Here is a 211,213-nt window from a genome sequence, read left to right as displayed (position 1 = left end):
CGTTCTAGTTGTCACGCTAAGGAGCTACTCGTCCACGTTTCAGCTCGTGTTACCGCTGTACCGACATATCGTCACTGAGGCTCAATTATTCATGAAATTGTACAAAACTTTATAACATTAATAAAATACTTTTCTCATCAATTACGTAACGCTATATTAAAAAGCACGTGTAAAATAATTTTACTTACATAGGTCAATGCAGCTTTTACAAAGATTCTAAAGTATGGGTACAGGGCTAAATAAAGGATTATCAAGTTCCTGTACCAAGGCTGTAATCCATTCGGTACTGCTTTTGAGTTGCGGAATCACATTTGGATGTTCTGATACGACTGCATAGTTGGTGAACTTTCTCACATTAACAAACGCATAAAAGATTCCCTTAGATAGAGCAGAAAGAAGGTTTATCCTTCATATTTGCCAACGTACGCTGTAAAGATTCTCTTTCAAAGAGATAATTTCCTCTTGCGACTAATTCGATAGGAGAATTCTTTGATTTGAAGAGAATTGCTTTTCATCGTGCGTTCAAATGAAACCCCCTTTCTGTATGCAAATTGGAAATGGCCGAGATTGAGAAATCGCACGTTGTCGATAAGATAATGACCGCGGATGACAGTTCATCTATGGAATCAGCGATTAAATAAAACGCCCCAGGAATATTTGAAAACAAACTCACCTGAGAGCGAAGAGTAAATTGATCGGGAACCTTATAGCAACGTTCCACAATCGTCGATCATTGTCAATGAAAATTATTTTATTAATAACTTTTTTTAAATCGTACCAGCTACGAGCCCAGCACATTTTCAAAGTTTTAAGCAATTATTGCCGAACGTTCCGGCAGCGATATTTTTGCTACTTTAGTGGACGTTATCGCCCATGCCGATAAGTACTCAGAATGATTCGTGCCCGTACCCCCTTTAGTATCAAATTTCCAGAAAATAAGTTGCTGATACTTAAGCTACGGTTGATGTTGTATTAACTGGGAAATGATGACTGTGCATTCTTCTAACACGTATAGTATACAGTCACATTGAAAGTCTAAGAGTAAAGTACTTCTCAGGCTGTCTACATGGTTCTGTGTCGCCTGCTGAGAGCGTATAGCATTACCCCTTTCCGGGGGTGTACGGAAAAAAGTGTGCGCAACACGAGAGTACGAGATAGGCATATACGCATTGTATGAAATAGCAACATCATACGGTCCGTACTTTACCTACTGCATACTGGTAAGAATGCACGCGCTTTAGATTTATGTATGCAGAAATGGACATAGTATTGGAAATGTTATTATAGCTTAAAAAAGAAATATATGATGTCGATTTACAAATCAAACTGAATGCTGGTCTGATATATATCTGTTTTTCAACCATGAAACTCTTACTTGTCAGAACAATTGAGTTACCTTTGACAATCGGAACGGGAGTGTGCATTGAAATAAAGCTCTGGTTACAGCCAACTAAACTATAGGACAGCTAAAAATCTTCTCTAAGACATCTCGATCTCAGCAGTCTACAGTGTCTTCGCATGTAGTCCTTCAGATCTCGACGAAAGTCGATGGAGATTTTCAAGCTTGCGAACTTGCGAGCTACGACCTATGGGTCGGCGCACATCTGCAGCACATCTCCGGCTGAAAAATGAGTCGAGCGGCAGCGCAAGTGACGCTCCAAATGAAAAATGCCGCGAGAACGAAGGTCAGCTGCACGAGTCAATTAGTCACGCAGCTGGATTCGTAGATGCATGGAAGGTATAGTCAGGATAACCGGCACGTACCGGCCGCATCTGAGCACCAGCAACTGTATCAGCGCGCTCGTCAGCGGGGACTTCATGCAGACGTCAGCGCGTACGCCAAATTGGCGAAAGCTTCGTATAGCGCTACAGCTCTAACGTCAGGTAAGTCGTTAATCAAGTCGCTCTCGCAATGAGCCGACAGATCGGCGTTCAACTTCGCCAGGTCGTCGCGTGGACAGCGAAAATAAGTAGATCTTCAAGGTACGTTAAATGTTCTCAACGTGGCGAGTTCTGTAAACGAGCTCACGTATATATCTCACCTTCATTAGCGTGACGTTTATCGGTGGTATGTACGCTCATAGTCTGAAAGCGATTAATAATCGCTTCATGTTTTTCAAATAGAAATTATATCTCATTTTAGTATAGTAGTCGGCACACAACGTTCATGTCTCAGCTCGTGTCGTTCGGTAATTACAAATCATTTTACCTCTCTCTCTCTCTCTCTCTCCCTCTCTCTCTCTCTCTCTCTTTATCTCTCTCTCTATCTATCTCTTTGCTTCTAGTTTCCGAGAATCTGGCTATGCTGCTCACATCTGTTCGATGTGAACGGCTCATGGAAACGCCTGCAGGCATCAGAGTAGACTCATTTTTGCGCTTATTTGTGTGTATCAAAAACCGCGTGTAAAAGTCAGGGCTCGCACCAGACTGGAAACTTTGCGTTGCTTCAGCGATGATAACCGTTTAATCGACGCATTGCACTATTAAAAGGCACAAACATTGTCTCCTATGTATGGTTTCTTGGAGAGTTGTAAAATAATAACTCGCCCCAACGATTAAAATCATATACTCTCGTAAAGGTTTGGCGGCCGTTTCAAATTCATGGACAATTTCGCTCAGCTCTCGAATGTTTATCGAGCCTATGTATCCATTCAATGCCAACTATAAATAGTTTAACGCTCTTACGAAAGAGTTATCGTGTTTTGAGACAATGTTAGGCACAGACATCCTTACTTTTGCAAACTCAACGAGCAAACTCTTTTTGGACTTTGCAGACGTAATAGTTTCAGCAAATAAATCACGCCGAGATATTCTCATCTTCCAAAAGATATGTATCATCTCTAGGGACATGAATCAGTCATTTTTTTTTTTTAAATTTCGAGTTAATAATAATTTTGAGTGTGTTTTCACAGACAGACAGTCCCATAAAATTTAATTGTTGAAATTCTTCTAATTGTAAACTATAGTAGTCTGCATAATGTGTGATTATCGTCAAGTCTGATAATCCAGTGCATCTCGACATTTCAAGTGCCAGTACTAACTTTTCTGATAAAATAAGAAAATGAGACTTTCAGAAAAATATATGTAATTGTTGCTGTTGGACGATTATGCGGGTAAAAGTTTGATCATTTATAACTTTTGTGAACGCATTCAAATGGTTTCGTTTTTCTAAGTAGTTTTTGATCAATTTTCGTAGCTCCACTTCAAATACATTGAAATAAGCTACACAAACCGGTTGCAAGCTCCAGAACTTTAAAATAAAGTCAGATAAAAGCATACAAAATTACTCGTCACGATTCCAGATCAACGAAGCATGTTGGAGCATTATATAAATCGATGAAGAAACTAGAAGAAAAACTAATGAACCGAGAGCGCTGATTAAATGGCCTGCTACGGGTGATTTTGTAAAGCTGTCACCAACAAATTTTCTAATAGATTTATCACCGCATTACAACTCGATCATAAGGCTTAATGAGTTTTCAATTTTGCTACCCAACACGTGGAATTGACAAACAAGAACTACAAAACAAAGAGCCGTCGATTCACTTTCAAGCACAATTCAAATCCAGCGCGCAAACGCAAAGCTCGTTCCATTGACCGACCCAAGGCAAATCGAACGAAAAAAACTTCATTCGAACAGTCGTCCGCAAGCTGGCGCTATAGTACGACTCACAATGCCCGAATTGCGCGCGCTCGGCCGCGATGTACTCGTTGTCCTCGTCTATCGTTCGATACTCGTAGTAGCTGTCTCTGTCGAGGAGAGAGAGAGAGAGAGAGCGAATACTGGCTGGCGGCAGTTTGGGTCTCTTTCAGTCTCGCTCCGTCCGCCGACTTGCCGTGTGCGCCCCTTCTCTAAGTGTATTGGGAAAAAAAGCAGGCCAGGTGCATCAGATACTCACACGGCACAATAGAGAAAAGAGCCAAAGTTTTTGTCAGTGTTCGCAAAGTTGTTCCTCGCTAATTCAAGGATGGCACTATTCCGTGTAAGCAGCCGCCGCTGTCTCGATCTCCAGGTACGTTCACGCCACCCTCGATCGCGTCCTCGTTTCGTCGCGTGTTGCGAGGCACCCTCTCCGCGCCCCCGATTGCCGTCGTCACTGCTTTTTTCGCTTTGTCCCCCTATCTCTTCGCGCGCTCGAAGCACGTTGTCGCGAAGTATATATAGAGAACGTTGCCTTATCTCGTCTGTTCCCTTTCTCGGCGAAAGTGCCAGACGCCACAGTAACCTGCTGCGTGGAAGGTCACACATGCCATTTCTGTATGCTACACGCCTCCAATTGCTTCCCTTTCGAATCCCTTTCTCTCTCTCGCTATCTCTCTCTCTCTTTCTCTCTCTCACTCTCTCTCTCTCTCTCTCTCTGTCCTTCGCTCTAACGTTTTTGCTTTTGCGTTTGGCGAACCATTGGAGAGGTCTTGCGGAAGAAGGTCGACCTCGTTAGAAAAAAGTGCTCTCTGGTATTAAGTACAGGGTCACTTATCGTTCTGCAGCCCCAAATCTGTACTCGCGTCTGTCAAGTAGCAGCCGTTATGTAACCATCGTTGGCGACTGGTGAGCCAAGCATTTTTTTCTCCTGCCTTGCACACCTGGGCACAGCCAAGGCGGTATCTTGTAGCTCAGGGTGGACGATCCATACGCTTCGAAGCTGCTGGCACATGGGAAGCGAGAGAGTATGGGGGAAACTCGCGTCGAATACCTACCTTGCCGACGAGACTTTGGAGCAGAGTGTCATAGGCGGAGGGGTGGCGACTATGCACACGGAGCCGAAAGCCGAAGGGATCGCGGTCAGGGAAAACGGAAAGATAGGGCGCTCGATATCAACCGTGGTTGCGTAATCGTGCACCCACCTCTTTTTTTTTCTCTCTCTTCTCGCTTTCTCTCTCTCTTTCGCTGTGCTTTTTTCGCGCGACTGTTTTTCCCTTCGAGGAGTATCGTTGTCCCACTTCGCGTCGCGGCCGAAGCATTTTGTTATAAACATCGAGAAGATAGCAAAACGTCGTGACACAGATTTCGCGCGGACGACGGTTCTGCGCGCGCGTGGAGGGATGTTGAGCGTGCCATTGAACCAGCTTCTTACTCCCGAGTGCTAAAGCCGCGCTCTCTTTTCGCAACTTGCCAATTATAGCGCCACCTCGAGGTCGGGTTCTCCTTTGCCGTGCTCCCATTTCCCCTCCCCCGCCCTGCCATCCTCGCTCCACTGCCGAAGTGTCACCTGTGCTACGCGGAATCGTCATCGACGATCGGCTGCTTCGTCTCCTCGGCGAGCGAGCGTTACGTAAAGATCGTCCCTTCGCGCACGCGAATTTAGACGCGAAACTTGCGATTACATAAAGCGCGCATCGTCGCGCGTGCTTTCCTTCGCAGACGAGTTGGATTTGGTAAAACTCGCTCGTCACGCTATGGAGGAGTTATTTTGGCGAGTCGACCAGCGCTCGCGCACTTGACCTTGCGCCTCTTTTTCTAACCACATGGTTGCATACTATAAAAGTGGACCGAGAGAGAGAGGGATTCACTCGACAGGCTATCCCTGATAACGAAAATAGCGACGGAACTTCGGAACAGCTGACTCCTCGTCTGAAACGCGAGGCTCCGTATTTTCGGCTGTAGCTGCAGTCGCGGCAATGACGCTGCAACCGAGGCTGCCTCATAGCAGTAATGCACAACGATAGCTAGCCGACGGCGCTCGAAGGTCGAGTTCATTCGGTGACACCTGCGTTTCCGCGCGATTATCTGCTTCCTTTTCGAAAACTCGCATAACGTCGGCGCCCGTCGCGTGCGAGTGAAACCGTCACCGGGCTTATATATAACGTGTTTACCTTTTGCATACCAACCGGGGAGTGTCGGATTTAACAATCGTCCGTAAACTCGAGACCGCGGCCAGGCGAGGAGCGTGCGAGCGAGCGAGCGGTCGGCACGCGCGCGACGCGCCGCGATTCTCCACCCGAGATTGGCCGAGGGAGAGAGAGAGAGAGAGAGAGAGAGAGCGAGAGCGCAAGATCAATGTCGATCGTAAGCGCTGGCACGAATTTACGCGGTCGCGATAAAAGACTCGCTCGTCCGCGCCGCTGCGCTCTTGCCGCGCGTACGTGTGTCCGCTCGGCGGCGCGCTCGACTTGCCTTTCGCCACCTTCTTGTCGCTCGTCGGAAAGAACGGAATCGCGCGGAGCATTACGTGTGTACGTGTCGTGTCTCGTTAATTAATACGCTTGCCGCACGAGAGGGAGACGCGTCGATGCGTGACGCGAGATTACCGTCAACGCTCCTGCGATACGGATCGTGTAGCCTTTTTTTCCTTGTCTTTCTGATTATCGCAATTTGACCGATAATTGATCTGCGAAGAGGCTTCTTTCAATCGAACGTTTCGTACCTATTTTTAAGATAATCACGCCTCCTTGTTACGCGATTCCCGATTTCCGATAAACGCACGTTCGTAATTCCTCCGACCACAAAAAAAAAAAACGAAGCATACAGCTTTCGTAGCGGAAGAGATAAAAAGTCCACGCATGAATGAACAGATCGTGAATTAGGTTTTCGTGCCTCTAACGGTAAATTCCATCGCGCGATCAGTTTCCGTGTAAAGGCCGCGCCGCGCTATGCCGACTTTTACAGCCTCGGCGCTGCCGCCCCGTGCGCCGCTAATCGTTCGCGCAATTTATTAATTTGTTTGCGCTCACGGAGCCGGATTTCGTAATTGAATCGCGATCTATCGGATCGCCCGATACGAATTAGCGCTGGTTCGCTGCCAAGACTCGTGCCACCCGATCGGTACCGGCAGGTCATTTCCCACGGCTGCTGCCACGGCGGCCCGTCGAGCCGTCCGAGCGCAGAGAGGGAGAGCAATGATATCTTTCCTGCGCTCGTAAATCTCGACGGATAGCAGGCCCTTCGCGGCGTGTTCCGGCCAGTCGTAGGCGGCCGCGTCGTCGCGCCTGACGTCATAGGAAAAAACGCGCTCGTGGCGGCGTGGCTCGTTATCTCGCGGCCCGTAATTTCACTGCTGTCTTCGGCATCCGAGGCGCGACGGTTCAATTGCCGTGGAAATTTCTGGAACCACGCGCACCCGAAGCGACAGAGCGCGCTCTTTGAAGCTGAAAATGTCACGATCGCCGATGCCACGCGGGAGCGAGAAGCGGGCACCGAGCGATCTTTCGAGACTCCGAGGAGCTTCGCCGTGTCCGAACGCGAGACGTTGCAACTCGGCCGAGGCGCGCGAAGATACAAGTTCGGCAGGTTCACAACCTTGAGGCTACCGCCGCGAATTTCCGCAAATCGTTGCCGCGGCGGTGCTCGTCTGCCGCTCGCGCGACGTAATTGAGCCTCGTGCCTCTCTATCTCCCTCGCCATTGACTTCGAAGCTCGCGCGCTGGTTCTTCTTTTTTTGTCCGTCGAGCTTATACCCAATAGGGACTCGTTGGCCGCCAACGCACCTTTTCGATTTCCCATGTCCATTCTTTTTTTTCTTTCTTTCTATTTTACGGCGATTGAATCTTCGATCGGGGAACGGCCGAAAGCTCGATTTTGTTGTCTCGCCGAGGCGCGCTGAAACTCTCGAAAATCCGTTTTCGCGCAAGCACGACGCCGCTCGATCGGTCCCGTTAATTATTCAGAGGTCTAGCCGTCTGCGATCAACGAGTGGGGAGTAATCGAGCCGTGGATCGATAAGTCAAATCTTGGCGATGTCGCGCGCACAGCCACGCGAGCTGTGCCGCCAGGCGATGCAGCTGCGAGCAGAGCGCATGAAAACAAGCTCACGTAACCGCGCGTTTCTTTGGTAAAGCCAAAGTCCCACGAGAGACGATAGCCCGCCGCCGTCGTCGTCATCGTCGTCGTCGTCGTCGTCGTCGCCGCCGCCGCCGCCGCCAACGATAAGGCAATTAACCTTCGGACTCGCTCCGGCCGCGATGCGCTTTGCATTGTTCGCGCGCGAGAACGAGAGAAAGACGCAAACTGCTTCGTTTTTTCTCTCCCCCTCGGCGCTCCGAAGGCGCGCGCGCGCTGTCGGGTATCGCGTTAGACGACTTTGCGCCGCGATAGCTCTTCTAATCGTCGAGTTGCTCGATTAATTTTTAGCGCGCTAATAGCGAACGACCGCTGATCGCGCCGCGTATCGCGAGCAGCCGTTCCGTTCGTTATCGCGATTGTTGAATTTTTATTGCTAAATATCTTGAAAGCGACCGATCAAATGTGATGAGGCATTATGGTTATCTGCTAGGATTGATTGTTCTGTAAACGAAAACGTTAATGAAGTGAAATGCCGCCGAACGAATTTTCGTGCGGCAAGAGTTCCGACGCGGCTCCCAGCTTCTGCCGAAATGCTTCCGTCGTGCCGTTCGGCATCGGCACTCGAAAGTCCGATGGAGCTTTCGCGATTCTAAATGTTTAATTGCCGCTTTCGAAACCGTCGCCGAACACGGAGCACCCGAAACGTCCCAGCAGCATCGCTTGTCGCTCGCTCGGCGCACAAGCCAAAAAGCCAGCGAGACACGCGTCCCGGAAAAGCGCATTACATAAAACGCTTTCCTGGCGCTCACGTCGATTTTCACCGCGCGGCGTCAGCTGATTTTTTGTTTACGTAACGCACGTCGTTGATTCAAGGTCTAGCGTGCGGCACGAAGCGGGAGTCGCTTTTTCCTCGCTCTCTCTCGCTCTCTCTCCCTCTCTCTCTCCCTCTCTCTCTCTCTCCTTCTCTCTGTCTTTCCATGTCGCGTGCACAGCCAATTATTACAATACCCGCCTCAGCGCGGGGAAGCTGCTAAATTTTTTCCTCGGTAAGATAGAGACAGATTCGCACGCGGATGAAACTCGATCCGCCATCGGATTCGCAAATGCGATTGTGCAAATTTACAAGTTGTCGACTCGTGAATCGCTCGCCGTGAAGCGATAAAAATACAACTCTATTCGCAGGATGATAAGTGCTGGCTGCCTGTCGTCACTGGAAGCGAGCAATTTTCCAAAAGCTTCTCGGCACGCTCCGATACTTTGCCGCGTTATTGAACGAGAGTGAAACTGCGCGTGCGCGCGTATCGCCCGGCGAAAGAGCGCGAGGCCGGAAAAAACCAGTCTCACGAAGTTTTCACTTTGCATTCCCCGAAGACCCGCACGATGAAACGAAAAAAAAAATGCACGAATCTTCTCTTTCGCGAATCCATGACGACGCGATTTTATAATTACATCGACGATCCATTTGAATAACAAAAAGCACTGACGTTGCGCTTACAATTACAGAAGCTGAGCAATGGCGTGGGAATTCGGGCTTTGTCCGATAGCTCGACTGACCTCAAGAAAGTGCTCTCCGAGAAGATTCCCAAGGAGCAGGAACGCATCAAGAACTTCCGCAAGCAGTACGGCGCCACCAAGGTCGGCGAGGTCACCGTTGACATGGTGAGTCTCGCGCATTTCCTCTCCTCGGCCGTGCACGCATTTACGATCTCCGTTCAACAATGCGCGCGGCCTTCCCGCGCAGAGGTTACAGCTAGAAAAAAAGAAGACAGCTATGCGAACGGTCGTTCGAACGCGAATGTTTTCACAGGACCTTATAGCGCTCGGAATAGAGTCCAGCGGTCGAGGGCAGCAAAGCCTGCTTGATGTACGGCAAAGGAGCCCGAAATCAATGATTATCGCGGGGAAAGAAGAAAAATCGATGACGAGTGCACGGAAAGACGAAATTTCTCCAACGTATGCCGATAAGATTCTAACATTCATTATTCACGCGGCTTTTCTTCTAATTGCACGTTTTTTTCGGGCGCGCGTCACTGTCACCATGCGTGTCGCGATATATGTGAATGCCCCCTCTCCGTCGACTTTATCGCTCGCGCGACTCACGATCAGCAGATACTTTCCCGCATACTCGTGGCGCTTTTTCGACGCTTTTCTCGACATCCGCCCGAGCTGAAATAATAATCAATGAAAGGCGCATTATTGTAGGCGAATATCGGATGAAAAGGGATTTTTTTTGCCTCTGATGATAGTATGCGTGTACGTGTCTGTGTTCGCGTGATCTTTGCGGAATAGGTCGGCAGCGTGCATTTTCCGCGTATATTCAATCGAATCGGTTACTCGCCACTTTATAATGCAAACGCCAGCCGTTATCTTATCGGAGCTTTTGCTATTCACTCCGCACAAACTGCAAATCGTTGTCACACAAAGTTTGATGTTTAGCATTTTTTTCGGGATGAAATGATTTGATGAGAAAGATCAAACGCGAAAAATTCCATGATTACCGACACGGTTATTTATTAAAATTCTGCTTGATCTAAATGAAAAAATAAATTATTACGTAATAATTTTCAGATGTACGGTGGCATGCGAGGCATCAAAGGTTTGGTATGGGAGCCCTCAGTACTCGACCCCGAGGAAGGCATCCGTTTCCGTGGCAAATCCATTCCCGAGTGCCAGAAACTGTTACCTAAAGCTCCGGGCGGTGCCGAACCCTTGCCCGAGGGCTTATTCTGGCTGTTGATCACCGGTGACGTACCGACCGATGCCCAAGTCAAAGCCATCTCGCAAGAATGGGCAGCACGCAGTTCCTTACCCTCCCACGTGACCAAAGCACTCAACGACTTTCCCAAGAGCTTGCATCCAATGACCCAATTCTCCGCCGCAATTACACTTCTCAACAGCGAGTCCGAATTCGTTAAAGCTTACACCAACGGCGTTCACAAGAGCAAGTTCTGGGAGACCGTCTACGAGGACTCCATGAATCTCATTGCCAAGCTGCCTGTTGTTGCCGCTACCATCTACAGGTAAATTTTCTTCGCCTCTCGCAAAAAAAAATATTCCAAGACCGTTTAAGTATCTAAAAATTATTTAAAATCGTTTGCAGAAATATCTACAAGAACGGCAAGGGAATCGGCTCGGTGGACGCTGGTAAAGATTGGTCGTTCAACTTCGCCACGATGCTGGGCTACGATAATCCCGAATTCATCGAGTTGATGCGCCTTTACCTGACGATCCATTCGGATCACGAGGGTGGCAATGTATCAGCTCACACGACGCACTTGGTCGGTTCGGCACTATCCGATCCTTATCTATCCTTCGCTGCTGGTATGAATGGCCTGGCTGGTCCACTTCATGGTTTGGCCAACCAGGAGGTACTCGTTTGGCTGCAGAAACTTAGACAACAAGTCGGCGATAACCCGAGTGACGAGAAACTCAAGGAATTCATCTGGAATACCTTGAAGAGTGGACAAGTCGTACCTGGCTATGGTCATGCTGTGCTTAGGAAGACCGATCCGAGGTATTCCTGCCAGAGGGAGTTTGCACTTAAACATCTGCCTAACGACAGTTTGTTCAAGGTAAGTTTTAATATTCTGTAGGAGATTTGAATTTTCATTTTGTGAAGCTAATTGTAAAAAAAATTATCCAATGTAGTTGGTGTCGCAAGTCTACAAAATTGTACCACCAGTACTCCTGGAGACCGGCAAGGTAAAGAACCCATGGCCAAACGTAGACGCTCACTCCGGTGTTTTGCTTCAATACTATGATATGAAGGAGATGAACTACTACACCGTGTTGTTCGGTGTATCTCGTGCCCTTGGTGTATTGGCCGACTTAGTCTGGTCACGAGCTCTTGGTCTGCCGATTGAAAGGCCCAAATCCCTCAGCACCGACCTCCTTATGAAAGCTGTGAAAGCCGCTTAAATTTGCTTCTCATCACTAAGAGCAAAAACACAAAAATAAAGAGGTCCGACGAACTGCCACTATATACGATATCACCTCACGATGGCTTTAAAACAAACAAGAATCATCGCGTGGTTACGAAAAGAAAAAAATCGAGTATTCGTACGAGTTGTGCATGCGAGAGAGAATGTGAGCGAGTGAAAGAATCCTATGAAAGATAAAAAAGAACCTAGACAATATTATTGTGTGACTAGTATTAGTCGGCAACAAAATATGCCCCTCGTGTCACACATATTTAGAAGTAGTACGAAACGAAATATGTGTCGGTGCTACTCCGTTTTAGCAATACTCCCCTCTCCCCTTACACCGAGTTATATTCAGCTCTGTTGCTGGTCAATCGAATCATTGTGTCGTCATGTTTTTTTTCTCTTGTCTTTTAGAGTTGTCGTTCGGAAAAAGGAAATTTGATTTTATTTTTCCTTATTATCTTTAATCATTGTTTCTCTTTTTTGTAAATTACTTTGATTTTCGGATGGTTGATCCATCGATGATGATAATGATGAGTACGAGCTGACTTGTGAGCACACGCTTAGGCTTTATTTATTCAATAAAATCGCGTTAAAGTCGTTGCGATCGGGACACTCTACTCGCTTTTTATCGTGAAAAAAGGGAAAGTTGGAGAGTCAATCAATCAAATCAATAATATGTATAAATAAAAATAACAGATGTAAAATTGTAATGTTCATTTTGCCTTTTATTACTTTTTTCATTTTCTTCTTTTTTCACTCATGAATTAAATTGTCATCAATTAAAATTATTGTTTCGCATCGCGCATTATATATGTACATATATATGCGCGTGCGCGCACACATACACATACAATTTGTTAAAAATTAGCAGAATACAAAAACTAAAACAACAAGTAGTCGTTCATATTTATTAGAACAATTGTAATTCATCGATTACCATTGGATACAAGAAACGAACGAACTGGACGCATATAATGAGAAATAAAATTAGCAAAAAGACAAAAAAATCTGGTCTACAACTTCATTTTTTCCCTTAATCTTGTTTTTCTCAATATGAGAAAATAATTATTTATTTTCCACTCTTTACACCTATTTTCCCTATCCACTTTGTTAGTTGCGCGATTAAAACACGTACCTTTTTCTTTAAATCATTTGAGTATTTTTTCTACACCGACAAACAAGAAACCTAGCTGATTACAACTATATGTTAAACAGATGTGAGATAAGACAGCTGTCTTTTTCGAGCTTCAATACTGCATGAAATGTTAATCTAATCTTTTGTACAGAGAGAGTCACATACACCTGATTAAATTGCACACCGTCATTATAAAAAACAATCGAACGACGTAAGTTATTTTACTTTCAGTGATGCTAAAGAAAGAAAGAAATGTAATACTGCTTTGGAAAAAGAATGAATAAAAAGGAGAAAAAAAAAATATATATATATAGCTCGGTTCCTGACAGCTGCCTAATCGTCGAAATCGTTTGCGTATCACAGAGATGGCCTGTTTTTCGCTTGTGAATTACTACTTTTGAGTTTTCTTGGGATTCAACCCTTACTGCAAGAGTAAGGGAGAGTCTTATATCAAGGATCAATGCTATCTAAATTGGTTTTTTTTCGCGCTCGCGCGACAAGTGCAGGTATACATATCAAAACTATTTACATGAACGTGCTACCGTTTCTGTCTTTGTTTGCAATCAGCGCTTTTGAAAAAATGCATACAGAAACTTTTTTTGAACCAACAACAAACATGCAACGGTTAATTCGTCTCTGTGCCAAAGTCACACTCCAAATCGAACTGCTTGAAGATAGTTGCCTTTAATTTGTATTCTTTTGGTTGTTGCTGCCAAGTATGATTCGGTGTGAGCACAGCTCAAATGTGTATTTATTTATTAAATTGTACGTCATGTCTTTTTTAGCCGACCAACAATCCATTCTAATCCTTGGTACAATCTACAAATAAAGGTACACAATTGTATGATTCACTAATCCACAACATAACCATAACAGTAAAAGTAAACAAAGAGAAAAATTGAAACCCTCACCCTTCTCCTGTCAAAGCACAACAACTCTGTATATGCCAAGGATGTTTCTTGATGGAAGTGAGATCTAGTTGCCTAGATATCTCAGTTGCAGTCATACTCCCTTTCAAATCTTGTTTGTTGGCATAGATGAGAACAGCTGCTTTGCTAAGTTCGTCCCTTTCAAGCATAGTGTACAATTCTTCTCTAATCACACCTAATCTTTCCCTATCCATACTGTCAATTACAACAATAATGAACTCAGTGTTTGTGTAATAAGTTGACCAAGCAGCCCTGAGACTCTGTTGTCCACCAAGATCCCACATAATGAAATGTATATTCTTCCATACGACTTCTTCAACATTGGAACCAATGGTTGGCGAAGTATGTACTACTTCATTCATAAGAAACTGATAAAGAATAGTAGTTTTGCCAGCATTGTCCAGACCAACCATTACGATCTTGTGCTCTGTGGGACATCGATATATTTCACAACCTTCGATAGTCAAGGAAATTTAAGATATACACACACGCGCACACATACTTACCTTCATTGCCAAAGAGGCTCCATAACTTGGAAAATAATAAACCCATGATGTACTAAGGACTAAAAGTAGACAAAGAGAGGTGAAAATAAAGAGACGCTCTGCTACGAGAAGGTCGAGGTCTCGTTCGAACTGGGGCGTTCGCTCATTCCAACGGTGTCACTTTCCTTCCGCGCCCAAACGTAAGAAACTTTCTCTCCGCGCGCGCAAGACACCACTACAGTACCGTGTAGTGCTCGACAAACACTAATTTGATCAGACGGATCTGCGCACAAATGGCATGTTGCTCAAGCGAATACACACGTACAAGCAGTTTCCTATTTTTTTAGCTCTCTCTTTACGTACTCCCCCCACCTTTTCGGAGTGCAAGCTGCGCAAGTGCACATCACGTCATGTGATGCGATACGTCATCATGGCGCAAAAATTTGATTGTGCACTTTGGCAATCTAAAAATCTAGATTTTATTAACACGCTTTTCTCCTTTGTTTTAAATGAATAGCAATATTTATTGTACTTGTTTTTAAATTGGAGCAATTGAAATTACGCTTTTACCAAAAATAATTGTTAATCGCTACTATCATGGAGAAAAGTTTAAATGAGCCTAAAAATATTTGTAACGAAGCGAAAATTATCAAACAATGACGTGACAAAGTACACCTAAAAACCAATCAATCACACATAAACTCGTTGCATTCTCACAAACACCTAATCACACAAAACCCTTCGTGTACAATTGTCGATTCCCCGTAACCAAGGCGACCTAGCGACTCTAAACACAATAGAATACATGCTAGTAATCGACGTGACACTGCAGGCTTCGAAATGCCGCTTCTCGAAACAGACTACTGCGTTGAGCAAATAAACGTACCGCCGAAGTTGCCAATGATCCTCAAACAATTCTGCAAATCCGCGATTCGCACTCAACCCTACGACTTGCTCAAATGGTCGACCGCATACTTTCGCGCGTTAGCTGAAGGTGAAGAACCACCGACGAAGCTTCGCCTGGAATTTCCGCCGGCTTGCAGTCCTTTCGGCTTGACGATTGGATATTTAAAAGTGTTGCTCAGACAGCTTGGCGGTGAGTTTTCTATATGAAGGTTATAGGCTCAATCAATAAAAGCTATTCAGGCAAGCTTGATTAAACACTTTGACAGTTGCGGCGATGTAGTTCCCAACGTGGAATTCGACGATGGCTTCTTTTGATTTTCAAAGCCGATTATACGTGGTTTTAATTTTCAGTTATTCTTTTTTTCAAAACTGTACTAAAAGTTAACAATTCAATTGTTTATCACGATGTATTTTAAATTTTGAGTATATGGAGTTCTAGAAATCCGAAATTGCAAGTTCAATTTTACAAATCGCCTTTCACCGTCACCTTTTATCAACTCGAAACGTATAATTTTACAAATCCACAGGGGACTGCAACAAAGTACTGCCATTAGAAAAAATTCTCGAGCGATGGGACCAATTATGCCTCGATCGTCGCGATTCAGATCTGATAATTTTGATCGGAGGTTTTCGCAATAAATGTCAAGTGAAAAAATTCCTCTCAATTGCCGTTGGGCTGCTTACTCGCAATTTAACCGAGACCATGAGTCTCGTTTGCGATCTGTTCACTTATCACCCGGACGGTTGTTCGGCGATGATACCACTTGGATTATTCATGGAAATTTATGGTTATTTGGCGAGTCTCAAGTGCGACGGTAGCATGAAAGCATCATGCCTGTGTTCGGAATCGGAAAGAGACAGTGAGAAGGAGGTCGTGTCTGTTGCGAGTCAAGACACAGAGGTGGATATCGATTTGGATTTGGAATCGCTCACTAAAGATGACGTGCAATCCGTTATGAGTGAGTCTACAATGTTTCGTTATTTCGTTTCAAAATATTATGCTTCAATTTTTTTTATAACGTGAATAAATTTCAAAGTAAATTATTAACGCGCTCGTGATCACGTCAAAATTCTATCTATAAAGTCATTGAAACGTTGACTGCTTGTACATAATTACCACCTAACGCTTTTAAGTTATCGCATAGAATTGAAATTGCAGCACTGCAAAGTTTCGGCGAAGAAACCGAAGAAAGTTTCCGACACGAAGGGGAGGCAAGCTATCGTTCTTTCGACGGCACAGTATCATCTAGAAGCAGTAAAAGTATAGAAAAAGTCGAAATAAAAAAGGAGAGCGAGACGATGAAGGAGGTACAGCAAGTCGAGTCCGATGTCTCGAAAAAATATGTTTCGCGACGGTCAAGTACGGAAAGCGAGTCGATACAGTATTATCCCAATGTACCAGGTTTTTCTCTTCGCTTTTCATTTGAAAACTCTGTAAGCATGCTTGTTGCAAGTTTAAGTTAAAGTTGATCTTTTTTATTGTTTTTTTAAGGCATAGGGTGTCGTCTCTCAGCGAAAGAAGTAGCGGCAGTAGCAATCTGGATGAGTGAGTGTGCTCGACGACAAGATGGTATGGTTGGTGCACGTAACATCCGTCACATCAACTGTCCACCCCTCGAAGGTTGGGAAGCTCGCACACGTACACAAAAGGGTTTACTGAAAGATTTCTAATCAAAACATTGTACACATTGGAAACAAATGAACTTTAATGAATCTCACATGTAAGACACACGAATAAATAGAAAAGAACTATGTACACGGTATATACAATAAAAGAAAGAAAATCACGTTGACTAGATTAGACGAGCAGTGCGGGCATCGTGCGAATTGGACAAATCCTGCGTATTTTATGTTTGAACGCGTGGTAAAGTGTAACTGCCAGTAGAAGTAGAATAAGTCCAATCATGATGTTCGTAGCTCTGGCACGATTAGCACGCCACTTGATTAAATCGTGACGATGCATGAAACGATTGCGATACTGTGATGGTAGCTCGAAACTACTGCGTATAGGATACAGCGAACGATAGAAGTCACTGAGTAAAGCACGAACTACTTCGTTCTCCGAGCGACGTGATGGATTCATGTCGTCGTTCAGACAGATAAACTTTCTATAATGAGAATTATTAAGATGTTAGTTTTATTGTTGAAAGCTTGGGATGGCGAATAATATTGTAAATCTTTTTAGTATGTAATTGTAGTAGATCACATGTACAGTATATGCAATTTTCCAATGTTATGTTTTGTCGTGTATTCTACAATTGACGAGGTTGCAAAATAAAATAGCTATATATTTAGTCAACATTATGGTACTTTAAAAATTAAATAGCCTTCACTTTACTTTAAATTGAATATGGGGTTTGTCAAAATAATTGTAATCTATCAATAATCAGTTACATTTGAAAAAAACAGCCTTGCGAGAAACCATTAGTGAGTAAAATAAACTACCAAACAACTTACTTTGGATCGCTTCGTATTTCATCAAGAATTCTAACAGTAGTAGAAACGTTGCTTGTCAACATTTCAAATGTTTCATCTTTACCAGCATCTAAAACTCTATGTGAATACTGGGCAACTTTACCGAATTTTGCGCGTATCCTATTTACTATTGGACTGCATTTTAGAATTAATTCTCTACTGACGACTGGCTGCAAATTAATTAATTAAATAAAATTAATTAACATAACAAAGCTTTGAATTACAAAATATTGTAAGGCAATAGCAACTCACCAATTTCGAATCTAAATACCTCTCTCCAGGAGGAGGTAAAGGCGTTGATATGTCTTGATAATCAATGTATCGAGAGCAATTAGATATAGCATTTTCAAAGTCAACAACAATACCGTAATCTAGTGGCAATGGATACATCCTTGACAAAAGTGTTCTAATTTCACGATCAGACCAAGTCCTGTAATGAAAATTATAAATTCCAATATTTTCAAACAAATACAAATATAGAAAGTATTAATACTCACCGTGATTTATCGGTATCAAAAGTATCAAAGATATCTTTAGGAGAAACATCACGGCGCTCACTCAGCAGAAAGTAAAAATATGAAAAGGCGAACTGCATATCCTCAGAATCTCTCACTCGATGACTAGACGTCTTATCAAACTCTTCAGCAAATTTCTCTTGCATCTTTGATATGACAAAACGATTTAACAAATGTGGCATATGTGCGGGTACCTTTCGTCTTTCTAAACCATACGCTTTGTTATAGATTCTATTAACGTAGAGTAGAGATTCTGCATAAGTGTCAAGTGTGCGAACTTTCTTTTTTTGACGCCCAGCGTATTCTAATTTACTATTCTTTGCTGTTTCATTCACATGCACCAAATTAATAATGTCGTCATTAACAAAGAGTCTCGGTCGTGATCGTTTATCCATATTACCAGAAATATTTGTTTGTTTAACTGATACAAATTTTTTTATTACATTATTGAACGCACTATTCGCTTTTTCAAAATTTCTGTCAAATTTTGACAAGTCATTTGTGTTGTTCCTGCCATTCGTCTGTTTCATACTATCTACATTGAGATTTTTGAGACTCTCATTCCACAAGTTATTTTGGAATAGTAAATTACGAATAGGTATTATATTGGAATCATTAAACGCATTGATTTGAGTATCTAAATTTTCTTTGAGTTTCAAAGCCTCCAACAATCTCTGAGCTTGATCTATTTCAGGATGAGATTCTTGTAAAAAACTGTAAGGATAGTCATTTTCATTGTCATTTATTTCTCTCTCTCTCATATCCATTGATGTAGCATCACAGTCACCTCCTATAAATTAAAATTAAAATGTTATTGATAAATTTGATCGATATGTAGATTCATAGTAGTTTTTTTACCATCAAATTCACACATAGTATTATTACAAGTAGGATCGCAAGCTCCATCTTGCACCCAAGCCCATGGACATACATCAGAGCAGTCAGGAACCCACCAAGCTAAATACACTTTTTGTCCACTAGCCCATGTTATAAAATCTTCAGGCCAAATAGGAGCTCCCAACATCACATCATCATTAAAATAAAGAAATTTTTCAGAAAGCCCAGGTATTCTTACAAGAAATCAAGATTGTAATTACTATAATAAAAATTCAAAATGAATAATTATACAATTAATAAATCTACCTGTGAATATGACTTTCAATTGCAGGACTAGAAAAAGTTGGTAAATGACTTAAATTAGTAAAAATGTCTTCATGGGTTACTAGAGAGACTCTTGGATTATCCATGTCCAGCCAACTGGGTATTTGTCCATTGGTAACTATATACACTTTTCTGATCCATGGGGCATACATCTCGAGAGATCTAAGCGAATACTTCAATTCATCTTTATCACTAAACCTAGATGCAGCACTATTGGTGCTGGTCACTGGGATGTATTTGTTCAAATTTTCAACAAACAGGGGATCTGATCCATTGACCCATGTATATACTACATCTATAGGTACATGCTGACATAATTCTTTTTGAAATGATATACCTAGGATATTGTCGTTAAACGAATAAAATACTGCTTTGTATTTTTCTTTGCTCCATGCTATCCAAACCTGCAAACACATTTTTTTCTATGTAATTGTTAAAAAGTAATGTGCAACAGATATATTTTTAATGTAATTCATTTGAAATAATATATCAATTCAACATATAAAACAAGAAATGCCTTGTCTCGGAATAAAAAAAAAATTAAAAAGCAATTTCCTAAATAGCTCTATGAAGTTTTATCAAACACAGAACAACCTAACCTGATCACAGAGTTCACACAAACAATGTAAACAAAAAATGTTATCGTAACACATGAATAACTTGTAAAGTAGAGAAACAAGACGCAGACGTACTTCACCAAAATGAACAATACCCACGAAAACGCAGGTGAGGGCAACAAGTATAACAAGCAGAGAGTAACGATGGGACAAAAGGTCGTAGCATCTCCTCTGCACTAACTTCCAAGCACCGCTCATCTCTCCGGCGATCACCTTGTCACCATTCTCACAGCGTTGCATTCACTTCTCCATATTCTTATTATATCAAGAGGGCAACGAATATCCTCCTTCGGAGTTGTACCGGTACATTTTTGCTGCTGTGTTGTTTCTTCGCGCGCGCGATGACAACGGTGACGATATCATGTGTGTATATATATATATGTATATATATATATGTATATATATTTGAAGGCCGGCAGGTCAGGATTGTTCCTTTATCGTCTAATGTAATTCATGATTATCGATTGGATTAAAAATAATTAATTAAGAGATTGGAATCAAGAATATTCCCTCTCTTTGTGTATTCAATTTCAACATTCACCTGAAATTGAAAATAATATTTATTGCACTAACGTTCTTACCAAATATGTAAATAAATCCAATTTTGAGAATTTACCCAATTAAGGTTAAAAAACTAATTCAAAACATTATTATTTCTTGATCACGTTTTTTTAACGTTGGGTTGGCTCCCAAAATTGGATTTATTTACTTACTTATTTATTTACTACAATAGATATCAAGCAATATGATCGTCAAATAATGAAGAGTGACGTGCAAAATAAATTTTTGTTTCGAATGTAAACATTTATTTATAAGTGTTATTTATAAATAAATGTTTATATTCGAATGATTAGGATTTTTCGATAATAAACGTGCAACTTATATAAAATTACAAATAAAATACCCGCACTATATCAAACTCAATAATATAATAAAACAACTATATTAGGGTGCCAAGCGTTCAGCGTTCTAATTAGTTTATACGTAAAAATATACAGAAATTAGCCTAACATTATTTGTTATATCAAACTGATACACATTACTTTTACGATTATTTATGTCCAAGCAGAATTCAATTTTGCGTAAAAATCTCTTTTATACAAAGTATAATGATTCCATCACCATAATTTCTTGAACGTATGATTGTGAAAAACATATCTGAATATGTAAATAAATATGTATATATTATTTTTACCTGTAAAAGTTGAATCATCGAATTGGATTACAAGCTAATGATTAATAAAAATACGTATTTATTTTTTTGCGACAGCCTTCATCCATTGTAGGATTAGGCAGTGCAGATGTACAAAACTATAGTAATGATAGGAGTGGGGATCCTCCGAATCTGTAACAACGAGTCTCAGGCCCATGGAGACTGTATACAGTCTCCATGCTCAGGCCCTTCCTTGAGCGGTTCAGTGGTCTGAGGGGAGACGCAACTGAGAGATGGCTCAGTCAAGTCCTTATATTTGCATCTGCCTGTGCCTGTTAATAGTTCAGCTCAGGCCTATATCAAGTTGTAGGAATAATAAAATAATAATTTATACTTTGATTTGTCAACTTCACTCAAGTTTATTATAATTGTACCCTGATTACATAGTTAGTAAAAATTTCGACCGAGGTCACTAAAGAAACTATAGACGATAAAATCGTAGGACATAATATATCTTCCACCTGTGGCAACAATTAGTTGATTAACATTTGGCACTTCAGTTATTACGTACAAGTTGAACAACTGTGAATACTTGAGATGCAAACAGTCGAAAACTGCATATTTGCTATTATTATTAATAAGGAAAGTATAATATGCTTTGGTTTCTAAATTGCATAAGGAATCTTTGTTCTTAAAAGCACGCAAGAAGCTGTAGCCATTCTGTCCAATCCTCGATTTACGCATAATTACGTATAGTTTCGTCCAAACATTCAAATAGTAAGACTCCCTTGTAATGTAAATGTAGTTTTTATTGTTATACGAATTTTGAACTTATTTTAAATGAAAAATATGATAATTTTGACAGTAACCAGTAATATATAAAATACACTTATTTCAAATTCTTAAACTTACAACTATATGGTATGATTTGACGTACAGCTTTAAATTAAAGCAAACGACTCATGAACGAAAAAAATTTGAATTTGAAATAACGCGCGAGTGTCGCCATCTGGGAGCTTCAGTCTAAATTTGATAAGAAGTGCGCGCAACGGTCGCGATATTCGCAATATTGCAGAACCAGAACTGCAAAGCCGTGGACGTTCTCACATCTTTTCATCGCGCCCATAGCTGACGGAAAGACTGGCTAGCGAACGAGCGCCAGGGCCTATACTGTCTCGGGGCAATTGGCGAGACTCATCCCGCAAGGTGCGAGAGAAGTGTCGTCCGTAACGTGCGTTGTCGTCAGTTATTTGATTTTATACGAGAATAACTGCGGATTAACAGAGTGAAGGAAAGCACGGACGAAGCGACAATTAGCGAGTTTTCCGTCGTGCGTGCGTGCGACACTCGAGTGTGTGCGGAAGCAAAGAAACCAAGGAGAAAAAAAAAATAAAACGAAGTTAAGTGCGAGTAGGCTGGTTGGTTTGCGCGTGTGCGTACCTGTATGTGTGTGTGATAACTGCGTTATCGTAAGCGCGCCTAAGTGAAGTGGGGGCTAGGGCGCGAAGTGGTGCTTGTGCGAGAGAAGGAAACCGAGTGCAGGTGGGTTGCTGCTCGGTGGGCTCTTTAATGGATCCGAAGATCGGCTGGTATCAACCGGAGCAGCTCGGCCCGGCCAAAGATCTTTGGCTACATATCTGGGAAACCGGCAAAGATCTTGACAATCTCAGCCTCCGACAACAGACACCTCAGGAGAACAACGCCATTTCGGTCAGTTATCTTACAGAAATCGTGTCTTTGCGTATAAGCTTGGCTCATCAGCAGCTCATACCACCCTACTATATTCCTCAAGGAAGCGCGCGCTGACGAAATATCTTTCTCACTATCTTACTATCTTTCCTCCTACCTGTCTGTCTCTTTCGCTCTCTCTCATTCTCTCTTTCTCTCTCTTTCTCTCTCTCTCTCTCTCTCTCTCTCTCTCTCTCTCTCTCTCTCTCTCTCTTCTCTTTCTCTTTCTCTCTCTCTCTCTCTCTTTCTCTCTCTCTCTTTCTCTCTCTTTCTCTCTCTTTCTCTCTCTCTCTCTCTCTCTCTCTCTCATTTGATCTCTTTTTTTTATGTTTGTCTTTCTGCCTCACATGTAGTTCGTTGAAATTTCTTTGGCAGGCTACAACCATAAACACAACCAACACAAGCACGACGATGAACAACGTAAAGAACAGCAACAGCGGCTCTCAAGACTTTCTGCCGCTCGATTCGCGAGGACAAGGCAACAACATTTATTACAATCCGTCCAGGAGGAAAAACGAGAACCGCGCCAGTACCTACGGCATGAATTACAATTACGAGGCTCTCGTTGGTAATTTTGGCGGTTGTCCTTGGCGCGAGGCAAGGCTACAGTATTCCAAGGGCGTTGTTGGGTGAGTGGGCTTTGTCGACAGAATTTTCGAGACACGCGCGACAATTGAAAGTTAGGTTAGGAATGTCGTCACATGGGTACCCAGATTACAGATGTGTCTCTTTTTCACAGATTGCACGAGGAAATCGAGGACTTTTTTAGGTATATGTGTCCTACTCCTGAAGAGCACACACTCAGAGAGAGGGTAATCAAAAGAATAGAGAATGTCATATACGAGCTTTGGCCGGATTCGAAGGTCGAGATATTTGGCAGTTTTCGTACTGGATTGTATCTACCTACAAGGTATTTGCATGCGCTCTGTACAGCAAGTGTATGTGTCTGTATAACATATTTTTGTAATGTCATGGTTGATGTTTTTCTGCTTGCAGTGATATTGATCTAGTTGTGATAGGCATGTGGACAAATCTTCCACTACACACTCTAGAGCAGGCACTGATAGATCACAACATTGTTGAGCCATCCTCAGTCAAAGTATTGGACAGAGCTTCTGTACCAATTGTCAAACTTACTGACAAAGAGACTGAAATTAAAGTTGACATTAGTTTCAACATGAATAATGGTGTCAAATCCGCTGAATTAATCAAAACTTTCAAGGCACAGTATCCAGCTCTTGAAAAGTTGGTCATGGTGCTCAAGCAGTTCCTTTTACAAAGGGACCTGAATGAAGTGTTCACTGGCGGCATTTCTTCTTATAGTTTGATTCTCATGACTATTAGCTTTTTACAGGTATATTGTTTTTAATAATCTCTTGACAAACCTCAAAATAATCAAGAATACCCTAAATTATAATTACTTATGTTGCTATAGTTGCATCCAAGGGCCAACATCAACAGTCCAGATGTCAATTTAGGAGTATTATTAATAGAGTTTCTAGAATTATATGGTAGAAAGTTTAATTATGTAAAGACTGGCATTCGGGTCAAGGGTGGTGGTACTTACATATCAAAAGAAGAGGTAAATCCATCAAATACAAATATTTTATAGAAATTTTCTGTTTAATAAATCTTACTTTTAATTTTATTCCATAGGTTCAGAAAGATATGATTGATGGACACAGACCATCTCTGCTCTGTATAGAAGATCCTCTGACACCTGGTAATGATATTGGTCGTAGCAGTTATGGTGCCCTGTATGTCAAAGATGCTTTTGACTGGGCCTATTTTGTACTTTCACAAGCTGTCAATCCTCTCAATATTCTAGTCAATGATACAAACAAATTCAGGTAGGTTTTATTTGTCTTCGTGTTTGTAAACAAAGGCTCATATCGGTTTAAGTTCTTACACTACTACATTGAACTTTCAGTATATTGGGAAGAATAATCAGAGTAACAGACGAAGTAATAAAGTACCGTAAGTGGATTAAAGAGACATTCCCCCTTTTAGAAATTGACTCGTATTCCAGTTCAACCGGCTCCGAGGCGTCAACGCTATCAGCTCCAGCTAGCGAATCGGTAATTTTTTATTTTTCTCTAGACGGTGTTACGAGTTCGATGACGTCACATTGACTTACGTCGCATACTTGCTTATAGGAATCTGAGTGCAGTAGAGGAAACTCACCAAACACAGGAGAAAATATTGAAGATAGAAACAGGGATAGGCATTTATATAACAATCAACAAACTCAAGGCCACCATACATATAGGAAAACGTACAAGCCCACTTCACATAGTAAGTTTCGTAAATGTTATATCGTAGCAATTGTATTTTTTTTTCATTATTCATTTCATTCAAAGATGCCCATATCATTAAAAAAATCAATTTTTAGTAAAATTATTATTTGTTTACAGTAAGCCACCACAATATGCGAGGTGATTATCAACGCGGCATTGCAAACCACACAGGTGGTTACAGGATAAGAACAAGCAATCATCTGAATAATAATAACAACAACAACAATAATAATATTAGTACGAGCAATCAAAGTGCAAATACACGGTCACTTTTGAAGCGCAAGAAGCACATGATCAGCATTCGTGGTCCGCCTGGTGATTGTGTGCGGTGATGAAGTGCCGTCATCCTTCCTTTTTATTAAGCAATATGAAATTTTTTCTACAAAGCATTTTTTCCTTCCTCTCTTCTCTGTTGTTAGCGCGATCGTGCTTGAATGTTGTTGTTGAATATTTCTCTTTTTTTGATCATTGTAGACGAATTGACGACGCGTAGCATACAAAGTAATGAGGGAGAGAAAAATAAGATGTGTCGCGCGTGCGTTTTTAAAACTGGATACACTAGCGAATTGTGTTCAATCGACGTAATTCGTCTTTTTCGTGGAGCCTTTATGTGTTAAGGTCCACGAAGGGATATATCGATAGTTAACGATGAAGACTTAGTTTTCTATATGAAACTATATTCTTATAAAAATACGAAGATAACAAAAAAAACAAAACAAAACAAAAAAAACAAAAAAGCATGAAAAAACGTACGTTTGAGCGATAAGGTATGGTGATAAAACAGAATGCTTGCCTAATTGTAAATAATGTATTATAATACTTTACCAAGATATCAAGCATTGAGAGTCTTACACAGTTACCCTAGTGAAGAGTTTTTATTTGAGTGTAATTAAATCAATGATGAAAAAATATTATAAAAAAATAAGGAGGAAGAACATAAGTCTTAAGAGTATACGCGAGCGTTTCGTTATGGACAGCCGTAATCCATAAGATTTGATTTGTCGCCAAATACTTTTGATTTCTTATTTTCTCCCTATGATAACGAATCCAATGCTTTCCTCCTGGGTGTACAGAAATACTTTGTACAAAAGATAATGTTGATGAATTTGTTCTTTCTTTTCTAGAACATTATTACCGATTTGAGAAGAAAAAAATCTCGTTTATATGTGAATGTCAGTTTGAAGACTGCAAACTTGCATGAACAAGCCTAACAAAAAAACTACACGTCAACTCCGCTACGTATGTAACTTGATATACATTGTACAAAGTTACGGAAGACTGTAATGCATAAAGTATAAGCGGTCTTTGTAAGATATCGACTTTATTTATATACAATAACTGTATCATAATCTCAAGTACAAACATATAGTTCATTACGTTTCATAAAAAATAAAATGACAAAAAAAAATTATTACAGCTCGCAAAAAAAGAAAATACCAAAAAAATTAATATGAAAAACGAATGTCTCATTCTATTCGATAAAGTAAAAGCTTCCCGCAGTATTGGTAACAAATAATATATATTTCACATTCTTTTCTTCCTTTCTAGTTTCAAATTCTAAAACTTTTCAACGATCGCTGGAATACTCGACTATTGCTACTTTTTATAGAATTAATTACTTTTTTCTAAAAAAACCATCACGACTTAGCAATAACAATTAATCGTGTTTATAGCTTTTTTAATATTTATGATTTTTTCCGACTACAGTTATTTATTGAAAAAAATATTGTACTATAGATATGTATAAAACGCAGAAATAAAATTGTTTTAATTTTACGTACAAAAATTTAGTACCTTTCGATTATTTCACTTTTCGTCAACATGACAGTAAGCAACAGTAAAGAAAACACATATTATTTAAAAAAAATCATTTAATGTACATTATTTATTTTTTTCCAGCAAGCTCAAATTATACGCAGTTGACGTTATTTTGGCATGTAATAGACAGTGTTAGTAAAACATTAGTTAAAATTCTGATTTGTCAAACAATAACGATTTTTTCACTACATTCGAGTGGGTCTTTCTAGGTACACCCACCGGCAATGAAATCTGTACGAATATTCTAAATATAACAATTGAAGCCAATGGTGAAATTTAAAACATTCGGACAGATTTTAATACCAGTGGGTGTACGTATCATTAGTTTAATGTATAAGATGTAATATTACGTATTTGAAATAAAAAAATTTTGAAAAAAGGAGAGAAGATATAGAAAGAAAATGCAAACGGACACTCGTCAGACGGGACAATGAGGCAAATAAATTCGACATCTTTCGGTTCGGCAGAGACAAGGAGTTTCGCTGTTTTGAACGGATGTTGAATCATCTCCAGCATAGTCAAAAGTCATCTCTTCGCCTTCTTTGATATCTCTCTTGGCAAACAAACACATCCTCGGCACAGTAATGTCAACTCTCACTGGCACAATGATAGCATTCGGTTGGCAACTGTGATTAGCGTATCTACCAATGTTACCGAACACTGCTGGATCGACGCACGTGGTGATCTTTTTGTCGCCAAGATGTTCAGTCACCACCAGAACGTAATTCATCAGTTGACGATTGCGATTGGATTCAAAACGTTGACGTGCCTCGTCAAGACTAATCACTTCACCTGCGTACTCGCAAACAAATTGACCTTTGTTTATCGATCGTTCGGTGAACAATCCAAGTCCTTTACTGGTCTGTCGTATCGCCAAACACCCAATTGGACCGCACTGCACCACTCGATTTCCACAATTTACCGTACATTTGCAATTGGAATTGCATTCGACGATGGATTTGTTAGTAGCGATCAATTTACCGTCGAGATAATTTGCCGTACCTCTTGTGCATTCGCAATCTTCGAGACAACTATCGTCTCCAACACACGAGCAACCAACGGCAAACTCTTCCTGAAAATCATCCTCTCGGCAACCTGGTCCTGGTATATTCGTCTGCACGTAAACCAAGTTTGACGACGACATTGGATGATGTTCGTAGTCATCCATGGTTCTTTTGGTTTCGTTCCTTACTTTCTTAAAGTTCTTAGTTCGGGCCAAGAGGACAGTCGATTAATCTTCGGACCGACTAACTACTTGCGGATACTGACCTCGATCAGTCCCTCCACCGAGGACTTTAATGTTGCTAGAAGATTCGTTGACATCGGTATAAAGCGATAACCTATGTAGATTACCGCACCAATCAGAGTTGCTTTACCCGTGAATTTTAATACTTTGCTTGAAAGCGAAGGTGGTGGTATGCTGAAATTGGACAATTACATTGTAAGAGTTTTAAGGTAATGGTTTAGATATGATCACATTACAAAAATGAATTCATCGACGCGAATAATTCGATCTAATAAGGATCTCACACCAGAATCCAAAAAATTATTTACACCTGTGAAATCCTACATGAGATCCTATATAGGACAAAAAATATTTATTTAGTATTCAATACTATAGTCATGTTTCGAAACCTTTCTGGTTAACTTCTTAAATAAAAAATGCTTTCACCGTACCAAATCTAAGACAAAGCCTATAATTTACATTGATATCCCAAATCTAACTTTTTTCACGTTAGCCGGGATTATTTTCCAAAGTCTCGGTCAATAACCTGAACGATTTTCTCTTTTGTGACAAATCTAAGATCTATTTCCAACCCCAGTGAAAATCAACACAAATCATATAAAATAGTAATTCGCGTACTGTGATATTATTATAGAATAATGAATTTATACGAATAACTATATATTTCCATACTCTACATTTAGTCCGAATAAAACTCCAATTCTTTTAACATCTTAAAAACATCTGCAAACAATTTTGTATTATTTTGTATTGTCATAGAAAGGTTGATAAAACTAATTACATTATCAAATACTACAAAAAATATTTTTCTTTTGCAATTCCACATAGGATTTAATGTGGGATATATGACGGAATTTTGCGACCGGGAAATTAGGACCTTCTAAATATAGTTATGGTTTATAAAAAATTAGTATACTCAAATGAAAGGTGTGCTTCCATCTTAAACAAATGACAAAAAATCTTTATTTATTATTTCACACGGCAGAATAAAAAATCATTGTGAAGTACTAAACGTGATTTTATTCAAATTTATTTTACTTGCGATTTTGATTAGATATGACTGCTATAACTATTTTATCTACAATTCTACGAGCATCAAATGAAATTACCTCATGATCGGAACGATTTGTTTTCGCTCAACTTTCCCCCAATTTTCTATAATGCCAAAGGTATGTCCAATCCCAACAACGCCAACAGCTCTGGTTGGAATAGCTTCACCATTAGGTCCGATTCTTGTTCTGCAAACCTGCTGAAGCGAGTGGGTTAAGAATAGGTCACGTTCCTTGACGAACACCTCTTTCAGAGCAGGGTACTCTCCAGCAAGTTCTGCCATCATACCCTCGATCGTATCACGTGATTTATACTTTTCGACGTCTTTCAGCGTAATTGTATCTTTTTCTCTCAAGAGATTCCATGTGAGCTTGATCGATTGCCACCATGTTAGGGAACGAAGAGCACGAGCTATTGTTATCTGGATTGGACGGTCACCCAAATGTACTATACAGTTTGGGATCTTTTTTGCCTGAAAATATAAACAAAATTACATTATTTTATAGCGGAAAATTACACTTGTTGAAAGTAATTGTTACCTCTTTGAAGGCAGTTCTAAATTCACCTCCTGGTGCTAATCCTAGTACTTTTGTTAAATGAGCTGACATACTCAGAAACAATACAAAGAACATACCCTTGTAGATTCCATTTGTCTTTATTACATCCATCATCTTACCTAAAAATATCAGGTATGATTTTTAAAAATTAATTGCTATAATTGAAATTGTAAGATCTGAAATTGCATACTTAGAGTTAGATTTTTAGCTTCTTGCAAAATAGTTTCTTCATCTAATTGAAGAACATGGATTCTACTTAGACATAGCTCTACCAAAACTGTATGGGGTTGTACAGCCTGAATTATCTGTAAGATTGAATAATAGTGATTAACAACTTTATTGAGGTTATTTGTCTTGATGAGGATGACTCACTTTTGCTACATCATTTTGACTTTCAACACTAAAGTGTGCAGTGCCCACTAGATAACATTTACCACCATCTGGAGTTCTTAACAATGTAACAGTTTCTGGCAGATTATTATCTATGTTTGAATCAGGTTCTTTTATTATTGACATATCACTCGATGGATGAGTATTACTATTGTTCTCTTTGATATCATAATGTTCTCTTGAGTTTATATTCTCTAAAACATTAAATAAACCAGACATTCAGTACATGCAAAATAAATTATATTAGATTCTTATCACAATTGTGCCTTTAGAATTTGAAATTTAATTTTATACAATACCATGAAGTTTCTGAAACTTTTTTTTCTGCTTAAATAAGGCAGGCATTTTCACGTTACTGAATTTCTTAGATGTAAGATACACCATTTCACCTTTATTAAATTAGACCAAGTTCTAGCTACTTTGTCTAAGAAGCCTTATATTACAGTTTATCTTAGTGCTTCTTTCAACTACAGTTGTTGAACGCTAAGTAAATAATTTCAATTAATACTTACTGGAATTATCTATATTATCAACAATTACAGCTGTACTATCGGAAGTTTTATGATTCTTTTGTTCATGGTGTTCACTTTTACGTGTAGATCCATAGTTTTCTGTAGAGGGTCCTAATTTCACAGGTTCAGGTATAGGAATGTCAATAGTGACGCTATTTATACCAGTCTCATTATTTATAAAATCTGTTGTGGCGATTTTTAACTCTTTTTTGGGAGCTTCATAAAAAAAATTCTTGTCTTCCATTTTTATCTGTTTAAAATTAAACATCGTATCAGTATTTACACATTCATATTTACCAATTATATCTAATTTAAAACTAATGAAATTTCATTGAATTCAATATAAGTTTAGTGAAAAACTATGGATTGATCCATGATTGACCTACTAAAATACTACAAGTTTCCATATTGTCAAAATTACATAACCTTAAAAATCAAGTTTCAAAAGAACTCAAACTGTTCTATTTCGAATCTTAATTTGTAAATTATTCTAAATAATATTTACACTGGACGTACATATTTACATACGTACCTAAATAAGAACAGGACCAATAAGTTAAATAAATACTTTATGTTTTTTAATTTTAATACATCACAATTAAAATTAAAAAAATAAGGAAAATAAAAAAAAAAGGTGGACAAAGATCATTCAAATGAACTTCATTTTGTATGATTTTCACGTCCAAAGGGAGCTTTTGAAAAGAGAATGAAAATATAATATATAGGACAGGTTAGATGTAGGGAACTGCAGACTGCGTGGAATGAAAAGAAGATGCCACGACTATTTTTCCTTCAGGTGCATCATGAAGTTAGCTTCTCTTAAAATATTTATTACATACATTTTTGAATCTGTTATTATAACCAAGTTTGTTAATAGTAGTATTTGAATAAATAATTTTAATAACAAGATTACTTTTTGTTTTGATCTATGATCTTTTCTACTTTACCAAAAGCGAGAAGAGCTTCAAATTTCCGACGTTAAAATGTACTTAATTTATCCGTATTTTTTGATTATCAGCCATAATATTTTTTTAAATTAAAGTTCATTTCATTATTCACCTCAATAACTCTATTCCTACAATCAAACAATGTTCAACAATCTGCTCAACATCCATCATTTGAAATTCGCGGCAGCAATACTTTTCAAAAAAGCAACGTCGTTCCATTTCTCTCACATTCACACATGCTATTCAATACTCACACATACATATCCGCATATTATCTTATTCTTTGATTATTTATGTGACCTTCGTTCGTTGAGAATTACATTGGGAGTCGTCACACTTTTCCAGCGGTCACCGGCAAGGAGAGTTATTGCTGTGCATTTTATATCGTCATTGTGGGGATTATCGACATTATAAACGTGAAAAATGGTGAGTTGATATGTATTGGCATCTACTCTACCAAAATAAATGTCTTTTTACTTCTTTTGCGCACACGTGTTTACTTTATTAATAGAACCTCCAATCATTTAATCATAATCAACCTTTGCTTCATTTCGCTCATCGCTTGTTCTACAATTTAACTCTCTTCGCCGGGTCTTTCGTATATCTACATACCGCGTGAATATTATTAATTTTAATGTAAAGTCTTGCGTAACGACGGCAAAAACTCACGTGTTTAATTAATATGTAAGAATTCCCGTATATATGCAAGGGTTTCGTAATCCAGCAAAGTAGCATTGAGATTTTTTGTTTGTCCCTTATCGCAGCTTTTGATGTTCAAATACTGATTAAGCTTATGCATAGAGCAAAATTATGAATGGAATTCTCTCGAGGCACTTGTTGATTCAGAGTCGTATAAAATATTATATCAATCAAGCGGATAGCGTCAATGAATTTAGAATAATCGATTTATGCATTTTTTCAGGCTGAACCTATAAATGTTGTTGTGACCGGAGCAGCTGGTCAAATTGCCTACTCATTACTGTACCAGTTAGCTGCTGGTACAGTCTTTGGCCCAGAGCAGCCCATCAACCTTAGGTTGCTTGATATTCCACCAATGATGGGTGTTTTGAAAGGAGTTGTTATGGAGCTTGAAGATCTTGCTCTTTCTCTTCTCAAGAGTAAAGCTTTGATTATTCATACGCTGATATAATTTATAAACACAATTTTCTGACTCTTTGACTGTTTAGATATTTTACCTACGGATGATCCAGAGGTAGCTTTCAAGGATGCTGCATCAGTGTTCTTGGTCGGAGCAATGCCTCGTAAACAAGGAATGGAGAGGAAAGATCTATTGGCAGCTAATGTTAAGATTTTCAAAGTTCAAGGAGAGGCATTGGATAAATTTGCACGCAAGGATGTTAAAGTTTTGGTTGTTGGTAACCCAGCCAACACTAATGCCCTTATTTGTTCTCACTATGCTCCGTCCATTCCAAAGAAAAACTTCACAGCAATGACTAGGCTGGACCAGAACAGAGCTCAAGCAGCTTTGGCTTCTCGTTTGGGAGTTGGTGTAAGTAAAGTAGACACTTTAAAGAACAATATTTTCAAATAATTGGGTTGTTTACACAAAGTTTTTGCTTTATGTTTCCAGGTTGAAAAAGTGGAAAATGTGACTATTTGGGGTAACCACAGTTCAACACAGTTTCCAGATGCTACTCATGCTACAGTGAAACTTAATGGCTCAACAAAATCTGTTCCCGAGGCTTTGAATGATGATGATTGGTTGAATAATGAATTTGTAGAAACTATTCAGAAGCGTGGAGCAGCCGTTATTGCAGCGAGAACCATGTCATCTGCTATGTCTGCTGCTAAAGCAGCAGGAGACCACATGCGTGATTGGTGGTTGGGTACTAAGCCTGGTTCATGGGTTAGTATGGGAATTGTGTCTGATGGTAGCTATAACATTCCTAAGGACATATGTTTTTCGTTCCCTGTTACAATTCAGAACAAGGAATACAAAATTGTTCAGGTAATTTTTTTATTTTAATTACCCTGACTACAATTGAGACTAGTTCATTAATGTTTATTTTCTTTTATAGGGTTTGAAAATCAGTGAGTTTGCTCTATCTAAGATTCAAATAACCACGAAAGAATTGGAGGAAGAACGAGCTGAAGCCAATACCGTTCTTCAGCAGTGACTACATGGGAGAGAGAATGATAATTCTGGGCAAGAGACAATATCTAAATTATAATTAATCATTGTAGCTTATTGTTACTACTGTGATTGAATTATTAATTATTAATTTAAATGATGTTGTTTGAATACTGTGTTGTGGGTAGGACACATGCAAATTATTTTCGATTTTAACCAACCAAAGTTGATGTTAGACATTTTCTTTAGTGAAAACACATCGATTTGGAAATTGGGAATATTTAAGAAATACAAATAAAAGAAGCATTGCTCTCAAATTATTTTTTTGTTTTCCCTCCTATAACTTGTTAAAGTAATATATCAAGTAGTATATAATTAAATATTATGAATATGTAAGTAGTGTAAGATAATTATGTAATAATTTTCATTTTTATTACTTAATCATTATTTTATTAGTAAACAAAAATATAAAGCTTATATTTGACGTTTCATTTGTGTATATTCGCAACAATTAGCTAAGTTTTTTCATTTCTCAAATTTACATTAATGCACACAGCTAAAAACTTTTGAAAAAAATTAATGACTAAAAAAATGCAACAAGACCTTTGAATTAAGTACTCTCATTAAAGATATTGAACTTGAAAATATATATGTATGTTTTATTGGAATTGCTTGGATTTCCTTGTATTGGTAATTCTATTTTATTTTTTTAATTCATTTCATTTTGAATGAGATTTTTTTTAAATCACTGTAGTTGGTTGTTGGTATTTCGTTGACATCGACTCGTTGCAGTTCTTATATATAACTTAGTTTTTAGTTATATAAATAATTTTTAAATTTTTATATGCAATGTAGCGCATGTGATACGAAAGCATTAAATATATAGGTACACAGTGTTACATCCGAGATTGTCAGTGTCGATTAATGAACATAGAATTTCAAAATTACATTTAAACCGTTGATTCGATAATCGATGACGAATTCGAGAAATGAAAACTCAGGAGCTATGCTGGAAATCAGCTTCATTTTCATAGCTTTCATTTCATTGCAACTTTTTTCAAAGTATAATTAAATCCGTTAAACAAGCATTTTGTAGAGAATAGTAACGGAGTCACAACTGACAAAAAGTATTCAAAAACAGATCGAATAAAGTAGTATAAAGTACGTTGTGTCAGCCAAAGCTTTACTTACCGGAACGAATGATCGCCGAGTTTTTCAACTTACTTATCGTAAGAATACGACATTGTTATGCGAAATGAACTCGCTTGAATAATTCATTCAAACAAGTGCAGCTTCAGGACAAATAATTGCTGTTCGTGCTATCAATTTCGAAAAATGCTTTCATGCTGTTTATATCTTTTTGACATTTTCGTATAAGTCTTTGCCAATTCATCTGCAACAAACGAAGAAAATAATTGTAACGATGATCAAAATCACTTTGTCAGCGGGGTAATTATACATTTCCGCATATATCAGTTTTCAGTGTATGTACATGTATTATAAGCAATACTACCGCTTACACAATGAATTCAACTACAACTAAGTTAAATAACTATTAAATAATGGTTTACATTCCGTACCAATGACAAGTACTTAAAATATTAGTGTGAATATATTGCATAATAATTCACGTGTATAATTAAAATAAAGCCGCATCATGCATAATTTGAAGCTTAATAACCAAAGAGCAACAATAATAGGATAGCTGGTCAATTCGTTGAAACAAATATGCATAACGGAAAACATATGGACGTCAATGGCTATATATAAGATCCTGTCAAAGTCACATGGACATATTTTTATCAGTTCGTCCTTTGTTATATTTCATTGTTAGCAAATATTATTTATCCTCGATTTTCATTTCCCCCAAGCCTACATTTATCATCCAATTCGTGATAATTTCCAAATGTAACATTTGCGAAATTGCGAAAAACATTTTTTCGATAAGCTTTCGTGTTAGGTATCATAAACTTGTGATGAAAATTAATAGATATACCAAACACACGACTCTATTTTGACAATCACGTTTCAAAGTATGGATGAAAACTGTCCCAGTAAAAGTACGTAATTATGCAATCTTTGAAGTGCATTGGAGAGCTCCAGGATATTATCGACTCACCTGTTTGATGCTCGACTGGAATAAAATTGATTTTAACATGCACGTACTCTTCGATGATGAAATTTATCGAATGCTCGTTGAACTTTTATATCGTAACAATACTGGTATCCGCAATTGCGAATAAAGTAAATCGTTGAGTGGTCTGCGTTGATTTATCCACTCTATACACTGTAATTTCGATATTTCGAGCTTGGGTGCATGGTGATTCCATTTTATCTTATGTTTCCGATTGGTAGACGTATTTGAAAGCGAGAGATCCGCTACGTGATCTGTAAAACTTATCGGATCTGCATTACATGTCCTTTAGACTGGACCTAGAGGTACGATCATATGTACCGATCCGTCTCCACAGACGTATGAAGCGTGGTCAATTACGATTTGTACATATTTTCTTCCTTTGTTATTTTTACAATCTTCGTCGGATTGTTTATCGTTGCATAGGGCTTCAACTGCAACATCCAATTGTCAAGGCTTATCGTAGTAATTCGATAGTTAGCTGTAATGAAAAGCTTTGATTCAATATATATGTAAATAGTGTGTTAGGTTTGCATTACTGACATTGCATGGTCGCCAGTGCAACAAAAGTAGAAGCACGAAGCAAAGCCTGTAAATCGTGTTTAATTGCTCCCTGACCTTATCAAAAGTGGATGCAAAACCAAGTTTGTCGTGCGTATAGTCTTATACTCAAAATGCAGCTCGCATGCATGGTTACAATGGGAACGGAATGACATTCGATCTGAGATTACTTGCTCGCAGTCATTTGCAGCGCGCAATGACATTTTAACCGTATCGGTGATTATTGCAATTTTTATTGGCGTGAATCCGACTGTTATGGTCGTCACAGAAACAATTCTGCAAACGAATCTTAAGTAACAAGAGTCATTTGAGTTCAAAGTCAAAATGTAAACGAATAAATGTCATTTTTTCCTCCAACGAATGTTTCGTATTCTCATGAGAAGTGATATGAAATTTGTTTCATCGTAAAATATCAATTAAAAGCTGAGATGCATTGGAAAATCCATTTCTGGGGGTGAAATTTGAGGACGGTTTTCTCCCGCTCAAAATGTTTTTCCGCCGATAAAAAAAACACGTATGTCTTATTTTTACATGAACTATAACAACAAAAAATTATTAAAATCGGTGAGGTCGGGTTGGGGGTTCCTTGTTAGATCTGCAAGATATTCCATGATTCGTTATTCCAACGAAAAGTGTTCATACCTCGAAACTTCGGGAAGTTTCCATTTTATTTTAATTAGAGCGCATTCTTTTTCAATTATAAGGAAAAACTAAATTGCACGTTAAAGTTTACAAAATGTTATCTAATAATTATCCCTGCTGTTTACTAGTAGCGAATCGCAAGAATGAATTCGTTTCGCTTATTTTTTCCAATTTGAATGATAGAGCTCAAATTATAAATAATTTTTATTATCACAATTAAATTGTTAAGTTGAATTGTTCTTTACTTTTTGCGTATATAATAGTTGAACATCGCCCGGCTACCTTAATAATTTTACTTCATTCCGAAGATATAGTATTATTACAACAAGATGAGGTTCTACTTGGTGTTCTTACTTATAATTCTAATTGCCATCTTGGAATGTACGTATATTCGCATACATATTTGCTCTTGAGACAATATAATTATAGGGATTGCCATGGGAACATTTAAAGTTGAACTATTTTTCTATAATATGTATGTTACTGTTTTCGAGATAAATAGTAAACATTCGAAAATGTCCATATTGAAGTGTTAAATTACTTGATTTCATTAAGAAAATTTTTTTCATTTGAAAGCATCTTAAGTGAGTTCAAGTTTTATTTTTGTGAGTTTTGAAATCACAACTGTACTTATACAGACGCTGCCTACGATTTTCAATGACTACGTGAAAGAAAGAATTTGTTTCAGGATCCATTTGTTTTCTTGAGATCTACAATCAAATTTAAGTAGAGCGCTTTTCAATCAACTTCATTCTTTGGCTTTTTCTAAAAACATTTTTCAAGTAAAACAGCGTTCAACTTAAATTCGAGTAGAAGTCGCAAGGAATCGAACAAGCCCTGAACAACTTTTTATAGAAATTAGGTATTACACATAAGTAGCTGCGCTGTATAATTTATTGGTATTGAGATTGAAAGAATGAAAGTTAATGATCTTCTTAAGAATTATTACTTTAAGATAAAAACAAAATCTTCACGATGATATCAAAACGACTTTTTTTAGTTCTGCAATAAAAAAACATTGATATTTGCGCGTTTAATGTTTAACTGCGATATAAATTTAACAAATATTTAATGTTCCTTTTATGTTAATTCCTTTTTCTCATTTTATTTTTCAATTGAATTAATAAATCATAATTTATTGGACTCGACGCTTTAGTCGCGTCAGCTGATTGTGACAACAAGCGATGCCAACAACGATGCATGAGCGAAGAGCGTGGAAACGGCAAGTGTATGAAGCAACAGGAGAGCGACTTTTTCGCGCTTTGCAAGTGCGATAAGAAGAGAAAGAAAAGTGGATGAGCGAGGATCAGTCGTCAAGAAATCTGGATAAATTAAATAAATATTTGTAATTAAGTGCACTCTCGTATTTTGTTTGTCCTCTGTACCCGACGATTTAACTCCAACTCACACGACTGACAAATAACATTTCCGCACTGCATAAGCTTTCAAATGTAGAATATAATACATGAATCAATTTTAGGCGGGAGATGAAGACGAGGCGGTATTATTTTTCGAAAGTGCTGTCGTTAGGTGCAATAATTGTTTCATACTTGTTTTTTAAGGATGAAAAATTTTTACAGTGTGCAATACTGTAACATCAAACTGTAAACTTATATGTCTGAGCTTGTAGATGACTTTATCACTCATGGTATTAGCCGTTATGACTTTAAGCCGAGAAGACTGTGACGAACACAATTTTTTTATTCGAAACTGCCGAGTGTACTTTCTACAATAAAAAGCTCATCAGACGAAGCGCAGCAATGAAGTCGCTATAGAGATTCACTTTTTATCTGTAAAATCTTGCTACTATCGGATCGGTAAATCATCATGTTCAATTGATTTTTCAAATAAAGAGAGGTAAAAATGTTGCTGTGTATTATTTTCCTACATCGATCATCTTAACGTTGAATTTCATTGATCATAATGAAAACTCTGTGTATTGCATTCAATGCAAAATTATTCGCTATTATATGTAGCTTGTATACATACTCATAGACCGAACTGAAAAGGTCCAATTTTTAGACATTTATAGACCAACTCTTTTACTTTAGCTGCACGACTAATTGGTGATAGCGATAATACAAAAATTGTAATTTATGCTTACTAACTACATTTTTTAATGTACCCTACATGTAACAATAGAATAATTAAAAGTTGAGAAATATTTAAGAAGGAAAACAACAATATGTTGCCTCGACAATTTTGATTTCGAAATTGGCTGCGTTTAACATTTTTCATTAATTCAGTTATAAATATTGATATGAAATCCATTTTGTCTTCGTCAAACGATATTAATGTTACTAAAATATTCCCTTATTAAATGCCCTTGTTTTGAGCAACTACAGTACTGTTTAGTAGCGCAAGGGACACGTTTGCTTTAGCTAAGTTTTTATTTAACACTTCCATCATTGCACTCGTTGCCGCAAATAGTAAAAATAAAAAAAAATAAAAAAAAAACTAATAAAACAAATGAAATTTTATATGAGCAAAATTAGTGAATAAGTGTAAGATAATTAATACGAATAAACTTACATTATATCATGTCGAAGGCGAGGGTCAATAGTACTTTCGAGGAAAACTTCATATTTTATTGGTACTTCATGGGTAAATGGTTACAAGTAAATTTACCATTTTCGAGCTATGAAATTAATGTCAAGATATTGTCTGAAAAAATATAATAAAACTGCTATATATAAGACCTTGAAAGTTATTAAAAATTAAAATGTAATTAAGATAAATAATTACATTTAAACATTATACTAGTTTTCTGAGGGCGATATGCCCCTTGAAATCCTGGCCGTCTAAAGGTTAATTGTTTTCAAAGCTGCACAAAATGAAAGAAGTTATGAAATTAATTTCAGGCGGCACTTGACATCAAATCAATCTTGCATGTAGTGAAACTTTATGTTAGTTATCGTTTTAAATTATTGCGAACAATAACAAAAACATGATTACTTGTAATATATTTTGTTTTATTTTTTTCCCTAAAACTTGATACAGTAGAAACCAACCAGTATTTAAAATAGAATAATTTAATTTTACAAATAGTATCCTTTTAATCGAAATATATTAAATAAGAAACGCGGACGTTTTTATGTATATATGAATACGAACTAAGCTTAGCGCAGACAGTTCATAACTATTTTAAAAGATTATTTTTGCAGTATTGCTGGATTAGTATTGTGAAATCACGAGTTATTTAAGAAAAAAACAATATTTTTCTGTATCAAGCCCAGGAATTGTACTCAACTTTGTATATTTTTTGTTTTCGTTTAATTACGGGACAATGTAAACTCATGGTCCACACATAACTCGATAATATTTTTACGCTAACAAAAGTTAGTTTCTATATTTCTATTTCACTTTTTTTTCTTTGACTAAGGATGCATACTTACATGTAAACTACTTACAAAACTAACTTATCGTAACAATAAAAATAATAGTATTTTATCGATAACGTATATCCATTTACTCTTCACTTCTCTCCCCCCAAAAACTTGTTACAACAATATTAATAATGTAATAATAATTATATAATTATAATTTACACCATAGAAATAGCAACTATTTGTTATCGACGTTGTTAATATTCGCTCTATATCTCTCACACACTTTTTTAATAATTTGTTTTAAATCACACCGTATACAACACACCTTTTTAGAAGTGTTGATTATTTTTTTCTGCAAGTATATATACTTTTGTCTTTCCAATTTTATTTTTCAATTACATAATAATTCATCTACAAAGTTGAAAGAGTAGCAACTATTGATAACTACTCTTCAGTTTTCATTCATAAAGTTTCGCCGTTATATATTAATCAAAATTGTTTACCCCTCTGTACCTTCAATGAAAAATGTTGAGCCGCTCCAAAAAACTTGGTCTGGTAGTGCGTAAATTAAATCACAACTGACTTGCTGAATGTTCGAAAAATACGTAGCAAATTGTACGTAAAATCCTAATGTTAAAAGATAAGCCATAGTATTAGTTTCTTAGTGTTGAGAAGGATAGGGGAGTTGATGTCTTTTTTACTTTACAAAAATCGACTACAGTACGAGTCTTACAATCGCAAGCGTAGAAAAACCACCCGCAAAACTCGACGCACTCTATGTTCTTTCGTCCTCTCACTCATTCTTTCTCTCTATTTCTCATTCTCTCGCATTCTCTCTATCGCATTTAAAAACCTCGGCAATTGGCTACATCTATATTCTGATATACAAAAACAGGATGGCTTGTAAGGCCGTTCAATTAAGATGAAAACCTCGTTCTCGTGTTGCCGCGAGGAGTCGCTGTTTCAGGATCTCTTCAGTCGGATATTCAGGTAGTTTAAGATAATGTACGCAAGTGTTGACCGACGGATAGCCACCAGAACCAGCGTCTACCTTACGCACAACCGTGAGTCGTGGATGCAAGTTGCACAGACCACCTGGAGGTAGAGCCGAACAGCCTGTGGCGAATTGTAGGAAGGCTTTGCGCTCCGGTCCAGTGAGTGATAATAGGACATTGATGAATCGCTGAAAGCCAGGACTGAAAGAATTTTCGAATTATTATGTATTCAATTACGGTAAATTAAAAATTTTTTTCTACTATATCAGTTAAATTTCATATTAAGCAATGTACTGTAAAATTTACCTTTCACGAGTATATCCTAGTTTTGGTTCTGTATAATTGAGTAGATCCTCGCGGGTCCATTCGGGATTCTGCTCCCCACAAAGCATAGCCCTAATCTCCTCAGGACTGAAGGCATACAACTTTTCCATGGGGAAGACTTTTGAGAAACCAGATCTGAATGCCTCCATTTGTTTGGCGATACCCCGATCAAAACAATAGTTGAGCGTTAATTCAGTGTACTCCTTGGCATTGTCTATCGTCACAGGAATATCGACACCATTTTCTTTTAATTCAACATGCTCATAATGATAAACTTTTGAGCTTGGCGAGTAAGTCATGGACAACGCTAAATCTTCAATTGGCACCGAAGCTCCCGATGAATGCGAGATGTACAATGTTTCACCCATGAGACTATCTTCGGCGCATGAGGAATGACCTTCCGAGATAGCTCGTTCTCGTTTCGACACGAGACTCTGTATTTCTTTGAGGAACTCTCCACGTACTGGATCTACCAATACAAGATCATTAATATCCAAGATGCCATCGTACCAAGGTATAGGCTCCAAGTTCAATCCATCTCTGTTGTCATCGGTTTCTCCTTCTTCCGAGATGAAGCTGCTTGCCATACTAGACGACATACTTTCTTGTGTAGTTACGTTTGAGCTGGATAATCCAATCCTTTCGTTCACATTGTTAGTGATGTCACCACGGCACATGAGTTTTAAGAATGGCCTCGATAATGGCAGGTCAACCAGTCTATTGTCCTGCAGGACCTTGGCGAGGAACACGCCTAAGAACCAATAGTATCTGCACGATTTTTCACAGGCTTCTGAATTCTGAGGTAACGGTGCAGGAAATAATCCACTTGGCCGGGTCACATAGAAACCAGCTGAACGCATGCGCTCGTGGCTGACCACCTCAGATCGATTGTCACTTTCCAGATGAGGATCCTCGTCGTCACACAGCCATAAACCGAGATCCTTGCGCTGAAGCTCCGCTGCTACGAGAGCAAAGAACTCAAGGGTAGGACCTAATCCTGTACCCTCTTCACCGACGAATTCAACTTCTAAGATACTTTTGCGGTTTGCATGAATCTGAAAACAAGCAACGAAAGGTGATATTAAATACCATTTTGAATACTTTTATTATTTTTTGTTGTACTATTTACCTTCAAAACCTGTTCGGCCCAATCTAGAAGCTTGTCACCTCTTGGCACACTGACTCTTTCGTGCTTCAATCTTCCAACCCTGAACTCGTGTACGTCATCGCGTCTAGGACTCAATCCAGGTGCTCGCTGTCTCTCAAGAACAGCATCCCTTTGCGTTTGAAGCCAAACAATTGATCGCGAAGCTCCGAAAGCGGTGCAGCTGAAGTATAACCTGCGAGTTTCGAACGGCAAAAGGAAAGGACAGCTCCTTGCCAATTCTTCACACCAACTTGGTAGAGCTCCAGCTGCAAGTGCCAGAGGATCTTGAATTTGCTGAGAGATCTTGTTGGTGATTTTCTTGGAAGTGAAATCGTCCGGATGGACCCAACTGTGTTCTATCTCCTCGTCGTAACTTGTTTGCGATGTTCTACTATTGTTCAAACTATCTGTACCACCGGTCTTTGTACCCAATACATAGACATGACGAAGAAGCTGTAGTACATCTTCGACTGTACAGCCGTTTGAATTATGATTATTACAACGTGTCTGGAGATTAACAATCGGTGTTGCACGGCCTGATGATCCATCGTCTTTGGCTTCTTTGTAGATAATACTGTAACGTTAAATACGAAAAAAAGCTGTCATTCTTTTGTTACTGCTGCTGAAAACATTGTATAAAATTAAATCTTACGTGTAAATTGGTTCCCATATTCTTCTAAGTTTCTCCTGTTTGCTGCCCAACTCAGTCAGTTGCATTAGTTGTTGTACAGATTGGAAAATACTTGTATGAGCATCAGTTAAAGGAATCTCAACGTCGGGAACACCTGGTAGGCCTGGTCCTTTAAGAGAAAGTGAGAGTTTTGGCCCTGTACTAGCTGAAGTTGCAGCATTTGCAGGTAAACGAGGTTCATTGCCCGGTGGTGGAATTTCCAGATCTGTTGTCTGTTGATAAAAGAAATAAAGAGAAAAATATACATATTATTATTTATTCATAATAATTAACATACATTTTCTCAGAATATTTCGCTTACTTGATTGACATTTGTTCTACCAGGTCGTGGATCGAAAGCAGGAATCAAAGCAGAGAATTGGCGTTTCAGTACAAACTCATCATCCCAAGCTCGTTTCTTGGTGCTAGGAAGCGCTGCTTCTTCTTCCATAAATGCAGCGAGTAAGTTGCGACTAACCACCATGTCTTGATATTCACCTTCGTCTCCGCCTTCTTCTTCATTTTCTTCATCATCATCAACCTCCTTCAAAATTGAAACGAAAATTATCTAAAATTATTCATACTCGAAAATCAACGATCATTTTTAATTATTATTTAATTAACCTGCTCATCATTCTCATCGTTATCGTCTTCTTCCTCAGCTAAAACACCATCCTCATCATCTTCCAATTCGGTTAAAAGCGTCGGTCCACCACCACCTCGAACACCACCCACACCCGAAGCAGCAACTTCGCCGCAAGCTTCGAGAAATTCTTCCAAACTAACTAATTCGCTGTCACTACTTGTACTTGTTAGCGACATGGTGAGCGCTTGACCAAGACCACTGCTACCAGAGCAAGTGGTTGTACCAGGAATCTGACTGCTGCTGGTTAAACTAGGATAGGACTGCGCGGTACCAAGAAGGCCACCTGGGAAATTAGAACTCAGCGCAAGACGAACGAGGCTGGATACTGGATTCGAGCCTCGAGAATTCGAACCGGAGTTAGTGTTCGAAGAAATATGCTGACTTGTTCCTGGACCTACAATTTCGATGTAATAATTATTGTTATTATTACTGTCATCATATTATTTTAAAGAAACAGTAATTTATCCGTGGTTCAAATCCTATATCAATGATATGAAACCGACTCCAAAAAAAGTTAACTTACAAACTACCAAAAAACCATCGATTCTGAGAGTAACACTACAAGAACTAAAGAAGAAAAAAAGGAACTCCAAATTTTACGCACCAAGGTTCCTTCTGCGCGCCATAGCAGCGAAAGTTTCGAGTAGGCCAGATGCCGCAACAGGCTCAAGTGTGTTGTTAGAAGCATCACTACAAGCAAGATTTGGCACAGACACGGACATAGGATTGGTGGTGACAACAGTCGGGGCAGCTGAACTCGATGAACCAGAAGCATCCTTATCTCTTGGACAGCAATCTATTGAGCCTGGTGAATGTTATTATATGAGTGTGAGGCGTGCATTTTGATGCGATTTATTAAAGTGAATCACACGTGATCGATGGTGCAGAGTGTACATGTGCTTATATTTCAGTACATCCCCCAAAAAATGTTTTTTATTTTACAATTCCCCGCAACTACATAAGTAAAAATGATTTTTAAATTAATTTTCGTAATATACATTGTGATTCGCAAACAATACCTACACCCACCCGTAAAATATCACCTTTGTTAGCCTATGATTACCACTAAATAAAAAACTCACCATCAGCAGCACCAGCAGCTGCAGCAACGGTAGCAGCAGCAGCAGCAGCAGCAGCGTGACTTCGTGGCGCAGGTCTTATGCGCATTGAACCGTCGTCTGGTTCACCCGAAACATTAATACGTACGGGTACAAGACCAAGCAACTCGCTGCTTAGGAAACTGTTAGTGTTGTTGCGCAAACGATCAGCTCCTTCGCGCATACGATCGAGCACTTCGGCTTCGAGACTTAAGAAACCACTTGTAGGCTAAATTACAAGTAAAAATATAAATGTAACCAAACTGCATTAGTAAATATTGAAAATACTAATACATACCTTATTTCCGCGTAGAGATGACAGTAAAGGTTTTGAGCTGTTGGAAGTTCTGTTACTATTTCCATTAGTCGAAGCAGTAGTGGATGAACATTCGCTATTAAAAGCCAAACTTTCAACGATCGTAGCCAAATCGCTAGTAACAGCAGCAGTATCAGGTCTTGGATGAAGCACAACTGAGAGTTCGCCAGACGAGTTGACGCCGCTTTCACCGGTGACTGATACCACAGCTTCGGCACAGGTAACTGACAGGACACTTTCAGCTATCGACTCTGCTGCTTGCTACAAATTCAAGCATAATTTGTTAACCTTTAGCTCGTGTGTTATACTGGGCTTATTCAAAACTTACCTTTGCCGCGAGATTGTCAGCACTAGCCGCCTGATCAGACAATGCAACCGAACATCTAATACTAGGATCAGTGCAGTAATCTGGAAGACTCGGTGTGCTGTTAGATTTGCGACCGGTTAGCACGCCATTTCCATTCTTCGATTTAGAAGCATCGCTGGATTCAATGCTATTACTTCCACCGGTAGAGACCAATCTCAAGTCATACTTCCCTTCGGCACCCATGCGATATGAGTTTGAGCATCCATTGTCCCAAGTCACATCGATCCATCCATTATGCAACTCTCCGGTAACAGTACCCTCACCAGGCGGTATACCATCTTGATCTCTCCACTTCCAGTCCAAACCACGAGCAACTCTCGCTCCAGCGACTAAATGTCGCAATACTTGCGATCTAATCAATCGTCTCTGTCTTCTCACGCAAGCTTCAGCTTCTTTGGCAGCTCTACCGAGATCTTCACAAACTCCCATCACTTCGCCGTAAACTTCGAAACCCGAAACCGATAGGTAATGTGTTTGTCCTGATGCATTCTTTCCAGTCTGCTGTAATCTCAAATGCCTCCATCCTTGGGCATCTTCGCATGTTGTTGGTGGCTCGAATGTCCACGTAAAAGTACTTCCGGGTTCGTTTAGTGAACAATCGTCAACGTGGGTGTACAGAGTTGTCCAATTGGCACCGTCTCTTGATGCTTGAAGCATCCAATTTCTCAAGGCACTCTTGCCGTAACCGCGAGCGTGGCGGAGAGTGTAGGCCGTTGGTATAATCCACACACCAAGATCGACGGAAAACCACGCGCGTTTATCATCGTTCGTATGACAATTCATTGCCGATGCGTCGCGACTCAATATATCTTCCAGGTGACCATATGGCAAGTTACGGCCGTCACTTGATGTTACCACTACGAGACCGTATTGTGCAGGATTTACCCATTCTGGGCTAGTTCTAAAGAAAAGATAATTATATTAAGTTACTTCTTTAAAATCTTCAAGATGACTAATTATGGAAATAATTCATTACATACTTGGCATTCGTTCCTATCCAAAAGATCAAACCGTTCTCATCAAAATCGTGTTGATATTTGAAACTTATTTTGTTGCCATCTTTCAGTTTCTTCACGAAGCTAAAGGTTGTTCTATCATGATCGTGCCATTGCTTTGCAACCATCTTCAACAGATGGTTTTCTAGTTGCTGGACAGTGCTTAAAGGCTCCATTTTTAAATTTCTACCTGTTCGATCAATTAACGCACTCTCACCAGAAGCTTTTTCTAATCTAAACCTTAGTCGCCTTGTTAAGATCTATAAGAAAACATTTAAATTAATGATTATTTGTTACAATTTTATAATAAACTGACATCTAAAAATCTTTCTAACATTCACCTGCAATCCATATCCAGAACCAGGTGTATCGTAAAGATAAACCGGCAGTTTCTCAATGGACTCTAACACTGAGATAAGTTTTTGCACTAAAACTTTTGCAAAATTATCACCTTTGGCATTGTCTTTCGACTGAAAGCAACTCTTAAACACAGCAATTCTCTGCAACCTCAACTTGTTCATTCTGGGTGACAATTGTTGAGCACTAGTATGCGATGGTGCAGCCAATAACGCGAGTAATGCTTGTATCAATCCACTAGAGTGTAACTCGTATGCTGATACTTTTCCTTCTTCGTTTAACAACATTTTCAACTCGTCCAATGCATTCTGTAACATCGTACGCCATTCGCGACTACTTGGTTGTTGTTGTTGACGCATACAAGCTTTCTCGACTTGTGTAACTATTGCTGCAAGTTTAGCTACGACACCGCGTGGTTTAGCTTGAGCTGCCTTAAAGTACAATTCGTAGATCTCTTGCGCTTGACTACGAACTTTTTGCTTGATCGCCTCGATTTTTGAACGTAAACGCTTGCCGCGTTTACCTGCCCAGCCAGCTGCAAATTCGGGACCTAAAATAAAATAATAAAGTATTTTTTATTGCGTCATTTGCCGGAAGTAATGTATTTATAAGAAAGAAAACCACGAGCTCGCAAAAATAACTTACCTAAACTAGTCTCTGCGGTAAAAGAATGCTTAGTACCCCTGTTGGATTCAAAAATGAAACCAGGCAAATCTTCCCGAAGAATAGTCGCCTGTTGTTGTCCATCACTATTGTGAATAATCAATTCGCTTTCCTTTTTACTCGACAGCGCCCAATTACCAATAACCAGCCTCGTAGCTCCAGGTCTCGACAGAATCGGTTGGCTTTCCGAATTAGGCTTCACTTGACTTCTAGCACGCTGCAACTTCTCCAGAAACTCGCCACGATTTTCTGAAACATGAGAATCTAGGTTAAAACCCTCTCGTTCTTGAATCACCAAAATCTTTGGTACCCGTAATTTCTTCATTTTTGCTTGGCAATGATAATGATGATAGTGTTGATTAATTCGTGTATTACGTAACTGTGTGTTTTTTATAAGCGGCAATAGTATACCTACCTTCAGTAGTTAGAGACTCGGTGTTCCTCCCTCCCTTTCCTGCAGACAGTCGACAAAACACATACATGTTACTTTATTTTTTTTCTCCTCCTACGAGCTTCCATGTTTTTTAAAATTTAAATTTTTTAAACACATTCGACGACTTTGTCACCGACGTATAAGTGATCGGTTGAGAGAGGACAAGAGAGAGAGGATTTCTTTTTGTTTTATTTTAATTATGCAACTGAGATTTTTTTATGCACGAGCAAGACCAACTTTTTAATTTGATATCTTCAAAACTGATAAAAAAGATGCAGATTTGTGAAAACGCTGCATCTTTTTTTCATTGTTACGTATCTACTGCACAATTGCTTGAATGAAATCATGCTTGATTTAATTACGTATTTAAATCTATTCCAGCATTGAAGTGATATAATGAAATCGAAGCGGTAGGAATTTCTTTTTGTTCTAATGATTTCTCAATTCTATATACAATTACTAAAGCGCATGTTTTTAATATTTAATATGATAATTTCAAATGCAAATTGTTCGTTCGATCATAATGAACAATCAATAAACAACTTGGATTATTAATCTAATATTTTTTACTATGAAAATCATGAATACACTCAAATGTTGTAAAAACAAATATTTATCAAACTAAAATCCGCAGACCAATCAGACACCCATTTGACAAAATAAAAGACAATGAAATAAAGAAAATTTTGAAACGCCACTACTACCTGTAGTATCGGTGCCACCTTCGGGACTGCCGCTGGAGTACATAGTCGCAAGTTTGCCATCCAAGATAAATCGAAACCATCCGTTGCTTCCATTTGATAACTCCAATGCCGCGGCATCAGACCAGACATATAAGCAATCTCTACCACGACAAATACACCAATCTCTCCAGTGATAAGCTTTGCCGATGAGTAATTCCTTGGCATCTTCGAGTTTTTGCTCTTCATGTCCTGCGGCAACAGCTGCTGCAGCCGTTGGTTCAAGCTCCGGCTCTGGTGGCGTTTCTTGAGAGCCAGCCAACTGACCTACCTTTGAGAAAACTCCCAAACGTGCAAAATGTTCCAGGAATTCATCTTTGCCTTTGATCATCAAGTCTTGAATCATCTGTAGTACTACTAAGTGACCATCCTCGTCTTCCTATTTAATGGAAATTTAAAAAAGGTCAATTTCTTTTCTTTTTATAAGATGTTGTTGTTGGAATTAAAGGACGTGAAAAAAATATTGTATATGAGAGAGAGAGAGAGAGAGAGAGACAGAGAGACAGAGAGAGAGAGAGCGAGAGAGAGAGGGAGAGCGAGAGAGAGAGAGGGAGAGCGAGAGAGAGAGGGAGAGCGAGAGAGAGAGAGGGAGAGCGAGAGAGAGAGAGTGAGAGCGAGAGAGAGAGCGAGAGAGAGAGAGAGAGACTAGTAGATAAATGGCTTTTGGGAGTGCATGATCCAGTTTCACATTTCTCTATCGTTTTTCTTTCCGAGCTAGTGATGTCTATATAATGGAGTGACGTAATTTTAGGTTGATTTTCTTTTTGAGTTTCATGACCCAAAACTGACTTTTCTCCCCTCGAAAAAAGAAGAAAATAGTTACAAGTAGCTTTGCTCATTGAATATCAATTTGAAAAGCGAAGTATGAATAATTAACTATCTCTTTTTGTTATAAAATATATTTATAATTGTATAAAATACTCGATCAATAATATCGATAACAAAAAGAATTAAAAACCGAAAGGCCAATTTTTTATTTTCACTCGTTAGCTGATATATAAACAAGAAAATTACAAAGTTACAGAATTCAAAATATTAACAAATTCTGTAAAACTGGTTCAAGCATATCCATCATGTAAAATGTACAATGTAAGTAACACTTGATAAATCGTAATGTCGGCAGTCGACCCTTCAATCTATCAGTAGGTCAATGGGCATAAAAAATGGTAAATGGTTTATCGTTTTTATCGGCGATATCGTAACAAACAAATAAAAATTTGAAACACATGGAATCGCATGGAACAGTTCGTCAACAACTCAACAAATAAAACAAAATGCCAAACAAATACAAAACGTGTCTTTGGTTAGCTCAGAACAATTAAAAGTAAATAGAATTTCCAATGAGCTTTTTTATTACTCTCCTTAATGAATCGAAAAAGCATGACGAGGTCTGTTCGAGTTAGCTCGGTGTTAAGAGATAAATGTGAATATTAAACAAAGAGCCACAAAAAAAAATATATTAAACAAAAGATTGTAATTCGATTTTTTTCTGGGACGGACGTTACCGTCTTGACGAGAATGTAGAACTGGCTAAGCTTGCGCGGCATTTTCGGCCCGATTAATGTGTCGGGAAGTGGCGGCGCCGGTGGGCAACTCTTACTATAATCGAACTCGTCCTGCCGACAATTCATCTTCAATTCAACACTTTCCTCGTAATCTTAAGACAACTTTTAGAGAAACTCGGTCAGTGACTGCAGATTTTCGGCTTTGTTCTTTTCTAATTACTTTAATTGGGTCGGAATGATCATTTAAGAACTTGCACAAGATTTTAGAAAATATTAACATGCGAAATATTGCAATAATGTATATGAAATTTAAAATAACTTGTTTATGACTTTCAATAAAACTCTGCATTAAGATTCAATTAGAAGTTTATCGTCTTATACTTCTTGACAATTGTTTCAATCAATTTAGTTGTCATCTACATAGCATCAATTCTAATTATAAAAAGATTTAAACATCGTTTCATATAACATGGTAATAATTGGAAAATTTCTACCATAAAAATATTTTTCAAGATCATGAAAAAATCATTGTTCACAATTCTAACCTGCTTTTATAACCACTATTTATTTCTTTATAGAACAAAGCATAAAAATCAACAAATCCCCGAGAACCTCTGAACCACGGAAACAATCGATATACCACCTACCTCGTTGTCAAGCACATTGGCGATGACTTCAACGAGCATAGCTCCATATCCATTAGTTTTATCAGCTCCACAGGTTTCAACGAGAAGATCTGGCTGTATGTAATGAACCATCTTGCGAATAAGACTAAGACTTGCTTTTCTCACGCTAGGCAACATGGTTGACTGGAAAGTCTGACAGAACACCGGCAAAAGTCTTTTAAGATATACAGGTGCCATCTCCGGATCACCTTTGGGTTCGGTGAACTCTTTGATGTCATTCTCGAGTTTGCGGTCATCGTGTCCTGGTGGCGGTAGCATCCATTCTCCCGGAGATTGCAATATAGCTGCGACCTCGCGATGACCTTCGTCTACGCGTTCTCTGGCTTTGTCTAGTGGTGTTTTACCATCTTCGTCGCGCAGATCAGGATTAGCGCCATATCTTAATAGAACCTTGGCAATGGCCGGTCTGCCAAAACAAGCGGCATAATGAAGACTGGATGAGCGTTGACCTTTATTGACATCAGCTCCTTTTGCGCAGAGGTACTCAACCATCTCTTGGGTACCGAATGCCGAGGCCCAGTTAAGCAATGTCTGACCCACGTCATCCATGAAATTGACCTCAATGCCACCAGATTCGATGGCATCGATGAGTGCGTCCGTGTCCTTTGATCTTATGCAATCGATCAGCTGTCGGTGCGTTTTCTCTCCTGCACTGTCCAACCTTCTTAACCGCGGTAACAGAGGTCCGGAAGAGCAACTACTAGTGTTAGCACGACCCAAAGCTGAACGACCTTCAAATAGAAGAACTAACAATAGATCGACGAGACGCATCGAGTCAAGGGCACAACGTTCGTCGCCCTTCAACGCCTTCTCGATTGCATCCGGTAATTCAGAGCGTAGGAGGTCATGCGTGATCGAAGCGGAGCCTCGGCAAAGAGTTGACAAGAGACTAATGATAGTTGAAACAGAGGCACAAGATTTGGCTTCAGGTGCTGGAATATTCGTTGCTGTGACGCTTGGTGTCGATGGTGCTTTTGTGTTGCCTGGTGTTGTGCTTACTGACGAAGCTGGTCCGGCAGCATTGGATAGTCTGTAGAAAAATTAAAAATAAAACATTAATTTTTTCTAATAAAGTTGAACAATAATCTGTTTTATATGAAAATCTCTCTATATGTTTATTATTTAAGATAAAGTTATACAATACCTATACAGAAGCTCTGAAACCAAACCATTGCTCGCCAGAGGAGCAGGATCAGTACCTCTTCTTGAGAATCTATCAGCTAATGATGCAAAACACCTCAAAGCTCCATCGGCAACGTGAGCATCTTCATGACGTAGTAAAGTTGAAAGAGCTTCCACACAGTCAGGTAATGTTTTATCTTGAGGTTCGACTTTGCCACAAAGACGTGAAACTACAGCCATAGCCGAATGCAATGTATCACGGTGCACTTGTGCTCCATGTTCTCGGATGAAGGATAACGCACAGGACAATCCACCTGCTTCGAAAACTGCCCCGGCTTCTCGAGCGCAGACCAGTTCTAAAACCTGCAAAATAAAATTTAGCATTTACATGAGTTTGGATTTTTTTATTGATGGTTTTATCCTAAATAAAAAACTATTCAAAAAATAATTATATAATGTATCAATTTAATGTTTGTAATTCCTTGTTTTGTTAACGCAAATTCTAAAATCATACTTATTCAAAGTTATTATTCGTAAAATTACATTGGTAATAACAATTTTATTATTTAAACATAAATGTAGTACAAAGATAACTTTTTATCACAATGAAATATATGCTCTATTTTACATTAACATGCTGAATTTTAAATAAGCTTTAAATTGACTTCATATTGTGCAATAATAAAATTTGTTACGACAGGAACGAGAAAGGTACGGAAGCACTTAAGAATTGATAATAAGAAAATATATCAATTGCTTATCTAAATTCAGAACACAAATAATAATAAATTTATTTATTTTTAATTGCAAAAACTTAAGCAGAATACAAAAATAAGAAAAACTGTTAATACTTTATGATTAATTTCATAAATCATATCCCCACTCTTATCTTCAAAAATATGACAATACCACTCACTTAAATTAGTTGAAAGAGTTAAAACAAATGTCTAATCTCTATCAGATAACCTAATAACACACATATACCTTTATGCACTGTTCGGCTAGATCACGGCTTGCTCTTGACCCAAGTCCGGCACAGGAAAGACGACTGCAAATAGCCTTAATAGCACCTTCCATAGCTACCACACGTCTTGTACACTCAGCTGAGACATCCAAGTAGTAAGTGATAGCTCTAGCTGTAACTTCCAGTACACTATCAGGAGCCAACTCATCCAAGAATATACGACACAATGCTGGCAAGAATGTTCTTGGTGGACAGCTACAGGAATAGAACAAATATTTATTCAATTTCTGAAGTACAATAATAATGGTCTAACTTACCTTTCAAAACAACGATCAACATTATCAGACATGAGGAGCAGCATACAAAGCTGTTCCAAAGCGATGAGCTGCATGTCTCTTTCATCACCTTGACCCATGCTCAGCCATTCAAGCAGGGTCTCTGGATCAACTTCAGCCATCTTTACCAGTTAATCCGTTGATTACCATATACAGTTGAATAAACTCTTTCCTCTCTTCTAGTATTCCTTCCTCTTTCTCTTCCTGATAAAGTTTCACTTGGCAACTGGTAGATACATTGGTTTTTCAGGACAAAGCAGACTCAGCAACGCGACTTTGTAAAAGTACTATCTGTCGCAATGGCAAAAAAGCGATTAAACGCATTTGAATAACTTGTCCGTTAATCGATCTGTATCACGAGAGAGAAAGCGAAAAAGTTACGAATAACCTTTCGACTACGTTAACATACCCCATGTATCAGCTCTCCTTTGCAAGGGCCATCATCCTCCATGTATCTCCTTTGTTTCAGTCTTATGCGAGGTACTTTTCTCCCACCGTCAGAGCATTTCCATTTTTATTTTTGCGCTCTGCTGTGCCTCGGATTGTTGCTTGCTGGCACTCGTTCACACTCTATATCGTGTAACAAGTCTCACAATGGACGACTAACACGACGATGGTGGGGCACAAAGCGAGATTTTGTCTTTCTCGTATACGTTAAACTCCACAATGATAATGTTTAAACACGAGAGAATTTGTTATGACTATCCCACGAAGATATTGTTTTTATTATGATATAATGCGTGTCTTCGCTGGTGTGAGTGAAGAACACTGCGTGGGCGACGAGTAGAGATGCGACGAGTTGTAACTCGTCCGTCCTCTTGCGAGTCACGAAATCTCTGACTATACCTATCGCTGCTGTGCTTGCAATTAATCAGGGGAACGTCTATCACTATACATACTGTGCCACTATATAGACGTATAGACCAGTTAGTAGTCACCAGCGAACAGCAATGCATAGACGCTAGATAGAAATGAGTACAGGCAGATTGCTAAAGGTATAGTGTCTCGTAGCCAACTTTTGGGGTGCACCTAGCGGCCACGGCTTGAACCATGACTAGCTAAAAAGAAAGTGAGGGAAAGTAGATTCTTGTCTCGAATGGAATTATTACGAGCGAAGCGAGGGTTATTATACCTTTATTATAATACAATCTTAATCCTCAATAATTAAATGCTGTAAATCACTTCCAGTGAAGGTCACAAATTCTGATCGACTTATTTTTCTTCAAGTTGCTAACTACCCCATTAAATAAATTAAACCTCATCAAGTTTACATTTAAAAGAACCTTAATGACTATAGACTAGATTACTATATAGTTTTCGAGTTTCTATATAACTACCTATAATGTAAAGGTACCTAAATAACTGTAGACTAGATGATTATAGTTTTGACAGATTTTCAATGCATATTCATATGTTACTTAGAAGCAAATTCATCATTCGACTGAGTGTCTTCTTTCAGTTCACTTACATCTTGTATGTGCCATCGAGATATATAATATCAGTGAAAAATTCAAGTGCATTATATAATTAATATGGTTTTCCAATTGTACTGTAAAAATTTCTTTTAAAAACATAAAAAACGTTGTGGTAATTTTAAATATCCATCGAGCTATATGTGAAGCTTTTTTTGCTTTTATAAAAGAAAATGATTTTTTGTGTAAAACATGTAGATTGTTATGAAATAAAATCATTCATGAACGTAATGAATTGAAAAATGTGGGTAAATTTCCGATGTTAATTGATGATTATGTAGTTAAAATACGCTAAGAACAGGGCAATAAAAATTTTAACAAAGCTATTTATTCTCAATATAGTCAAGATAAACATGCTACGGAAGTTGATAATAGCTAGAACATCAATTAGAAAATTGTAAAATCGAAAATATTAAAAATGAGTTTAGTGATGACGAATTTTGTGATACTTCAAATGAAAAACAATAACATGCAAAAGCCGTTTATCGCGTAAAAATCTTCAGAAAGATGTCGAATTGCAATTAAATGAATGTGAACTAAAATAAGATGTCTTCGAATCCGTTAATTTTTGACTAAATAAACTACAGATAGGTACAATAAATTAATAATTACAGCGTAGTCGAGGATTCTTTGTTGCTATAGGCCCCGGGGGCCTATTCTGAAAAAAAATTTTAGCACGGGGCCTATTCTGAAAAAAAATTTTAGCACATGTCATAAGCATTTATCACATCTAAAGTGATTAATTCTGTGGTAAACTGAAGTGACAAACTGATTTACCACAAAATTTTTTTTCAGAATAGGCCCCCCGGTCCCATAGCTACGTATGAATGCGGACGGATACGGACGTGAATCGCAACTCTAGTATCATCACTAAAAATATCTAGTTCGATTATTTAGTACCAACACTACCGGTAGTGAGCAAAAGTAACTGTTGTTTAAAACTGTAGCGCCGAACATACCACATTTAATGTAACGCCTATTTAACCTTTACATTATTGCAGTCTATAAGATGGCAAATGATAGAGAATTGATAGACTTTCAACTACAATTAGTGGAATTAGGCCTTAATTTTATGGAAGTACTTAAATATATGAGAAGAAGAAGAAAATATATATAAATGATATGTATTAATCATCCCAAAAACTTTTTTTACATTAGCATACTCATCAATACGCAATATTCATGAAAATTTGAAAAGTAAATTGTAGACCTGACATTTGAACATTAAATGTGGTACGTTCGGCACTACAGTTTTAAACAACAATCACTTTTACTCACTACCGGTAGTGTTGGTACTAAATAATCGAACTAGATATTTTTAGTGATGTTACTACAGTTGCGATTCGCGTCCGTATCCGTCCGCATCCGTACGTTACCTATGGGACCGGGGTCTTAATACTCCTTGTGTTGCATCTAATGTTTGCTTGATTAATTTTAAAACGGATTCTTAAAGAAAAAATGTCAAGGAATTCAATAAAAAAAGAATTTTTGAAATAAAAATAACACTCTTTGAGATATGGCCAATTGTTTAAAAAAATGTTAATAACTTTTGGAAAAATTAATCTTAAAGTATTGTTCGCTTAATATCTTCAAAGTACACCCTTTTACGCGTAATTAAAAAAAAATTCGCTACAATAACCTAAATGGTTGTGAAGATATAAATTTTTGTAAATTTTTCGTTAAAAATTTTCAATTGTTTATAACTCTTGATATAATTATTATAATGATCTAATAATCCATACTGAATTAAACTACCATATAGGCAATATTTAGACTAAGTTTCAGAAAATCTGAAACCTACCCCTGGAAAGCTGATCGTCATAATCTGGAATGTGCCCCTTCCACCTTATCAACTTTTTCGACCCTCCGTGCGGAAAGCACATACTTTCCACATGTATGGCCAAAAACGTGCATTTTAAATTAGTACATTACGATATAAATGCGGGAATAGTACATTACGATACAAGTGCGAGAAAGTAGATTCTTGTCTCGTGTAGTATTATTACGCCTGAGCGAAGCGAGGGTGGACAGGCACACAAGATTTGTAGAGATTATGTCTAAATTTATTCTAGCCTTGTGTCAAACGTTCAAAGTTTTGTTCTAAATTATTAATCATAATATAGTTCATAGTAAACATGATTGCTGTTTTTGTTTAGCATGTAAAAATGGTAAGCATAATTGCTTTTTCACACTGGCATTGTTAGAAAGGTATTATCTATGTTAAAATAGTTTGAAAATGCTGAGATTATGTTATCTATTGATCTTTCGGGTGCATGTATCGTTGTAATGAGAAATAATATTTATTTCTATTGGAGTATGGGTTTTAAATAGGGTACACAAGTACAGGAAATAACCTATGATATTTTAATATATCTTCCGCTTTTATTAGCTCTCTTAGTGGATCAGTGATTTTTTTTATAACTGCGCGTCTGCGCAACGCTAATCTTTTATTTTACAAACAAATCATCAATTAACTTAATTTTAATTAAAGTTCTTTTCCAATAATTTCTTTAAAATAATTGGTTTATAATATTTTGATTGGATAGAAAAATTGCATGTGCTAACGATTCATCACATTCATTTCTATAAAAACCGAATGAAAACACTATACGCATGCAAATTTAATTTCTATTGATCTGGGAGTGTTCAACTTTTGGCATTTTTATTAACGAAATCTTAATTACGCAAAAGTACTAATGAGTTTTGCTATTCTTGTCAATCACGCGCAGTTTTTCTATAATTTTTCCACATCAATTTGCGTTGATTTTCCACTGTTCTTTCATACACCATAATGTAACATAATATATAGTTATGTTGTTATGTTTGAGTAATGTAAATAACGGGTAAAATACGTATAAAAGTAAAATAAATTGATACTTTCTCCAGACTATTACTTTCTATTTTTATCCTTTATCCTGTTGTAAAAAAATTTCTTTTTAAATGTAAATATTATTATTTATTATTTTATAAAAAAGTGATGAATGCCATGTTGAAGTGTTTTGTTTGTGATTTGATTGGTTGAGATATGGTCATGTAATATACTATAATGTGGCGGCAAATAAAAGTTGCTTATGATTTCGAGTTGAGAATTTAATAGTAAAAATTTAATTTATCATAATTGATACGGGTCATTTTGAAAATAACGAGAGCTAAAAAAATAGGTTGCAATGTCATTATTTTAATTAATACATTTTATGAAACTAATATTTGGTAAATTGTCTCATAAAAACGTGAGGTTATATGTTTTAAAATTGTTGTAATTATTTCTATTACTAATAAATATTCTGATATGTGAATATGTAAGATTAATTCAGTGTGAATGTTTAATAGTAATTTGATCTGTAGAATTGGAAAGAAATAAAAGATTATTTATAGTAGTTTTTAATATGACTAGATCATAAATTTGCAATACGCGGAACTGTTTCCATAATACACATTTTTCCGCTGTGTAATGTGTTATGTGAAAAAATTAAAAAATCCACTTTGCAAAAAGTAATTTATATTAAAAACGTTTATCAATATGACAAAAAATGAAAAAGAAGATAAAAGCGAGTGAAGTGCGTTTGACGTTGCTATAGTAATTTATAAATCTATAATAAATAAAGGAAAAATTTTCAATAATTAGTACTTCATCCGCGAATAAGATGAACTAAATAGGGTGAGTGTCCCTATTACCATTCACCACCCACTACCCGGTAGCTGTAATTTAATTTAATGAGTTTAGGCAATGTATAAGCAAAATAGTTCAGCATTAATATATGCAACTTATTTAATAGATTGCAACTTGTTTCATCACATAAAAATATCAAATATTTTTATTTGATAAAAGTATAAAAGTGACCGAATAGTGGTAGATTCCAATTTTTTTTAAGGCCAATTACTGGCCATAAAGCAAATGCGAATAAGGGACGTTTACTCTATTTCTTTCAGTTATGTAACCATTTTAACTTGTGATACAGTAAATATTGAACAATTTGATATTACATGTATGTCCTATTGTAACTTTATAAATTGAATACAGCTTAAAATGCCGGTAATTGGGACACTCACCTGATTCATCCTAAATATAAATTTCAAAACAGCTGATGGTTCGCGCCCTCGCCCCCTGGTGGGTTAAAACAGTATCATATAGTTACGTAAGTCACAAACAAATAATAGAAGTTACATGATTGGTTATCTATTTCTACCATCGACCAGTGAAAAACTTTCTGCAACGGAATGAAAAATGTACATCGTTTTAATGTCAATCGCTATAGTCAGTTTGTCGCGTAATAAAGGACGATATATTGCTCGTGTAACGTAATTACTAGCTATAGATGAATGAAACAGTTCCGAGGAGAAGCCGAACGTGTGAGTTTGCAGCCGCAAGATGAGCACATTTTGCATGACGTGGGTTTTTCCGCAGACCTGCCCCGTCAATTGAATTCTTTTAGTTCGGTCTAAACGTCTGATTATCTTTGACGTTCAGATATAGATTTTGCTGTACTGCGTTGACTGCTAGAAAGAATCGTCTGCTGCTGCTTTCTGGCTATTTACTGCATAAATTGTAAATAGAATATATTCGACATTCCACGCAATCTTATCGTTCCAAGACTTTTTACCAAGATTATTTTCTTGTTCTGCTGAAGATATAATTTAGCAACTGATTTATATTTATATAAACCGGAAAAAATGGCGACGGGTACCGATGTTTACGATGAACTTTATCTGTAAGTATTATTTATTGCAAAAAATATGAAGTTTTTCGTAATAGTTATCAAAATCGATTTTTCATTACAGCTATGCAACTCCAGATAAATTCTACATAGAACCAGTTAGAACAAATGTACTATTGATTATTGATAGATCATCCCATCAAATCCATATCCAAGGTAATGCATTCTTTTTAATTTTACAAAGAAAACTTAGTTGAGAGTAGTGTTTTCAACAATTTTTCACTATTTTTTAGTTGCTAACCCTAGTCAGATACCACAAACTGCAAGCCGTAGGAAAATATGGGGAATCGTAGGAATCATAAAATTACTTGCATGTCCTTACTTAATTGTCATAGATGATGCCCAAAAAGTTGGCACTATAGCTAATCAAGATATTTACAAAATTGTTTCCACCCATATTGTTCCATATACTAGATCAATGATTCACTTGGATGAAAAGCAGAAGCGTAATAATACAACTTACTTAGACATGGTCAAGGCTGTTCTAAGTACACCTCACTTCTATTTCAGTTATACTTATGATTTGAGTCATACTATGCAAAGACTTCACAACACTCCCCCAGATTTTTTGCAGGTAAAATTTTTCTCATTATTTTACTTCAAATATATACTTTACTTGGATAGCAATAATATGTCGAATGTTACAGTTACCACTCCATGAGAGAGCTGATTCAAGGTTTATTTGGAATTCATACTTACTGCAAGATTTTGCAGCACGACCTGAACATCACAAATTTTGTCTTCCAATTATTCATGGATGTATCCTTTTACTAAAAATTATGGGACATTATTTTTATATATATTTGTTTATTCTGGATAGCCATTGTTTTAGACAGATAAAATTAATGAAAAATATATTGTAAACCTTAACAATGATAAAATAGTTGTTTCACTCAACACAATTGTTGTAAATGGCACTCCATTTAACTGGGGCATAATATCCAGACGTTCAATTCACCGAGTAGGTACAAGACTATTCTGCCGAGGTGTAGATACCAATGGAAATGTTGCCAATTTTGTAGAAACAGAGCAGATTATTGAAGCTAATGGTAGTAAAAGTTCATTTGTGCAAACTCGTGGATCAATTCCATTGTTTTGGCAGCAAAATCCCAATTTAAAATACAAGCCCAAGCCACAGCTTATTCCAAATGAAAATCATTTGGTAGCTTGTGCTCGTCACTTTGATAGTCAAGTTTTCCACTATGGAAAACAAATATTAATTAATTTGGTAAAGTATAAGAAAATCTATATTAATAAGATATTAATTTTACAATAGTTCTATTATTCCTAATGTGATTAATTGATTCAATCAGATTGACCATAAGGGACCAGAAGCAGCATTGGAAAAAGCATATCGTACTACAGTTGCAGAATTAAAAAATCAGAACATTAAGTATGAAGCTTTTGATTTTCATCATGAATGTCGTAAAATGCAATGGTATAGACTGGAGATTCTCATGGCTCGCCTCACTAATGACTTGGAGCAGATGGGTTATTTCTTGTTAACAAGAGATGGAGTATTAGTTTCTGTTCAAGATGGAATTTTCAGAACAAATTGTATAGACTGTTTAGATAGGACAAATGTAGTACAAAGTATGCTAGCAAAAAGAGTTCTTTCTGATGCTCTATCTAAGTTAGAAATTCTTAGAAATGTAAATGAACATCCGTCATTAGAGTTCTTATTCAAACAGGTTAATTTATAATAAAATAAAATATTTCTTTTTATTGTTAAAAAATAATGCTTATTCGTATATATATTCATAGGTTTGGGCTGACAATGCTGATATTGTAAGCACTGAATATTCTGGGACAGCAGCATTGAAAACTGACTTTACAAGAACAGGTAAGAGAACCAAGATAGGAGCTATGAAAGATAGTATAAATTCTATGACCAGATACTATAAGAACAACTTTGCTGATGGCTTTAGACAGGTAAATAATAAATTTTTTTTCCTTAGTGTAAAACTAAAGTTTTTATGTTTTTTTGTGGATAATTGCAATACAATCTCCAGGATTCTCTGAATTTGTTTTTGGGGCGATATGTGGTACAAGATGGCGAGTGTTTGACTGTAACCTGTCCATTAGAATCTGAGAGAAACTGGCGTTACGCATCATTCCCATTGGTCCTTTTAGTGGCATCAGCAATGTTAATGGCACACATGATATTGCCTTCAAGATATACTACAGAAATTTTACTCTACATGTTATTTTGGGCAGCGATGGTGGCTGGTACTTTTACAACAATTATTCATCATGGCAAGCAGTATATTGACAAGCCCAAGCTATTGTAAAGCTAGAATTGATTCTTATTACTTCCGATTGCTGTTAAATATATATTTTATTCAATATCTTATGAAAATTGTATTCTTATTACTGTAAAAATGTGCAAGTCAATCTATATTAAAAGTATCTGAAAATTTTAACAATTCGTAGTCTTCACAAGTGTCATTGTTGAGAGAAAATAAAATTTAGAAGACTAAATCTGAGTTTACTAAAGCAAAAAAATTGTCTTTCACAAAAACATTTTTCGTTCATCACTGGCACAACTGAATCTTGCCAAGATTGAACTTTAACGCACTTGGGTAAACTTTTGCTCAGAATCATTGAGTAGTAGATGGAGATCCACCAGTATCATATTGATTTTTATTTCTCAATAGATAAGATGCCAAATAATTTATAGGATCTGGTGGCCTTTCCTTTGCTAAACTAGACAGTGCTGCTAAAAGAATTGGCACAACAGTTTGGTCTAGATATTGTCTTGCTGGCAGTGATTGAATTTCCACTCGAGTTTTCTTCGGTGGAGCACTGGTTATATCTGCTTCCTTTTCCATTATAATCGACTTCTGCAATTTTTTTACGAATAAATTAATAATAAATTAATTTTTAATAATAAATTCATTACTATCCAGAATATTTTCATTTTCGTGGTTTTATTATAAAGGTTAACTTACTTGTGTTGCGTCCGGTAACACGTTTGTGATCGTTTCAGTAGGAATCGCTTCACTTCTATCATCAGTTACAGTTTCTGCTGTAAATAGTATAATAATATACCATTAGCACTTTAAAAGTTAATAATAAAAATCATTGTATTTAAGACTCACCGCCAGTTGACGCCATTACGTAAACAAAAAAGCTTCAACAACAAGCGCCGAATTGTATTCGCTAAAAAATTAGACTAATCTTGCTTATATCATGTACAGTCTTTTCTCTTTCTTGTGCCTCACTGTATTCGCTGGGTTTCTGTAATAAAATCAAGTAGAAGGTAAATTCATTGATTAGTGTTTACAAACACCAATGAAGCCGTGTGAGTTAACACTTGACATTCGCGAATTATCGGAAAATGTGACAATCATACTATTGAAAAAACATTTTATTTCATTTCAATAGATACAAAATAACAAAATTCCATTGACTATCTAACTCTTTTCAATGTTTTATTCAACCTATACATAACTGTCGTATGAAAAAATAAATTCGAATGTAAACATATACCTCTTGCTTCCTCAAGGCCAGGCCTGCTCAAGGCAGTCGGCTAACTTCAAAACTCAGAGCGCCTGCGCGATTAGTGGCTGAACTATAATCTCACTGAATCCGCATGCGCACATGCGCTCACGTCATAAGTGTACGTGTGTGTTGACTTGGGTGAAAAAAAGAGGAGTATGCAAACGCGTGTGCTGTTTATCGAGTTAAGTTAACGTGTGCTGTTCTTGTGCGACGCCCCACGCATGTGACGTTTGATTTCCTCATCACACACGTAGCTCTCTCTTCATTGGTGTTGCTCCCGATCGTGCGCGCAGCACATAAACACGCCCACGAGTTATGGGATTTTGCTGCACCAGCAGCCGCTGTCCTAAGGGCATCCTTATAAGGGCCTTACCAATACGGAAGCTTGCGCCGCCGCTACGTGAGCTGCATGCTCATTAATACGAAAAAATTGGGAACAAGCTTCCTACTTTGTAAATAGGCTATTTTATTAGTGACGTATCAAGTGTGTGAGTAACTGTGCGCATATCATCACCGCGAGACCAGATTGATAATATAGCAGAAATTTTTGTTGGAGAAAGAGAGAAGATGTCATGGCCTCCTCTTCGGAGCCGAAGAATCCCGAGGAAGACGCTAATCAGGAGTCCGAATCCGAGGGCAGCAGTGTTTACCAATGCAGCTCCGTGATTTCTACTGTTCCTGACAGGCATGGCTTCTTGGGTGGTACACAGTACAGCCCTGAAAGGTATATATCTAATACATTAGCTTTTAATAATGGGTTTCCTGATTAGACAATTTCCCTCGATAAAATTAAGCTTTTCAAGGGCAATTTTCATTATAAACACCCGAGTAAATATTAAGCATTATATATAATGAGAGATAGTACATGAGTCATTTGTATAAATATTGAGAGCAATTTTGTGCTTGCAATTAAAAGTTGTAACTACATTAAAATTAACTGGCATGCATCAATTCTTATGCCTATAGGAAACAAGCAATACCACCAGAAGTAATACTTAGGAGAGAAAGGAAATGGATACGGATGTTGAGCAAATGGAGCACATTTATGAGCACAAATTACAGAAAAGTGAGAGAACGATGCAGGAAAAGTATTCCACCTTCTGTGCGACCTCGGGCATGGTTGAATTTATGCGGAGGTGCTCTTCTGCTGAAAGAAAATCCAAATCTGTATCAAGAGTTACTTCTACAGCCAGGTGATCCAAAGTACATTGAAGATATCAAGAAGGATCTTCATCGTCAATTTCCTCATCATGAGATGTTTGTTGAAAATGCTCCTGGCCAACAGGAGTTATTTCAAGTTCTCAAAGCCTATTCCATATTAAATAGCAAAGTAGGCTACTGTCAAGCCCAAGCACCTATTGCTGCCTTTCTCCTTATGCACATGCCAGCTGTTCAAGCTTTTTGGTGTCTTGTAGCTATTTGTGACAAATATTTGCTTGGATATTACAGTCAGGGTATGGAAACTTTACAGAGAGATGGAGATATTTTGTTTGCTTTACTCAAAAAAGTTTCTCCAGTTGCTTATAAACATTTGGTAAATTTTTACAATACACCTTTACTGATTGATGTTATTAAAAATCTGATGTGATATACTTTCTTTTACAGAAAAAGCAAAAAATGGAGCCTATTCTTTATATGACTGAATGGTTTTTGTGTGTTTACACTCGTACGCTTCCTTGGGAGAGTATTTTGCGTATTTGGGATATGTTTCTGTGTGAGGGAGTTAAAATTATTTTCAAAGTAGCCCTTGTGTTATTAAAAGGAAGTATAGGACGATCTTGGCAAATCAAGAAATGCCCCACGTTATATGAAACTTTACAAGTATTGAAAAATCCTCCTCAACAAGTTATGGAAGAAGAATATCTTGTTTATCATGTAAGTAATCGTTCCTACAACTTCATTAACAAAAACTATTTTAAAAAACAAAAAATGTCTTTAACAAATGCCAATTATTTGTTGTAGATCCTTAAATTAAATTTAAGTGAAGAAGATTTTGAATATGAGCATCAGAGGCAAACCATAAAGCGCAGAGCAAAGGACCAAGCTCAGCATCAATCTGGTAATAATTGGGCTAGTTTATAAAAAAAGTTGTTTGCTATTAATTTGCAACAAAGCGCATTAATCGGCGTGCCTTTCCTTCATTCATCATTGGAACGTCAGAAAGTATTAATTGAAGGTCGAAAAAAAAGAAATTCCAAAGTATGGGTCGTACAATTTCTCGCAATCATAATATAATACAACTCATTCGTCATAATCGAGAATTCCATATTTTTTACGAAGTATAAATAAAGCATTTTGTCTACATAATATATATAAAGGAAATCCTTTTATATGCGCACCTTGATCAAGGTGATTAAGTATAATATATAATAAAAAAGGAAAATTTTATTATTTATAATAATGGAATGTTGCCATTCTTCTGATAAATGGTGAGAGTGTGACTTACTAACTTAAACTTTTCAATTAAAAAAGTGAGTATTAGGTATAACTGTCGTATTTCTCGTTAATAATATTTATATATGTACAAATTAGCTCTTGTATGACGTATTTTTAAACGAATCTACGAATAATGCAATATATTGTTATCTACGAAAAAACAAACGTATTGTCAATAAATTGGTACCTTGCTTCGTATACAAAGAGAGAATTTTTCAATTTCAAATCCAAATCCGCGCCGACCGACGCGCTGCAACTCTTATTTGATTATTTTCAGATTAAGAGAATGCGTCTTTGTATATGTATGTACATACATAATGCAGGCAATTCAATACATAGAAACAGCTGATTTATTGCATCTCCGCAACTTGCGTTCGTCGCTACCAGATAGCGCTTCAAATCCCATTAGCTTACGAATATGGACGGTGTTGGGCGTGCAAAATGTGCATAGGTTATTTAGTTCATGTATAACTCGCATGCACATACATTTATATTCAAAAGCATATGTGTGTAAATGTGTGTGTATATATATATATTTGCAATATTTTATAACATACAAAGTGCTCGAATGAAAAATGTGATTCTATCGTGAGTTTTTGAGCGCCTTTTAAATCCCTGCTAGTTAATTTGGAGACAATAAGATCGCTCCGAAATAATTCAAAGTATTTGTTTACTTTGTGATTAAGAAAGAATACAACTCCGAATGGAGGGTAAATCGAAGATTATAACGATTTCTGTCTCTGAGGTCTTGTGATTAAAGGTTAAATTAGTTGTATACTTTTATGAAGTTTCGTCGAACTAAAAATAAACTTTAATTGCCAGAGTAACCTCAAATCAAACGAGATTCTTTACCTGGCTGATTCATACGTAATAATAGTGTCCTAATGTTTACCAAAGTTGAAATTGATGTGACGTGCGCGCGTTTTTATGATAGGGAGTATGACAATGAAGATGGCAAGCACTACGAACAATGAAAAATAAAATGCCACCGTTTCGCAGAAAAAAATCCACCAAGTCTTTTCCTGTTAAAGTTTGTACTTTGGATGCTGAGCTCGAATTTAACTTAGAGGTTAGCTCATTTTCAAAATTTTGACAATTCTCGTTAATTGGAAAATAGTGTATTGCATTCTTATTTTCAGTGGAGAGCAACAGGAAGAGACTTATTTGATTTAGTATGTCGCACAATAGGTCTTCGAGAAACATGGTACTTTGGTCTTCAGTACGAAGATTCAAAAGGTTTCATATCATGGCTCAAATTAGACAAAAAAGGTTAGTCATAGTATTTTTAAATAGGTTATTACTGTGGGGCTGTAAAATATTCAGTTGATAACGTTTGCTTGTAGTTCAAGACCAAGGTGTTCCACAACAGTCAACAACCACATTCATGTTCCTTGCCAAATTTTATCCAGAAGATGTTGCAGAAGAGCTTGTTCAAGAAGTTACCCAGCATCTTTTCTACCTCCAAGTTAAACAAGCTATATTATCAATGGATATTTATTGCCCACCAGAGGCTTCTGTTTTATTAGCGTCATATGCTGTTCAAGCAAAGGTATTTTGTTAATGTACAAAATGAATTTAAGAAATTAATGATTTGAACTAATAATGTATGTTTCTCTCAGTATGGGGATTATGATGAGGCATCTTATCAACCAGGAATGCTCGCCAGTGAAGATTTACTGCCACAACGAGTCATTGATCAGTATCAAATGACCCCAGAGATGTGGGAAGATAGAATAAAAATTTGGTATGCTGATCATAAAACAATGTCCAGGGATGAAGCTGAAATGGAGTATTTGAAAGTTGCTCAGGATTTAGACATGTATGGTGTTAATTACTTTCCTATTAGTGTGAGTACATAATTTTCAATTTTTCTTTCACACCAAATCGTAAATACTTGTGAACGTGATCGTTCTAATCGTAGAACAAAAAGGAGACAAACTTGTGGTTAGGAGTGACAGCCTTGGGACTGAACATCTATGAAAAGGAGAACAAGCTAACACCAAAGACAACATTTGCGTGGTCGGAGATACGTCACATAAGTTTTGATGACAAGAAATTCATCATCAAGCCAGTGGACAAGTCGTCGCCAAACTTCGTCTTCTTCTCGCAGAAAGTGCGAATGAACAAACTGGTAAAGAAAAAATCCGGTGTTGGGCGCTGGGTGAAGGGTGGCTTACAGGTAGCTTTAGGTATGGACGAGCAAATTAGTGAACGAGCGACTCGCGCCTTATTTGTTAAGATCTTGGATCTGTGCATCGGCAATCACGACCTGTTCATGAGGAGGCGCAAACCTGACTCTATGGAGGTGCAGCAGATGAAGGCGCAAGCTAAGGAGGAAAAATCTCGGTAAATGATCCCGGACTCATTATCAATTTCACGTACATATACGTCCTTGTGTACGATATGTAGCTTATTTGTTTACTGCATCTGCGTGAGTATCGAATAATTTCCTGATTTGGAGTTACTCTTTTTTTCTACACTCTTATCGTTTACGTTTGCTAACGGTTAGTTTCCTGGCTTCATGATTATTATAACGACTTTTCTCTTCTGTTAAAACGTCAACCACTTATTTAGGCATGAATTGAAGCATGGTACACACTCTACTTTTAAAATTTGATGAATGATTGAATTTTAAGTATCTTATTTTAATTTCGTTGTGTAAAAAAGTTTTCGTCAAAATTGAGTGTGAAAAAACATTTGGTATTTATTGCTTTTAACCAATAATAACATTATCTAAGCATTAGAGGTATTTTATTTAGGCGGCAAATTGAAAGAAACAAGCTGGCACGAGAGAAACAGCTGAGAGAAGCTGCGGAAAGAGAAAAAGCAGCTATGGAGCAGAGACTAATGCAGTATCAAGAAGAAATACGTCTTGCTAATGAAGCTCTCGTGAGTTTTTTTACCTACACCTCATCCTTTAAAGTAACAAACTTTTAAAAAATATTCTACTCATTTATTAAAACCAGAGACGTTCGGAAGAAACGGCAGATCTTTTAGCGGAGAAAAGTCGAGTCGCCGAGGAAGAAGCAATGCTGCTAAGTCAAAAGGCATCGGAAGCCGAGCAGGAAGTAACACGAATCAGATTGAACAACATGAAAACTGAAGAAGAAAAAGTACATTTGGAGCAGAAAACTAGAGATGCTATTCGCCTTACAGAAATGCTGGTTCAAGAGTCCGAAAAACGAGCTTTAGAAGAGAAAAGATTGAAAGACGAGCTTTTACGCGCTCGTATCGCTGAAAAGGAAGCGAAGGAAAAGCTGCTTGAGTTTTTGAATAGAAATACTTATACCTCGGCTATTCCGGTGAAATTTATATTTATTTTTTTCAAAATTATTATTTACAACTTTTTCATTGTAGTATTGATTAATTTGTCCATTTACAGCCTGCTTCAAACCTTTTTCCTTCTACGCAAGTCTTACCTTCAGAATTACAAGCCGACTTACAAACACTCCATCTCGAGTCTGAGCCACTGACGACGGAAGTACACTGCTACGACTTGATCGCGGACGGAGACGTAGATCAATTATCTTTAGAAATTGAAAAAGAACGAGTGGATTACTATGAGAAGAGTAAACATCTCCAAGAGCAGTTACGTGAACTTCGATCGCAAATCGAAGTACTCAAAGTCGGCGAAAAGCAGTGTGAATTGGACCAATTACACGAGGAACAAGTACGCCTTGGTGAAAACAAATATAGCACACTGAAGAAAGTCAAATCGGGCTCGACCAAAGCTCGAGTCGCTTTCTTCGAGGAGTTGTAGTCTTCATTTTTCCTTTTTTTCATTCGATGTATTGTATTTTTTTAAGTAACCCAAGTGCTATCTGCAGTAATTCGTGTATTATACCGATAAATATTGTAAGACGCAGGCTGTGTGCCGTTGAGACGCCAAACTGCAAGTTGCTGAATTTTTTTTCGGCATGCTGTTCTTTTGACCGTAGGTGTTTAAGCTTTTTTTATACTAACTGTACCGGCTTGTCTACTTTTCTAAAAAAAAAGAAAAAAACGTTTACGCAGAGTAAAATGTGTATTTATTAGTCACGAGAAAATTTAACGTGATTAGCTTTTTTTAGAGACCGTTCTATTTAGAACCAATAAGCTTATATTTTTTAAATGGATTGTTTGTGCCTTGAAATTGATCAAAATACGCATATAAATCGACATTTTATTAAACACAAACGAGATATTTAATGCTTGTCTTATATGTACATGATTTTATATTGACAATATATTTTGTTATACTTTTGAAGAAGACAACTAAGAATGTCACGTGGTAAATATATAAAAGATGAAGTGTCTATCTGCGTGATAGACAATAGCTTTATATAAATTTTAAGTGCCTTATATCATCTCGTATAATTATACAACAGTCAATTTTACTCAATAAAGCTTATAAATTATGTACAGTATATATATGTATATATATATACACATATATATGTATATTTTCTTCTAATTGTATTTACATGACACCAACTTCTAAACCTCTATAACGATCTCTACTCCTTTTCGACTTTAACAATCATTAGCAAACAGAAAAGTAGAAAAATACACAATACTAAAATTATACTAATTTATTATCTAATCCCTTTGAATAAAAAAATATTTTATCTCTTAAAGATGTATTACTAAAAAACTAAAATCTATTTGGCTATCTCGAGTCATTGTATATAAAGCCTTATAAGATTATCATCATTGACAGGGTAACCAGTAACTGGGCATTTTCCATTTCTTCTAACTTCTCCTAATATACACTGATAACAGTATACAAAGCCTGAAGTACTAACTGCTGTATGGATCCTAGGTGGTCTTTTACAAATTGGACATATACCTTTATACGGCTTTGCAAATTCTGGAATCTAAAATCATTCATCATTTTTGTGACTTAACAAGAGGCAAAAATCATTTTTTGCAAGTTTACCTGTGGAGGTGGTGGAATAGGTAGTGTTGTAAAATTAAAGTTATAGTTATGTTCTTGATTCCACCATTGGAGGAACTGGAGGAAGAAGGCACTGACTTCTATAGAGCGTACAACTGATAATCGTAGAACTTCTAATCCATCACTTGCATTGAAATTTCTTGATCCTAATTTTTTAAGCAGTTCTGTTAAGCCAATCTCCTCATCATTATTTGCATATGTCAATGAAATTGACAATAGCCAAAGTGATAGTGTTGGATATTTTGAACGATTAGAAAGATATAGTAGATACTGATAAAAAGTAAGTATTTCTTTTATAGCACGAATAATTTTGAATCCTTGAACTATGCAACATTTCCATTTACTTTGTTGTGGCTGAAATTAAAGTTGTCTATTAACATTGCAATAAGTATTTATTAAACCTATTTGCAAGAATAGATTCTTACTGCATTAGGATCATTAATTTGAGTATCTAGATTTTCAATTTTCCTTTGTAAGTAAGGAAAGGCTGTTAAAATCACCAATGAAAGATATCGTCTTCTATTATCCAGATTCAATTGCCTTTCAGAATTTCTCAAAACTATCCGTTTCAAACCATAAAAGGTTTCAGAGAATGAAGCAGCTACAAGAAAAAACTTAAATTATAATAGAATTGATAAAATCAATTGAATAAATAGTATAAGGTTCAAAATAAGTGATATTAATTACAATAGTTTTTAAGATAATAATTTTGAAGTATGGCAACGAGAATCAAGTAAATCTCGTCAGACCATTGATAAAGCCATGTGTACTTGTCAGGGTTCACAGATGCACAAAACTGTAAGAAACGTTAATATTAATGAGACATATCCTTATCTGTAAAACTAATTACAAATTTTTAGTTACCGTTATAATCTTTTTAATAGCTGGCTCAAGTGTTGCGGCAAGTGATTTGTGAGCGGCAATCTCAAAAATTGATGGTTTCGCAAAAACTGTACCAGTAAGATGTGCTCCTCTTTCTGCCATAATTCTTCTATATTATTACTAACTGTATTGTACCAAACTTAATTTTAAGATTTCATGAATTTTGAATCAGTCATCGTATGTTTTCATTTATAAAAATGAAAACACAATTTTTTTGTCACCGTAGACCAATATAACCATGGAGATCATATAGTCTTCATGCCTATTGGGATCCGAAAAGTTCGCATCAGCGCTTCTGTTGGTGGAATCTGTAAGCCGAGTTATTAAGCTGCCTGCAAAATCGTTGTGAAAGTCCATGTTTATTTATGTAAGTAGTATTTCCATCATTCTCATTACACAGTTAAATTATGGTAAATGTTCTCAACAACGTTTATTCTGATGTGTGTCGAAATAGATCCATTAAAAAATTTCTAATGCTAATGCAATAAAAATATGAAAAAATTGATAATTATTTACTGTGTACCGATTGCTAAACAGGTATATATTGAGAAGCATTATGTTACTCACTCGTGAAGAATGGTTACAATTTGGAGGCTGCATAAAGTCTTCAAGGAATTTCATAAAAGGCCAGGAGTTGTATATGATGCAAAGCAGTTGTATGCATGATGTTTACGAGATTTTTACAATCAATATTTTATCTATACCCGTAATAAAAAGATCATTAGGATTAAAATGTTTGGAGCATACTTTCCACGTATGTTTAATATCTCTTATTATCTTCAAAGCTTTTATCCATTGATATCTCAAATTTACGTATTCCACTTTCCCGAAATAATTCACCCGATCATTTTTAAACAACGCGTTTGTGAAATTCTACGCTGCTGTATTAGTTTCCTGTATTATTTGACTGGCTTTTATCATTCATATTCTCTTGAAGATTGGAACCAATAATTTTTTGCACCTACTATGGCGTAAATGAACTTTTCTACGAGACCTGCAATTTTATCAAAGTTAGAACCTAGACGTTAACGGTCATGTATAGACTATTCATTATTGCTATATCTTTCTACATCACCGATATCTGTCTTGGTCTATTCTTTTTATTAGTACGTATTCTCGTTTCTCTAAAATCACACCAGATTCGCATCAACTATTGATCGTATGAAATTGTCAAGCGAAATCTAAGATTCCATAAGAATTTTTTGTACAATTATTCCTATGAAAGCTGATACTATTGCAAAATACGTGACTTCGATTATTAATGGATTTTTATAAAACTCCTATATGGCAATTCGTCGTCAAATTGGAGAAAATTACAGGTTTTTGGCCTTTTCAGAATAGAACCATGAATGTTTACATCTGCTTATTATACGTCATAATCGTCCATTCTTTTACTGTACCATTAGTACGCGATCTACATTCATTTAAAAATAGTATAAAATCACTTCTCCAATTGTTTTAATAATTTATGTAAAGTTCGTTAGATTGTGCCACGAATGGAAGAAAAATATTTCAATTGTCGTTGAGAACCTTGTGTCCATCATGCTTATATTCGGTACTTCGATCAAAGTATTGACAGCTTGTTCGTTCCAGAGGAGAGTAAGTCGTACTATTTAATTTTATTTGCGATGATTGATACTACATTGTATTCTAGAGAAAACAAATCTATTCTAAAATTATAAGACATTTGAAAAATCTTAAAGGAGAAGAGTTGAAAATAATGACAGATTATATTGAATCCGGATTGAAATTTACTTTGTCGTATATGGGTAATGAATTTGTTAATAAGTTATTGTTCACAATTTGGTAGGCAAGTTCTTCAAAATTATATACGAGATATTAATGTTTCAGCTACCGGTGGTGTGGCTTTAGTAATATATGATGGGCCGCCATTGTATAAAATGATTTTCAATATGTTTTTTGCCAATTCGACTGATAAAACTCTTCCTTATTATCTCGAATATGGCATTGATCACAATAAATATCACAATTACATAATTGCCCATATCATGACAATTGAAGTAAGTAGTATGATCGTCATATTTGCATACGATTTGTCATTCGTGATGATAGTGCATCATAACTGCGCTTTGTTCAACATAGTTGCGTAAGTTTATTTATGACTTAGATTCCAAATGCATTTCCCTTCCAAATGTTTTAATATTTTTAACTGATCTCATTTGAACACACGTGATGGTACATTATTTTCGACCAGAAGGAAATTCACATTGTAAGTTTTATTCAAGTACGTATTTTGCGTTTGTTTTAAATGCTGAGCGTAGACGACGATTGAAAAAGGCATTTGAAATTGCTGCAAAATATAGAAATAATCATCAAGATGTTTACGTGCATGATGAGGATAAAGCTCATAGTCTCCTAATTGTGGTTATTGATACTCATAACGAAGCTCTAGAGTACGTCTTTAACAACAGACACTAATATATGGTGCTACCAAATGCATTGATATTACTTTTATTTCAGATTAATCGCTTTTATCGATAATGCATACAATCTTTCTTGGCTCTTGAAACTTATTGATATAGTTATAAGTACAGGAGCTTTACTTTCTGTAGTAAGTATTAATTAATGTATGCAAATCCATTCGGATGCTATAATTCGTTCTTTTTAGTTGATCACAATTACAAACGGCGCGTCGGATTTCATCAGATATTTGGCATATCTTACATTTATATTGGTCCAATTTAATGTTGCATTCAATCGAGGTCAAGAAATTATTGATCTATCATATGCTGTATTTCAAACTTGGTAAGGAATTTTGAAGCGAATTATAACCTTTTTATAAGTTATATAACCAAATATTTTTCAAATTTTAGCTACAACGGCGAATGGGAAAAGTTTTCAAAAGATTCTGTTTTTCTGCTGCATATGATTATGATACGAAGTTCAAAATGTAGCAACTTGACAGCCGGAAAGTTATTTACGCTGTCCAATGAAATATATGGAAATGTAGGTATTACAAATTAATTTATTAATGAAATTAAACAATATAAAAATATGTATTTATTTAAGATGTTGAAAACTGCTTTCTCTTACTGCACTATGTTCAATTCGTTTATGAAGCAAGATGATCATGAATCATGAACAGGAAATATAGTGGATCTCGTAGATATGAATGAAACGATAAACATGAATCTAGAAATTTCACAGCACTTTGCTTTTTCGTTTATAGAATATTAAGCATTAATATCACCATATATTTCTAATCTCATGTCAAATTAATTCATGTCGTTTATGTGCATTCATTGAAGTATGTCAAAATAAAAATTAATATCAAAGTATCAAACCTAAATTATATTTAATTGCATTTGTAGATAACAATTTCATCTTCAATAGGTAAAAATTAAAATAATCATCATTAAAAAAATTATTAAAGTTTTCTGTAACATTTATCTATTTTACATTCAATTTTTAATAGCAAATATGGTACATATAATCGACAAACTTTTTGTGTAAGATGTGTAATTTCGTCAACGTTTAAACTTAGACCGTCACAATCAAGAATGGACTTTATTATTATTTCTATACCTTTCTATTTCGCTGACGCATCACCTTAGCTTATACTTTTATAAAATCGAAAAGTTTCTGAGTTTCTTTGAAAGATTCAATTTTTTTCTGTGCAGGATAATACGAAGCTCAAAGACTAACCACTTGACAGACAGAAAAAATTGTGCACTATTTAATAAAATATATGAAAATACAGATATTACAGCCAAATCAATTTCAAGCAATTAGTAAATATAAATTGCAGCTTTCCATTAAAAATGTTGAAAACTGCTTTCTTTTACTGTGCCGTATGTAGTTCCTTTTTCAACAAAAGCGATCGAAGGACATTTTCTTTGCCCAAAAATGAAATGACTAAATATTTTCAAAATAGCTTGTACATTCTTCGTGCATCGTAGTTTATATTTATTAATTAAAGTATATTAAAATAAAAATTGATGTTTTACAAAACGACTTATTTGGTTTTTTTTGAATCGATAATTTCTGCTTTCATAAATTTTATTTACCTTACTCAATCGTAATTTTAATTTTTCATTAAAAAACAGTTTGAAAATATATCTAGAATTAAAAAATATCGTAGATGCATTTTGTCTTGAAAAAAAGATAAAAACAAATTTATTTTATTTAAAAACCCCGCGGAATACTAAATAATTTTGGCACTGACCCATTTTTAAAAATTCGAATAAACAATTTCTTTATATACTTCACAAACTTTTCCAGAATACGTGTAAAATATAATAGAAGCTTAGACTCGCTTAGATCTTTGTACCACATATACCTTTGTTCGTACTTTAGTTGCTTAACCTTGAAGATTCGATTAAACAATTGTTCATACACTATGCTACGTAATTTCACGAACTTTTAGAATAACTCGTGTAATTCATGAAAGTTCAATATTATAAAATATATACCGTACTTTATACCGTACTGACATCTGTAATACAGAAATTGCCTTACTTCAGCACTGCTTTTTGTTAGTACATGTTTATGTTTTCTCAAAATCACTTCGTTTGTGAGTTTTCACAGTATTATATAAAATATCTTAATTTTGTTCATTTTGCAAGGTCAGAATTCAAATATAAATCGACCGTTGCTCCAATAAAGATACAAATTACTCTGATGATAATTAATATTAAAGACGTAGTAGATGTGATCTACATTAAAAATGGATTTCTATGAGACTAGGACATGGCAAACCGTCATTAAACTTGAAAAAAATGTTGTTTTTTGGCCTTTTCAAACAAGACTAAAGAATGGTTTAATCTGTTCGTTACTATTTACAATTTTTCTTTCTGGTACAGCGCCATTGGTAATTTTACATTTTTGTTAAAAAGAGTTACCAAATTTATTGATAATGGTTCAAATTTTTAATTTGTTGAATAATTCATATATGTGAAGGCAATCAGGTTATTTCACGAATGGAGTGTTGACGTTTACATTGTCGTTGAAAACCTTGTTTGTGTCATGCTTCTATTTGGTACTTCTGTTAAACTATTGGCAACTTATTCTTTCCAGAGAAGAGTGAGTTGTACCATCATTGTTAATTTACATTGAAAAAAATGTTGATTTCTTGCTATATTTTAGAGAAGTATAGTCTATTCTCAAATAATAAAGCATCTAAAAAAACTGCACAAAGATGAGTTTAAATTAATGACAGATTATCTTGAATACGGATTCAAGTTCATCTTAGTGTACATGGGTAAGAGACTAAGCTTTAATCATTCCTTATTTGAAAATTCACGACTGATACAACACATCTACGATTATATATACAAAAAGGTTTTTATAGCTTTAGGTATTCTATCTGTGTCAACACTGAATGCTCCGTCCATATTCACAATGATTTCCAATTTATTTTTTGGAAGTACTATGACTGACAAGCAACTTCCTTACTATCTTGAATATGGCATTGATCACAATAAATACTACAATTATATAATTATTCATATCGTCATATGTGAGTTATGTAATGGCATCGTAATATTTGTACACGACTTATCATTTGTCATAGTAGTACAACACACTTGTGCCTTGCTTACCATTACCAAGTATGTTTACACATTTTGTAATAAAAAATGTTTCAGCTTTGTTCACGTTCGCTTATTTATAATACTAAATTTTAAACGTAGACGTCGTTTGACAAAAGCGTTGGATGTTGCTGTAAGATATAGGGATAGTCAAAGCACTTCTACATCAGACGAAGCCCGCCGTCTAATGATTGTGGTTATCGATATCCACGATGAAGCTCTTCAGTAAGAATTTGATAATCATGTAGTGATTAAATATCATACTGTTGTTTACATTACTATTGTTTTGTTGCAGATTGATTGATCGTATAGACGACGCTTATCATCTTTCCTGGTTTTTGAAACTTATTGAAACAGTCATTGGATCAGGAGGCTTACTTTCAATAGTAAGTATCGATGAGTGTGAGTCTGTCAAAATTGGTTCGACCCTATGCTTCATTTTTTAGGTGATTGCCAGATCAACAGATGCGTGGGATTTCATCAGATACGCGATATACCTTATATTCACATTAGTCCAGTTTAACGTTGCATTCAATCGAGGTCAAGCCGTCATTGATCTTTCATCCGCCGTATTTAAAGCTTGGTAAGTTATTTCAGGATAAAGTAGAAAACATTTTTTATGTGAATCTAACCGAATGTTCTAAAACTATAGTTGCGATTGTGAATGGGACAAGTTTTCGAAAGATTCCGTCTGTTGGCTGCGTATGATCATGACACGAAGTTCAAAAACTAGCTATCTGACAGGAGGGAAAGTTTTTATACTATCCAATGAAGTATATGGAAACGTGAGTATCATAATTTTATCTGTTTCTAAATACTGAAAATTTAAAAAAATCTATTTTGCTTTTAAGATGTTAAAAACTGCTTTCTCTTATGGTGCTGTTTTCAACTCTTTTGTGACAGACGATGATTAATTATGGTCAACACTTTTAGTAAACGAAATTCTTTATTTTCTTGATTAGAGTGAGTGAAACGATGCGTCTTCATAGTTCTTAAAAATACACTATAGTTATTAAAATAATCTATCATTCATCAGCATTTTTTTAAATATCAATACTTAATTTTTGAAGTTACAAGTTAAAACTGTTTTACAACTTTGGTTTTTGTAGATATACTAAATAAAAATCTTTATCCACTTAAGCTTGTACTAGCTTTTCTATCTAGATTACAAAATTGATTTTTATACATCAAGTAGTGAACATTATATTTGAGGGTAGGATAATTATATTTTAAATATATTTTGCAAAGTTATTTTTTACCTGTTATTTTTTATCTACTAGATTACATTTAATATGTAATGTATATATATATAGTCTTGTGATTTATTTATATACTCTGGCAAATAAATAAATAATTTAAATAAAAATACAGTCACAGTATCCTTTTTCGATGCATTGTCTTATTTAGCTTCTGTTACTCGTGAAAGATAAAATTTAGTTTATAATGTAAGAATACCGAAAAAAACAGTTCCTGTATTTTTTTCTAATATTCATAAGCATTTTTCGACAGTGTAAAAAATGAATTATAAGAAGAGAAAAAAAAACCAAAAGTCAAAATCATAGAATAAAAATTTTCAGTATTCTTCTAGAATCCAAAAAAATTCATTTTATTTTAAGGTTTACTCAAATACTACACTGACATGTAAAAATAGCAATATAAAAAGTAAAATAATAACAATAAAAATTTCTATCGATAAAAATAAATTCCGATAAAAATATTTCTACAATCAACATTGAATGGTTTGTACCTAGTTTTATTCTTAGCCCCGTCATCTCAATTTTGTCGAAACGATGCGAATACAGTTATATATGAAACTGCTGTTTTGACAATCTGCAAGCAACAATCAAGTTTTTCAAATGGATATTACAGGTACTAACAGCAGTATTAAAAAGAAATGTACCGTGAGATAATTTTCAAAGTTCAACAAAATCAATCCTCCAGCACTTAATAAAGATGGTTTCAGACATTTCAGCATGAAAAGTCCAAGTATTTTTTTCGTTTTTCCTTCAGTTTCATACCATTCATTGGTATATCTACAATATAATGACAACATTTATAACTTATATATTTAATATGAGTTTAAAAAATTATCATTTCGAAAGTTACGCATATTCCATGAGGATGACACTATGGTTGATGATTTTTTGACCCGGCCAGAATATCATGAATAGATGAACTAGTAAGCCAGAAAAGAAAAGAACAAATCTGAATGAGTTCATTGGATTCTCTTGAAAATATATAACCATCTGAAAAAATAATCTAAATGATTTTGTGAATCGATGTAATCTGCAATATTGAAGAATCTGTTGGAGCATACCAAAACGCAAAACAAAGGGAGAACTACGATATGCTCTAATGCCAAAACAAAGAAACAGGTAGAATAAGACCGTTCGATAGATTCCGTAAAACTGAAAAAAGAAAATTATATTAAATGTTCATAATAATAACTGATTCAACCAGGTACGTAAAATAATAAACCTTAGTGCTACTTGATGTAGTTTGATGGTGTTTACCAACCACTTGTAGGAATCATCTTGGCAATCGAAGGAATTTGTATGCACACTTTTTTTCAATTGTAACAGTCGATACCTATAAAAATGTATAATATTTTACAACTTTTATTATGTTTCAAACAATTTAAGAAGATCATCAATGGCCATACTTAACAATCGAATACAGAGCTAAGCAATGCTCGACAACGACAGTATACGTCGTATCACAGCCGATCGGAGCAATAATTATTGTAAACATACTTAAAACATCCCATATGTAAATTTCAACGTAATAATCATTTTTGTCGAAAATTAAAAATTCTGACTGAAATATATATTCGTACGGACGTGGCTCTGGGAGTGGATTTATTTTATTCAAAATTATAGGGATAACCGGCAAAGTTATGAAAACTAGGGTTGCAGATATTAAATACACTAGTATAAATAGTCGAATTAGGAAATTGTCGTATATTTAGAATTAGATATATTTGTGTCGAAACTGATTTACCTGTGTAAAGTATGGTGATCGTTCTACCTCTTTCAGAGTATTTTATAAGTATCTCTTTTTCTTCTTTACTTTCGATCATGATCCAATTGTCGGCAATACTACGATACACTGATTTCATCTTAAAAAAAATACACACTTAAAGAAATTTATTTGAAATTTGCTAAGCTAGCTTACTTCTTTGTCTGATATGCCGAGAGTAAATAGTTTCATAAAAGTTGCCATCATCACAAGAATAAAACTTAAGTGCTCCATCACCAGATCCCAATCGTCGATATGGATTGCCATCCCGATTATCTGTGTAATGTTGACGAAAAGTTGATTTAAAATAAGAATAATTAAAATAAATCTATAAAATTCGAAATAGTGTATACATACGTTTGGTATCATTAAAATGATAACTGAAACTAAAGCGAAAATTTTTAAAATTTTTGCTCGAGGATCGTAAGGCCAAAGACCAACACATCTCTGAAAGATTTTATTAATAAGAAAATAACGTCCATCGTAAATTTCCATAATCACTATCGGTTATTTGTTCAGTTTGTCACTGCAGTGTATACATGAAGTTGAAGACACAGGTCTTTGCAATAGCTATACTACAAAGTACTTGCAACGTACAATTGACTTTCTTTTTAAATACAGACAGATTTTTCAAGGGCAACCAACTACGATGATATTAAATTATTTGTTCACTAAATATATACGTGAAAGTAGTTTCAAACGTTTTTTAATATTCGTCATTCGTAGTTTTGAAATATTTGTCTTATGGATCTCCAATTTTTGGAATTTACAGATGATTGTTCAAACTTCATAGTACCAATTAATTATATTTATAAAGAACAAGTATTGTCGATGTTAGATTTGATATTCAACGAGAAAATAAAATAAATGAAGTGATGATAGATAAAATAAAAATAAAATAATATAAGAAATAAACAAAAAGTCTAGAAATTTGTAAAATCAATAAATGAAAAATTTAGGCATTGTAAATATATTAGTAACTGTAAAATATACATTTTTAGTTTGGAAGAATTTAGTATAATATACTTTGGCACCTTTTATTATAAAATAAGTCTTTTATTAATTGCGAAAGTGGTACATATATCTAGTACAAAAATCAATCAATCAGAATATAACAAACAAAATATAATTAAAGAAGTTCGCATCATATGTGTTATACATTGAACCTTCACGAACTTTTTTTGCTATAACTTACAATTTAGACAATATCACATACTCGAAACCTTGTTCTAGAACGTGACACGTCTACCGAGTAAAGTTAATTCATTATATACACGCATTATAACTTTGACAAGCAATTCTTTGTATGCTATTTTATAAGATTTATATTCCGCACAAATGAAAGAAGTCGGTCGTCAAAAAATTGTAGTAATGATTAAAATTTTTTTTGAAATTTCATAATAAATAAATTTTTCTTCAATAATCTCACAGATTTGCATGATTTTGTTGTTAACTGAAGGTCATTTCCAAAGTAATTTTTTGTGTAGAACTCGAATTCGGAGTGAGAATTTATCCATCATGTCAGGTTTTTTTAGATATCCTAACTTAAAGAGGCAAAAAAGCCGGGGTTTTGGTATATTTGAGGTCCCGTACATCGTGAAAAAAATTTTTTTTTCTGAAAATGGGAAGAATATATTTAAGATTTAAGATATTTTTTTTTCATTGAGATATCGTTGATTGAAATTAAGTATTTTAGCAGTTTCGAAACAGCTTCTTTCCCGAATACGCACATATTATTTCAATTAACGATATCTTGATAAAAAAAAGATATCTCAAATCTTAAAAATAAATTTTAAAGAGTAAGAGTAGACCTTTCATATGATTTTCCCCGTTTTCGTATTTTTTTTTATTTTATATTTTCGAGGACTCTTGTTCCAACATGAAATGTATGGATTCAGATCATTGATTATTTTTAGATCTATTGTCTATTTTTTGAACTCCTGGTAGCAGTTAATATTTAGGGTTAATATATATTAACTTATTAAGTAATTAATTTTTATACATATATTTTACTAAATATTAATATCTTTAGTAAAATATACTAAACAAATTATATTAAATATTTACATATATATTACGAAATATTTTACTTTTCGTGTAAACACTTTGTTTGAATTCAATTAATATTTTGAAAAGGCTACATCTAAAATACCACTCACACCATAATACTTGTCAACATAATATTTTATGTCGGTATAATACATTTTAAGAAAAAGGCAGTTCTTTCTACTGAGAGATTGAATAATTTTTTGCATATTTGTAAACTCAGCTGCGTATAAGTGTCAGTACCAATTTGTTTAGAAAATATTTTAAGGGATTCAAATTTTCATTCATATACTAGTATACATTAACTTGTGAAGTAACTATAAGAGCCAATGTGCAAAATCCATAAATGATTTATTAGTCATTGATATAATCAACAATACATATTTGGTACGTCTGCCTAAAGTAATTACTCTATAAAAGTATCTAAAAAAACTATGTAATTGTACAAAATATTCTTAAAAAATCATTGGATATAAATTATTGTACTTCCGAATCTAAACCCGATAAGAAAACGTAAAATTACTCATAAAACTTGTACAGTATTATCCGTTCTCAGTCATTTATCACGAAAAAATTCCTAAAAAACATATTCAAAACAAAGGACAGCGAGATTTTTAATAAATGGCGTTCGAAGCGTCACCAGATCATAAAAGAAGCCCTCTTGTTACTTCGAGCCAAAGGATTCAAGCAGAGATTCGACAACACTCTGATAGCCTCGTCGCCTTCGGCGTCCTTGGCGTAAAGAGTTTTCCGCTTGCTACGAGAACTGTGCAAATTAATCGTCGCCGAGGCAACTTTACTTCGATGCGAACGTCTCGACGTCGACTTGGTCTGAGTGCTCCTAGAGGTCGAGTACGTGTTCTTAGTGAGCTTGGTGGGATAGGTAACGGCGAAATCGTGCGATCGTCCGGAGTTCTGAACGCTTCGAGTCTCCTTCACCGACGGCACGGACGGAGCTCGTCTTTTCGTCGGCGTCTTCTCTCTCGGCTGTTCGGATTTCGTCCTGACTTGACTGGGAAACGTCGGTGGCGCTCCACTTTGCATCCCCACCAGCGGCACTCCGAGGACTATTTTCCTCTTGCCCTCGTCTTTCGCCGCGTTACCGATGAGGTTCTTCTCGTAGACGCTGATTTTCGTGTTGACCAGGCCGGATCTTTCGACGGCCTTCAATGTGTCACTCTTCCTCTCCTCGCTGGCAGGCTGAGCTCTTGTCACCGACGAGTTCTCGATGAAATGGTAGTTCCCCTCTAGACTGCAGTCCAGGTCGACGTTCACTTCCATATTTCTTCGCCGTCTCCGCCTCCTTCTCGCCTGATTCGACTTGATCGTCGCGATGCTCATGCTCTTTCGCGACTTGCTCGCCGAGAGCTTCGGTAACGGTTTGATCAGCATCGTGCGTTCGGGAGCCTTGGCAAAGTACCGCTCGAGGTCGTCGCTTGGAACGTCTATCGGGTTGCCCCAAAGCTTGTAGTCGACCGCTGCGGGCATCGCGCTCGCTTCTCTCTCGCTGTCCTCGAGCCACCTTCAAGACTTGCCGGCGAACGTGCTGTTTGTCATCGTCAGCCGGTTCTCCATGCTCTGCCGACTCAGCCCTGCCATTCGCGATCGTCCGTGTGTTACTTTTCAATGAAACAAGACCGTCCATAAGCGAGCCACACTTACCGTAATCGTGATCGTTCTCGTGAAATGGCCTGAGCGTCTGGGTGGAAGTAAACGTAGACGTTTGCGCTTGCTTGGGCTTGCGCTGGCGTTTCCTTAGCCTCGAGCAAGCGAGCAAAGTGCTCAGCAGAGCGAAAAGCTCGATTAATACCACGCTCAAGCCTATCGCTAGGAGAATCAAAGCTTGCTCCTGCATCCAATTCTCGATCATATCCAGGCAGCCCTGCAATAGAGAACGCCATTTTGGACTGCGTATAACTGAGCGCTGACACCTTATATGATTAGTCGTCGTTGTTTTCATTGGAAAACATAAAAGATAAATAATAGATAATAGTTAAAGCACAATCATTCGTCAACTCACAACGCTATGTCGCGCGAGTTGATGCTCAGCCGGATTGAGCGCCTGGCAGAGCGTCACGTTCCTCGGGTCGGGGTTCAGAAAGCCGTCCTGCTCGCGCGCATTGTTGAGGGCGCAGCAGCTCAGGGGCACGACGAGCTCGCGTCTGCCGAGCTCCTGAAGTCGCCACCACGAGGTCCCGTAATTGCTGCTCCCGTTAACGCCGCAACACGAGAACTGCGTATCGCATAATAGAAAAGTGCACTCGTGAGTTGCCTCTTCGCTTTATCTGCGACTGCATATCTTGCCGCGGCAACGCTCGCTTGGCTTTGTAGCTCAGTAGGGATCGCGACTTAACGCTTCGCATGTGCGTGCGTTCACGTTCGCACGATTCTATATCTTTCAGATATATAGCTCGAATGGAAGCTAGGAGATGTTGTTTTTTAATTGGCGCCGCGCAGAGGAGAAACACTTTCGTAAAAAGCCAATCGAGCGTCACGCTAATGGTACTGGGTCATCGATGCAATTACAGCAGTTTGCGCGAGATCGAGAGCTGCGGTGAACTGTTCGCGGCCCGGAAGGGCGTAGCTGCGTTGTAGGGCCCGCATCAGCCGTGGCGGCCGCACGTCGACCCCCAACAGGTGTGGCCAGAACACCACTACCAGGCACAAGGCGGATTTGCCGATCAGCAGTAGCACTATTATCGTTACGTACTGCAACACACAATTTAAAACATCACATTTGAGTCGAACACAATGTTTTGAGCGACGGTTCGTAGATTGGAAAAATACCTATAGATCTATGATCAGAAGGCTAATGAACTCCGCTATGATTTTAGTATTCGTTATAACTGTTTCTCTTGCAATACAGATGTAGAAAGCATCATTATGATTGTTTGTACTTTATCAATTATGGCTATTGGTCCCATTATCCGCTATGTATAGTAGTACAATATAAAAACCGTAATTATTCAAACGATTGAACTTATACGATACTATAACTTTCTTAGCCTTATGAATATTTTCAATAACTTCATAATTTTTTCTGAACTTTAATAATACTTTGGATAACGATTATACACAACTTTGAATCTTGAGAATTGTTAACATTTTACTGACGCAGTGCATCAAGTTAAATTGTACGCTTTTTATTCAATCGCAATGTGAGTAGTTTAAAAAATGTATAAATAATAAAAACTGGATTTTCAAAAACAGAAATTTTAAGCATTAATCAAATCTGTATATCTTTTGCAGGCATTGAGTTACGATATAGCGAATTACTGTTTTAATTTTTTTACTATTTATCATTGAATCCATAATGGCTTAACAATCACATGAAAATTGTAATAAGCATTCGAAGCTGAATTTTCAAAATAACTACATTTTTAAATATTTTTCCAATTTAAACTCCATTTGTCAATCAGACTTGATGGTTGAAAATCTGTATACTTTGAAAAGTATTAAAGGCCTTAAAGAATATGAAGTTCGTTCCGGAACTCTCAGACTCAAAGTTTGGCAAACTTGTAAAGTTTTTGACACATTTCATGACACGACATATCGACCAAGAAATTCACTCAGGTCAACGCTTCAAAAGAAGACTCAAGATAACGATCGGAGTGAAATCGCAATCTAATTTTCAATAAAAAAAGAAAACAATGAAAAAAAAAAGAAAGGAAGGAAGCGAGCGTGACAAATATACGCATATACGCATAGACAGCGGTTATGAAACCGATGCTTACATAGAGGCGACAGGTGGCAGTAGGCCGTTTCCGTCGCGTCGTCGTAGGAATGCTTTCCCCCCTCCATTATTTTGAAATTAAAGCGAGAGGGAGTATTTTCGTTCATTACATGCATCGCGTACGCGTGCGTATCCATGCACTTATAGCTTCGTACAGCTTTCTAAGGGGAATGCCGCGCACCTATGCATTGCGCTAGTTGTGCTCGATCGATTGCAGTGAATTTTCCTTGCGCGCCTTTTGTCCATGGAAATAGTGTCATGGGATGTATCATTCGCGTATAATTTATACCCACGAAGGATCGCATTGAGAGAACAAAATATTTGCGATTTCTTAGAACGACGACATCAACGAAAAGGCGAAATGATTTTGCTCTTTGCCCGACGAGAAATATATTCAAGTAAAAGCGATATACTTACAGAAGCTGTAATACAGCAATTGTAAAGACACGAAGCCCAGCATCCGAGGATGCCTGTGACCGAGATGAGAAAGCCAATCGCAACGACGACGAGGGCCACGTAATAGAACAACGGCTGCTCGGGATGGTTGTCACTCGAGCCCAATAATCGTGACAGGAGTACTCGATCGCTGTCTGCTAGGAGAAGTGCCCCTAATGACATCAGCACGAAACCCGACATCTGAAAGCGAGACGAAACACCTTTGTCACGCAAATCACTTGCCGTTGTCATTCTTTCGGCATTCGCAATTCCGTTGATTGCGAAAGTGGAACTTTTTATGAAAGAAATTCAAGGAAGCTCTGCACGAGTCATGTTTCCAGCTGTTTTAACAAAAGCGAACGAGAAGTATGCTCGGGCAATCGAAGAGATTCAATCAAAAGAATCGGATGAGCAATTTCTCGTCTCACGACCATCGGCGCGCCGACCGCCGCGTTCATCCGCAACAATCACGTTAAGAAAAAATAAAAGACTCACCAGAAACACAACATTAGAGCAGCACATAAAGGTCCTCGAAAGACCCAACCTCTTTTTCTCGCGCATCCTGCTCGACGTGCAAAAGCCAAAAGAAGAGTCTCACTCGCACTGGAAACTCTCATTCAGCCGGCGATACTTGATCGCGCTCATGCCCGCGCAGCCCGAACGCAAGACGAAAAGCTCCGCGAGGATATCGACGCAGAGGACACGCGTTAACGAGATCCACTGTGGGAATGCCGTATCGTAAAATTCGTAGAGTCGGTTTTTGAGTGGCGTTCCTCATGCGAGACGCGCGAGCACGCGGCAGGGGGGCAAAACAACAACGGAAGGAAGTGAGTATATACCGACTGTCTCTATCTCTCTCTTTCTCTCTTCCCCACCTGCGCGATTTCCTCGTCCGGAATCGCGGAAGAGAGCTTATGTCGCTCTTTTTTTAGGCTCTCCTGTTCTTTTCCCCCCTCTTTATTTTTCCCGAGCTAGTTGCATTCGCAGGCATCGCTTGCGCTTTGGGAAAAAAAATAATGCAGTTCAATGCGATGCTTTAGTTTCGTTCGGCAAAACGACTCTTCACGCTCTTTTGTTACGACTGGTATCCTTTTCACAAGAGGTTTGACTTTGGTAATAAATCACTGTCCTCATATTCACAGGAACACATTTTTCAGCGCAAGGTCAGTTAATGGCAGTAAGCTTACGCAGCTTCAAGCGTGCGATAAATCACAAAATTGCAGCTTAAGAAACATAAACAACAAGGCGGTCATTTGATACTCATCAGTTTATTCGCCATTACAAATCAACTTACAATACAATTCGTCGGGCACGTCTCAACAATTGACGGCTGCGCTCGTAACAAGCGGCGCTATCATAGAATACACAATAGCCTGTAACTGCGAATAATAACGCGTAAAAATCTAATCGATGCCTGTTAAGCCGCGTGCCCAGCCAGCTTATCTCCTCTCCCCTCGCATGCCCCGCGAGGATAATTAGGCCACGAGCGCGATGCCCGTGAGCCGTGATGCGCGCACATCGACTTAATTAGCGCGTAGCGCTTAAAAGTCTAATTTATGCTTGCTTGAACCGCTACTGCAGACGACTTGTTCGTCTTGCTCGCGCTGCGCGCTGTCGCCGAATTCTGGTGGCAAGTGAAGTACCTGTTGATGATAAATAATAATTAGTCAATTATGGCTTGGTGACGTTTGTTTTCTTTTTTTCTTTTGAGGGAGACATTTGTGACTTTTCGATTCTTGTAATTTTCAGTTTAACTGTCAAAACTGATTACGACAACTACTATTTATAGCAATTTAGGAAACTGTTACGAGGATAAACTACGGAAAAAATTGATGATTGAGATAAATAGCTCACTATTAATTAATGATGTGCGAAGTTGGAGATATGTAAAAAATTTTGATTCGATATCGGTTTTTAGTATTTATTACGGTAAAAAATGAGAAATGCTCGCTAATAGTTGTGCCAAAGAAAATTCTCAACGATCAGATTTCTTATTTCTAAAAAAATCATCTTAATTGTAAAAAATTGATATGAGTAAATTGATATACCAAATTTGTTTGCTGTTTCAAATTTTCCAATAAAAATCATGTAACACAAAGATTATTAGAGATAATTTATCACAGGCAATTATCGCATAAATGATAAAAGTTGATTATATACATGACAAAGCGATGACGGTCAACTATTAAAAAATGTTTTGTGAGATTATTATAATCGAAATAGACCAGTATATTTTTATGGCTTTTTTTACAATAATAGCAACTTTTTTTATTTAGTTAAGTTAGTTTCAGAAAATAAACTTAACGAGTTGTTTAGAAATACTCTTACTTATAATAATTTTAATAATCTTCAATATAATGACGTATTACAATAATGACAATAAAAGCATAGTTACACTAAAAATGACAAAAGTATTCTTATCAATATAACTTTTAGGTGATATGTTGTGACTGAAAAACCCTATCGGGAAATAAATATGTTTATTGTTTTAGATTTATCAAAAAAGTTCTATAACTGTAAATTCATCACAGGTGATTATTGCATAAGTTTAAAAAGTTAATAGCATAAGTGGCGGAACTGACGATTGGTTATTAAAAGATATTCATCAGCACAGTGGGATTGATGCGCGCGCGCGCGCGTAAGTCTGTTTCTCTTTTTTTTTTTGTTTAACACAGCGATTTTATCTCGTTTCTGATTGAGGAAAACTTTACGACTTATTCGTAGCCTATAAAAAGAATCACATTAAGAAAATATTAGTATACTGAACAAAACAGAACGATCAGCAACAAGGAAAATGTTTGCAAAGTATTTGTTCGCGTTCACACTGGTAATGCTATGTTTAGCATTGACTTTTGGAGAAGAAGGTATATTTCATAATTTTAGATGTTAAATTAAAATTAAAATTAATAGATCATTATTAATTTATTTTTAGTGTCGGTAAAATATCAAAAATGCATCGCTGACTGCGAACGTAAGTTATTTTATTTTTAAATTAAATATATTACTTTTACAATACTAAATGTATATATGATAACAGGTAAAAATGAAGAAATTGCAAAAAATATGAGGTATGTAAGTTTTTAAATGCCGAATATTTTTATTTACATCACATTATATTATAAAATTACTTTTGTTTTATAATATGCAATATATAATTTGAGATTCTTCATTATATTAAATTGAATTAATTATATATCTTGATAGTTCTTCGTTTGTAGAAAAATATTTAGATAAACTCTTATTAATTTTATAAAACATACAATGAAAATTGCAAAATCTTAAGATGCATCATTAGCTTATGAGACGCAATTGAAGGATAGTTAAACATTAAAAATCATTCTCTGAAATTTTTTAGCCAATCTTTCGCCCGAACTCGCCGCGCGATATGGTGTCATGGCGTTTGCAGCAAACAGGATTAATCAAGCTTCACGTTCTTAAAATTAAATATACATTTGACGATGCGGTATAAAAGAATTTACATTAATTAATAAAAGTATTTGATAAAACATTATGAATTATTTCAATAATATTTCCTTAAATTAACTATATTCTACAGTCATGCAATGTAACTAATTATTACTCAATCATTATTAAATTTATAAGTGGAGATATTCCATTTAAAAAAATTAACGTTCACTAAAAACTAGTGATAATTTTTAAACAGTAAAACTGGAAATGTCTAAGGTTATTCTGAAAAAGAAGGGTATTCTGGAGGAGGGTTTCATAAGTTTAAATCATCACTTACCTCTATCAAAAACTTTTTTCTTCGTAATTTGAAAGCTAAATCAGAATAAAGAACATCCTGGTGTATTAGAGTATTAAAAGCAGGCAGCTTTTTTACGTGCAGAAGACCATGATAGTCCTTGAAAATGGGATTAGCTTCTTTTGATGATCCAGCAAAAGACTCTAAACCAACAACTATATCAGACAAATGTTCTACTCTTTGTACTACATCACTCTGAAAACCATCATATATAAGTTTAGTTAAAAAATTAATTGTATAAACTATAACAAAGAGTGATATAATACTCACCATTTCATCAAAATTAAGTGTAGGTACTGTGATCATGGCAACTGTAAAAGATTCTCTCAATAAAGCTCTCAACATGTATAAAAATTTCAATAAGTCCTTTTGGGTTTGATCCTCTGAATCGCTCAGCCAGAGTCTAGATCCTAAAGACTGAATGGCTATCCTTAAAATATTTCTTTTCTCTGGAGTTTGTGAAACTAGAAATTGTCCACTTGTGATAGCTTTTTCTATGCTCAACAGTAGGTCCATATAACCAGTATTTTCAAAAATACTGTGTTGGCATTGAACATTCTCTCCATCCCACAATTCTACATTAGCTTTGTTTAAGGTATCTTCACTCATTCTCTTAGTTAGATCATAGTAATGACCAAAAACAGAACTATCTTTTGGACCAGAATCAAATATTTTCATATTCTGATAACGCCAAGCAATTTTCATCTCCTCGTCTTTAATTGAACTTTCTTTTAGTGTATGAGATTCTTCTTCGACTGCTGGCAATTCAGATACAATTTCAGATGGCAATGTTTCTTGAGTAGCAACAAAAACCAAATGATTATTTACAATTCCTTCGGCTATAAAATATTTATACATAACTTTGGAGTAAGTAGAGTAAGTATCTTCCTCTGAAAAATAAAAAAAATATATAATACTGACCTTAAACAGAATTTATGCACATTTTAATTACCTATTAAGAGAATTGATCCTATTGGTAGACCACCTCCTGTAATAAAAATAACATTAATTTACATGTGTATTAATCATAGATATAAAAATCTTTGTTTACATAAAATTGTAGGATATATACTCACCGATAAAATGATCAAGAGATGGAATACCTGAAGAAATCAGAAGTTGAGCATTTCTTGTTGTAGGTTTTGTTCCAGGAATGTTGGGCAATTGGGTTTTTGCAATAGTAATGTTAGAAGACATTTTTTTAAGGATTCTATGTAACTGTTAGCAATTATAAGTTATTTAATAACATTAATTAGTTAGCACTGTCGTCTGCACCATTCATTTTTTACAGTATTGTCTATCGCCAAATTTGAAATGATTTCATAGCAGTAATTAGATTTTTATAATAAATGGTAAGTTGATTGATCTATTTTTACAAAGCGCATGTTCAACAACACTTGTAACCTGTATTCACTGTTAATGTTTCCGTATTTTTGCCAGTAAATAATTATTGAACTCACGTAACTTGTTAATAGTGTACTACTAGTAACAATGCATCGCCAAAAGCAATTCAAATAAGTGCTAGTAAGAATTACCACTGTAAACTGAAAAAAAAGAAGCATAATAGCCAGGTGGCCGGTTAAGTGGAGAAAGAGTGGGGCTGGCAGAGTGGGAATAGGAGGAAACATATATTATATATAATACACATAACACACAAAGCAACCAAGGTGTCAGCTGGTCGTGATGTGTATACATTTTTCAAGCGGCTCATTCGACTGGAAACACGTGCGTTGGTTAACACTAAGCTCTTTGCTTGAATTTATTGAACAATCATTCATCGCACCATGGGCAACGTGTTAGCAACCAGATTCAATGCATAACAAACGGTAATACAACGACTTCTGTCATTATTTTTTTGTAGTAACGTAGTTTAGTAATTGAAAATGGCAAGTTCACGTTGCAATCTCGAGTGAAATTTATATACATAGCGATATAATAATGTTAAGTTTTTCAAAGTTTTATTTTGTTACAGCTATCAAGAAAGTCTTCAACCACTATCCTATCAAAAAAAAAATCTTTTGCCAAATTTGAGCTTACTGAAGAACAAAAAGCTGACATCAAAGAAGCATTTGATCTTTTTGACCCAGATGGTACTGGTAAAATTGCAACAAGAGAGTTGAAGGTAGCCATTCGAGCCCTTGGCTTTGAACCTTCAAGAGAAGAAATTAGAAAATTGATTGTAAGCGTTGATCCTGATGGTCTTGGAAAGATATCGTTTGAAGAATTTCTTGACCTCATGTCGACCAAAATGGCAGAAAAGGATTCTAAAGAGGAAGTGTTAAAAGCTTTCCGCTTGTTTGATGATGATGGAACTGGGAAAATTACCTTCAAAAAGTTAAAGCGTGTTGCTAAGGAGCTAGGAGAAAATTTGACTGATGAAGAGTTGCAGGAGATGATTGATGAAGCTGATCGAGATGGTGATGGGGAAATTTCACAAGAAGAGTTTCTCAGAATTATGAAGAAAACTTGTTTGTATTGAGGAATATTTATTTATTTATTAAATTGATATTTTTATTTATTCAAGTCGTATAGTTATAAAAGGTTATGTCATCAAAATTTCTCAATGAATACATATGATTTTTGTGAAGATGTAATATTAATTTATAATACAGATAATAATAATTTAAAATATATCTTTCTAAAAAAAATTTGTAATTACATAGTGAAATATTATTTTTACCAATATCCATATTTCTCCTTTATTATATATTTCTTGATTGTTATTTTCTAGATAATATTACATAAAACAATAGAAACTGTTTTGTTTAAGCAGTTAGATGTAATGATGTAATGATTTGTTTAATTATAAGCTTTTTATGAATATAAAAAATATTAAATCTTAATTACAGTCTAATACCTAAAAAATAATGGAATATTAGCTGGACTTGTTCTTTTTCATTGTTGTAACTGCTGCTGCTATTAACTTTCTCACTTGTTCTCCACGAGTTCTAGCTTTTGATATACATTTACACAATAAATTTTGAGATATTGGAACACCACCAGATTTATGTACAAAACATATTTGTTTTTCATTGAATGCTATGGTAATTGTGCTTAAACAAAGTCGTTCTTCATCTTCTGTAGGATCAGTAATAAGCAGTTGACTGTAAATAGAAAAAATTATGGTGCTGTTTAAATATATTAAAATAATATATATATATATATATATATATATATATATATATATATATATTCAGACAGATTAATAACTTACTGTTCAAAAATAGCAAATGTGGAGCTTACTGCTAATTGTCTTAATGGAACATTTATTCTCTGTTGTGGAATGACTTTTATAGCTCCAGTTTCAACAGTATATTCAACAGTTGGCAGTGTCACTAGAATAAATATTTATTCATCAAAACAATTCAGAAGTATTAAAACAAGTTCATTATTTTAAATCTCTCAATAAAAATTTTACAAATTTGTAGTGCTGCTATCAAAGATCCAACACATGCATCTATTACTGAACCATCATAATCTATGCAAATAAGATCACAGTACAAAACCCACACAAGTTTGTCTTTATGAATGCAAAGATCCTTCAAGTCTATAGCTTCAGAATTCACTAAGATTCTTTCCAAGAGTTTTGACAAACACTGAGCTTCTACACCAGGTGGTCCAGGACGAAATTTTGGAGATGACAATGGTGTCAGCTCAACATTTGGGACAATGTAACCATACTCAGGTATTTCAGCTTTTGGAGTCCCTAGTTCCTAATAGAAAAATTGTTTAATTTCAAATATCCAATAAAACCAATACTTATAATTATTACTATACAATAACAGAACTTACAGCTTTTATGCCACATACAACAGATGTATTACCGATTTTAAATACTGCTGAGCTATCTGCTTGTGTAATTGATCCAACATTAACACTTACTGGACGAAACGCAGTAAAGTCTCTGCCATCTGGTCTTACACTTGAAGCCTGTAAATAAATAAAAATTTTATTTATCACTATTAAATAAAACTCTTAAATAATACTTACAAAATGATCACGGAGATATTTTGCTGGGTGAATCGTTCTGCAAGAAATTAAATTTGTTAATGTTCTCTAAATACATAAATAATAAATAAAACATAGTTATTACTTGAACTGCGTCTCCATTGTTCAAATTAAAAAAATCCCAGTCACAATAAACTTTACTAAATACTCAAAAGCATGGTTTCGCTTATTGTTTACAAAAAATAAGGTTACAAAATAACATGCGCCCGCCGGCGAAACCACACCACGCGCGCTTTTGTCGATTCTCGTAGTAGCATGTATACGCTATGTGAATACAGACCAATCCAGAAAAATGGCAGCAGCGATGAGATTGCAGCGTGTAATTCGACTCGGGAAAACCTTTCTTTTCCCTCCAGTAACAAAAGTCAACAAATTGTACAGTCAACACTCATTAACTAGGTATAGGCAAAATGTATCAGGTATGTAAATATTGATTTATATCTTTTACTTTCGTTTGTAGTTGCATTTATGTTATGTTATAGGGTTATATGAATATTTGTGAGCCTATCGTTCTCTCTATAATATTCTAGAAATGTTCGGAATATAGTTAATTACAATGCAGTATTGACATTTTTTGATAGAATATTCTATTTTCAAAATTTTTCATTAATTTTCTTGATATTATTCATTATCATGAGTTACATTAAGAATATTAAGAATAAATATTTCATCATCTTTTATAAAAACCAGCATATAGTTGTACAATTTCAAAGCAATTGACATTTACTAATAATTTTTTACCTTCAGAAGCACTATTGAACAAGCAAGTGAGATTTATTTCTTCACAAGTAGAACCAAAAAATGAAACAGAGTCGGAAGATCATACTATTATTAAGGATACTGAGAAAGCTATAGGTAACTTATCTGTTTAGATAATCATTAATTTTTATAAATAAGTTATATAAAATGATTTATTTTTTCTTTCAGGTGAAACTTCTAAACATGAATTCCAGTCTGAAACACGCATGCTGTTAAATATTGTAGCAAAGTCTCTATACTCTGATAAAGAGGTAAGATTTTTACATATATAACTGCTATTTTTAATATTTTGATTGAGCATCAATTACTATTTATTTTATTATTTAGGTATTTATTCGAGAGCTTATTTCTAATTCAAGTGATGCCCTAGAAAAGTTAAGATATTTGAGAACAGCAGAGAACTTGTCTGTTGAAGAAGGTGGAGATAGAAGTTTAGAAATTCATATTGCCACAGATAAACAAAATCGCACAATTACTATTCAAGATACTGGCATTGGAATGAATCGAGAAGATTTGATTTCAAATTTGGGAACCATTGCTCGTTCTGGATCAAAAGTAAATATTTTGAAACTTTTAGATTTGTTAAATGTGATTGTGAGTTTATAAGTCATTAATTTTTCTTACAGGCCTTCTTAGAGCAGTTAAAAGATAAAAAAGGAGCAGATGAAGCATCTAATATTATTGGTCAATTTGGGGTAGGATTTTACAGTGCTTTCATGGTAGCTGACAAAGTTGAAGTCTTCACTAAGTCATACAAAAAAGATTCAGAAGGTCTCTACTGGGTTTCTGATGGGTAAGTTTTAATTAATTTTGACTATTTCAGGTCTCTTTTAGTAATGGGCATAAATAACATATTTATTAATAATAGATCTGGCTCATATGAAATTTCAAATGCTGAGGGCGTTCAGCCTGGTACCAAAATTGTGATTCATTTACGTTCTGACAGTCGCGAGTTCAGTGACGACGAAGTCATCAGTGGTAAATTTCGTGATAATTTCAATAATCAATATTTAATAGCTCAATTATCAAATATTAATTTTAATAATGTAATTTAATTGATTATGATTTAATTATGCGATTTAATGGGTTAAAAATTTCTTTAGAATTTATTTCTGATATTTTTACTTCCATAGACATTATTCAAAAGTATAGTAATTTTGTTGGAAGCCCCATTTTCGTCAATGGAAAGCGAGCGAACACTTTACAAGCGTTATGGATGATGGACACGAAAGATGTAACAATTGAACAGCACACACAGTTTTACCGTTTCATTGGCAACTGTCACGACGAACCAAGATTCACACTTCATTACTCAACCGACGTTCCTATAAGCATACGAGCGCTTTTATATTTTCCTGAAGCCAAACCGGGTCTTTTTGATTTAGCCAGAGATTCCACCATTGGAGTTTCACTTTACAGTCGTAAAGTGCTGATTCAAAATAAGGCTGAAGATATTTTACCGAAATTTCTTAGATTTGTTAAAGGAGTTGTTGACTCCGAAGATATTCCATTGAATCTTAGTAGAGAATTGCTGCAAAACAGCACTTTGATAGCGTAAGATTAGTTGATTAAATATCTATCTGAAAACTTTGACTGGTTATAAACGTTTAATGTATTCTTAGGAAATTGAGGAGTGTTTTAACGTCTCGTATTATAAGATTTTTGCAAGATCAGGCCAAGAAGAATCCAGAAGAGTATTTGAAATTCTATACAGATTATGGCACTTTTTTTAAAGAAGGAATTATTACAAGCACAGATGATACTGGAAAGGTACATAGAAATCTAAATGAATTTCTAAATAAATTAAAGAAAGTAATGTTTATTTTTTATGTATAAAAAAAATTTTAGTTTAGAACTAGTCACATAATGAGTTGACGTAAATTAAGTAATGAATTTAATATTTACAAACTGAAAGTTTTTATTTGTGATTATTAACCTACTTTAGTGGTTTTAATGCAAGATAACTTTTATTTACGCTAATTTTATTTTTATTTTACAGGAAGAAATTGCCAAACTTTTGAGATACGAAAGTTCCAACAAACATCCAGGTGATGTGCTTAGCCTTCCTGAATATTGCGAAAGACTTGCGAAGGAGCAAAAATATATTTACTATCTATCTGCTCCTAAGTATGTACTTTCTTTTTACTATTTTGCATGCAAACAATATTTGTTGCTTAACTTGTGTTTTTTTCTGATTATAGTCGAACTTTGGCTGAACAATCACCTTATTACGAATCATTTAAAAAACGTAACTTGGAAGTTTTGTTCTGTTATGAATCGTATGATGAGCTTGTTTTGATGCACCTACATCGATTCAAATCCTATGACATTATATCCGTTGAAAAAGACATGCACGAAGACGCAATGAAACAAGACAAAGAAAAGACAGGTAAAAAATTTTTAGTTATATTTTATTTGATTATTTATTTCTGCAATTTAATTTTTTTGTCTGTCTAGCTTTAATCAATGAAGATGAAATCAAAGATCTTACTAATTACATGAAAAGAATTTTGAAAAGTAAAGCTCACGACGTCAAAGTAACTGATCGCTTGGAATCTCATCCCTGTGTTGTTACCGTTCAAGATATGGCAGCAGCCCGGCACTTCATTCGTACGAAAAGCCATCAATTTGACGATCAAATGCGTTACAGTCTTCTGCAGCCTAGATTAGAAATCAATCCAAACCATCCGCTGATAAAAAAACTTCTAAAATTGAAAACTTCTGATGAAGAGATTGCTAAGCTGTTGACTGACCAGGTAGTTTTTTAAAATCCGTCGTCTAGTCACCATTATATTTTCGTCATACGATTTAATGAATTGAAAATTGTTTCAGCTCTTCACGGGAGCAATGATCAATGCTGGTTTGGTAGAGGATTCACGAGGTCTACTGTTATCAATGAATCAACTGTTGACTTTAATTTTCGAGAAACAAAAAGATTAAATTACTTAAATAGTTATATTTAAACAAGTAAGCTTAACATACGTTTCATTTGTAAATATTTTATCAAGAAGTATAAATATAATTTTTTACATGAAACTTGTATTATAATATATGAAAAATTTCATAATTGGACTAGTATGACCAAATAAAATCTTGTTCTGTCGTTTAAAAAGTCATCTTATTATTTTTACTTTGTGCACTAAAAAGTTTTTTTGACAAGGAAAAAATATTAAAAATTATTTGAAAACTCATTCTATAAGTGAAGTTGTACGCAATCCTGTACCTTCAAGGTTTTTGTAAGTAAGTGTGCTTTACTTTACTATCATTCAAAATTTAAATCAATTAAACTTCCTCATCTCTATATTTAGTTGGAGGTAAGCGGGTTTATAGAACACCCTTGTATCATATTAATTAAAAAATAAATTATTATAAAAATAAAGTGTTATTACAAAATCATCTTGTACAGAAGAAAATAAATGTATGATTAGCGGAGAAAAATAACGTATCTCTAGAAGAATAAACTATTGTGTTTGTACAATTCATGTATATATACATACACGCATACATGTATGTGTGTGCGTGAGTATGTGCGTGTGTATTAATCTTCGATTAAAGTGTCCAATGGTGTGACATTGCAAGTTTTTATCTAATCGTCCGTTGAACCTTCAATTAATAAAAAACATTAGACAAAAAGTCAGATATTTCGATGAGTACGGGTACATGTACAGTAGTTATTAAAGTGACGTGGTAAGCGAATTTCGAATTATTCAATTCTGCAGTTTGAATACTCACGACTTTATAGTCGTGCACGAAGCGCGACCGATATATCTAACGACGCAGTCAGTTTACTCTTATCTTGCACAAAGGGTCGTCTGGTTAAGTTAAGTAGAGATAAGTTAATGCTGTGACTGTTGCTGTGCAAGTGGTTACATTAAATTTTTATCTGTTTGCTTCTATCGTCATTGTAAAATAATAAAATCACTTGAGTTGCATTATGTACTATTCAATCAGGAATCTTTAAATTTATTAATGTCGGGATAGTAATGATAATCTATTATACACTTGCTATCTCTCAGAGACACATTAGTTAAAAATCTATCGAAATTTTTCGCATTTAATCTATCAATCAATTTCTAAAACGAAAGAACAAGCTTGATATAAATAGCATGATTTCTCTGGATCCGTTTCATTTATACTCATTGAAAATACACGTATTTTATATACAGATCTACTTTAAAACGCCGTTAAAGCATAATTGCGATGCTTGTTACGTGTTTGCGACGTGATGTAACATTTTGAATATCGGCTTATGAAATTAAATTTGTTTTTATAAAGTAAATACAATATTACGATCGCGATAATAATAAAATGAAAAGCGTAAAATAATTGCCTATATTATGATCAAATTTTTTCAATCGAAAACTATAGCAAGGAACCGCAGAAAGTAACAAAGTAAAATCCAAAACAAAATGCTGTTCGCAATACTATTGAGCGTCGTGGTCGTACTTTGCTCATTCCACTATTACATTCGGTATCGAAGGATTGGAAAATATGTTAGTAAATTACCTGGACCAAGAGCCTGGCCACTAATTGGCAATCTTTTAACGTTCCTAGTGCCGCAGGGTAAATGCTCTAATAAAAGCCACTTTTTTATGTAAAATATAAGCTTTGAAATTCCATTTCTTCAGATCAATTGTGGTACTTGGTAAGAAAAATGGGCGATAATTATTACCCGATTTATAAATTCTGGACACTTACGGAGGCTATCATAAACCTACGTCATCCAGATGATGTTGAGGTTTGTAATATTTTTATCGTAATTCTGTAATAATGTGAAAACAACGTAGTAATTATTTTTATTGATTTAATACAGGTATTGTTAACGAGTACGCAAAATATATCGAAGAGTCGTATTTATGAATTGCTTGAACCATGGTTCAGAACAGGATTGCTTACAAGTACAGGTGAAGTATTAATATTAGAATAAACTATTTTTATATTTTTCATGCTGTTTTCGTTCGTTTAAATGTAATTTTCAGGGGAAAAATGGCGCCGCAGGCGGAAAATTTTGACACCTGCTTTCCATTTCACTGTACTGCAACAATATTTGGAAATTATCAATGAAAATGATGAAAGAATCGTAAAACAACTGAGGGCAGAAGGAGAATCTGTTCAAAATATTTTACCGATCGTATCGAACTATACTTTAAACGTCATTTGTGGTAAGAAATTATGAAAATAGTATTTTGATTTCAAAATAGTATTTTGATTTAAAATACTTTAATCCACGATGTATTTCAATTTTTAACTTAGTTTACATTGTATATTGTTTGACGTGAGTTTAGAAATAAATCGTAGATAAATTGATTTTTTAAATTGACATATTTTTAAAAGGAAAAAGATTGGCTTACATATTTTTAAACGCACCTTTTGTAGAAACAGCAATGGGAACATCCCTAGAAGGGAAAAAAGAATTTCAAGTAAAATATAGAAATGCCGTTCGTCTCATGGGGGAAATACTGTTTCACAGGTAGTACAAAGATTCGAAAATTATATTTCTTTGTCGCTCACAATCACTGATCTACACGAGTTCTTTTTAAAGATTAACGAAGCCATGGCTTAAACCAGATCGATTATTCGCTTGGTTCGAGAAGAGTCGTCAGCAAAAGGAAGCATTGAAAATTTTACATGGATTCACTTCGCAGGTAGATGCAACTTTCCTTATTCGTTTACTTGTTATATCGGCCCCGTCAAAAACATTCGAGCGGCGTTCTTTTACGTATGGTAACCCATTTGTTCTGATTGCCAACTGCAGATTATAAACGAAAGAGAGGAATACCACAGGAAGACCGGAAATAAATTTTTAGAAAAAGTGAACGATTCCGCTACGGACGATGAGGGATCTTCAAGCGAAGAAGTTTTCGGAAGTGAGTAATGCAAACGTTGTCTACGCATTGATTTGAAAAAGAAATATGTATCAATGGTTCAATTTAATCCATCGTATAAAACGCAATTTCCATTCAACACTTTTTTAGTTAAAAAAAAGCGTTTGGCAATGTTGGATCTTTTGATAGCTGCCCATCACGACGGCCTAATCGATAAGCAAGGAATAAACGAGGAAGTGGATACTTTTATGTTTGAGGTGAGTGTCAATCTTACTCATTTTAGTTTTATATATTAACAACTTGGTGCAATTCGTGCGATGCTTCGAATTGAGGACGTTCTCTTGAAAGTTACTTTTCTTTAGATTCCCTTCAAACTTTTAAAAATGACTTCCTTTTTTTTGTTATTTATACAGCAGAAAAAATGAAGTTCATAGGTAATGTTCTTCAAAATCAATGCTGTTAACCGAATATTTTCGTGAAAGTAAACTTATGAACTTGACTGTTGTAAGAGAATGTCTTTAAATTACTATTGCAAATACAAGCAGTAACAATTTATTTTTAACGCTACAGTGGTATGACAAAATAAATTTCTTTAGGGGCATGACACTTCGGCAATGGGGATTTGCTTCGCTTTGTTGTTACTTGCGGAGCACAAGGATGTCCAGGTATATTTTAATGATACACTTGAACTTTGATGCCCTTTAAATATTCAAAGGCATTTGTCAAAGTCGTCTGCCACTGTGTGCAACGTAATTTTCACATTTACCATAATATTCAATAGGAACGTGCCCGAGCGGAAGTCAATCAAGTCCTTTCCGAATCAAGTGGCGCGATAAGTGTAACGACAATTCAACGTTTGAATTATCTTGACAGATGCGTAAAAGAATCTCTACGCCTTTACCCTAGTGTGCCGTTTATATCGCGAATTATTACTCACGACATGCAGCTTAGTAAGAAACAACTAACATTTGTCAAACAATTAACGAGTGCGATGACGACAACTATTAAAGTTTCATTTTTTCAGAGAATTATTTGATTCCGAAAGATACGATTGCACACTTGCATGTTTATGATACTCATCGAGATCCAAACTTTTGGCCGGAACCAAATAAGTTTGATCCTGACAGATTTTTACCTGAACGGATACAAAAGCGACATCCGTTCTCTTACATTCCATTCAGCGCTGGCCCACGTAACTGCATCGGTAAGTTTACTTTAAATATTTGTTTTTGTATAGCTAATGATTCGTCGTAAAATCTGATGAAGTACAATGTTAATTAGTAATCTATCAATAATTGCAACTTTTCCAGGTCAAAAATTTGCTATGATGGAGCTGAAAGCTGTGATTGCTCATTTACTTCACAATTTTTATTTAGAACCTGTTGATCTCGCACACGAAATACCCATCATTACCGATTTAGTCATTCGTCCATCTCGACCGATTTATATGAAGTTTGTGTCTATTCAGAAGGACGAATGACGAAGTAAAGGGTTGTATAAAATATGGATGGAAATGGATAGCACCCGTATAAGCAAAAATCTAAATTTTTATACTCTTTTTGTTATAATTATGAAATAAAATTATATCTTTTTTACACAATTTATATTCATCACAGGAATTAATTGCCAAGTCGTTCAAATTTATCATGTTTTAAAAATCAAATGTAGATAATATATCGTTTGTTGATTGTTGTAATTAATGAGTAATTGCAGTCACGAAAACTTTTTCCACCGATACAGCATCGAATTGACGGTACGCTGTTCTTTTGAAGAAATAACATTACATGTTCTTCATTTACGGCGAATGTATTTCATTCGGTCCTGTATTCTCAATAGTTAAGTAACAATAAGTATTGACAGTGTTAGAGAAATAAAATTAATACTCATTCCACTTGCTACGAAGCTCGTGTACTTCAACTTTTTCAATATTGTTTGCATCTCCAAGTTAACGGTGAAGCTCAATGAGTGTTGATGAATCTTTTGTTCGTAAATAGGTCTCGGATGAACTGTACAAAATCTAAATGTGCTGTGTATAATCAACTATTTGAGAAAACTTCTTGCAAAGAAGCCATAGGGATACTTCTGTACTACGGCAGTTGTCGCAGTCTTCTGATGAACTTTTAAAATGAGTTTAGATTCTATTGTGTGATTGTTGAACGCTGCCAAGAAAAAAAAACTATTGTTTAATTATATGATAAATTATAAAATATTGTTTCTTTTTTTTAACTTTCTTTACCATACCTGTAAAAAAGGCTCTTTGCGATTTCGTAGGTGACTTTAACTTTTATGGCAGGGATTGAGCATGTAAGGGATAGCGTTCTTGTCAACATTTGAAAAAATTATATCGTATGCAGCGTCCATATGTCTTTCATAGTGGGCCCTAACAGTAAATTTTCCGGCACAGAATTTACAGGTGAATACATTGTTTTCTTTCTTACTCAAATCCGGAATACGTCGGAAAGTCGGATATTGTCTAATTAGTCCATCTTCACTTGAGAAAAACGTATGAGTATCAATCTCTTCTAATGCTGAGCCCTTTAGCTTCGCCGTAAGAAGGCACCCTTGATTAATTAAGAAACTGATTGATTATTTTGATTTATGAAAAAATTGCTTAATTTTGCCGATCATATACGCATCATACATATATTGATAGGTAGCCTGTAATACAAGCTTAAAAAATACCACTCGTATATGCCAATGTGCACTAAACTTTTTGTAATACCTTCGTCATTCGATAACTTGCCAATCGGGCACTTTTCCTTTGGCAAGTCTTCTTTCGTCTGTGCTTTCTGCGCATCAATTATTCGCTTCTTCTGTTCCAGCATTTTTTTTAATCCAGTCAGAATGAAGTTCGCGGTAGAGTTCTCCAGATTGGCAGGATCGCAATCTGTCCATAAGAAAGGACAATAAAATTCGGTGTTAAAATATTCGATGGCATTTGCAAGCCAACAATTCAATGTAAAAATATTTCCGTTATCAATTTAGCTTTGTTTAATTATTCAAACTTTTCTGTGCCATTCAACATGCTTCAATGCAACTTATGGCATAAAAGAGTTAATTGATAGTCTCTTTGAACATCTCCTAGAGCTTTAACGTATGTAGACAACTAGACAATGCCAGGAACTGTCAATTCTCTCTCCGTATCTTACGGACTTCCACTATCAATGATCAATCGTATCGAGCAACTGTTTGAAAACAATGCCTATTAATTGAGTTTCACTGAAAAAAAATGCTCTGTCACAAAGTATTTGCTGATTTTGACAGAAAGTTGAATATTTGTCTGCGCTCTGAAATGAAATCAATTGGTTTTTAATTAGCGAAGAAAGAATAAGGAATACAATGCCAAAGATGCATTTTATATCTACGATAGGCTGATCAAATTGTTTCGCTCGGTTATATTGCCTCACACAATGTCACAATTTGAGCACTTATCAAAATGTAATCTCCGAATGTCTCGAATAATTACTCTACTCCGATTAGTTCTTTATCTCAATCGAGTTCGTTCACCTCAGTATGACTATTGTGGTTTGTTTCAAACAACTAGTTTGAACTTGGAGAATTATATAAGGTTTGTTCTTACTAATTTCTAGTGTTCGTAGTCGATATTTGAAAATATTTGGGGATTACTAAGATCATAATATTTAGATAAGTGTTCAAAATTAGGCATGGCGTAACGGAATAAGGTGAAGTAAACATATATTGGAGAAACAATCTTACATGTCAGTCATAAATATTCAAGGCGCTTTTGGCACTGAAGTCCTTTTCTCTTCACTAATTAAAAAGAAGAAACTTTTTTTCGAAAAATAGATATCTCCGCGATAGTTTTCCTTCTTCGGCGAGAAGCAGTTTGATAGCATTGCTATATAGAAACGTTGTCGACGCGATTGATCATTAGCGATGTTCTAAAGCATGCGGAAGCGATACGAATACCTTGATATGAATGGTCTCGGTAAAGGATCGTATCGAGGCATGCGAAGCACGAGTCACGCAAAAAATTATTAATAGACAAGGTTGATTTTAACAACGGAAATGAATGGTTTTGCATTAGCAATTTCTGCCGCGAAGGCCTCGTCGCTTCGCCCGAAGTGACGTTGCCTAGTGTGGCGGAGCCAATTTCTTTGAAAACAGGGCATTGTTCGTCGCGCTCGTTACCGGCAATATAGGGGAGCACCGCCTCCATGTCCTGTACCGAGATGGTCTTTCCCACATTGTAGCACGCCTCGGCTAACGCCTCTATTCTGTCTAGTTGTTTCTTGGACTCCGCTAGCTGTTCCACGACCTTCTTATTTTCTTCTGTATCTAGAGCGTTCAGTGGTATCGACCAATTGTCTGGATTTGACATTGCGGATGCTGCTCTCGGACGAACGATTGGGAGCTTGTGCGCTTTCCTGAAAAGTCGATACAGATACCGTCTCACTTTCGGACGAATTATGCGTGAGCGCTTCAACCGGTCGACCGCACGAATCGTCTCTGTGCGCGCCCCAAGTTGTCGGTCGACTGCGGGCCCGCACACGGTGTATCGTGTGAACGCACCAAAACTTTGGTAAGCTTAAGCCGACACGATTTTCCTCCCCTCTCCACGTCATACACACATCTGCTTCAGCCATCTTGCGTTACCGAAATTTATTTCATCTCACAAGCATATGCAGATCTAGCTAGGACAATTATAGATAATTAGATAAACAAAGACATAATCGTTGCAGAAATATAAGGGATACCCGACTGTTTGCCGACTGTCGCCTGCAAGAGACGTTTTTCTCCAATATGTTCCGTTCGAATTTACTGACAATATGCACGACTTGTACGATTGCTCTAACGAAAATGTTTCGACGAACAGATATTTACGTACCTCGCGTTAATCCGATAACGTTCGATGCTCGTTCAGTTAGATCCGGAAAACGACGGCACTAGGCGTTCTTCTGCATGTTACGGATGGTCAGATTGTACTGTGCTGCCTACTATACTTCAGAGGCTTTGGGTTTGGCCCTAGGAAATTTATGAATTTTAATGGGGGGGGGGGGCGTTGAAAGCTTCGGCCAATCAACGTGGACTGGAAAACAAAGAAACGCATGTTATTGTATAGAATTTAATATACATCTTTCAATACAGATACTCCAATATAAGAAAAATTAGTGCATGTCAAAATAGTCAATTAAGTCAAATCAATATTAACAGTGGTTTGAAACTCTCAATATAAAAAGTAAATGAACAGGGCGTCGAGTAAAAAAATAAGCTATTAGCTTTGTATTCAAATGTTAATTGGATTACAGCGTACCAATACGAGTACCAATAAATCTTGTAGAATCTACATGTTTGTTTAGTATGCCATTTTAACTTCGTGCAAACGGAGGATTTTAATCGCGTCATTCTGCACATAAAAAAAATCGCTAAAGAAGTTCGAATAGCTTATGAGTTTCCAAATAGTAACAAACGTAATCATTCAAATCAATAGTAGGGATTTCACGAGAAAAACCCGCGAGAGATGTGTAAATCGTGGAAATTGAATAGATGAGAATACATGTAAATTGAAGAGCATTCCTTTCTGAATTTGTGAATATGTTAGAAGGGAGTAGGTCTTTTAGGCGAGTGCCCAGGCGTCTGTTGAGCAACAGCGGAAGTAGAGATTAGAGACATCAGAAATAAATATTTCGTCTATCTTCGTTCGTAGAAGTTGGAAAGCAAACACATACGCCCTAGTATATATTAAGGTTGAAAACTCGTTGGCTACGTATGGAATGATTGTGAAATAAATACGTGAATACTTTCATAAATATGATTATAATTTTGTTTATAAATACATAATTATAATTTGTTATTGTAAATCAACTATTATTTTTTTATATTTACTTGGCACGATGTACATGTTATCTTTATAAACTTATATGCTTAACTATTGTCACTTGTAATTAACTACAAGTTGCTATGACAAGTGATTCAATGATTTCTCTAATAACTTTAGACTCATTCCTTATGTATAAAAGCTGCAGTCATTCGATTAAAATGCGCACAAGCAATTTTTGTTAAAATACATAGCACTTTATCTTAACAAGAATATCTTATTAATTGATCTATGGAGGTCGTTTACCATATTACTAAAAGAAAGCTGAAGTGAAATCCTTCAGATACAGAATAATCAATTTGTTTGAAAAAATTAAGCCGTTAAAATCTTATGCTATTCTAAAATTCATCAATGAAATGTCAAACACAATGCTTCTCTAAAAAAAGTACTATTATATTTTATAAGCTTCGGTACAGCTTAACTATACTAACGAGTAAACCTGTTATTGTTAACAAATTTTTTTCCTACTAAAAGGATTTGATTTCAACATTTAGTTGCTGATATTCTAAATATTTTAGTTTATTCTAGAGATTTTTCTAAAGTACAAATAGACATAACAAAACGAAATCAAAAATAAGAAATAGAAATAAGATAGAACTTAATTCTATAAACGAAAACAATTATGCACTGTTCATTCAATTGGTAAGTTTCGTCTCAAATAGAATGTATATATACGTTATGTTTTGACAAATTTTATAAAAATGAAAATATAAAATATTACATTTTTAATAACAAACCAAGAAAAAAACAATTCATTTGTTCTTTTCTTTATCTAGTAAAGTAAGAACTTATGCTAAAAGTTATTTTCATAATCATTTGTATACTATATCGAATATGATCTTACGCAAGAACTAGGTCAAAAGACGCACATATAGACTTACATAAGAACATACTAGATGTTTTCAGGAAGACAGTATATTTCTCTTTTCTTTCATCTATCTAAGATTTTATCTAAATTTTATGAGTAATTCGTTGCGTATAAAAAGAGTCGCCTTACAGGAATGTATCAGTACACTGTACGAGACAGAACGATCAGTGACAAGAAAAATGTTTGCAAAATATTTGTTCGTGTTCACGTTGGTGATGCTATGCTTAGCATTGACTTTTGGAGAAGAAGGTATATTTCATAATTTTAAATGTAAGAAAGTGAATTTCATGGGGATCATCATTGTTCTATTTTCAGTGTCGGCAGAATATCAGAAATGCATCGCTGATTGCCAACGTAAGTATTTTATTTTGATATTGAATACATTAATTTTATAAGACTAAATCTATATACAATATCATTTTTTGTGAAACAGGTAAAAACGAAGAAATAAAAAGAAATATGAGGTACGCAAGCTTTTAAATGGCGAATATTTTTATTCATATTAGTTTATAAAGTTCTTTTGTTTTGTAATACGTAGTTCATAATTTGAAATTCTTCAAAATATTAAATTGAATTCACTGTATATTTTCAATCACTTGATAATTGTTAACTTACAGACTAATAAACTCATTAATTTTATAAAGTTTACAATGGAAATTGCTAAATCTTGAGATACATCATTGGCACATAAGATGTGATTGAGAAATTAGAAAGCATTAAAGGACGGTTTTTTTAATTTTTCAGCCATGGACGAACTCACCGTGCAATATGGTGTCACGGCGTTTGTAGTAAAAAGAATTAATCAAGTTTTACGTTATCAAAATTGAGTATATATTGATCAAGAGATGTAAATGAATTTGCATTAATTAATAAAAGTATTTGATAATATTTTATGATACTGTATTTCAATATTTTCTTAAATTAACTGTATTCAACAGTCACGCAATGTAACTAATTATTACTCAATAAATATTAAATCTATAATTGGTGATGTTTTGACAGTTAACATTCACTAAAAATTAATGATAATTTTCAAATAAGAGTATTGCAATACAAGAGAGAAATAATTAAAAGTTCATTGGATATAAAAATTTTTTAAAATACAGTAAAAATAGCCACATTGTTGTTTTTCAGTTGCGAATTTAACGCAATTGTACTAGGTTAAATATTTATTTTAAGTTAATTACTTTGTCGCGTTCAAAATGATGTCGAATTATGATTACTGCATCGTCGTATCCTAAATCTAAATAAATCTTACTATTGTCGTTACCATCTGAGACTAATACATTTCGAAACTCTGCGTGCGGGGATTCGACTTGACACACGCTCGAGTAATCGAGCATACTTAATATCTCGTCCCACACACGTCGTATCGAAAGAGTACATTTCGATGCTAATGCGAGAAAGTATTTTTAGCCTCGCGTGGACGTGTGCGCCCGAGTTAAGCGAGGGTGAAAAAGTCACACGAGGCTAAAGACTTGATTTTTCGACACGCGAGACTTGAAGCACACTTGCTGTCGCAAGCGTGCGTAAAGTCGAGTCCTCGCGCGCGGAGTGTCGAAAAAATTGTTTCCGTGATTCTCAAAGCAGTTCGTAACGTTTGAACGACGTTCGTAAGCTCGACGACCTTAAGTCGCCGCGAGCAGCATTTCACCAGTGCGTTTCATCGAGCCGTGTCTATCCGGCGCGAATTGCGGGTACGTATGCTTCATCGAGCGATTCAGACGCGACTCAATGAGACGCACACGAGAAGCACCCCAGTGGGATGCCTCGTTCAGACACAACTAAGAGGCGCATTTCGCGTCAGCATAATTTTTATTTCTCGAAGTGAATTAGTCATGTTAAGAGGTTTATATTTTTATGAACAATTCTTTCAAACGTTCATATTTTTTTGATTGCTTAAAAACAGTTAACAAAAACTGTTCACTGAAGCAAAGTCGATATAGCGATAATTTAAAAAAGAACATAAACATCAAATTCTCTAAATTCAAAGAAACTCTCAGTACCTCAGCTGTTTTTTTATGTATTTATTTATTTTTTGTAACATAATATGATCACATACCAGCATTTGACAAATTCATAAAAAAAAAGCATTTAAAAACTTGAGTAACGATAATATTCATTGATGTTGGTACATTTTTCATGTTTATATGATGAGCGTTAATTTCATTCCTATATAATATGAATAAATTAATATCACAATGAAGAAAAAAGAAACATTTATTTCACAATAAATTATTTCGTTTTGTGCAACTTTTCTCGAATTTGTCTTCTCTTGAATATTGTATCTTCCAAAATTAAAATTGGCATTTCAAATAGAATACTAAAGAAGAAAGCAACTATAATCGCCAGCACCATATCACTGATGTAGGATTGAAGCTGAAAAATAAAATTTATTATAATTTTTAATATGGTTGCAACAATGAAAATCAGGTCGCACTTACAATAGAGTACTGATTAAAATATTTGGCCGTCCTCAAAGTTCCCACTTGTAAAGCTGGTAAAACTAGATGCACTAGGTAAATGCTGTATGATATTCTACTGATTGGCAGAAAAATTTTTGCCGACAAGAAATTTGCGATAGGTCCTGTGCGTATAAGTTTGATTATTGGAGTTGAAATTATCGTCAACTAGTGTAAGGATGCCTTGTGCTCAAAATTAATATTTTTTTTTATTTAAACTTCGAATCGCATGGGTACATTTGTACCCATACTTATTTTGTTTCATTTAAATTTTCAAATGGTTTTGATATTTAATATTTCAGGTATTCAACATATTAAGTTTTTCTGGTTCAAATAAGCGATTTCAATTTATGTGCATATCTCAATTATCTGGACAAACCAAAAAATTGTCAAAGTTGTTACTAATACAAACTGAAAAAGTGGCTTAATCAATTATCTCGATAGATAATATTTTATTTGTAAACTGTTGCAAAAATTGGTATTTTCATTCATATTCATGAGCACACAAATAAATTCTTGTCGAAATTCAACATAGCGGTCGAGTCATTCTATTCCGAAAGTGTTAGTTAAGCTATACTTCAAAACTTCAGTCAGATCCATTTAATACTAATGCACGTAGACTAATTTGAAGTTGAAAAAAATGAATAGCTGATGACGTACCTGCGTCATTATGAATGCTCGTATAAATAATCCAGCAAATACCATATGCCCATAACGGTCTCTGTAAGGCAGCGAAAGTCACTTCGCGCACTAAATTATACTCGTAATTTGCATGCGTGAAATATCTTGTACCCAGCATACAGAACAGGAAGGATGCAATTGCCAACAGCCATCCAATCGAGATGAGAGTCTACGGCAGAAAGAGCGTAATTGCTATATATTTTGTTAAGGTTAAATAAGTTTCGCGAAATCCTCTTGACCTTATTCGGCCGGACGCTCTTGTGCTGAGTTACTATGTAAGCAAACAGAATGCCAATAAGCCAGGGAGATGCACGGGTATACGTCATTTGATATACATTTTGAAAAGCCTCCATGGCACGTGTAACACTAAAAAGTATAATGAAATAAGTTACGAATGAACGAAATCGCACTTTGTATTTGCATAGTTAACTACTTGTAATCGTGAGAAAAATAAATCGATGAATATTTATTGGCACCGACAATCCACCCCGACAAAATCGCTGACGTCAAAATCAGAGTAAATAAGAGCGTCAAGCCCAGTCTCGGCCGTTTGTACAGCGGGTACAGAACGATAGGCGATAGCCAGTAGAGCTGCATGTCTACAGATAGTGACCATAGATGTAACAAGCACTAAAAAATACCAAAGTTTTAATGCGCGATAGTCGCGTCGTCAAGAAGACGTTGGAGTAAAATTCGTCCATCTTCAACCAAATACATTATAACGAAGTGACATTATGCAAATGTTCAATGTAAACTTATACGAATTTCCTCTTAAAAAGGTAGATGGAATCAACATAGAAACCAATTCAGGGCCATTTCCTCGGATTTGGAATTCACGCGTGTTAAATGTCGTACGGCGCTATGTTGTTCTTGAAATTTTTCTGAAATGGAAACTTCTGCGCGTCGTTCCAGTCGTCATCATTTACTCTTTCACAAGCTCTGATCAGAAATTTTTCAACGCGTCGATAATGTTGCCTTGATTATTTTTGTCATTGGAGTGTAGGCATTCCTACACTCTTCGCATCTTAAACAAGATTAACTGAAGAAAATAAGCCACCGTGAAAATTTTTGCAGTTACTTGCAAAGTTATGCTTCAATCGAGATCATCTCGGAAACGCGGTCCTTCAAGTGAGCCCGCCCTAGCTATGGAAATCGGTTGAACCGCTACAAGCACGTGCGCGGTTGTGCACTGCAGTTTGCGCACAGTAGCGCACCTACCTTAATTATAATTTGACAAAGTCCTTACGTAATTATCCGTTTCAAAAAAGTTTTGAAAGTACAGCAGAACGGACCACCACTTTGATCCGCATCCCGTGACAAAAATATTTTGCAACCACTCGTAACGAGCTCCCGAGGCGCCGAGACCAGGCAGCAATACGAATGTAGCTACGGTGAGCGTCACCACCGGAAACGTCAATCTGTAAAATTCGCCAAATGTGTGTCACTCCATCATATTATTCCGACGTCATTAGCCGACGAACCTAATGAAGCGATGCAAATAGTAGAGAGCAATGTTGAAGTTGCTCGTTTTATGCTTAAAAAAATTCCAAGCCATCAAAAAGCCACTGAGAGCAAGGAATGTGTCGACGGAAAATACACCGACGAGTGGATACATGGATCCCCAAGACGAAAACCACTACGATACGAAACAATCGATATAAATTTCGATTAATTGTCAGATTACAAATGCGTCGTGCGCGTTAAACCTTTGTGATGTAAACTGCATTGACGTTCACTCCTAAAAGTTGTACCAAATATTCGTGCACCAGTACTATCCAGCAGGTGCTGATGGCACGTAATCCATGAATAACCGGCAGATTGTTGTCGCGTGTATTTGTGCTGAGGATGGTTTCGGCGCTTTTCAACAGCGAAAGTCTCTCGAACAAACTGGCAGACGAACTCTGCCCGAGCTTTCTTCTCCTCAGCGCCAAGTCGTAGAGCGTGCAGAAGACCAGAAAAGTGATGTAGGCACCGGCAATTGTGCTTCAAAACATCATAGAATATTCTTTTCAACCAGCAGATCAACGACATCTCGCATACCGGCCACTTAATAACGCATGATTGCATCTAGCACTGTAATTTTTCGTTTCAAAATGTTTGCCAATTATTTTGCAGGCCTCGGTTAATCATTTCAAGGTTTCGCGTCAATTACAAGCTTGCTCAACTAAACACATCAGAGCTCGAAAAAAGTTATGTTAGAAATATTCGATGCTTGAAATGACGATAATAATGTACGGTCGTTGCGAAAGAATCCAATCAATTGATATCCAGCAACAATCGACAATTAAATACGAAAATAGATCACGCAAACAGATACTTACAAACTGATGACGAATGCTGGGCTCCTCGTCGCCAGGTCCGATGGCAAAGCGGTGCAGCTAGCAGAAACGACGCTTACGCCGAGAATTTGGAGCTTTTCGCTGGTACCGATGGCGTCACGCAAGAGGCCAGTGACATCCTCGGCGCCGCAACTCGCGGGCACGCATATCGACAGCGTTGGATCGAGGATGAAGCGCTCTTCCGGGCCCGACTTGATCGCGTACATGCAGTGCCTGCCGCGAATCTCAAAGCCGGCCCTCTGTCCGCGCGCCTCCGTGCACTCGTCGAACATTCCCATGTCGATTACGTGGCCCTGCAGCACGCCCACCGGCAGCTTCGACGACGCGTCCAGCACTGAAGCACAAATGCAATAGAAAAGGCGCGCAAATTCGTTCGCTCTTGCGTGGTGCGCGACCCTCCTCTCCGATGATAACGAAAACCAACCACGGCAATAATAATGAGCGCGATCATAATTGTAACCAGTCTCACTTTTTAAGGCCCAGGACTCTCTCTGGTCGATCGCGCGCTCGTAAATCGCCAAATCTCGAGCACAGCCTGTGTCGTTTCCCACGCGACCGCGACTGCTCTCCTCGCGGACAAGTCGGCGCCAATTTTCCAACAGACCCTCTGGCCCGAGCAGCCGCAACTGGTCATCGATCAGCTGGCTCTCCAAAACGTCGTCGTAGTTGGTCCGCGCTGCATCGCCTCGGCTGATCAGCATCAGTATCAGCGGTGAAAGCACGCCGATCCAACTCTTGCGGCGTACGTACATTGTCGCGTCGATAGCTGCGGATCTTAGACTGGCCAGCTCAATCTCAGCGTAAGGCGCGTACTGCAGCTCGCTATGATTTGCGAGACACACCGCCGTCGAGTTACGCGTACGCGGCGCGGACCACATTCTCCTGTGCATGGCGCGCGCCGCGAGAAAATCTATCTCGCGAGCGCGCGCGAGGGATATACCGTCAGCGTGCGTCGAGCATCGGAAGCAGGCTTCAATCGCGTCGATCTTGCGACGAGGTGCACGGCCAAGGATCGGCAAAGTCTCGTCGCGAGCTTCCAGCCTCCTGTTCGCGCGTGCATTCTCGCGTGGTGATCTGCCACGTGGACGGTGCGCCAAGTTCACGCTGGACAAAATGAAAAAAAGGATTCACATTTCGACGCTTGCGCAATATTTACGTAACGCGTGTTCACCGCGTTGCCTTTCCAATTCCGTATTCATGTAATCGGGCGTTTTTAAAAAGAATCCAATTCAGCGTGAGAGCCTTAAAGGGAACAGCATGAAATGGGGATTTCTTTTTTTACGCACTACGCTCGACTGATATCAATGCGACGTTATCTAAAAGTACGCTGTCATTCGATGACAACTAACTTGCACTGCTCGAAACGAGCTGATTGACGTTGTTTTGCGAAATTCAACCACATCGACATGTGCATCTCTTAATAATACGTTGAGCATAATCCTTTTGTTATTTCAACTCCTTGTTCGAGTGACCCGTTATCTTCAGAACGTCTAATAAGAATCCAGTAGACACAGAACTATCGACGATTCTTGTTAAATTCTCACCCTATCACGCAATCGACAGGTACCAATTATATACGGATGAAAACCTCTTCAGCTGTGAGTCCATAACTGACCCTTTTAACTGCAGTTCATTACGACTTACAAATGGAAACGAAAATGAACTTTAACTATATTGCGTATCTTTGCTGCACAACGATAAACATTGAATGTAACAATAGCGATGCGTAGACGAATTGCGAGAATACTAAAACAAATTCTTTTTGCTACATATAAAAAATATATATTGAAAAATAACAACATTAAGAAAAGATTATAGCAAGATAGGATCTCTGTTTCATGAACTTGTTATAAAAATATGTTGTAAAAAAAAATATTGCGTAAAGACTGTCTTACAAAATCACACACGCACACGCATGAACTAGAAATATTTAAAATTATAAAAAACTCTCTTGTAATGTAATACGTTTACTAGTCAATAATTTTTTAGAAATAATGCTTATCACCATTTAACTTTCCGAAAACTTGCCAAAAGTAATTTTAAAATAGTAAATTTGGATTTAAAATGTTTCTATCATAGTTTATAATAAAATTGATTCAAAGTTTAGACAGTCTGCAATTTACCCATCGCCGGAGACATGCACAGCACATGAGAAAAAGGCATATAACTGTATTATTGTTGACGACAAAACAACCTTTATAGAATTTTTTGAATCGCCGCAACTTGTTAATCATATAATATTGCGATTGTCATTACTAAAGACTAACTATAATAACTTCATTTGCACAAAAGCATTTTCAAATTATCACAAAAATATTTTTAACACTTTTATGGGGTCACTTGGTCTATTGAAAATTTTTAGAATTATTATAGCTAGCTTTCAAACAATAGCAGCGTTTTTACGATTGTGAACATCGATGATTATGTAAATTACTAATAGTCATTTTTAATTTAACCGATATTAAATGATTCTTCGTAATTATATTGTATGCAGTTTTGTTGAAAAAAATTTATAAATTCGTTCACAAATTGAATATAATGAAAAATTAAAATATAACAATACTTATGCTTATTTAATACGAATAATACTGTTTCTATAAATTTTATGTGTGTGTGCGCGCGCGTGCGTGTGTGTGTAAATTCAAAATTCTCTTTAAGAAAATTAATTGTAATGAAAAATAATATGAATATTTGTATGTATGAGTGAAATATCTATGCTTATAACTGTAAAATAAACATATAATTTAATAAAAAAAAAACAAGTAAAAAGAAATATAACTTTGTTATAAAGTAATAACTTTATTTATAACATAATTGATTTATCGATTAACACTGTACAGTAGCATACGCATTCATCTGTATGTTACGAAACTTCTTCTTGAATATAATAGCATTTTGAAATTCTGAGAAAAATCAAAACATTATATACAAGAATATATACATATATTGCAAAAAGGTATTTAAGCGTCTTGATTTTGATTTGCATTCGAGGACTGCGAAGATAGCCCCCGGGTTTTCATGAGAAATTGTTAGCCAAAAAAGGAAAACGGCATTAATTGCTCTAATTGTCCCTGATGTACTTGGTAATTTCCCATTTACGATTAATCAACGGGAAATATGGGAAAATCGCATTTTCCGTTTACCTACTCACTAACTGATTTCTCCAGAATTTGTTATTCGATTTTTACGGTTCGGATCTTACAATTAAGATTATAATTTCCCACGTCATCTCCCGTATTTACATTAATGCTAAATATTATTAATTTTAAATAAAAATTCATAATAACATTGATGCCCCGAGTGGCGGGAAAACTGTTTCATTCCGTATTTCTACGTTTCGTGGACCAAGAAGCAGAAAGTATTATATCAATGAGTTAGTTTTATACACGGCGTATAGACTTCAGTCGGTCTGAATCTTAGAGCTACATTTTTTATTATCTGCAGTTACGCATTCTGTTCCAGCAGTGACAAAAATATCTTTCAATAAATCTAGGAATTCTTGCAAACTTTCACACTGGCTTGGAAGGATTATTGCCTTTGCGTATAAATCTTAGTGATTATTTGTTTTAAAATAATTTCTTTCAATAAAGCAACATATAACAAAATTAGCATCAAATTTGATTGCAGTTTTTACTGTCTGTACTGAATCCATAGTTATATTTTGTAAGCACATATCGATGTACTCGTCACAATTTTTGTTGTATAAAGCTATACACTTAATACTTCCATTATTTCTTTTGAATCAGCGTATATAACATTTGGAAAATAAATTGTTTTCATATGTCGAAAAAGTTCTAATAAAAATAGCATACATCAAAATTATCTTCAGAACGATGATAAAATATTTGATTTGAAATAAATAAAAGTACCTAATACCTATACCCATCTCCCCGGCTACGCCATGTATAATACACTCTGCTTCTTGGTTCACGAAACGTAGAAATACGGAATGAAACAGTTTTCCCGCCACTCGGGGCATCAATGTTATTATGAATTTTTATTTAAAATTAATAATATTTAGCATTAATGTGAATACGGGGGATGGCATGGGAAATTATAATCTTAATTTTAAGACCTGAATCGTAAAAATCGAATAACAAATTCTGGAGAAATCAGCTAGTGAGTAGGTAAGCGGAAAATGCGATATTCCCATATTTCCCGTTGATTAATCGTAAATGGGAAATTTCCACGTACATCAGGGACAGTTAGAGCAATTAATGCCTTTTTCCCTTTTTGGCTAACAATTTCCCATCAAAACCCGGGGGCTATCTTCGCAGTCCTTTGCATTCGGCATATGTTGAAATTCAGGCTATTATCGCGATTTTCTTATCTGAAAGCAGTGATCAAGAATTAAATTGTAGATGATTATTACGGCAGGAATTAAATATGGTCCATTAAGGATTCTTAACATTTGGTGAAAGCATGCGAAATTCAACAGTATATCGTACACCGCGCTTAACCACGTCCGTCAACAGCACAAATCTAGTTGATGTATCACGTAAACATGATTATATAAAAACATCTGTTGTAAATACACAATAATATTTCCGAAACACACGACACTGTAAAAAAAGTACTGCGAATCCGTGTTTATTAGAATTCGAATTTCTCACTAATAATTCACCACAATTTTTTGCAGAATTGCAAATAGCTATATATAATAGACGATATATGTGTTCCACCCTGCACAAGACAACGAACATCGTCTGCTATTAAGATATATAGTAGTCGACAGTCGTCTGCTATGGCCGTACGCTGTATCACGGCACCGTAGCTCTCCTGTAAATAGTGTGTAAAATTATAATATTAAGACTGCGGGTAATACGCATACGCGCCTTTTGGGCGTCTCTGTCTGAAGGACAACTCGGAAAAAATCCATATAGCAAAGTCAACACGCATGCTCACGTGGTTAATTATACTGCACTTGTGATATCGCGCCTCGCGTGGACGTTCGTATTGTTTCTTGATACAACTTTTCATGGTCAATAATAATTTAGTCAAAATTATTGATAGGTAAGTAGCTTTATTTGTTATCATTGGTAATGCTACGCGTTTCCAATTCAAAATTTTTTACACAGACTGACTTATGATAAATTTCATCTGAATCTTCTTTCATTAATAGCTACTGATTTATCATTAGCAACATGTCAATGAAAGAAAAAATAGCAAAACTTCAACACCCAATTGTTATGGCCTTTGGCAATCCATTGCTCGATGTACTTATAATCAATGATGAAGATAATTTGTTAACAAAGTATAATTTGAAAATTGATGGACAAACTGAATTAGATCGGAAGAAAATAGATCAGCTGTTTAACGACTTACCTAATGAGTAAGTTGCATATGTCAATGAACTATCAACAAAAAAATGGTTTTGAAACATTTGCAGGTCAAAAAGAATAACAAGTGCTGGTGGCTGTGCTTTGAATACTGTAAGAATATTACAACATTTATGTGGTAGAAAAAATGGACCAAAAATGTGTATCTACTATGGAGGTCTAGGTAATTGCACTAGAGGAGAAACATTGAAAGAATTAGTAAAATTAGCAAATGTCGATGCAAGGTACAAACTATTAAACATTTATAAAATATCTTAATAACTTGGATAAAACTAAAATAAGAGTATATCCTTGCAGGTATGCTATTCATCCATCATTACCAACTGGAATATGTGTTTCTATTATCAAAGACACCTATCGAAGTTTAGCAGCTAATTTGGGGGCAGCTGGAATTTACACCCTTAACGATCTCAACAAAACAGATCTACCTCTTGATTGTGTTAGGATTATTTACATTGAAGGTTTTTTTATAACTCACAGTATGGATGTAGCCAAGGCAGTTGTAGAAAAAGCACAAGAAAAAGATATAATATTAGCATTTAATCTCAGTGGAACTTATGTTTTCGAGGTAAAGATTTATATATACATTTTATCACAGAATATAGATTATAAACCAAACATTTCTTTCAGGAACACTGCAATGAAATTTGTGAAATGGTTGGTTTAGCCAACATTATTTTTGGAAATGTAGAAGAAATGATAGCCTTAGCAGAATCATTAAATCTCCAATACAGTAATTCTGCTGACATTCCCTTTCTTTTGAATAATTTAAAAAGAGTAACAGTAAATGCATCAAATTCCTGTAGCAATAACTGGCTCATAAGTGATAGCATTGTTGTAATGACTCAAGGTGGGTCAGATCCTGCTATAGTAGTTTGGGGTCAAGGTAACCATGCAAGTTGTGATCCAATGAAACCCACCTCACCTATTGTGGATACAACTGGTGCAGGAGATTCTCTCGTAGCTGGGTTTTTGGCTGGATTAATCACTGATCAAGATCCAGAGACTTGTTTGAAATGGGGCTGTAAAGTGGCTGCAAAAGTAATAACCAATTTTGGTGCCACTATATCTGGAAATGATCTCCCAGATGATTTTTTGCAATAACATTCAATTCTGTTTTACATTTATCATAAATCAGAATAGATTGATCAGAAGGACAAGCTCAAGATTTCTAGGTAGTACAAAACAAGTGCTATGATAAAAAAGTATTAATATATTTTCATATTGATAATTTTGTTGCAACTTCAATTGACTCTTGCTGATTGTGATGGTCTAGATCTTATATCTGAAACAGTACAAATCAAAAAGCTGTTAAATTAAATGTATACCAATAAAACCATGGCTCTGTTATGGAATACAGAATGGAAAGCACACAAGTATTTTATTGGTATATGTGTGAAGGTCTCGTCATTATTTAAACGTTGGCTTTTTGAATAAGAGTTTTTGTTTTTGAAAGTTTACGAATCTAGTCTATGCATTGAATCTGTACTTGATTGCATATAGTTTGTTATAAGATTAATGTCATAAAAAAAATATATATATATACAAATATAAGAGTTGATATTTTACGTCATAAGTAAATAAATCAAAAGTCTGCCTTGAAAAATATATAATAATCGAAATACTATCTATGTAAATACACAGAATAGAGTAATATGTTATAAATTTTAAGAGCAAAACAATGATGTGAAAAAATGTGTTGTTTCAAATAAATAAAACTATTACAATTGTAATAAAAAATGTATTAATTTTAATAGCTTAATTTTAAATTGTTTCAATTAAAAACTGTCATATTTCGTTGAAAATGACCGTAACTGCGTACATGTTGCGGTCACGCCAAGCTTACGTCAGCAGACACGAGATGGCAGTACTCCTCAGTCGTCGGTAACACGACGGCGCAAGCAAACGCTCGTTCCTCGCAGCGAGTTCGCATAGCCGTAGTCAGTCTCTCACCGGCGCTCGAGATAATTGGTGATTCCTTTGCCAGCTCCTCGTGGCAACTACTTAGTTGCTCTAGCGCTAAGAGAATAACTCATTTCAGACAATATTTGAATTCCCACAGCTCTGGGAGAACAAACACAGTGTAAATAAAGATTACATATAGTCAACTGTAATCTAGTTAAATAAAGTTCAGTTAATCTTCATATTGTCTAATTCATTTCCCTAGCGTGCCAAGCAGCTTTCTACATACAACTATACTGCGCACCGTGCGTACAACTATACTGCGCAACGTACGCACTGCGCAGTAAACGCAATGCGCAGTAGCTAGTCACAACACAACAAAACCTCAAATATAATCTAGAAAGTTATTATTCACGTCAAAATAAATTTATCTATATTTATACAAATATTCACAGTTGTAACTGATTATCCATTTGTCAATTTAAAAAATGTGGTGAAGCTAACCAGGCGAAACTGATCAAGATTGAAATTATTTAAGTAACACAACGTATAACCATTAATAGAAAAGAATTTTCAGCATCATTAAATTGTTGAGAGCTATAAAACTTTGAAAATTTACTTCAAAATGTCTATGGTAAATCATTTCAATATCATTTATGGAATAACTATCAATTACTAAACATTTTTATAAACATTTTTGTTTGCATTTTCAACAGCGACCTGATGATCACAGAAGAAAATGGAATCGAGAGGAGTACGAAAGGCTTGCTCTGCAGAGGTTGCAGGAAGAAATTGCAGAAGAGGAATTAGGTATTCCAAAACAACCAGCTGTTAAAAGAGAACTTTTAAAACAAAGAGATTACAAAGTTGATTTAGAATCAAAACTTGGTAAAAGTGTGGTGATCAATAAAAATACACCTTCTTCTCAGAGTGGCGGGTATGGCTGTCAAATATCTGTAATATAAAAAATAAATTATTATTCCATTATTATTATTATATTATTCCATTTTTAGGTACTACTGCAATGTTTGTGACTGTGTAGTAAAAGATTCTATAAACTTCTTAGATCACATAAATGGGACCAAACGTTAGTAAATTTAATGGTTATTCCCACCAAAAACCTATTTTCTTATATATTATTTTTCATTACAAAAAATTATTTTCAGATCAACGAAATTTGGGTATGTCAATGAAAATTGAACGATCCACGCTTGAGCAAGTTAAAGCACGGTTTGCAGCTAATAAGAAAAAACTTGAAGAAAAAAAGAAAGATTATGACTTGGAGCAGCGAGTCAAAGAATTAAAAGAAGAAGTGAGTGCTTAACTTTTTATAAGTAAAAAATCAATGCAAATGTGATAATTTCTCTATTCTTTATTTAGGAAGAGAAAATGAAAGAATATCGAAGAGAAAAGAAAAAAGATAGAAAAAGAAAAATTGAGGAAACTAAAGATGATGATGACGATGAAGATGGTGGACCAGTAGATGAGATGGCTGCAATTATGGGATTTTCTGGTTTTGGATCATCAAAAAAAAAGTGAACTTGTAAATAAATTCATGAAAATCAAAAAAATGAAACAAATTGAGTTGACTATTACAATGCAAGTTCAATGATTATACTTGCATCCTTTGAGATATATTCAAATGTATCAAGACAATTGTTTTTTCGTTCTCATAGATATTCAGTTACATTTCTTTAGTTTTCTTTCAATTCACATTCTATTTGTTTCATTGGATATTTTTAGATTAAATTATCATGTTAGAATCTTTTTAATGTAATTTAATTACATACAATTAAGTTGCAAGTTTATTAATTTTAATTTCACTAGATCAAATTTTTGTAAAGTTTACAAAGAAACAATTATCGATTATTATCATGTGCAACTGTACTATAATAAATTACTTATTTCACATGATTAACATTATATTGATTTGTTAAGTGATTTTAGAATTACAAATAATGTAGGAAAAGTCTTTAATAAATGAACTTACCATTAAGTATTAAAAATAGTGAATAAAAGTGATCGCAATTTTCAAATTTGTTTTAGCTAATCTAATATACCAATAAAAGCTCCAAGAAAATAACGTCGACAAGATTTTCTGTTTACATTTGTTTAGCTATAAGTTGATATTTTCTTACGATGACTTTGAACGTAATTAATGTAATACATGTTTAAACCAGTGCTGGCTCTATCATTCTCTCGCCATCTTGCGAGCGAAGCCAAAATGATGCAGGTAAATAAAGTTATAGCATTTGAAATCTGAGGCGTAAATACACTACAATTTAATACAAGTTAAATAGGTGCTTGTAGCCGCCGTACTTACTGTATACGTGCAGTTATAATTCACTGTAAATTACAGTGTCATAATATTAATATATTAAAATATTTTTGCAATCTAAAAAAAAACTATATACATTTTGTAAAAGTAGAATTGTAAAGGTGCAGACTTATCTGCTATCAATTTCACTGAAGTAGACTTGCAGCAGCAGCACGTTCACTTGCGCTGAAACATTTCCATCTCAACTCGTTCCACTTTCTCTACCTTTGTTTCGTACGTTATATATGATACATTGCATTTAAATCTAAAAGTTAATCCTTGATATTTAGTCCTCTATTGATTAAGAATAATAATGATTACGTCATTTGAACAACTTTTGTTAAATTTACATATTGTTTTATGCTTGTGTTTCACTGTTCTCGCGCATTAATTGTTGGATGCACATTGTTGTTTTAGCGGAGAACGCGCTTGGAGTAGTCAAACAATCTGCTTCTCTTGAATTCAGTTTGTTTAAAATGTAGACACGCGAATAGCTTGCGAAATTGGCACGTTGGACCTGTCAGGGACAGAAAAGGGGTGTCGGCATCTGCGATCCGTCAACGCGCAGAGACGTTTCTCGAGCCGAATCCCTTTGCTTCCTGTGCGGTCGGCGCGACGAAGTCGCTCAAAGCCGCAAGCCTGCAGTTACTCTCGAGACACGCTCTCTTACCATCTCCATTCCAGGAGCTAGCTGTGTGCCCGCAACGTGCATCTTCTCTCTCTCTCTCTCTCTCTCTCTCTCTCTCTCCCTCTTTCCTCCTCCTCCGGCGTCCTTGCGGCGGCAACTGCGACTTCACGGCCGCGGGGCCCCTTTCCCCGGAGTCGAGCAAGCGCTTTCGCCCGCGTCACAGTCTCGATCCTCTGCGGCTGCCCGCCGCCGACGCTGACGCTGCAGAGCTCACGGCTCAGCTTGGAGTGCGGGCGCGCGCGCGCGCAACCCGCGGCACGGGCTCGAGAGTGCGAGTGCGCGAGGAGCAAGAGGCCAGCCGCCGCGGGATCGCGGACGCGAGGATGACGAGCAGGTAGCACGAGATTAATGGACCAGGATACCGCGGCAGCGCGCTGTCTGACCCGGGCGCCAAGCAAGTACGAGATTTACTCGAACAAGAGGCGCAAGGACAAGGCCGCCGCCCCGAGGATGCCCAGCAGGACGCTGCAGCCCATCGAGGAGCTCTCGAAGCCCGGTGAGTGCGACGAGCTTTCGCGCGCGAGCAGCGACGTCGACGTCGGCGACTTGCCGCGCGCAAAACGTTCGACGAGCGCGGCGAGCTCGCGGTCCGCCAATCGGCGCGCACGTGCACGACAGCCAGCCAGCCAGCCCGGTCGAGCTCGACCGTTGCTCCGGTAAGAGCCGCGCGCGAGCAGGGGGTAAAATGAGTCCGAAACTCCGGAGATATGGCCTGCCGAGCTGCTCCGAGGACATTGAAAGTTCACGGAAGTGAAAATGCCCGAGCCGTCGGGGCGTTCCGCGGCCAGAATCTTAGACGGACTCGGAGCTGCGGTCACTGCCATCGGCGACAAGTGACGGTCCGATGCGCGCGGCTCGTGAGACGTAGCCGCGCGACTGCTCGGACAACCCGCAGTAATATATCCAATAGGCAAAACTCGCAAGTGTCGACGCGGACTTTTGGAAGGTGAATCACGCACGTGCGCCGCAAAGCTGCTGTCTTTGAGAAAACGCGAGTTGTCGGCAATTCTGACTTGTACAGCAAAGTATACGTTCGAACAGCTACACGGCGCTTGTCGAGCAATCTCGAGTACCTCGGTGTATTGATAGTAGGTCATTGGGACAGCGGATCGCGGCGGTGAGAGCATCGAGTAATTAACCGCGAGGCGACAATATAACCGCAATAGGCCCTTGTTTTTCGTGGCTATCCTTTCACCGTCGTGTCGTTGTCGGCTTGTCGTATCGCGCCGCAGCTCTTGCCGCTCGACTCGCAACACTTTCTCCTGTTATCGAAAGCAGCTCGCGCCCTGATATCAATCAGCCTGGATAATTCCCGCGCGCGTGCCGCGTAACGCGCAAGTTGGGCTCTCCCTCGAGCCGCTTTTCTCGCGATCGCCAGTCCACACCTAGAAATGACCGATTTAGTGAGAATCGTCGCTCGAGGACCACGCGGAAATGTCGACTTGCGAGGTTTCCGTTCCTTTTCCGAAAGTGTAATATTTTTAACGAATCGACGCGCACAAGTAACATTCGTCAATAATCACGAATGTTATCAACTTGCACGATATAGTGTATAGGGGAATAATTACTTTTTTTACATTATTCGCTTATAACTAAGAAGTCTTAATTTTACAATTATAGTCGATTGTAAGAGAAATACTTTAGTTATTATCGTTCAAGTCTAATTATATTTTATTCGTTGTACAGCGGGCAAATAATTTTTTTTGAGCTTCACGTATAAAAATATGGCAGAGAAACGTACTGTTTCGTATACTTGAAGTACAGCTAACAGCGTAAACTTTTGCCATGCTTCCTTGTTTACACGGGCCGATGCGCTTCGATTACCATGCGATATTCCAATTTTACGATACAAATGGCTCCACTTGGACGAGGTAATAACTGAAACATTGACATAGACTTCCACCGTTTACATGGTTTACAATAAGCGACCAAAAAGTGTAGCACACTACTTAATAGCGATTTGATAAATGCTTTTCCTATAAAGCTACAAATCCACCGTAAACTACTAATAGTATTGCGCAGAGACTCGTACGGTCGATCGCTTGAAATATTTGATCGTTCGTGTGCAATGCTCACATTTGTACGGTGTGTTACTCATAAACATATGCAGTAAATAATAAGAGTGATAATAATTGATTAAGGAGTAAATAGTAAAACTCTAGATAAGTGATTAAACTGGCTGCTGGGGCTAGTCACTAAAAATCCGAAGAGCAGCCACCGGCGTTTGTCACTACGTTTTGGTCGTCTCGTCCTTGGCCTCCAGATTGTCGAACTTCCAATCCTTCATCTGGTCGTAAAGAATTGCGATTCTGGAGCTGCGAATGACGCTGTCCCGCATTTCCAGCAGCAGGCCCTTCTCCACGTGCGACTCGACCATGACGAACAAAAAATCGGGCCGGCCGTTGCGAGTTTTGTAGGCGAGGGTAACGTTCTCGGCGCCCACGCCACCCTCGACGACGCTCACGTCGCCGTGCATGTTCAGCGAGGCCGCGAGCACGCAGTTGATCGTGTGATCGGCCGGTGCGCTGAGCGTGAGAAGCAGCGACGTGGACACGCTCGTCGTCGAGTTGGTCGTCTCGAGGTGGAGGTTGCGCTCGAGGGTGTCTTGCTTGGAGATGAAGTCGCCCTCCATCAGCCACTGATCCCTGGCGAGCAGTTCGAATGAATGCGCAGACGGAACGTGAAGCGCTACCTATGTACTCTCGGTCGTGCACGCGTACTTACCCAGCGCAGAGCTGGCAGAGAGCGAGGACGCGCAGAAGCGCGGACAGTTTGGCGGCGGGCCCTCGCGGCATCGTCGTGGCTGCGTGCGTCATCTCGAGGCGACGAGCTCCGCTCGGCGCGCTGGGCCTAGTCGTCGGGCGGGTTCGCGACCCCGCGGCCTTGACCCCGTTCTCCTCGTCGCGCCTCGCGCGACTGCGATCGGCTTCGACGCTGCGCATGATCCGCGCGCTCGGCCACTTCCGCGACAGCTATCGGCGGACCCGCAAGCGCACGCACGCGCTCGAGACGCGCAATGGAGTATCGAGCGCCAGCCTTGGGGCATCGGTCAGTCGCGGCGCACCGCGTACATGCAGCGAGAATTCGGACGGACGCGGATGAGCGCGCGTGTTGAATTCCCGCACGTACCGAGGGCTTTGGCAATGGCCGAAGCCCGACTAACGAGGATGTCACGCGTACTCACGTATCGAGAGTGAACGAAGAAGAGAGAGAGAGAGAGAGAGAGAGAGATACAGTTAGCGCAGCGCACAGAATTGTGACGACATTAGTATGCGTGGCGACCGCGAGATCCATGCACGCGGCTCCGCTGCGCTGTGATGAGAGTGTATTTTCGTTAACCTCCTTAGGGAAGCGAATGGCTTGGACTATATTTGCACCGGACGCATCGCCGCTGCTTTGTCTTTTTTTCCCGTCTCATCGAATTGCCGTGGCAGCACGGGTTCTATTATTGCAGTCTACAGTTCACTGAAACCGAAAGTTAACTATAGCGCGACGTCTCATTGAACGCGCTGCACGCACTGGAGAGCGCCTCTGTCATTCTCGTTTTCCACTTTACTTATTTTGCCTGCACGAGCGATTATGCCGATTGCAGTGGTATGGCACGTCTCGAGTGCGAGCAGCGCGATGAGCTCTCGTCTGTCGGCGGTGAGATCTTTGTCTCGCTCGTAAATCGCGAGACCTCTCTCGGTCGATTTCGCGCGAGGCAATAAAAATAACGCGCCACAAATCCGTGTTGCCGCGCGCCGCTAATGAGGCACAGAGCTGCGGTCGAGTCCGCGTAATGTGCTCAGCGCGAAAATGCCGTTTGCGACCCGCGGCAAGCACGCGTTTTCCCTCGCGGCCGGTTCGCGGGATATACCGCGCCCGAGCCGCGCGGGACCGCGGGATCGATGGAAATCGCGTTCGGCCGGGGCGACGCGTTGCTCCGGATCGCTCTCGACGCCACGCTCATTGGCATTCGGACGAGTTCGCGTGCGTGACTTCCGTCGCGCCAGAAGCCGAGCGCACGGTGGGCGGCGGTACCGCGCGCCATTGCCGCGTCGACCGCCAGCCAGCCAGGACCCGCATAGCGTGGAGGATCGCGAGAAGGATCGCGAGACGAGGCGGACTCGCGCGCGCGCACCGAGTGCAAGGCTGCAGCGAGCTCGCGGAAGTGTCCCCGGCATGTGCGCGGCAGTGACCAAGGCCGTAATTGGCCTCGTCGGCCCCTACAGGTATGGTCGATCCTCGGGTTTGCGTCGATCGGCGCGGTGCGCCCCGTATCGTCTCGTTTCCGACCCTCGGGGTGTGTGCGCTGCAGAGTCGAGGACCCGCGCGACGAGCGGCCTCGATCGCGGGACCAGCAGTCCACCGAGAGGCCGGACGGCGCGCCAAGTGGCATCGAGGCGGCTGCCGACGAGCGCTCCAGCTGGATGGTGATGGGTGCCAACGGGTTCGACGACAGTCCGCCGGGCGGCGTGCGGCAGCTGGCGAACGGCGAGGAGGACGCGGCCTGGCAGTTTCGGAGCGGCGGCAAGCTGCTGGCGGTGCGCCTGGGTAGCGAGGAGAGAGCGGTCGACGTCGCGAATAATGCATCGAGCACCGTCGCCGACGGTAAGACGCACGCGTCGCCGGATGCTCGCGCTGGACAGCCGCTGAGACGGACTGGTCTCGCGGTTTTAACGACGGAACGCGAAACGACTTTGAGCCCGACTGGATTTCGTCCGCGGTGATATATATAGCGCGCCAAAGAAAAATATAAACGCTTCTGCCGCCAGCTGCGGATCCCGCGACGAGGCACATGTGTCGCTGCGCCGTACAGTTGCGTCGATTGGCCGTCGTAATTCTCGCGAATCATTAACGTAAATCAGGTGTGAAGCAGCCTCGCACGGACTTGATTCTCAGCGCATCCACTTGAAAGCCTGTGACGAGCGAGGATCTGTCTGATCACCGTGAGCCAGAGAGAGAGAGAGAGAGAGAGAGAGAGAGAGAAACGCGTATTGTCGAGTCTCGCATCGAAAAGCCAAGTAGGATAGGCGCATTAAGAGGAAAGCAGGCCTAACTGTACAGGCGGACGCGTGGCTCGCTCGCGCTGGCGGTGCAGCGCTTTTAACGACGAATCGCGCGACAGCAGGCCAGCAGGTGCCTAGTCAGCCCGCGATTCGCTAATGGTCGACGCTCGGCCGAAGGCTTATACCGCTGCTCCGCGAAATCTCCGCTTTGGGCGGCCTGCGCCGCGACACGAGAGTCCCTCCGCGCTGCATCGCGCTCCGCGCGCTATCAGGGTCAGCCGCGCGTATCCTCGCGAGTTACACGGCCGCCTCCATTATGATCGTCACGGTTAGAGAAACTCGGCGCGCCAGATGTGAGCTCGGGGCGCGCGGTGAAAATCGATTTAATATACGCCGCGGAGGACGGCAGGCTCGACGATCGATCGTCGCTCGTCTGGCGATCGCTTTCGAAAGTCGATCGTTCGCCGTGCGCACCCGAGCGCCTTCGTCGCCGCTGTCCGGGATGCACTCCTTCCTGGAGACGTCGCTCTTGCGGGGAAGTCGGGCCGGACCGACGCGCCAATGAGGAGAGAAAAAAGAAATAAACGAGCGAACAGAGGCTGCGAGGAAAAATCAACGGGAGCGTAACCCCGGTGAGCATCTGCCGCTGCGTGATAAGCCACAAAGATCGGCATTCCGTGCGCGTACACGCTCGCGAGCCTGCCTCTCCACACCGCGTCGCGGAAAGGAGGCTAAGCGAAAGAACCGGTATAAAACGACGATACTTCTCGACGCTCGCGCGCTCGCCGAAACAGAGAGAGAGAGAGAGAGAGAGAGAGAGAGAGAGAGAGAGAGAGAGAGAGAGAGAGAGAGAGAGAGAGAGAGAGAGAGAGAGAGAGAGAGAGAGAGAGAGAGAGAGAGAGAGAGAGAGAGAGAGAGAGAGAGAGAGAGAGAGAGAGAGAGCGAGAGAGTGGCAGAGGCTAGGTTTTCCCGAGCACTTGACATCGCACGTTCGAACGCGGCGCCTCGGCGGACGCGGCATCGCTCATTTCCTTGGTCCTCTTCTCTTCCGCTTAGTTCGATTCGCTCGAGTCCCGTTTCATCATGAAGTGCTATTCGTGCAAGAGTATCGTTTGGGGTCCCGCTGCCGCAGCGTCGCGCCAAGTAAGTTTCACGCCGTTCGCGCCGGGCTGCTTGACGCGAGTACGCGACGACCGATTTAGGAAAGCGAGCGCTTTCGGTCGACGTGACTTCTACGCGATCGCGACGAAATTTCAACTGTGAGAAGTGCGTCGATCGCTCGTCACGAGGCGAACTCCCGACTCGACCACATTAGCGAAACGTCACGGATGAATTCTCGCTCGTTGCATTGATAGTCGAAGTCGACTTGTCGAGATTATTTACCTTACTCTATGATTATCGCGCGACTGTTGCACCACACAGCACAACGAAATCGCTCATCAAATGCATCGTAATAATCACAGAACGCCTCATTATTTACAGGAAGCTTTTATCCTAGGTAAATATGCAACATCAATTTTATTTTGTTTTTTATTATTATTTTGATTTTCCTGACTAGATCGCTAAAATACCCGGTATACTCACTTTTTACATTAATTTACAATCGAAAGTTTGCTTGGCGTTGAAAGCATCGACTGCCAAAGCAATCAACATCGCGCTGACGCTTAGTAATCATCTCAATAAAGAAAACGTCGGCTATACTTACCGCCGAGTTTGGCGTTGCTCTTTCTCGCATCAAATCGTGCGCCATAATAGGCCGAGGAGTGAAAGCAGTTGCATGTACTGCGTAGGCCGCCAGAGTCATTTTTGTTGTTGTTATCTTTCCCAGTAACGACGAGACGGCGAACAATGAGCCGCTGGATCTCGTGCGATCGCGAGTCTTGCGTGAAAATTCACATCTGAAAGGAAACATCGGAATCGTTAATTTGGCCAAGCGATGCATTGTCGGTTACCGTGTACCGCTCTACGTAAATTGTGCGCACGTGGATTCGCTATTCTCATTTGCCCGATCGCGAGGTCGCCAAAGAAAGCGCAGCTTTCCCGTTTTCATCTCGCGCGACCAACAGAGATTCGACGTCATTTTGTAAGCTGCCAAGGAAAGTACGAAACGGGGGACACGCGTAAAGTCCGCAATTCATCGGATACGTATTCGCGCGCGCTCCGGTACACCTGTGCAACCTCACAGGCGATGCGCGCGCACACTGCAATCAGGCGGCGAATATAGTCGGGCGTTATGCACCTTACACGGTACGGCCGCATAAACACGCGTAAGGATGCGCCATAACGAGACGCGCAGCAGCCGCGATCGAGTTGACCGGAGCGATGCTCCTTCGAGATCGTTCGACGCTCGGACACCAAGCGCGTAGGCGCGTGGCCGCGTTCGCGCAGCGTTGCTTGCGATTTCATTGCAGGCGCGCCCCACGGATCCATAATTCATGAATCTCAATAGTGGCGAGAAGAAAGTGTGATTGTTACGGTTTGCGACCTCGGGAGATGGACGCGAAGGAGACGCGCGGCGAGAGCGCGATCGGTATCGAGTCGCGGGGCGGAAGCGGCGAGTCCTCGCGAGGGGCGGCGCGGCCCCCGCTGCGAGCCCGCTACGGCGACGCGCGCGGCGAAAGGCTGACATTTTGCGCCCGCTCGCGCGACTGCCGCGGAGCCCGACCGCGATCACAGTAATTTAACGCGTCCGTGGGTCTTTTGTGATCCATCTGCGCCAAACCACATCCACCTCGGCGGCCGCGCGTGCTGCACGCGCGAGCGGAGCCACACGGCAGAAAGGAAAACGCAGCCGCACGCGAGAAAGTGTTGCTGCTCGCTCTCTTGGCGCGCTCGCTGCCCGAAGAGACCGGCGCGAGCGAGCGAGCGAGCGATAACGATGCGGCGATCGGCTCTCGCTTTCCCGCGCGGTCCGCCGCCGGGACCGTCGAGGCGGCGCTCGCGGCCCGCCTGGCTGCGCCTCATTCGACGTGTGCGCGTTCCAGCTGGTAACGATCAGCAGCAGCAGCAGCAGCAGCACGACAAGGACAGCCTGAACGAGACCGGAAGCACGGCGGGTGGAACGGCGGACGCGGGCCCCGGCGGCGGCGAACTCGCCGGCAACGGCAACGCCGAGTCGCCGGGGCGCGACGCCAGCCCGCGTCGCTCGCACTCCCCGTCGCCCAAATCGCTCGTCTCCAGGATATTGGCGAGATCGAGGACGCCCGACGACCTGCTGGACCACTCGGAGCCATTGTGAGTTGACGCGGGCGACGAGTACAACAACCGCGTACACCTTGCACACTTCCCCAATCAACTCTGCTCGTCAGCTCTCAATTGTGGGTGGTCCTGTCCAACGTCTACGGCGAGCTGCTGATCGTGCTGACGATGGCGCTGTGCCTGGCAGAGGTCATGGACACTCCTGTGCCGCTGCTCAGTCTGCAGGTGAGAACGGGGGCGCGGACTTTCTCCCGCGCGCTCCGTCGGCTGGATCGCGCGACGTCAAGGTGTGCTTGCATCGGCAGGGCGTATTCCTGATCTACATGTACGTGGGCAGCATAGCCGTGATCATCGCCATCTACATCTGGGTGCTGATCGACAGCTGCGGCAGCATGCGCTCCGCGCCGACGGCCGGCTTCCACGACGCCGAGCTCGGCGGCGCCTCGCTCACGAGGTTCGGCTCCCTCAAACTCGCTCACATATCCCGATCGAGGACCACGCCGACGAGCTTCTACATCCGGATCGGCGCTCTGCGTGAGTTTCGCGCGGCAGCGGCGACGACGCGCGGGCAACGCGATCACGCCTGTTTTGACTCTCCGTTTGACGTCGTAGTGTTCGGCCTGGCGACGCTGGTGTTCAACGGCCTGGAGATGGCGATGCACTCGATGGCGCAGGCCGCCGAGTGCTTCGGCGACATCGTCTTCGTGCACCCGGCGCTGCACGGACTCTTCACCTTCCTGCAGATGCACTTCCTGTTCGTCAACTCGCAGGTGCTGGTGGAGAAGTTCGGGCCGGCGGCGAGGTTCGGCTTCACCCACCTGGCAGCGACCAACGTGGCGGTGTGGGCGCGCCTGGTGATCTGGGACTCGGCGCAGGAGTGGACCTACCACGTGCACGTGGCCCAGCGCGGCGCGCTGCGCCAGCAGTCGCCGCTCGAGCTGCGCCGCTTCCCGGACGCCTTCACCAAGCTGGGCCGTGCGCTGCCGGGCGACGAGGAGCGCGCCTACGAGCGGCAGCCCTCGGCCTACCACCGCTACGAGCCGATATCCCAGGAGCAGATCTCGCAGGTGGTCGCCCTGCAGGAGTGCCTCAACACCAACGCCCTGGGCCAGCTGTGGACCTCGAGCATGCCCTTCCTCTACCCCTTCATCGTGCAGTTCAGGTGCGGCCCTCGCGCCCCTCCCCCGTCCCCCGGCCGGTCGCCCGACTCTCACGCGCCACCTCCTCTCCGCAGCCTGATCGCGGCGGCGGTGGCCTTCGTGATGGGCCGCAACGTGGGCCGCTCGGGGCGACTGCTGCGCAAGAAGCTGCACGGCGCGCGCGACGCGCCCGGCGCCCGCCTCGGCTGCGACAGCTCGAGCAAGGGCCTGTTCCTCGGGATCCTGTGCATGGTCGCCGGCATCGTGGTCATCCTCATCTTCCTGGTGATACGCGAGGACGAGCACTTCACCCCGGCCACGCTGTCCTGGCTGACCTGCGGCAGCCTCGCGGGCATCCTCTCGCTGAGCAGCCTGGTGACCTGCAGCGGCCTGCTGCAGGTCCGGCGCATGTCCGTGGTGAGCGCGGCGCCCGCGCAGCTCGACTCGCTGCTGTCCAACGTGGCGCTGTTCGGCGTGCAGCTCTACTCCGTCTTCACGATCGTCGTGTGCGCCTGCTCGCTGCACAGCCTCGAGGTGCGTGTCGGGCCCGAGCCGCCGCGCCAGCGCGCACTGACCGCCGCCTACTTTGCGGGCCCGCAGGACGCCGACGGCCGCGCCGACGGCGGCGGCGAGAGCCTCGCCGACCTGCGGGCCAGGCACACGATGCTGCTGGCCGTCTCGGTGCTGCAGCTCTTCCAGTGCTTCGCCCAGAGCACCCTGATCGCCGAGGCCGCCAAGCGCTGCTGCATCACGCGCTCCCAGATGACGGCCAAGCCGGCGCGCCAGATCATCACGTATCTGCTGTTCAGCAACGGTAGGTATGCCCCGCCGCCGACCGCCGACCGCCGACGGCTCCTCACACGCGGGCGCGATCTGTTGCAGCCGTGCTCTGGGCCTTCGACACGGTCATCACGCAGACCTGGATATCGCAGGAGCTGCAGCTCAACTTCTTCGGCATACTCGCCTGGGGCGTCATCTCGAGGATCGGCCTGCCCCTGCTCATCTTCTACCGATTTCACAGCTGCGTCATGCTGCTCGAGGCCTGGAACAAGTGCTACAGGACGCTCAACGCCGAGCACCCGTTCAACTGACGATACACCGCGTGCGAGCGGCTCGTCTGCAAGTGCGTACTCGCGCGGCCGTCCCCCGCGGCTCTCGCGCCGCGTCTTCTCACCGCAACACGCCCGTTCGATGTCGCAGGCTCGAGCAGAGGGCCCGGAGCAACGAGGACGCGCCGAGGCAGCGCTACCGGTGCCACCAGCTGCGAGAGCTCGACGCGCACCGGCGCGCACGACGACCGTCGGCCTGCCCCGAAGGCCCGCGGCTGCGCGCCCGCGTTCGCAGCGCGAGTTGGTTCCGCTTGCCGCCGAGCTGCCCCCCGATGCTGACCCAGCTGTCCTCGGCGCCGCTCCACGCCCAGCCGGCTACGCGGCGCTCTCGCTACCAGCGCTTTCCTCGCGATCCTGCCGCCGCCGGCCGTGGTCCGAGGGGAGCCGCCAGCGAGCCCGCGACGTGGCAGCGCGCCGACGCGCCGACCGCCGGGGACGCTGACCTTCCGTGCGGCAGCCCGGTCGCGACCAACCCAACCTTTCGCAAAGTGCCATGGCACCCCAACCTGCACATGCTCAAGATCAGACGAGTCTGAACAGAATGTATTATCCGTTTAGTTTCCACGCTCCTCTACAGCCGACGCGCGATCGAGATAACCCTGGAAAATATGCCACCACTGTCATGCTGCGGTAGCAAAGCCGATGACAATTCGCGTTTTCTTTTCACGATATTTTAAACCAACTTTGCGTATTTCCCTTTAGCTCTGCACCACGTATATTAAAAATGTTGTAACACTCTTTTTCAATATCGACGTATTTGGCATCAGTGTGTCCAGTCGGTTAAGACGACAAATATTCAAATCAATTAACTCGTAGAGTCTGCACTACGTGACGTACGACACATACAATTTTTTGGAATCTCGCAAAACGAGGCACGATCATGCCTGCAAAATTGTCGGTTTTTCTGTCAGTCGATGCTGCTTGCTATGACTAAGGTGTAGTCGTTAACCATTATCAGGCAAAAAATGAAAACTCGTTGCGTATTGAATCGAATTTTAGACTTTCCATAGATGAATTTCCGATTTGGTAATGTTGATTCGTAATCCAATCGGAACAGTATTAACCAAGGTTGTACGAAGATTCATTTTGGTCCATTTTTAAAACACTTCAAAGCTACAGGCAAATTTGACGAGAAAACTGTTGTAAGTCCGTTTTATCTTTTAAGATGCTGATCAAGATTGGTGTAATTTTTGCTAATCAGCCATTTTACGTGCTCTTCATGAGTGTACTTTATTTATTATACAATCGCATCAGAACTGATTACAGTATTTTTGATAAATGTAGACAAGGAAATTTATGTACATATTTTATATAATTGTTACAACGAATTAAGAGATCCCATGATTTTATTCATGTATTTATTCAAAAAATTGGCCTCCATATGTAATACATAGACAAATAGATAGTAATGTAATATCGATAAATGTCAAGAGATAGGTTATTCATCAGTCTGTGATTCGGATCAAAAATACAACTCTTGTAAGAGATTTGATGTCTTTTATAATAAATCTGTTGTCCATGTGTCATTTTACATTTTTCATAGTACTTGTTAAAGACATTTCTTCATTGATGCTGAACATTATTTATCAAATTGTTTGACAGTAGGCACTAACATTGGAGAAAATAAAGAATCGCTTGTACATAAACTATAAGTTTTGTATGTAAAAAAAAGAAAGAAACAACGAAAACGAGCACGCCCTGTTTTAGATTATGAAGGTTCGTGTCAAAAAAATAATAAATGCAACATCGACCGAAGTGAGAACGAACAGTTTAGTAACGAAGCGCCTATTATTTGCATTCTTCTGGTTTGGAAAAATCTGTTACCGCTAACAGAAGCTCAACTGTTTACGTCTGTTCGCTTGTATCTGCAATAAGGTGGTGAAGGCGAGTCGGCAGATGTGCTCGTTCGACTATAGGACGGTCTAATCGAGATTAAAATCGTCAGCTTCGGGATGCGTTTGAGTGGGCGGTGGCTGAGCGGAGGCGGCCCCAAAGCCACCCATTCCCGGCATACGATTGCCGGGACCGCCAGGCATGCCTCCCATCATGCCACCGAGGCCGCCGGCGCCGCCAAACTTGGAGGAAACCTTGTTGATCAATGCCATCACCTTGGGATTGCTCTGGTACTTGAAGATGTTACTTGGATTTGTCGAGATGTCCTTAAATGCCGCCGCCACTTCTGGATCCTGTGAAATCGATCGGATTATTTGACGATGTGGTGACAATCGTAAAGCAAAGCGTATCGAGACTTTTGGCGAAAAAGCCTACCTGGAAAGCCGTGAGTATGTCCGGGTCGTTCAAGAATTGCGCGAACGGCGAAGCTCCGGCTCCGGCCGATCCAGCAAAGCTCTCGGAATCATTAGAAGCCTGTTGCTGCTGTTGCTGCTGCCTGGTACTGTCTTCCCGCGCCTTTGCCTGCGCTTCGCGCATTTTCTTCAGGCGCTGGAGCTTCTCGCGCTCCAGCCTTTCCAAGGCCTTGCGCTCTTTCTTGCGCTTGTACTCCTCGATCTTGCGAGCCTGCAACAGACAGCGCACGCGAATGATGCTGGTTCGAGCCAAGAATCCCTGCACCCTGATCGAATGGGACGCGAGCGAGCAAACAAAGCAGGACGCTGGCGCTGTCGACGCAACGACGATGACGTGGCGTTACGCTCTTCGGTCCGGGCCGCGAAGACGTCCAAGCGCTAAATCACAATGACGCGAGACGGCGACCTCGCCAATTAACAGCGCACCACTTAATAATAGACCGCACACCGGCCAATTGGCCGCTAGCGAAATACTTAAGGCCAGTGGATGCGTCGCTCTGCGACGTGCACCCCAAGCTCTCTTGGGCAAATGGAGATTCGATTATAGTACGAAAGGGCATCGCTCGTTTCTAGAAACAAGTGTCTCGATCGCGAAAAGTATTCGACGCGTCGAACGACATGGTGAGCCGTACGCACAGCCCGGTCCGCGCGAGCATTGTCAAGAACAGCGAGAGACCGAGCTGGCTTCTATATAGTTATGGTATTAATACGCGAAAGTCAAGTCGTAGACAAGGAAGATCCACCTTATTCGGCGGCAGCCCAGACGTCTAAATATAAAGGCGTCCAACATCGTCGGCACTTGGTCGCGCATGTACGTGTGCGTGTGCTGCTCGCTGCTACCTCGCGCGCGCGCGCGCGCTCTGCCTCCCTCCCCTTTCGTCAATTTATCCAAAGCACGTTTGTCTTTCGACTCTGCGCCACGGTCGAGGAATAAACGGCGAACAACGAGCAGCGACGACCTCGCGAGGAGATGGACGCTCGTCGAGCTGCCGACAGTCGAGCAGAGTGCGTCAACTGCTCGGTCGCATTCGAGATGCGCGAATCCGCGACTGGTGTCGGCCGGTGGCGAGCGCGCGCACGGCCGCACTCGCCGACCTTGCTCTCATATTTTTGCGAATATCCAAGTGGACACGCCAGCAAGTCGGGAGCATCGCGCTGACGCAACCAGAACTTGGGGGAGGGGGCGAGGGCAAACGCGCCCGAGCTTGCAACTCGTCAGTCTTGCGTTGTTTGCGTCTGGAAAGGCCGCGAGCGATTCGAGCGTCACGGCTAGTAGTAGCCAAATTCGCGATGTCGGAGCTCTGCCTCGGACCTGCGGTATTCGGGGAGGGAAGATCGGCACGGCCGATCGAATCGAAGCGAATAGCCGCACGCGCGCGCGCGCTAAAATAAAGAGAGAGAGAGAGAGAGAGAGAGAGAGAGAGAGAGAGAGAGAGAGAGAGAGAGAGAGAGAGAGAGAGAGAGAGAGAGAGAGAGAGAGAGAGAGAGAGAACACCGAGCAACGACCGCGCTGCAATGGCATGTGCCATTGGCCGCAAACGCCGCACGTCTGCACGCTCTCGCGCTTCTCGTACTACTCGCACCACTCGCATTCGACATCGGAAGCCTCGCGGCGGCCGATGAGGCGCGAGCGCGGGGGTGCGATCGGCCGAGCCGCGGCCGACGACGAATGCTGTCCCCGTCGGGCCGCGAGCGACCAGCCGCAACTGCACTGCGCGTGCGAATCGTCGCACGCGAACGGACGGAAACAAACAAACGACGCGGCAAGCTCGGGATGCCCGCCACCGCGGCGGCCGTTCCGCTGGCAGGGCCACGTCGCCGCTCTTTCTCGCTCGGCCGTCGCTGGCCGCAGGCCTGCGACCGGCAGTCGGCTGCTGCGCGATAGAGAGACGAAGCCAGTAGAAGCCGCGCAGCCAGTCAGTGTGCGTCCCAGCCGCGCGAGCTCGAGAGCCACTGCAGACTCGAGCCATGACGGCCACGAGAAGGAGGGCCACGCTCACCGTCGCGGCGGGACTTCTGTTGGGCCTTCTAGCCGTGAACTTGCAGGGTAATCTCGAGTCATCCTCCCCGCGTTCGTAAGTGACGGAACTTGAGTGCTGTGCCGACGACGCCGAAGACCGCCGCCCGTCGAGTGTCTCTCCCTTGCTTGTCCCTTGTTCCCCGATGCTTCTCGCGGGGCCCGCGGACATCGCGCCTCCATTGCCAGGCCGCCGCACGACCACGGGGGTGTGACAAAGTCTCGTGCACGTCGAAAATACGCCCGTCGCATTCTTATTCTGACGCGCATTCGGAGTCCAGCTGGAATTTATAAGCCACGGAGCTCGAGTCGCGAGTCCTCACGTCGCCCGATTAACCGAAACATTTGGTTTCCGTTGATTAATCGGCGTGGCTCGCGTTCAGGTGCAACTCGCGAGGCAACATTACATAAGACGTCGAGTGAAAATTCCGAGTTTTTCGCAACTGCTGCTCGGAGACGTCACGTTCATAAAATAGATTCGAAACTTTAAATACCGCATTTTCGAAAATAAAAACGGCGTGCCGGATTTACGGTCGCCCGAAAGAATGCCTCTGCCAAAAATACAGAGCAAACCGCGCGTCGGGACGGCCGCGCGGTAATACGGATTACAAGGCTCCAATGCAATGCTTGTAAAAGCCGAGCATTCGATTACATAAGCAGGCGCAGATAAGCGCCACTCGGCCAAAAAGAATAAAACGGACAGTTTATTCGTAGGAATCCTCGCGGACTGCGGCAATTTCGTTTTGACCTGCGTGCAGGCGCGAGCGATTGATACACACAGGCATACGAATATAAAACGGGAGGGAAAAAAAAAGAAAAAAAATCCGACAGATTCTATCGCGGTCGAAAATAGCAGCCAGCTGTTATGGTGCCAAAAGAAACTGCCGCAGTAATGCGGATCGGAGAAATGTCAACGTTTGGTGTGCGGACTTGAGGCTCTTCTGGCCGATCGCGATCGAGCAAGTGTCCGTGGGCATCGGTGGAGCGATACGAGCCGCTCGCGCGCGATCGCCAAACGAGACCGAGTCCTCGAAAAACGCCACCCAGTCGTGAGCGGCGCATTAATCACGCGAAAAGAAACGTATCTATTAATTTCCGAGGCAGTGATTGACCGACGTGTTCGATCGCCGGCCCGAAATACAATCCAAATTGGCCGAACAATGAAATAATTGTGATGTCTATTTTCGAGCCCCTTATAAATTTGTCGAGACGCCGGTAGAACGGTCGTTTTCATTCCGCGTTCGCGAGTCCAGGAGCGCGCAAGTTGACGTTGACCTCGACGCCAACCTCGGCGCCCACCGGCTTCGAGCGTCGACCAGACGGAGCTCTAGAATGCAATCAATCTGGTGGATCAAATCGTTGACATTGCTCCAGTTCGAGCGTGCATCCGCGCGGTCGCGGGTCAACAGCGAGAAGCCGAAGACGCAACAGGGAGGGGGAGGCTCGAAGGCGAAAGCTCGCGGCAGCGGCGGCGGCGGCGGCGGCGGCGGCGGCGTTGAACATTGACCGTAGCGGAGTCGAGCCGACGGGTATAGCGCGCGCGTGCGTTCGCGAGTGCGCCGCCGCCGCCGCCGTCTACCCCGCGACGCTAAACTTAGCTCGCTCGGCCTCGTCCCAGGTAGAGCGCACTCGAAGTAAATCGGCGTGCGTCCGACCGAGATCCTCGCGCGAGCGCGCGAGTTTCCTCCAACGTGCGTCTCGCCGCTGGTATTGCGAAACGCTTGTCCACGCGTCGCGTCGCGCGTCGCGCGTCTCTCGGCGCCTCGCGTAACGCGACTTTGACGACCGAGCGTCACTTGCGGATGCTCCGACCTCAGCCGATCGCCTGCGCGCCGTCAATCTCCCATTGGCCGGCCCGAACTGCCGGGTTATCCCGATAACAACACATCGGCGCTTTTATTATTAATCAATGTAGATCTCGGCTTCGCGCCTGCAATCGTCTTTGACAACCGAGATAACTGCACGACAAGCAGCTGACCTCGTAGCTGAAGACTGACTGCCACTCGGAAAGCCCTATTTAAAATGTATCCCTCTGAAAGCAGAATATCTGTCAGCTGAGAGAAACGACTTGCAATAAGCATAGTGCACACTCAAATTCTGTCGAGTCAAAAGCTGACCGGAGGATGCTCATTATTTTGGCTGTTCAATCGCATGAAACCTGTGTTTACATGACGCGCGACAGGTGTGCAAGGTGAAGAGCTGGAAAAAGTTCCGTCGGAGGACCAATGCCGGCCTTACATTGAAAAAGCTTTGAAGGACTTGGGCACAGGTACGTCAGTTTTGCGCTACGAATAATTCTTTTAAGATTGTTTTTTCAATGAGCAACTTTCAGCATCGACTTGCTTCATTTCGCGTCATCCCGCGTTCGATGTACGTTTGAGTGAAGTAGAATAGTACATTACCGAACTAGCACGGAAAAGTAATCGCGATAAGGAACACGAGAACTAAGATCTCTTTCCCGAGCACGTTGGGTACGGTGTTTTACAAAATAACGCTTGAAAAAGTAAGAGTTTGAGCACGCGGCAAAGTCGTACTTTTCGTACGGCTAGTTGACAAGGTTCGGCTTCAATTAATCAGATTAAACGTGTTATTGTCGAGCGTCCAGTGTTCATTTCACGTCGGCGAAAGTATTGCACGCCGATCAACGATTGTTAACGATCATTTTCATATTTCGAAAGGATCAGAGGAGCAGGTGAGCAGCCCTGACGATGCGCCCGAGGAAGACGACGCTGCAACGGCTGACGCTCACGATCGCGGGGCTCAGATAGACGAAGACGAATCAGGCGCCGATGCCATCGACTTGGTATGTTCGGATTTTAACTTTGCGGGGGGAAAAATAAATCGGAATCAACGAGCCGCACGTCCGCGATATTTATAGACTGCAGCTTCGGTGATCAGAGGCGGCTGTCGGGAGGGAGGTGTAACGGACTTCGAAAAACGTTAAAAAAACAAACAGAAAAAAGGAAAAAAGAAAAAAAAAAGATGCGATTGATAGGCAACAGGGCCACTAGAGGACCACATATGCGGGTATAATTTTAGATCTTGCGTAGCAGTAGCGCATCGGTGGATATCTATTTTTGCGAGCTCAACAGGTTTCCACGCGACTATTTTCGGACGACGCGATCGCACGCCCATTTTTTGCAATATCACACTGAGACTTTGTAATAATGCGTTGGGATTGCCGCACGACTGGTGCCCAGGATGACGAATCGCCGAGCAGCGACATCGAAGTCGACGAAGTGGACACGGTCGAGGTGACGAGCGTCGAAGATGAGGGCGAGCAGGGCGAGACAAATTCAGTCGAAGCGGCCGACTCCAAAGAGGAAGATGAACGATCGACAGGTTTGCACTTGACAGATTGCCTAGCCGCGACGGATTCGCGATGTAAGTCTGTGAATTTTAGAGGAGCGCGGCAGCAGCGGCGAATCACAGGAAGACGATGCTGCTGATTTCGCTGAGGGCAAAGCCAACGAAGAAGATGACGTCGTGATCGATCAGTCGAGCGAACAAAATGAAAAAGACGACGACAATCAATCCGAGGAGGCAACGGACGCGGACGGCAACGACAATGAGCCATCCAATTCTACCGAGGATGAGGGAGCAATTTCCAAGGAAGAGAGCGACGAGGCGCCAGCTGAACTCGTCAAAGGCGATGATGGCGATGACGTGAGCGACGCTGAAGACGCGATATCCGTCGAATCGGAAGCAGTGGTAGCCGAGAAGGCCACTTCAACAGAGTCGCCAGCAGCTACGAACGACGAAGAGAGCGGCGAACAGCCGCAAGCTGAAGAGTCGGATAGGCAGGAGGATGAAAAATCAGAAGATACCGGTAAGATTTGTTCTGTCCACGCGCGTCTCGGCGTAAATCGTAGATTGCTTGCGTTGTCTCGCGTTGACGCTGGGAATGATTGGTCAACGCTTTGCAGCAGACGAAAGTGACAAAGAGGAGCAACAAGGAGAAGAAGAAGGAGCGGAGCGAGACGAAGAAAAGGCAGGGGGTGACGAAGAAGGGGACGAGTCTGCGAGTCCGGAGGAGGAGGAGTTGATAATGGAGATCGAGGTGCCCGAGATACTGCGACCCAGGGACCACATAGGGCAGTTGCTCAAGCTCGACGAGGAAAACGAAGACAAGGAGAAAGCCGTGGAGAAGATTGCAGATGTAGTTTTGAGGGACCTCAAGAGGCTGTACGACAATGCGATCAAACCGCTGGAGACTCTGTACAAGTACCGCGATTTGAGCAACAGACATTTTGGAGGTACGCCGATAATATCGACGACAATTGTAACCGTGATAATTCAATGCTGGCTCCTCAGATCCGGAAATTTTCTCGAAACCCTTGGTACTGTTCATGGGCCCGTGGAGCGGAGGAAAGTCATCCATCATCAACTATCTGCTGGACATCGAGTACAAACCGACGTCTCTGAGAACGGGTTGGTAAACACGTTCACGCGACTATTAGTGCGGCGACTAGCTAAGCACGATGAATTTCAGGAGCCGAGCCGTCGCCGGCGTACTTCAACATTCTAATGCACGGAGAGGAGGAGGAGGTGTTGGACGGCACCCAGCTGGCGGCCGACTGGACGTTCTCCGGACTGCAGAAGTTCGGCCAGGGACTGCTCGACCGCTTGAAAGGCTACAAGCTCAACAGCAAACTGCTGGAGAAGGTGAACATCGTGGAAATCCCCGGAATCCTGGAGATTCGCAAGCAAGTGCAAAGGCTGTTCCCATTCAACGACGCTTGCCAGTGGTTCATCGACCGAGCGGACATTATTTTCCTGGTGTACGATCCTTCCAAATTGGATGTCGGGCCCGAGACCGAGGCTATTCTCGACCAACTCAAGGGCCGCGAGTACCAGGTAGGTGGTCGTCTAATCAGCGCTCTCTCGTGATCGTCGAGGTAGGTTAACGCGTTTCGCGTCGCAGACGAGGATCATCCTGAACAAAGCCGACCAGGTGAAGCCCGAGGAACTGATGCGCGTGCAGGGCGCGCTCATATGGAACATCTCGCCGCTGATGTCCAGCGCCGAGCCACCGGTCATGTATTCCACATCGCTCTGGTCAATACCCTACGAGGCCGGCGCTCCAACTAGGCTCCTCTACGCCCAAGAGCGAGCTTTCCTCCGCGACCTCCGATCCGCCATCGACAAAAGGGTCGAGCATAAAATCGCCAGCGCCAGAAGATTTGCCGTAAGTTGCAATGACGCTACGTTATTATGACGCGCTTGCTTATTCTCGCTCCACTCAATGACATCTTGCATCGTAGGTACGAGTGCGCAACCACGCCAAGATGGTGGACTGCTACTTGACCACCTACTACAACCACAAGAGCTTCTTCGCCAAGAAGAAAGACGTGGCCGAGCGCATCATCGAGACTCCTCAGGACTATCATATCTACGAAGGCCTCAGCACTCTCACCAACATCTCGCGTTACGACCTCCCCGACCCCGACGTCTACCGCGACTTCTTCCGATTGAACAATTTGTACGAGTTCCCTCTGCTCAGCTCTACCTGCACCTATTTCCGCGGCTGCCCGATCAATAGGCTCGACGTGGCCATCGCCTATGAACTACCCGAGCTTGTTGGTAAATACAAAAAATCGGTCGAAGCCGCCCTGCACGTCGACGAAGCAGTTGCTGCCACGGCAACGCCTGCATCCGCGATCTCAGCTGCACCAGCTCAAGCACAAGCGCAGAAGGCCAAGAGTGGAGCTTCCAAACTGTCTCTCAGTTGAAAAACATTATGCTAACGGAGAGAGAAACGCTATCTTGCGAATATGCCCATGATCCGTTCACATTGAAATCTCTCAAAACCAAGATGATAGTGTTTCGTAGCTCCAAGCTATCTGATTCAAAAAATAAAGCGTCTTGTTTACTGTTTCGGTCAGCTGGTCTGCCGATTCGAAAAATCTAGATGCATTAAATATTAACGAAAAAGTAGTAACAAATTATACAAGCATACGTTTACAGATTTTTTGCTATCAATAAAAAAAAAAAAAAAAACAGGTTAATAAAAAAAAGTAAAATTTGATTCAGTAGGTGTATAAAAATACATTTTCAAATGCATGTCAGTGATTTTAGTCAAGTTACAATAGACAATAAACTAGATTCTTGTGCACAAGCCAAGTTGTAGGAATAAACCATTTCAAGTAATAAAATTAATACCAATATATACTTTCATAAAATTGTGAAAATATGCGAGAACGTGAGAGTATGTATGAGTGACAGGAAAAAGCTTTTTGACATTTCTTCTTTCAATAATTATTGTGCCTTAATTTATAAATTGTGCTCATGCTAAGAACGACGATAGGCAGACAATCAACCAATTGTAATTTTATAAGTACATAATTTTCATTGTCAAGTTTATACTTTATGAACTATATTTATGAACACTACTATCACAGCTGCCTGTTAACATTTATTAACCTTTTTCAAACATATCAAATAATTGTTGCAAATTATTTTAAATGAAACACTAGTTTAGTTTTATATAGTTCATGGATCATTTAAAAATCAAGCAATAGGCTTTTAAAAATGCTACATTATGTTAATACATAATTCTAACTTCTTGAAAGCTAAGCAATAATACTGCCCATATCAATTGATTAATTAATCACGATATTTCATAAAGTTGTAAATTTTATGTTTTGAAAATCTTTACAAAAATAATTGCACTATGTACAGTTATTCAAATATAAGCTTTAAACAATAAATAAACTGTAATTTAAAAAAGCTGAAAGTGATTGATTTTTTACTTAAAGTAAGTTTTATGAAAGTAATAATACTTACATTTGGTGTAACTTCTTTCAACCACTCATCAGCTTGTTCATCGAAATCAAATTTACAAGCCAATCTCAAGTCATTAGCAGCTTCTTCCCACTTGCCAAGAAGATGATAAGCCCTTCCACGGAATTTGTGAGCTGCTGCGCTATCAGGGTTTAGTTCCAAAGCTCGAATGCAGTCTCGAATACAAGCATTTGGCTTATTCAATAACAAATATACTTGTCCTCGCTTGGCATACAAAAGTGAAGCTTGTGGATTGAGCAGTATAGCTTCTGTATACAATTTAATAGCCTTATTATAATCTTTCTCAACAAATGCAGACACAGCGTCTGAGCGCTTATCTGAAGATTGTTCTATTTGTTCTTCAGTTGGTTGCAGATTATAATCTCCCATCTCATGTGGTTTATCATCATCTGGTTCTAAAATAATGAATAAGGAATAAATTTTCCACTCAACCAGGGCTATGATTTACAATATTTGAACATTGCATACCAATGACTCCAGACATATCTAACTCCAAATCACTTTCTGGCTCACTGTCTGGCTTGTCTTCTTCTTCCACTTCTGGCTCTTTTAAAGACTCATTTGTATCTTCATCTGTTGTTGTTTTTTGCTGCTCTGGGATTTTTCCACCCATCTTCAATATAAAATTTTTAAAAAATTCTAGTTGAGGATGATTGATGATTGATGGCTGCTTGACGCATAACTCAATGAAAGCTTTGAGTTGAGATAAGTGTTCATTGCTTATTGGCAAGGACATTTTTCAATCTACAAACAAATAAAGGTAACTTTCAACTATTTTTGATATTTGTTCCTATTTTAAAAAATGCATTAAGAAGGAATCAAGCATTATTTTGATTGAAGCAAGCAAAGAAAACAAAATCCATGTTTATTAACCTATAGTCAATCAATATCAGCGAAACCGTGGAGAGAAAGAAAAAACAGTTTATACCCGAAAAATAAAAGATGATTGAAATGTGAAAACTTAGGTTTTAACTTCTGTTATTGCACAAAGCTACAATTTTTAAAGTAAGAGCAGAATAAAGAAAATCAAGAAAACTGAATTCAATAAACAAATCGGTTATTGAGATTAAAAGAATTTCCTCAACTATTAATCTTCAAAAACAAAGACCTCTCAAAGCCGTCTTACACAAAGCGAACAGAACTCATACACATTATCCGTGACAAAAAAAACTCCGGCGACTTTTGACACGTCTACGGAATACGATGGCAGAGATTAAAACCTACGACGATGGCGACACAAACCCAAGATACAAGAGTATAACGTAATTGAAGGCTTAAAATGTTATGAAAAGTATGTATACCTATATATATCGTTGTATTACTGTATAAACGTGAACGATAAATTTTAATCGTTGGTGAATAAAAAATGGACACATATACCTGACCGGCACCGGCAAACAAAACCGGCTTCTCTTGCTTTTCAATTAGTAGTTTTGCACTCACGCTCACTATCTTTATCCTGTACATACTAACATATATACATATATATATAGTCTGATTTGGACATAGACCATGAAGACTATATGGATTGGAAATCTGAACTTGAACGTTTTATTCTCGACAGTAGAGGGTCGATCAAAACGAATATGGTCGAATCGAGATACCAACACTGACCATAATAACCACATCTCAATATTGCGGGTCCAGGGCCGGGTTCTCCTCGTCCTCGGTTACAGTCCTCGCTATCACTCATCAATTTTCATTATCACTTACTTAGCAGCCAAAACGGCGGGAAGTACAAATAAATTAAATTAATTTATTCAAGACCGTTGTTATATCACATCGACTTTCTACATAAAAACATCGGAGTTCAGACATCGGCCATCAGATATTTATCATGGTGAAAAAAAATTGTCAAATGATATATTATTGTACTAATAATGTTAATATATATAATAGATCTACATTTTTCATTGCTCGCATCCTGTACAATCATCGACACAGATATATGCTAAACAAACTATTTGTTTTTTAAGTTCATGATCTCAGTATACGTCCGATGTTCGATGTCTCCTTATGTAGAAAATCTCTTACAATGTAAGTGTGTTAGTTTTATATTCTTAGACTGTTCTATCATTCTACTGTAACTCTATATATCTCTTTACTATAATCTTGCAATCAAAGATGAAAATATCCATTGTTGTACTTTGTGAATGTATTAAAAATTTACAATTCGGATTCAAAATCCATTACAAATTAAAAAACGAGCGAATAAGTTTCAAATTTGCCGGCTCTTTATCTCGCAAAGCACTAAATATATATGTAACATGTATATAGATGTTAGCCGTGACATGCCGAAGTCGTCTGTGGGCAGTTTGTTTATATCTCGACACTCGACAGTGCAAGTACCCACTTGGCCAGCAGTGGTGATGTGGTGTTCGTTGAGAGCACCCCCACCTTGAAACTTTATCAGTCGTTGCGATGATTGGTCAATCATAACCGGGAGCCCAGCAGCAGCTCCGTGGCTGCAATAAGAATGGCCGCCGCGTTGAGAAGGAATCTCGGAATTCTGCAGCCGTTCCTCGGCAAAACGCATTTTCCACAATCTACTTATCACAGGTAATTAATTAATTGAATTGTCGATCCATTGGTCCAATTCCATCTTGTTTGATGGCTCTGTTGAGATTTAACAAATCTGTCTGTGTGTGTATGTATGTATATATATATATATATATATATATATATATATATGTGTGTGTATGTATATGCACATGTATGTATTTATTTCTGTATTGGACAACACAGTGATTTCAAACAATAGATAGTGCATGTATATGTTTTAATTTTCAATCATTGATTAGCAGGCAAATATCGGGATCATCGGCTCGCCAACAGGACGAAGGATGGCTGAGCAAACTACTTGTCAGGAAGATTGAGCCTACTAAAGAGCCTCATTCAAGGATGCTTTCTGACAAACAAATTATCTATGCCTTACACACGCACAATATCCGCCCTGACTCTCGCGATAAGTACCTTAGAAATTAGTGAGTATATACACAAACTGCATACATTTTTTTATCAATTTTAGTGATTGTTTTAATATTAAACGTATTCGTTTTTTTTACAGTGTTCATAATGTTGAATACCTTCATTCTAAAAAACAAGATTTGAATCTTGAGCTTGTTGGATCATGGACGGTTGAAGTTGGAGATCTGGATCAAGCTCTTCATCTTTGGTCGTATGGATCTGGAGGATATCATAGCATTGACAAGGCACAAGCTCTACTTGCCAAAGATGATGTGAATGATCAACTTTTTAACTGTTTTATTTTAAAAACATAAAATTACATATTTTATCAAACATTTTAGACATACCAAAAACTCCTTAGTGAACGAGGTAACTATCTGAGATCGCGACATTTGCAATACTTACTAACGTTTAGCTACTGGCCAGCAATTATTGCAAGAGAAAGTGAGAATATTTATGAAGTAAGAAGTTACACTCTTAAGCCAGGAACAATTATTGAGTGGGGCAACAATTGGGCAAGAGCTATCAATTTTAGACGCAATAATAACGAACCTTTTGCTGGATTTTTTTCGCAAATCGGTCGATTATATAATGTTCATCACTTTTGGTGTAAGTTTTGAAGTTGAACTGCATCTCTGCCAGAAACAAAACAAAACCTTATTTTCTCACTATGTTTTCAGGTTACAAAGATTTACAAACTCGCAAAGAAACACGTGAGAGTGCTTGGCGGTCACCTGGTTGGGATGAATGCGTAGCTTACACAGTTCCTCTGATTCGCGAACATCATTCCCGCATTTTAAAACCAACATCCTATTCACCAACAAAATAAATACGTTACACCTTATCTATAAAGCAATGCAAGCGTGAAAATTTATATTGAAAGTTAGGAGATTTGACGAAAGCAGTGGTATACTGTTCTTTCATATGTTCAATGTGTATATTCGCATTTGTATATCTGTAAAAGTTCGAATTATTGTAAAACAATAATGTACAAAAGTAATAGAGTTTTTTAGTTATATTATGATGTATAAAATCAACTATTCCATTTAATAGAAAGCTGTAGACAAAAACAAAATAAGAGTCTTTTACCCAAGCAAACAAGCTATGATAATAGCCAATAAAATAGAAATATTACTTTTTTTCATCAGGCTGTAAAAAGAAACAAAAAAAATACAATCTTAAAATTGGAAATAAAATTATATAAAATAGGATTACTGGATTGTAATATAAAAAATTGATTTGAATACTTTTTAGTATCAATGTTTTATTATCCATTCGACATAGCGGGTCTTTGTTCGACATATTTTATTTTACTAAACCTTTGAGGCTTCATTGACAATTAATTATTTTGATTGCACTTACGACCATTTATTTAGCAGATACTCGTGCGGTTTTTGTCACTGTTTATTAAAGTAAGAAATTGTATTTTTATGATCTACTTCTGTTTAAAAATAAAAATAATAATTATCACTGAAACCAAAAGTGGTTGAACTGTAGTGTATGTATGTATGTATGTATATGCATATATAATACATATATGTGTGTATACACACGTACATACATACACATTATGCGTATCCTTTTTTTCTTTTTCTTTCCGATTACATTGCTACAAAGTCTTAATTATCTATTACTATTACTGTCATCAATTATTCATTTCCTCCCTTTTACGTTGTTCTCCACATAACGTTTGAAAATCATAGTTTACTGCGCAGTGCATTTTTTCTAGAAAAATCACTTAACTCTGTCGTACTATTATTGGATTTTTCTCGTCGCTCCTTTTTTAGGCATGAATTACGATTTGTGATTGGCACCAAACCGTAATATGCGCAATCATTATTTAACGTGTGTGCGTGCGTGGGAGCATCACTTGCACCGCGTTTAGCTGTGTGCACAACTGCATAATTTAGTTTTTTTATTATTTTGTGTTTCACATTCACACATTATGGTTATTACAAAAACATACATTGATTACGCATAACATGTTACTTTTATTTATGTGATATTTAACTATGAAGGTCTTTGTAAATATCGCTTTTTATTAATGTCAATATTCATACAAAAATTACCGCATTTATTCCAACATATAAAACATTCTTGAGTCCTTGAAATAATGAAAGAGATGCTTGAATATTTAGTTACGAAGAATAATATAATTTAATTTGTAGCTACGTTAATTGTCCAATTAATTAAAAAAAATTATATATATCTAACAACGTACAGATGCGTAAAATTCGGCTCAAACTTTTTCTATGTGTAGATGATAGTTTGTTGACATCAATCAACTAATCAACTTGTTATTCGCGTAAAAACAGAAAGATATTATCTTATCGAATATTTACAATCTTTTTTCCGTGGTGCAAAACTTAGATAAGCTACAAATCGTTAGCTTGGAATTCGAGAAGAGGAAGAAAAAAATAGTCAAAATAAGGGAATAATAAGAAATTATATGTCTTTGTCTTATATATATATATGTGTGTGTGTGTGTATATATATATATAAGTCTGATAAAATTACTCCATTATGTGAGAAAAAATTTTATGATAAAAAGAAATTAGTAAGAAGAATAATTTTAAACTATACATCTTATTTCAAACATGAAAAACAAATAGTTACACATGTATAGAGTAACTTTATCTTGCATATTTTCAACTTATCATTACAGTTGATATCATTCGCTTCTCTATATACAATATAAAAATGATAAGTGAAAAGAATTTAATATTTTTCAGTTGAAGCTCAAAAGCTTTGAGTTTGCATTACAATTATTTTATTGATTGACGTTTACTCGGTTGTATCTGTAAACATAAATAGAATACAAGATACTCACGCTGCCTTATGCACATAGACAAATGAAATAATAAATACATAAAAACGACGCCAAATCTTGTAGGCAACTTCAATGGAGTCCGTGCTGACCTGTCTATTTCCTATATAATATTTTATCCTTTTTTGTACATCGCTTTTGTGAACACGCTGAATCATCTTTTATAAATGCATTGATAATATTAAATAGATAATAGTGAATATGTCAATGAAAGAGGTAACATCTGTTGTAATAATGTATGCTTTTATTGCCAAATAGTTTGTTCATATTCAAAGTGCTAATAACTCAGCTGGTACTTTACGACTTTACAAAAAACAAAGGCGTGCAAAAATTATATATTTTTTTCGTGTACTGGTTTTGTTCTTCGATACACCATTTTATTAAAACGATCAGTTGATTGTGACACTTCCATTATTGATTTCAGACACTTTCTTACACGCTCTGAAAAAAATCATTTTTTGTTACCTCGCATGACCGATAACTTTTTGATTTCCTCGTTAATAGTTTGTTTAATCAGTATTTCCACACTTTATCGATTTCTACTTGTTCACCGCTTAGAGTCTACGTTACTTAATAAATATTCAGAAATTTTTAACGAACCACGGATAATACTTTTTGTCCTCATATTTAAATATGATAATTTTTTTTTGATGGAGTATTGCTACAAATCAAACTAAGTGATCTGCTAAAGTATCTTCGAATATAAGAACTTGTACTATCCCGATTCCGAATTGGCACCGCATGTATTGACAACTTAATAGCAAAAATGCACAATTTGTATCATCTCATCATCATCGTCATCATCATTCTAGTGAACATTGATTTGAGTTTATTAATGCCTTGTTACGTCGCGCAAGCGAGTAACTAAATTTCGTAGCGCATGTTTATTTTTATATTGACTAATTTTGCAAAAGTCTACCAACGAACCACATTGTCCTGTGTCGAAGACTAAACAAAATTAAACACTGACTATTTTTGCTCGGGACAACTTTATGGCTCTTCGATACCCTACTTTACAACTAAATAACAAACTAATTCCGCACCATTGGTATGTAAAATTGTCACAATCACCTATCCACCCATCGTAATTTTTATAATGTTTACCTTTATTTAAACATTTTGTTACAGTAATCGTTTTTTTAATGATGATTAAGTATATTGGTGTATAAAAATTTTTCCTTTTCTTTGCGGAGGACCTAGCGGTTGAGATTAAAAAGTTTGTTAGATTGTTGCTTTGCATTCTTAATATTGAAGAAAGCATTGCATTTTCTTTAGTTTACGTCGGTATGTGTACTGGATTGATCCGTAAGTTCACTTTAAAGAAATGTACTCATACTTATATACTTTTACAATAAACGCGTACGTATATATTATATAAAATTGATACGTTACATATAAAATTTCTTATAAAATCGTTCACTACAAGAGGCAATAGTTTTCAGAAATTTCTCAAGTTAAACTTAAGTAGATTTTGTTTTCTTTGTATGCTGGGATAATCGGAAGTGGAAGACCGTGCAGGCAGACCGTAGAGAAGAAAACGTATTTGCGCACATGAAATTTCATTACAAGTTACTGATTAAAATAAACGCTTTGACTCTTTAGATTAAAAAATAGTATGATCATGTCTCTTTGTAATTTGATTTTTATTGTGTTACAAAAAATAATGAAAAACCACAAGTGTTTTAAATTGAATTAATTAATGTAATGTTTCATTTTTTAGGTTTAATGAGATAATATCTATACAAATAGTCACGCGCGCGCATACATCTCCTATATGTAAAGGAAAATAGGTAATACACGTATAGGTACCGCTGAAATTTTCAGTTAAATTTTTTGAAACTCAATCAACCATACATACTCTACATTTGTACATAGCACACCAAAATCACGGGGAAAAAATAGGATCCAATAAATTAGTTTAATACCATTTTATAGAAACGATTTTGACTCTTTCAATCAAGTCCTTTCTTTAAAAATAATTTTTACAAATTTACGCTCTATCACAGCATTGAGTTATGATACTTTTTTTCAATTGTTTAGCCTGTAAAACAAAGCTAACAAGTACTTGCATAATTATTCCGACATCTATCTTCCATGTTTAGAACAATAATAAAACTATTACGATGGATAGGATTAACCCTAAGGTAAAGAAAATAACTTTAAATTCTTCTCAACACACCAATGTTTCGCTGAATGTTTGTCAGCTTTCTTCCTAATTAAACATCGGTATATTAAGAAGAATTTAAAGTTATTTTCTTTCTCATTGAGTTAACCCTTTCCATCGTATTAGATTTGTTATTGTTCTAACAAGAACATGCCTCTAATTTTTATGTTTTCGTATTTAAATTATAGAAATTTTCATCTTTTTTCTTTCTCAAGTATTTCAAAGATTCGTATCATTATTCTGGCTATCGGAATCCTTATTTGTTTCACGAAATAATTGCTTCTCATCTATTCAATGCAACGATATTTAACTAACACATTAAATCGTTTTCTTCCGTGATATCATGCATACTCGGGGCGAAATGAAGGAGATAAATTTTTTCGATGTTTTAATTATATTTTAGTGTGCTATATAAATATGTAAAGGGATCTTAACAACCAAGATATTTACAAGTGTCTACGATATCCTAGAGAAATTTAAAAAATGAGGATAGAGTCATTAAAATCAAAGTTGGAACTACGGCCATAAAATTATGCATTGAATGGAGTCACAAAACGATGTGCGATTAATTTAAAAAATCAATATCAGCGTGCACCAAGATGTTTTAAAAGAAACTTGAAACAACAACGAGTAGTAGAATAACTACACATAATTATGAGTATCAAATTTACACATGGACAAGGTATTATTCTTATTTAAAGATAAAGAAAAGAGAGTAAAAAATAAGCTTGAGGGGCCCTAACAACAGTTAATCCCATTCCGTGCTTCAAATTGGAGTGATGAAAAGAAGAAAACACGTCAAGAGCCTAAGGAGGTAGGTGATCATTACGTTCTGATCCAATACGCATAGCCGAATACGACAAAATTTCACCTGCTGCACCACCTGCTTGGCCTGCAATTATTTTCAAGTTTTAAAACTAGCTAGCGCACCAGCGGGATTACAGGCGAACGTTTATACTTATACGAGTTATTAAGATTAGAGACTATTAGGGGGGAAAGATGTAGAGCTATTACTGTGAGCCAAGCTGAGCATTGAACCGCTGAGACTTTCGTCGTCCGGGTAAGACTCTTTTGAAGCTTCCGCTATTGCTAGTGCACTGAAAATACAGTAAAATTGCTTCAACTAGGCCACGTGATTTTGATTAAGTTTTCAATATATGATACTCACCTAAAACCGATTCTCGCACTTTCCTCGTCAAACTGATGCAGTTCGCGATCATGCTTTTCTTGCAGTAGCCGTATTCGTTCACTGCGTTCGTGCAATATCTTTTGCGTCTCGTCCTCGAGCTTTTTCTCGAGAAGCGCTCGCCTTACCGATACGCGATCCTCAAGCTCGCGGCGTTCACGATCACGTTGAGCTTCCGCCTGCATTTTATTTTTTGACTGATACGCCATCAAGAGTTCTAGCTCATGATTTAATCTTTGCTGCAGAGCAAAAGAAAAACCATTGATAATGATATTGGATTGCCAAAGTTATAATGATTGTGGGTTGTTACAGTTACGTACTTTGAGAATCTGGCACTCGATCTCTTGTGACTCGTCCAAACGAATACTTTGTTTTTGCAGCATCTCGGCGATACTTTGCTCGTATTGTTCTCCCAGTAGCGCGAGTTTACGTCGTTGCTCCTCCTTCAACTTTTTAATAACAGCTTTTTGTTCATCTTTTGGCGTCGTTTGCAATATCTGGGCCTTTAATGCCTTGTACTGGCGTGTCTGTATTTTACAAGTTTCTCTAAATTGCTTTCTTATCTGCATTTCCTTTTGCTGAAAATTATTATAATTATATTATAATTATTGTAACGATAAATTTTGTCTTTAATCGTACCTTCAGACTCTTGGGTTGTTGCTTGAGCTCGAGCGCATGCTTCTTACGTAGATCGCGTTCGGCTCGTTGCATATAATCCCGCTGATTGCTGAGTTCGGTAGAGTGTTGTCGATGGATTTGTTCTTCGCGGAGAGCATGCACTGCTCTTTGTTGTCTATACTCCAGCTCTTGCGTCTTCTCGTGATGGCGCAAAAGCATTGCATGAGCTTGCTCCAATTGCTGCTGCCTCTTATTCAGCTCCTGCGTTGCGGAAAAAATGAAAGCACATTGAATTCTCAAGTTACAAAGCTACAAGAATTAAAAAGGCATGGTGACGGTTGAAAAAGAGATCAGAAAGTACATACTTCTCGAAGAAGCTCTTGCTCGAGCACATGAAAGGCAGTTAACTTTTTTCTACGGAATTTTCGCATCTCAAGATCGAGGTATTCCCTCTGGCCGCGCGCTAGTCGTTGCTCCTCTTGTGCCTCGTGCTGCTTTAAACTATCCTTTTGGCTTTGAAGAGTTGCATCTCGCTGACGCTTGGGAGTAACCTCATCTTGCGAGAGTTCCTTCTTCCATCTTTCTTTGTACGCCTGCATGTGCAAACATACGACAAAAGTCGATTTATAAATAATTAAGGTTAGAGCTATGAATCATCCGAGAAAACCGAACGAGTATAATCACCTTGTACTCTCGCTTTTGCTGAGCTTCGAGCGCTTTTCGATCGGCCTCGTGTCTACTGGTTATTTCTTTATGAAGCTTTTTTTCTGCGTTTTGATTTTGCTTCAACCTTCGTTCAAGCTCCTGGTGGTGTCTGGCCTGTAGTTTCTCGAGTTCTTTACTAAATTGCTGCATCAGACTCTCGTATTCTTTTTCAAGCAATTGCTTATGAGACTCCATTTCCATCTTGCAGCGTTCTTCCAGTTTGACCTATAATAAAAGTTTGACCTATGTTAAATTGGTTCGTTGTGCAACTACTGCAAGTTGGTTTGCCAATCTTACTAATGCGCCATGATGCTCCCGCCGCATCCTCTTATAACCGCTCATTTGCTCGTGCATCTCCTCCTGCATGTGCTCTTTTTGTTGTTTAGTCACGATAGAAGTTGTTCTTATGGTGGCAAAGTTGTTGGCCCCATGCTCGAGCAGATTTTGAGTAAGACCGCCGCCACCGCCAGACCCAATTTTATGGCCGCCACGATTTCTCACGGAACCAACCGCTGCCGGGTAATCATTCGAGTCAGCATTTGGTAGTGGTAGGCTATTGGTTGAGGAACTCTGCGAACTGGCCGACACACCCATCGAGTGTATCGAATGCTCCGAGGTGATGCTGTTGCTTTTGCTGCTGTCACCACCTGTTTGTTCGTCGGGAGTGTCTGTTCATAAGAATCACGGTCGCTTTCGTCTTTACAAAGTATGAATCGATCTCAACGACAGCTAGAGACGCCTTTTCTTGCGTCACTGCGTTACATACTATATTAAGTACTTACCGTCGGCATCGCCAACTTGACTTTCCGTTTCGCAGGTATCGATCATAAGGATCTTCTTCATCTTACGGTAATTTAAATTATCTAATTCTCGAACGGCAGCTTTTGTCCTCTGAATGAGGTCTATCAAAACTTGAGGGGAGCGCGTTCTCGTCACAAATGGATGCTGCTTGAATGAGGGAACAGAAGAAGAGTGCATTTGAAATTGCATGAAAAACATAATTCCGAGTCTCGGCTTGCACGAGAACAGAGAGAATACTCACCGATAACAGTTTCCCGGAAGTTGGCCTTTCGCTGGGACTTTTAGTAAGGCAGACCTCGACAAAGTAACGAAACACGTCCGTCCACTCGGCCGAGTTAAGAGTCGGCCTCTCATTTTGGGCAATATGATAGAGAGCACTCATTGCGTTCATGTTAAAATAAGGCGGTTTTCGTTCGGCTACAAAGTAAACAAACATGTAATCATTGTTTCGCCCCGACGACGCGCGAACATAAGGCGAGTAGGAAGCACGCAACAAACGCACCCAGCTCGATGCAGGTGATGCCCAGAGACCAGACGTCCACTTTACCATCGTACTGGCCCTCATCCATGGCGAGTATGACCTCCGGTGCCATCCAATAGGGCGTACCAACGAAGCTATTAGCCGGGCACTTGATGCTCGCCGAGCCGAAGTCAGCCAGCTTGACCGTGCCGTTCTCGGTTAAGAGAATGTTGCCGGCCTTGACGTCCCTGTGGATGCGGCCAAGCGAGTGCAGGTAGTGCAGACCGCGCAGCACGCCCTCGCAGATGGCGGCGATCTCGTCCTCCTTGAGCGGCCGCTTGTGCACCTCGATGATGTCGGAGGCCGAGCCTAGGCAGTACTCCATGACCAGCCAGGCGGTGTGGTCCCTAAGATAGCAGCCCTTGTATTCGATGGTGTTCGGGTGCTTGAGCTGGCGCAAGAAGCGGATCTCTTTCAGTATGTCTTGCCACTTCTCCATAGTCTGCTTGCCCAGGTACGACATCTTCTTAATAGCCACGATCTCCTTGCTGAGCAAGCATCTCGCGTAGTAGACCGCGCCGAAGCTGCCGTGGCCAATCTCCCGCAGGTCCTCGAAGATCTTCTCCGGGTCGTTCTTCTCGAAGAGCTCGGCGATCTCCGGGTCCTTGAGGCTGCCCGGCCTCGGTACCACGGGCGGCATGATCTGACTGTCTCGTGTGCGCCCACCACCACCACCGGCGGCGCCCGCAGCCGCGGCGACAGCGGCGGCGTTGACTCTTCGCTGTTGGCCGATGCCGGCCCCGACACTCGCTCCGCCGCTAGCCTCGCCGCCAGCAGCGCCGTCGATATCCAGCTTGTTGAACTGCTGCCTGCCGTTGCTGGCCGCAGTCGACGACTGCTGCTGCTGCTGTTGTTGCTGCTGCTGATGCTCCTCCACCCAAATCTGCGCCAGTTTAGCGGTGCTAGTCTCCCCAACTGTCAGTCCATCGCCCTGCTCTCGCTGCTGCGACACCTGCTGTTGACTGTAAGTTGCCTGCTGGCCTGTAGGCAACGTTCAATCATACGCTCAGCGCTGCTCTGCGTACGGGGACATACGTCAAGGCCAATCGAATCATTAGTGACCTTTGCTTTTTAGTCATTCTCTCCGCCCCTCCCCTCTTTTTCGCATCCACGCACAGAAACACTTGCTGCCGCAGTAGCAGAGGCAACAGAACTTTGCGGATCCTCCGAGATAATAGGGGCAAGGAAAAGGTGACAATGCTCTAGGGTGTACTGGTGTGTCCGTCCCCCGTACTTATTTAAAGATGAGTGATGACAAAGACTATATTTAAACATTTTGTTCCCTGAGAGAATTCAATTGATGTTATCAGAAAATAATATGCATACCAGCTAATTCAACATCTTGTGACAACTCTTATCAAGCCATCTATAAATGAAAAAGACTCATTGCGACAAAGGTATGCCTTGGCATGTGTATTTGTCACTCGAAAAAAACATCATAACCATCATCATTGCAACATCGATACACTTACTACATGCTATACCCTGAAAAATGATTTATTTTTATATAAATTGAATTGATTTACTGACATACGTCTAGTCAATTCTAATTTATTAATCAATAAACACAAACAATTATTCACAATTGCAGGTTGAAAATTGTAAATTTATTTTTGGCTATGCAATAGAATGGTGATCTGTACTTGGATATCTAGTTAGTTTGTCTTTCAACTCAACACAAAATGTTTGTCAGTGGCAGGATAATATCAAACAATAACTATCATTAATAAAAATACCGATGAAAGCAATTCAGAGCAATATACGTAAAGAAATCACTCACAAAGCATTTAGAGATCAGTAGCGATCCAAGATAAGTTCCATGTCAAAACAAATGTTCCTACCAGAATCTTCATTTAAGAGAAAACTGTCATCAAAACTCCAGTATGAAAAACAATGAAGCAACATTCCCTGGATACTAGTATAGTGCTGGACACTTTTAGCTGAGAAAACCTGCAAGAGCACATGGAACATCAAAGGATCATGATTCATCCACAGAACGAATCAGCTCAATCGGCTCGCGCACAGTCACGGCAACAGACTCCAAATCCCAAAAGAAGACTCCGTAATTGTCGGTCGAGTTGTTGAGACATACAAAACAAGCACACTAGAGAACTGTGTGTATGTACGTGTGTGTGTGCGTGTGTGTGTGTGTGTGTAAGAGAGAGAGAGAGAGAGAGAGCGAGAGAGACGGAGACTGAAAATCTGCAAGTTGCGAGAAAGAGAAAGGCACGTACACGCGAGCATTGGAGCAAGAGAGATGAAGATAAAGGTGAGCCCAAGGGAGTGGACTTTTAGTACATAGGCTCTGATCTTTGGATGTATTATTTTTCCAAACTCTCACCTCCAAAATGGCGAGATAAAAGTATACGTGCGCTCTTGGCCACCGCTGCCGCCGCTGCAGAGGAGGCATGCGCGCTTCGCGGCAAAGTTCACGGCTGCTCTCTGCTGCTGTCGGCTCTAGCATTCATACGCCCGCATAAACAGAGGTATAATACTCACTTAAGCTAGAAAGCCTTGACGACCGGCTGTGTCATCCTCGAGGACGACGACGATGCTCTACGAGCGGGGGCGTCGCTGTCTGTCTGCCTGCTTCCCTGTTTGACTCACTCACTCTCTCTCTCTCTTTCACACCTATATACCATTACTTGGCGCACCGAGAGCAGAAAAGCACTCGGGATGATAACTTGGCTAGGATACTCTCGTCGGTCGCGGGTGCGAACACTAGTTGCAAAGGACGACGAGCGTCGTCGGCACAGCCGCGCGAGAGAGCGAAAAGCCCCCGGAAAGTACACGCCCCGTACGTGTCATGCAGGCGCGCTCGCAACACAGTCTTCTCTCTTTCTCTCTCTCTCTCTTCGTCGTCGTCAGTGCTCACGCTCAGCTCACTTGCAGCACACATATAAACATGTACACTCGTACGAATACACTATATAGATTATATAGCAGCCAGCACATCTACAGTCACACGCACATAATTTCCCTCTCTCTCTTTCTCTCTCTCTCTCTCTCTCGTTTTTCGCCTTCGTATTATGGAGTGAGTCGCTGCTGCTACACTGCTGATGTGTTGATGGTTCCGCCTCTGTTCTGTTCGGCCACGGCCAGCAGATAACTACAGATGAGCGCACGCAGCCCCGAGCTTTAATTTGATGTACACTTCAACAGATCGCCGACAAAATTGATGTTGACCGTATGTCTAGTCATTCGCATTAAATCGTATGTTCCATAAGCTGTCAATATTGACGATGCGAACGAAATGAAAAAGATTGAAGTTGATTGAAACAAGTTAACAACAATGAAGCAGCTGTAACCAGCAGCCTATAATCTGACGTTGACCTGACGACTGTCCGATATACCGCAATCACCATGCAATGCACGATAAACCACTCGGTCTTGAGACGGTCAACGTGTCCTTCCCCTCCTCCTGGAAATCCTGCGCAAATTGAGGGTGTGTACTCACTGTTCTGTGTATGTACGTATTTACTCAATAAACATGCATGTAATAAATGAAATGAATAAAAATTACTTTTAATAACCTTTATATTAACTTATACAAAAGATATATCATTTTCCCTGTAAACTATTACAGTTAACGACTATTTATTGAAATGTACATTTACATGCCCGATTTTGGAGCATGTTCGATTTCGGAGCAAATTTCTTTTATTTATTGAATGATATAATAGTTACAATTATTACTTAGTATAAAAAAAATCGAAACAATCTGCAACTACATGCAAAAGTACACATAAATACCTTTACGCATAAATTAATTTCGATGCTAAATTATTTTCGAATCATTAATTTTTCAGTAAATAAATTACGCAGAAAAGAATGAATAAAATATATATATATAAATAAATATCTGTTTACCATAACCACGCTTAAAAAGTATACTCTTTTCTATGCACAATTCTCGAAAGCATGTACGTGAAGCTCTTAATAATTTTGTCGAGATTTTTTATATTTTAAAACCGAATCATACACTTTCCATTGTATTTGTCATTCTTCTTTTATTTCACTTTTTCACAAGTTCCTGATTAATATGTCAGACTAATAAGAACTTTTTCTTTGCTTCGACTTATTTGCTTTAATTTCATCCGCATTAAAGACAAAATCAATATTCAAAGGTGAATAATATGTTTACTTTACGCTGTGAATTGACTTTTTAATCCAATATTATTGCTTGTATAAATAAATACATAATATTTGTAACAATTAGAAGAAAATAATTAATATTTTGTGAAAAAATTATAAAAATCGAAGATATCATTTAATTAATTTTCTTTTTTATAATATCCATAAGCTATGATACACAAAGTATTTGTAATTAGGTTTATAATTAAAACTCATTGATTTGAGAATCAATCAATTACGTTTATTTATTTTTTAAACAGTATATTTCTTTTAATTTAAAAAACGATTCTACTGCTTTTGCTAACTTATCTCCAACAAGTGTACTTAATCCATAATTTACTATCCACTAAAGCAACAATTATAACAAATACAAATTTATAACAAATTAACATTAAAATAATAATAATGTTCAAAAAAACTGAAACATTAACAATAGTTAAGTTTATTAAAAACTAGTGGAATTGCATTCAAAAATTTTATAATTGTTACATATAAAAAACTGCTGGAATAGTGTACAAATACACCTGTTTTCAGTTATATTACCTATAGTTCTTTTCGCGAGCATGGGTGTAACTCATCACATTTCATTTTTTATTTTATAAATGCATCCTTAAACAAATATAATATTTTTTTCATTTCATTTTCATATTAAACGAATAATAATAAAAAAATAATTTTTGTCAAAATATGAAAATTTGACGACGAAAATATTCTATTTTATATTTTTGATGTAAGAACGCCATTTTCATTCTTGTTATTTAGTTATTTTCTTCTGAAATATTCATTGAATCGAATCTCTGCATATCTATAAATGAAAAATAAACTTCAATTAGTGTATATACGACTTACAAGATAATCCCATTAGATAAAACGCCACCCTGTTTCTCGAAAGAAATTTATTTTTTATCGCATTTTATATCATCAGGTGCCATACAACATAATTAGTTTCAAATCGAAACAAGTTTTTTCTGCTTTGCTTGATCTATTACCGAATATTAAAATATGCTAATACAACGTAAACATTTTGTGCTTCTAATATGCATTATTGTGCATATTACATTAATTTTATTACTTACTCTAAAAAGTCAAAATCAATAAGTGAGTATTGACTCTGTATAAGAGCCCAGCATCCCCAGAAAAAATGTGTCAAAAGTACAAACTGATTTACTTGATTATACAATTTTTCAACATCTTCTTTTGGTATCTCAGCAGATGTATTTCTATAAGCTTTCAAGTATATGCTCAACCAATGCATTTGTAATTCAATATCAGGATATAAAGAAAAATCAGGATTATCCACTCCTGTGTAAAGAATTACAATATATTATAAATATGTATTTCATGTGAGATTTCAGTTCTATTTATAAATGTTTACCAGCAAATTCTGCAAAGTGGTTTGCAATGTCAAAACTTTGACAGTTGTATGCAGCATATTCAAAGTCTATAAATGTTACCTTGTTTTTCTTTTTATCATGTAAAATATTCGCCAACAGCAAGTCATTATGACAGAATACAATAGGAGAGTCTAGCATTAAAAGCTTTTCTTTTAATAACTGATATTCACTAAGAAGAATGGATTTAGGCTTGATCAATTTTTCAAATCTAAAATATTACAACATTAATTTAATATACAATAAAAAAATTATCTTAAGACTTAATATCAAGTTGTCAATTAACTTATTTTGTTTTCTCAAATCACTAAAATTTATTGGCATCATGTGCAGGAATTTTTCTGTTTTTTCCCATATAATTGCCTTATTGTAATGTTCATCAGGTGTTGGAGGCTTTAGTAAATGCATTTTAGCCATAGTTTTAGCAACTAATTCGTACACTTCTGGTTCTCTTACAGTTTTTACTGTAAGAGTATTTCCCTCAATGAATTCGTATGCCATTCCATTACTGAATGTAGCATAAATGGAATGTGTAAATCCTGATTTATTCAAACTCTATAAGATGCAAATAATAAATAAATAAAAATAAAAAAATAAATAAATAAAAATAAATATTTCATTTGCAATGAAGGAAAGACAGATATACCCTTATAATTTTATGCTCTTGTTTTCTATCAATTAATAAATCTGTATTATGTCCATAGACTCTCACCAATACCATTTGGTTGTAATTATTTCTAGGGTAAATTCCTACTAATTTATTGGAAATGCCATTGGTAAATACCTTGAACATGAAACGAAACAAAGTTCTTAATTAGTTCTTATTATAAATGTGTTAATACATATTAATTTGATGAAGAGCAAGAATTCAATCAACAATAAAAAAATTTCAATATTAGATAAACCTTGAAATTGTTATTTGAGTAATAAAATTTATTTAAAATACCTTATGAGAAAGATGATCAATAGACCAAGAAGGTCGTATACGTTTTACTATTTCTATAGCACCAGTTATTAAATTGTCATCACTAATACAAACATCAAAATGTGGCTCCTCCATTATGAAGTATCTTTTCTAAAAGCAAAACTTTTATGTACATAATAATTTAATGTATGAAATTATATTATAATCATTTTCAAGTTTTTCAATAAATGTGAATATCATATATAAGTAACAATACTATTTTTATGTTGTTATTTCAATTTTAATAATGTGAAAATTTTCAGAAATATTTTAATGCTTTTCATTTTTGTATTTATTTATTTTACTTTTCATTTCATTCTAGTTTTATATAAAAGTTAAAACCTCTTTCAACTAACCTACTAATTTCTATCTTATGACTAGATAATATCTGCTGATTCTAATTTTACGAGTTGTTATCAGCTGGCAGTGGGTGTAAATGAGGTGGCCTGATAATGTTTGACTTTTCATTATAAAGACTTAAAAAGCTTGCTTCCATCGTATAACTTGAACAAAGTACTGTTTGTTCCTCTTCTGTCTGTTGCCTGTAGTCTGAACTGTCGCTTGACGGTACATGTGCTTATATGTGTGTAGGTTGCATGCTGAGGCATAATACCTGGAAACGGAATAAATTCTCTTTATTTCTATATGTTACATACAAAGTCCTTAGTTAATTCTATTTATTACATAAATAAAAAAATTGACATAATCGATATAATCTCACGATAATATGAATTATATAAGATTTACATATATCGAAAACGATATGTGTTTGTATGTACATATATTTGTTTTATACACAGTTTATATTAAATTTTTGAAAATGTGAAATCAAAATTTGATAATAATTAAGTAAAATGAAGATTTTCTAAAGATATAGGAAAATAGTTGATAAAAAAGTTAAATAGATCTTACAAGCATTTATATTTATATTGAATTTACATTAAGAATTGGAAAAAATATAGTGATTTCAAGACGTAAATGAGTACAGGATAATAATTTTACAAAAGACCTCTAACATAGTAAACATGACAAAACAAATTTAACAACGAGGATTATAAAAATGCAATAATATGTTTACTACCAATAAAATGTAATACTCGTGATCGTAAAATATATTAACCTTTCACAGCGCCACTATACGAGCTTGCGGATCTGTGTATGCATAGTATAGTATAGTATTGATATTAAGTATTGCATATATACGTTGTAGTTTTAATCGATGGAGTAACTTACCCTGCATCATTTTCAGCGGTACAAGTGTTAAACTCGACATCAAATAGCAATAATGATTTATATGTACAATGGATGTATGTATGTGTTAATGCTATTTACAAAATCGCCGTATTATAAAACCTAGATTCTCGTGGATGGCAAAACAGTTATTGCGATATGTTGACTGTTTTACCGTAAGAGTATCGATGATTATATATAGAGCTTTTTAGTACGCTGACAACTGTTCCATAGTTTGAATATAAATAAAGTAAGAATGGGATATATTAATATATGAATTCAATTCATAAATATCGCATCTTAAATTTTGCTTTGGCAGTTGTGCTCAAAAATGAACAGATAAATATTCCTTTTCCTGCAAGAAAACTCAAATCATTTTTTGCTCTAAAACGTCAGACTTGCAAGTTTTTGGTTACATTAAGATCTTGGAGAAATCTTTTGAGAAACTAGTTTGAAATTGAAGATAGCTCAGTAAGTACCTCGTGTTTCTTACAATTGAATGTTCATTGCAATAAATTCACATTTTATTCGGTTATCTAAGGTTGATACCGATACATCAATAAATGTTGACACATTTATGATCGCAAAGACCGATAGAAATATATTTTCGAATGTAGTAACATTTTGAAAATTTAAGCTATATATCTGCATGTGTACTTCAGACAAGTCATATAAATCAATGTTCAGCTAAGCAAACTCGAATGCGGCGAAATTTTCTACAACTACGCAAGATATGTTAATGTACGAGAGCGAGGACTGGGTTTAATTGCAATCGAATTCCGCATGCAGGTAGGTCCGATTGATTATTAATTTTGCCGGAAAAAATTCTGCGTTTGGAATCGTCGAGCATAATCAGAATCAGAAAAACATTTGTCAGAACTGCCAGTCTCGGCACATCGCGTCAATCAAGTTCTTATCGGACTCACCATTAAATTGCCCTTTTGACACGATGGCGCGCGTACTGACTTCACGTATATAGTGGGGAGGCGCACGCACGACATCACGGCTCGTGGTGTCTTTATATTTTCGCGAACGTCTCCTCGTAGCCCCTTGCATTCTTGAGATTCGAGCGAGCAATCGTACCATTGTTCGCGTGACGAACTATGCACGTTCAACGCCTTGCTCGTAATTCGGACAGACAGCTAATCTTACGTGTAAATCCCTGTCTTTATTGAAAAATCAAATCGATTTGCACTCCCGTTCCGGCAAGTTAAGTAAAGTGATAGTTCTGTTTTCTCTCTTGACATTATACTACACGAAACAAGTCCGTTTTCCAACAATGCACGTTCCAATTTTATCAAACTGAAAGGTAGTATGTACTGCCGTTCTTCAGCCTCTTTTACGTCAATCGGGTGTCGATCGAGACAAACACATTTGTACATGTAAGATAAAAACGTGAAAGACAATGCAATCGTCACAGGATCCATTGCGTAGCGTATGCGCATAGTCAATTTATTATAATGACAATCACAGCAAGTAAACGAGAGCCATTTTTTCTGTTTGAAAATAAATTTTCAATGTTTTCACTTCTTTTAACTTGATGCACTAGAACTAGACATACTCTCAAAATTGATCATTTAAAAAAATTCATCCAACGATGATAAATGTTGATGTATATAATTATTATCAGTATTTTATTTCAATTTGATTATATCCACAGCGAAGGCTATAGGTGCGATTTCGTTTTCGACGAAAGTTAACGTGCAATCGATATCGTCAGAAGCTAATCCCGGTTAAAGATTGTAAAAATTAAAGTCGTTATAAATCTTTGACAAGTGCTATCCATACGTACTGTCAAAGTGACTTAATTCATGCCACAACTGCATGAATGGTATCAAATGAAAAAATAATCAAAAATCTGAAAAATTGAAAGATGACGCGAAGTAATTTTGAGACCACAGATTTGCAGCTTTTGGCGTGTGAAAATCCTTCCTAGGTGCATAATGGTGGATCGTGTGATCTGACCGATTGTCGAAAAACAAAAATTGCAAGAGACGTGGTAAGCTTAATGTAAGATTATTCGAAATAGTGACAGTTCTTGGGCAGACTCCCACTGTCAATCGTGTATATGTTCATCTGAAACTCAAAACGTGACTGCAGCACAGAGACGAGCCAACTTTTCCAGCAACATAACACGCGACGAGCTGGAAATATTTTGTCGCCGAAGCAGTTCGTTTGGCTTCGTGAGAATACGCTGGTATTGGTCCGCGTGATTCCCGGGCTGCAACGCGCAGGACTTTTTTTTTATTTGTCGATTGATTGCCGGCAACCAGATCAAATTTATCGTACGACATATATACACACGACGTTTGTTTCGGTGCTGTATCCGGTTGACGCACTTGTTAATGCATCGTGGCACGAGACTTGCACTTTCTCGAAAATGCGCTTCGCGCCTGATCCGAGCGCCGATGCCGGAAGACGCGCGGAGAACGCGTTCTTGGATTATCAGCGAGGTCGAGCTGCAGATCGCTGCGATCAGTATAGTGCGATGAGCTTGCGTCTGACTTATGGGCGCGCGAAAATTTTCAACGAAGCCAGACTTAGGGGATAGTATGAGTATCCTATCGACGTGCTTTGGTCGGCTTCCTGCTCTTGATCGTTGCTATTATAACTAACAGCCATTGTTAGGCACGGCTCGTTTCGATTCGACTTTTCATCTAATTATAACCGCGTTCGGACTCGACTCGAGGCAGCGCTCTCTTGAAATTTATCAAACGACTCATACGAGCTTCACGTGCAGATATCGTACGGCTTGATTTGCAATTCAGGACGACGTCGACGATATTGGTCGACGGAATTGGTCGTTTGTGAAGGGGTAAGGGGAGGGGGGGGAGGAGAGCGGATAATTCGCTACAACAACGGTACGTTGTAGTTCCGAGCGCGGCAGACAAAAGTCGTCGGATCGGGGTTTATTCACTGGATATATCTCGTGACGCGCCCCGTCTTCTTCTTCGAGAGCGAAGAGCTACGCGCGATGGTTCAACGATATCGTCCAACGTTATCTCGGCAAGCCGTCCTGCGAGTGACCTACGACTGCTTGGGCCCCGGCTCGCGCGATAATGGACCATTGTAGGGGCGCGCGCGCGGCGGGATCCGCTTGTCGCCAACCAATCCCTAGCGTTCTCGCGGCTTTTCTCCAATGTATAAATTGACCGGCTGCATTCTACGGATCATTGATTTGGGCATCGACCCGAGCCGTCCGTCGCTGAATCCTCCGCTCTTCTTCCGCAAACTCCGTCTCGCGCGTACGGTCTCCGCACTAACGCGTCATGGACATCTTTGGGGACACGAAAACCACCGGACTGGAGCATCTCAGCCTCGAGCGGATGCTCGAGGACAATCTGCCCGAGCCTATCCTCGCGGAGGTCAAGAGGATCCTCTATGGGCGTGAAATCGAGTGAGAGCAATACATTATGTATACCTATATTGAAAGTTATTTTTTCTGTACATGACTGTTGTCAGCATTTTGCTACGGTAACTTCGCGAAACTAACGACATACTTCGTGTAAAACTATAGCGTAAAAATCATTGGTTTCACTTGAGCGCGCACATTATCTCAACAAAGTTCATCGCAGCGTGTTATTATTCGCGGCTGGCGATTGCAGCTATCGAGTGTCTTTCAAATTGTTCGTCAAGCGATAATGTCAGTCGGGCGAAATTGAATGGTAATTAATATCGTTTGTGCCGCTCGCCGAGAACAATCATGTTCCGAAAAGTTTGCTCATTGCACCAGCTAGGACAAGAGGCATTCCGCAAATATTCGATCGAAACGCGGAATGTCAAAAGATTCGTGATACACGTTGGGCCGAACTCTGCTTTCCCGCGACGGCTTCCTTGCGTTTTCAATGAACAGCCAAGAAAGACAAGGCCAACCTAAGCTAGGGCTCGGATTCGTCGAATAAAAATCGTATGCTCGAAATTTCAAGCCCAGCGAAGCGCTGAACCGGGCGCGCATGTACATACATGTCACGGGAGCTTCATACCCCGACAAGGGCGTTTGCCCTTGCGACACGAGAGGTCCGAGCTGACGCGTCGGTGCAATTTGCAGAAAGTTGGACCTGCCGAAATTGGAAGGCGAGCAGAGCTTCGATCTGCAGGGCTACAGGATGGACGGCGCGATGGAGGAGCAGCTGCGCGCGCCGCGGCTCGTGCGCGTGGCCCTGATCCAGCACGCGATCGTGCTGCCCACGAGCGCGCCGCTGTGGGAGCAGCGCGACGCCATCTTCAAGAAGGTCGGCGGCTACGTGGAGCACGCGGCCAAGTGCGGCGCCAACATCGTCTGCCTGCAGGAGGGATGGCGTGAGTAACCGGCTATCGTCGCGGCTCGAGCTCGCCAGCGCGACTATCGCCGTTTCGGCCGAGGGCGGGGGGACGGGTGGCGATAGCAGCTTCATCGCTGCGGAACCGTGTCGAAAGCGCGTTGCTCGGCGCGTATCAGCCGTGTAAAGTCGGCGAAGGGGAACCGAGCGTGCGAGAGAGCGCGCAGCTCACGGCCCTGTCCCGCCTCCGTTGCAGACATGCCGTTCGCCTTCTGCACCCGCGAGAAGTACCCGTGGTGCGAGATGGCCGAGGACGCCTACCTAGGGCCCTCCACCGAGCTGCTGTCCGGTCTGGCGAGCAAGCACAACATGGTCATCGTCTCGCCCATCCTGGAGCGCGACCACGTCAGGGGCGACGTGCTGTGGAACGCCGCCGTGATCATCGGACCCGACGGCCGCCTCATTGGCAAGGAGCGCAAGAACCACGTTCCCCGCAAGAACGACTTCAACGAGTCCACCTACTACATGGAGAGCACCCTCGGCCACCCGGTTTTCGAGACGCCCTACGGCAAGATCGCCGTCAACATTTGCTACGGTCGCCATCATCCGCTCAACTGGCTCATGTACGGCCTGAACGGCGCCGAGGTAATTGATGACCGCGCGCGCGCGCGCACCTCCGAGGCCAGCCCGCTCAGCCGCGATCGGTCCTCGATTGCAGATCGTGTTCAACCCATCGGCCACCACCAAGACGCTCTCGGAGCCGATGTGGCCGATCGAGGCCCGCTGCCACGCCATCGCCAACAGCTACTACACCTGCGCGATCAATCGAGTGGGCACCGAGCTGTTTCCCAACGCCTTCACTTCCGGCGACGGCAAGCCAGCCCACCGCGACTTCGGGCACTTCTACGGCTCGAGCTACGTCGCGGCGCCGGACGGCACGCGCACGCCGGGCCTAAGCCGCAGCCACGACGGCATGCTCGTCGCCGAGATCGACCTCAACCTCTGCCGCCAGATCAGAGATCTGTGGGGATTCAGGGTGAGTTCACTTGGCAGGCCCACTTGGCGCCTCCCCAACTTTTTCAGGGATCGCAATCGTCCTCGCCACCCTCCCCGCTGTTGCAGATGACGCAGAGGCTGGAATTGTACGCCAAAGAACTCAACGAAGCCGTTCAGCACGACTTTAAGCCGCAAATCGTCAAGCCTTCCTCGGCTAATTGACAGCTGTGCTTCGTCTAATCGTGTTCTTCCTGCCCTACGGCGTGTACACTTTCTTCGACGCCCCAAATCCTCCCCTTTCTTGCTCCCTCTCATTTTATCTCATAATCTTTTTATACCAATAAAATACATCGAACATAAACTATTTCTTCGATTTTATTAAAAACCTCTCACCAATAGCTTCGAATCGGAGGTATTCTTTTTCATTTAATGCCGCGCAAGCTATTTTCCTTGTCCAGAAATAATCCGTCGCAGCGACTCGTAGACATGTAGTTCAGCTATAACAGTTATACATATAACATATGTGAAAAAGAAAAATCGTTTCGTGCCAGCGGTTGACGTTAAAATAATAGTCGTTTCTGTCCATCGTACGCGATATATCTGTACGAGTAGATCCCAAAATAATATACACCTCTCTAGGGTCCCGTGCCATACGCACATGATTTTTAATCTAATTTATTCGCAATTGCGGGATTTGCGATTATACAAGAACTAGTAACTTTTATTCTCACGTACGAGGCGAAAAAATGCATTTGCATCGTGAAATAAACAAGCTTGCGTAGATCTGAGTATTGCTTAGCGAATCTATACGAGCTCGTTATACTTTGCGAAAAAAAAAAATTGTAATTAAATTCTCGTCGCCGTCAAAGGCAGCTCTTCAGCAATGCAGCGTGTTTTTTTAATTATTGTTTCGCGCTACAAATGCGACATTTTCTAGATGCCCGCTTGCTTCTTTTTTCCTCTTTAATTAAATCTATAAAAACGCGTTCCCACTTATCCGCGCGTGAATGTGCAAGTCATTGCCATGGCGAGAGACGTGATTTTCCGCGTGAGACGCCATGTATACGATTTTAATTTTTGATTTGTTGGTCGTTAGTATCGGTGCAGCAATTACAGGGAATTACAATCTACCAGCATTAATCTTTTATATAAATTCCATGAAAGCGAATAAAATCACGATATAGCCCCTCCCTCTCGCCCAGCTAACCAGGACAAAATTAGTTTATTGAAAAAGCGCTCCACTCTCGCTACCCGGTACAGATTTCACGGAACGTATTATCCACCAAATTCAAAGTCGTTCATGGGATGAAGCCTTTTGCGTTAACCGAGTGATATTTATGAGATGATGCTTCGACGAGGATTTTGCGCGGAGAAGGCCGTTTCGACTGCAATGGGAAATGTTCGCGAGCGGTGGAGGGGCTTTCCAAGAAGCGTGAAAGAAGGCGAAAGCTGGGCTGGTATGGTGCGTTCGCAATAGTCGATCTGATATTCCGAGACGTTGAGCGAGAATGGAGCCAGTTGGTATAAGCCAGCGGTCGCGGTGCGCGCAGCTCGCGAGCGAAACGAGGCGGCGGTGATATAAAATCGGAATTTGGAAGCGACGCCAAGTGGCGCGCGGGGGCCTCGAGTCGACGCAAATAAACAGCGCCGCGGCGCACGCGGCCGAGGCGTTAAGCTCGCGCAGGCAAACACGCCCGACGCGGTGGTTCGAGACGGTTCTTCAGCTGCGGCGCCGCGACGGCATCGCAATTATTTATCGCGCTCCGCTACGATAATCCCTCGCTTCTGAGAACGTCAGGCGGCTTTATTTATAGCCGCGGTGCCGGCAGCCGGGTAGGCTCTCCACCGCGAGAGAAACGCGCGCGTAACTCCGTAACGCCAAGTCGGCCGGACGGCGGCGGGGCGGCGGGGCCGCGGCGCGCCTTCCAGCGGGGCCCCGCCTCGCATATATACGGGAGCCGGTCGCGGCCGCTGGACAACAATCTGTCGCCGGAGCTCGGGCCGACCGCAGCTCGCCCAGCCACAGTCGGACAGCGCGCAAGGATGGACCAGTCGTCGCTGACGGTGCAGCAGATCCTCGAGGACCACGTGCCCGAGCCGCAGCTGCAGACGGTCAAGCGCATCGTCTACGGCCGGGAGCTGCAGTGAGTATACGGGGCGCGGCGAGCCACGAGCGGCCTGACGCGAGCGCGACCCGTTGTGCGCAGGGCGCTCGAGCTGCCGGCCCTGGAGGCGCCCGCGGCGTGCGAGCTCAAGGGCTACCGGATGGGCGGCGCCGTGGAGGAGCAGCAGCGCGCGCCGCGGCTCGTGCGCGTGGCCGTCATCCAGCACAGCCTGGCCGTGGCGACGAGCGAGCCGGTGCGGGCGCAGCGCGACGAGATCCACCGCAAGGTCGTCGGCTACATCGAGCACGCGGCGGCCAAGTGCGGCGCCAACGTGGTCTGCATGCAGGAGCTCTGGAGTAAGGGCGCGCGGCCGACGCCGTAGCCGGTCGCGCGACCTCGCTCACCCGCTCTCGCTCGTTCTCTGCTCGGCAGCGATGCCCATGTCGTTCTGCACGCGCGAGAAGTACCCGTGGAACGAGTTCGCGGAGGACGCGCTCACCGGCCCGACGACCACGCTGCTCGTCAAGCTCGCGCAGAAGTACAACATCGTCATCGTGTCGGCGATCCTCGAGCGCGACTCCGCCAACAGCGACGTCGTCTGGAACACCACCGTGGTGATCAACTCGGACGGGCGCGTGCTCGGCAAGCAGCGCAAGAACCACATACCCCGCAACGGCGACTTCAACGAGTCCACCTACTACATGGAGGGCAACCTCGGCCATCCGGTCTTCGACACGACCTTCGGCAAAATCGGCGTGGTCACCTGCTACGGGCGCCACCACCCGCTCAACTGGCTCGTGTACGGCCTGAACGGGGCCGAGGTAAGTACAGCGACGAGGCCGTTGCGCCGAGCCGTCGGGACTGAGCGCGCGCTCGGCCGCAGATCGTCTTCAACCCGTCGGCCATCATCGCCGACAAGTTCGAGACGCTGTGGGAGATCGAGGCTCGCTGCGCGGCCATCTCCAACAGCTACTACACGTGCGCCATCAACCGAGTGGGCACCGAGGTCTACCCGCGCGAGTTCACCTCCGGCGACGGCAAGCCGGCCCATAAGGAGCTCGGCCAGTTCTTCGGCTCCAGCTACATCACCGCCCCCGACGGCACCCGCACCCCCTGCCTCGGCCGTACTACCGACGGCATCCTCGTTGCCGAGATCGACCTCAACCTCTGCAGGCAGATGCGCGACCTCTGGAACTTCCCGGTCGGTACACGCACCTCGCGTTCACGCTCGCCGTCGTCTCCCCTGCAGTTCTATTGCAATTTCAATGCGCTCGCGTTCTCTCCGCAGATGACGCGCAGGCTGGATCTGTACGCGCCCAGACTGGCCGAAGCTGCCAGTCCGGATTTCCAGCCTCAGATCGTCGGAAAGTAGTCGGATCGCCGGTCAGCCTGCTGCGCTTCCTGCTCTGCTCGTCTAACATTGCAGCTGCACGTCCAGGTGCGATCGCAGCCGTCGTCGCATATTACTGTATACACAAGCACTACACGCTGGACGCTCTCTACTTCGTTGTCTCGGCTCTAACTTTCTTTCTACCTAGCGTTTATTTTTTTAAATTTATATTACTTCTTCCATTACACTAACTGCAAATATACAGGTACATACATTCAACAAAGTTTAAACAATGTCGCTGTTATTTCTTGAACCTTTGTTCATTTGGTCCTTGCGGATGAAACGAACGAGCTGTAGCGTTTCAAACGATACGAAAAGGCGTAGCGTCGGAAAACTGTTACAAACAGGTTGCGCTGACGACATCGATTGCTCTAAAGGAATTTTAGCTAACGTTCCAAGTGACAATCATGAAACAGCGAGAAAAAGTACACGTCGTTTACTTTGCTAAACGCCAAGATTGTACGTGGACACGTGGCGTCCGCCATGAATAACGACGTTCGAATATGTCGAAATATTGCTCTGCTCATTCGGAAACGATGGTCCGCGCGGCGTCTCGGCCTCGGAATAATTCTTTGTATATAGTGGACGTTCGCTCGAGTTTCGTTCGAGTCGACTGGTGGAACGGAGCGAGCGCAGTGCCGGTTTCGAGAGAGGCCGATGATTATCCAGCACCGCAAATATTGTTTGTTATTCATGCGTGTGTGCATGTCCGTTTGACCGCGGCTATCATAGCGCGTCATATCGGCTGCGTGCGCGTGGCACCTGATAATAGTCGCGAGACCGCGGTGTCGACGACGCCAACGAAGCCACAGCTGTTACGAGCTCGGAAAGCTCGCGCCAGCCCGTGCCGTTCGAACCGGTCGAGCGGCTGCAGAACGGAACAACGACTCGAGAGAAAAGTAAAAAGGACGGCGCGCACAGCCGATTAATATCGATTCGAGGTGGTCGCTGGGTAATGAGCTCGGCCGACGCTCGAGTACACCGGCTGTTCGAGTTGCAGCCCGATGGACTTCGGTGTAGATGGATTCAGCGCGATGGGGATGCGCTATTGGCCGACTCGAGTCTCCCCTCTTCGCCAGCGCTCGCCTGTATCCGCACTATATAGATTTCTACATCAAGTGTGATCGGCGCAGCCGTAAATGTCAGCTGATTCGCTTCTGACGTTCGGCGTCGTTATTTTCCGTACAACAGGGCGGACCGCACCGGCATCATCGCCACTTACTCTGCCAATTTCTTGGCCGATCGACAGTCTTGGTATGAAAACGTATATAATAATTAAAGGCGTTAGCGCGCTCGACATCGCTTATCAAAAGTCGAATGTACATATGCAAGTTGCTCCACGGTATCGTTCGCCGGCGTTTGCCTCGCGATATTTTTTCATTTGCTCAAGAGCACATCGACGGTAATGTGCAATCAAGTGCAGATTGTCGTGCAGCGCATTTTCTCGCAGCTGCCAATCGGCTCTATACGTCAATGCCACGCGCGCGGACGAGATTAAAAGAAAGTTAGTCGTACTTGCCGAATATTACTCATATTACTCTATTGCAGTGAACAATAGCAGCTGTAGTTTACGCTATTTCAAAAGAGAAATCCAAAGACAGCCGCACAAGAATCGTTGCATACGCGTCGACAGAAAAATTACCACGCTCCAGAGCAGAGTTCGGCCAAGGCGTCGCAGCAAGAATGGATCTGAAATTGGATCAATTGTCCTTGGAAGCGGTACTGGACGAAGAAGTGAGCAAGGCCAACAGTTCGTTCGTGAATAGGCTGCTCTATGGCCGCGAATTGGAGTAAGTTGCTGAACTACCTGTACCTTTATGAACACGGAATTTCGATGCGATACGGCACAGAGTGTACTCGCAATTCAAGCGAACGTATGCGGCAATATTGCGCGACGGCACGTGAAAAGAAAAGTTCATCGCGTTCAAATGCAACAGTCGTCGAATGCGCGCAAGTATTCCATGCATACGGCGCAATTCCATCCGCAGATCGCTCCGAGACAAGCAGCCTCTTATCGCAGCATCAGGAGATAGAACTCTCTCTCTCTCTCTCTCTCTTTATTTGTCAGATATTGACTGCACGTGATATTTTGATGATATTAAGATGGCGAAACGATAACGAGCGACCAATTTGCAGTAAACTCAACGTGCCCCAACTCGACGAGGAGAAATGCGAGGTAGCTGCCTGGCGTTTGGACGGCGCCAGGTTCGAGGAGCTTCGGCCGCCAAGGGTCATACGTGTGGGCATCATTCAAAACTCGATCGTTCTGCCGACGGATGCGCCCGTCGTCGACCAGCGCGCTGCCATTCACAAGAAGATCGCCGACTACATCGAGCACGCTGCCAAGTGTCAGGTCAATATTGTTTGCTTGCAGGAGGCTTGGAGTAAGTATTCCAGCGGAACGGCGTAGCCTTAACGCTCGCGCGCAATTTTTCAATGCGCGCGTTCTCTGTCCCGATCAGCCATGCCGTTCGCCTTCTGCACGCGAGAAAAATATCCTTGGTGCGAGTTCGCTGAGGACGCCCTCAGTGGGCCCTCCACCGAGCTGCTGTCCGGACTGGCGAAAAAATACAAAATGGTCATCATTTCGCCGATTCTCGAGCGCGACAGCGTCAACGGTGATACCATTTGGAATACCGCCGTGGTGATCGGCACCGACGGTAAAGTGATGGGCAAACACAGAAAAAACCACATACCCAGAATCGGCGACTTCAATGAGTCTACCTATTATATGGAAGGTGACACCGGGCATCCGGTCTTTGAGACGCCTTACGGCAAAATCGCCGTAAACATTTGTTACGGCAGGCATCATCCGCTAAATTGGTTAATGTTTGGATTGAACGGAGCCGAGGTATGCGTACACATTTGTCATCCAATTCGGCTCGCATCTGCATCGTTCGCGACCGAAATAGTTCGTTGGATTTTCAGATCGTATTCAATCCATCGGCAACGGTGGGCAATTTGTCGGAACCCATGTGGCCAATCGAAGCAAGGAACGCTGCCATTGCCAACAGCTACTACACTTGCGCTGTCAATCGAGTGGGCATCGAAAGGTTTCCCCATGAATTCACATCAGCTGATGGGAAACCAGCCCACCACGACTTCGGACACTTTTACGGCTCTAGTTACATTGCTTCGCCTGATGGCGCAAGGACTCGCGGCTTGAATAGGCACAAGGACGGATTACTCATTGCCCAGTTAGATTTGAATTTGTGCAGGCAGGTCAAAGATCTTTGGGGATTTCGAGTAAGTATTAAATCACCTCCTCCAACTGCATTTAATGTCAATACAGTGTAGCCCATACAAATGCATCTTATCTTTTCAGATGACGCAAAGATTAGAAATGTATGGTAAAAAGCTCAACGAAGCTTCCCAGCCTCAATTCAAGCCGCAAATCATTTGAAAGGGAAATGAATGATGCAACTCTGCCAATATTGCTTTATAAAAAGATGTATTTTATAAAATAACTAAAAACTCCAAGTCAGAAAGTGTTCTTTTCCTCCTCAAATAAACGCATATTCTTTTATGCAATGTGGACTTAATAATAAATTAATGAGCCTACAAAGTAATGAATCTAATTTTTTGTACAAGCAAATTATTGCTAGCTGATAAAATTGTCAACTTCACCATCAATCGCTCGTCGGTGATGCGTCGAGTGACGACGACGAGTTGCGCGTTTGTTTTTGGTAGAGCAATGCGTCTTGATATGCTTTCTTTACCGCTTTTCTGTCCGTGGGTTTTCGAGACTCAATCAATTTGCCATCGTCCAGCTCTTGAGATACGCCAAGAGATTCGAGCTTTTCTCCTGGTAACCATTGCCTAGAATGACAATATGCGTATTGCTAACTATTCAAATGTAAATTCGTCGCAATCGAAATTCGATGTATCAACTCACCAGGTCCTTTTAGTATCGAAGAACAATACAAGGTAAACCCGTTCCTTGTGATTATTTCTCAAAGCGAGCACGTCTTCGGGCGGAGATGGTATTGGTACACCTTTGTAAACGGTGCCTTTCGGTGTATTTGGATCTATGATGAGAGCCGGGTACCACGGGTAGCCTCTGCATTTGGCCCAGACGAGCTGCAGTGCCGATAATCCTCCATCATTATCGATTTCCATCTTATCGCTCATCTCTCCAGCAGCAACTACAGCGTCATAGTTGCTGCCATCGCTGTTTTTAATGACTTTTGGTCGGTGCGCGGATAAGTCTTGTGACTCGTTCGCTGCACCGTCATCGCGCTCGGGGCTTGTCGATCGGCTGGTCGAACAACTACTACAGCTGGACGATTGACTCTCACGTTCACCAACATCGCTGTCCGTACCTCCGGTTCTATAAGGGATACTTTATAATTAACAATTGTTCACTTACTTGACAGCGACGATTACGAGTATGATTCAAACAAAGTACCTGTATACTCTAAAACTGTCGCTTTCTTTTTTTTGCTCATTCTCGGGACTTGATCGATGTACCTGACCGCGACTCGCGCGAGCTTTGGCTTTGCGCGTAAATAGCACGGCCGTTCTGCGATTCACGCCACCACCAACTGCAGTACCAGTACCTGTACTCCCGCCGCTGGTATTTGCAGTACTATTGTCACCTGGACTGCCACTTTGCATGCTGGTCGAGGATATATCTTTGTCACCGCTGTAAAAGTTAGATGCAAAATCGTAGATTTGTTATGCCTTATGAGCATACAAGTCTCCTCAGCCTCCTTACTTACCTGGGTCGCGATTCCGAGTCATTCCGCACTCTCGAACTACGATCGCGTTTTCTACCTTTCGAAGCTCCACCAACTACTAGTTGTTGTTGTTGTTGTTGTTGTTGTTGTTGTTGTTGGTGTTGTTGTTGTTGTTGTTGTTGTTGTTGTTGTTGTTGTTGTTGTTGTTGTTGCTGCTGCTGCTGTTGTTGCTGCTGTTGCTGCTGCTGCTGCTGTTGCTGTGGTTGTGGTTGCTGCTGTTGCTGTTCCCGAGTATGCGCCTCAATCGGCTCGCTAATATCTTCGAGGGTATAGGCCAATGTGAGATCGGGATAATCTTTGCGCACTTGTTCTATAACACAACCGCCTTGCTCGCGCATCTTTAGACCAGCGCGATAAAACATGGTGTCTTTGCGATTATATGCCAAGCAATTGTTAACCATGAGATTGAAGTCAGCTTCAAACTCAACTATTGTGTTGTACTGCTGTCTGTCGATTTTTGCCTTCAAAAGAATAGAGATTCGTCAGATGACAGTAGAAAGTGTCCTGTTTGTAAAGTTGAAAATTCAAACATCACATCATACCTCCATAGTCGAGAGATCCATCGGGTGCGTAACAATGTCCAAATAATCTGGTACTTCTTCAATATTCACCGGTTGCCCGAAAATATCGTTTGGATCTCGCATCTTGAGCGATTCTAGCAATATTCTTAGCACACTTTCGAGCGGCCTCAGCTCGAACCACATGCACTTTTCTTTTCTGCAAAATCAAAAAGGAGCGCCAGTCTTAGAGAGAGATAGAGTGGGGGGCAGTGGGACGAAGCTTGATTGCTCTTTGAACGTACACTCTAAACAGTTGCTTCTTTAATTTCTCGCGCTTTCTGACCAGCTCGCATAGCAACCTAGCCCTCTCGAGGTCCTGCCTGAGACACTGCCAGTATTTAAGCTGTTTGTACATCTCGTCGCGTACCTCGCCATCGGGCGTTGGCGAGCAAGAGGAATCGGTTAGCGACGGGGGAGCTCTAGGATGAGGATGCGAACTCTGCAAGCGCCTCAACAGTGGCACTCCGTTGCGATACTGGCGCTTCAGCGTCCAATACGCTATCAGCCGTTGTATCAGCTGATTTTTCTTTGGCAAGCCGTCCGCTAGACTACCAAACAGATAGAATCAAACAAAATAGAATTCGCTCATTCTAAAGATAGAGGAAGGCAGAGAACACATAATTAGATGAGCGTACTTGGCGATCTCGCGAATGCGCTCCGGTGGAATGGTGGGTATGGAGATTACTGGAGCGCTGGAGCTCTTCTTGTTAGCGATGGCTCTTCTTCGAGCATCTGCTGGATTGGTGCTCGGCTGATAATCGGCCGGTGCGTGGGTCTCACAATAGGCTGTTTTCTGGACGAGCATCGGCTCGCCGTTAGCTGGCTGGACGGTCCGCATGCGCATACATAGCCCGGCCTGCTGAGCGCACGTCACGTGAAAAGCCGCATAACAATTGCTCTTGTGACATTGGATGCAGGCGCCGACGCCGCGGCGTTTACACACGCAGCACGTCAGCCGCCAGCGCGCAGCAGGTATGCTCTCGATGCTGTCGATCGGCTCTAGAAAAACCGTGTTAGCGAAACGCACCTCTGGGATCCACAACGCACAGACCACGTGCGCCCACGTTGCCGGCCGATCGGTTTCTTTGAATGCACCACCTATGTAAAAAGTCAGCGAGCCATATGTAACGTTGCTGTAATCTGCGAACAACCACGTCACGTGGACTTCTCGCGTAACAGACCTCGATTGGGACAAAGAGCACAATCCACCGCTCGAGACGGACTCTGAAGACACCTCCTGCATAACCACTGTCCCTCGGGAATGTAAGGAACTCCGTAACAGTCTTGATGTACTGCCAGATTACACATATCGCAAAACAGAATCGCGTTGCTATTCTGGCACTCTCCATCCATGCAGATGCAGCAAACTGCATCCTCGTCAGCAGCCGTTACCACGCCCGCTGCACTACCACCATTGACCTGCTGCTGAAAGTAGGATTCTTTCTCCAGACGATCCATCAGCAGTTCAAAAGTGTCTGGCTCCAGATTCGGGACGAGTCCCGAGGCGGCTCTTCGTTCATTTACAATAGATAGCCATGCTGAGTCTTCTTCGTCGAGATCGTACTCAATCTCACCTGAATTATGTTTACACCACCATTAATGATTAATAATCTAATTGCAGAAACGAATGAATCTATATCATTGGACATTGAATGGCTAGAGCAATCAACATTCAATGCAAAGGAAATAATACAGCAGTGTTTTACCGTCCAATTCCTCTCCACTACGTTCCATAAACCTAACATAAGAATTTGGAAGTGGCTCAGCTTCACCAATTTGATTTTCATAACCTTCTAATTCTTTAGCTACTGCTACAGGTAAGTTGCTTAAAATTGCCTTGTCTTCTTTTTCTCGATCCTGAGTGACTGTTCCACTATTCTTATTTGATAAATTTTTATCATCTCCATTATGCTCATCTTGTGAGACTATAGGCAAACCATCTGCAAAGACAACTTTGTATGGTTTGTTTCCATCTCCTGGCAGCAGTGGTTTCACCTGAAATTGGATATCTTATCTTATTTACCTACTACAACTTTTGTAATTGGCTCATTGTATTATTTATTAGTAAATTTTAGGTTTGATAGCATATAATATACAATAGTAATAAGATATAGCAATATTTGATATAAAAAACAAATATTAATTTAGTAAATTATATAAAAAATAAACATTATTTATGTACAATAACTAATATAAGTAATACATAAGAAAAAAAGTTAACAAATGATCTAATGATTTTTGTAATTGTAAAAGCAAAACTGTAATACCAGATGAAAATTAAACATGAACTATGCATAGTCACCGTTACATTGCAACTACGATCCTTCCAAATTAGATGATAAAGTGAAGTGTAGGAAATTATTGTAGTAATTTCAAAAATATCAATCAACATCAAAACAATTATACAAACTGAATTTTATTTTATTTATAGCAATAATCGAATAACTCTTTTTCCAAATTTCTAAAGTTAATACAAAAATTGTATTCACTTATGAATGGTTGGTGTCATGAATCTACAGGCAAAATAATTGCAAATAGTTTTAAGGCTTTTAACTCATATGTGTAACTCAACATCTATATTATCAAACTGCAGAGAAAATATTTGCTGCCAATCATATGCAAAGCTAGAGACTTATTGTTTATAAATCTCACTAGCAGCGTAGGTACTCACCAGTGAGTACTTGTTAGATTCCTGTTGAACTGGAGCAGAATCAATGCCAGCATAAATGGAAGAACCACCACCAATGTGGCTTTGCACATCAACGGAAGCTGCAGCAAGCTTGCTCCGGTTGTTGCGTTTACCCTTCTTACTCTTCTTGCTGGAATGTGGCGTGCTCTTCATCTTCTTGCGCCTACTGATGCTGCTTACTACCGGCCGACTTGGCCGGCTTTCCGTCGTTAACTGCTGCAGTACGACTGCTTTTTATTAAACACTTGCAGGGTATAGTATATGTACTGTTGGTGACAAGTTGATGAGGCGAAGCCGGTCCGTGCTAGCGACTGTTGACCGTAGCAATGTTGCGCCAATAAACTTTGCCTAACTTTTAAGGTTAAGTTATCAACATACGTCGCGTACGTACGCCGCGCGCGCGTCGGCTCGCTTCGCTATAGCTGCCCAGCTGCTAGTGAATGTCTATAGTATATGCATGCATGTACTACACCTTACAGTTCAAATGAATTGAATTTTTGCGAACACATACGCAAGCGCATGCTTGCTTGCACACACACACACACACACACACATACACACATATTATACATAACAGGTTGGTATGTTCTATGAGGTGAATATATTTTTTTCTAGGTGCTACATTTTGCTTACTTTTATTAACTTTCACACAACACTTTTCTATGTCTGATTTCATTTTTCTTGTAAAGTCAAAGTGTTATAGTGATAAAAAATATAGTTATATACATAGAATGATATCGATATATTGTATTATTATAGAAATACTAGTTAATATTATATAATACGTACTGAAATAAATAATTAATGTCGTTCAATTAGCGAATTATCTTATATGAAATTATTATTATAATCTAGTGCGATGAAATAATCACACGAATTGAAATCTTTCGTATAATTTTATTATGGTATTTAAAATTACATATTTTTATGATTGTCACATTTGATAAAGCAGAACAGTTTACAAATGGGATGTCAAAATAAAAAAATGACTGAAAAAGTAATAATTATATCACTCAAGTTATATTCTTATTTACGCAGATACAATTATTTAAAAAGTTCTTGAATGTTTGCTTGCTCATACTATTTGAATGCAGCGCTTTAAAAACATCAACTTTCATAATTATTGCAAATAATATGATTAAAATTATAAATCTCTACGGCGTGTGTACGGATCATATTCGCTTTTATCAAAGAAATATAGATGATTTATATGAAGTATCATATTAAATATCGCATGATGAGACATATCCAAAATTTACAGCTCTTTTTCGCATACGACACGATTACATGCATGCCATAGCGTGTATGTCGATTATGCACCCGACCGCATATGCATGCAATATGTACGTGTATATAATTACTATGCATCGTCTCCACAAGTTAACTATTTATCATTGGGAGCGATTGATTTCAGTCTGTATTATAGTCGTCAATTTTTCATAGAAATGTTAAATTTATGAAATGACTGAAAAACGTATATGCAAGTGTATGAATTACATATTGATATCGGCTAAATTGGTCCAGGCACTAACAACTAAATGGATTGTGTGGGGGGACCAAAGAGTATAATAATAAGAATATAAGATAGAAATGTAAAAATGCGGACAAATACACCTTATATACGCGTACATGTACGTATATGCTTGCGGTGAGAAGGAGAGAGAGACAGTGAGTGAGAGAAAGAGGGGAGGGGGGACATATAGTGCTAGTGCCTCACTGCCTCTCTCATTTTGGTGTAGCGTGTGCGCGTGAGCGGCCGACTACATTATACGATTGATATATAGGTAGTACGCGGATGGTTCTTTGTGCGTGCGAGAAGAGCAAGTGCCGACGCTTTATTTTTAGTAATATAGATACATATTCGGCTGAGATATTATTTTATATCGAGCACTGGATCGCGCCACCTCTTTAACGAGTACTATTGTCGTCATACTATCCTGCAATTACACCTGAAAAAAGAAGATGCAACAATAACATCACAGAGCAGTGTGAGTGTTTCTTTGTGGGTTTTCGTATAAATGTGAGATCATATGTAATCGCATGTGTGCCTGTGTGCGCCGCTTGTATTCTCTCTTGTGTGTATGCATACGCAATTCTTTCTTCTTGCTTGTTAATTATATTGTTTCATATACATATTTACCGGCATCGCTTTTTTCTATTGTGCGTGTGTACATTATTTCTACGAAAGAGCCCTTCAGGTCAAACTGCAACCAATATTTATTTGTCGGCGTAAGTATTTGTATGTGTGTAGGGGTATGTATATATACGTACAACTGTCTCCTTTATCGATGCCGAGTAGTGGTATAGTAAATGAGAAAGAGAAAGAGAAAAGATACTTACTCGCCGCGACCCGGCTCCATGGAATATTTTTTCCCTTTCAATACCAAGTTTTTCTATGCCCACGTAAAAATTGAATATATAGTTCTGAATTTCACCAAAACTCGTGTTTTTCTTTATTTTGTCTTTTTGCATCATCGTTATTAGAATTTTTCAGTTTTTACGCAAGTCGTCAGAACTGCTTTTTCTTTTTTTCGATAGTAATTCAATTTCTCGATCTTTCTTAGTTTGAATTGATAATGTTGTATTGACTCTTAATAAAAAATAATGCCAACTATTTAAAAATCCGTATAGTAGTTACTATTATAATAAAATGATACGCTAAATTTCAATAAATTTCAATTTCGTTAACAGCTACTATTCAAAATTATTACAATTTCAAATTTGAAAACTAACAGTAGCCTTATGGAGATCGACGCATAATTTATAAAATTCATAGGTATAACAGTGATGGAATGTTAGATCTCTAATGTTATAAGTATGTTGTAATTGGTGTAACGACGTGATTAAACTAATACAAATTGACAATTACACGTTTTTAACATATAGTATGCCATTCAAAATCCATTGACTATACATTGAAAAATGTATGACCAAAATCAAGATAAAGCCCTTTATACTTCTCCAATATTATTTTACTTGATACGTATACTTGTTTTATTTTATTTTTCTGTTTTTGTTAATAATTTATCATTATCAATTAATTATACTTTTCATGACGGTATCAGAAAGAATTTTCATTTTATTAACTTTTGCTACAGACGGTACAGCCAATACAACCTTAAAATTTGCGTCAAATACTGGACCATTTTGCTACTCTTGCGCGCGCAAACACTTGTTTTCCCCCTGAATAAATAATAACAATCAAAAGGCACTAATGGACACAGCTGCAGCTTTTTTTGTTTGAACAATGGCTTGTTGACCTCTACAAAGAGTAGATATTGTAGCAGCTTATTTTTTAAAATTTATTTTTCATTGATCTCTTTTAGCAGCAGAAATATAGATATAATAGTGTTTGTAAGATTAAAAAAAAGCAATAAAATCTTTGAATCACCAACTAATAGTTTTAACATTTAGATATTTAATCTTAATTTATGTATTTGCTTGTGTGACCATTTTGTCACATCTATTTGCAATATTCTTTCATATTCTGTGATTCACATTGGTTATTTATTAAGTATCTGTCTGTGAATAATGTAAGTAGTTATTGTTTCTACATTAGTCAAATTTCATTTTTATTAAGTTTATATAACGTATAAAACAATAGAAAGATTTGGTCATTACTTAAATGTTATTAATTTTCGTATAATTGAAAATAAATTACAAAATTGATAGTGCTTTTTATTAATAAGTATAGATGAATTCATTGAAATTTTTGGTATATGTTGTTAATTTATTTTTAATTTCTGTTTTGTTTCAGATCATAAAATAAATTGTTTACAACTTTTGCAATATATTAAAATAATATGCCTGACTTGAAATAAAAAAGGAATAAAGAAACGCTTATAAACAGATATAAATTTGTCTTTGTATATCAGATAAAGAGTATTTTAATTTTCAAATTGTAAAATGTATTTTGGATGCAAATGTTTGAATGTATCCATTAAAACTAAGGGGAGTGAGTTAAACGATGTCAATATTAATGATGCAGAACTGAACATAAAAGAACAAGCTGAGATTTATTTTGATAATGTAAGCATACAATGTATTTTTGTTAGCAATTTGAAATAATTAATGTTGATATAAATGAATTTTTGATATTTTTCTTAATTTCTTTTAAGAATATTGCTATGGTGAAAGATTTGGATACTATAAAGAAAGAACATCCTGCTCTGGTAGAAGTTAAAAATGTAGATGGATGGGCTGTTTACCGCTGTTATAATTGTATGACATACACTCATGCAATGCATCAGGATTATGGAGCCACTTTGGTTCTGGTCAACGCCAATATTATTGTGAGTTAAGAAATATTGATATAGAATAGAGTATGAATTATTTAGACATAGATCAAAGATTAATTGTTAATATATCTAGACATCTGAAAAAGAAATAAATAATTTGAAGACTAGTAATAGCTATAGTCCAGTTTTTAGAATAATTATTGATTCCAATAAAATGCAAGAGATGGAATCACTTGAGCCACAAATTAAATTTTCAGGTAAAATTTTTAAATTCTGTAACTTGGAAACTATGAAATAAATCAAAGTATTTTTTCAAATGAAATAAATCCTTTTTCAGTGTCTCATTTACCTAGTAATTCAAGATTGGCTCTTGCCATATTAGAACAGCAGCTTGAACAAGCGATTCAGCAACAAGCTCATTTAATCGATTCAAAAATTCGTGAATTCACTAGACAGCAGTATGAGATATTGGATAAATTCAAAGAGCGTGCTCATTCTGAACATTCTTTTCTAACAAGGTATTACATGATTTAATGTACCAGTAGATCTGAGAAGTGCAATTAATAAATTTTTTATTTCTAGATTGATTTGTAGTGAACAAAATACCATAAATGGTACAAATTATACAGAAACTTTACCTGCAGCTGTGCACTCTATTCAGCCAAATAAAACTACCTCAGTGAATGATGCTACAGATACGACAGCAAATCTAATTTCAAGAAATTCTACAGTTAGTCTGCATTCACCCCACAAGTCATATAATATTGGTCACATTGTAAGTACATTATTCGACAAAAGTAAGACTAATTTCACCTTTCTTCTGACTAAGCATTTGTTTTATCAGAATGGTAATAGCCAGAATAGTGACTCACAAATTAGAGATGCAAGTAGCTATGATGGAGAGCCTTTATTTTTACTTGAGGGAATGGATGACAGTCCACCTTTAATGAATAGGCACCACATACAAGTTTCTGATCAGGAATCTGATACTGACGGTATATATAGTTAGCAGACAGCTTCATACAAATGATTTATCTTATAATTATGATTGTTTATGATAATTAAGGAATTTATTTTTTCTACTTATAAGATTCTGGCAATGAAGTAATTCACGTACCTCGTAATCATAGAAGTGGGCATCCAACATTAGCAAAATCTTTGCCTGTCACGGTACCTACTTTTCATTCCTTTAGTCAGCGTTTAGCAATACAAGACGACGATGATGAACAGGTAATTGAGACTTTTTCTCGAAAATTTTTGCAACTTCCTAATAGTTTGAAACATCAATGAGTACTTGATCTTTAATATTTGCTTGCAGATTTCCAGAGATCCTATGGATCCCCACAACATACAAGCTTCTATAAAAGCCTTAGCTAAAAGTGTACATGGTGATACAGTTTTTGGTGATCTACCTCGTCCTCGATTTTCGACTAAAATGTGACTCGATTTGCTGGCAAGAATCGCCAGAATGCTTTCGAGAATTTGAGAATAAATATGTGATGCTATTTCTTTTTATTATTATGACATATGTACGTCAATCATTATTTTTATTTTTTTATATCTACAAATTGCCACTGCTGTGTACGAAGTTGGTTTACAAAAGTTACAATTACTGCATTATTATTAAGAAAAGTTTTAATCTTAGCTATTATTTTGAAAACTGATCAGATTGTAAAGAGAATTAGTAGATTACAAGAAAAAGGTAGACATTTCGATGGTTAAAAGAAAAAGATCAGCAATTTATACTGATAGCAGGCATCATTTTTGCTATATTGACAATGAATGACTATTTTTGTTACATTCATGTAAACATGGCGTGCGTATGCATATCTTAAATAACAGAACCTAATGTTTTTGTGCTAGTAAGTTTCTAAAAATAGTGATGGCCACGTTGTACAGAAAACATTTTAACCTTTTCTTTGGAAAAAAAATCAAATTGAATTTTTGTATGAACTATATAGTTGAAATGTAATTTTAATCTTGTCATTGTTTTTGAAAATCTACAAAAAACGTGCTTCAAATCTTGTATGAAATGAAATGTAAAAAGTTTGGAATTGAAATATTTGTTTTACTATAGTACAATATTCTTGTAAATATAGATCAAAAACTTATTTTTGACAATTTGTGAAAACTAATACAGATGAAACTATTAATGAGCTTATTTTCTAACAATGAAATTAAATACTTAAATAATTTTCTATTTTATTATTGAAAAAAGTAAATTTACTATTGTGTATTATCCACAATGTTCTTGTTGTCTTATAGTAAATTTTATATTATCAGATATTTCAATTGAATTAAAAAATGGTACATTAAAAATGTGAACTTAGATAAAAATGAATAGAAAGTTTCTGTTATAAAGTTGGAATAATACGAAACAAACAATACGAAAAATAGTACAGGAAAAGCTTTTAAAAAATTATGTCAAAAATATCATTTAATTCTAAATAAGTGTACACGTTTATACTTCCATAAACTACGCTCGACTGATCTCCGAATACTCTGCAAATAATATACGAGTGCAAGTATACAGAATAAATTACTGTTAATGACTAAACAACGAGCTGGCAACCTTGTGCCGGCCAGAAAATATCAAGCGTGAATGAATTGAAAATGTAAAAAACTAAGCAGCTTAAAATGATTGCATATCGTGAATACTAGCGAGACATTTGCCAAGAGGCTGGAAATAAAGTAATTGGAATAATGAAATAACAGTTTTTTTGTATTTTATCAATATTTTTATTAATTAATCACTTATGAACATCGACCAATTATTGGAAATACTTTTATTAACATTGTGACAGTCAATATTATTTCTTTTTAATATTATTGTGTGAATAATGTAGAAAATACAAAAGTTCTTTTTATTCCCAATAGAAAAATGTAAAATTGAAAGTAATGTAAGTAAATGTATGTATTCAGTGAGAATATTGATAATAATCCTAATATTATAAAGAGAAAACCTCCATTTTCATAAATTCCCTTGTAAAATATAATTTACCTAAATCAAAATAACTCAGTGGAATTTTCTTATGTGTCAGTGAACTACAGGCGCTTTCATTTTAGCAGCAAGCTCTATTTGCGCTGCAGCCACACTTTTCATGCCATCTTGGACATTTCCCAGATTAGCTTTCCATGCTGCTAGGAGGTCGCGTAACTGCAACCATTGTGGTCTGCCAAAAGTTCGATGCATCGTACTCGAAACGAGAACTTTTCGACCTGCTTGATCCATGCGTGCTCGCACGAGTTTCGTCTTGAGAACTGAAAAATGGATATTAGTAGGACGAAATTTGCACTATGTACACACAGTGAGAATATATTTGAGATTGTTGAATGTTACGATAACTCAAAAAAAACAAGTTTTGTTGAGCCAGTACTAATCCATTTAATTTACCCTATTTTGTACAATGTTAATTTACTTATCAATCAGTAATAAGTAAATAAAGATTAGGGTGAAGTATAACTTTTATATAAAAAATGAATTTACCATCAATGATAAAACTTTCAACTTGATCTTCAGGAATCTGAAGTTCATCCTGAATAGTTTGGAAGGACATTTCTGGGTTCGTTTCAGCAAGTTGCATGAATGTCAGCAGTCTCATTTTTTTCATATTTTGTTCATGATTCAAACCTAAATGACTTTCCACAAACTCCTTGTGATCTTTGTGAAATTTCAAATAAGCTGGAAGTTTCTCCTGAACAAAAATAAGAAGTAAATCATGAATGACTTCCCCTTCCAAGAATTGTACAGGTTTTAAAGCCAACAGTGGATCCAGCAGAAATGTATTTGGATCTGCAAGAGCTGATAAAATACAGCGTTGAGCATCTTCCCTTGCAGCAGATGCATTTTCAGCTGTATATGTACCCAAAAGTTCCACCATAACTGCTGCTGCCTGTTCACTATATACAAAAAAACAATTTATAAAGTTATATTTTCTATAACAATTTGAAAGTATAAATATAATCATACATACCCTTGTTTGCAACTTAATAAAACCTCGTGCAGTAAACGTAGAAGCTTCTGCATCTGATCATTTGCTGGAGGGCATGTTACAAATTGCTGTTTCAATTGATCAACTCCGTTATAAACTGCTTTGACTTGGTCTACGTTTCTTGCTATTTGGACTAAATGATAGTAGACATGATATCTCATTGATGAATCTTCTGGCAGTGATTGGAAAAGGAGCCACAGCCTGAAAATGAAATTTGCTATATTGGATACTTATTATAAACATTTTACAATAACCATTGTTTAAAAACCCATTTACGCTTTCAAACAAACAAGTCCAAGTTTATAGCCAGGAGCTTTTGTTAGTTTCTCACAAAAAGCCAATACTATATTTTCTGCCCGCTCAGTTGGTACCAGAATCATAATTGAGACAATATCATTTAAAATTGTTTCAATTTCAGCTTCATTTCCTTCTTTGAAGCAAGCATCGCAGACGCCAATAATTTTGTGTAAATCATCTTCTATTCCTTTGGGTGATTTTTCTTCACTAATTTCTGCACCAAGACTTTTGAAGTAGATTCTTAATTCTTGAGCCTAACATTTGCATAATTAATAAAAGTTGAATAGAGTCAATATCAAACTGAGGAACGCATAGATAAACTTATTTAAGTATTTTTTAATCTTTGTTTTTGGCTTGCAGCCCATTATGCATGATTTTATTATACACATAATTACTGTACATAGCAACGTGGTATGAATTAGCGTATATCAATTCTTACACTACCTTTCTGTGCCCAACAATTTGTGTGTATAATAAAACCGTACATAATTATCCACATGCCTGTTTCTTTAACAAGTGTATAACATTATTAACAGTCAGTATCTGGTACATATAACCTAAAAATTATTGTAGAAAGAACTGACGAATAATGCGAATACTAATTTGAACATTGAATTTTTCTTTAAATTATCATATTTACCTGATCTTCAGTGGTACCATCCATAAAAACTGCGGGACCCTGCATTGTTTCTGTATTTGAAGTAAAATATATTGAAGCAAAAATCCAACGTCGTTATACTTGTACTCGTGGTATTCCACCAAAAGCGTGAGAGCTATAATAAAGGTTGTGCACGAATAGCGTACTGTAGCGTATAGTATCTATATGGTACGCATGTGTGCACCACACACAGGCAAAGGATAGACTGCTGAGGCCAGGTTATGGAAGAGTGAAAGAGATAGCAACGAATAGTAGGAAGCTTCTGTCTTTTTCTAGTCAACACTTATTTGAGTAGCGATAGCCAATAAGGCCAATAAGAGTCGACTAGAAAGAGACAGAAACTTCCTACTATTTGTTACTATCTTTCTCATTCTCGCGGACAATTCCATAACCTGGCATCAGTACTATTCTTTTATATGCTATGGCGCACACACATACATCTCTATCGTTATTTTTGAATTGTTAAAAGGCATACTTATATAAGATGGCTTTCACTTAGAATATTTCTATATAGTTATTTAAATTAAAAGTCATGTACTTTTTTTTATTTTTACCACTTCTTTAATTTTAATACATTACGATACAAGTGCGGGAAAGTAGATTTTTGTCTGGTGTGACATTTACGCCCAAGCGAAGCGAGGGTGGAAAGGTACACGAGATGAGAAACTCTGCCGAACATGTGCCGTACCGTATTTTTCGATACTCCGTGCGCAAAGTGCGTCTTTCCTGCACGCTTGGCAGAAAACGTGTACATTACGATACAAGTGCGGCAAAGTAAATTCTTGTATCGTATGGCGTTTACGCTCGAGCAAAGCGAGTTTTCCGCACTTGTATCGTAATGTAATCATTCTTCTATTTGAATGTATGGCGATTGAGACACAATCTGTGCCACTATCACCTGAGCATGAGCAAAAGTGATCGAGCGCCTATACGCTTCGAATAACGGAGGTGGAGAACAGGATTAATCCGCTACTGAATTCCTCTAAACCACCTAAAACCAAATGGATCAAGTGGCCTGCGTCTATGCAGTGAGAGGGGCAACACTTTCAGCAACAAAGTATAAAAACAACAGGCCTCGCAACGAATCCAGAAAGGAGGATAATGTAGAGCTGCACGTAGTTGCTGTGTTTCGGCCACCGCTTTTTTAAGCAAAAATAGCTCTTCTTGCGCTGGGGTCAGCGACGCATCAGCAATCGATCTAGTGGTCGGGTCTCTCTCTCTCTCTCTCTCTCTCTCAATCTTGTTCTCTCTTTTCCTTGTCATTAGTAAAGTGCACTTAATATTGAATTCGCAAAGTTGTTCTTTCTCTCTCTTTCTCCACCATCCTCGGCGCCTGCGAGTGAGGCCACACTCTATACCCGGCCAAATTTATCTGCTGTCACGTTACAGCTTGACTTAAGCCATAACAATAATTTTGGATGACGGCAAAAATGAATAACTTAATGGAATAAAACTTTTCTTCCACCTTTTTTCCTCACCAAAATACTCTTGAAAGGATAGAAAAGAAAGAAAAATAAAAGGAAAAAATAGAAAAAATAGAGAAATGGAGAAAAGGATAGAATAAGGATAAGGAAGAATAAATATAAGGAAATAGAACAGATTGTGACAGAGAATTTACGGCAACACCTTATTGCGTAGATAGGCGTGTACTTGCCGACATTAGGTCACAGCGTATATTAGACTACAATTTGGAAAGTTGAAGACAATGCAGCATTGAGTAAAATTTCAAAAGTCGTGCCAGAAAATTCGAGAAATCAATTCGTCAATAATTTAAAAGAATATTTTAGCAATGAAAGTAATAGGTTTTCAAAGAAAATAACCACCGATTAAAAAAAAACAAATCCGTTTAATGAATTTGAAAGAGCAATTAATGACCAGTTTCGAAGATTGTTTTTCAATTACTGTTAAAAGCTCGTCTTCTTTGAATAATAAACGATCAAATGAAAGTATAAAGATAATTATAATTAAAACATTTAAAAAAAGTAATGAAGCAGAAATATTCGGATGAGAACAGCACGAAATGGAAGGCAAAGCTTTTGAAAATTTTGTTTGTGATGAAAGCACCATACTAGAAACTCAAAAAGCTCGACTCGAATGTTCGTCTACCGATGAAAATTTGCAGCCAACAAACTCCAATAATCGTCAAAATTCCGTTAAACTAGTTGAAAATAAGAATGTGAATGATAAGATGTAAATTACGTCAAGGTTTTAGATAATATGAAATCAATGCAACATATGCAACAAGAAATTGATAGGCTTGTAGATTCTTAAATAAGCAAACGAAAAAAGTACATAAATTGGTTATTGAAGTGCCAAATAAAGTGGAATCCAGCTTGCACCAATTTTTTCGAAAAACAATGAACACTCAATGATAACTCACAAATAAATAGAAAACATTTTAGAAGTAAGAGGCACAAAGTAGCGATAGGTAAATTGGCAATAATTACATTTTCCGAAAAAATATGCTAAATGATTCAGATCATATACAGATTAAGAACTCACCTCAAAAATGATCGACTAACTTGATTGGATTTCCATTTGAAGATTTATAGATAATTAGCATATTTAGAAAATGTGATATAAAATACATTAAAAAAATATTCTTTATTTCATACAATAGTTACATCAATGTATTTAGTTGCTAAAATTAAAAATCATTCTCTGAAAATTTATTTGAAAAGAAACGAATGGAATAGGGTCGATCAACGCTTGTGGAATGGAACGACGTGAATTGGTTGGCGCTACTCTCTGATTGACTCATTTTTCCTGACTACTGAACTTAGCGAAATTCCTCGAACCCAACACTGAATGGAATAAGATTGAGTGATTTTAACTTTTTCAAGACATTTATATAAAACTTTTCTTTGATTGGTAAATTTAGGATATTTCCATAAAATATGACCGATATCTTGATCTTCAAATGGACAATGAGAGCATTTACTAAATTTAATAATGTTTTTGTTGTACATATATTAAAAGCGAGAGAATAATAATTAGATCTGAGACAATTATTGGTGACAATATAATTTCTTTGAAAATTACAATTGTTGAACAAGGGTATTGTGTTTTCTTATAAAATTGAAAGAAATAATAATGACCTATATTAGCGCGAAAATTATTTTAAAATTGAAAGAAATCATTATTACAAACTTCATTAACATATTGATGAAAATCAATATATGGAATTTTCAAACTTGGATCTAGACATTCTGTTATCTTGCAAGCATTTTTATTTAAGAGATCTACGTCTTTTTCATTAACTGTTAGTTTAGTCCGCATATCGTCACAAAATATTTCTAGTAATTGTAGTTGCAGCCTGTTATAGCTATAGCTATATAGTCTATACTATATAACTGCCTATGTTATGAAAATCGAGAGAGAGGGAGAGAGAGAGAGAGCGAGCGTGACGGATCTTATCATGGGATCTTCTCCATACTATATAGGTTACTTGCAATTGCCGCCGACTTCTACATGTGTGTGCGATATGTATTTGTGTATTTGTGACCAGTTCTGAATTTATCTTTATACTTAATCCTATTGTATCGAATAATTTTACATAGTTCATCAAGTAACTATCGAATGAAAAATAGTAACATTGAATCATTCCAGGTGCCCGTGATACGTGGCACAAACGTCCTGCATAAATCCGTCCGCACTTATAACAGCTATTGAGCGTTGATTGCAATTAAAAAGTGTTTCTCGTTACCCGAGAAAGGAATAGAAAATCGTTGGCACACTTATTTGCAACATTCTATCAACAGTTGTAGAGGTTTGACGACAAAGTAATTGCTAACCTATAAATTGTCATTTAGCCTTTGAAAAAGTATAGTATATTTATGCTGTAAAATAGAAGGAAAATCATCGCAATGGGTGAGTAGATATAACTTTCTTGTTGATCAATCAACAGATTGATCGACCTTTCCATTAAAACTTAACTGTCACGCAAAATCTTTTTGTAACTTTCAAGATTCATATTCAAGTGTCTGTGTTCATTATTTAAATTAAATTACTTTCATTATTAATGATCATCTTAGGTGGATTGATCAGTTACTTTCGAAACTTGCTTGGAAGCAGAGAAATGAGAATTCTAATTCTTGGCTTGGATGGAGCAGGAAAAACAACAATTTTATACAGGTATAATTTTGAGATATAACCAAATACAATTTGTTGGCATTCATCTTTACCAATATAATGTTTACTGGGTATGGATGATTCCATTTTTCTTTCTCAGATTACAAGTTGGAGAAGTAGTTACAACGATTCCTACCATTGGTTTTAATGTTGAACAAGTTACTTATAAAAATTTAAAGTTTCAAGTATGGGATTTGGGTGGTCAAACAAGTATAAGGTGAAGACCTTGATTACTTAACTGATGATGTATGAAAATAAAAATAAAATTTTAATAAAACAATTTTATTATATTTTAGGCCATACTGGAGGTGTTATTATTCAAATACAGATGCTATAATTTATGTTGTTGATTCAGCTGATAGAGATAGAATAGGCATATCCAAAGATGAACTAATATACATGTTAAGGGTAAGTAAAATAATATTAAATGCAATCTTTCTCATATTATGGAAAATCTTTATTATTTATTAATTACCCTGGCCAAACGGTTCTACAAAATGTTTTAATTATATGTATAACTTTCAATGAATCCTTATTAGCCTTTCGCTGTTGGTTTACTTACTATATCTATATAAAATGGGAAAAAGTGAGCACTTAATACTTGACACCCACATTACGTCCCATCACTCATATTTGTGCTAAAACTTTTACGTGACTAAATTATGCCTGTCATATTTAATTGTCTTGCAAAAATAAGAATTTATCGATGAATTTAAACAGGAAAACTTTCATTTTATTTATTACTTATAGTATTTAGTTTTTTATAGTCTGTCTAAATTTGATATATTCCAATTTTTTAAGACTTACATTATTTGTTAAGGTTTCGAGAGTGTTTATACCAATGTTTAGATTTTAATATTCATTGAAATAAATTAGACAAGCATTTTATGACTTGTATAAGCCACTGTATAAGTCATATACAAAATCTGCAGAGGTACTCAGAGGGATCTATTAATAAATTGGTAAAAAACATAATATAAAAATAATCTTCTGAATTTATATTCCCTTAACGAATCGAAATTCATATCGGGTTTGGAAAAGATTATAAGAATCCAGACTTTATAAAAATTACTTCAATTTGATCCGCTTTAATTCATCAACAAATGTTTGGTTGCGAGCGAGTTGATTACTTTTGCCACGTGGAGCCGTCTTTGAGATTTACGTGAAAATTCGACACTCTGATTGTTACATGCAGTGAATGCTAGGACAAGTAAAAATCTGGCACTTTTACTTCTTTCCGTGAATCAAGATGAACCTGTTTATTTGAATTTAATAAAGCAATGAAGTGTTCGTTGAATGTTTGCATCATACGTTAACATGAAATAAAAAATAGACATTTTTCTAATAACTGATAATGAATAAAAGTAACAGTTACTTACGAATTTTTATAGGAAGAAGAATTACAAAATGCAGTTCTTGTTGTGTTAGCCAACAAACAAGATTTACCAGGTTGTTTGAGCGTCGCCGAAGTGCATCAAGCATTGGGTTTAGATGCTTTAAAAAACCGAACGTTCCAAATTTTCAAAACATCGGCAAAAAAGGGTGAGGGCTTAGATCAGGCCATGGACTGGCTGTCAAACGCCCTGCAAGTTAAAAAATGATCAAGCGTTCGGTGCATTGACACATCCACAAGACACTTACCGGAGCCAATGGCTGGAATGAGCTTGTACGTAGCTTTTGCCGCGTGATTTTAGTCAAACCTACGTTGCTAAGAGAGACGATTACTCACACGAAGCTTTTTTGTATTGTGGGATTATATAAAATGAAAAAGAGAAAAATGAAAAAAAAAACTACGGATCTATTCCGAGAAAAAGTCTGATATAAGCACATTCATTTATACCAAGTTTATTACTTTGTAAACCCGACAATTTCGTTTAGTATCATACACAATAAAATTCATTAATGTGTTTTTGCAAGACTTTTTCCATAGCATAGATTAGTACTTCAATATGTGATTTATATGCCGTGTGTTTCTGAGAAAACTAGCCATAGGACCTCTCATATTATCATTCGCTTGACATGAGAATGCAGGTAAAATCGACGAAATATCAATTCGAGTCACTTACATACTTTTCCATGTAAACTAAATGGTAACACAGGATTCTTAACTTGAATGGCTAGTTCCCGTGGCAAAAAAGGCACGTATGTGTGTGTATGTATGTATGTGTGTGTATAATGTATGTATGCTGTGTATTAGTGCACGCGCGCGTGTGTGTACATATATACATTTAATTATGTAGGCACTTTTATTTTACTCAAAAACAACAGTAATTTTTCCGATTTATAATTATTATCAATTAATCAATATTATGTCAGTTATTGAAATTATTATAGTCTTGTCTTTTTAAAGAAATCATAAATGACTCTTGAATAAAATACATGTTTTCTGTACAAATTTTTTTGTTTTTCATTGCATTATTATACAATTAAATAGACTCAATTCTTAGGAGTTTATAGCTTATTGAATTCAAATAAATATCATTAGTTTCAATTATTAGAAATGAAAATAGCACCACACTAACAAGGATACGATGAGAAATATTAATTTGCACTAGACGTCTAGAATATTGGAGTTTTTAATAAACATTTAATTTTTTAATTTATTATATATATTGAACTAGAATAATAAATAATCATGACGTCTATTTAATTAAAAAGTGGACTTGTGATCTAAGGTCCGACTAAATTTAAAATATTTCAGGAAACTTTTTGCTTTAATGGCAAATCCGTTTCTCTTCTTTTTCGATTCTGGTGAGCTCAAAAAATACATCCGAAACAGTCTCGAATCATTTTTAATTACCAGGTAATGAACGAACACCCCTCTGAAAATTAATATATAGCATCATTTCTATCCAATGATCATGAGAAAATTATTAAACGTTTGTCATAAAAAAACGGCAAGGTAAAAATTTAGAAAGCTTCATTACTACTACGCGTAGTTAATGGCAACAAACGAATTTTTCTTAGCTAATAAATTTCTTCTGCTTGTTGCCATTAGTAATGTCTTACGTGTAATCAGCTGATTGTGCAACGTTTTTTTTACGAACAGCCTTCCAAGCTTTCCTTCGCTCCAGAAAGAACGACTTACAATAATCACTCTTGAATGAACTTTATATTATAAACAAGTTTTCAATACGGTTTGAGCATTACTGTGCAATTCACAATGGCTAGTGATATTACTGTGCATTTTGAATATTCAATTTTTAAGGAATCCAATAATTTAGCACTATTTCTTTGAATTAGATAAAAGTTGATAAAAATATAAAATTCGAACATCTCTACGTAGCTGTTGACTTGCAGTTCCGTTCCGCATGACAAATAACCACTGCAAACTTGAGATTGAAGTTGTATCCGATGGTAAGGTAATATCAAGTATAAAAATGTATACAGTGCAGATCCGAACGGCACTATTCGAAAAACATTTCCAAGCGAATTGCGCCCTTTCTCCGAAACATCATAGATCTATTGAATCTGTCCGATCATGTTTTTGGCTTTACGTCTGGTCATTGGAACTAATGGAACAAAAATCTATCGTACAACGAAGAAAGAATAGTAGGCTTGCACGTCATTTTGCTTGACAGCACAGCACAAGCGTGCACATTCTAATAACCCCTGTCTGCCTTCTATGCAAGAAGCGCGAGGGCCCGTTACGCACTACCATACGCACACGCGGACGTGAAACGGATAATTTCCGGCGTATCTTAGCTGCGATCGTATATCTCGCGGCCAAAGAGTCGGACAACAGCACGAACAGCCGCCTCGATCGAGGCCCTAAAAATTATCCAAAAAGGGGGGTGTAAGAAGCGCTTTTGTTCTTGTTCGTGGTACAGCTTTGATTGAAAGTGAGGCGTTGGACTGTTTAAGTATTTTTAACGGATTGTTTCTTATAAGATAGAAATAATCATACAGTTCAGTGATAGCGAAGAAATAAAGTCGAAAAAGATTATTATAGGGTGTCGGAACGTCGGAAGGGCATCTATACTGGAATTCACGATAAAATTTGAAAAATTATACGAATAAGCAACAACAATAATAACATTTACGTACAAAGAACGCGGTCGATTTTCGACGATCTAATCGCGTTTTTAAACGACACAGTTTTCCGAATAAGTTATAGCATTGAACCTTACATGTTCGCGTCTTTCATTCTTACGTTAAGTTTGGCAACTTAAATTATAAATATCTCAAAAGCGGACTAACAAAGTATTTCGAAACTCTGCAGTTACGTGTGCGTATATCTATTATAACTTCACAAAGTTTCAAGGCATTACAGATAATAGATACCTTAACCAACCGTTATCGTATTATTTGATTTATTCCAAGAAAATAAATAATGGTCTTTTGATTTCTTCGTCTAATTTGTAGTTTACTTGTCCAGCAAAATCAGACGAAATGCCTCGATAACCGAAAAGGTGCTCACACAAGCAGTCAGCAAAGTCAATACGCATTCACTGTACCGGACTATATAGTAAAAATTGTTACGTATTTATATAAACAAATATAAATCAGGCTATTATCGGTGACATCTTTATGCATAGAAAAATGAGCTTTTGGTTGGCGGCTTTCGTTCAAACGTTGATTATTCGGCAAAGCAAATCGAAACAAAGAGAGAAGTGCGAACGAAATGTCCGGCTATAGTTTTGAAACTTGAAAAGCTGTTGGCTTGATTGATCTCGAATCGATCGAGAAACTTTTGATCGGGACTGTACGCGAGACGCGTCTAACAAGGCCGGCGCACGCCCAACAATCTGACCGGGTGTTCGCCGCTTGTTTTCTTTGAAAAATCGCCCCCGCCTCCCCGCCCCCTCCTGCCCGCGCGGCCCATACGTCCAGGCGGCACATTATTACTTTAACGAGCCCCCTTACTGCGGCGCGTTAATTCGTCGCGCTGGTAGATTTACGATCAGCTAGACGCATCTGAGCGTGCGTGACCTCTTTATCCGCGCTGGCCTGACTGCTGCCGTGAGCGGCCCCGGGGCCTGTACTTTATGCCTTCCAAAAATCGGAGGTGAGATAAAGAGTGGTGGCTTGTTTGAATCTCTGCCCGCTTTATCGCCGGGATCCACTGTTACTTCCCTTTCCATTGGCCTTTGTGCCCACGTCCAGATTCATATTTACGCAGGCCTCCCTTTCTCATCATCCCGACTGCCCGTCTCACGTCGACTTTCGTTCCAATACGCTGAAAACAAGGCGCTTTTATCACCAGAGGACTTCTCTCTCATAATAGCCTTAAACGTGCTTATTCTTGCAAGACGATTTCTTTGGATAACGAGAAGCATTGTTCAGAATGACTGCGCTCTTGTTATAGGGAGACCAATTCTGCAGTACAATTGCACCTCTACACGGAAACAATTGGCCTCCTGCATACCGAGAATTTCATTTGGCTAAATTCTTCTCATGTAACACACTTGCAATAAGAGGATTTATTAAGATTAATTGTTAATTCAATTCATGCATATTATGTAAGGGGTGCATATAGTTATTTTCTCAATACTCAAGCTCTTGGGATTCTCTAGTCGATCAGTAATGAGACGCGCTACTCTAAATCATTCTGACTACGAACTGTTGAATATGAAAGTGTGATAAAGATTATGATGCATGATATAAAATAGCAATAACCAGCTACGGCCAAATTTCTGATATTAAAAAAATATGACCAAGGCCACAAAATAAAAGCAGCTGTCCAACTTATTTTATGCCTTGGTTAGAATGACAATGGCCACCTGACTGTGCATGAAAAGAGTACTCGGCAGAAAGATAACTGCGGTGGGTCCGTTGAGTTCCAGCCAAAGCATCCGTCAGCGCCCATTGCTCTCCTTCTGGGTTATACCGACCGACGGTTGTTTTAGACAACTCGTCGGCAATGCGTCATTGCTCGACGATCGAATTGTGCGCTGCGTCGGGGACAGCGAGCGTGGACGGCGCGCAGGTGTCGCGGAAGGCCGCCCGACTCGAGCAACGGATCGCGATCGGGGCTGGCCCTTAACGTTAATTTGACGGCCGTGCGCTGTCGCCGCGCGGATCACTTCTCGAATATACCTGCTGATCGTTTCGATACCTTTGTGCGGCGCGGTGCGCTCTATTGTGCTTACGTACGGCACGCGTGACCCGAGTGCGCGGTGCTCGCATCGACGATCGATCGCGCCGACGGTGTTACCGACCGGGACGCGGAAAATCGATTTCGACGCGCACCCCTTTGCTCCGTTGAGCGGGCTGCCGCGTATTTTTCAAGGCGTTGCCGCGGGCACGGATCGCTTTGTCCTTTTCACCGAGCAGAACAGCGCAGACTTGTTCGCGTGATGATGGCACGTAAATCAATTCTGACTCCATATATAGGCTAACGCTCGAACCACCGATCATTCGGCCGCACCAAAGAAGAAAATAATCTTACGGGTGGAACTGTAAAGGAAAGAAATGTAAAGGGCAGCAGAGCACTTTTTATCTGGGCGACTTTTTGGTTTTTAATTTTTTTTAAGAATGGAGACGAATATCCGCCATCTTCAACGTTAAACATCAGAGACGCATCACATTATGTTGGTTGCGATCTTGAATGACTATTAAATGCTATTTATTCCTTTTATTCCTACTATTGTTCTTCTTCCGAGGGGTTGGCGAGTGGAACAAGCAGGGGTCCAGATCCCCCTTACTGGTATATACGTGTGTATACCGATGAGCACTTTGATGCGGAGATGCCGACGTACACGAAAAGTGCGCAATAACTGTCGGCAGGGCGGACGACAGATCAGTCTAGTCGTAATAACAAACTCGATTTGTTCAACAGTTGATACTGGGGGAGGGGGCAGACGGGATCGAGTACGTGTTCCGATCGGCATCGAGCGAAAGTCTCCTTCGGAGCCTAGGCGCCGATAAGCGAGACCGGAGAAGATTCGCGTACCATATCAGCCGCAGATCGCTGATGGCTAAGAGAGGGAGTACAGAGCTCGCTCGACCAGGGGATCGACGCGCACCTATATAGGACTGTACAATGGGGACAGCTGCGAAAGAATGCAGCCAAAAATTCCGCAATCACGTTTCCCTCTTATGGGCTGCAAACGTACAGTGCGCACGTGTACGCGTGCATATTTACATTGAGACGTCTGGCCGACTTCCTGCTCGCGCGAATATAAGGAACCTCGATTTGGCCTACTCTGCGCCGGCGTGGCTGGACTGCGCGCCTCGCCGTACAGCCGATCGGATTCAATGGAGCCTTTTCATTTTGACAATGCACACAAGCAAGAGAGAAAAAAAGCCCCGCGTACTTGCGCCGCAGTCGAATTGTGCACGCGCCCTCGGTTCCTCTTGCGCGGTACTTTCGTGGTCTACTCTACGATAGGCCACTGCTTTCACATCTATTACGTCTTGTGATAATTAAGACAACGGTCCGAGCATCCTGACGTCAAGCTGGCGTTAGAAATGACGATCGGAAAGCACCGATTCACTTCCGCGCGCGCTCTTCAATATATATAGGCAACGAGATTTCCACGTTGCGAGCGGCGGCGAAGGAAATCTCCAAATTTCGAGCGCAGAGACGTGAAATCGTAAAGCGGATGTCATTAGACGTAGCTGCACATATTGGTCCTCCCAATTTTTTTCACCGACATCCTCTTATCTCATCTCTTCAACGAGCACGAGTACCCTTCCCTCGGCCTTTTCTTTTTTGTTTCGTTATACTTTCCCTTTGATATTAACATCACAGTGTGGGATTTTTTTTCTTTTTCAGATTGCACTCCGTTAAACTTGGTTCGAGAGAACTCCAACTTGATTTTATATGCACGATCGATTTGACAACGCAGCCTTCCACCTGATTGCATCTGGCGCATAGGAATAGTGTAGCTTGTAACGTTTCGTAGTCGGCAGCTGTGAAGGTGCAGCGATACGTCACGCCCGCCTGGAAGACTGCGAATATGCTTTGGAACGCCGACACGCCGTTATGCGGCATTTGTTGTTGTTGTTGTTGTTTTTTGTTTATTGATTTGGCTATTATATTTATCGAGATGTATCGGAGACAAACGTCGAGTATGTTTTACGTGATTTTCACAGTTTCTTTGATTCGACTGATTTTTTAAAAATATATTACAGACGATTCTTGTCTTACACACTACAATCATTTACAACCATGCTGTTACGACCTCATGGTCACAACATCAACGACAAACTACATAATTATAATAACATCTGTCTAATTATCTAAATTTCCACGAAGAATGCTGTTTCAGATTTGATGAGACTGCGTGAAATCTATCGGCCGCTAGGATTTTACTGAAACGGGGGTGCAAACGGTGAACGATAAGAAGTTGAAGGAAGTGCAAATGCCAGAGGAACCGATTAACTGTTTAACGATATTTGCAAAGGTCGAGGAAAAGCTGCTAGAGCGGGAGCGAGCAACGGGAAGGAGGAGGATCCTCACGAGCGCGCCAGTGAAATCGCGACCGAGCGCAGAGGTGCGCCAGCGCCCAGCGGCGTCGAGCGCAGCAGCAGCAAAGTGAGAGAGCGTCCGCGCCAGGTCCCGGAGCCGCCGGGAGCCCATCATCGGTCCCACCAGACTTGGTTGCCCGAGTAGGCGTACGGGACGTTGTCGCAGACCGTGCCGGCGATGGCGTCGCGCACCGGCACCGTGAGTATCCGGAAGTTGACGTCGGTGTAGTTGAGGCCCGCCTCCGACTCGAGGAACTGCGGCATGCGGTCCGTCATGATCCAGAGCAGGCCGCGCCGCTCCTGCAAGGCAGAGCGGACCGTGAGCGAGGCGCGCGGCAGCGGCGGACCGCGGCGGGCCGACCTTCACGTCGGCCGGAAAGATCATGGCCTCGTCGTGGCGCGCGACCACCGCCTGGTTCTGCGGGGCGTAGGGCAGCAGCGAGTTCCAGCAGCCCACGGCGTTCTGGTCGACCAGCGTGAAGAACTGCAGGCCCGCGTCGTCCATGATCTCGGCGGTGGAGTGGCCCAGCGGGCCGCGCTCGGGCAGCACCTGGAACTCGTGGTAGCTGTCGGCGGACAGCCGCTCGTCCCGCAGCACCCTGGTGGACACGGCGAACTCGCGGTTGCTGCTGAGCGGGTGGAAGAAGAGCGTGCGGTAGCCGTCGAGGGCGATCGGCGACAGGCTCACGCCGAAGATGCCCTCCTCGCCCCACTGGAAGTTGAGGCCGCCGATGTTGTAGTCGCCGGCCAGCGGGTCGGGCATGAAGAAGCTGTGGGCGAGCCGCCAGGAGCGGTTCTGCTGCCACGAGTAGACGATCAGCCCGTAGCCCAGCTCGTCCGGCATGTAGGCGAAGGCGTCCTCGCAGCCGGCCTTGCCGAGGTCCACGGCGATGTTGGCCACGAAGGTGTCCTGCGGACCGAGCCGGGGCGCTCAGACCGGGCCGGGCAGGCGGCGGCCGTCGCCGCGCTCGCGCTCACCTGATTCACGTCCTCGGGCCGCAGCTTGTACTGCCTGAGCAGCTTGTCCGTGGTCAGGTCGAACACGTTCAGGGTGTAGGGGCAGGCCTGCACGGTGGTGTTGCCGATGCCGATGGTGCCCACGTCCAGGATCCACAGCCGGTCGCACGCGTCCGCGTGCATTCTGCGCAGGCGCTCAGCCGCTCAGTCGAGTGCGCCGCTTAGTCGACTAAAGCGCCTCGCCGAGAGCGCTTGCTTACCTGTACACGGTGGTCAGTCCGCTGCCGCACGCCCCCGCCACGTTCTGGGCCCAGTTCGGGTAGGGGTTCAGCTTGGGTGCGCCGCCTCGCACCGTGTCCAGGGGGATGTAATTCAAGGTGGCTGGGACCCCTTCAATCAGAAGCGCAGCGACTTACGCTCGAGCCTTCTGCTTACCTTCTCCGGCAACTTTGAACGGAGCTTTTGAGACGGTGCCCAAAGCACTTGGCGTCATTTATAAAGGTTTTTTTTTTAATTTACCCGCGCGGCCGACTTAGTTTTGGCCAAGCTAATGCTCATACGGTTACTAACCAGCCGTCAGCCCATTCGATAGTTCTCCATCATACTGACAGCGCTGCTTATAGCATAAGCAGTTTCTCGATTCGAACGCATTCAAAATTTCATGATTTATTTTACATTCTCTACACACGCTATTTGCTGAATGTACATTTTTTAAATTACTTAACCAATTACAGTTTGGTATTCAGCAAACTTGCAGACGTACACGTAGATACCTGCACGCAAGACGGATTTCCAAACAAAATAAAATAGAAAATTAAATAATAGAACGATACACGAAAAGAACCTCTTTCATATCAACAATTCATTATTTTGTACCGCATTTATCTCCACCAATATATTCTTGTTGTCCGTATCCATTTATTTATTGTACATGTAATAATCATGTATGTTTTATGTCAATGAAAAGCTTGGTAAGAGCATAGTCGACAAAAAAAGATGGTTTTATTTCCTCTAAAGATTGATAGCTTAACTCTCCAATCGACTTCTTTGCCAAGAATACAGTCTTTCGTCCCAATAAATACGATCGCGTTACGGCTATATCAAGTGGCAAATTCTTTTAAACCAAGCCGATTCGCCTCGTTACAAAAGGATCGCTCTTTCAGCGACGACTCGAGGAATCGAGTCACTCGAGCGGATCAACGTTCCTTCACAAGTGACAAAAGCTTTAGCTTGGCGAACGCGGCACCTACCGGACAATCGCTCGCTTCGGCAACATTTGGAACAATTAACATTCAGCTAGCCAACAAGGCAGGCGTATGGCAGATGGAACGGCCGGTATTGGTCGTCGAGTGGAAGCGAGCACACCGCTCGCGCGCGTGTAACTTCAAGAGGAAGTGTAGCCGCGGGCGAAGTGCGTTGAAAGTTGTAGCCCTACAAAAGGTGTGTAAGAGAGAGAGAGAGAGAGAGAGAGAGAAGCGATAGCTAGAGGAGATTATTCAAGGGGCCGCGGAGAAGACCATAATAGCCGTTTGATCCGCGTGCTTCAGTTGGCGAACCGAGAAGACGAAAGGGGGCAGTGAAGGTGACCAGCACGGCCGTGTCTCTTCAATGCGGCTCGCTCGCTGAAGTCAGAGCGCGCGCAGATCACGTTCCGCTCGCCAACAAAAAAAAAAAGAAGAAAAAGCTGAACAAACGCCGCGTTAGCGCAGCCCTTGCCCTCGGCCGCACGGAGGCGCGAAGTCTACGGCGCGGAGGCTTGGGCACGCGCAGCTTCGTCGCGGCCTTGAGATGCCAGACCCCATTCAGCGAATCGAGGATTGGCGCGCACGGAAAAGGGAAGGCAGACTGCGGCTGTCAGGAGCGCGGACGGGAGTCTACCCGCCTACCCGAGGTACACACACGAGCGTGGCAATTCAATTGGCAATCATCCGCGCGACGGAACATGGACATTCTAGCAGGCTTTCCGCTTCCATCTATTGTACGCCACTGGCCATTCAATTGGCAATCAGCCAGACGACGGAACATGGACATTCTAGTAGGTAGGCCAGCCTCGATCCGCTCGCTCTATTTGCAATTTAGGACAATTAGGACAGACGGGTGAAAGGCGCGCTCGGCGAATTATTGCCGACAGAGCGCGAGCCCGAGCGCGAGCCCGAGCGCGGACAATCAGCGCCGAAGAAAAACTTGGCGACCGGGTCGACCGCCAGATCGCGGGAAGGCAGATAGCGCGGGCCGCCGACGTACGCGTCCATTGTCGCGATTGCCGAGCAGATACGCTGTTGACCGCCGCTAATCGTCGAGCGAGTGCACGATCCACGGCCGTCCGGGCGATCGCGCTTGCGACGCGCGCAAGCCCCCGCGCCACGCGATGGACCGTTCGCGTTGGAAAAAAGTGCCGGTGTCGCGCGGCAACGGCGTAATCGAGGAGGAAGCGGGCGTCGCTGCCCTGCAGCTGCACGGATTCGGGAACGCGGCGCCGGACCAATAGACCTTCGCTACGCGATTCCGCCAAAAAGGGGCTGCCCGAGGTATCCGCCCGCTTTTCCGATCGACGAGCGCGCGCCTCGCCGCGACGGCGTGCCCGCGGACGCCGGCGAGCCTCGCCGAGCGTTAAAATCGCTTAGCGGGCCACGTTCGCCCAGGCCCACTTTGCGGGGGCGTCGCGCGCGCGCGCAACGGCTTCCGGTTCCTATTGTGCCGCACAATGGCCATTCAGAGGCCTGGGCCCGGGCACGGCACGGCCCTCTTCCTTCGCTTTTCATGCGCCCCCGGCATAAGTGAAGTCAGAGCACACGCGGGCCGCGGACGCGATTGAGTGGACTTGTTTTCTCATTGTTTTGCCCTTTCATTATGTACTTTTGACGTCTCGCATCGCCATTCATTTCTCGATGTCTCGCGGCTATTGTTCGTCGCGTATCATTATTGCATCGCTTACGCGCAATACGAAGCGGCTCAACGCTCGAGATACGCGGACATAATCGTTTGATAGCGGCCCGCGTGTAATTAAGATCGCCGCCATGGACTTTCGAATAGCTGCATAATGTGAATGTTGTTTGTTTACGAAATAACCAGAAAAGTCATAGAAAAATTTGATAGGTAAGAGTGGCGGAAGCCATTAGGACGTGGATTATGTAAAGGTTGAAGCCGTAAATCAACAACGCCAAGTTTTTCGCATTGGCTGCGAAAACGGCACGCAAGCAGCTCACGCATTTATGCGAGCGCGCGTATTATGTATATGTGTGTCGGCGCGCGCCACGCAGGTGGCATTTAATTTTTCCAAGTCCCACGCGCGCGCGCACGAAAGTGCCATTAGCACTTTCATTTCGCTACCGCTGCTCGCTATCATTTTCTAATTAAGCGGCTCACCGCGATACGTTTTAGCGCTCTCTTCACCCGAAGCTGCTGATATAACGGCGGCACGATCGTCGCCCGAATCGTCATCGGTAACTTCGCGACCACGGGTGACGCCTGGGCGGCAGCTGACGGCATAGTCGATGGCACTGAGCCGAGCACAGATCGAGGGGGGGGGGGGGGCAGGCTATAAGGCGGCTCGCTCGAATGCTATTCCCCGGACACATCGTGTGCGTCACCGTGGAATTGGATCGGTTAATCCGTGAACTTGTCGAAAATGGTGCAAGTAGCTACTCCGAGCGAGGCCGATGAAAGTGTGCTTTGACTAGTGGGCATATCTAGTGCCAGCTGTCCGTCTGCTTCTGCAATTAAAGCGAGCGCACGGCCTTGCGTCATTTTGCCTCTCTCGCTCTCGCGGAATCCTCCCTCCGTCGCTTACGCGCGCGCAGATGATAATTGTGCTGATTAGTGTGCGACGCTTTCTCACGCGCGCCTGAAAACAGACCTATCGAATGGCGAGCGCTCGTCTAGCGACAAACAATTCCAGTTGCGCAAAGCACTACACAACCTATATACGTATCGTAACACACTCGTACACACAATAAAATACACAAATACTCATTAAGAAAGGATAAGAACAATCGTTCATTTAATCGGGTACAGCGAGGTTAAACTTTTGCTTGCAATCGCTAGCTCGTATCGACCGACTAAAAAAGACAAGCAACAACAACAAAACTAACAAACAGTCTTCCCAACAACACTTTATAACGACATATATACACGGAAGCCAATCGTGTGTTATGATTCGTGCAAGCAATTAGACTTCTATTGACATATCTCTTTCAATGCAGTTACGGCACTGCCATTATGTCAATGTCGAGGAATCAAACTGGATCTTGAGAAACCCGGTGATATAATAATATACTATTCAGCGATGCCGCCTCGCTTCAACGTTCTGTGCACACCTTTATGCCCCGCGCGGTCACGCGCACTACGTTCGATTTCGGTTTTACCATCGTTCGACCATTCGATTTTTCAAAGCCGATTTCACCTACAATGCAGCTCTGACGTGCAAGTTCGGAAGAATAAAAAAGCAGCAAAGTGCGATTAAAATGCTCGAACTACTTGGAAGAACGTTAGGAAGCACGAGCGATTCAAAGCCACCTACCTCTTTCGATCTCCCCACATTATGCTTTCGTGCCCTTAGCAGCAGTTAGACTCTGTCGAGCCACGAGTTGCCAGCGACTCGGGCCAATTGTTATATATTATTGGGCTTTGACATCGTAATCGTAGCAACGACCCCCCACGTGCAGGTTGTTTAGCTGTGGGCCATTGATCATACGGTAAATCGAAGGGGCTTACTACTCTTTTTGTCATTGACAAGACGCGAGTGAAGCTGCTGCCGACGGGACGACGCATGATTCGAATCGAAGAAAAGACTAGGTCGACAAGACGCGCTAACGTTAGTCTGTAACTGAACTTGGGCGAAGAGGCACTGGACGTCGCGCCGGTCGAGGCAGGGGTGCTGCGAGTGAGCTGGTGGCTGTGAGCGAGGGGCAGAAAAAATGTGCAAACACTGACCGTTTTTCCATCTCGGCACGGAGACGAAAAGCTTGTCCCTCCAGACCTCGATGCCCACGGGCAGTGCATTTTCGGGAACGAAATCGCCATTGGCGATCGCCTGCTGCCTGCTGATCTCGCTCGGGTAATTCCAGTCCAAGATTCTCCAGGCGAACCTCTCGAGGAGCGGCGCCCTGCCGAATCTGGCTCCTCCTCCGTAAGCTGCTCGAGGGCCGAGGGCTCCTTGGCCGAGCTCGATCGCGATCAACAACGACAACAGTCCCAGCGACACTCGAGCCATGCTGAGCCACGCGACGGAAAACGGCGCTTGCTAAGCTTGCGATCGCGCCTCGCTCTCTCTATATATACATTAGGCGCCGATTGTCCGCCTCCCTCCTCCTGCCCCCCGGCGCAGCCACCCTCCTTCCCGCCCGCCTACGACCACACGGAGCGCGGCCAACTCTCCCCTTTCCCTTTTTTCCCACTGCTCTTCCACTCTGGCTCTCGTGCGCGCATCCTGCCGCGGACCGACCGCGGACCGACCGCGGCCCCCCTCCCCCTTTGCCGTCGCGCTTTTTCGCGCACTCCTGCGACGACTCGCATGCCGCCGCGGGTTTTTCCTCCTGCGCCAGCGATCTACCAATCCATATTCATAGATTCGCGCGTTTCGCAACTTCCTGCGCGCGTCCGCAGCGCGAGCTGGCTTATCTGCCTCGCTGCGCAGCCGAGACGAACTTGCCTTTGCTCTGGCCGACGTAGCTCTCGTCCGCGCTTCTCCTTCTTTATCCTCTTCTTTCGGTGGCTCGCGGCTTCGCCGCCTTTCCGAATCTCGCGTCAATTTTGCACTGCTCGTCAGCCACCCGCCGGAGTACGAATCCGCTGCGGAAAATCCAGAGAACCCAACGAGCAAGCTTTCGCACGGGACGTCTAAATATCGACTCGAGACTCGCTCGGGTACCGCAAACTGCGGCAAAGCTGTCAAGTGAAATAGTCGACAGATAGCAGCGCTAGTTCGTGGCATTGGCTTGTCGGAATATGCAAACGAAGAGAAGCGTCGATTTCGCGGGATCGCGACGCGCGAACGGAAGGTGCTAGCGCGCGAGGAGGCAAACCGAAGTGGTTGCAAGTGGACGGCGCCCGCTGTCAAGGCACTTTTTGCGCGCGATATAGATTGCGCGTGTAAGTTGTAAGGCGCGCGCGCGCGCGAGCGATCGATCCAAGTGGCGCGAATACGCTCGCGGTTATATTTGTTGTTTGCGCGAGCCGAGAAAGTCACGAGGTTTAGAACGACTCTAAACACACGCGCACGCACACGCGCGGCACACGTATGCACGCGCTCGCGCAAAAGGCGCACATATCTCGCGCTGTTCTGAAATGATAATATCCAAGTGCTGGCGTGCGGTATACGAACGGAAATAAAGGCCTATATTATATACATGCACTGCTCGTCTATTATAGCTTTCAACGCTTCAAGACTTTCTAGTTTTACGTGAAAACGACAAAAAGCATCAGTGTGCGCTGGCTTCCGTGAAATTCCCTCGTTGAAGAATGGCCCTCGGCGACCGGGACCAGGACTCGGAGTCATTCTACGCGGCCGCGTGCGAAGCGCCAGCGAGAATCTCGGCGGGTAGCTCGTTTTCTCCCTTACGCTCTTCCTCGTCGTCGTAGCAGCTAGACTACGCCCGCTCGTCGGTTGATCACTCGGGCGCGCCGCTACCTAACAAACGGAAAATTGCCCGAGCGACTTTCGCCTGCTGGCATCTTACTCGACGAGGCACGTCGGCTTCTTTCCCATACGTGCACGTGACGGCGGACAACAGCAAGACCCCGCGGTTGGGCAATGTCTGCTCCACCGAAATCCGATTTTTCCTCTAATTGCGCTTGCTCTGCCACGCCAATTTACTTTTACTCGAGCCAATCCCGCGCAGTTGCAGCCGCCTCTCGACCACGCCGGCCAAGCATCGCCGAATATTCAAAAGCCTCGCCTCACCGATCAATTGGTTATTGCGAAATGCAATATCATTGCAAGGACTTTGGCTCTTTGAAGCGCTATCAATTCGCTGGCTCCGGCGCCGAAACCTTCGAGCGCGAGCGCTGCGGCGCGCAGCTGCTATTATTTAATAACGAAACGAGGTGCGAGTTATATGGAACAGAACGGGCGCGCGTTCTCTTACTTGTTCGCGCGTGCACTCTTGTGCAAAGCCTCGATCGTTGTCGAACGCTCGGCCGTTTTCCAAGAGCCCCGATTAAATGCCGTTCATTGGCATTTTGGCTCACTCGGGAGACGTCGTCGACAGTCCAGTCGGTTGTCACAAACGATTGCGAAATCGCGCGAGTCCGTTGGCGAAGTTCAAGTGTACGGCTCGCTTTGTTAACCCAGACACGGCTGCGCGAGTCGAACGCGCGCATAGACTACCAACTAATAATACGTATTTTCGTTAATCGAGACTGCCTTACGCCCAGGCTATGTATTTTTCAGACCGGCCTGAATCCTAATCCATTCGCAACGTACTCGCGTGACACTGCGTCGTACTTTCATACCGTTGCACCTTTTCAAATGCCAGCGACTCCAGTGTGGTTTAATAATTGTCGTTTGGCTAGC

The 211,213-nt window shown here is 39.6% G+C and overlaps 41 protein-coding genes, 3 long non-coding RNA genes and 1 pseudogene across 74 annotated transcripts; 25 read left to right on the top strand and 20 right to left on the bottom strand.

Moving 5' to 3' along the window:
• The first annotated feature begins 3,799 nt into the window (after nucleotides 1–3,799).
• LOC131669765 (probable citrate synthase 2, mitochondrial) lies at nucleotides 3,800–12,653 on the top strand. The gene is made up of 5 exons (XM_058944886.1): nucleotides 3,800–4,013; nucleotides 9,224–9,379; nucleotides 10,289–10,740; nucleotides 10,821–11,292; nucleotides 11,369–12,653. Exons 1-5 carry the CDS (start codon nucleotides 3,969–3,971, stop codon nucleotides 11,636–11,638), a joined length of 1,395 nt encoding a protein of 464 aa, XP_058800869.1. The 5' UTR covers nucleotides 3,800–3,968; the 3' UTR covers nucleotides 11,639–12,653.
• Nucleotides 12,654–12,807: 154 nt separating this feature from the next.
• On the bottom strand, nucleotides 12,808–14,534 carry LOC131669769 (ADP-ribosylation factor-like protein 5B). The gene is made up of 3 exons (XM_058944893.1): nucleotides 14,217–14,534; nucleotides 13,693–14,137; nucleotides 12,808–13,600 (listed from the first exon to the last, which is right to left on the bottom strand). Exons 1-3 carry the CDS (start codon nucleotides 14,260–14,262, stop codon nucleotides 13,552–13,554), a joined length of 540 nt encoding a protein of 179 aa, XP_058800876.1. The 5' UTR covers nucleotides 14,263–14,534; the 3' UTR covers nucleotides 12,808–13,551.
• Nucleotides 14,535–14,843: 309 nt separating this feature from the next.
• Nucleotides 14,844–16,887, top strand: LOC131669767 (ropporin-1-like protein). 3 transcript variants are annotated; one of them, XM_058944889.1, is made up of 4 exons: nucleotides 14,844–15,291; nucleotides 15,629–16,060; nucleotides 16,261–16,503; nucleotides 16,594–16,887. In XM_058944889.1, exons 1-4 carry the CDS (start codon nucleotides 15,036–15,038, stop codon nucleotides 16,770–16,772), a joined length of 1,110 nt encoding a protein of 369 aa, XP_058800872.1. In that variant the 5' UTR covers nucleotides 14,844–15,035; the 3' UTR covers nucleotides 16,773–16,887. The 3 variants fall into 3 exon arrangements, with proteins under 3 accessions (XP_058800872.1, XP_058800873.1, XP_058800874.1); XM_058944890.1 differs by having other exon boundaries at nucleotides 15,629–16,064; nucleotides 16,247–16,503; XM_058944891.1 differs by having other exon boundaries at nucleotides 16,261–16,496; nucleotides 16,594–16,734.
• LOC131669763 (N-acetylglucosamine-1-phosphotransferase subunits alpha/beta) lies at nucleotides 16,772–20,191 on the bottom strand. Its single transcript, XM_058944884.1, has 7 exons — nucleotides 19,945–20,191; nucleotides 19,235–19,656; nucleotides 18,950–19,161; nucleotides 18,074–18,881; nucleotides 17,829–18,006; nucleotides 17,559–17,746; nucleotides 16,772–17,209 (listed from the first exon to the last, which is right to left on the bottom strand). Exons 1-7 carry the CDS (start codon nucleotides 20,107–20,109, stop codon nucleotides 16,900–16,902), a joined length of 2,283 nt encoding a protein of 760 aa, XP_058800867.1. The 5' UTR covers nucleotides 20,110–20,191; the 3' UTR covers nucleotides 16,772–16,899.
• A 1,833-nt stretch (nucleotides 20,192–22,024) lies between these two features.
• LOC131669764 (non-canonical poly(A) RNA polymerase protein Trf4-1-like) lies at nucleotides 22,025–26,848 on the top strand. The gene is made up of 9 exons (XM_058944885.1): nucleotides 22,025–22,732; nucleotides 23,126–23,379; nucleotides 23,490–23,660; nucleotides 23,747–24,104; nucleotides 24,186–24,332; nucleotides 24,407–24,600; nucleotides 24,681–24,828; nucleotides 24,907–25,045; nucleotides 25,165–26,848. Exons 1-9 carry the CDS (start codon nucleotides 22,592–22,594, stop codon nucleotides 25,377–25,379), a joined length of 1,767 nt encoding a protein of 588 aa, XP_058800868.1. The 5' UTR covers nucleotides 22,025–22,591; the 3' UTR covers nucleotides 25,380–26,848.
• A 193-nt stretch (nucleotides 26,849–27,041) lies between these two features.
• Nucleotides 27,042–28,033, bottom strand: LOC131669768 (probable histone-lysine N-methyltransferase set-23). The gene has a single exon (XM_058944892.1). The coding sequence runs from the start codon at nucleotides 28,031–28,033 to the stop codon at nucleotides 27,284–27,286; it is 750 nt and encodes a 249-aa protein (XP_058800875.1). The 3' UTR covers nucleotides 27,042–27,283.
• Nucleotides 28,034–28,116: 83 nt separating this feature from the next.
• LOC131669766 (traB domain-containing protein) lies at nucleotides 28,117–31,403 on the bottom strand. Of its 2 annotated transcripts, XM_058944888.1 has the most exons (7): nucleotides 31,153–31,403; nucleotides 30,621–30,870; nucleotides 30,091–30,302; nucleotides 29,909–30,023; nucleotides 29,701–29,837; nucleotides 29,221–29,633; nucleotides 28,117–28,285 (listed from the first exon to the last, which is right to left on the bottom strand). In XM_058944888.1, exons 2-7 carry the CDS (start codon nucleotides 30,862–30,864, stop codon nucleotides 28,117–28,119), a joined length of 1,290 nt encoding a protein of 429 aa, XP_058800871.1. In that variant the 5' UTR covers nucleotides 30,865–30,870; nucleotides 31,153–31,403. The 2 variants fall into 2 exon arrangements, with proteins under 2 accessions (XP_058800871.1, XP_058800870.1); XM_058944887.1 differs by having other exon boundaries at nucleotides 30,621–31,403.
• A 445-nt stretch (nucleotides 31,404–31,848) lies between these two features.
• On the top strand, nucleotides 31,849–33,976 carry LOC131669793 (malate dehydrogenase, cytoplasmic). The gene is made up of 5 exons (XM_058944932.1): nucleotides 31,849–31,993; nucleotides 32,490–32,685; nucleotides 32,755–33,077; nucleotides 33,159–33,536; nucleotides 33,607–33,976. Exons 1-5 carry the CDS (start codon nucleotides 31,991–31,993, stop codon nucleotides 33,703–33,705), a joined length of 999 nt encoding a protein of 332 aa, XP_058800915.1. The 5' UTR covers nucleotides 31,849–31,990; the 3' UTR covers nucleotides 33,706–33,976.
• A 3,291-nt stretch (nucleotides 33,977–37,267) lies between these two features.
• Nucleotides 37,268–38,354, top strand: LOC131669738 (uncharacterized). The gene is made up of 2 exons (XR_009302390.1): nucleotides 37,268–37,377; nucleotides 38,153–38,354. It is a non-coding gene; the product is annotated as an uncharacterized LOC131669738 (long non-coding RNA).
• A 1,246-nt stretch (nucleotides 38,355–39,600) lies between these two features.
• On the bottom strand, nucleotides 39,601–54,623 carry LOC131669694 (E3 ubiquitin-protein ligase HECTD1). Of its 8 annotated transcripts, none has more exons than XM_058944763.1 (21): nucleotides 54,097–54,623; nucleotides 53,670–53,978; nucleotides 53,373–53,607; nucleotides 52,411–52,751; nucleotides 51,228–52,296; nucleotides 50,581–50,691; nucleotides 49,037–49,454; nucleotides 48,318–48,356; nucleotides 47,885–48,151; nucleotides 47,218–47,789; nucleotides 46,868–47,142; nucleotides 45,849–46,788; nucleotides 45,503–45,781; nucleotides 45,190–45,433; nucleotides 44,712–44,912; nucleotides 44,086–44,501; nucleotides 43,784–44,005; nucleotides 43,444–43,694; nucleotides 42,774–43,365; nucleotides 41,627–42,699; nucleotides 39,601–41,521 (listed from the first exon to the last, which is right to left on the bottom strand). In XM_058944763.1, the coding sequence occupies exons 2-21, from the start codon at nucleotides 53,807–53,809 to the stop codon at nucleotides 41,239–41,241; spliced, it is 7,968 nt and encodes a 2,655-aa protein (XP_058800746.1). In that variant the 5' UTR covers nucleotides 53,810–53,978; nucleotides 54,097–54,623; the 3' UTR covers nucleotides 39,601–41,238. The 8 variants fall into 8 exon arrangements, with proteins under 8 accessions (XP_058800746.1, XP_058800747.1, XP_058800750.1 ...); XM_058944764.1 differs by having other exon boundaries at nucleotides 53,670–53,974; XM_058944766.1 differs by having other exon boundaries at nucleotides 39,602–41,521; nucleotides 47,224–47,789.
• Nucleotides 54,624–59,357: 4,734 nt separating this feature from the next.
• Nucleotides 59,358–62,300, top strand: LOC131669790 (phosphatidylinositol-3-phosphatase SAC1). 2 transcript variants are annotated; one of them, XM_058944930.1, is made up of 9 exons: nucleotides 59,358–59,705; nucleotides 59,788–59,868; nucleotides 59,939–60,030; nucleotides 60,108–60,448; nucleotides 60,522–60,633; nucleotides 60,759–61,102; nucleotides 61,188–61,565; nucleotides 61,639–61,806; nucleotides 61,887–62,300. In XM_058944930.1, exons 2-9 carry the CDS (start codon nucleotides 59,831–59,833, stop codon nucleotides 62,163–62,165), a joined length of 1,752 nt encoding a protein of 583 aa, XP_058800913.1. In that variant the 5' UTR covers nucleotides 59,358–59,705; nucleotides 59,788–59,830; the 3' UTR covers nucleotides 62,166–62,300. The 2 variants fall into 2 exon arrangements, with proteins under 2 accessions (XP_058800913.1, XP_058800912.1); XM_058944929.1 differs by having other exon boundaries at nucleotides 59,359–59,868.
• Nucleotides 62,301–62,444: 144 nt separating this feature from the next.
• LOC131669737 (protein dpy-30 homolog) lies at nucleotides 62,445–63,507 on the bottom strand. Of its 2 annotated transcripts, none has more exons than XM_058944843.1 (4): nucleotides 63,367–63,507; nucleotides 62,976–63,114; nucleotides 62,826–62,902; nucleotides 62,445–62,717 (listed from the first exon to the last, which is right to left on the bottom strand). In XM_058944843.1, exons 2-4 carry the CDS (start codon nucleotides 62,989–62,991, stop codon nucleotides 62,475–62,477), a joined length of 336 nt encoding a protein of 111 aa, XP_058800826.1. In that variant the 5' UTR covers nucleotides 62,992–63,114; nucleotides 63,367–63,507; the 3' UTR covers nucleotides 62,445–62,474. The 2 variants fall into 2 exon arrangements, with proteins under 2 accessions (XP_058800826.1, XP_058800827.1); XM_058944844.1 differs by having other exon boundaries at nucleotides 62,826–62,899.
• Nucleotides 63,508–63,518: 11 nt separating this feature from the next.
• Nucleotides 63,519–66,012, top strand: LOC131669792 (TBC1 domain family member whacked). Its single transcript, XM_058944931.1, has 5 exons — nucleotides 63,519–63,866; nucleotides 63,939–64,102; nucleotides 64,345–64,912; nucleotides 64,984–65,253; nucleotides 65,341–66,012. Exons 2-5 carry the CDS (start codon nucleotides 63,951–63,953, stop codon nucleotides 65,458–65,460), a joined length of 1,110 nt encoding a protein of 369 aa, XP_058800914.1. The 5' UTR covers nucleotides 63,519–63,866; nucleotides 63,939–63,950; the 3' UTR covers nucleotides 65,461–66,012.
• A 291-nt stretch (nucleotides 66,013–66,303) lies between these two features.
• On the top strand, nucleotides 66,304–70,228 carry LOC131669704 (merlin). Of its 3 annotated transcripts, none has more exons than XM_058944785.1 (9): nucleotides 66,304–66,574; nucleotides 66,637–66,883; nucleotides 66,954–67,083; nucleotides 67,158–67,363; nucleotides 67,434–67,661; nucleotides 67,736–68,160; nucleotides 68,574–68,703; nucleotides 68,781–69,116; nucleotides 69,197–70,228. In XM_058944785.1, exons 2-9 carry the CDS (start codon nucleotides 66,785–66,787, stop codon nucleotides 69,572–69,574), a joined length of 1,932 nt encoding a protein of 643 aa, XP_058800768.1. In that variant the 5' UTR covers nucleotides 66,304–66,574; nucleotides 66,637–66,784; the 3' UTR covers nucleotides 69,575–70,228. The 3 variants fall into 3 exon arrangements, with proteins under 3 accessions (XP_058800768.1, XP_058800767.1, XP_058800769.1); XM_058944786.1 differs by having other exon boundaries at nucleotides 66,307–66,883; nucleotides 67,736–67,945; nucleotides 68,054–68,160; nucleotides 69,197–70,225; XM_058944784.1 differs by having other exon boundaries at nucleotides 66,304–66,883.
• Nucleotides 70,229–70,465: 237 nt separating this feature from the next.
• LOC131669706 (peroxisome assembly protein 12-A) lies at nucleotides 70,466–71,832 on the bottom strand. The gene is made up of 5 exons (XM_058944789.1): nucleotides 71,615–71,832; nucleotides 71,438–71,546; nucleotides 71,176–71,351; nucleotides 70,733–71,104; nucleotides 70,466–70,670 (listed from the first exon to the last, which is right to left on the bottom strand). Exons 1-5 carry the CDS (start codon nucleotides 71,732–71,734, stop codon nucleotides 70,473–70,475), a joined length of 975 nt encoding a protein of 324 aa, XP_058800772.1. The 5' UTR covers nucleotides 71,735–71,832; the 3' UTR covers nucleotides 70,466–70,472.
• Nucleotides 71,833–71,966: 134 nt separating this feature from the next.
• Nucleotides 71,967–75,020, top strand: LOC131669705 (odorant receptor 13a-like). The gene is made up of 10 exons (XM_058944788.1): nucleotides 71,967–71,999; nucleotides 72,170–72,386; nucleotides 73,109–73,231; nucleotides 73,287–73,401; nucleotides 73,484–73,739; nucleotides 73,915–74,046; nucleotides 74,114–74,204; nucleotides 74,262–74,398; nucleotides 74,467–74,599; nucleotides 74,663–75,020. Coding segments are annotated over exons 1-10 (1,278 nt in total). The 5' UTR covers nucleotides 71,967–71,997; the 3' UTR covers nucleotides 74,735–75,020.
• Nucleotides 75,021–76,744: 1,724 nt separating this feature from the next.
• LOC131669707 (odorant receptor 13a-like) lies at nucleotides 76,745–78,951 on the top strand. Of its 2 annotated transcripts, none has more exons than XM_058944791.1 (7): nucleotides 76,745–76,853; nucleotides 76,944–77,202; nucleotides 77,284–77,406; nucleotides 77,477–77,567; nucleotides 77,628–77,764; nucleotides 77,834–77,966; nucleotides 78,933–78,951. In XM_058944791.1, exons 1-7 carry the CDS (start codon nucleotides 76,805–76,807, stop codon nucleotides 78,942–78,944), a joined length of 804 nt encoding a protein of 267 aa, XP_058800774.1. In that variant the 5' UTR covers nucleotides 76,745–76,804; the 3' UTR covers nucleotides 78,945–78,951. The 2 variants fall into 2 exon arrangements, with proteins under 2 accessions (XP_058800774.1, XP_058800773.1); XM_058944790.1 differs by lacking the exon at nucleotides 78,933–78,951 and adding an exon at nucleotides 78,033–78,317.
• A 3-nt stretch (nucleotides 78,952–78,954) lies between these two features.
• LOC131669670 (uncharacterized) lies at nucleotides 78,955–80,466 on the bottom strand (annotated as a pseudogene).
• Nucleotides 80,467–82,646: 2,180 nt separating this feature from the next.
• LOC131669728 (tetraspanin-3-like) lies at nucleotides 82,647–87,003 on the bottom strand. The gene is made up of 6 exons (XM_058944831.1): nucleotides 86,909–87,003; nucleotides 86,396–86,614; nucleotides 84,772–84,954; nucleotides 84,266–84,478; nucleotides 83,908–84,127; nucleotides 82,647–83,837 (listed from the first exon to the last, which is right to left on the bottom strand). The coding sequence occupies exons 1-6, from the start codon at nucleotides 86,972–86,974 to the stop codon at nucleotides 83,770–83,772; spliced, it is 969 nt and encodes a 322-aa protein (XP_058800814.1). The 5' UTR covers nucleotides 86,975–87,003; the 3' UTR covers nucleotides 82,647–83,769.
• Nucleotides 87,004–87,189: 186 nt separating this feature from the next.
• Nucleotides 87,190–92,785, top strand: LOC131669669 (uncharacterized). Its single transcript, XM_058944719.1, has 2 exons — nucleotides 87,190–87,240; nucleotides 92,209–92,785. Exons 1-2 carry the CDS (start codon nucleotides 87,190–87,192, stop codon nucleotides 92,653–92,655), a joined length of 498 nt encoding a protein of 165 aa, XP_058800702.1. The 3' UTR covers nucleotides 92,656–92,785.
• On the bottom strand, nucleotides 87,668–91,999 carry LOC131669691 (elongator complex protein 4). 2 transcript variants are annotated; one of them, XM_058944759.1, is made up of 6 exons: nucleotides 91,642–91,999; nucleotides 91,253–91,279; nucleotides 91,129–91,164; nucleotides 90,447–91,066; nucleotides 90,159–90,371; nucleotides 87,668–88,056 (listed from the first exon to the last, which is right to left on the bottom strand). In XM_058944759.1, exons 1-6 carry the CDS (start codon nucleotides 91,802–91,804, stop codon nucleotides 87,955–87,957), a joined length of 1,161 nt encoding a protein of 386 aa, XP_058800742.1. In that variant the 5' UTR covers nucleotides 91,805–91,999; the 3' UTR covers nucleotides 87,668–87,954. The 2 variants fall into 2 exon arrangements, with proteins under 2 accessions (XP_058800742.1, XP_058800743.1); XM_058944760.1 differs by having other exon boundaries at nucleotides 91,253–91,999.
• LOC131669693 (uncharacterized) lies at nucleotides 89,167–90,143 on the top strand. The gene is made up of 4 exons (XR_009302389.1): nucleotides 89,167–89,277; nucleotides 89,346–89,384; nucleotides 89,451–89,481; nucleotides 89,769–90,143. It is a non-coding gene; the product is annotated as an uncharacterized LOC131669693 (long non-coding RNA).
• Nucleotides 92,786–92,867: 82 nt separating the features above from the next.
• On the bottom strand, nucleotides 92,868–94,426 carry LOC131669692 (exosome complex component RRP43-like). 2 transcript variants are annotated; one of them, XM_058944761.1, is made up of 6 exons: nucleotides 94,270–94,426; nucleotides 94,167–94,203; nucleotides 93,969–94,106; nucleotides 93,595–93,889; nucleotides 93,391–93,511; nucleotides 92,868–93,280 (listed from the first exon to the last, which is right to left on the bottom strand). In XM_058944761.1, the coding sequence occupies exons 1-6, from the start codon at nucleotides 94,284–94,286 to the stop codon at nucleotides 93,052–93,054; spliced, it is 837 nt and encodes a 278-aa protein (XP_058800744.1). In that variant the 5' UTR covers nucleotides 94,287–94,426; the 3' UTR covers nucleotides 92,868–93,051. The 2 variants fall into 2 exon arrangements, with proteins under 2 accessions (XP_058800744.1, XP_058800745.1); XM_058944762.1 differs by having other exon boundaries at nucleotides 93,129–93,280; nucleotides 93,420–93,511.
• LOC131669690 (heat shock protein 75 kDa, mitochondrial) lies at nucleotides 94,350–98,041 on the top strand. Of its 2 annotated transcripts, none has more exons than XM_058944758.1 (12): nucleotides 94,350–94,603; nucleotides 94,935–95,039; nucleotides 95,112–95,194; nucleotides 95,271–95,498; nucleotides 95,570–95,736; nucleotides 95,812–95,921; nucleotides 96,077–96,497; nucleotides 96,566–96,713; nucleotides 96,943–97,070; nucleotides 97,145–97,332; nucleotides 97,401–97,699; nucleotides 97,776–98,041. In XM_058944758.1, the coding sequence occupies exons 1-12, from the start codon at nucleotides 94,477–94,479 to the stop codon at nucleotides 97,881–97,883; spliced, it is 2,112 nt and encodes a 703-aa protein (XP_058800741.1). In that variant the 5' UTR covers nucleotides 94,350–94,476; the 3' UTR covers nucleotides 97,884–98,041. The 2 variants fall into 2 exon arrangements, with proteins under 2 accessions (XP_058800741.1, XP_058800740.1); XM_058944757.1 differs by having other exon boundaries at nucleotides 94,932–95,039.
• A 468-nt stretch (nucleotides 98,042–98,509) lies between these two features.
• On the top strand, nucleotides 98,510–102,262 carry LOC131669708 (cytochrome P450 4C1-like). Its single transcript, XM_058944792.1, has 13 exons — nucleotides 98,510–98,630; nucleotides 99,312–99,506; nucleotides 99,572–99,681; nucleotides 99,757–99,847; nucleotides 99,923–100,105; nucleotides 100,320–100,413; nucleotides 100,486–100,588; nucleotides 100,699–100,810; nucleotides 100,919–101,025; nucleotides 101,365–101,433; nucleotides 101,550–101,718; nucleotides 101,793–101,972; nucleotides 102,079–102,262. Exons 2-13 carry the CDS (start codon nucleotides 99,353–99,355, stop codon nucleotides 102,246–102,248), a joined length of 1,542 nt encoding a protein of 513 aa, XP_058800775.1. The 5' UTR covers nucleotides 98,510–98,630; nucleotides 99,312–99,352; the 3' UTR covers nucleotides 102,249–102,262.
• A 120-nt stretch (nucleotides 102,263–102,382) lies between these two features.
• Nucleotides 102,383–105,753, bottom strand: LOC131669709 (uncharacterized). Of its 2 annotated transcripts, none has more exons than XM_058944794.1 (5): nucleotides 105,618–105,698; nucleotides 104,921–105,419; nucleotides 103,491–103,655; nucleotides 103,010–103,329; nucleotides 102,383–102,927 (listed from the first exon to the last, which is right to left on the bottom strand). In XM_058944794.1, the coding sequence occupies exons 2-4, from the start codon at nucleotides 105,108–105,110 to the stop codon at nucleotides 103,046–103,048; spliced, it is 639 nt and encodes a 212-aa protein (XP_058800777.1). In that variant the 5' UTR covers nucleotides 105,111–105,419; nucleotides 105,618–105,698; the 3' UTR covers nucleotides 102,383–102,927; nucleotides 103,010–103,045. The 2 variants fall into 2 exon arrangements, with proteins under 2 accessions (XP_058800777.1, XP_058800776.1); XM_058944793.1 differs by having other exon boundaries at nucleotides 102,384–102,927; nucleotides 104,921–105,156; nucleotides 105,618–105,753.
• A 1,375-nt stretch (nucleotides 105,754–107,128) lies between these two features.
• On the top strand, nucleotides 107,129–108,431 carry LOC131669746 (uncharacterized). Its single transcript, XR_009302391.1, has 5 exons — nucleotides 107,129–107,249; nucleotides 107,607–107,724; nucleotides 107,791–107,829; nucleotides 107,909–107,939; nucleotides 108,220–108,431. It is a non-coding gene; the product is annotated as an uncharacterized LOC131669746 (long non-coding RNA).
• A 1,279-nt stretch (nucleotides 108,432–109,710) lies between these two features.
• LOC131669754 (nose resistant to fluoxetine protein 6-like) lies at nucleotides 109,711–113,835 on the bottom strand. The gene is made up of 10 exons (XM_058944865.1): nucleotides 113,427–113,835; nucleotides 112,940–113,291; nucleotides 112,325–112,601; nucleotides 112,100–112,254; nucleotides 111,865–112,036; nucleotides 111,124–111,248; nucleotides 110,858–110,984; nucleotides 110,598–110,787; nucleotides 109,920–110,062; nucleotides 109,711–109,854 (listed from the first exon to the last, which is right to left on the bottom strand). The coding sequence occupies exons 1-10, from the start codon at nucleotides 113,833–113,835 to the stop codon at nucleotides 109,711–109,713; spliced, it is 2,094 nt and encodes a 697-aa protein (XP_058800848.1).
• A 3,345-nt stretch (nucleotides 113,836–117,180) lies between these two features.
• Nucleotides 117,181–119,965, top strand: LOC131669676 (adenosine kinase-like). The gene is made up of 5 exons (XM_058944730.1): nucleotides 117,181–117,970; nucleotides 118,098–118,289; nucleotides 118,347–118,520; nucleotides 118,594–118,864; nucleotides 118,927–119,965. Exons 1-5 carry the CDS (start codon nucleotides 117,936–117,938, stop codon nucleotides 119,398–119,400), a joined length of 1,146 nt encoding a protein of 381 aa, XP_058800713.1. The 5' UTR covers nucleotides 117,181–117,935; the 3' UTR covers nucleotides 119,401–119,965.
• A 283-nt stretch (nucleotides 119,966–120,248) lies between these two features.
• On the top strand, nucleotides 120,249–122,264 carry LOC131669677 (zinc finger matrin-type protein 2). The gene is made up of 6 exons (XM_058944731.1): nucleotides 120,249–120,379; nucleotides 120,464–120,832; nucleotides 120,915–121,135; nucleotides 121,212–121,285; nucleotides 121,365–121,510; nucleotides 121,579–122,264. Exons 2-6 carry the CDS (start codon nucleotides 120,824–120,826, stop codon nucleotides 121,735–121,737), a joined length of 609 nt encoding a protein of 202 aa, XP_058800714.1. The 5' UTR covers nucleotides 120,249–120,379; nucleotides 120,464–120,823; the 3' UTR covers nucleotides 121,738–122,264.
• A 1,101-nt stretch (nucleotides 122,265–123,365) lies between these two features.
• Nucleotides 123,366–133,870, top strand: LOC131669780 (proton channel OtopLc-like). Of its 3 annotated transcripts, XM_058944911.1 has the most exons (10): nucleotides 126,847–127,417; nucleotides 127,504–127,796; nucleotides 131,179–131,428; nucleotides 131,503–131,617; nucleotides 131,698–131,926; nucleotides 132,005–132,554; nucleotides 132,627–133,065; nucleotides 133,132–133,345; nucleotides 133,414–133,654; nucleotides 133,732–133,870. In XM_058944911.1, exons 1-9 carry the CDS (start codon nucleotides 127,002–127,004, stop codon nucleotides 133,620–133,622), a joined length of 2,715 nt encoding a protein of 904 aa, XP_058800894.1. In that variant the 5' UTR covers nucleotides 126,847–127,001; the 3' UTR covers nucleotides 133,623–133,654; nucleotides 133,732–133,870. The 3 variants fall into 3 exon arrangements, with proteins under 3 accessions (XP_058800895.1, XP_058800894.1, XP_058800893.1); XM_058944910.1 differs by having other exon boundaries at nucleotides 132,627–133,345; XM_058944912.1 differs by lacking the exons at nucleotides 126,847–127,417; nucleotides 127,504–127,796 and adding an exon at nucleotides 123,366–123,699 and having other exon boundaries at nucleotides 132,627–133,345.
• Nucleotides 124,884–126,362, bottom strand: LOC131669783 (uncharacterized). Its single transcript, XM_058944917.1, has 2 exons — nucleotides 125,928–126,362; nucleotides 124,884–125,848 (listed from the first exon to the last, which is right to left on the bottom strand). The coding sequence occupies exons 1-2, from the start codon at nucleotides 126,143–126,145 to the stop codon at nucleotides 125,434–125,436; spliced, it is 633 nt and encodes a 210-aa protein (XP_058800900.1). The 5' UTR covers nucleotides 126,146–126,362; the 3' UTR covers nucleotides 124,884–125,433.
• Nucleotides 133,871–134,090: 220 nt separating the features above from the next.
• Nucleotides 134,091–146,221, bottom strand: LOC131669782 (putative protein FAM10A4). Of its 3 annotated transcripts, none has more exons than XM_058944915.1 (5): nucleotides 146,148–146,221; nucleotides 145,236–145,511; nucleotides 144,750–145,162; nucleotides 135,909–136,157; nucleotides 134,091–135,826 (listed from the first exon to the last, which is right to left on the bottom strand). In XM_058944915.1, the coding sequence occupies exons 2-5, from the start codon at nucleotides 145,501–145,503 to the stop codon at nucleotides 135,563–135,565; spliced, it is 1,194 nt and encodes a 397-aa protein (XP_058800898.1). In that variant the 5' UTR covers nucleotides 145,504–145,511; nucleotides 146,148–146,221; the 3' UTR covers nucleotides 134,091–135,562. The 3 variants fall into 3 exon arrangements, with proteins under 3 accessions (XP_058800898.1, XP_058800897.1, XP_058800899.1); XM_058944914.1 differs by having other exon boundaries at nucleotides 146,069–146,216; XM_058944916.1 differs by lacking the exon at nucleotides 146,148–146,221 and adding an exon at nucleotides 145,641–145,713.
• On the top strand, nucleotides 137,660–144,690 carry LOC131669781 (sarcalumenin). The gene is made up of 10 exons (XM_058944913.1): nucleotides 137,660–137,993; nucleotides 140,146–140,232; nucleotides 140,642–140,766; nucleotides 141,164–141,305; nucleotides 141,367–141,792; nucleotides 141,890–142,219; nucleotides 142,278–142,394; nucleotides 142,456–142,820; nucleotides 142,888–143,151; nucleotides 143,228–144,690. Exons 1-10 carry the CDS (start codon nucleotides 137,915–137,917, stop codon nucleotides 143,693–143,695), a joined length of 2,403 nt encoding a protein of 800 aa, XP_058800896.1. The 5' UTR covers nucleotides 137,660–137,914; the 3' UTR covers nucleotides 143,696–144,690.
• An 838-nt stretch (nucleotides 146,222–147,059) lies between the features above and the next one.
• On the top strand, nucleotides 147,060–149,138 carry LOC131669786 (protein NipSnap). Of its 2 annotated transcripts, none has more exons than XM_058944923.1 (5): nucleotides 147,060–147,326; nucleotides 147,572–147,751; nucleotides 147,835–148,006; nucleotides 148,076–148,343; nucleotides 148,415–149,138. In XM_058944923.1, exons 1-5 carry the CDS (start codon nucleotides 147,244–147,246, stop codon nucleotides 148,561–148,563), a joined length of 852 nt encoding a protein of 283 aa, XP_058800906.1. In that variant the 5' UTR covers nucleotides 147,060–147,243; the 3' UTR covers nucleotides 148,564–149,138. The 2 variants fall into 2 exon arrangements, with proteins under 2 accessions (XP_058800906.1, XP_058800905.1); XM_058944922.1 differs by having other exon boundaries at nucleotides 147,062–147,326; nucleotides 147,569–147,751; nucleotides 148,415–149,128.
• Nucleotides 149,139–150,395: 1,257 nt separating this feature from the next.
• On the bottom strand, nucleotides 150,396–157,536 carry LOC131669785 (serine/threonine-protein kinase Tao). 3 transcript variants are annotated; one of them, XM_058944918.1, is made up of 11 exons: nucleotides 156,538–157,334; nucleotides 156,277–156,452; nucleotides 156,017–156,182; nucleotides 155,532–155,902; nucleotides 155,214–155,459; nucleotides 154,895–155,122; nucleotides 154,551–154,790; nucleotides 154,232–154,489; nucleotides 153,894–154,150; nucleotides 153,690–153,822; nucleotides 150,400–153,617 (listed from the first exon to the last, which is right to left on the bottom strand). In XM_058944918.1, exons 1-10 carry the CDS (start codon nucleotides 157,193–157,195, stop codon nucleotides 153,702–153,704), a joined length of 2,721 nt encoding a protein of 906 aa, XP_058800901.1. In that variant the 5' UTR covers nucleotides 157,196–157,334; the 3' UTR covers nucleotides 150,400–153,617; nucleotides 153,690–153,701. The 3 variants fall into 3 exon arrangements, with proteins under 3 accessions (XP_058800903.1, XP_058800902.1, XP_058800901.1); XM_058944920.1 differs by having other exon boundaries at nucleotides 150,396–153,822; nucleotides 156,538–157,536; XM_058944919.1 differs by having other exon boundaries at nucleotides 150,399–153,822; nucleotides 155,532–155,881.
• Nucleotides 157,537–160,915: 3,379 nt separating this feature from the next.
• On the bottom strand, nucleotides 160,916–164,413 carry LOC131669710 (ethanolamine kinase 1). 3 transcript variants are annotated; one of them, XM_058944798.1, is made up of 8 exons: nucleotides 164,278–164,413; nucleotides 163,401–163,657; nucleotides 163,027–163,167; nucleotides 162,727–162,864; nucleotides 162,367–162,635; nucleotides 162,065–162,291; nucleotides 161,766–161,991; nucleotides 160,916–161,494 (listed from the first exon to the last, which is right to left on the bottom strand). In XM_058944798.1, the coding sequence occupies exons 3-8, from the start codon at nucleotides 163,138–163,140 to the stop codon at nucleotides 161,452–161,454; spliced, it is 1,017 nt and encodes a 338-aa protein (XP_058800781.1). In that variant the 5' UTR covers nucleotides 163,141–163,167; nucleotides 163,401–163,657; nucleotides 164,278–164,413; the 3' UTR covers nucleotides 160,916–161,451. The 3 variants fall into 3 exon arrangements, with proteins under 3 accessions (XP_058800781.1, XP_058800779.1, XP_058800780.1); XM_058944796.1 differs by having other exon boundaries at nucleotides 163,027–163,155; XM_058944797.1 differs by lacking the exon at nucleotides 164,278–164,413 and adding an exon at nucleotides 164,165–164,196 and having other exon boundaries at nucleotides 163,027–163,155.
• Nucleotides 164,414–167,141: 2,728 nt separating this feature from the next.
• Nucleotides 167,142–169,865, top strand: LOC131669696 (beta-ureidopropionase-like). The gene is made up of 5 exons (XM_058944772.1): nucleotides 167,142–167,671; nucleotides 168,323–168,573; nucleotides 168,790–169,178; nucleotides 169,252–169,569; nucleotides 169,656–169,865. The coding sequence occupies exons 1-5, from the start codon at nucleotides 167,544–167,546 to the stop codon at nucleotides 169,749–169,751; spliced, it is 1,182 nt and encodes a 393-aa protein (XP_058800755.1). The 5' UTR covers nucleotides 167,142–167,543; the 3' UTR covers nucleotides 169,752–169,865.
• A 1,368-nt stretch (nucleotides 169,866–171,233) lies between these two features.
• LOC131669665 (beta-ureidopropionase-like) lies at nucleotides 171,234–173,243 on the top strand. Its single transcript, XM_058944712.1, has 5 exons — nucleotides 171,234–171,673; nucleotides 171,737–171,990; nucleotides 172,067–172,455; nucleotides 172,518–172,835; nucleotides 172,923–173,243. The coding sequence occupies exons 1-5, from the start codon at nucleotides 171,573–171,575 to the stop codon at nucleotides 173,004–173,006; spliced, it is 1,146 nt and encodes a 381-aa protein (XP_058800695.1). The 5' UTR covers nucleotides 171,234–171,572; the 3' UTR covers nucleotides 173,007–173,243.
• Nucleotides 173,244–173,415: 172 nt separating this feature from the next.
• LOC131669666 (beta-ureidopropionase-like) lies at nucleotides 173,416–176,573 on the top strand. The gene is made up of 6 exons (XM_058944713.1): nucleotides 173,416–174,278; nucleotides 174,573–174,814; nucleotides 175,161–175,408; nucleotides 175,487–175,875; nucleotides 175,953–176,270; nucleotides 176,350–176,573. The coding sequence occupies exons 2-6, from the start codon at nucleotides 174,708–174,710 to the stop codon at nucleotides 176,425–176,427; spliced, it is 1,140 nt and encodes a 379-aa protein (XP_058800696.1). The 5' UTR covers nucleotides 173,416–174,278; nucleotides 174,573–174,707; the 3' UTR covers nucleotides 176,428–176,573.
• On the bottom strand, nucleotides 176,491–181,388 carry LOC131669664 (peregrin). Its single transcript, XM_058944711.1, has 10 exons — nucleotides 180,995–181,388; nucleotides 180,030–180,318; nucleotides 179,505–179,897; nucleotides 178,959–179,421; nucleotides 178,566–178,871; nucleotides 178,306–178,480; nucleotides 177,746–178,224; nucleotides 177,433–177,669; nucleotides 176,920–177,354; nucleotides 176,491–176,843 (listed from the first exon to the last, which is right to left on the bottom strand). The coding sequence occupies exons 1-10, from the start codon at nucleotides 181,163–181,165 to the stop codon at nucleotides 176,654–176,656; spliced, it is 3,138 nt and encodes a 1,045-aa protein (XP_058800694.1). The 5' UTR covers nucleotides 181,166–181,388; the 3' UTR covers nucleotides 176,491–176,653.
• Nucleotides 181,389–182,762: 1,374 nt separating this feature from the next.
• LOC131669662 (uncharacterized) lies at nucleotides 182,763–187,817 on the top strand. Its single transcript, XM_058944708.1, has 9 exons — nucleotides 182,763–183,000; nucleotides 184,770–185,041; nucleotides 185,131–185,304; nucleotides 185,384–185,507; nucleotides 185,588–185,768; nucleotides 185,833–186,025; nucleotides 186,095–186,245; nucleotides 186,341–186,480; nucleotides 186,569–187,817. The coding sequence occupies exons 2-9, from the start codon at nucleotides 184,919–184,921 to the stop codon at nucleotides 186,689–186,691; spliced, it is 1,209 nt and encodes a 402-aa protein (XP_058800691.1). The 5' UTR covers nucleotides 182,763–183,000; nucleotides 184,770–184,918; the 3' UTR covers nucleotides 186,692–187,817.
• A 198-nt stretch (nucleotides 187,818–188,015) lies between these two features.
• Nucleotides 188,016–190,396, bottom strand: LOC131669663 (eukaryotic translation initiation factor 3 subunit M). Its single transcript, XM_058944710.1, has 5 exons — nucleotides 190,180–190,396; nucleotides 189,519–189,793; nucleotides 189,225–189,443; nucleotides 188,738–189,150; nucleotides 188,016–188,511 (listed from the first exon to the last, which is right to left on the bottom strand). The coding sequence occupies exons 1-5, from the start codon at nucleotides 190,222–190,224 to the stop codon at nucleotides 188,288–188,290; spliced, it is 1,176 nt and encodes a 391-aa protein (XP_058800693.1). The 5' UTR covers nucleotides 190,225–190,396; the 3' UTR covers nucleotides 188,016–188,287.
• Nucleotides 190,397–193,594: 3,198 nt separating this feature from the next.
• LOC131669701 (ADP-ribosylation factor-like protein 1) lies at nucleotides 193,595–196,491 on the top strand. Of its 3 annotated transcripts, none has more exons than XM_058944779.1 (6): nucleotides 193,595–193,670; nucleotides 193,807–194,067; nucleotides 194,232–194,331; nucleotides 194,429–194,545; nucleotides 194,625–194,736; nucleotides 195,720–196,491. In XM_058944779.1, exons 2-6 carry the CDS (start codon nucleotides 194,064–194,066, stop codon nucleotides 195,927–195,929), a joined length of 543 nt encoding a protein of 180 aa, XP_058800762.1. In that variant the 5' UTR covers nucleotides 193,595–193,670; nucleotides 193,807–194,063; the 3' UTR covers nucleotides 195,930–196,491. The 3 variants fall into 3 exon arrangements, with proteins under 3 accessions (XP_058800762.1, XP_058800761.1, XP_058800763.1); XM_058944780.1 differs by having other exon boundaries at nucleotides 193,625–193,736; XM_058944778.1 differs by having other exon boundaries at nucleotides 193,601–194,067.
• Nucleotides 196,492–202,705: 6,214 nt separating this feature from the next.
• On the bottom strand, nucleotides 202,706–208,928 carry LOC131669699 (protein yellow-like). The gene is made up of 5 exons (XM_058944775.1): nucleotides 208,633–208,928; nucleotides 203,961–204,090; nucleotides 203,722–203,884; nucleotides 203,105–203,653; nucleotides 202,706–203,043 (listed from the first exon to the last, which is right to left on the bottom strand). The coding sequence occupies exons 1-5, from the start codon at nucleotides 208,910–208,912 to the stop codon at nucleotides 202,855–202,857; spliced, it is 1,311 nt and encodes a 436-aa protein (XP_058800758.1). The 5' UTR covers nucleotides 208,913–208,928; the 3' UTR covers nucleotides 202,706–202,854.
• Nucleotides 208,929–211,213: the final 2,285 nt, after the last annotated feature.

This window comes from Phymastichus coffea, unplaced genomic scaffold (assembly GCF_024137745.1).
Source record: "Phymastichus coffea isolate CEN01 unplaced genomic scaffold, Cenicafe_Pcof_1.1 PCOF00096, whole genome shotgun sequence".
Taxonomy (NCBI): Eukaryota; Metazoa; Arthropoda; class Insecta; order Hymenoptera; family Eulophidae; genus Phymastichus; species Phymastichus coffea.
This window is presented reverse-complemented; position numbering and strand designations above follow the sequence as displayed.

Excerpts from the sequence above, each read along its gene's own strand:
- LOC131669706 (XM_058944789.1), bottom strand. The coding sequence starts at position 71,734 with ATGGCAGAAAGAGGAGCACATCTTACTGGTACAGTTTTTGCGAAACCA. Across the intron at positions 71,547-71,614 it reads CTATTAAAAAGATTATAACG|TTTTGTGCATCTGTGAACCC; the intron begins GTAACTAAAAAT and ends CGTTTCTTACAG. Across the intron at positions 71,105-71,175 it reads AAATTAATGATCCTAATGCA|CCACAACAAAGTAAATGGAA; the intron begins GTAAGAATCTAT and ends CTTTAATTTCAG.
- LOC131669790 (XM_058944930.1), top strand. The coding sequence starts at position 59,831 with ATGGCGACGGGTACCGATGTTTACGATGAACTTTATCT. Across the intron at positions 61,103-61,187 it reads AACAAATATTAATTAATTTG|ATTGACCATAAGGGACCAGA; the intron begins GTAAAGTATAAG and ends TGATTCAATCAG. Across the intron at positions 61,807-61,886 it reads TTGCTGATGGCTTTAGACAG|GATTCTCTGAATTTGTTTTT; the intron begins GTAAATAATAAA and ends TACAATCTCCAG.
- LOC131669665 (XM_058944712.1), top strand. The coding sequence starts at position 171,573 with ATGGACCAGTCGTCGCTGACGGTGCAGCAGATCCTCGAGGACCACGTG. Across the intron at positions 171,674-171,736 it reads GTCTACGGCCGGGAGCTGCA|GGCGCTCGAGCTGCCGGCCC; the intron begins GTGAGTATACGG and ends CGTTGTGCGCAG. Across the intron at positions 172,456-172,517 it reads ACGGCCTGAACGGGGCCGAG|ATCGTCTTCAACCCGTCGGC; the intron begins GTAAGTACAGCG and ends GCTCGGCCGCAG.
- LOC131669782 (XM_058944915.1), bottom strand. The coding sequence starts at position 145,503 with ATGTCCTTGCCAATAAGCAATGAACACTTATCTCAACTCAAAGCTTTC. Across the intron at positions 145,163-145,235 it reads AGATATGTCTGGAGTCATTG|AACCAGATGATGATAAACCA; the intron begins GTATGCAATGTT and ends TCATTATTTTAG. Across the intron at positions 136,158-144,749 it reads TGAAAGAAGTTACACCAAAT|GCTCGCAAGATCGAGGAGTA; the intron begins GTAAGTATTATT and ends TGTCTGTTGCAG.
- LOC131669785 (XM_058944920.1), bottom strand. The coding sequence starts at position 157,195 with ATGCCGCCCGTGGTACCGAGGCCGGGCAGCCTCAAGGACCCGGAGATC. Across the intron at positions 155,123-155,213 it reads AGCAAAAGCGAGAGTACAAG|GCGTACAAAGAAAGATGGAA; the intron begins GTGATTATACTC and ends TTGCACATGCAG. Across the intron at positions 154,151-154,231 it reads TCGAGTGCCAGATTCTCAAA|CAAAGATTAAATCATGAGCT; the intron begins GTACGTAACTGT and ends TTTGCTCTGCAG.
- LOC131669792 (XM_058944931.1), top strand. The coding sequence starts at position 63,951 with ATGGCCTCCTCTTCGGAGCCGAAGAATCCCGAGGAAGACGCTAATCAG. Across the intron at positions 64,103-64,344 it reads ACACAGTACAGCCCTGAAAG|GAAACAAGCAATACCACCAG; the intron begins GTATATATCTAA and ends TTATGCCTATAG. Across the intron at positions 65,254-65,340 it reads AAGAATATCTTGTTTATCAT|ATCCTTAAATTAAATTTAAG; the intron begins GTAAGTAATCGT and ends TATTTGTTGTAG.
- LOC131669694 (XM_058944763.1), bottom strand. The coding sequence starts at position 53,809 with ATGGCTGAAGTTGATCCAGAGACCCTGCTTGAATGGCTGAGCATGGGT. Across the intron at positions 48,357-49,036 it reads TGGCACCGATACTACAGGTA|GAAAGGGAGGGAGGAACACC; the intron begins GTAGTGGCGTTT and ends GACTGTCTGCAG. Across the intron at positions 46,789-46,867 it reads TGGATAGGAACGAATGCCAA|AACTAGCCCAGAATGGGTAA; the intron begins GTATGTAATGAA and ends TCTTTTCTTTAG.
- LOC131669780 (XM_058944910.1), top strand. The coding sequence starts at position 127,002 with ATGCCGTTTGCGACCCGCGGCAAGCACGCGTTTTCCCTCGCGGCCGGT. Across the intron at positions 127,797-131,178 it reads ATCGAGCACCGTCGCCGACG|CTGGTAACGATCAGCAGCAG; the intron begins GTAAGACGCACG and ends TGCGCGTTCCAG. Across the intron at positions 131,927-132,004 it reads CATCCGGATCGGCGCTCTGC|TGTTCGGCCTGGCGACGCTG; the intron begins GTGAGTTTCGCG and ends TTGACGTCGTAG.
- LOC131669768 (XM_058944892.1), bottom strand. The coding sequence starts at position 28,033 with ATGGATGACTACGAACATCATCCAATGTCGTCGTCAAACTTGGTTTAC.
- LOC131669786 (XM_058944922.1), top strand. The coding sequence starts at position 147,244 with ATGGCCGCCGCGTTGAGAAGGAATCTCGGAATTCTGCAGCCGTTCCTC. Across the intron at positions 147,327-147,568 it reads CCACAATCTACTTATCACAG|CAGGCAAATATCGGGATCAT; the intron begins GTAATTAATTAA and ends ATCATTGATTAG. Across the intron at positions 148,344-148,414 it reads TAATGTTCATCACTTTTGGT|GTTACAAAGATTTACAAACT; the intron begins GTAAGTTTTGAA and ends CTATGTTTTCAG.
- LOC131669764 (XM_058944885.1), top strand. The coding sequence starts at position 22,592 with ATGGATCCGAAGATCGGCTGGTATCAACCGGAGCAGCTCGGCCCGGCC. Across the intron at positions 24,333-24,406 it reads CTTACATATCAAAAGAAGAG|GTTCAGAAAGATATGATTGA; the intron begins GTAAATCCATCA and ends TTTATTCCATAG. Across the intron at positions 24,829-24,906 it reads CAGCTCCAGCTAGCGAATCG|GAATCTGAGTGCAGTAGAGG; the intron begins GTAATTTTTTAT and ends ACTTGCTTATAG.
- LOC131669662 (XM_058944708.1), top strand. The coding sequence starts at position 184,919 with ATGTATTTTGGATGCAAATGTTTGAATGTATCCATTAAAACTAAGGGG. Across the intron at positions 185,042-185,130 it reads CTGAGATTTATTTTGATAAT|AATATTGCTATGGTGAAAGA; the intron begins GTAAGCATACAA and ends ATTTCTTTTAAG. Across the intron at positions 186,246-186,340 it reads TCAGGAATCTGATACTGACG|ATTCTGGCAATGAAGTAATT; the intron begins GTATATATAGTT and ends TCTACTTATAAG.
- LOC131669709 (XM_058944793.1), bottom strand. The coding sequence starts at position 105,110 with ATGTCAAATCCAGACAATTGGTCGATACCACTGAACGCTCTAGATACA. Across the intron at positions 103,656-104,920 it reads GGTGCTCCCCTATATTGCCG|ATTGCGATCCTGCCAATCTG; the intron begins GTAACGAGCGCG and ends TCTTATGGACAG. Across the intron at positions 103,330-103,490 it reads CAAGTTATCGAATGACGAAG|GGTGCCTTCTTACGGCGAAG; the intron begins GTATTACAAAAA and ends TAATTAATCAAG.
- LOC131669663 (XM_058944710.1), bottom strand. The coding sequence starts at position 190,224 with ATGCAGGGTCCCGCAGTTTTTATGGATGGTACCACTGAAGATCAG. Across the intron at positions 189,794-190,179 it reads ATGGTACCACTGAAGATCAG|GCTCAAGAATTAAGAATCTA; the intron begins GTAAATATGATA and ends TGCAAATGTTAG. Across the intron at positions 189,151-189,224 it reads TTATTAAGTTGCAAACAAGG|TGAACAGGCAGCAGCAGTTA; the intron begins GTATGTATGATT and ends TTTTGTATATAG.
- LOC131669728 (XM_058944831.1), bottom strand. The coding sequence starts at position 86,974 with ATGCGCGAGAAAAAGAGGTTGGGTCTTTCGAGGACCTTTATGTGCTGC. Across the intron at positions 84,955-86,395 it reads ATTGCTGTATTACAGCTTCT|TACGTAACGATAATAGTGCT; the intron begins GTAAGTATATCG and ends TGTGTGTTGCAG. Across the intron at positions 84,128-84,265 it reads AACTCGCGCGACATAGCGTT|GGCTGCCTGGATATGATCGA; the intron begins GTGAGTTGACGA and ends TCTCTATTGCAG.
- LOC131669704 (XM_058944785.1), top strand. The coding sequence starts at position 66,785 with ATGAAAAATAAAATGCCACCGTTTCGCAGAAAAAAATCCACCAAGTCT. Across the intron at positions 68,161-68,573 it reads GCTAAGGAGGAAAAATCTCG|GCGGCAAATTGAAAGAAACA; the intron begins GTAAATGATCCC and ends TATTTTATTTAG. Across the intron at positions 68,704-68,780 it reads GTCTTGCTAATGAAGCTCTC|AGACGTTCGGAAGAAACGGC; the intron begins GTGAGTTTTTTT and ends TATTAAAACCAG.
- LOC131669699 (XM_058944775.1), bottom strand. The coding sequence starts at position 208,912 with ATGGCTCGAGTGTCGCTGGGACTGTTGTCGTTGTTGATCGCGATCGAG. Across the intron at positions 203,654-203,721 it reads GGCCCGAGGACGTGAATCAG|GACACCTTCGTGGCCAACAT; the intron begins GTGAGCGCGAGC and ends CTCGGTCCGCAG. Across the intron at positions 203,044-203,104 it reads TCTTTCCGGCCGACGTGAAG|GAGCGGCGCGGCCTGCTCTG; the intron begins GTCGGCCCGCCG and ends TCTGCCTTGCAG.
- LOC131669696 (XM_058944772.1), top strand. The coding sequence starts at position 167,544 with ATGGACATCTTTGGGGACACGAAAACCACCGGACTGGAGCATCTCAGC. Across the intron at positions 167,672-168,322 it reads CTCTATGGGCGTGAAATCGA|AAAGTTGGACCTGCCGAAAT; the intron begins GTGAGAGCAATA and ends TGCAATTTGCAG. Across the intron at positions 168,574-168,789 it reads CTGCCTGCAGGAGGGATGGC|ACATGCCGTTCGCCTTCTGC; the intron begins GTGAGTAACCGG and ends CCTCCGTTGCAG.
- LOC131669708 (XM_058944792.1), top strand. The coding sequence starts at position 99,353 with ATGCTGTTCGCAATACTATTGAGCGTCGTGGTCGTACTTTGCTCATTC. Across the intron at positions 99,507-99,571 it reads AACGTTCCTAGTGCCGCAGG|ATCAATTGTGGTACTTGGTA; the intron begins GTAAATGCTCTA and ends CCATTTCTTCAG. Across the intron at positions 100,414-100,485 it reads GGGGAAATACTGTTTCACAG|ATTAACGAAGCCATGGCTTA; the intron begins GTAGTACAAAGA and ends TTCTTTTTAAAG.
- LOC131669701 (XM_058944779.1), top strand. Across the intron at positions 194,546-194,624 it reads GGTGGTCAAACAAGTATAAG|GCCATACTGGAGGTGTTATT; the intron begins GTGAAGACCTTG and ends ATTATATTTTAG. Across the intron at positions 194,737-195,719 it reads AACTAATATACATGTTAAGG|GAAGAAGAATTACAAAATGC; the intron begins GTAAGTAAAATA and ends GAATTTTTATAG.
- LOC131669692 (XM_058944761.1), bottom strand. Across the intron at positions 94,107-94,166 it reads AATATCTCCGTGATCATTTT|GCTTCAAGTGTAAGACCAGA; the intron begins GTAAGTATTATT and ends ATTTATTTACAG. Across the intron at positions 93,281-93,390 it reads ACATTTGCTATTTTTGAACA|TCAACTGCTTATTACTGATC; the intron begins GTAAGTTATTAA and ends TTCTATTTACAG.
- LOC131669737 (XM_058944843.1), bottom strand. Across the intron at positions 62,718-62,825 it reads TGTTACCGGACGCAACACAA|AAGTCGATTATAATGGAAAA; the intron begins GTAAGTTAACCT and ends AAAAAATTGCAG.
- LOC131669763 (XM_058944884.1), bottom strand. The coding sequence starts at position 20,109 with ATGCAACGCTGTGAGAATGGTGACAAGGTGATCGCCGGAGAGATGAGC. Across the intron at positions 19,162-19,234 it reads ATTGAAAGTCATATTCACAG|AATACCTGGGCTTTCTGAAA; the intron begins GTAGATTTATTA and ends ATTTCTTGTAAG. Across the intron at positions 18,007-18,073 it reads TTTGATACCGATAAATCACG|GACTTGGTCTGATCGTGAAA; the intron begins GTGAGTATTAAT and ends TTTTCATTACAG.
- LOC131669754 (XM_058944865.1), bottom strand. The coding sequence starts at position 113,835 with ATGTGGTCCGCGCCGCGTACGCGTAACTCGACGGCGGTGTGTCTCGCA. Across the intron at positions 111,249-111,864 it reads TTTTTGAAACGGATAATTAC|TGCTTGTTACATCTATGGTC; the intron begins GTAAGGACTTTG and ends GGTATTTTTTAG. Across the intron at positions 110,063-110,597 it reads GAGCATTCATAATGACGCAG|GACCTATCGCAAATTTCTTG; the intron begins GTACGTCATCAG and ends TTATACGCACAG.
- LOC131669793 (XM_058944932.1), top strand. Across the intron at positions 32,686-32,754 it reads TGCTCTTTCTCTTCTCAAGA|ATATTTTACCTACGGATGAT; the intron begins GTAAAGCTTTGA and ends TTGACTGTTTAG. Across the intron at positions 33,537-33,606 it reads AGGAATACAAAATTGTTCAG|GGTTTGAAAATCAGTGAGTT; the intron begins GTAATTTTTTTA and ends TTTCTTTTATAG.
- LOC131669664 (XM_058944711.1), bottom strand. The coding sequence starts at position 181,165 with ATGAAGAGCACGCCACATTCCAGCAAGAAGAGTAAGAAGGGTAAACGC. Across the intron at positions 180,319-180,994 it reads AATCTAACAAGTACTCACTG|GTGAAACCACTGCTGCCAGG; the intron begins GTGAGTACCTAC and ends ATCCAATTTCAG. Across the intron at positions 178,225-178,305 it reads TGGATCTCTCGACTATGGAG|GCAAAAATCGACAGACAGCA; the intron begins GTATGATGTGAT and ends ATTCTTTTGAAG.
- LOC131669669 (XM_058944719.1), top strand. The coding sequence starts at position 87,190 with ATGCGAGACGCGCGAGCACGCGGCAGGGGGGCAAAACAACAACGGAAG. Across the intron at positions 87,241-92,208 it reads CAAAACAACAACGGAAGGAA|CTTACTGAAGAACAAAAAGC; the intron begins GTGAGTATATAC and ends GCCAAATTTGAG.
- LOC131669767 (XM_058944890.1), top strand. The coding sequence starts at position 15,036 with ATGCCGCTTCTCGAAACAGACTACTGCGTTGAGCAAATAAACGTACCG. Across the intron at positions 15,292-15,628 it reads GTTGCTCAGACAGCTTGGCG|GGGACTGCAACAAAGTACTG; the intron begins GTGAGTTTTCTA and ends ACAAATCCACAG. Across the intron at positions 16,504-16,593 it reads GTATTATCCCAATGTACCAG|GCATAGGGTGTCGTCTCTCA; the intron begins GTTTTTCTCTTC and ends TGTTTTTTTAAG.
- LOC131669765 (XM_058944886.1), top strand. The coding sequence starts at position 3,969 with ATGGCACTATTCCGTGTAAGCAGCCGCCGCTGTCTCGATCTCCAG. Across the intron at positions 4,014-9,223 it reads GCCGCTGTCTCGATCTCCAG|AAGCTGAGCAATGGCGTGGG; the intron begins GTACGTTCACGC and ends TTACAATTACAG. Across the intron at positions 9,380-10,288 it reads GCGAGGTCACCGTTGACATG|ATGTACGGTGGCATGCGAGG; the intron begins GTGAGTCTCGCG and ends AATAATTTTCAG.
- LOC131669690 (XM_058944757.1), top strand. The coding sequence starts at position 94,477 with ATGGCAGCAGCGATGAGATTGCAGCGTGTAATTCGACTCGGGAAAACC. Across the intron at positions 95,737-95,811 it reads CTCTACTGGGTTTCTGATGG|ATCTGGCTCATATGAAATTT; the intron begins GTAAGTTTTAAT and ends TATTAATAATAG. Across the intron at positions 96,714-96,942 it reads GCACAGATGATACTGGAAAG|GAAGAAATTGCCAAACTTTT; the intron begins GTACATAGAAAT and ends TTTATTTTACAG.
- LOC131669783 (XM_058944917.1), bottom strand. The coding sequence starts at position 126,145 with ATGCGCAGCGTCGAAGCCGATCGCAGTCGCGCGAGGCGCGACGAGGAG. Across the intron at positions 125,849-125,927 it reads CTCTGCCAGCTCTGCGCTGG|GGATCAGTGGCTGATGGAGG; the intron begins GTAAGTACGCGT and ends ACTGCTCGCCAG.
- LOC131669705 (XM_058944788.1), top strand. Across the intron at positions 73,740-73,914 it reads GCTTTGTTCAACATAGTTGC|ACGACGATTGAAAAAGGCAT; the intron begins GTAAGTTTATTT and ends TGCTGAGCGTAG. Across the intron at positions 74,600-74,662 it reads CCAATGAAATATATGGAAAT|ATGTTGAAAACTGCTTTCTC; the intron begins GTAGGTATTACA and ends TATTTATTTAAG.
- LOC131669707 (XM_058944790.1), top strand. The coding sequence starts at position 76,805 with ATGACAGATTATCTTGAATACGGATTCAAGTTCATCTTAGTGTACATG. Across the intron at positions 77,203-77,283 it reads GCCTTGCTTACCATTACCAA|ACGTCGTTTGACAAAAGCGT; the intron begins GTATGTTTACAC and ends TTTTAAACGTAG. Across the intron at positions 77,568-77,627 it reads CAGGAGGCTTACTTTCAATA|GTGATTGCCAGATCAACAGA; the intron begins GTAAGTATCGAT and ends TTCATTTTTTAG.
- LOC131669677 (XM_058944731.1), top strand. Across the intron at positions 121,286-121,364 it reads TCACATAAATGGGACCAAAC|ATCAACGAAATTTGGGTATG; the intron begins GTTAGTAAATTT and ends AATTATTTTCAG. Across the intron at positions 121,511-121,578 it reads TCAAAGAATTAAAAGAAGAA|GAAGAGAAAATGAAAGAATA; the intron begins GTGAGTGCTTAA and ends TTCTTTATTTAG.
- LOC131669766 (XM_058944887.1), bottom strand. The coding sequence starts at position 30,888 with ATGTTTAATTTTAAACAGATAAAAATGGAAGACAAGAATTTTTTTTAT. Across the intron at positions 30,024-30,090 it reads GTCAAAATGATGTAGCAAAA|ATAATTCAGGCTGTACAACC; the intron begins GTGAGTCATCCT and ends TCAATCTTACAG. Across the intron at positions 28,286-29,220 it reads CAAATCGTTCCGATCATGAG|CATACCACCACCTTCGCTTT; the intron begins GTAATTTCATTT and ends GTCCAATTTCAG.
- LOC131669781 (XM_058944913.1), top strand. The coding sequence starts at position 137,915 with ATGACGGCCACGAGAAGGAGGGCCACGCTCACCGTCGCGGCGGGACTT. Across the intron at positions 140,233-140,641 it reads TTTGAAGGACTTGGGCACAG|GATCAGAGGAGCAGGTGAGC; the intron begins GTACGTCAGTTT and ends ATATTTCGAAAG. Across the intron at positions 141,306-141,366 it reads GGAAGATGAACGATCGACAG|AGGAGCGCGGCAGCAGCGGC; the intron begins GTTTGCACTTGA and ends TGTGAATTTTAG.
- LOC131669676 (XM_058944730.1), top strand. The coding sequence starts at position 117,936 with ATGGTCAATAATAATTTAGTCAAAATTATTGATAG. Across the intron at positions 117,971-118,097 it reads TTAGTCAAAATTATTGATAG|CAACATGTCAATGAAAGAAA; the intron begins GTAAGTAGCTTT and ends ATTTATCATTAG. Across the intron at positions 118,521-118,593 it reads TTAGCAAATGTCGATGCAAG|GTATGCTATTCATCCATCAT; the intron begins GTACAAACTATT and ends ATATCCTTGCAG.
- LOC131669769 (XM_058944893.1), bottom strand. The coding sequence starts at position 14,262 with ATGGGTTTATTATTTTCCAAGTTATGGAGCCTCTTTGGCAATGAAG. Across the intron at positions 14,138-14,216 it reads GAGCCTCTTTGGCAATGAAG|AGCACAAGATCGTAATGGTT; the intron begins GTAAGTATGTGT and ends GATGTCCCACAG. Across the intron at positions 13,601-13,692 it reads TGTGCTTTGACAGGAGAAGG|ATTGTACCAAGGATTAGAAT; the intron begins GTGAGGGTTTCA and ends CTTTATTTGTAG.
- LOC131669691 (XM_058944759.1), bottom strand. The coding sequence starts at position 91,804 with ATGTTTCCTCCTATTCCCACTCTGCCAGCCCCACTCTTTCTCCACTTA. Across the intron at positions 91,280-91,641 it reads TAGTAGTACACTATTAACAA|GTATTCCATCTCTTGATCAT; the intron begins GTTACGTGAGTT and ends TGATTTCTTCAG. Across the intron at positions 91,165-91,252 it reads ATCTCTTGATCATTTTATCG|GAGGTGGTCTACCAATAGGA; the intron begins GTGAGTATATAT and ends TTTTTATTACAG.
- LOC131669666 (XM_058944713.1), top strand. The coding sequence starts at position 174,708 with ATGGATCTGAAATTGGATCAATTGTCCTTGGAAGCGGTACTGGACGAA. Across the intron at positions 174,815-175,160 it reads CTCTATGGCCGCGAATTGGA|TAAACTCAACGTGCCCCAAC; the intron begins GTAAGTTGCTGA and ends ACCAATTTGCAG. Across the intron at positions 175,876-175,952 it reads TTGGATTGAACGGAGCCGAG|ATCGTATTCAATCCATCGGC; the intron begins GTATGCGTACAC and ends TTGGATTTTCAG.
- LOC131669710 (XM_058944798.1), bottom strand. The coding sequence starts at position 163,140 with ATGGAGGAGCCACATTTTGATGTTTGTATTAGTGATGACAATTTAATA. Across the intron at positions 162,865-163,026 it reads TTGATCATCTTTCTCATAAG|GTATTTACCAATGGCATTTC; the intron begins GTATTTTAAATA and ends TTCATGTTCAAG. Across the intron at positions 161,495-161,765 it reads ATTGATTTTGACTTTTTAGA|ATATGCAGAGATTCGATTCA; the intron begins GTAAGTAATAAA and ends TTTCATTTATAG.